This window comes from Mastacembelus armatus, chromosome 22 (assembly GCF_900324485.2).
Source record: "Mastacembelus armatus chromosome 22, fMasArm1.2, whole genome shotgun sequence".
NCBI classification, from domain to species: domain Eukaryota; kingdom Metazoa; phylum Chordata; class Actinopteri; order Synbranchiformes; family Mastacembelidae; genus Mastacembelus; species Mastacembelus armatus.
Window position 1 is genome coordinate 18,136,806 of NC_046654.1, and position 288,358 is coordinate 18,425,163.

General features: G+C 40.6%; 4 protein-coding genes and 1 long non-coding RNA gene across 6 annotated transcripts; 1 reads left to right on the forward strand and 4 right to left on the reverse strand.

Moving 5' to 3' along the window:
- Positions 1-535: 535 nt before the first annotated feature.
- On the reverse strand, positions 536-39,877 carry crybg1a (crystallin beta-gamma domain containing 1a). 2 transcript variants are annotated; one of them, XM_026300535.2, is made up of 23 exons: positions 39,504-39,877; positions 25,589-25,736; positions 21,005-22,380; positions 17,781-18,883; positions 10,565-17,217; positions 9,831-9,869; positions 9,628-9,746; positions 9,320-9,497; positions 8,910-9,049; positions 8,328-8,454; positions 8,194-8,229; positions 6,446-6,603; positions 6,213-6,339; positions 5,806-5,951; positions 4,814-4,940; positions 4,521-4,550; positions 4,300-4,412; positions 3,958-4,090; positions 3,731-3,870; positions 3,048-3,171; positions 2,710-2,868; positions 1,560-1,722; positions 536-1,272 (listed from the first exon to the last, which is right to left on the reverse strand). In XM_026300535.2, exons 1-23 carry the CDS (start codon positions 39,845-39,847, stop codon positions 1,184-1,186), a joined length of 11,772 nt encoding a protein of 3,923 aa, XP_026156320.1. In that variant the 5' UTR covers positions 39,848-39,877; the 3' UTR covers positions 536-1,183. The 2 variants fall into 2 exon arrangements, with proteins under 2 accessions (XP_026156320.1, XP_026156402.1); XM_026300617.2 differs by lacking the exons at positions 25,589-25,736; positions 39,504-39,877 and adding an exon at positions 23,433-23,600.
- Positions 39,878-41,597: 1,720 nt separating this feature from the next.
- On the forward strand, positions 41,598-46,026 carry ccr6b (chemokine (C-C motif) receptor 6b). Its single transcript, XM_026303646.1, has 2 exons — positions 41,598-41,719; positions 43,898-46,026. The coding sequence occupies exon 2, from the start codon at positions 43,907-43,909 to the stop codon at positions 44,987-44,989; it is 1,083 nt and encodes a 360-aa protein (XP_026159431.1). The 5' UTR covers positions 41,598-41,719; positions 43,898-43,906; the 3' UTR covers positions 44,990-46,026.
- A 3,838-nt stretch (positions 46,027-49,864) lies between these two features.
- On the reverse strand, positions 49,865-51,106 carry LOC113131552 (uncharacterized). The gene is made up of 3 exons (XR_003295813.1): positions 50,987-51,106; positions 50,410-50,503; positions 49,865-50,315 (listed from the first exon to the last, which is right to left on the reverse strand). It is a non-coding gene; the product is annotated as an uncharacterized LOC113131552 (long non-coding RNA).
- A 6,730-nt stretch (positions 51,107-57,836) lies between these two features.
- On the reverse strand, positions 57,837-113,372 carry pxdn (peroxidasin). Its single transcript, XM_026301517.2, has 23 exons — positions 113,121-113,372; positions 98,154-98,225; positions 94,898-94,969; positions 92,435-92,506; positions 90,219-90,290; positions 82,659-82,730; positions 81,477-81,646; positions 79,268-79,385; positions 78,842-79,011; positions 77,958-78,230; positions 77,255-77,530; positions 73,792-73,904; positions 73,428-73,581; positions 72,250-72,358; positions 70,473-70,630; positions 67,407-68,413; positions 66,790-67,286; positions 66,458-66,592; positions 65,861-66,069; positions 62,771-62,882; positions 61,674-61,806; positions 61,219-61,332; positions 57,837-60,512 (listed from the first exon to the last, which is right to left on the reverse strand). The coding sequence occupies exons 1-23, from the start codon at positions 113,303-113,305 to the stop codon at positions 60,369-60,371; spliced, it is 4,437 nt and encodes a 1,478-aa protein (XP_026157302.1). The 5' UTR covers positions 113,306-113,372; the 3' UTR covers positions 57,837-60,368.
- Positions 113,373-120,200: 6,828 nt separating this feature from the next.
- myt1lb (myelin transcription factor 1-like, b) lies at positions 120,201-237,201 on the reverse strand. Its single transcript, XM_026306339.1, has 21 exons — positions 237,117-237,201; positions 236,711-237,032; positions 149,844-150,286; positions 145,275-146,438; positions 142,516-142,650; positions 139,778-139,868; positions 138,298-138,405; positions 137,310-137,533; positions 136,659-136,948; positions 132,459-132,695; positions 130,597-130,718; positions 130,027-130,089; positions 129,198-129,266; positions 127,843-127,905; positions 127,576-127,659; positions 125,219-125,440; positions 122,627-122,721; positions 122,021-122,124; positions 121,764-121,907; positions 120,738-120,800; positions 120,201-120,504 (listed from the first exon to the last, which is right to left on the reverse strand). Exons 1-21 carry the CDS (start codon positions 237,199-237,201, stop codon positions 120,364-120,366), a joined length of 4,269 nt encoding a protein of 1,422 aa, XP_026162124.1. The 3' UTR covers positions 120,201-120,363.
- Between the last annotated feature and the right edge of the window lie 51,157 nt (positions 237,202-288,358).

A 288,358-nucleotide genomic window follows, 5' to 3' on the forward strand; every position in this document is an offset into this window, starting at 1 on the left:
GAGATTAAGGGTCTCAAGGTCTCGTGCCTGCGTAACTAAAACCTTAATTTTAATTTAAGACACTTCTTCGGGTTTCAGGGGTAAGTTAAGAACAAATTAATGCTATTTTGAAGAAAACCTTTTTGTGGACTGCGCAGCACTGATTCGATGCATTTACCTTGAAAGTCCCGAGGGCTGGTTCCTCCTGCCCTGCTTCCTGTCTAACAGTCAGATCTCCAGTGTTGAAAATGAACCTCGTCAACGGGTGTTTACTGTTTCAAACTGTGTTTGTGCACGGACAACCTTTGTGCTGTAAACTAGAGCGGACCTCACCCACCTTTTCCCGTTTACAGCTCTGTGAATGTTGCAGTGGTGCAAACATCTCTATATAACATTACCATAAGTGAATTACACTTACACTTACAATTACACTTCGTGCACAAAGCTATTCCGTCCACAAACCACAGAGGATGAAACTGGTTACCTGGCTGTAATTATAGCTAGGATTTGTCCTTTTGTTTGACAGCAACAGGCAATTAAAACCGAAAGGAAGTAGTTTTTAATTTCCTAGAGACAAAGGAAAGTATCATATTTTTATTTTCATGTGTAACAGTTTTCCTCTTTTGAATTCACATATTTACAGTCAGCAGTAGGCAACATCATTATTCCAGTTCTGCTTAGAAATTTAAACTCTGTACACTTATGCTTAGACCTAATGCAGTCAAGTCAACCTAGACACTCTTAAAAAAGGCATCAAAACTTTATAATAGATCAGTTTCGGTCTCCACTAATTAGAAAAAACGTCTAAATACATCTGACTCTATACTGCAGCTATCAGTGTATAAATATACATTTATATTTGCCAGCAGAAAAATCAGAAAATAGACATAGAAACCATACAGTAGAAAAGTACCATACAGTAAACAGGTATGCAGCATTAACACAGGGCTGAATTCATGCAGTCAAAACATTGAAGGCGATATGGAGTCTTTGGTATACACTGTTCAAAAACAAGCAGCCAAAATTAGCAAAATTTGACATTACTCATTCTTTTCTGAAAAAGGAAACATTTCATCAACTGCTATGTGAGTGCAAGGTTTTCAAGGTTTTGTTAATATATCGATCTAATCAATTACTACAAGAGTCAAGATACTACAGAAGAGTGCAGTGTTTGCATCAGTGTTTGGCTTCTAGGCTTATAAGATCATAAAATCTCCAAGGCCCATCTTTGGTTTAGTTTTCTCTCATCAAAAGTATTGAGCATCACCTGGTTCTTGTCATACTGATGACCACCTGGGAATCAGAGACATTAAAACATGGTTTTAGTTGGTTGTGAGTGCTGTTTTTTATGGCAGCAGATACAGATCATTATCAAAAATTATATAATAAAACCCAATTATTAACTATCAGCACAAATTGTGGGTAAAGCTATTGCACAAAAGACCCCACTGCACCTCCACCAGGAGATGGCGCTGTTGGACTAGGTTGGATGTCAATCATATGCTGCTGCTGTACTACGTAAATAATTTATTCTTTAAATGTATTCCATACAAAGGAAGTCAAGACAAAAACTTTCTGACCTTTGACTTCCAGGACTAGATCAGGTCTGAGGTGGCAGCGCACCAAGCCATCCGGAGTGATGCTCCACAGCTGGTTGTCTTTGCCTCGCTCTGGAGAAACACAAAGTCGACTGCCCGCCATCACCACACTGCCTGAAGTCTCCAGGCAACAGTCCTCCAACAGCTGGAAAGGGACAGAGAGGACAGACATGGGGGGTGTTAATCTCACATGCTCTTTAAAATCAGTTGAATGAGTTAGCCAAAGTCAGCAAAGAAACCTTCTGAAGTCACTTTTTTCATCAGTTTTATTAGTGTAAAAGACAAACAGTAAAGCTGCTACAGTGTGCAGGCCCCTGAATTTCTGCATTAGCTAACACAATACTGTGTTACAAAATATTTAAAATCTTCATCTGAAACTGTACCCATATACACAATAATCCATAGTAATAAATGTGTATTATTTATATATTTTTGTGTTTTATAATGTAAGTGCAAAATTCTACAAAGATGGAACTGCAAAGAAACACATCTTTTGAGATATAATGATGATGTGATCCTTGTCTCATTGCTTAACTTTGTTCCAACTTGCAATGCATCCTGTTTACTATATATATACTCACAAAAGAAGTCATAAAACATGTCCTCTTAGGTGGAAGTAACCAGTACAATGAATGGTTCTGTTGAGACTGGTTTTTAGGGCTAAACCTCTGCAAAGGAGAAGTGCACTTCTTTCAAGATATTATTTCTGTTTTGTATATTGACCACACCCTTGTTTTCAGGTACTGGTACACATTTCCCTAAAAGGACAGTGCTAAAGACTAAAGCATTTTCACTACAGTCATTTTTCAAATTACTGAAAGAGTTCCTGCAGAGACACTAATGGCTGTTTTCCCCCTAAATGATTACACTTCTTATACAGAAGAAGGTTCTTATCAGGCTCTGTGAGTTGAATAGCACTATGATTATAATAGAGAGCTGGATTTTCATTTCACTACCTCTAGGCTGGGTCACTTCTGAACACAATTGACTGTGTTTGTCCTGGGAAAGTAGGTGAAGGTTCTTTTCCTTGTTGTAGCACTTTCAGCTCGTATTTATTGTTGAACAGCAGATTCCTTTAATGTTACCCTGACTGGTGCTTTAGCAGTTTTGTGTAGTGATGTAGGTGAGTTACCTTGCAGGAAAGCTGTCCATCCCGATATAGCCAGATCTGCTCTACTCCTCCTGTCTCCTCTAGGGCCTGAACCCTCATCAGCTTGATGTCATCCAAAGCTCCTGTCAGGGACATCACAGATCCCGTCTCCTTGTTCCGCAGATGGAAGTATGTCTGTTTCTGTTGGAAGAAAAAATGCAGAACCACATGACTTGATCTGATTCCTGAACAGTCAAACTGGTTTATGGTCTGAATGAAACCCATAAGACCTACAACACAGGTAAAGCTTTCAGGGAGTGGGTAAAGTTTTTGTTAGGGCCATTATCGTTTCTGATTGGCCCATGTCTCTCTTTCTATACCTGGAATAAAGGGCGCAGGGATCCTATTTGTTGCCAGCTGCTGAACTTGCACAGATCACCTACTTCGCTTGGCTGAAGAAGCAGCTGTCGACCCCGGTAGTTACTGCCTTCATACAACACCCACCTGGAGAGCAGTGTTATCAATCCACATATAAGAAATTTGGCAGATTTAGTTGCTGTTTTAACACATTTTACTGACTTGGGTAGGTTCCTCACATCTTAACTGCATTTAATAAGAAAATATCTGGTTGTTAAAACCTAAGCTAAAATCATTTAAAGGAATTTTATGAGTCTCTCTCAAATTATTTGTAGGAATGTTTGTGTATGTATTTAAATGTTTTTCCATGAACCCTTTTTGCATTTCCTTAACACAATGAAGCTGAGAGCTCTTGCTAAATGGTAAAGGTGTCTGGAATAAAACTCTGCTTATTTCATAATGTATATAAACTGCCATCCATGCCAGGTTTTACTATACAAATTTAAGGTACAATGGAAAAGATAAAGAAAATAACATTGTGTGCTGCTCAGTTGACTATTATTCAAAATACAAAATGTATAGTATTTGAATACAACTTTGACATCATACCACATTCGAAGTGTTTTGATTGCAATAGTCTTTGTTACATTGTGATTAAGAATTATTTTTTTTGTGCCACAAATATAATAATAGGTGTTTGACATACGTTCCTCCCTCCACCACCAGGGAGTGTATGTGTGTATCCAGGGATTCCTGCCGAAGGTTCAAAGCTCCACTGGTCAACACCACCCTGCGACCTTTGCATCCAACCTTACTGAACAAGATGATGGAGGGAAGAGAGAACTCCTGGAGAGCAATCAGAGAGTTTCAATCTTACTTCTATCAGATCCAAAGGGAGCAAAAATACTTTTTTACTTTTTACACTCTACTCACATATCCAATGGTCTGCATGGAACAGATGGTAGAGTCTGAGGACAGGAAGCCCATGGCCTCTGTGCTGGGGTATTCTCCCTCCTCCAGTACATACATATCCTTTGTGAACTTGGCTTGCTCATATGCCACCCAGCTACACACACACATTATTGTTGTTGTCAATAATATTCCTAATTTTGTTCAGAAAAACAGTATTTATATTTGAAATAGCATCTTTACACTGCTGTTCACATTCAATTGCGTGGTATGTTTTAATGTTCTTCTAAAACAAATTTGTTATGGATAATCTTTTATACACTGACAGTAACAGGCAGTGTTTAGTGCTAGTTCAGTTGTGTTTACCTGCCAGCCAGCACCTTACAGGACCTTGGCATGAAGTCCTCGTCAAGAGCTGCTGCGCTGTCCTCGAGAGCCACCAGCCTCCCCTGGAAGTCTGGTTCAGAGTACAGGTGCACCTGTAACACATATCCAAACAGCCTTACTGACTCAGCCAGTGCACACAGCCAGATGGTTGAGGAGAAATGGGCAATCTATTTTATGGAAATACAGGTGTAGAGGGTTACCTTGAATTTTGTAGTTCCCATCAGCATGTCCTAGAACAGAAAGCAGGAAAGATTAGGACTGATGCAATGAGAGGCTTCTTAAAAAAACACAAAATATCTCTTGAAACATATAAATCCTGTGTTTAATGCATCCTAACAAATTAGGGCTGTAACTGATGATTATTTTCACCAATATCCACTCTTCTGACTGTTTTTCTTTACCAAATACACACACAACTCCAGTCTCAACCCTATTTATTTTGTTCATTCATCCTGTCCCCCACCATTCTTTTTTACTACATTATATTTCTTACATAGACGACAGGCTGCATGGATGAAATTTTGACATTCTGGGCTCCCCAGTCCTCTGGGCTTGCATACAGGCCTTTCTCCAGCACATAGAGCTCTCCACTGAATCCAGGATTTTCAAATGCCACCCATCTGCCAGGAGCACAAAAACAACATGTTATGATGCACAACACCAGTGATAGCAATTCATCAAACTCATTTATTATACGCAAATACAGATAACAGTCCTTCTATAAACACATCTTCAGAAAGCAGACCATACTGATCTGATGGGTCCTCTGTTTAGATGAGATGAGAGTTCTGTCTTATAAAAGAGTAAGTCCATGTCTCTAAGAGGTTGTTAAATGATTCAGCAGGCAGGGCAGAGGTATAGCAAACAGTAGGATGTTACATAACGGTGGGATAAATATGACATTCAGTGAGCTCAAACATGCAGTTGGCCATCTGGCAAAACTGTTAGCATAAGAAATGTTCCATGTTTTAACTAAGATCAGATCACTTCAAAATGTGTTTTTACTGTAGTGAAACCCTTCTAAACAAGTTGACAGTATAATTTCACAAACTGCACAGGCTGTTCTCTACTAGGAAGGCCCCCTTTTCTTTGCTGAGCATGTGAGAGGAGCTTGTGATGTATTTCTTTTGTTGTAACTAAAGAATCACTTTTGTTTATCTTCAGTGGAAATCATTGCCCTGAAGAAATGGAAGCTTGTTTCATTCTTTGTTACCCTTGATGTATCAATTACTCATATGGATCAGTCACATTAGATTATTCGTAACTGTGTCCTCTAGGGCTGTATGTGTATGTGCAGGTGCACATGTTTGTATATACAGTGACAGAACACTTAGTCATGTCTGTAAGGTAAGAAACACGCCCAAAAACCACAAGGGCGTGCACCATCCAGAGTCAAAGAGATTCCCTCCTTCCTTAGGATTTTTAACCTCATGAGTTATTGTCGTTATTGTTTCTGTTGTTGAAAACACAAATGGTCTGACTCACACTCCACCCATGACATTGGCAGACTGGGTTTTGATGCCATGGCCGACATCCTCGATGTTTAGCACGGTATCCAGCAAATCCACACTGAGCCGCAGCTCATCAAAGTTCGGCTCATTGTACAGTTTAACATGTGGAGACAGGAAATCCTTGGGAAGATAAAAACAATTAAAAATATTTACAAAGTGAAAAGCAAGTTCTCTCACTTCTAGTGCCTTGCAGTACAGAAAAAAAAAGTTGGAATACACCTCATTACATTAAGTTTTATTAGTATCAGCAGAAGAAAACTGGGCACTACATGTTCAGTAAACTCTAGCAGGAGAAGTGCAAAAACACCACATTAACAGTGCCAAATTCAGAATCAAGACCAATCAAGGATCTTGTAGGTGAATATTTCAGGTGATACATACTGTGCGTACTGGCCGAAGTGACTGGAGGCCGTCTTCAGATCCACCCCAGTCACTGCAGTGAGGATACTCCCCCTCTTCCAGGATGTACTGCCTCCCCTCAAACTCTGCCTCTTGATAACCCACCCAGCTTCAAGGACAAAAAAAAAAAATAATTACTACAATTTTGAACATTTCTGAGCCACAGCCAGCAGAAAAAGCAGGCATATTTCATATTAACTCCATGAGATACTCACAGACCACCAAGTATCTTTATAGACCCCACTGTAGACAGCGTCTTCCTTTTTTCATCAGGTTTGTCTGCTTCTTTCTTTTCCAGTTCTTGCAGGTTGTACACATCACTGTCTACCTCTATGCACTCTCCATCAAAGGCGGGCTTCTCAAACACTAAGGCCTGGATAGGTGAAGGAAAGGAAGGAGTTAAAGATGAGTCAGAGGCCTTATATGTGTTTATATGATTCTGATGTGATGTGTTTTGGCTCATTCCTGTACCAAAGCAGAATGCTATTTTTTCCACAGATAACAGTGAAAAGTAGTGTTTCTTAAAATAATGTATCTTACATTTGTCTATCTGTCAGTGGTGCACAAGCTACACGTACCATACTCACTCTAAGTTAGAGCTGTCAGTGTACCACAAGCTGCACGCACACTGTAAAAAAGTTTGTCTTTGAGCCTTCTCTTGGAGCTATTTCTGTTCCACTCAGGAACTTTCCCTGGGGACCAATAATCTTTTGTTTATTGTTGGTTTCAACCAGAGAAGCTAGGGACTGAATTTAGTTCATGTATGAAAGTTATAGGTGTAAAAAAAAAAGTCCTTACTTCAGAAGTCCTTACAGAAGTTCAGAAAAAAATAGGGAGGAGTTTACAGTGCTGAACATACACACAGTATTTATGTGGTCAAGCACAAATAGAGAGGATGCTATGAGCGTCATATGCAAACAGGGCTGTCCTGGATGACAACAGTTTGTATATTAGGACGATGGGTGGACATCAGGACAGAATGTTTGGCTGACAAAGCTGGTGAGAGAGTTAGAGCAAGGCTACAGTACTTAGTTGTTCACTTGCAAACACAATTAGCAATTCACAAAGTGGGCTTATTTCCTAGTTTAGTTCCTGTGGTTTCATAGACCCTGGAACATTTTGATTTGCTCCTAATTCCTTAACCATGAGAATAAACAACATATTTTGGGTCAGTTACTGGAGGAACTTTAAACTACAGGCACAACCACTGTTCACTGTTCACAACCACTCCCACAGTGAACAGCTCATCTCCACAGTCGATTTTGACTGCAAGATTGAAATATTCTATCACACCACATCTCTTCCCCAGCAACACCTAAGACTTGTACAAAACAAATTTGTCTTTCTACTGAAAAACACATGCATATGCAAGTTAAACAGTTTACCAATCCCATCTGAATTTGAGCCAAGCTATGAACAAAATGATAATCAAATCAGATAAACATGCATAGACTCAACTTATGTGATTCATAGTAGCTGACTACAAATTCAGATTTTTTTTAGACAGATCCAATCTTTTTGTGCTGATGATTCATATGACATGTATCCAGCTCATGTGTGAACACTATTCAGGATCTAAACTGCCATGAACGCACAGATTTAACTAAAATACGAACCACGTACGTACAAGAATTCCAGTATCACCTGTGCAACAGTTAAACTGTGCAATGTCCTCAAAAAAATTTCAGCTACGATATAAATAAGAATGACAGGAGATATCTTCAAATGAGATATTAAAAACACATAAATTCTGATATGACAGCATTGTCAGAGAATTAGATCTAAGTTTACACATGTAAATGGCCCAGATCTGAGTTGAAAAAAATCTGATTTGGTTTGTTTCTGAAAAAAAATTGATTTGAGTTACTTAGAGATTAAGGGTTTCTCTAAGGGTTAGTTACAACAAATGTAACATCTGAAAGTTTGTGATGATAGTTGAACAGTTATGTAATGCAGAACCAACCTTGACTTCATTAGGATGCTCCACCCTTATTGCTCCCTGAAATGAAGAGATACTCATTTGTCAGTTGACAGTTGACAAAATGACAGTATACAGTAGTACCAACATAGAGGACATTCATTTTTTAAGTACTGTACCATTCGGAGGGGTCTGAGAGACCCAATGAAGGGCTCAGGGAAACCCCAGGTCTCTGGGCAAGGGTACTCCCCCACCTCCAGCACTGCAACAAAACCTCCAAAGCCCAGATCACTGTGCACTAGCCAGCTACAGGTACACAAAGACAGCACAGGAAAAGAAGGGAAGGCAAGAAGGGAAGGGAGAGTTGAGTGGGAATGTTCCTCAAAATACCTTCAACACTATAAATTAAGGTTACAGTGCATGAGAGTCATGATAAAACCCCAGTACTTTGACAGCCTGCAGTTTACATTCCTTAAAAAATGGAAAACAGATGTTACACACACTGAATTCCGTATAGCTTCCAGAAAATTTGCATCTTTGTGTTCTTTCAACTATTAGTTAGCTGTAAGCTACCAAAAATACAAATGAAAGCTGAAAAATACCAGGTACTATTCTTTTTAGCCAAAGAAGAACACTCAAGGAAACATTTGCATCACTGGACATATAGCACATACATAGTTACATACATTCCCTGTTACTTTAAATGAGTGACATAATAACAATAGAAACTGGAACAGTGGGCAACACTTAGCTGAACTTACACTCCAGAATGGACCTTGATGGAGCCAGTGGTTTGTGGGATCCCATAGGAGCCAATCTCTACAGTGTCACTGCAGTAAGATGTTATCCTCCCCAGCCCATTCATCTCTGTAAACAGGTCAATCCGGGGTATGCTGTAGTCCTATACAACAAGAAAATAAATACAACTGAATGATCTTCATCAGGCAGTTCCTGATAAAAAACTAATTAAAGCAGAGTATGACGCTGAGCAGGCGTTTGACGACAGCTTTTGGAATTAGACATTTTTCCCATTCACTTTCTGGCTGATACCAAAAAAAAAAAAAATCTGATTAATACATAGACCACATTGATTATATGAGGTGACTAACATTATAGGACACACAGTAGAAATCCGAACCTTGATGGAATATGAATTAACAGGGTAACTTACTCTAACAGCCAGTCGTACAGATCCTATGACCATAGATGCTGTTGGTACAGGTTGACCCATCTGGTCTAGTGTTGTTTGTGTTCCCTCCTCTGCCCACATATTGACTATGTGGTTTGTAGGACCTTCCTCAAAGGCAATTACACGTCCATGGAAACCAGGTTTTTCATAGAGAAGCCAGCTAAAGAGAGACAGAAGTCAATCAAGTCAGAAACTGTTACAACTCATTCATTCCTGTGTGCGAATGATTAAGACAGTTAAGCAGCTACATCATTTTCTATATACTATTCTTATACTGAGGAAACCCTTACCATCCTCTGATAACTCTGACTGAGATTACAGGGGACAGCTTCATTTTGGTGGCATCTTCTACATCACAGTGAAACTCAAATGCTTCTCCTCCAAACTGGGCATGCTCATGTATGACAATCTGTATCAAGAAATAGAAATGGAATTGCAACAAAGTGTTTTTGACTAACAAAATGTTGAAAATGTGTGTCGAATTTAATCATACCTTTCCAGGCCTTTTGTGGAACCCTCTTACTGCAGGTATCTGTGAGCAAAGGTTACAATTTATGAATTTGAACATGGGTTTAAAAAAAACCCTCAGTCCTAATGCAGTAGATTAACAATTCATTTGTAAACATCTTGAGCCAAAATATCTCTAGAAAGAAGTCCATCTTTTTATCATATACCCTTTGTTAGCTCAGCTCCTCAGTCTTGTCAGATAAATGCAAGTATATTTATTACATTGTATTTGGCTGGATAGATTTCAACTAGCAACTGCAGAATTACCTGTTTGGTCATTATGTTGGGTATAATGTCTGATTAGTTGGAAGAGAATTAAGTGTAGTATTAAGTGGTAATGCCCAAGGTCTTAAGGGAAGAGAAATGAACAGAGTTCATCTAAACATTTTTTTTTTTTTGCATAGTTCTGCTTTATTTGCATGTCCATGCAAATGTCTAATGCTGAGCTTTAGAAGATGTTGGCAAAGCTTTCTTGTGTAAAATTCCAGACTGACACGACATTTCTCTTGTCCTCACTTGCAACTGATTCATGACTTTGTTGCAACAGTATCTCAAAACAAAAGAGCAGGATATGAAACTAGGACACATATCACTATGGAAATAAACTAGGAAATAAGAGTGCTTCATATAAAAGTCTGGCAGGTCAAAACTCATCAAGGTTTTATCCAACATTCAGGCAGAAATTTTGGAGCTCTTCATTTAAAGCACTCAAACACCTACCTTTGACATGACATTAGAAAATCCCTTTTCAGAATTCTGCTGACTGTAGTTGGTGGTTGGAGGCTGTCCAGGAGGGGCCTTCAGCCCCAAATCCACATTAGGTACTCCTGCCATTGGTACATGGTCCATAACAGTACTCCCCTTAGGATTCAGTTTAGTGTTAGGCATCTGTGTCAAACCCTGGTAGGTGTCAGATTCTCTTTTGTTCTTCCTAAGATTTCTCTCTGAATGATCAGGTGGCGTTATCTCAGAGAATGTGGGTAGACTAGGAGAGGTGGAGCTAAGTACTGAGTCACTAACTGTACCTACATCACCACCCTTAAATGATTCTTGATCTGTACTTTGAGCCCCCTCCTTATCTATACTTAAACCAGGCAGAGGTGAATCAACCACTCCATGCTTTTGAAGGGATGGCAAGTCCTGTTTGTCAGATGAAAGTGAGCTATCTGAGGCAGAGGTAGTTTCCTCTTTTGTCTTCCTGGGGCACCGAGGGGAACTCAGTAAGCTTGAGAGGATGGACATCCTTTCAAGTCTTGATGTCAGTTTTCCAGGCTGCTCTCCATGGTTTTGTCCCTCTTTTCTTGCTTCTTTGACGCCATCATTTCCTTCTACCTCACCAAGTGTTTTCATTTGGTCTCTAGGTGTGGGCGGGGCATTGTCTTGTCCATGTTTATTCAGGGTTCGTCCCCCCCTGTTGGCTGCCTTTTGTTTTATCACCATAGCTGGGGAAGGGTCCCTCAAACCTTTGTCGTTTTTCCTCAAGCCAAACTGGAATTCATTAGGATCAAAAACCTTCTCAAAATGGTCCTCCTTGATGGCAGGCATGGCAAAATGCGGAGAAGGAGATGGGGACTTTTTACGATTGTGTTTCTTTGGAGGTAGTGAGAAAGGAATTCCACCCTCTTTAATGCTCCTGATAAAATCATCAAAGTCATCAGAGTCAAGAGATTCATCCTCACTAGCTGATGCATTTACTCTTTTTTTGTGTTCTTTTTTCTGTTTTTTATGACTTTCCACATCCAACCAGCTGGATGGAGATTCCTTCTTTAGCTGAAGACTTTGAGATGGGATGGATGGTTTCGCTCTAGCAGGAAGAGAATTAGCTCTAGGTTGTTGCTCACTGATTGTTGGCTGTGCAGGTCTTTGTGGATGATTGAGGCTGTGGATGTTTTCCTCTCTCAAAATTTGCAATTCCTGTTTCAAAACATTTTCTGTTTTTCTTTTTTCTTTTGGATCTTCATTTTGCTTAGCATCAGTACTAATGGATATTTTCTCTAAAATAACACTGGACTTATCTGTTGGTTCTCCACTACCTTTTTTGCTAGATACATCTTTTACAAAAGCAGTTTCTGTCTCTTGCTTGACATCCATCTTTGATGCATTTATCTGCTGTTCATCTGGCTTTGCCACTTTATTCTCATCTTGAACACATTCCCTAATCACATTTTTCTGTTTCTTGGTACTTTTGGATTTTTCAAGTAATTTGGCATCTTCTGCTGTCTCCATAACTTCCTTTGTTACAGTCTTTGGTTTCTGTTCAGCATTTGGAGCATTTGAATTTGAGGATTGATCAGTGTTTTGCACTGATTTTTTCATTTCAGTGTGTTCATCTTTGACAGTTGAAGGTTTCTGGCCCTTTTGTGTGCTAACGTCAGAGTTAGCATTCTCTATTACAATGGCATGTGCGAAACTCTTTGTTGATGAATCCTTTGATTCAGTCTTCTCTTTAGCTCCTTCTACTTGTTCCTGTTTTAGGTCATAATCTGGACTTTCAGATTTTGTAGGTTTGCTTTTCTTTAGCTTTGTAATGTCCTCATCTTGCTCTCTAGAAGTCATGGATTTCTGGATCTGTTGGGTGCAAACTTGACTATTAGTATTTGCAGTTGGTGTCTTATTCAGACTCTTACCCAGTGAATCTGTGGTTTCAGTCTTTTCTTTGGTACCCTTAGCACTAGTGCTTATAGAGTTAGCTTCTTGAGTTGTATCCTTTTTTTCGGTTTTTGGTTTCTGTTCAGCATTCGGAGCATTTGAATTTGAGGATTGATCAGTGTTTTGCACTGATTTTTTCATTTCAGTGTGTTCATCTTTGACAGTTGAAGGTTTCTGGCCCTTTTGTGTGCTAACGTCAGAGTTAGCATTATCTATTACAATGGCATGTGCGAAACTCTTTGTTGATGAATCCTTTGATTCAGTCTTCTCTTTAGCTCCTTCTACTTGTTCCTGTTTTAGGTCACAATCTGGACTTTCAGATTTTGTAGGTTTGCTTTTCTTTAGCGTTGTAATGTCCTCATCTTGCTCTCTAGAAGTCATGGATTTCTGGATCTGTTGGGTGCAAACTTGACTATTAGTATTTGCAGTTGGTGTCTTATTCAGACTCTTACCCAGTGAATCTGTGGTTTCAGTCTTTTCTTTGGTACCCTTAGCACTAGTGCTTATAGAGTTAGCTTCTTGAGTTGTATCCTTTTTTTCGGTTTTTGGTTTCTGTTCAGCATTCGGAGCATTTGAATTTGAGGATTGATCAGTGTTTTGCACTGATTTTTTCATTTCAGTGTGTTCATCTTTGACAGTTGAAGGTTTCTGGCCCTTTTGTGTGCTAACGTCAGAGTTAGCATTCTCTATTACAATGGCATGTGCGAAACTCTTTGTTGATGAATCCTTTGATTCAGTCTTCTCTTTAGCTCCTTCTACTTGTTCCTGTTTTAGGTCACAATCTGGACTTTCAGATTTTGTAGGTTTGCTTTTCTTTAGCTTTGTAATGTCCTCATCTTGCTCTCTAGAAGTCATGGATTTCTGGATCTGTTGGGTGCAAACTTGACTATTAGTATTTGCAGTTGGTGTCTTATTCAGACTCTTACCCAGTGAATCTGTGGTTTCAGTCTTTTCTTTGGTCCCCTTAGCACTAGTGCTTATAGAGTTAGCTTCTTGAGTTGTATCCTTTTTTTCGGTTTTTGGTTTCTGTTCAGCATTTGGAGCATTTGAATTTGAGGATTGATCATTGTTTTGCACTGATTTTTTCATTTCAGTGTGTTCATCTTTGACAGTTGAAGGTTTCTGGCCCTTTTGTGTGCTAACGTCAGAGTTAGCATTCTCTATTACAATGGCATGTGCGAAACTCTTTGTTGATGAATCCTTTGATTCAGTCTTCTCTTTAGCTCCTTCTACTTGTTCCTGTTTTAGGTCATAATCTGGACTTTCAGATTTTGTAGGTTTGCTTTTCTTTAGCTTTGTAATGTCCTCATCTTGCTCTCTAGAAGTCATGGATTTCTGGATCTGTTGGGTGCAAACTTGACTATTAGTATTTGCAGTTGGTGTCTTATTCAGACTCTTACCCAGTGAATCTGTGGTTTCAGTCTTTTCTTTGGTACCCTTAGCACTAGTGCTTATAGAGTTAGCTTCTTGAGTTGTATCCTTTTTTTCGGTTTTTGGTTTCTGTTCAGCATTCGGAGCATTTGAATTTGAGGATTGATCAGTGTTTTGCACTGATTTTTTCATTTCAGTGTGTTCATCTTTGACAATTGAAGGTTTCTGGCCCTTTTGTGTGCTAACGTCAGAGTTAGCATTCTCTATTACAATGGCATGTGCGAAACTCTTTGTTGATGAATCCTTTGATTCAGTCTTCTCTTTAGCTCCTTCTACTTGTTCCTGTTTTAGGTCACAATCTGGACTTTCAGATTTTGTAGGTTTGCTTTTCTTTAGCTTTGTAATGTCCTCATCTTGCTCTCTAGAAGTCATGGATTTCTGGATCTGTTGGGTGCAAACTTGACTATTAGTATTTGCAGTTGGTGTCTTATTCAGACTCTTACCCAGTGAATCTGTGGTTTCAGTCTTTTCTTTGGTACCCTTAGCACTAGTGCTAATAGAGTTAGTTTCTTGAGTTGTATCCTTTTTCACATTTTGGCTCTGCCTTGTCTTCTCCATGATTTTTGTTCTTTCTGTTTCTGGTTCCTGTTCTAGGTGAGAGTTTGGATGATTGGATTCTGCTGTTTCCTCTCTTTTTTCCATGCCCTTAATTTGGTCTGTAATGATGAGAGACTCCTTTTGGTTGCTAGCTTCTGAGTTAGCAGTGTCAGCTCTGGTCTCATTTACTAAACTCTTTAAAGATGAATCCTTTATCTCTTTTTCTTTGGAGCATTCAGCACAAGCACTTACAGGACTAAGGTCTTGAGTTGTATCAGTTTTTTTGCTGTCTGTTGTCTCTTTTTTTCGTTTCTGTTTCTCTGTTCTGTCTTTGCTTTTGTCTGGTTTAGTTATGTCCTCATTTTGGTCTCCAACACCGGACCTTTGTTCTTGCAGAATGTTAATTTCAGTGGTAGTGTTCACGTTTGCTGCATCATTCACCAAACCCTTTAGAGATGAATTAGTTTTTCCAGGCTTTTCTTCAGTGCCTTCAGCACTCTGAGGTGCAGTGCTTACCAACATTAGTTCTTCAGTTTTATCAATTTGAAGAATATGACTTTCTGTTGTCTTCTCTGGAGTTTTATGTGGACCAGATTTCTGTTCAAGCACAGCAGTCGGACATTTGCGTTCTGCTGATATATTAGAATTTTCCTTTGTTTTTTGCATATCTTCATCTTGGTCTCTAGCAGTTATGGCTTTCTTGTCCTCTTGGTTGCTAATTTCAGAGTCAGCAGTGTCATTTGAAATTTGATTAGGTAAACCCGTCTCTTTTTTGTTACATTTAGTAACCACAATTTTAGTGCTAACGGTTTTTATTTCTGGAGTCTGTCTGTCCTTTACATCATTGGCATGTTTGTCCTCCTCATTTTTGTTGTCTTTCTTGACCTTGTCATCTTTGGTTAGAAGTGGTTTAAGCTCCGGTTCATTTTTCTCTGATGATGCCTTCACGTGTTGCTCTGCTTGCTGTGTTTCCTTACTGCCAGTCTTTGGGTTTTCTTTCATAATGATCTTACATTCATGTTTTGTATTGTCCACAGCAGCTGCAGTTTCATGGAGTACACTTCTTGCTTGCGCTGACTCTGTCCTCTTCTCTTCCAGGGCAACTGTACCCACTTTCTGTGTTCCCTTGTTTAAATCAGGCTGTAATTTCTCCTCTGGTGATAGATCTGACGTTTTCCTTGGTTTTGCAATTTCTTTTTCTGCTTCATTCTTTATGGTCATGCCCTTGGGCTCCTCCTTATAACTGTTCTGTGAGTCAAAGCTTTCCACTGCTGCATCAGCATGCCTTTCTTTGGGTTTTGAGTCTTTCTCCTGTCTTTCAAATCCTCCCTCTAGTAAAAGAGGCTCTTTGTTCAGCTGATTTCCAACATTCTTGGGCAATTCACAAGCAGTCACGGTCTCTGTTTGAATGTTCGAAGCCTCTAGTGGTTTGCTGCCAACCTCCTTTTTACTTTTCTCCTTTACCTCAAGATTTTTTAGTGAGTCTATGCCTAATGTGAGGGGCAATCTATCATTTTCCAGAGCTGTATCTGTGGTTTGATCCTTAAGTAATTCATTTTCCTTTTGCTGTTCTGTATTGGTAGCGTCAACTGAAACTTCAATGGGAATGGCTGAAAGCACATCATCTGGCTTAACATCTTGGTCTTTTAAGGTCAATTGAGCAGGAGCCCTATTTGTGGTAACCTTTTCCTCAAAAGTGGTCTTGGTTGTTTCTTTAGGGGAAATATTATCAGGCATAACATGTTCCTTATCAGACTGGGTCATTATGTTACAATGTAAGCTGTCACCCACAACAGGTTTGACTGATGTATCAATTACATCATTATGAGCTGGTATTGTGTCCTGAGCCAGCACCACAGAGTCTGTCTCTTTCTCCTGGATTAAAACTGGTTTTATGTTACTTATTATCTGAGTTTTCTCTAAAATGTCGACTTCTGGAGAATTGTCTGGTAATAACAGAGTTTGCTTTTCCTCTGTGGTATTGTCAGTTTGAATGTGAACCACATTTTCAGGTGAAGACTCAATTTTGACTTTAAATTTGCCTTCATCCTGTTTTCCCTGGTTGTCTGTCCCAACACTGTTTAAATCAGTGACTGGTGATTGAGTTGGAGTAGCATTAACAATCTCACTGCTAGGCGATACCTTAGACACTGGCTCTACTACTGGTGTAATTTCTACCTTAGCGTTTGCTGTTATCACATCAATGTTTTCTTTTGGTTTGATCTTTGAAATGTCTTTCCTTGTAGGGATGGTTATGCCTTCTAATTTATTTGTCTCCTTTCCTTTCAGTTTGGTTTCACTGGGAATAGACTCTTTGTCTGTGAGGTCTTTATGTTCTTCTTCCTCTGTAGACACAGATTTTAATTTAAATCTGTCACCACTGGCAGTGTTCTTCCCACAATCTGGTACAGTACTGTTAGATGCTTTGACAACTGTTTGCGAGTTAGTAATGTGAGTTGATTCCTGTTTAGATGTAGCAGATGTCTCAGGTGGGGGATGTTGAGGTTTTCTGAATTTGAATTTGGTGGATGTTTTCTGACCCCGTGTAGGGAGCTTGCTCACTGGTGATAAGGAATCAGCTGAATCCTTCACTGGACTCTTTGGCTGCTGTTTGATATTTTCGCTGTGTTTTGGTTGCTTTAATGAGAGAGATTTCTCTTGCTTGGTGGGAGGTGGAGAGATGGGAGTATCATTCTCTTCATGGCTAATGCTTCTTTTAGAGAGTTGTTTGGATGGTCTTGCTGATAGCATGCTTCCTGTATTGAAACACAAACACACACACACACACACACTGTTTTAATAAATCAAAAAATAATCTCAAAGGGCAGAAAGACTTACAGAAACATTACAATAATTTGGGAAACAGACTAATTTACTTTCTTCCTAAGACTGACCATAGACAAAAAATTGATACCACTCACGTCTGTAGCTTTATATTTACTATATAAAACGAGTTAGTGATGTGAGTTGAGTCCTGTTTACTATATAAGGCTACACATTGTGGTTTTACAGGAGGTAATGTGCCAGAATATTTTGTAGTGTGGCTTTAGAATAACTAGATTCTGAAGAGCCAGGCTAGTTGTTTCCTTGTATTTCCAGTCTTTAGTTCCAGCTTCATGTTTACAATACAGTTATGAAATTTGCATCAATCTTCTCATCCAACTTTTGGGAAGAGGGCAAATTATAGTCTTTCTCAAATATCAATCATTTATGTACTCACTGTCAACAGAAGAACTAAATGATTTAGTTATGACGTTTAAACAGTAATTGAACTAATTTACTGCCTGGTATATGACAAGTTGCATTCATGCTGTCTCACCTTTCTTGGGACTTCCAGGGAGAGAAGGTGGTGTCTCACTACCAGAACTATCGTCAGGAGGTACCTCTTGCTGCTCAGGATTCTTCTTGGTTCTGTCTGAGACTGTCTGACCAGATGATTTTTTTCTATAGTTGGTGCCAATAGTGTGTGTCATTTCATCACTCTTTTTTCTTGTTGGAGATGAAATGGGCAAATGAGTTTTAGATGCCATGGGGGCGTTATTCTCCGTATGACTCTGTTGCTGTTTTTTGACATCGATGCTTTCCCCAGCAGGTGGGTCTCCTGTTTTAACGCTACACTCCATATGCTCCGTCTGCACATCATTTACCACCTTTGCAGAGTCAATGTTCTCATCTGATTTTTCCTTAATAAGCTTTGTTCCTGGCTTATTTGTGCTTTTTGTGGGAGAAATGTCTCCTGACACAGGTTTTCCTCCCTTAGCTTCTTCAAAACCTGGTTTCCTGCCAGCTTTGGTTGGAGACTTCAAAGATTCTTTGGTTCGTATTTGTTTCTGCTGTTTGGAAGTAACTGGTGACCCATAAGCATCAGCCACTGATGTTTTATCTGGGGATGCTGGTATTTTCAAATCAGCATCCAGTGTTGACCTTTTGGGAATTTTAGACTTTGAAACCATTGCACTTGGGGACCCACTGGTGCCATGTTCTTTTAATGTTGGCAACATAGAAACTGATTTCTCATTGCTATGTTCCTTCTGTGGTGGAATATCACTGGAAGGTCCCACTTTTGCGCTCTCTGTGGGGCTCTTCACCTTTGTTGTGACATTGGCCTTGCTTCCAGCTGCAGAGGATGGGGTCTTTATGCCACTTGCTGTGGTATGATGACTTTCTGCTGCTGCTTTAAGCCCTTGTTTCAGTGTTGTAGACTGGGTGACTTCTTGGCCTCTTACCCCAGACCCAACTCCTTGTGACTTTGCTTTGTACATGGGTAGAGAGGTATTATCAAAGTCAGAAGTCTCTAAGTCCTTTGTTTCTTTAACTAGAGGTCCTGGTGTGTCTGTCTCAGAAAGTGTAGTCTCATCAGTTGTGAATGGCTGGAGGTTAGTTTGCTTGAGTGCATCGTTATTGTTTTGGAGGCTTGGAAGTCTGTCAACAAAGAGATAAAGAGAACGAAGTATTAACAGAAATATTTTAGAGTAACCTGTATAATCAATCAAAAATAATAAACAATCATTCATTTAATCTAACTAAGTACATTTAATTACATACTGTACTTGCACAATTTTCAGCAAAATAAGAATCATTTTCACATAATCACATGCACTGACAGGAGTTTTCCCACAAATGAAGTATTTTACCCTTCTTATTTAAGAACAATAATACTTCTGTATATTCATTCATTCATCCATTATCTCTATCCATTTATTCCTAACCAGGGCCACAGGGATCTGGCTGGAGCCTATCCCAGCTCTCTTTGGGTGAAAGGCAGGGGTCCACCCTGGACAGGTCCCCAGTCCATCACAGGGCCACATAGAGACAAACAACCTCACACACTCACACTCACTCCTATGGGCAATTTAGAGTCACCAATCAACCTGACATACAAGTTTTTGGACTGTGGGAGGAAACCAGAGTACCTGGAGAAAACTCACACAAGCACAGGGAGAACATGCAGACTCCACACAGAAAGGCCCCTGCTGAGTAATGAACCCAGGACTTTCTTGCTGTGAGGCAACAGTGCTAACCACTAAACCATCGTGCTGCCCTACTTCTGTATATTTTTAAGTAAAATTTAGAGTTCTGGTCTATTACTTGAAACATAATATTTTTATTATGTAGTTTTGCTACTTAAATTGAAAAATCATCAGAACAATCCTTACACCGCTACAAACAAGAAAAAACTTAATTTTACTCTGCTTGTTGAACAACCAACATGCTAGTAAATAATAGCTCAGAATCTGGGGTAAAAAAAATCTTACTTTCTGACCAAGAGTAGGCTGCAGCAACTGGTACATTCTCACAGTAAATGTGTAACTACAATCAGAAGCATGTTGGCATGGCTTGGTGGTTCCAAAACAGGCTGAAGCATCGCTTGGAGTTACAATGGTAGGGACATGGCAGTGGCTAAATATCAATAATGTATGGTTCTTCACTGCTAACACTGAGAATGACTGCCAAGTAAAAGCAGATGATGAATCAACACCAACAGCTCCAAATGAGACAGGTACCAAAACAACGAAGAAAAAATTCAGACCTTTGCCTTCTGTTGTTGGTAAGCAATAACACAGTTTGCTGTCCGTCTCAAAACATTAGCTACTGACAATATGAACACAAACAAGAGAAACAGGGCAACAACTAATCCCTACACAAACGTAAGTGCAAAACTGCTAAGTTGTAGCTTTAAATGGTATTTCTTGGCAAAATGGCAAATGAACATGTTACTTAGTGAAGCCTTAGTGGTGGTGGTGGTGGATTTTTTACCTCTGGACAGAGCCAGAGCCTGTTTCCAGTCTTTATGATAAGAGCACAGATATGAGAGTGGCACCAAGATTCTTGTTTAAATTTCAGCAAGTTAATATTTCCCAAAGATTCATGACAGAGTTCAACTACTCACAGGCAAAGGAGAAAACACTGTTAAAGGCCTATGTGGTCAAAGAATCCCCCTGCAGCAATTCTGAAACTATAAATCAGTCTCAGTGTTCAGGAATGTTTAAGCTTGGTGTACACAGTGAATAAAACACTACTATCCATTATTTGTGTCTTTTGATAAAAGACTCACTATATATGCCATGCCTTTTTTTCTTTAGCCACGTGTCTAACAGTATCCATGGAAAAAAGAAACAGAAGTGTGCAGGCATGGGTCACAAGTTGGCCATCAAGTACTGTAATGAATAAGTTGTACAAGTAGCAAATACAGACCATAGGCCACAACAAAGGTGACCTTCATTTCAACTCCAAGCAATAAAAAAAATCCAGATTCATTCTTACCACCATTATTGTTTAGTAGGTAATATTTTTAAGGCCAATATAAGGTTCCTTTAGGTAAATGTCATTTTTACTTGATTAGATGTAGTGAATATAAATATTTCAAGGCTTCAGTTCAGGATTAGCCTGTATTATTCTCTTGTGGTACAATGGTGCATGGAACTCAGAGCTCAGGTTGCATGTCAGTAAAGCTCTCTTTAGCTCCCCTGCTTGTAGTTTCTCCCAGGATCAAAGGGACTGTTAAACAATAACCACAGAAAAGGAAAATGAACAGATACTCACGGTTTCACTTCTTCTGTATCAAAAATGTTTGAAGTTGAATCCCCGCTGCATTCCTCTTCTGTTGGTTCATTCCCATCTAAACTTGACTCTGGGCTTATGTACACCTTCTGGGCAAAACCCTTGTGCTTCGAAGGCAGATTCACAGTCTTCCGTGTAACACGAATTTCTCTCAGTCTGCGTTTCTCCTGAAAGGAACTTTGCTTTGAGTCTGTACCAGTGTCAGGCTCTTCTGGCTGTGGTAAGGTTGTTTGGAACTCCCCTGCTGTTGGTGCCAAGGAGATGGCTGATTCTGGCAACCTGCCACTGGAAGGCAAAATCTCTGAGGGAGTAGAGGGGCTGTCTGCAGTGACCTGACTGACTAAGTCGTCCTCTGGAATTACTGTGACATGTATAGCCAGTACAGGAGGCGAGTCTGCTCTAAAGTCCTCCTCCCTTTCTTTCATTGTATTCTCCTCCCCCCCTTCCCTCTCCACTTCCTCCTCCTCTCCCAGGTGTGTTTCCACCCATATGGCTTTGTGGAGCTGGACAGGAGAATCACCTTTGGGTGTTTCCTTTCTCTCATGTGAAGAGAATATCGGAGCCTTTTTTGTGGCTCTTGAGTTTTCCCTCCCTAAGTTTAGAGAGTCTTCATCTTTCGGTTCACTGAGGTCTGGGGTCGGCAGTTGAGAGCTTGATGTTATTCCTGTTACTGCAATGCTGTGCTTCTTCTCTCCAATTTTTATATGAGTTTTCTTTGACGCTACACTTCCCGAGGTTAAATTAGTTGACTTTTGGACCTGAGGTCCTTCGGAAAGGGTGCTTTTAAATGCTGTGATTGGGGTTGGGCTAACTGTACCCTCTGTATTCTTCTGGATGCTTTCTTCCAAATGAACCTGCAGCCTCTTGGTTACTTCCTTCACAACTGACTCTGTAAAGCCTAACTCTGAAGCTGAATCAGCAGAAGTATGAGTCGTAGTACCAGTGTCCAGAGGGGTGGGAGTCAAATTTCCAGAATTCCTTTCATCGTTGGGTGTGCTGACCCTGCACACAGTCATCTCCCTCACACTGCTTCTGCCACTGCTGTTACTGTCTGAAAATGGGACTTCTACTTCATCTATTAAAAATGAAGCCATGCTGGAGGAACTGGGACTGGAACTTTGGCTGAAGGAGTCACTGCATTCTGCTCCTGTTTGAGACTTACGTGCCCCTGTAAGCTCACTATCTTTTCGGGAAGGAGTTGGAGTCTTTATCCCTTCATCCTCTTGACATTGTGTTAATGTTGGAGAACATGCATCAGTGGATGAGTCTGAATTCTGCCTGCTGCTGCTGCTCTTCTTTTTCTTGGAGCTGAAGAGGCTGCTGAGACGATCTAACACTCCCCTCTTTTCTGAAGATGTCTGAGAGAGAAAAAAAAAATCTTGAATTTAGGCAGAAGCAGGGCCGGATCTAGAAATGGGCAGGGGTGGGCTCAGCCCACCCAAACGCCAGTCTTGCCCACCCAATAAAAATTTAATGAAACACAAAATTTTTCAATTAGTTTTTGTGATTTGTGCTTTGGTAAAGTTGATCTAAGGCGGGCTGCTGGTATGCTCTCCACACTCGCAACTTGCCTTCAGTGCAGAGAAGCAGATTCAGTTTCTGAAGTTACATATTCTGTTTAGTAGTTTCTGAATTTACCCTTTCACAGCTGGCAAGGACCGGCCCTGGGCAGAAGTCAATAAATTACTAATCCCCACTTGTTTTGTTGTAACTAATGTTACAAACGAAGTAAAAGCATATAACCAATTGTAGCACAGGGAAATTGATGGGTCTTAGACTTTAGGTATTTATTTATACATATAGTGTTGTAAGTTTTTTCAAGATGCCAATAAAAATATCATGTGTATATAAAGACATGGCCATAAATAACTTTTCTTTAAGATTTTATTTGTTAGCCCTTAGCGAGGGAATCAGATTAAAGCCAGATACTGTGATGTCAAGGAAACAACACACTGGTAAAACAACCGGGCTGCAGTTAAATGACTAATGACTAACTACAGAGATCTCAAGTCCAGCTGAGACAGTTGTGACAGCTCAAGAGTCACTTACTGCACATAAAAAGGAAAAGAATGAGGTCAAACAAGACAGGCTTAGGTCCAAAATCAGGCTAATTATCAATAATGTCTATTATCTGAATACTTCAAAATTCAAAATAACTGTGTAGTCAAACATAAAACATATCTTAAGTTTTTGAATTACTATAAACATTTAAAATTTACAACACAGCCAACACCTGACACAACAGAAAAACACCATGTGGTTACAATACACTTTAAAAAAACCTAACTGTACTCAGTATAAAGAGCACGTGTTAAGACAAGAAGCATGAACTGCGGTCTAAAACAACAGCAGTTACAGAGCACACTGTAAAGAACAGCAGGGACAGCGCACAAAATACCATGTTACATACCATTTCAACTTCCTGGAGTCTAAACTGTTGAATGCCTTTGGAGTTCTTAGTCTACTGTCACTTCTTTAGTAGTCGACAGAAAAAACACTCAGTCCTCCCTTGTGAGCAGACAAGCACCATTCGCTACCAGGATGTGTCTACAAGTGTCCCAGCTCTGAGCAAAGCTTCTTACTCGAGGGCATGGCCATTTGCATCGCCGTAAGAGTGTGAAAAAAAATTGTGAAAGACGATGTTTCACATGGCAAACAGGCAAAAGGAATTCACAATCCAGTGAAACTAAAAGGGTGTGGATAAGGCTGTTGGAGACAGCTCCACCCTTCCTCATTCTAAAGCTGGACAAATGAAACAGACATCTGTTATCTACATCTACCATGCCTTTTATTTAAGAGAAATTCAAAGTGTATCAATTAAACTCCTATATTAAACCTGTCATTTAGATAGGAGGTATATAGTGAAATGGGTCAAAGGTGCCACGATTCAGTGCTGTAACGGTGGAAAGAAATTCAACTTGTATTTATCCTTAGTGTCCTGAGTTAAACCTGAATATTTCCAGTCTACTTTCTAAACAGGCATTTTATGTGATAACAAGAAGTTTCAACACACTCTCCAGTGGTGTCAAACACACACATAATTTTACTGAGCAAACAGCAAGTAAAGACAGTGTGTGCTCAGGTTTTCCAGTTCATATCTAAACAGAATGAAATCCAGAAATCTAAATGTTCATATCTGGAATGACTTTTTCTGTAATATCTAGTCAAGGTGGTTGCACTGTACCTTCTGGTTGTTTCAGCTCATTCACGAGCCCCCTGGATTGAAGCAGAGTATAAAAGAGCATAAATCAAGAATCCTGTGTCCAGGGTCTTGAATGCCTTCTTGTCGTCCCTCTGTGTTATGCTACCACTGTGATATTAGCACTCCATCAAATATTCTCCTTGCATTCTAAGCAACGGCAAACACCAGGTAGGTGGAGGTAGTACCATATCTGTGTGCATTTTGGCTAATGTCCTTATCTGTCAGCCAAAGCCCTGCTTCATTCGCTGATCTCAGTAGCTGATTATTATAAAAGCAAACACAGGCACAGTGATGTTGATCTTAATTACAGTTAAATACTGCAGGGTATTGGAGCGATTAGCCTGCATGCTAAAGCATATACAAAGTTTGTTTATGGGTCTTTTTCTTCAACTATAAACCCAATGTAAATCTTTCTTTTAGTTATACACTTTAAAACTACCACGCGTTGATTCCTGAAAATTCTGTAATAAACACAGGAACATTCTCCATTGTACCTTTTTAGCAATTAACTCCGAAACAAATATCAGAGCAGGTTTGACAGGTTTTATTGTCTGGAGCGTACTGGAGCCCAGGGATACTGAGATCCCAGAGGATCACTGTATGTTCATCTTAAAGGGGAAGACACACCAAAGCATTTAAATATGTTACTTCAATCACCATAAGACATGCGAGTAAGTCCCTGAGCATTTAACACTGGCCCCTAGACAAAGAAATGTGAGAAAACTATCTGCATTTTCCTGCAAAATTGATGGCATTCAACTGTGCAGCTGTTCGGAGCATAAATCAGCAATGTGAACATCTAACAATAATATCTAGTTGGTTGAAGTTGAGATATTTTAAACTATTATCTATAGTCTTTTAACCTCTAATAGTGTGAAATAATAACTGCACTACATCTGATAGAGAAATATTCAAAAGTACAATATTTGCCTCTGGAGTAGAAGTGCAAGGTAGCAAGTAAGTAACCTGTACTACAACCTTACTTACTAAGTGCTCAGTCACATTCCACCAATTAAAGTTAGCGCTACAAAAATGGCAAAAGTTGAACCTAGGAAAACAGTAACATCAAGCATAGTAACAACTCCAATACATGCAGTACATGCCAGCAATAATACAGAGTTACTTATTTTGCATTAAACTAAATTATTACAACATCACAGTAATTGTTCCAAACACACACACGCATTCTAACCTTAATCCAAAAAGTCCTCAAAAAAACATATGAAGTTGTCAAAAGGCCAAAGTAAATGTGTCCACACAACTATAGAAAGACACACACACACACACACACACTACCCTGTAACATCTTCAGTTTTTAGTAACAATAAAATAAATAAATCTGAAAATGTGCTAATCAAACCAACCTTGAAAAATTTGGAGGGCGAAGTAGGGCTGTTTGGCTGAGTCATGTCAAAGCTGATCATGGAAGAGGACTCAGAATTAGGGTCCAAGTCCGATTCAGTCCGGAAAGTGCTCACTGTGGAAACACTCATCTGGTCAAAGCTCCTGGTCCTGAGCAGCAGGAAACAGAGGGGGAGAAAGAAAAGGAAGAGGGACAGAAAGGATGTTATGTCATTAGCCTTTGTTTCACTTCTCACTATACAATGTCCTTGTTTTTATTATGTATTCATCAGTCTCAGTGTCATCAAACCTTTGAATACTTTTCTGATTACAAATAAAACATAAATGACAGAGCACAACCTTTTTGTAACTTGATGCAATGAGCACAAAAACAACAAAACAGAAGTTGTTGTGTTGGCTTAGTTCAAAAAGCTGCCCAACACTGCACATTGGTGTGGAGCCTATCACTTTTCTTGGGTGTTGATGCCTTTAAGTATTCTAAATTTCTGCTTTCAGTGTCAACTTACATTGTGCTTTTGTGCTGAGTTGCAAAAACACACAAAAGACAAAAATATGACACTTAATGGACAAGACTCATGATGAACCCAAACTGTGCTGCTGATCAATTAGACTGCCACTGAGGATTCTAGTACGCATGTGAGGCATGAGGAGGTGCAGCTGTCGCAGGAGGACTGGTTTTTCTGCAGCTGAAGTTTGTTGGTTGCCTCAAAGCATTCAGAGCTGAACCATCACCAGTCTGATATCAAACAGTCCCCGGAAGAGTAAGCAGTCACTTTACAATCCACTTCATTTAAACTGTAGATGTGCAGAGGGTTCAACTGTTGCTAATAGGTTCACAGACTGCCACACAAATATATCTAGACCTCAGAGCCTTAGCAGCAACATTGCATGCATGGTACATTATGAGAAGGTGCTGAGGTACAAAAGAACTTCAGCCTACTCTAAGATAGTGTTTATCAAAACATAACTACTCTTATATAATAACTGCACTGTTAACACATATTGTTGGCAAGTGTGTCAGTAATTTTACTTCCCTGTAGTCATGAGTCTAAAGACATGAGTCACACTGCCAAGTTTCCCCACAAGGGGGCAGAGCTAGATTGGTTTTCTAGGGATGCTAGCCAAAAGTCAGTTCAGTTGACATGATTTACACTTTTGTAGCATTTGTCAATACTGAAGTGTGCCAAAGTGTGTTCCTAACTAAGGAACATATTCTGACTAACAGGGGGATGAACACCCTATCATGTCAAAGGAGTTTCTTAGTGATAAAGATACAGAAATTTATTTTACGAAGACATAAATAAATAATTAATGTACAGTAGTAAATACTGGGTTAGACCTAAGACTTGTTCCATGTATTCAATCTGGTAATAGAGTGCTCCAGCTGTAGAGGCCTAGAGCTTGCAGATATTCTACCATGTTTACATTCTGTTGTTGATCAGACAGGCAGGTCATCTGATAGTACACTATTATCACTGTCTTTCATAGGAAGTGATAGTTTTTAGCCTGATATGTCCTTTTGAAATATACTTATTTCTTAAGATGAAACACAATGCATGATTTAGCACAGGCCCACTTAACATGTGGTCTTAAATTGTGTCTTGAGTGATTGAATCACAAGTGGACAGCCAAGAATATATGACAGCCCTACATGAGTTTCCACATACGTCATTAATGAATGGCACTCAATGTAATGTGAGTTGGTTTAGTGTCATTTTGTGGTGCACGTGCTTCACGTTACCTACATTTCCTTTATTTTTTTTCAATAATGGCTCTCGACATTCCCCAAGTAACAAGCATGAACGTGTTGCTTTCAATCAAAAACAGGTATAAGTATTACACCAGAGTCTCAGGCTATTACATGTCTGGGTTATAAGTGCTGCATAAAGGACTAGAGCGCTGTTGAAGACGCTTCTAGCATGTTAACTGATTTATGGTCTGGTGTGGAACTATGATGGCACCAGTGCAACAGTAGATAGATGAGCCCTGCAGTAGCCAGGCTGTGCCAGGTCTCAAATTTTATTGTTAATCTAAAGTAGGCAGAATACAGAGCCTTGCCTCAATTTACTTGACTTCATTATTATCACGCTCTACTGGCATGGGAAACATGTAGGAGTAAATGAGGAAAATGTGCCATCTAATGCATCCTTACCTAAAAACAGTGTTTGAGAATAACCTCTGATCTTGTTAAAGTTACAGAATCAGCTGGGTGAACTCTGTCCCCCTCGCACTCTGTCAACATCCAGGAACCAACCAGCTTCAACTTGTCTGAACCTTACATAGGTTGCACACAGACAACAGCACTATTGTTTTAAACTCACAGGTTATGTGAATTTTGGCAATGAATGTTTGTTATTGAGTGTCTTGTAGAAAAGATTTAATAATGAGAATGCAAATGGAAAAAGCATGGCTCAAATCTTTAGTTGAGTTGCCTGGTCCCTTTCTTAATCCTTTAGTGACAGTTACTAAGGCAGTCACTGTGCAACCATAAATAAGTCACTTCATAAAGTCAATGTCAAAATGCTGCAACTCTGCATTCTAAATAAAACAACGACCCCTGTAACATTTTCATGCTGCTAAACCTAGATAAACAGCTACAAACTAGTAGAAAGGAGCTTAAGGGATTTAAATCTTGACCATAATATGGGCAACCAAGGTGTCATTAGCTCTACCAATCACAGCCTGCATGACCTATCATTATCATCATATAAATACACCAGAAGATTAGTCAGTGAGAGGAAACTTGTGAGCCAAACTGCAACTGCAGTAACAGTACCATCACCACAGCAACAATTCTAACATCATGTTTTAGCTTATCAGCCAGCAAAGCACTAACCTGAAGTGGCTGTTGTTGTGCGTGTTGTGTGTACCTACGTAAGCCTTAAAGGAACACTAGAAGCCAGCAAAGATAACATACTAGCCTTGAAAATTGTTTAAACAGTGAGAGGGGGAACCTCCCTTGCCTTCTCCACTGTGCTTCTGTTTAACAACATTTTTGCCAGGGAAACCTACTGTAACTGGTGGCTGTTTCTCCAAGAAATCTCTGTGCATTGACTATTGTGTAGCCAGGCATTAGACAGGTATATGCATGTGCATACTTCCAACAAACCTCTTGGTTCTCACTCAACCCAGAAATTAGTGCTAAACTGATGCGACATACTGGTGCCAAGAAATGTCATCAACACAAATTCATCTTTCATAGCTTAGATACAAACAGGCACATAAACAGATTTTATTTAGTTTAGAAAAACTACAGAGCCGCTGAATGAAGTCAAACAAGGGATGGAAAGGTTTCAATTACTGACTCACCCTCTGTTGGTTATATGAGGGGTATAATGAGTCACTTGAGGCTGTTGATGGAAGGTATCTTGTTCTAAAAACTAGAAAAAGTAGCCCACAGTGAAGAGGGCATTGGATCTGATCGCTGTACACAACAGGAACAGGCTCCAGTGAACTGGCCACAGCTAGATTAGTTTCTGATGTATGAATGTGTTCCAGGGCAAAGTTGCCCAATAGAAAACTTAGAGGTGATTACTAAGCTGAACAATTCAACAAAAACATGAGGCTCACTCACTGTATAGTTTCAAAACAGATAAAAGATATAAATAAGTTTTCACACAGTGAATCCAAAACAATTGGAGTTTGTGAGAGCAACTGTGCTTTAGGGAGTGCCTGGAACAACTGCTAGAGGGCTGAGTGTTTGCCAGAAGTTGGGCAGGTCTGCAACAACCAATAGGCTGCAGCCACTACACTTCCACTTGAGTGGAACATCAGTAAGATGCAGTTTTACAGTCAGCTTGGGACTGACAGACAATGATGTTAGTAACAGCACATGTTGATGACAGTGTGACAACGACAGCTCATAATGCTGACATGGTGACTTTGGAAGAAGCAGCAACAGAAACCACAAGTCAAAACTTCAAAAGTCAAAATCTGAATTAAGACGATCCTTTCTCACAAATGAATTAGGATTTTAAATGTATTCTTGCCTTAGGCACTTTTTCTGTTCCCTGTAGGAATAGAAATGCAAAGGGGGGAGAAAAGCGGGAATTAGAAGCACAGAAGTTCAAAATAAGGAGGCAGATAAAACTGCGTGTCTTCCCAAAGCTGTTCCCGGTTTAATATTTAACAGATTGCTTTAACATAATAACATTTTTAACCAAGGAAAACAACTTGAGTTTGCCTAATCCAAATTGGACTGTGAACAACCAACCACTCCTTTTACAGTCCGGGGAGGTGTGTCTCCACAACATGAAAGTGCAAGTGCACTTTGTTGTGTATTATCTTCACTGTTAAAACCCATAAAAGAATAAACAGAGTTCATGCTAATTTTAACTATTCCTACCTGCTGCTACTTAACCCAGATTTTAATGGCAGAGTTTGAGAGCACCATGACACACAAAAGGACAAGTTAACACCTGTCCTCCCTGACTGCCACTCAGTGTGCAGTGCGAAATCATCACATATCAAAATGTATATATTAGGTAAATATTCACTGATGACACAGTGAGAAATGGACATACAGTACACAAAAAATAAGCACACATCCTTATGGTACAGATACTTTTCTTGTAACTGCACTTATAATCATCCTATTGGCAGGTAGAATGTAAAATATACTTCCATCCTCAGAATAATGGAAAACAACTAGTGACATTGTGCATTAGCTGAGAGGACTTAGTCAAACTTAAACAGAAAGGCAGCAGAGCACAAGTCGTTCTGTAAGTAAACAAATCAGCAGCACCAGGTACACACACAGGCACGCACAAAGGCAGTCACGACTGAGGCTCTGAGTGTCAACATTTGCTCGGCTTTTAAGGAAACAAATGACTTACTCCATCCCTAATCATGAACTTAGAATTTCTTCAGTCAGTGTACTGATCTTGTGAAAAGGTGGCACAACTTCAGCAGAGGTGTTAACTGTTGTGTTTGAGATGTATTTCTAGTTGTATTAGTAGCAGCTGTTGTGGTAGCTTCGATTTGAAAACCTGCTTTTCCAAATCCAGCTTTGTCTGCAGACCTTTTGCAACATCAATTTCATTTGCAAGTGATTTGTCAAACAGCAGCAGTTATGGATCCTTATTTGTGATAGACATCAGAAATAATATCTTTAACATAATATATTTTGGACAGAGTCCCTGTGATGGACTGATGACATGTCCAGGGTGTACCCCTGCTTTTTACCCAGAGAGAGCCGAGACAGGCTAGACCCTAATTAGGAATAAGCAGGTATAGATAATGAATGAATGAATGAATGAATATTTTGCACAATAAGATGTCAATGTTTAGAGTACCTTAATTGCATGCATTTTCTCACCTCACACATTTTCATGTATTTGATAATCAGAGGATGTCTCTTCCTCTGACCAACACAATTCCACACAAATTCTCAACACCCATTAGGTATAACTTATGTGTATTGTCACACTTGCATAACGCAAAATGAAACAATGTAGACAGGTGTGGTGATGTGGTTATTAACATACCTGCCACAATCACCTGGAACAACAATTAGCTGGAAGTGATAGACAATGAACACTCCTCTAAAACACTTTAAACCTGCTGCACTTTAGGAACCATTTTTTCAATTTGCCCAGTTAGTATTAAAAGAGGTTTGTACTGACTCACCAAACCTTAGAAGTGTATTTCCTACATTTTCCAAAGTGACTTTAAGCCCTAACCAGAAGCAAAGGGATGTAATTTGCAGTGCCGTATTCAGCCTGTGGGTTTTTCACATGCACCAGTCATGAGTAGTCACACTGGCAAAAGCAAGGCCGTTATACTTTTCTTTGAGCTACAAATAAAGTAAACTGCTCTACTAAGAATGTGGTTCTGCGTTACTGCAACTGAGAGAAAACAGTATCTCTGCCTTTATAGCAGATTCCTCCATGTAAGCTTTCTGAGCACTGGAGAAAAAAGGCTGCTGTAAAGAGAAGCAGTTAGCCTGTCTTCTGATGGTGTGGGCTGACGCTTGTTTTTCAGAATACCAAAACTCAAAAATTCTCACCCCACTGTAGGTGCACTGAATCTATATAAAAAAAGAAACGTTTCCGCAAAAAATACCAGAAATTTATAGCACTAATAGCTGTTTTTCTAGAGTATCAGGCTTTCAGAGTGGAATTAAGTTATTAAAGTCTGTGAATCAACGACAGGTTTGGCTGAAATTCCTTTATGCTTCACTCTCCTTAGTTGTCAACTATAATCAAGCAGGAGGAAGGAGACATAACGAGACAGGATCTTAACTGCACATGATTCACAAAGTTCAGTGTGACAGCAGGGCAAAGACCTTTCCTCAGAAATTCTTTAGTTTATCAACACAGGACAAAAGTTACAACGTCCACAACTTTCACTAGTCAATAAGTGATTGTGCAAATGGCTATACAATATGTCACAACAGAGCTTCCACCTAAACATCCATTATGTACCGCTTATTCTGTCCAGGGTATAAGAAGGGGGCTGGAGCTGATCCAAGCTGACTTGGGAGAAAGGCGTGGTACACCCTGTACAGATTAGCAGTGTATGACAGGGTTGACACGTAGAGACAAACACTCACATTCACATATATCAGACCCATCATTTACCCTAATCTGCATGTTTTTGGACTGTGAGAGGAAGCTGCAGAAAACCCTTGCAGATGTAGGGAGAACAGGAAAATCCACAGAAGAAAATCCCAGGTAAAATGGGTATCGAGCCCAGAAACAACAGATCTGTATTCTTGATTATTCTCCAACTTACAAAACTGTTTCAAGCTCCAGAAAAAGAAAAAAACCCTTTCAGTGCTTCAAACATAAAACACCACATTTCACAACCTGCTCCCTGGAGTGACATCCTTCACATCAGTGAATTCTGTTATGTCTCCCAGCCTCCCTGAGAGCACATGCCTGCATTGCCCCACCTTAACGCTCTATTTTATCCTGCAGTATCTGTTGGAGTCAGATGGTCAGCATTCAGCAGTAACAGTGAAATATTCAATTGTACATAAAATGGCCCTTAACATACAGTATGTTTCTGCGGCTGGCTGTTTCAACATGTTGCAAAATACTTGTCAGTGTTGTTCAACTATTTGCAGTAACCTACCTTATCAATCAGACATAGATCATTACTTATCATCTGATCTGCCTGAAAGTGCTACTACTCAGAGGCTCTACTAGTTAAGTGCATTCCTGCAGACCCTCATGAAACGTTTTTGCAGAACAGGTTCGAGGCATTCTGTAAATTAAGATCCAGTGTGTGCACTTAATCGTTGCATTCCACCCAGTTTTTGCCATCATTAAATATTATGTTTTACTTCCTTATAATAACCAGTTGCAAACAGTATTTTGTAACTTTTCATGCAGCACTAGAAGAGCCCTGGCCCTCTCCCATTCTTTCTGTCATGCACAATTATGCAACTAAGTGAAACTACAGTGCAATGTCATCTCAAGCTCATGCTGGATGATTATTTTGCAAGTGTAACAGTAGTGAAAGATAAATATCAATGAAAATTTGCATTTCTGCTAATAAAAGTGCATCTGTTTCAGTCTGAACATGGTGCTTATTGGGGATACAATAGGGACTACAGGATATACCACCATCTGTCTTTTGAAACTGCATAGGATCATGTGCTCATATTTAAAGAATGAATTAATCATGAATTTAGACAACAGAGTTTTGTTAAATGTGAAGAGGGTATTAATAGCCAGAAACCCTACCAAGTGACCATACACTCACTGGCCACTTTATTATGTACACTTTGCAAGTACTGGGTTGGACCCCCTTTTGCCTTCAAAACTGCCTTAATTCTGTGTGGCATAGGCATAAATAAGGTGTTAGAAACATTCCTCAGATTTTGGTTCATATAGACATGATAGCATCACACAGTTGCTGCAGATTTGTCAGCTGCACATCCATGATGCAAATCTTCTGTTCCACCACATCTGAAAGGAGCTATTTTGGATCTGGTGACTGTGTAGGGGTCATTGGAGTACAATGAACCCACTGTCATGTTCAAGAAACCAGTTTGAGATGATATGAGCTTTGTGACATGGTGCATTACCCTGCTGGAAGTAGCCATTAGAGGATGTGTACACTGCGGTCATAAAGGGATGGACATGGTCAGCAACAATACTCAGGTAGGCTGTGGCATTTAAACACCACACTATTACACCAACACGACCAGCCGGAACTATTGGTAAGAGATAGGATGGATCCATGCTTTCATGATGTTTACACCAATGTCTGACCCTACTGTCTAAATGTCGCTGCTGAAATGGAGACTCATCACCTTCTATTGTCCAACTTTGATGAGCCTGTGTGAATTGCAGCCTCAGTTTCCTGTTCTTAGCAGACAGGAATGTGGTCCCAGTGTAGCCCATCTGCTTCAAGGTTCGACATTTTGTGCATTCACAAAATGTGCATTGGTATTCTGCATACCTTGGGTGTAACGAGTGGTTATTTGAGTTACTGTTACTGTTTGAGTTACTGTAATACTAGAAGTATTACTGAGAATGGCACTATAAACTGTCTCCTCCTTTGGAGACCAGCCTCATCCGTGTTTGCATATAAATGAGCAGGTGTGGACAAATGTGTATATCGTATCAGTCATCCTAATAGCTCCCTATGTTATGCACACTTTCACAGACAGTGAAAATCTTAGAAAATACCTAGTTTAATTTATATACCAAATACAAACCTGATTGTTATTCCATCTCAATTAACAACATACAGTTAATATGATCTTTATTTTTGTTCAGATGCTCAGGTCATCAATTGGAAATATTGGGCAACATGGGCAACATGTTGTGCTGGTTAGAATTTGTAAACATTGTGAGTCAGTATTGAATATTACTACTTGTATAGCTGTTCTTTGTGTTCTTTCTTAGAAATATTTTGAAAGATCTCCTCCTACATATGATGTTTGTGAAGATCTATCATCTGTTTGCAATTCCACATGCACATGAAAACTGGCACTCCATATTCACTGTGGAATGCAAAAAAGAAGATCTCTTCTTTCACTGTGTTGGATACTTGCAATTCTGTATGTATGCATTATGTGAATGTAAAATCGTATAGTGAGTGAAATGCAGAACTATGAGCTGAATGGCCTATGTTCCTTGAGCTTGAATATCTTAGTGTGACAAAAACTGTCTGTAGGATTGCCCAAGGCTCTAAGAAGCACATTATGCAATGTTGTAAATTAATCATCATAAATCAAAATTAGCTGAAAGAATTTGAATTGGATTCAAATTAGACAGGAACTTGTTAGCAGTCCCCATGTTTTATATGACTTATGTATTATGAGTGAGGTATGGAGAGGTACCATAAATAAATGGAAAAATCTTCATCTAAGGTCAGAATTAGACTAGCTGGGTTGTGTATCATACAATCTGATCAAATTATGTGTTTATAATTTGCTTAGTCAGGACCAAAGTGTTAGAGTAACTGATATACAAAAGCTGTCTGGAGGACATTGCCATCCCCAAAGGGTTTTACACAAAACCATATTTGTATTTGCCACAGTTGTAAAAGAGTAGTGTTTTCAAGTCAGCACAAAAAGGTACCATAGGCATTTTATTGGCACTGACAGCCAACGCAAAAAAAACACTGCTTGAATTATGCCTGTGAGGAAATTCCCCATTAATCCATTAGCCAAAATCCAACTTGTACCAACATAATGAATTTGAAGATATGAGAATATGAATACTGTCTTAGAGGCAGTAGGTCTACACAGCTACACAATCTTCTCAAGTCCAGTCAAAAGTTACACTGGAACACTGTAGTTCCTGTATAGGGTTGTTTCAAGAGTGCCAATTTAGGTTTTAATGGGACATAATTAAGCTTAGTAAAGGATAGAAATAACAAGATCATCTTTAAGAAAGCTTAGCCATCTTTAGAAAAATGTATACACGCCTATTGTACAACATGTAACGGACTTAGGATCACTGTTTTCACAGTTCATGTTCAAATCAATGGAATGAGTGATTCTATTCACACTTATTTACTTGTTAATTCCTGTACTGGTATGGGACCACAGGTATTGTGTGGAAAATCCTGACCTGTTCGTTTCGGCTTTCAAACTCCACTCCCTCACCTTAGGGATTATCTGGAAATATTAAGGGCAGGACTCCACAGCCTTTGTTGAAGGGTGTGACAGACTTTTCTAGTCTGCTAGACTATTTTTGACTGCAATCATTCACCCACTGAGGTTACAAATTATTTGGTAAAAGCTATTTTCTGAATGCATAGTTTTTTACACACTATTTTTATATTATTGCAGCCACTCTGCAAAGAAATGCCCAAGTATCCACACAGGTTAGTGCTCATGCAAGCACGAGCTCAAACACTGAAGCTTTTCCAATCCCACAGTACTACAGTACAAGGATTTTAAGTGCCGGTCAGATTCTAGTCAAGCTCCTGTTAATTCAAAGTGCTGTGATATAATTTACTTTTGTCACTTTGTCAAAACATGTCTCAAACTGAACTGAACTTGCAAAAAGGTCTTTACACTGAGAAGCTATACAGTGTTGCAGCTGTTTCTGTACCACACAGATGAGAGAGAGGTGTGTATGTTTGCTTCCATTTTCAAACTGACTTTTCAAATGTGCCAAATATCCAGCCAAGCAGGAAGAAGTTCAGTTCTGATTCGCTATTTCTTCTCTGTCACAGGACCAAACTGAAACAATGTCAGTTGAAAAGAGAGTTGTTTTTCAGGTCAAACCAGACTAAAACTTTTCATTTTCAGATACTGTATTTATAAATAGATCTTATTTTCATTATGTTTCCATATTTCACATGTGATGAGGGTCACTATAACGCAGCCATGGTCACCCAACTGTTTTCTAGCACAAATGTAACACCATACTGACTCAGATGTCATTAAACCCTAAGAGACCAGTTAGAGTAGATTTAATCCAATCGTACTGATCCATTGCTTTGAATAATTTACATAAATATTGTACAGTAGTAATGAATGTGCAATGAAATTTGCCAGAAGCATTAATCTTTAATGTATATATACAGTATATGTAATGAAATACTGATATGGTTGTCATTGGCCATCACGGTTACAAAACAGCACACTGGTAGATGTCTCATTAGAGATAATTACAGGTTATTATAGAGTACTTTACACCCCTTAACCTATAAAGGAACATTAGGACCTGAACTCTGTCAAAACTAACATGCCTCTTCTGTTTGTGCACAATGAAACTGTGTTTCTTAGCTCTTCAGACTATTAAAGGGATGTAAATGCACAGCACAACCAAGAGCTAGTCTCATGAAGACTGGAAGTACCTTTAGAGTTCCACTTTAGTTACACTGGGTTTATTCTTATCAGTGGCCATGCTTTTCATAGTTTCTGGTGTGATACGTTGGCATCCATCCATATTTAATAAAAATTACACTTTGCTTTTGGTTTTTGATCCAATAGAATATTTTAAATAAGCAAATGAAAATGGCATGGACAAAAATGATGGGACACTTATCCTAACATTTTGTTTTGTTACGGATAATCACTGCAAAAAACCCATTTCTGTAGCTCTCGCTGAGACTTCTGCAGCTGGCAGCAGGTAGGACTCATAGGCCATTTCAGAATAGTCCAATGGTTTGTGCTTAGCCATTCTTGTGTGCTTTTAACTGTGTGTTTTGGGTCATGACCTGCAAGTGAGACAGTGTTTTGTGACACTGGGCATTATGTTTTCACTCCATTGCCTTGATAAGCTTGAGATTTCGTTGTGCTCTGCACAGATTCAAATGCCACATGCTGCAAAGCAGCCCCAAAACATAACTGAGCCTCCTCCATGGCTCACAGTAGGTATAAGGTTCTTACATTGAAATTTTAAATTTTTCATCTGTCAATGTAGCTGAAGGAACTTGCCAGAGAGCTCCAGTTTTGTGTCATCCATCCAAAGGTCATTCTTTCAAAAGTATCTTGTAAATATGCATTTTAGCAAATTCCTGCCTGTCTTTTTTATGTTTTAATTTCAGCAGTGAAGACGTCAAAGGTCTTCATCCAAGGAGCACCACTGTCATGTAAAATTCAAGCACTGACGTGATCTAACACTGCTGTACCTTGACCTTGGAGTTCTGCTTGTACTGTATCTGCAATGTTTTCCTTGGCTCTTGACCATTTGCACTATTCCTCTATTCAGTCTGGACTTTCATATTCCTCTTTTGGACGCATCCAGAGAAGCCTTCTCTGGTCCGGGTTCAGCGTGGTGCACACAACTGTACCAAACAGCAGACATCCTCTCTCTATTTAAATCGGCTGAATGACTCAATTGAATTTGTGTGATACTGTGAAATGCACATACTCTACAACTAGGCAACACTAAGAAATAATTTCATTCTTTTCACAGTTTCTTCGCTATACTCGGACATACCAAATTCATGCGGGCATACATGAGACAACTGCTGTTAATTCTGTAATTGTTTAGGAGAATTTAAGCACTGCTTCAATGGTCAGTTAGAGTACCAACAAATGTATCCATGCCTCTAGGTTAAATTGCTGCTTTTAGTCCCTCCAGGGAAATTGCTGAGGCTTTTCTTCACCTAGAGAATTCAATTTAAATGTTTGCTGCAAACCAAGGCAAGCACCATAAGGTCAGAAACTACACCTGAACGATTACACTGCTCCATATCTAATGGATATTTAACTAGAAAACTAAGATCATTGCTTCAATGTATCACTATCATATCACAGTTTTATATTTCCAATGTCAATAAATACATGCCATTTGTCTCCCGAACCTTCTGCAAGCTGTGTGTCACATTTGTTGTCGCTGTCTCTGGTATTACTCACAGTTACTCAGACCCAGTTGTGACTGTGATTGAGCTTTATATAATTAAACTGAATAGGAAAATGTGTCATACCTGCACGACAAGTTTTTCATTTCAGGATTAAATGTTATGAAATGCCTGCCATGCTCATCACAACACAACAGCATCTCGCAATGTAGGTTAATCTGACAAAGTGCAACGACACCTGAGTTAAAGGAAACGTGTCTCAACAAATCGGTTTAGGCACGGAAACAAATGTGGATCTGGATACATATTGGAAGTGAAATAAAAACATAACTGGAAGGATCTAGAATAAATGAAGCACTGGGAAATTCTCTGTCATTACTGTGGACATTAAACAATTTCTTCTTAAATCGTTGATTTATACAGGAAGAGTGACTCAGCGTGGAGATTCACATCACAGTCACACTGTTCCCCATGTTCCCATCAAGGAGCTTCCCAAAGCAAGCACAGTCCTGCACTTTGGGAAATGAGCAAGGCTGAAAGGAGGGGGGCCAAATGCCTTTCAGAAGGGCACTGAAACAGAGCAGGGGTCAGTCTGCATTTGCTCCCCACAGAGGGGACGGGGAGGACAGATTTGTCAAACTCAATTCTACACAGAACACTGGACACAAAACAACATGTCCTGCCTGTGTGACAACACCTGCACCCCCTCACTGTTTGTTTATCTCTCAGCATTATTCAAATATGACACCAACAAATGCAACGCATGGCTAAACCAGCTCAACGCCACAGTGGTCCAGTTTCAAAAAGTGCCACAGGGAAAACAGTCGCTCTGGGAGCTGTTTCCCTCACGCTTTCAGATTGTCAAATATGGTGGAACTGGTTTCCAAAGTGTGGTCTAGTGGCTCCACTGGGCCCCGGGGAGACTTTCCAGGAGGTCCCTTTGGCTTCACCATTAATTAACTTAGATGTATACTGTATCTACTGTAAAGTGAAGATAGTATCAGTGTAAAGACTGATTTAGTACAATTAGAGACTATATTTAATAACACAGATGATTTTGATTCTTCAGACTTGTATAGTTTACGTGAAGATCATAGGCCTAACTTTTCCTATTGCAGTGTAGTTTGTAAGCTTTTTAAACACTAGACAGAGTATCCATGCCCTGAGTGAGAATAATTGACTGTTTGGTCTTACAGGTGGCTGCCGAGGCCGTCCAGCTCATCATTCTCTAGGAAGAACACCTCTCCTCCTCCTCCCTCTGCTTTGCGCTTGGATTTTCTACGTTTCAGCTTGAACGACAACAGTCTCTTTCTTTTCTTTTCTTTCGGTGACACGGGCAAAACATGATCGGGCAATGTGGCGGTGTCACCCGGGCTGAAGGGACCTGGGTGCGCCGGTGACGTCCCCGTGTTGCCGTCCGTGGGGCTGGTGGCGGCTCCATCTTTGAGGGTCCCCGGCAATCTGAGCTCTTTGTTGTCCTTATCAAGTGACTTTAATTTAAACAAACCCTTGATTTTCAGAGTGCTGGACTTACTCATGGTCTGCGATCAACAAGTCTTTGTTATGGAAGTGGGAGCGGGAAGGTAAAAGCACGCGGAGGGCTGTCCTAGTTATAGCCGCGGGAGGCGGGCTTCACTGGGCCAACCGGCGGAGCGGGTTACCGCGAGCGTCTGGACTTGCCCACAGTTACCGCGTGCTCCATCAGGTATAAAGGTATAGTTGAGTAAATATATGCTAAAGAAAAAAGCACATCCACATGCAGCTACAGTCTGTTGAATGTTCAAATCAATACATCTCAATTTGGATTCATCAGTTGTTCAGTTATAGGCTATACTCTGTTTTATATTATGTCTGGCAATATCTACACTCTAAAATATAAACTTTACATTAAAAATACATTTCTCATAAAGATACAAACTACTTTTTATTTTTTGGTAGCTGAAGAATATTGTAATACTGTTCACTGCCTATAAAATACCCACTACATGCAACTTTTGATTACCACAAATCTTCCTTTTTCATTATCAATTAATTTGCCTAATATTTAATTGATAAGTTCATTGATTCCCTAAAATGTTAGATAGTTAAATAGTGTAAAATGCTCATTCTCATACGGTGTATGCCCAAATGTTTGATAGTTTAACAAATGTCTTTGGTTGGGTATAAAGTCTTCATGCATACTGTCTAATTTGTTAAGCGACAGCAATTTATTGACTGTCCACTGAAATAACAGCTCCACCTGCTGGCCATGTTGAGGAAATGCAACAAACATCGGTGCCAAACTGGACAATCTGACACCTGTGGTTAGACTCAGATCCTCGATTCAGCATCTATAGTGCTTATCCTAGCAAGGAGCCAATCCCAGATGATACTGGTTGATAGATGCAGTACCACCTGGATAGATTACCAATCCAATCAAAAGGAAGAACACACAGAGACAGACAAACACTTACATTCACACCTAGAGTCACCAATAAATCTAACCTGTAAGTGTTCAGACTATGGGAGGAGAAAACCCAAACAGACACAAGGAGAACATGAAAAGTCAACACAGAAAGACCCCAGGCAGACTCAGATTTGAGCCCAGAACCTTCCTGCTGTAAGGGAACACGTGTGACACACAACACAAGCTATATTTGTAAATTTATCTGCCTGTTAAAGCAGAAGAAATCAAAATAAATAAATAGATTAAAAAAAAACTTGACATCACAAAAAGGAAAAAAAAATAAACTACCCATCAAAAACAAAACAATAGGATAACATTTATTCTCAGCAAAAGCCAAATGAGGTTTGAGGTCATAACAGAAAAAAGACGTGTGGTATGAAAGGTCCCTGTGACCTAAAACTAAAGCTATAGAGAGGCGTTTATGCAATTTTTTGTCTATATGGGTCTATATGGGTGACTTATTCTCTTTAAGTCAGCAAAAAATTCAGAACATATACAGTGTATTTTGTCACAAAACAAATTATTTGTGTTTGGACCTGATCTTTGAGGGGTTACTGCTGAGACTGCTACATCTGGATATTTGGGATGTATTGGGAGATTTGGATAAATCAATACATTTTGCAGTAAGCATTGCTTGGATAACAAAAGAAACCGCCAGATGTGCAGCAGCTGGAAAGTAGTGGCACACAGATTGATAGATAGTAGGAACATCAAATAACAAGATAACTGAAGGGTGAGTGTGAGCTCAAAAGCAGGAAGCTAAGTGACACCACTGGATTCACATAGCAACAGAGCCTGCCTATGTGGTTTTGGCTTTATCGTCTTCACATTACTAGTGACATAAAGCCCCGACAGTGAGCTCTTTCTTTAGCAGCAGCTGGGAGACCGGTGAAGGTGAAGGTACCTGAGAGGAGTTTCTTTTTCACTTGGCAACATCACATCCAGAGGATAAAAATTCTGCAAGGTATTTATTTTTGGAATAAAAAAAAAAAATTTGCTATAATGAGAACAGAACATTTCAAACTGTGTGCTTGAATCTGTTATTTGAGTCTGGTAACTATATAATGTATTTTGATGTGTGGAAAGTGCAGGCATTATTAATTTAATAACACTGTAGTGTGAAACAATTTCTTTGTAATGGTGTAGTAGGCTTGAACCACTTAAAAGCCTGAAATGTACTACTCATTGATGATGATTATGGATCATTGATGATTTCAACATTTAAAATGACTCAATTTTTGCAGATAAAACAAAAAGACACATAACACCTCTAGAGAACTGCAATTTTAGTAAATTGTGGGAACAGGAATTATATACTGTACAACAGTTCTCAAAATGTGTTTCTACACAAAATGCTTGTTCCTTCCCTGTCTCTCTGTGATCTTCCCCAAAAGGTATTTACTAAATTTAATACCTTCCGCAATGACAAAAGTCACCATGTCAAACTAAATATAATCTTCATATTGTGATTATGAGAAAAAAGAAACAAGAAATAGCGCCACATTATGCTATTTCCTCCTTATATTGTGTTGTTGAAAAGGGAAGTTGAATCATACATGTTGCTCAAATTTTATTTGGATATTTGCAAAAATGTGTAATCATGTTTAATACGATTTTGGTTGGTGTCAGTATATATTCATGACTTAAACAGAAGGGGTTAATGTTTTAGTGTCACTCAGAATAACACTATGATTATTTTCTTACTGATTTTTGGATTACTATCAGTTTTGGTAGTGTCTTGTTCCATGTCAGTGACCTTTTACACCTGCATTCTGATCAAAGAGCCTCACTGATTAAGATCTTATCCATTCTAAGATCAGATAAAGCACAGAGTGCAGCCTACCTTTGTGTGCATTCAGGATTTCAAATGCGGCTGAAATTGGGTCATTCATAAGCAGAAGACGAAGTGAACTAGAACACTGGCTTTTATCCAGTAAACAGACAAAAAGCTGTTAGCTCTATCCTGTCCACAGGCAAAGACGTGCATGTACTGGGTTATTGTTACATCAGAAATATATGATAAATGTACAGTATGACAGCCAAGTTAGTACCTATCACTGACCTGTTAAAAAAATTAATTCATCAATAGTTACTACTAATAAACTAGCACAATCCCTGTGCAGTGGAAGTATTCAGAACCTACAATGGAAATATCATAGTTTTAAAATGCTCATCACATTATTTAAGCACTACTGAAAGAAACTAAGTAGGCTAGTTTGACTAAGCAAATACTGTACAAAGTCTGTCCTACTGTACCATTCCACTAATTTTAATAAATCTTGACATAAAAATATACACTCACCAGCCACTTTGTTAGGTACACTTTGCTAGTACTGGGTTGGACCTCCTTTTGCCTACAGAACTGCTTTAATTCTTCATTGCATAAATTCAATAAGGTGTTGGAAACAAACTGTGAGTGTACATGAATTTACCCAGCAGTATATCAAATAGCTACAATTAACTCCAGCTTAAACAGCTAATGCTTACACAGGAATGTAGACTATTTCTATATATATATATATATATAGCATATATATATATATATATATATATGCTAATACTTGACAAAAATTCTGCATCCATAGGGTTGTATTGTTACAGATTTACAGCATTACATGACAAGGGTAATATTATCATACTGTATATGTGTAGCCTTTTATAGTTCATGGACTTCACCTCACTTCACAAAACCACATCTGGCTTTTCTCTTTTTAATTAATTTTGCTTGAACTTCCTGTCCCTTTGTCTTTCCCCTGTTACTGGCACTTTGACTGTATCATCATTCTGTTGATGTGATTCCCCTATAGCTACTCTACCCAACCACAGTGACTTTCCCCTTAGTGCTGGGTTCTTTTGTTCCTTGGGTTTAGCATGTAGCATGTACTTTAGCATGTAGTATTTTAATGTGTAAATATAGCACACTAAAGTAGTGGAATAAAATGTAAAGTGGAATGTGGCAAAATAGATGTATAAAACTGCATAAAATACTCAAGTAGTTCAAAACTGTACTTGAGTAAATACAATAACAAATGAGCTCTTTCATCACCACCACCACAGATGGCAACAATTTGGAAATGTTTTGACAATGCTATATTCCTCTAATTCTTCAAGTATTTTCCCTTTTTTGTCTTTGCTTCTCCAGCTTAAAAACATGACATCAGAGGCTCCATACTATGATTACGGTACAGAAAGCCCAGTAGAGGGACTCTGCAACCTTGACCCAAACCCACTGGAGATCATCATCCAAACTTATATCCACGCCATCATCTGTGTCTTCGGACTGATTGGCAACAGTCTTGTAATTGTCACCTACATATTCTACAAGAAAACCAAGACAATGACAGATGTTTATCTCTTCAATGTGGCCGTGGCAGACCTGATCTTTGTGGTGGCTCTACCATTTATCATATACAATGAACAGAACAGTTGGTTAATGGGTCGTGTAGCTTGCAAGATGCTGAGGTCAGCCTACAGTATCAACCTCTACAGTGGCATGCTGTTACTTGCGTGCATTGGTGGTGATCGCTACGTTGCTATAGTTCAAGCTAGAAGGTCCTTCGGGACTCGCTCACGCAGTCTAATCTACAGCCGCCTGATCTGCTCAGCTGTTTGGGTGGTTGCAGTGGCTTTAACTCTGCCCACACTCATCTACACTGAGTACTTTGAAGAGAGGACTGTGGAAACAATGACTTCCACAGTGATGTGTCAGCTGTCTTTCGACTCATATGAAACAGCAAAGCTAATGAAGGTGCTGGTTCCCAGCCTTCAAATGGCCGTTGGCTTCCTGCTGCCTCTGTTGGTGATGGTGTTCTGCTACTCCAGCATCATGGACACCTTGCTAAGTGCGCAGAGCAGCCAGAGGAACAAGGCTGTCCGTGTGGTTCTGGCAGTTGTTGTGGTTTTCATTGTGTGCCACCTTCCCTACAATGTGGCTCTGCTGGACCACACCCTGTCTCTTTTCAAGGAAAGGAGTTGTAACACAGAAAAGGTTAAACTCCAAGTTCTGGCCATTTCCAGGAGCATGGCCTACCTCCACTGCTGTCTCAATCCCATACTCTATGCCTTTGTTGGGGTGAGGTTCAGAAACCACTTCCGGCAAATAATATTGGACCTATGGTGCTTTAGCAAAAAATACATCTACTCTGCTCGCTCATCACGCACAACATCTGATATTTGCATCTCAGGCTTAAGATCTTCAGATGTTTCTAACAAAATGTCATCATTCAGTGCATGATGCTGTAGCCTTCTGCGAGGAAACCTCAAGGAGCCTCTAATCTTTTCAAGCTGTTACTTTTCTGTAAATAGAGGTGAAAACATCTGGCCAAAATAAAACTGTGACATGTAGATGAATCTGAATTTACTGTATTCTGAGGAAATGTGCAAGTTAGCTTCAATACAAAAGAATATTGTATCTTATTTTTTCTTACTATTCCAAATGGTGCAGTAAGTCACTTATCAGAAAATAATTTTTATGATGTAATCAACACAAATGATTAACTTTTTAAAATTAATTCAGTTTAATTAATTTTTTTATGTAAAGGTGTTCTACAGTGATTAAATACTGTAGTTCTATAAAACAGATCCCCAGTTTCAAATTCATAAAGTATTGGCTCCTACATTTACCATAATGCAACCAAGAGCATGTTTTTGTAAGATAAACACTGTCTGGCAAACACACGTGTCAATCTATTTGCTTCCAGTCTGCAATGCAGACATTCTGCTAAAAATCTGTCACCAAGGCCAAGCAGATTTCTATCCTCATGATATCATCAGAATAATTTTCTAACATTTTGAGTTATTCCAGATCTCATTATACTCAAATTAAACTGTCATTTATGTGAAAAATCTGTGGAATTTCTATAAAATAGTCAAAAAAAGAAATAGTTATGTGAAAAACTGCTCAGTTACTGAGAATATACAGACAGAGTAACCAGGAAAAGCTAATAACTAATAGTGCGAACACTTGCTCCATTGTATTTAAGAGTCCCAGTAAAATGTATCGGTGACCCAACATGATTCTGTGGCTGAGGCTCTGGCATTTCACTTTGGTGTGATTGTGACAAATCTGGTTTACATTCGTAACCATGTTACCTACAGCTGGCTCTTGTAATTGGTATTCCTCTGTACTTTATCCTGAGTGAGTCTACTCTGAGCTAAAACTCCCTCATATTTTCAACCTTAATTAATGGCTAAAAATGTTCAAAAACCATATTCTGTTGTGTTATATGTTCATAAAGTTTTATTCTTTTGTATTTTGTATATGTGATCATACTTTTCTGCCATATTGTCTGAATAAACCGTGTGTCTGAAAAACTGCATTTTATTTAACGCAACTAACCAAAAATTGTATTTAAAATGTAGAAATCAGATGTTTGGAATCACTGAATCACTGAAGACTTGATATTTAAAGCCTGTCCCACACATTACTCTGTAGGTGGTTTATGCTGACTCTGGGCAGTCAACAGTGCTGACAGTTGAATTCATTTTCAATCTTGATAAGAAAGAAAAGGAGAAGTGTGGCAGCTGTAGGTTAATACTTTCCCACATGTATTAGTGTAGAGAAAAAGAGCTACATCACTGATACCTTGCCCACAGACACAGTGATCTAATGTGTGGTATTTCACTGCTTTTCACTTGTGGTACATGGGATTGATGGAAGAGATGGTGTCTGTGATAAAGTCTTGATAGATGGTTTGCCAGAAATTTTGAGAATTATGATCCCTAGAGTAAGAAGTATAATAATTTTAACGGCCTTTACTTTTCCTTTAGTGCCATCATCTGGTCAAAAATTTTATTTGTCCAGTACTTTGTTTATGACTATGAAATACCTGCAAGCATTCCCAGCAGATTCAACAGTACTTTGTGTTTAGCAAATGATAGCATGGTAAACTAACATGGTAAAAACTGTAAACAATATACCTGCTAAACATAAGACATTTAAGACATTTTATGGTATGTATGTTAGGTTTGAGGCTCCAGCAGATCCCCGTGACCCTGATACAGGAAAAAGCGGGTATAGAAAATGGATGGATGGATGGATGTTAGGTTTGAAAACACAAAGCCATTTTAGTTTCAAGTGAGATGAATCAAAATATACTGTAGAGCAATTTGCAAACACCTCTTTCCTCTCTTCAAAAGAATTTTTTCTCAAAACCTGAAACTCCCATTGAGCAAGTTGAAAATTGCAAAAAACACATGCCTGATAACTACATCATCTGTCTGAATGTTTTGTAAATAAAAACAAAAAATAAGAACGAAACAAAATAGACAAACAAAAATCATCCAAAGAAATGTCAGCTGATCTTTAACAAGATAATTCAGCTTTAGATGCTAAACCTTTCTACATTGCGTGAGTGTTCTTTCTGGGGCATGAAACCAATTTTGAAAACTTCCTGCTGTTTTCGGGTCATTTCCTGTATTTGGTTTAGATTAGCTGGCAGCTCTGACAAATGCCCCCGCAATTTACCATAAACAAGGGGTAACTGCTTCAGAGTTTTGTGGGTAGAAGAGAGGATTGCCACATCTCGGGAGGCACCAACCCCACACAGAAATGTCATAATGGTCCTAAACTCCCATCAACAATGACATGAAAGTCACTGTTGATGCTTTGTCATTCCTGCACATCTACAGATTCCAAAACTGTTCACAAGTGCCCAGAGCACAGCTCAATACTAAGATATTGGCCTGTCTGGATACTCACTTTTCATCCACTGGATGTCCTCGATAAACTTTTAGTTTTTGGTGTTCACTTGATGAATGAAATCCCTCTCAATGTGTCATATGAATTAACACTAAAAAAAAAAATCATGCCAAAAACTTTAATTGAATTTTAACTAAGGGAATTTACCGTATGTTAATAATTATTATAATTATAATTGTGTAATAATTCACAATGAACTACAAAGCACAGCTCTCAAAACTTTAGTGTAGAGTCCAGCAGAAAATGAAAAACACTGACAGGAAAATAAAAACAATTTGCAAAATTGCAAAAATGTAAACAGAATTGTTTCACCTGCTTTTCAAACTATAAATGATACACTGACAATATATCCCATTGCCATGAAAGATGATTGATAGCAAGATTAAAATATTCCAAGGTTTGTACAGTGTGCAAAAAACCCAGCAGTTCTCCAGAAAATCAAAGGTCTTGTACTGTTTTTAGTATTTGTATCTTAATCTGAGAATTACATCACTGATAATGTAAAATGTAAAAATGTTAAAAATCAACACTTTAGAACTTTGAGGAACAAGAATAACATAAAACATCTATACTGTACCAAAAACATCATTAAAACATAAATGGAACGATATGCGCTGCCATTTTATTAGACATATTAATACAGTCTGCCACAATTTAATATAATATCCATAAATCTAAATCAGTCAGTCTTAAATGTTTGACTATGAGTGGCAGAAATATGTCACAGTTATTTAACTCTTTACATTAGAGATTCAAAAAAAAAAAAAAAAAAAAAAACCTGCCAAGTGAAAGGTTTTAGTTCTAAGGGTTTCACATCATTTCAAAGGTAACCTAAAAAAATTGTTTGTTTTTAAAGCACATTACAGTCATTCCTCTAGGTTGACTAGTTAGGGAGGCTTTTGAACAAGGAACCTTCTTGCTGTGAGGCAACAGTGCTAACTAATCCACCATGCTGCCACTAAAGATTATATAAATATTATTATTATTGGTGATCATATTGGTTCACATATATATTGACCTGTAATAGCACTCTCCAAATGACTGGAGAGGCTCTGAGACAAGCGCGAAGTTTTCTGATTAAGTGGCAAATCAGCAAAAGAAAAAAGAGAAGTGGTTAAAGTGTGTTGGCTTAGTCATGTATCTGTCTCTTCCCACCGTGGAGAGAGCGCTCTTATCATTCCTCATATGGTGCATGCTGCACACCTCTGCAAACACGTACAGAAAGCTACTTCCCAACCATCAACTGTCAAAAACTATGACCCCGGTTACTTGTTTCCCTCAAATCTTTGCAAATTCTCTGCTTTCCGCATGCTGCTGGAGACGTGCCTGACCCAGCGGCTTCCCTTCCATGAGGCTAGGCAGATGTGCGTAGCCCAGCTCCAGCCCCTGCTGTCAGCTCCCTGGTCTTTGTTCCTGGCTAGCATGCCAGGGCTAGCCAGAGTCCCCGGCTAGCCTGCCAATGTCCCTGGCTAGCCTGCCATTGTCCCCGGCTAGTCCGCCGACGTCACAGCACCTCCGGACCCCGAGCTTCATCCCGGTGGGTCGGCCGATCCTGCCAACGCCACTACTCCTCATGGTCCTGAGTTTTGCCCCAATGGATCGGCCGGTCCAGCTGACGCCACTGCACCTCCGGACCTCGAGCGTTGTTCCAGTGGGTTGGCTGGTCCTGCTGACACCACTGCCTTTCCAGATCCTGAGCTTCGTCTCAGTGGGTTGTTCTGTCGGGTCTTGCTGCTTTCTCGAAAAATGCTACCGCAGCGCGAATCGTTAGCGGACTCTGTCGAGTCGCGCTACCCTATCGAAAAATGCTACCCCTGTATTATTAACTAAATGGGCAGGGGTAGCATGATTTGACAGTCCATTTCCCCTAACGAATTAAGCTCCTAGTACAAATTTCACTTCGTATTTAACTAACACTCACTCCATCTGAACTGTAAGAATTTTGGGAGCATGTTTTAAATATTCACTACTTAATAAAACCTGTGTAATAGTCTTTGAAAATTATTCATAGGAAATATGTCAATCAATAGCAGAACAGCTTTGGACACAAAAGACAACAATTTTGAAGACAGTCTGAATCTGGCACAACTGTACATTTATTTTTATATATATATATATATATATTATATACACATTTATTTTTATATACATTTATTTTTTACATTTTTTACAAAGATATGGTGCACTACTGTCTTTGTGATATTGGGCAACCATTACAGGAATCACACTGCACCTGAAACAAAATCAATAAAAAGGCATGAAGTACAAAAGACTCCACAATGATCTAAATTCTATGGTAATACACACACACACATTTGTGAGTAAATTGATCATACAAAACACAAATGTTTGTTACTTTACCATTTCAATGAAGCTCTTGTCGGGACCATCTTCAAGTCAGGCGCACACCATGCAGTAATCATCTGCATTCCCTAAAACAATGGTTTCATAAGGTTTTAAACAGTAGCAACTTCACTTATTCCATATTAGTAAATAAATGTTACACCACTAATATTTAAGTTTGTAGTAATAACACAAATATGTTTCATCAAGTATTTATACACACATTTAGTATACATAGATGTGAAAATGTTTATCAAACAACTCCCCTTGTTGCCTAGGAAAATCAGAAAACTGCCTTTTTGACACCAATCCTCTCCTTTTGTGACCTGTGTGAATTCAGCAAAAAGTTTTCACACTGCTCTGTCTGTCAACGGGGAAACGCAGGAAGCAGACAAAGGGACAGGTAGTGCCATGGACTGGCTAATTTCACAGGTGTTGGAGTGGAATTCCCTGAAGAGCTTCCTTGCCTCTTCTTTGGTCTTGATGTCTCCTCTTTTTTCAAAGAAGATGTCTCCCTCTGCAGTAAACATTCATTAAAGAACGAGAATCATAAAAGAGCTATCTTGCTGAGACACTAGTTACATTTGAATGTAATGAATTTGGAGGCGTACCTCCTAAGATTTAATCTTTGGGACTTGTTATACCCAGATGGGTATGTTCCCAGAGAGATGAACTCGTACAATTCGTCCCACCTGTTCTCCATAGCTATGCAGAGAGACGGGATAACTTTATGACACAGCAGTGTTTTTCTTATTACATGATACATATCTCGTTATAACAAGAAAAGTATTTACAAGGCAAATTGCTTAAATAGCTGACATGACGATAACAAGAAAAAAAAACCTACAAAAGAAATAGCTTAAATATACTGAGGAGTTGTTAAGTTTGTTTCTCCTCATTTAATAGTAAAAAATATGATCGGCTTAATCAAGAAAACGTAAGGAACAAATAGCTGTATTGGGTAAAGAATGAAGAGCACACAATTTTTAATGATGTGTTTAACTTTTAAATTAAACATGGTCTTAAAAGGTGCAGCAACATACGCATTTATAACGAGAGACGCTTGTTTAAAGATAACACTCGCTGCACGCTAATATCAGCTAATTCCTTATTGCTGAAAATGTACATACAAATATTTACATGTTTGCAGGTCAAAATGAGGAATAAGAAAGTTTAAATAATACTTACCACCAGCCAAAATCTTTGCGAAATGAGTTTCCACAGCAAAGTAGCATGGATTTATAGGCATGGAAAAGCCGAACCAGATATCTACTCCGCGCATGCGCGCGCATGCGCAGACTCGCAAAGTAGCATGCCTCGGCAGGTAGTGTGTTTCGTCGGGACACCTGGTGCTGCTGACGCCATCGGCCGGGTTTGGATTCCTCCTGTCTTTTGTTCCTTGTTGAAGGATTAAAGTGGGTTAATCTTTGCACTGAGTGGCGAAGGATCGCCTGTGTTGCATTTTGACGCCGAGTGGCTGGAGTTTCTCGGTGTACTCAGATGTACCTGAGTCTGGTGTGTCCAGTAATAAAAGTGTGTTGTCGGCACGTGGGTCCAGCGTCGGCCCTTCCATCCGCATTTAATAACACGACACATCCAGCCTGTTATACAGCAAGACCAAAAGCCTGTAGCTCAGCAAGGTGGGTAAACCACCCACTCATTTGGGCTTCAGTGGCCGTCCCAGGGCACTGAAGCATAAATCTGCCACAGAGGAGGTAGTTGTGGAGGAGATCAGCTATTGTGTTAAAGGAGCAGAAGAATCATTGCAAAGAATCACCAAGCAACACCAGATCAGTCAACAAGCTGCAGCTTATCAATGAAAGGGTAGGTAAGATCCCTGTGGAGCGGGTCCCCCTCCCGCCCACTCTACAGGGTGGGCTAACTGGCAAAAACAAAACAAGCAAGTTAACTCTTCGTTCACCCCAACCAGTCAAGACAGATGTTCACCCAAACTGAGCCTGGTTCTGTCAGAGGTTTCTTCCTTTAAAGGGAGTTTTTCCTCCCCACTATATTGAATGGAAAACAATTTTTGTCATGCTAATAAACTTATTCTATCAAATGAATAGCAGGGGAAACACTGCACTGACTAGTGAAGGGATTTCATCAAGGTCATCAGGGCAATGTCGAAAAAACCAAAAAAGAGCCCACTTCAACTTTCTGGTGCTGTCATGCTCACTGAAGTATCTTTATTTTTAAGTGCTTGGACCTTTGGAGAGAATTTGTTGCCATCCACATTCATGATTTCAAATGTGAACTTGAGTTCTTATAGGTAGCTAAGGTTGAGTGTGTAAATCAATCCAAAAGCCTGACAACTACAAGAAATGCTTCTTATGTCTGTGCAAGTGTCTGTTCAACCTAGTCATTTTTGCATTCAGTCTGTTTTCAATACTGAGGTCAACAATGTCACCTCACAGCAAGAAGATTCCAGGTTTGAATCTGGGATCATTCTGCGTGGAGTTTGCAAATTGTCCTTATGTGTGTGGGTATTCTTCATGTACTCGGGTTTCCTCCCACAGTCCAAAGGTTTGGGGTTAGGTTCATTGGTGTCCTAAATTGCCTGTGGGTGTGAATGTGAGTGTTTGTCAGTCTCTGTGTGTCAGCGCAGACTGGTGATCTGTCCAGGATGTAACTTGCCACTCCCCCAAGGTCAGCTGGGATTGGCTCCAGTCACACAATACACATCACAATTAGAAATTGAGGCCCTGAGCAGACCTGGCATTAGAGCAGCTTGTTTTCAAGGACAAGTGGCAAAGATATTTTACCGGCTGAGAGCTAAACTCTGTTGTCCAAAATGGAAAATGTTTCCCCTTCAATTTTATGTTTAAAACTTAAACACACACAAAACACAGACTCAGACAAAAACACATAAGCAAAACCAAAGAACTCAGACAAAGGCATCAGCCCAATGACATAACAACCACTTACATTTATGACATTATGTTTGATCATCCACTAAACACTAGTATTAGGCAGTATTAGGCTTTAACTCATTGAGTGAAGGACCAGACCATGAAAAAATTATATATATAATATATAATAAAATTATTGTTTAATAATTATTAGGGCCAATAATATGGAGTCAATTCGATGTCTTTAAATTTTGGCATTGTAAATAAAGTTTGGCATTGAAAAAAAGAAGTATTGATATTGAAACACCTTTTTTGCAAATGGGCAATAAAAATATGTTATTTTATTTTTGTATCTTTTTGCATTATGGTGTGTTTTTCAGTGTTAGTCTTTTGATACGTCCTGTTTTTTTCAATGACAATTCGATGACATTCTTTCTTGTAAGATGCCGATCCTTTTTTTTTTTTTTTTTTACAAGGCCAATGACCTTGGCCTTGTAAAAAAAAAAAAGGAGAAAGAAACAAGCAAGAACGTCATCAAAAAAAAATTGTCATTGAAAAACGTATCAAAAGATTATCACTGGCAGATACAAAAATAAAATAATAGATTTTTAATGCCCATTTGCAAAAATGTGTTTCAATGCTAATGCTTCTTTTCTCAATGTCAAACTTTATTTACAATGCCAAAACTTAAAGACATCGAATTGGCTCCATACAATAATAATTTTGTGTGAATGTGCAATGTGAAAAATGCCTGGGCTGGTTGTGCTAATTGTAGCTGTTTAGTGTTTTACTGTCACAATTAGGAACAACCAATATCAAAAAAACTATACAAACACCTACATCACCTTTTCTCATCTCTCTTAACTTTCTCTGTCATGTTGGTCTAAATATCTGTTCTTACAACACCTATCCCCTAGATGTCCTCAAAGAGTTTTCTTCATTGAGACTTAATCTGACCTCTCTCATGAGCCATAACCTGACTTTAAAGTTATTGCTTTTCTTGCTTACTGGTGGCAATGAAAAATATAGAGAAATATGAAAAAATTAAAAATGAATGATCTCTCATTATTTCTGCAGTTTGGGGTGTAGTAAATTATATCAGTGATGGGCTCTGTTCCAGTCAGGTGTCCCAGCAAAGCATGCTAGTATTAAGCCAGAACACGTCTTTTGAGCTCAGTTTTTGGGCTCCACTATCTGTCTATTTATCTGCTAAATGCACCACTACCCTAACAGCACCAGACAGTCACTAACTTTAATCTCTCTCCCTGACTCTGATGCCCAAGGCTGAAAAACCATTAATGAGAACAGTGAGACTGCACTATCAAAGCACTACAAGCACAAAACAAGCTGTGAAACCAAAACAATGAGCTGAACAACAGTAAAAATCCCAGTGAGGAATTATGACATCAGATGAAACTTTACCTACTGTTTATCTTAAGAGTAAGAACAACTTGTCAAAGACCATTTTCCTGTGATAGTTAAACACTCCTCTTGCCCCAGGCTCATTCCAAATAACCCTTAAACCACTGGGTGCCATCTTAGCCATTGCAGATGGGGTCCTCCTTTGAGGATAAATTTACTCAAAGCAGATCTTTGGTGCCTATTATGGAAGATTTTTTTCTAACTACGCTTAGGTATGCTCATCTCAACATATGGTGTTTGATAATGAAGTCATCCTTTGACTCTTACAGTATAATTAACTTATGATTCATTCTTCTTGAAAGGTTTTATTGTAACAGCATGAACATGCTTGCATGTAGACACACATGCATGGCAGTTCAGCCTAGCCACAGGTCACTGTGCTAAATGTGTGTGCGGTCATTTCTGTGTTTTCATAGTGACTACCTTTGTTTGTACATAAGGCTTCTACCAGATGTTGCCGAACAATGGCATGGAAATTCGGTAACATCAGAAAGGAATGCTTTTCATGCTCATTTTCTGCTTGGCCAGCAGATACATGCTTTGGAAATGCTACTTAGGTATATGCTTGACACATTCTCAGATGATCAACGATCAGTACATTTGGGGATTAAGCACATTTTTACACAATGATAAAGAGTGACTATCTAAGGTTGTCTTTCCATATGAACTGTTAATGAGTACGTCATTGTGATGCAAACTACATTACTATTGTAGTCTGTAGGACACTTAAAATCACTGAGCAGTTTAACTGGAAATGAAGTTAAAAGAGCAATCGCACAACAACACATTCACCACGGGAGACAATATCATGTTTCTACTTAGGAGAAAGGCTAAACTGCATGAACTGTTATTTAATGTGGGCAGCATGGTAATATTACACACAGACACACAACAGAAGCAAACAGCTATCCTGGAAGATTTGAGTTTGTATCTGAAAAGTCATAACAGACAGGAGTTCCCCCTCCTGTAGTGCCTGACATCAGTCTTATAGTGCCGACAGTGTTTGTCTGGCACCTGGAGTTTTGGCCCATCCTTCTTCAGAGGTATGTCATAGTCAGGGAATTCCCCTGATAAAAATGTTTGTGTATATGTTTTGATTTATCTGTGTGCCAACGCATCCAAGTTTCTCTCAGTGGTTGTGATGATTTCTCACACCTCAAATTTTCCCAGGCCTGCCAAGTTCACTTATCCTTTCCAGAATGCTTGTCATTTCAGAGAATATACAGAAGTTCTGTGCACAGACAGTTCTTATTAGCATTGCAGTCAGTGTGTACATGCTTCTGTGAATGTGAACATACAGTTCTCTAACATGTCTTCCACCATTAACTAGCCCATTTCAGGTCTAGGGGAGAACTGATTAGGCAGGGAGGGGATTATCACGCTGGGTCAGACTGTACGCTGCTGGAGTCCACTCAGGAATGCAGGCAAATGAAGCAGCGGGTTTGTCAGGCAGCCAGTCAGTTGGTCACGCACTGAGTCACCCTGTCTGCCAGTGAACCGATCAGCCGATCCTCACATGAGAGTTTGGTGTTAGTTTGATGTTCTATCAACAATTACATTGTAGGATCTGCTTGTTCTTCTCAAGCAATTGTTCCCACACATAGACACACTCACATATATTAATCATGATCACATTTATGCCAGATGTATCTGGAGATCTTAGCTCCACCCGTCTGTTAACCTGCTACATTTGGTTTTGGCAATTACAGTTAACGGACCTGAGGAAGGAGTTTGGTTTTATAATATGGGGGAAATAGTCTCCATTTATGGGAGAGAGGTTAAATGTAGCACTCTGTTCGACACTGAGGGAGGCAACAGCTGAAAATCCAATCAGTGCAACTTAATCGTTCAGGCTTGGGAACAACAAAATCTGAGAATGACATCAAAGAGTCAGGAGGACAAAGGAAAGCAATTCTGGATGTCTGGCCAAAGCTGAAGTACAAGAGCAGCAACATTGTGCCTATACACACACACACACACAATAACACACTTACTGTCAAATGATATCAGTGATTAAACCATAAATACAGATAGTTGCATGTTCACATAAAATCAAAAACGACTAAAACTTCAAAACAGCTTTGTTTTTACATTGTTCAGAAGTAGTACTACATACCTAGTGTCACTAGTATGCCTAGTAATACAACATTTACTACACTTATATTGGAATTATAAACATCAGCTCAATTCCAGTGCCTTTTACTGATATGAGCTAAATGGATGCATGTAATGGCTCTTAAATGAATGAAGGGTCATTGGACTTTAGAACATACAATATTTAAACGCAAATTTTGCAGATGGATTGGGGACTAACCAAAACCTCTTTAAACCCAGTATTAACTGTTTCTTGGCAATGCGATTGCAGCACAAAAGGTGTAAACAGGACACTGACATATAATCACATTTTAAATGTACCCCCCACAGGGACAAACTGTACATTTAAGTTTTATTGCAGCTGCAAGGACTCCATCAAATAATTCACACAAAGTGTAATTCAAAATAACTTTAGAATGGCAGCTGCAGAATTATAAGCCAATGGATGATACCCTGTGTGATTCTAAGCATGTCACCTTTCCAAGTAGTTTTACACATACTGTAAGAGCTTGTGCAAACACCTCCATTGTAAACTCAGTGGGCTTGTGTGTCAGAGCCAAAACACTAGCAGGAAGCAATCTCATGACATTTCCCACCCACTGGGGGTGACAAGCCATTACTGTAGTCCTTTGAGTCCTGGGATGTAAAACCTATTTTCTCTCAGCAGGTCAGCACTTCTCTCTCTTTCATCCACCTCACTCTGGAAATGAGACTGACGTTCCATTAGTGAAGGGAAAGAATTCCCCATCTTGGCGAGTGAGATGTGCAACACAGAGAGCCAATTGCCTAAATGAAATTCCAGTATGTGATGAGTGGGAAGTGAGAGGCTTGATGGGTAGCCAGGCTTTTGCAGCTGCAGGCTTGTGTCCTCTCCAGACCCAAACTACCTCCCCCTGCCTCTTTCCTGTAGACCTGATTTGAATGCTACTCAAGGGAAATTCAGATCTCTAAGGACAGATGCGTAAGTCTCAGCTGAACAGCTGATTTTGTGGGCTAATAGGTGGATTGTTGACAAGCATTTGTGTAAACCCTACTGACTGCACAGCTCCAGACACCTGCAGCACTTTTTTACTTACATTACCAAAATGTCCACCTCTCCTTAAAGTAAACAGAAGCGGTTTTATTTAAACAACATCTGGACCTTTGGCTACTTCCTGTAAGAGGAAACTGTGTGGCAGATATGGGAACAACTCAGAGGAAGTGAATGTGTGTCTTCATGTTTGGATCTCATAGGAGTTGACCTACTACTCTGAATAAGGTACGTCTCTTGTTGTCAGGGTGATAATGTTTTTTCCTGCATGGCTCAACGATGAAGGCCTTTTATCTATGCAGACACTGGAAACCTCATTTCCTGGTCCAGTCTTCTTTCCAGAGCTTCAGTTCCAGCTGCCAGTACTGACTCTAGAGGGAGAAGTACAGTAGAGGACCATATAGGAATGTGGATGGAGGAAAGAAAAAAGCAGATAAAGACATAAATGCAAATAGGTAGATGGGTTTGACGTTCCATGCAAAAAGGTGCTTTGTGATAAGCAAAACCAAAATCCCCAAATGTCTAAGCACATAACAGAGCATTAATGAGCTGACGACAGGTCACATCATTAAGACTGATCTCATCTGTTTTCAGTACTGAGCATCTGCCAAGCACAGGACCTGAAAAAGAACAGGCACCAACATTTATGACTGTAATTCAAATGTGGCTTGTTTATTATTACTATGGAGAGGGGCATACATTACAGTGCAAACCATTCTTTGGCAAACGTACAATACAAAGGTCTTGATAGGTACTACTATATCCACACTGACCACTGTTGAAAGGGCAGTGTAGGTAAAGCTTTCAGTCTTGCAGAGCAGTGCATTCCATTGAAACTTGGAGAAATGAAAAGACAGGTAACCTCAATGAAAATAAAAATGAAATAAAACAACATACTTATGAATATCAAGACTGGTAACAAAGAGAGCTCACAGTGCATTGGCATTCAAACTTCATGCCAAAATGCATTTAGTCTGTTACTGAGACATAAAGAGACTCACAATCATTCATACAGTTTATGAAATATATCAAAATACTAAATTTAGGAAAAACATACACACACTGGAAGAATGATGTTCTTGTATTATTGGAGAAGCCACAGTCAGAATGCAGTAAACACACAGTTTGGTGTACAAACCTGTCCAGTATATTTAAACGTGATAAGAATTTACCAGTGTGACTGCCATCCCCACAATCCATCTGGAATCCTGAACAGAATATTCTGGTGAGTATTATTTTTGTTTAGTGACAGATGTTGCTCAGGACATTTCCACATAAAGAAAACAATGGAAAGGAACACTGCAGCTGCAGCTGCTTCAACACAATTAGCAGCAAGGCAAAACAGGAATACAAAAACGTGACTTATGTTAGACTAAGTTATCCAGTGCCAGTGAGTGGCAATTGTCTACGTACAGTGCATGTTGAAGCTCAGCTGTCAGGAGTTAGTAAAATAATTCTGTCTCACAACATGGTGAAGACACAATGATTGACACAGTGTCCCAATCATCAGCACCCCTCCCCCATTTACCCTTGCTTCCCCTGTCATATGGCTTCTATTAAAGGGGAATGGAGGTCAGAGAGCTAAAGACGCCTGAACACTGCACATTCTGCTGAAAGATGTCTCCTCTGTCTCAAAATCTTCAACTTGGAAAAGAAACGTGAACAGTGCCAAGCATTACTAAACTACATTAACACCAACAGTCCTCAAAGGCAGAAACATCCATAAATACAAGTAAAACTAAAAAGAGGGAAACAGTGGAGACAAAGCAGATGCTTGAAAAAGAAATGTGTGCAAGTGTGTCCTTGTGTAAACTGGATTAAGAGAGCTGCAGGTGCACAATGGTGGAGAAGACCAGTCTATATGGTAAATCCTTCAACTGTACGTAGTCTGTGGACTAATGGCTATACATAGATTATAACAACTGTGAGCAGGTTAAAAAGGAGAATACTGCTGTGGTAGAGTAAGCAGTACCAACAGCTAAATCCTGACCTCATTACAACATTCATATATAGTTTCATAGATAGATATGTGCTATTTATGTAGTTTAACATGATATTAAATCATACACTTGGCTTTAGAAGACAACAAAATACTGGGACAAAGTTCATAATATTACAGTGGTAAAAAAGGATATTTTTTCACTGCTTTCTGAAAGCAAAATGAAACTGGGAAAGGAGCACAACAGTGCAAGTGCTGGATTGAGTGTCCTGCAGTGGGAAGTGCCACACAGCTCTACCTCACTCAAGTTCAGGACAGGCCAGCTGATATGAGACGTAAGTTAACTACCAAGTTATCCATGGATAGTAGAGCAGTAATCAGTAGACATTTTTTTGCATTACTAACATTTTTCTAGGGCTTCACATTATCTTCATAGGTAAGCATTTTATAGAAAAAGGGAAGAAGAAATACATATTCATACATTATATAAAGCACCATGAATTAAAAGATGAAATGACTATCCATATAAAGTCTTTTAGTTTGAATTAAACAATCCTCTCAATTTTGATTTATCATTAAAAGGCATATACTGAGTGTATATAGGTTGCTTCGCATACTAACAAAAATACTTTGAAGGTTTGCATTAGTGAGTAAATCATTAATAAAATGGGGGGAATAGCACCAGTTTTTGGCATCCCTAACCTGAGAAAATTCTGAGACAAGAAAATGGCTGCCACGTTTCAGTCTACTTCTTTCCTGCTTGCTGATGGCAATTGACCCTGTGTTTTGTCACCAAGTGTTATTTGCAGGAGAGCAAATGCAGTGGCTGTTATACTTCAGAAGCTTCAGCAGCCTCCCTGCCAGGAGGAGCGGTTTGTTTGTCTTGTTTACAATCCACCCATTCATCCATCCACCCATCGGTTAAGAAATTAATCCATCTAAAGATTGCTGGCTTGTTGCCAGAGCATTTCGAACCAAGCCTCAGGCTGCTGGCCCTGGAGGGGGCAGGAAGCCAAAGAGGGGAAAAAAAAAAAAAAAAAAAAAAAAAAAAAAAATCACCCCCACCCCTAAAAGAAAAAGAATACAAAGTGAAACAAAACAAAAAACTGAGGCTGCTGGGTTCATCAACACTACTGGTGGCTGCAGATTAGCACACTTTAAAGTGTCATCTTCTCCCTGGATGTCTGAGTGTGACTTCCAGACACTAGAGTGCGTTTGTTGGAGGAGTCCTGAGGGTTAGTTGTAGCGAGTGTCTGCTTTTTGCCCCTTATCAACATCTGCCTGTTCCAGGCACACTGGGCAGCAGGCACCTTTTAGCTTGACGGGCTGTTTGCACTCAACTGCTGGACAAGACTCCACGAAGCAGGTCACCTGGGCATTCTGGGGGAGTTCAAAAGGGGCAACAGGTTACTTAACTTATTATATTAGCATGGAAATATTCACAATCACTGTAAGAAACTGGCCATAAGCAACAAAAAAAGATACAGCAAATAAAAAAAGACACACAACAGGAAAAGAGGAAGGAAAGCCATGATGTTTCAAACAACAGTTCTTTTTCAGATAACCCCTCTGATTGTACTGAACTGAATTCTAACTAAAATATAACCTAACCCTTAGCCAAGAGTAAGAGAAAAAGACAGAAGAGACAGGTATGTTATCAGTGGCGAACAAAATAAACTGAGTAGAAAAATGGCACCAATGTGGGAGGGAAAGAGATGACTGAAGATGATGCGAGGCTGCCAGGTTTAACATGGAGCCGCCATCTACTCTGCCAGCAGTGTGCATTGAAAAAGTGTAAGAGATAAAGAATGAAAGACAGATTGGGAGATGGTTGGGAAACACTGGTGCCAGGACAAAGGGTTCTGCCAAGAGCTGCTGGATGAAGAGAAACCCTTGCAAGAGTGCCAGACAGAGAGAAAGTGGGGCATTTCTGGGAAGACTGCTCACACAGAAATTGTTCTGATGGACAGTACATAAACATGATCAGCTTCTCAGAGTGTGAAAAATGAGAGGATTAAAATACTGTGTGCATGTGCTTGTGTGCTGTGCAAACCATTTGTACTGCACATTTACATTCTGAACGTACTTGGCATTCACATATGGTGCAGGAATCTTTTTTCCACCCTTCTCCATCTGTGCGATCATATCCCTCACTATCAGTGCAGTCCGTCTTGGTCAGATGGGCTTCAAGTCTTTTAATCTATAAAGTCAAGTGCACAAACTTACTTAGAGAAGCAGATGTTTCTAGTTATATCAGAACTTCCATAAGTCTCTAATGCTTGCATCAAGTATTTTAAAAAATGAGCCACATACACTACAGAGTATGTACAACATGAACAATCATCTGAGAAACATTGTAATATTAAATCCATGATTTTTAAAGCAGTCAAATATCCAACCCAAGATACACTCCCAATATAGCAACCTCTAAAAACAGTGGAGAGGAGCTTTAACTGTGTCACTGTGTTAGCCAATGAGTTGTGATGGGATTACCCGGGAGGTAAACCCTTTCTATGTGTGGGTGTATATAGAGTCACACACCTTTTTCCGTAAACTTGTAATTGTCTTCTGCATGTCGGAGACAAAATCCTGGAAGTTGTTGGTTGAGGGTTCAGTGCTTTTTTTGGAGGACAGAGTAATATTTACAAGATGTTGCATGACTTTGTCTTCAAGGCTGCATGGACAAATGTACAGACATAACATTAGATTTCTGAGTCTTTTCATAGTCATTGTAAGACTATAAAGACTTTATACAACACAGAAGTCCTACATTCCCGTATGAAATAACAACATTGGGTAAATTAAAGCTTCAGTTATTAAACTGTACAGAGTAGGCATTTCAGAAAATACAACCTATCACATTTTGACACCATGAACCAGCAAGCAGGAAATATACAATATATACTATGCTCTCTCATAGCAATTCACAACATCCATCCATCTTCTTCCACTTATCCGGGGCTGGGTCATGGGGGCAGCAGCCTAAGCAGGGATGCCCAGACTTCCCTCTCCCTGGACACTTCCTCCAGCTCATCTGGCCTCACACCGAGGCTTTCACAGGCCAACCGAATGACATAGTCCATATTGCGAGTCTTCCCCGGGACCTCCTCCTGGTGGGACATGCCTGGAACACCTCCCCAGGGAGGCTCCCAGGAGTCATCCGGTACAGATCCCTGAGCCACCTCAGCTGGCTCCTCTCGATGTGGAGGAGCAGCAGCTCTACTCCGAGCTCCTCCCAGGTGACCGAGCTCCTCACCCTATCTCTAAGGGAGCGCCCAGCCACCCTGCGAAGGAAGCTCGTTTCAGCCGCTTGTATCCGAGATCTTGTCCTTTCGGTCATGACCCAAAGCTCATGACCATAGGTGAGAGTTGGAACATAGATTGACTGGTACATAGAGAGCTTCACCTTTCGGCTCAGCTCCTTCTTCACCACAACTGACCGATACATCAACTGCATTGCTGCTGCCGATGCACCGATCCATATGTCAATCTCCCACTCCGTCCTTCCCTCACTCGTGAACAAGATCCCAAGATACTTAAACTCCTCCACCTTCATCACAACAATGCAGTTATAAGATTCACAAGCTTCTGATGGACTTTTCCTCATTCATTCCTGATGTCTTGTCTTTCTGTGGTACCTGTTCTCCTGGATGTTGTTTGCAGGTATATCTTCTCTGTAACTGTGCTCTGCTGATCTGCGTCCCCTGAAGTGGTATGACAGTGCATTGAACTGACCCTTGGTTCTGCAGTCTGGTGAGTCAAACACAACAAAACTGCAGATTAATAACAGAGTGGAAAAAAAAAAAAAAATCACAGTAGTTTACATCATACAGATGTCCATTTATATATTTTTCTTCAGATATGAAAAACAGCAACACAGGAGAGCATAACGAGTAAGGAGAACTTCCTATGTGAAAATGAGTTTAAACCTATGTTTGTATGCACAAATTTAAATTTAGCCACTCACCAATGCACACTATACACAAACAGTAAACCATGACTTCTATTGCCACCTTTCTTTCTGCTTCAAAATGCTGACCCAAGATTAGGCATATTGTATTTCTAAAGTATTGTGCAAAAGTTTTAGGCACTAAAAACACACAGTAATGCATAAATAGTTTTTCATTTATCAGTTAACTTTGTACAAAGTACTGTGAAGGAAACAAATCCTAAATCTAATTAGTATTTGCAGAACTCTCCTTTATCCTTAAACCAGCAGCAGTTCTCTTTGGTTTGACCTGCACACAGTTTCTCCTGGTACTTTGCAGCACCTTGGAGAAGCTGCTGCAGTTCTTCTCTAGATTCAGACAGTGTTTCTGTCTCCTCATGTGATCCCAGACTGACTCCACACTGCCCAGATCAGGGCTCTGTGGGGTCAGACCATCTGCTGTACGACTCCTGGTTCTTCTTGCGCCTGAAAATAGTTCTTTATGAACTGTAATGGGTATCTTATGGGCTTGTTGTTGCATGCTGAGCACCAGCAAAGAGCATGAGGAGACAGTTCATAATAATGCTTGGGAAGGACAGATGACTGGATCAGGCCCTGCGAAGGGCTGCATCTTTAACTCTAAATATTTAAAGCCAGGTGTCCAGCGTCAATGTCTTTATCAGACACCTGCCTGTGGAAGACAAAGACTATCCAAAAAAGGCTTCCCAGCTCATGCTGACAGATATACACAACAGATGGTACCCACACAGTTCCGTCTTTCTACACTGACATTATGCATTTACTTTAGCCTTAACTAAACAACTAATCCCCTAACCTAAACCAGATTCTAACCTTAAACCTAAAACGAAGTCTTAACCCTCAAATAGTTCTTCATGAGGTCTGGCCACTTGTCTTCACAATGATGCTATCAAACTGAACACTCAACATAGTGACATAAAGACAAACACACATATAGGTCCTCAGCAGAGTTTTGTTAGTTGTAGCCAATGTATGTGATGACATACGCTGGTAAAATAAATAAAATGAACAAAATCAAACTTATTTGACAACATGCACTATTAAAACTGCTCAGTCTTCTTTTAAAACAATAATTGCATGGCACACAGTCCCAAAATTGTACCTAATAAAAAGTATTTCTTTGAATCAATAACACTTGAAAATTTCTCCAAAAAAAAAAAAATACAAATTCTGTAACAAGGCAAACAATGAATGCCTCTTGATTCATCTGCTTTTTACTTGGTCTGCAGGACTGTTTAACTTGACTTAACTCCAAATAGTACTGCACATTTTACAACTGCAATTAGTGGGAACAGTCTGTAAAGAGAATAACACTGGTTATGTCATGAGTGTTCAGGAAGACTAGGCCGGTGTTTCACTGATCCAGCGCTGGCATAACATTTCATAGCATTTGACTTCAAACTTTACTTTAGGCACAATTCGCCACTAGACAAAACTAACATCTGACAGATTTTAGTTTTGTCCTGTAACCTCAGAGAAATGTCTCTAGACATTATTTCTTCACAGTCAAACCGCATTTTCATTACAGAGTACTCAGGCGGGATTAAAAGTTTATTCTTCTGTTAATAAGTCATCAAGTTTTACACATAGCCAGCAACATTTACTGAGTGACATCCTTTTGACATAAAATGTACAGACAGAGATGCTGTCAAGTAAATTGCAGTCAATAATAAAAATCTTACTTTTAAAAAGAGGGTGTTGTAAATTGAAGCATAAAACCAGTAATTATTGTAGGACCAGCTTTTGTAGAAACTTTGTCAAGTATGAAGGAAATGACCAATTTTGGTTATGATCAGGGGTTCGACTGGCATTTGGAAAGCACTATAGAAGGCAGTTTGTAATAAATAATGTGAATCTCCATAAGGAAAATATTACTTGGACTTGCTGAAAATAAAAATGTGCCAACAGATTTAATGGTGCTGGACTCAACTGAGAAGAATCAGTCAGTAAGGATACGGAGAGAGCATTTGTTTGTGGCCACCACATGCAAAACCATTCCCTTTTTGTGGTTTGTCTTGCTTTCGCCTCTCTATTGCACCTCCTTACACTTTCATTTGCACCAAAGCAGGTGGAACTGATTTACAATCACTTGGTGTTATACTGTGAAGATTAACACTTGTGCATTGTTCGAAAACACTACGTTTTCGTTATGTTCGCGCACACACACACGCACGTACGCACACACACTACAATATGCTGATATAATCCATATGTGTGTGTATATGTATGTGTATATATATATATATATATGTCTGTTTTGGTCTTTGCTTTGGTGTACGGCGCTTTGTGTCAGCTCTTGCTGTTCCTAAGGCGCCTTATAAATAAAGTTATTATTATTATTATTATTATTTAAAATTCCATATAAAAGCCAGAAACTAAGCTTTATATGCACAGACCGGTGTAAAGCGTTAATGGGGCCACTTGGTTGTCAACAGTAAAAATAAGTGGACGTTTTCGTCCCGAACATAACGAAAGGGCTGTGAATTTGCCCACAGTGTATTATTGACAGATAGAAAATTTCTAAATCATATTTCCAAAATTTATGTCAAATTAAGGTTTGTCACCAAAAATCATTCCATTTGGTGAAATACAGTGAAAGTTACGGCCAAATTAAGAGTCAAAAATGACCCTTGGTGGACAAAAACAGTACATGAGGGTTAAAGGTTTTTTTGAGCAGTTTATTTATGTAGTTCCTGGAAAAAGGCCCTTTATATGACATTTACTTGCAAACTACAACTAACTCCTGAACTCCTTACTGTACCTTCACAGCAGTCCTGCCACAAGCGCAAGTCAATATGAGGGATGTCGTCACAGCTGCCGTAGCCATGAGGCAGCTCGGTCACGCTGAATACATCTTGCTGAATGCGTGTTATGTTGTCCCCGTTGTCACACAGCACGCGTGCCAGAGATGCCTGCTTCAACTGGGTCAACTGGGCAGCAGTGAACACACCTGGGTTTTCATACCAGAATCTAAACAAGACATGGAGAGAAAATCTCTAACATGGTGAAAAACAGAAGGTAAAGTAGGCTTAATTTCACATTATTCCTGAAGTCACAAGTTTTAATACCATCGGGATACTAAATTATTGGACATTAGCAACTGAATGTACACTAAGACATACAGTATATTAATTAATATATTTGAATGACCCTGTCCAAAAAATATTGCAAAATAGTCATTATAATGTCTTGGCTTCAGTTTTTATTCACAGGCAAAATGCTTGAGCTCAGTACACAGAATTCTAGAGAAAGAGGAACATAACCATGAGAATAAAAACTGGACGAACTGGAGGCTTTTCTGTCATCGGTCAATGTGTCTGTGAATTGTGAGGTGAGATATTTTATGATAATACCGTACCTGTCACCATCCCGCAGACGTCTGAACTGAGTGGCCAGCAGACACATGAGAGTGGGCCCCAATCTACTGCCAGGGACCAGGTCTTCAGCCATTAGAGCAGGGAACAGGTCAATGTTGAGAGGAGTGCCATATAGTCTGCCATACAAAAAATGGTCAGGATATTTAACTGTGTAATTATGTTACAATCTACAATTGACTGAAGTGTGTCAAACCATGACTGACTGTCTTATGAAAAATTACTTTATTTAAGCTGTAAGCTCAACAGACATATTTACAGCACACATTAACCTGGCAATTCAAAAAATATAAATAATCATCTTCAGTGTGATTACCTCTGTAATTTCTCTAGGACACTGGGATTCTTAATCTCATTCTTCAGTTCATCAAACGTCTGAGCTGATGTCAGGTTGCAAAAAGTCCTATAATCATTGTAAGATGGTATGCCATGGTCTCTTCCTCGCTGTATATTCATAGCAGCCAGGTCCAAAGCCACAGCATGGGCCATTGAGAACAACCTCTCTGTCAGCTCCGTATTTAACAGCTGTGTGGAAACACGCATTTTACCAGCAACACCAAAGAGCCCACGGAGGAGTGGGTCTATGCCACCCTCATTTACAATGCGGAAGGGGGAGAAAAAAGCCCGGTGCAGAGAGATGTGTCCCTGGGGAATAGGTTGGAAGTCCTCATCTAACCTGTAGAGTATTGGGTTGATGAGAGTGTGCCCAAACCGGAAAGCAGCAGTGGCGAAAGCATTGAAGATACCAGCATTAACATTAGGGTTGTAACCTACATACGGCCCCATCACCTTCATGCCTGCCTCACCCAGTATCTAGGAGACAGAAAAGGGAATTTAAAAGCCTTTCTTCTTGTTATCATTTTGAGAAACAATCACAGAAACTGAAAAAGCAGCATAACAAAGAAACATTAGGCTTAAGATGATAATTGTTACCTTTGGCAACCAGTGGCTATAGGTGATGTGCTGCATCTGGGCCCCCACTATCTTCCTCGCCTCGTGGTAAATGGTGTCCCCATCCCAGTGGGGATTTAGTCTTAATAGCTCTGTGGCTATGCGATTGTGTTCCCTGAACCACACTGTGTGCATGGCAGTCAATCCAAGCTGCTCATTGGCACGGTGATCTCCAGCTAAAAAACATGGAATTGGACTCTCATTCTCATCCCTCATACACTCAGTGGGGGGTCCAGTTGCAAATGGCAGAAGCGGCTTTCCTGTTCGCTGTATAATACCCTGCCGGAGCAGACCCCTTTGGCTGGCCAAATCACGGATTTCCTCCGATTCATGTCGTGAGCTGCCGTAGACATTTGAAGCATCAACGTAAGATGTTAGCTGGTTGATCTGTTCTCTGGGATATACACTGTTCATGAGTAGAGATGTCATCCCGCTACCACATACAGGGCTGGATCGGACAAAGAACATGCAGCGAGCGCCGCTACGCAGCTGCCGCGGGTCATTCGGTGGGAACTGGATTGGGAAACATGGCGGATCATTGGTGCAGACCTGTGCACACAGCTGACCATCAGAGAACCGTGACTGGCTAAGGGCAACTACTGTTGAATCCAAGTCGTGGTCTAGAAACTGACCCCACTGCATCAACATGTGAGTGTAGCGGTCATCAGAAGTGATGGTCTCGGTTCCAATCATTGTTGTGGACACCAACCGTGGCAGTGGCAACCTGTATCCATTATGCAGTCGCTCAGTGGCACCCCTTGGCAGATTAAATCCATTATCATAGACAGACTTCAAGAGTCGTTCAAAGGCAGTGAGTGAGGCACCCCACATTGGGTGTTGTAGGTTATTGCAGGTGCCATCATGGCTGCGATACTTTTGGTGGAAGCAAATATCAGAGCAGTTGTTGAAACGGCGGTGAGCTGTACATCCGGACAGGTTGGCAATCATATCCAGAAAATGAGGGGACACCAGGTCATTATAGCGAAATGCTGTGGGAAGGAAACAAAAATTCAACACTTCAAGAGACTGCATATATAAAGGAAACTCTTATTTATAACCTTAATCAATTAAGACTATGATGTAATATTTATATCTAGTATCTGTTAATATGATTCAGATGCATGCATCAAATATTTTTTATGGTAGGCACAGTGACTTTCTGCTGCTGGCTCAGGGTGAAAAGAACATGCTTGCATAGATTGCAATATTTCACTAACCTGCTCCATGTTAAACTATTTATGTGTAGTATATTTATATGTATCTGTGACACTTCACTAACATGATGTTAACAAACGTTATGTGTATGCAGCTAACCTCAATACAGGTTAGATGAGCCTTCCTGGATACCACCCTCAAATCCCTTCCTTCCCACAATGTCTCACTTATTACTGGTGTGTCATGTTTGGCTTAGTACGTGTAAGTGTGTGAGTTCAGAGCAGAATGGGGAAACTGGTGCTGCCCTCCACTATCATGTCCAAAAAGCACATGTGTTTCTGCTGACATGCAAAAATCTCTATGTCAGCTTGGTTTGGTACCAGCGCAACAATGAACAATGGTTGAATTGAAACACTTGGTTAGAAATGAAAACACTGTCACTGTCTTCTTTCCATTTCTCTTTCTCCTACACTAGAAGTAATCCCTCTTTACAATTTGAAACTTTTCTGACTCATATATATACTATACCTCTTTTGTTTTCTTTGTAAGTATATAATACATGTATAGCTCGCATTTCCAAAGCACCATATCATCATTTCACAGGCAATACATCTCTGAATGTAACTACCCCTCTTAACCTTTGTGCTTTTAAACCGACCCTTCATTACAATAATGCGCCACAATACATGGTGCTCCAGTTTTGAATGCAAACAGAGACAGATGTCTGTCACTATAAACATCCAAATGAACCCATATGCTCCTAATCTCACATATGCATAATTAAACAAATCTGTACACCCCCCATCTTAAAATTTGTCCTGTGCGCCAACATGATTTTAAGTGTTGTGTGGTTTGACATAGGGTTATAAAACTGTTTATGGGCTCCTTGTCAACTGCTCCATGATTACTTCTCTGAGCTTCAGGTCATGCTCAAGAGCAAATGGCATACAGATGGATGGTTTATATACAGCCAAATGCTCACAATAACATGGTAATTTGTTGAGAACTGAATTACTGGCGCCATGAACCTTTGCTTACGATACTGGAGGGGAGCTGAATCCACTGTGACACTTCAGAAGAAGCTACGATTGACAATGTAAATCACCTGAAAAAAGAATGTTTGTAATTTAAAAATGAGTTTCTTTACTGATTCTCTTTAAATGTTTATATCAAGTTATTGTTGACTAATTAACAATCCCTTTCTATGTACTGATCACTTTGAATAGGACACTATGAATATCTCCAACTGTAGAAATGCTTGTCATGACCAACCTGAGTGCATGGAAAACATGCGGAAAATCTTGTCTTGACTCTTTCAAACATATGAACACCAACTAGTCATTTTCTCAAAGCGTTAAGTTGTTCCTGTGGATATTCTCAATTCTGTTGTTACTGCACATTACAGCAACACTGCACCAACAACTCCACCCTAATCCTGCACCGGCAGTAAACCAGAGAGCAGACTCTCATGGGGCTTCAGGTTGTTCACACCCTGACAGAAAGCAGAAATACTTCTTTCAGCTATGGAGCCTTTACACACCAGATGTCTGTGATATTAGTGCACACTCTTGTAAATAGGCAAAGCAATATCAGTATTACTTTACTGTAAATGATGCAATGGAGGAAATGAATGCTCTTGAATTTTACAAGGTCTGTGCTAAAAAGGTGTTTGGGGTTTTCAGTGTTTCAGTGAGTTAAACGTATATTATCAGTAGGTATGCACAGCCACCGTTTGTTTATACAGCAGATTTGACTAATCTAACAGTTACAGCTTTCATATGTTTGCAGATACCACCATAATAAGAGATGTGATCAGGGATAAAGTCACAAAGAAATGTCTGCCTGGTTATCCTTTCAACAGCAGCACAGTGTACTATTTGTTATCAGCCTCACCTGTGCCGTTGGTGTCGACCATGAGACCCTGATTGACATGGTTCTGGATAAGGAGAAGAGTCTGCTCGAAGATTTCTCCAGCACGTGCCTGCTCCACTGTGTATGGGTCACGTGGATACCGGAAAAGTGCTAGCAACTCTCCTGGGGTACGAGGCTGACTGGAGAGATTAGGCATCGGAAGACAGGATGTTAGGGAGGTAGGACAGAAGAAAGACTTGAAGGAGAAGGTACCATAAATACAATACTATTCAGATAAACAGAAAATGTTTGGGAGTAAGGAAGGATTGACAAAACAAACCAACTGCATATTGAAATTATGTTTTTCTGGGTAGAGATTTTCATTATTACTTAATGGTGGGAAAGCAGGCAAACTTCCTTGGGCACTTTCAGGAAAATTTCTTTACTGCAGCTACAGTAGAGCAAGTCAGAGAGTTCAAACAAGGAGAAGCCTAAAACATGCACAAACATCTCCATCATAAGCCTACTAGTGAGGCTGTGTGCATGATTCTTTGCTGTTCCTGCTTCCCCTCCCTCTTGATGACCACTGAACTGCTTTCATAGAACCTCAAGGTATTTTTTAAACATTCATTCAACTCTAGCTTTTAAAGCTCAACCAGATTGGGCTTTAGGGTGTGGCAAACCATTACGCCAGATTCCCAGGTGGTACAGTCACAGGGCCAATATACTCCAAATGACACTGCAAGACTTGGTGCATCAATGGTGTACTTTTCTGTAGGAAAATCTGTTGTATTAGTTGCACTTTGATCATTAAAAAAAGTTCCTACACAGGGGAACTATGATTCTGCAATGAACAGCTACTGCTAGCAACAACAATTAGGGTCTAACTGTCTGACACTAAGCAACAACTCTCTCCTGATATGCTCTTGTTCTCGTTCTCTTCTTCTGGTTCTCATTCTGTTTTTTCATTATTTCCAAACGGAGTATGCTTTTTACTCTGTGATTGTCCAGATGTGTGCATTACTTCTCTTTGTGCATGTGTTTGGGCATTTAGTATGTGTGTGTGCATGCCAAGAAAAAGAACTGCTAACCACATCATTCGACAAAATGTTAACACTTACAGTAAATACACCTTACACAGAGTGCGATGAAAACGACTCTGTGATAACCAATATTTCAAGATATATAACCTCCTTTATCATCTCAAAACATAATCATGTTAATGTCCCAGGGCGCTGGTCATAATCTCTGAACCTAGCAGCAATATTAGAAGAGTATGTGCCACAATGATGTGAGTCAAGTTATTTATATTCTAACCTAACCATAGTATAAGGTCTATGAGTCTTGGTGCCAAATGAGTAAGTGCAGGAGAGAATATATCAATTGTCAGCAGAATAATGACAGCACTGACAGGAGCCCTTATTGGCTTCAAAGATGCAATTAATTTATTTTACATTTTTAATTAACACTTGTTAATTCAATTTCATATTGTATATGAATTTGAAGCTGCATTAAGTTGAAAACCTAGCAGCAATTAAATGGTAGCCTAGTTAAGGTACAAAGTGCTTGCTTACATAACCTTTTCTCTATAGCATGCACAGCATCGTATGTGATAATATACCTAGGAAATCACCACTGTCTTAGGGAGCAACATTTTTAAGCAAACCATGTCATTGCACAATTACCCCATAAACATAAAATGCTAGCCTGTGTATATTTGTGATTAAACCCCAGGTTTGTGTGATTAGCTGATTACCAACAAAAATCTTTACATTGTATTACTAGTGTATGTTTGCTGTATGAGTTTCACATTTCTTACCCATCAAAGAGATGCCGCCTGGTGGACTCAATAGCACTGTCCACATTACGGATAGCCTGCTCTATGGATGAACTCACAAATGTGTCTCCCTCTCTGCTGACTGCAGGAACTGTTGTCAGAAAGAGAGCCTGATTATAGTCTAGTTGAATAAAGTTATATGTTTGGACCTGTGATTTTATTGGGTCATGTACAACTAAACAAAAAACAGTCAGTCATCGGTTGTCCACACCCATGTCAGAGAATTTCTCTTGTACTGGTTTATTCATTGCTCTTATTTTGAATCAAATTAGCATCAAAGTATTTATCCTATTTACACAACCAAGTGCCACTATCTAGCCACCAGTATCAGCTGTCCTCAAAACAAAAGCAAGGGGGGATAGTAAATACAGCTTGGGTTAACTTAGGTTTATTTCCAGCCGAACACTGTTAGTGACTTCAGCCTTCCTCCCAAAATGAACACGACTTTTCTGGCACACTCCTTCATCTTGCTGTGCCATTGAAAACAGTGAGATTGTGACGTGAGGACTAAGAGAGTCCAACAACAACTGAACACTTTGCTACAGTTTATGGTTCGCCAGCAGAATCTCAGCAGGAAACACCAATGAAAACAGGGAAAAGCTGATAGGAATATGATAGAACTGCAGCAGAGTGTGATTAAATTACTGAGTGACAAAGACCAACACAGAGCTCCTCACTGTGTGGACTTTGCACTGATGTGATAGCAATAAACAGTGACCTTACAAAATATTCTGTCCTGAAATTAGATCTTTTTGCATCATGCACAACTTACAAATAATTTTCCAACTTTTCTGGTTTGTTTTTTTCCTTTCTCTCCTGTCTTGTGTTATGTACACAGTAAAGTCTAGTGCTACTTATTTATTCTGCAGTAAACAGATGTCTTCTGCATTTGGAAATATTTATATTATGTGTTACAAATCACAATCACACCACGCTATCATATGATCAGACAGCTTTCTTATTATTTGACAACATATGTACAAATAACGAAAAATGTAGATCAGGTTTTATTACTCATGACCATTACAGCATTGACAAACAGCATGCTTAAATCTCATTTGCTAATGTGGTACACTAACTGATTACGCACCTAAACCAAAAAGGGAGAAAATAGCAAAAATGTGTTAGGTTCTGAGGTACTGACATCAGATATTTCTTACCTGTGACAGTGAGCACCATGCTAGCAACCTGGTACCCAATGGGATTGCGAGCGACACACTCATACCGTCCAGCATCTGCAGTTCCTACATCCTTCACCTCAAGGCTCTCAGGGCTGATGTGGAACTTTCCACTTTCTGTCACCTGTACACCATCCTGAGGGAGAGAAGGTTTTCGGGGGGAGAGAGGGACAAGCTATTGGTTGAAAGATGGCATGTAAAAGCTGGGGATCAAATTATGAGATAATGCTTATCAACAGATGAGACCTGTTATTTCTGACCACATTAATCCACCGTTACTATTTGCATTCAGTTATATACTTAAAAAAAAAAAAAAAAAAAAAGGTGACGGGTTTTAGCATCTAACCTTGTTCCAGGTGAGGACAGGTTGTGGCTGTCCCTGCGCACTACAGGGAATCTGGACATCCTGGCCAGACTCCACCGTCAGGTCCCTTGGAGCATTTGTGAAAACAGGCGTTACTGAATGAGTTAAAACATACACACATGTTCATGTGTTAATGATTTTGCACCACAGCTCAAAGTAATGTACATATAAAGTGCATTTTGCAGTTAATCACAGCAGATATAAAATTATGTCATCTATCTTAGTTTTAGGGCTGGTAAACATTGAACAGCTTATAGTCAGTGTGGGGTTCAAAGGCAGATGATGGCACACTGTGTTTTAAATTGAAAAGATCACATTGCCATATTTGGTAAAAACACAACTAAATAAAGTTAAACTAATTTAGAAATTTTGCACTTGTGCCTACATCACACAGTGTGTCACTGTGTCTGAAAGTCATGCTACTTCCCTTCTACAGCTGAGGTTTGGTGGGTTTGCCCCTTCGCACAATTACACATCATCTTGTAATTCCAATGTGGCTCCAGTTTAGCAGCCAGCCATAAGTTTTAAAAACCCAAAATGAAGTGGGAGTTAGTTTCATGAATTTTCTAAAACACAGAGTTGAAATTAGTGTACAGTGCACAACATTAAAATTTCAGGCAATGTGTTGCCAGTAGCACCCTATGAGACCTAATAATCAATTTGAACATAACATAAAAACAGTTAATATTACTTTGTATACTACAATGACTGTGTAATGGTGAAATGCTAGATATCCACACCTGATAAATCACATCATTTTAATCCCTGCTTTTACTTCCTGCTAATGCTTTGTCTGTTGCTCTGCGCAGTGCTCTTAGTATGGTATCACACACTGCCAGCATGGTTGTGGGTACAGTACTTTTAACAGTGTGGGGCCATTGTGCAACATGTAGTTTGAGCCATGTTAACAGTCATTACTACATGGAAAAAGATGGTGTCATCTCAGAATTACAGACTGCCACACTTTCCTGTGCTAAGTCAAGCCTGTAATTTCAGCTACAAACACACTCACATAGATACACATTTGTTTTCATTCCTTATGGAGACTTTACATAGACTTAAATTAATTTCCCAGAGACTTATCTTAACCAAGCATTACTTACGTACCTCTTTTCCCTTATCCTACCTCTAGAGTAACTTCACTTTAAAATTCTTATTTGCATGGCAGGGACCAGCATCCCATAATATCCATATACATATCCATAATAACATTCATACTAATAAAAACTGCTTTTGATGATGTCTACAATACAGTCGGCGTGAGCTGTGCTATTCATTCCTTAATATGCAAATTGTATGCAGAGGATGCATTAACCTTCTCCCTTAACCCCACCCCTCCTTCATACCAAAACAGTGACAAAAGAGAAACTGAAAAAAAATGGACACACACATATAAACCCACAAATACACACAGACCAATAGGTCTTTCAGTATGTGATGCAACAGTTTACTAACTGACTTACATGTATCAACAACAAATTAGTTGTGAATGAGCTGTAAATATTACATCAGTCCCTCTTAACAATTTGCCACCTAGCACTCCCCTCCTTCAACACAAACACGCAGAGTTTAAAAAAAGCCACATTACACCCTGTGTATGACAGCTATGTTACAACAATGTTGTCACTGTTTTAATGTGTTTACAAGCAAGATTTCCATATTTACCAATGCAGCTTGTCATGCAGCTATGGTATACATAAATTTTCAACATACAGTGGGTACGGAAAGTATTCAGACCCCTTTAAATTTTTCACTCTTTGTGTCATTGCAGCCATTTGCCAAAATCAAAAAAGTTCATTTTATTTCTCATTAATGTACACTCAGCACCCCATCTTGACAGAAAAAAACAGAAATGTAGAAATTTTTGCAAATTTATTAAAAAAGAAAAACTGAAATATCACATGGTCATAAGTATTCAGACCCTGTGCTCAGTATTGAGTAGAAGCACCTTTTGAGCTAGTACAGCCATGAGTCTTCTTGGGAATGATACAAGTTTTTCACACCTGGATTTGGGGATCCTCTGCCATTCTTCCTTGCAGATCCTCTCCAGTTCTGTCAGGTTGGATGGTGAACGTTGGTGGACAGCCATTTTCAGGTCTCTCCAGAGATGCTCAATTGGGTTTAGGTCAGGGCTCTGGCTGGGCCAGTCAAGAACAGTCACAGAGTTGTTCCGAAGCCACTCCTTTGATATTTTAGCTGTGTGCTTAGGGTCATTATCCTGTTGAAAGGTGAACCTTCGGCCCAGTCTGAGGTCCTGAGCACTCTGGAAGAGGTTTTCTTCCAGGATATCTCTGTACTTGGCTGCATTCATCTTTCCTTCAATTGCAACCAGTCGTCCTGTCCCTGCAGCTGAAAAACACCCCCACAACAGGATGCTCCCACCACCATGTTTCACTGTAGGGATTGTATTGGGCAGGTGATGAGCAGTGCCTGGTTTTCTCCACACATACCGCTTAGAATTAACGCCAAAAAGTTCAATCTTGGTCTCATCAGACCAGAGAATCTTATTTCTCATGGTCTGGGAGTCCTTCATGTGTTTTTTGGCAAACTCTATGCGGGCTTTCATGTGTCTTGCACTGTGGAGAGGCTTCCGTCGGGCCACTCTGCCATAAAGCCCCAACTGGTGGAGGGCTGCAGTGATAGTTGACTTTGTGGAACTTTCTCCCATCTCCCTACTGCATCTCTGGAGCTCAGCCACAGTGATCTTTGGGTTCTTCTTTACCTCTCTCACCAAGGCTCTTCTCCCACTGTTGCTCAGTTTGGCTGGACGGCCAGGTCTAGGAAGAGTTCTGGTCGTCCCAAACTTTTTCCATTTGAGGATTATGGAGGCCACTGTGCTCTTAGGAACCTTGAGTGCTGCAGAAATTCTTTTGTAACCTTGGCCAGATCTGTGCCTTGCCACAATTCTGTCTCTGAGCTCCTTGGGCAGTTCCTTTGACCTCATGATTCTCATTTGCTCTGACATGCACTGTGAGCTGTAAGGTCTTATATAGACAGGTGTGTGCCCTTCCTAATCAAGTCCAATCAGTTTAATTAAACACAGCTGGACTCCAATGAAGGAGCAGAACCATCTCAAGGAGGATCAGAAGAAATGGACAGCATGTGAGTTAAATATGAGTGTCACTGCAAAGGGTCTGAATACTTATGACCATGTGATATTTCAGTTTTTCTTTTTTAATAAATTTGCAAAAATTTTTTCATTTCTGTTTTTTTCTGTCAAGATGGGGTGCTGAGTGTACATTAATGAGAAATAAAATGAACTTTTTTGATTTTGGCCAATGGCTGCAATGACACAAAGAGTGAAAATTTTAAAGGGGTCTGAATACTTTCCGTACCCACTGTACATATAAACGTATCCTGGAGTCTATAGTAAAACCAAAACCAAACCATCTATCAACTCAGTTTGTGGTCAGCTACAATCATTAAAGTGTCCCTACACCCTCACCTCTCTGCTGGATGCTGAGCTGCACAGCAGTGCGCACAGTCCCCACAGGGCTGACAGCTTGGCACTCATACTGGCCCTCATCATGGGGTGCCACCCGAGTGATGCGGAGAACACCAGAAGATAGGACCACATGACGACGGTCCAGGGGTAGTGGACTGCCCCCCCGTGTCCAAGCAATTACTGGCTGAGGGTACCCGGTTGCCTCACAGGGAAAGTCCACTGTGTGACCCTCCAAGACTGACTGGTCCTGTGGTGTGACTGTGAACTGGGGGGTCGCTGTGGGCAGAAAGAAAACAGAAGCCTATTTTGAATGAAATTAATGAAATGCATAGAGACCTTTACTTAACATGGCAGGCTGAGGACATTATATGTGAAGTGGATAAAATAAAACTTAACTGGTATTTTGAGCAATACAAAAAATTTGTAGAATTTGTACCAACTGTCAAAATGAGTGATCATTAGACACAATAATGGATGTAAACATATTTGGTTTTTGAGAAGTGCAGTGGCTTAATGCCTTTTACTGCTCTTTATAATGAGGTGAGAAAAGGGAGACTCAGAAATCACAGGAACTCACCCAGTGAAAACTTCACTCAGGGAACGATACATAATATCATACTAAGAAAATCTTCCATTAACCATTCATAGCATTAAATCTTTCTTAATAAACTCACCTAATGTAGAAAAACTTTCTGTTTCCTACCTTGTACAATGATATAAGCTGTAGCATGAATGGTATCAACATTATTGGAGGCAAAACAGGTATATTGTCCTCCATCAGCCTGCACCACATTCTGGATATAAAGTCCTCCGGACGGGGTGATGGTGATGCGAGCATCGCTGGGCAGCGGCGTCCGGTCCCCCTTTGTCCAAGAGACCCGAGGCTGCGGCTGGCCCGTGGCACTGCACTCCAGGGTCACACTCTCCCCCACCAGTACCTCGGTGTTCTGGGGCTGGATAACAAAACTTGGTCGTGCTGGATAAGAGGGGGGCAATGTAGGAAAGGCGTTAATTCAGTAATGCATTTCTGCTTGTTATTATTCCTGGCCTATGCTCTTTATAGGCTAATGTATACTTTTATTAGTATAATGAAAAATGCGACTTATATACCATAGTGACTGTGTATTAGGCAGAAGACAGGAGCAACAGAGACAGAAGAAGACAATTTTACAAGAAAGACAACAGTCTTTGCGCACAGCTCAGTGAAAGATTGCAGTTATTTGACCTGCTGAACTCTGTAGGTAACCTCTCTGCTACCCAGAGCACAGACACCTTGCTGTAGTCCCCCCCCCCCCCCAAACATCATCACATACTGAAACCACAAGAACTCACTCACTCAGAATGTCTCATTCCAATTTCTGCTTACTCCTGTCAACCCAAAAGTGTTTCCCGATCGCAAGAGATGTAGAAATACAGGACGTGTCATGAAAAAAAAAAAAAATCAGTAGCTTGAAGCTAGGTAATTTTTTCACTTCCTGCTAAATGTGAACAGTTGAGATTTCAACATAAAATATTGCATAATGCAGTTTTAGCAATTAATAAGTTACCTGTGATAAGCAGAGGTTAAGGTTAAAACTAGCAACTTACAGGGGGATCCGAAATATCGCAGTGTGACCTGTGAAGTCTTGACCTCCCCAGCCACATTTTTTGCCATGCATTGGTAGACTCCCTGATCTGTCTCCCTGGTGTCCTGGATCATTAAAGTCCCATCTTCCAGCAGGTTCAGACGACTGTCATCACGCATGTTCAGTGCGTTGCTGCCGGGAGGGGGGGGGGCATAAAGACACACCATAACTGAGTAAACGTGAAGCAGCAAGTGTATACAATCAAATCATAAGACTACTATTATTACATAACCCCAACATTTTAAAAAAGTAAATGTCAGAATTCAGTAGGTTTTTAATTGTCAATTTTATGTATTAAATTAATGTAAAGGTGAAACTAGCTTAAAAACAGTCAGTGCAGTGTCAAGTCTTTTGTTACTTAAGATGGCCATAACATTAAGTGTCTTACTTGTTCCTTAGCCAGATGATCTGTGGTTTAGGGTTACCTTCAGCCCTGCAGGTGAAGTAGACCGTGTTCCCCAATGTAACATCAACATCGTGGGGCTCTGAGGTGATCCGGGGTACCTCTAGAGGAGGAAGTCAGACAGGATGATTGGAAGATAACTAAAAACAGTTTTAATATATGTGTATTCATATGGATGTGCCTGCATGCTGAGCAGATAAGTCTATCTCAGTGTGCCACTGCAAACACAAAACAACCCAGAGGGAAATTCATTAATTCAAACTGCCTTGAGTGCATTACCCTTAAGTGTTGATAGGTCAACAACAATACAGATCACCCTAAATCTTTGTTCAAATATTATTCTTACACAAGGAGTCATAAGTATACACTATGTATATTTACACACACATGCTGAGGTAAGGAATATAAAGAAACATTGTCAGATCTCAAAGCACTATAAAAATTCAAGGATAGTCAGGATTCTTCAAGCTGGTTTAAAAACAGACTTGACATGCCCATGTGTCAATATTTTTTCCTACTGCCTTCACTGACCCTGAAGCTTTTCACACAGAATTAAGTATGCAGGAAGAGATGTTTGTCTCTGGCTCAAGTGAACCCTCCGTTCAGACACTAAACTATTTTGTTACCGTCTGTCAAACTTACAGTCAATTTAGAAAAAAAAAAATCCCTTTTTTCCCCCAGGATAGTAGTTCCTTGCCAAGTTGTGGCAGAGGGATTCCTTCTAATCACATGCAGTTGTGTGATTGCTGACACAAGTTGTGTGGAGCTAATTTGAAGGAGAGCCCTTTGCAGATTTGATAGGTGGCGTATTTTTGCCATTTCTGTTTTTTGTGGAACCTTCTCTGAATCTGTGTTTGGATTACAGTTGTGCATGTGTGACATCTCAAGAGTTGCCATCCATCTTTTTTCCTGCCTCATCTGTGTCTTATGTGAAGTAAAACATGGCTCATGTCTGTGTTTATCCAGGGTGCTCTGGAAAAAAACAAGCAGTGGGCAGAAGCATTCCACAGATTTTCCTGAGAGATCTTAAAAATATCAAATTCTGGCTAACAGAGGTCAAAAGGTACATAACTACACAGTTTGCAAAGTTTAGAAAGCCCATTTCTCAGAGGACGATTACAACAGTAGGAGACAAACTGTGAAAGAAACTCTGATGACCAGAGCAATGTCATCACCATTTAAAATACATACATACATAATATGTAGCTATTTCTCAACAAAACTAAAGTTATGTGGAGGCTGCAATGATTATATTTAGCAGTTCACAGAGGCTGGACTTTCTTACTTGTAATATTTAAAAAAAAAAAAAAAAATTAAAATCTATACACTAAATCCCATGCTTCCATAATATTCTTTGAATAGATAACAACCACTCTTCAAAATGTTTAAAAATGGCCACAAAAGATTTGTACTTTCCTTCTGCATGTCATTTTAGATGAATGGTGATAACAATGGATTTTAGTAGTTTTCTTGGCAGAAAAAAAGGACCTGCCAAAATGTTGTTAGAAATATTTGAAACCACATCTCTCGACCACAGTCATTTCCCTCACTTTTTACAGCACGTTTAAAGAGGATTTGATGCTTTTAAAGGCAGATTTTAGGTCAAGTATAACAACTAAATTATCCTTTACTTGCATTCACTTCCTTCCAATCTCTTTTGTACACCATTATTTTCTTATTACGTAAATGATGCAGTTCTAAAAAAAGCAACATTATTTTATTCATATTTCTCTTTGTTGAAGGGTGGAAAAGTCATATCAAGTTTCATGATTCAACCCGTCGGTTTCAAACTGTCTGACAGATGCCAAATTCAGGGATCCTGAATGACATTTTACCTAGACCAGAAATAATAGATGCATGGCTATAGACCTCAGACACAGAGAGGCAACATCTCTGTGGCTCTGTGGCTGTGTATGCATGAGACAGGTTGACTAAGCTTACATACTATCTGCAAGCAAGAACACTGGAGGTTTGCAATATAGACTAAGTCTTCTTGGCACTGAAAAATAAGATGTGTAAGCTTGTGTGTAAGGGGTCATGTATACTTGCCTAGAAGTGATTTCCTCTTGGTTTCAAAAGTTGCCCCAATGTAGAACTTAATTACTTTCAATAAGATGGCTTTCAATAACAAAGGCCTAGTCTTGTTCTGTCTAGAAACACCATGTTTAGTATGGAGGGTGTTTTTCTCTGTTACCACAGTTGAGTTCCTCAGGAGTGAGTGTTGCCACTGATCTGCCCTGCAGGCGGCTGGGGTAGTCGCAGGTGGCAGCAGCCTGGGCATTGCCCGACTCAGCATACTGCTTCAGCAGGTCAGCCAGCCACAGCAGCTCACAGTCACAGTTTAACGCATTGGAATCAAGCCGCCTGAATACACACAATGTGCACAAACACATTTACACAGAGCAAATGAGAATGGGCATGTAATACAAACATGAGCATAGAGTAAAAAACATTTTACTGCAGAGTTGTGCATGCAGCAGTGCTGGGCAAATCCTCTTGTTTCTGAACTATAATTGGTCTGGCATGAGCAGTCCTAGCTCCACTCAGTCCAAACAGTGGGGCTAAACAAGATGATATTGGAGGACAGTCTCTTTCTGCCATGGAAACTCTCTTTGCCTGGCCATGCCTTCTAGGAACAGATTCAGCTGTCAGTTCTACCAGAATGTATCGATTATCCACTACATGTTTTGCAGAAAATGTAGCTGGTAACGTTTTATGTTTGTGAGGCCATTTGTGAAGCTCGTAGTTTAGAAGAAAAGTATATTGCTAAAAAGTTAGATTTTAGCCACATTTAACCCTTTAAGACTAAGTAATCTTTTTTTACTCATATATCCTATATCACTGATGCCATAATGAAAGATTCTCTGGCCTATAAACTAACAAGTTTATAAAAGACTGAGACAAGAGAGAAGAAAACAATGGAAAGAGGCCAAACAGCTTATTGTTCCTGTGTTTGTTGGTTGGAGAAAAATGGAGTTTACAGCTGTATTGGAAAAAGTTAGCCTGTAAGACCCCAGGTTCTCACATTCCATGGAAAATTAATGCTCTTTTGTGCAAGACAGATAGTAGAAATTTAATTTTCTTTGCTTTTCTCATTATACTCCACCCTACACAGTCCTTTCCCATGTTGAGTCCAGCTGACTAAAAGAGAGAAAAGCTCAACTACAGAAAGGACTGGGCAGTGAGCCTTGTGATAGAAACCATCTCACAGCCAAAGAAGCGTGAGAACAGTGTTGTGTGGTTACATGGCATTTAACTGACAAACAAGCCCCACTTGATACTGGGTATCATGGGGGTAAACTACAGAAAACAATCTGCAATATACATTCATTCTCACACAGCTGTTTCAGTGGTTGTTAGGGGCTTTTTCACTTACAGTCTCTTCATGGCTTGAAGATGAGAGAAGGTTCCTGGGACTAGTTGGGTAATTCTGTTGTTGTGCAAAAACCTGAGAGAGAGAGAGAAAAACTGAGTTATCAATGTAAAGCTATCTAGAGCCACACAGTGTGACCCTGTACCCAAAGCTGCAGGTTGATCTATAAATAGTTACTCAAATTTGAGGAATTTGTATCATTTGAATGAATAAACAATAGAAAAATAACAATTATAAAATTAATTTACCAAGCTAACAATGATGAATATCTTAAATAAAAGTTGAGGACAAGATTTAGTTGATATTTAATTTTCCAAAAGGGAGAACAAAATATGATCATCTTCCCAGACAGGCTATGGTGGCTCAACTTTATAACCCTTGAGACTTGTATTCCTTGGCTAAAAACACCCATCAAAAAAATCCTGTTAATGTATTGCTCTGTATCCCACAGCACTATTCACCCTTTGGTAACTGGAAATCAAGATAATCTTTGATGCTGTACTTCATCTTAACCTAACCTGTTGGAAACTGATATTCAGAAATGCAGTCTCGACACTCAGTGTGCACCTGGGAATTTTATTTTTTTTAATTTTCTGTATGTATTTATTTGTTTGAAGGTGTCCCATGATCTTGTCACTCTATTCCTGAGACAACAAAGTATGGATACACTTGGCAGCCACTGGCCTATAAACAAGCACTGTGAGACTGGAATTTAACAAGACCGTCTTCAACTCTTAAACATCTGGTGGAGAGTTTTTGAAGCAGATGTTGCACTATATCTGCATGCTGTCAGGAAAGTTCACATCAAGAGCTTTCAAAGGTAGTGAATAGACAAATAGAGTGCATATGAATCATTATGGTACAATGAGCAGAACGGATATACCCATACTACCTGTGATATTATGACCAGCAGATCCTGTGACCCCAGAATTTTACAAAACAATAAATTGATAGATCCTAGATTTCACAGGGCAAACATACAAGTAGCAAATAAGGTCATCTGGAGTTTTAGTGAATATTTGGAATACTTTCCACTCCAAAAGGTGAGGTGAGTAGCTGAACATCCGGGTAAGCGAATCACTTTTGTCTTGCAGGCGTGTCGTGTTGTGTGGTTCGTCTGCAGACTGGCGGCAGACTAGCTGTGGTTTGGCACACCTGGGAACCGGCTAGACTTTGAACGGTTCACTGGCTGCTGCATTCCGGTGCTGGTCGGGTACCTTTCTGTTTTGACCGGTGTTTGTTGCTATTTCCTGACTTAGCGCTCATTGGCCTACCGGTTAGCTTAGCTAGCTAGTTAGCTTAGCTAACATGGCCTCTCCCTCTCTCTCTCTCTCCTGCTCGGTGTGCCACATGTTTAGTTATTCCTCTGCCTCCTTTAGTGATAATGATACCTGTATTAAGTGTAAGGTTCTGTTAGCATAGGAGGCGAGGATCACTGATTTGGAAGCGCGGCTCCGCACCTTCGAACAAAAGCCAGCTAGCTTAGCCCCGTTAGCTGGTGTGGAGCCACCGAGCTCAGGGTCTGTTAGCGGTCCAAGGGCAGCTCCGGAGCAGCCCGGAGAATTAGCCTGGGCGACGGTCCGACGGAAACATACTCCTAAGCAGAAGTCCACGGCTCATCACCTGCCTGTTCACGTTTCTAATAGATTTTCCCCGCTCAGCGACACACCCGCTGAGAAACCGACTCTGATAATTGGCGATTCCATAGTCAGGAACGTGAAGCTAGAGACACCAGCGACCATAGTCAAATGTTTCCTGGGGCCAGAGAGTCAAATCTTAAGCTGCTTGCTAAGGCTAATCGTAAATATGGAAAAATTGTTATTCACGTCGGCAGCAATGACACCCGATTACGCCAATCGGAGGTCACTAAAATTAATGTTGAGTCGGGGTGTAACTTTGCTAAATTAATGTCGGACTCCGTAGTTTTCTCTGGACCCCTCCCCAATCTGACCAGCGATGACATGTTTAGCCGCATGTCGTCGTTCCGTCGCTGGCTGTCTAGGTGGTGTCCAGCAAACGATGTGGGCTTCATAGACAATTGGGCCACTTTCTGGGGAAAACCCGGTCTGATAGCGAGAGATGGCATCCATCCCACTTTGAATGGTGCAGCTCTCATCTCTAGGAATTTGGCCGAGTTTCTTAGCCGACCTAAAGCCTGACAATCCAGGGTGGGGACCGGGATGCAGAGACTCAGTCTAAAACGCTTCTCTGCAGTTTCCTTAGAGCCGCCGCCCCCTTCAAACCACATAGAGACTGTGTCTGCCCCTCGAACATATAAATCAAACAAATCAGAAGTTAACAGAAGAGGAGTTATTCATAAAAACTTAATAAAAATTAAGACCACTCCTCTTATTGAACAGAAAAACAGAACTGTCAAATGTGGATTATTAAATATTAGGTCCCTTTCTTCTAAATCTCTGTTAGTAAATGATTTGATAACTGATCACCAAATTGACTTACTTTATCTTACTGAAACCTGGTTACAGCAGGATGAATATGTCAGTCTGAATGAATCAACCCCCCTCAGTCATAAAAATTATCATGTTCCTCGAAGCACAGGTCGAGGTGGAGGAGTAGCTGCAATCTTCCAGTCAAACTTATTATTAAACTTTCATCCTCAGAACAGTTATAACTCATTTGAGAGCCTCACTCTTAGTCTCTCACATACAAACTGGAAAACACAAAAACCAGTTCTACTTGTCATTTTGTACCGTCCACCTGTTCCTTACTCAGAGTTTTTAACTGAATTCCCTGACTTCCTGTCTGATTTAGTGCTTAGATCAGATAAAGTCATTATAGTGGGAGATTTTAACATTCATGTAGATGTTGAAAATAACAGCCTCAGCATTGCATTTAATTCTATATTAGATTCAATTGGTTTCATTCAAAACGTTAATAAACCCACCCACTGTTTTAATCACACCCTTGATCTTGTTCTGACCTATGGCATCGAAATTGAACATCTAATAATTTTTCCCCCAAATCCTGTTTTGTCAGATCATTCTTTAATAACTTTCGAATTTAAAATGATGGATCATGCAGCGTCTGGAAGAAAATTCCACTACAGCAGATGTTTATCCGACAACGCTGTTAATAAATTTAAGAAAATGATTCCATCTTTATTTGCATCTATGCCAAGTATAAACATAGTGGAGGGCAGCTGCCTTAATCCTACTCCCTACCAAATTGATCATGTTGTTGACAGTACTGTAACCTCACTGCGTGAAACGCTTGATTCTGTAGCCCCTCTGAAAAAGAAGTTAGTGATTCAGAGAAGACTAGCCCCATGGTATAATTTACATGTTTGTACCTTAAAGCAGGCATCACGAAGGCTGGAAAGGAAGTGGCGTTCCACAAACTTAGAGGAAATTTTTCTAGCCTGGAAAAACAGTCTACTAACATATAAAAAAGCTCTCCGTAAAGCCAGAACTGCATACTATTCATCACTAATAGAGGAAAATAAGAACAATCCCAGGTTTCTTTTCAGCACTGTAGCCAGGCTGACAAAAAGTCACAGCTCCGTTGAGCCCAGTGTTCCCTTAGCTCTCAGCAGTGATGAATTTATGAGTTTCTTTACAAATAAAATCACAACTATTACAGATAAAATTCAGCAGATGCTTCCTATACCTGCAATAAATGAATCTTTTACTACAGTAGCTCTTGAATCATCTGTAGGACCTCAGTTATGTTTAGACTGCTTCTCTCCTATAGATCTCTCTGAATTTACATCAGTAGTTGCTTCATCGAAATCATCAACGTGTCTCTTGGACCCCATCCCGACTAGACTGCTTAAAGGCACCCTGCCATTAATGAACTCATCTTTATTGGACTTGGTAAATTTATCTCTAGTATCAGGCTACGTACCACAGGCCTTTAAGACTGCAGTAATCAAACCTTTACTCAAAAAGCCTAGTCTTGATCCAGGTGTCTTGGCTAATTATAGACCAATATCCAACCTGCCATTTATTTCTAAAATCCTAGAAAAAGCTGTTGCTAAGCAGCTATCAGACCACTTACACAGGAATTAACTATTTGAAGATTTCCAATCAGGATTTAGAGCACATCATAGTACAGAAACAGCACTGTTGAAAGTTACCAACGATCTTCTCTTAGCCTCAGATAATGGACTTGTTTCGATACTTGTCCTCCTAGACCTTAGTGCAGCATTCGACACCATTGACCACAACATCTTATTACAGAGACTGGAGCATGTGATTGGTATCAGAGGAACAGCGTTAAAGTGGTTCCAATCCTATTTATCGGACAGATTCCAGTTTGTTCATGTCCATGATGAACCTTCCACACGAACAAAAGTTAGTTATGGAGTTCCACAAGGTTCTGTGCTAGGACCGATTCTGTTCACCCTGTACATGCTTCCTTTAGGATATATCATTAGGAAGCACTCTATTAATTACCACTGCTATGCGGATGACACTCAGTTATATCTATCTATTAAACCTGTTAACACAAACCAGTTAACCAGACTTCAAGCCTGTCTAACTGACATAAAGGCTTGGATGACCAGTAACTTTTTACTTTTAAACTCGGAGAAAACAGAAGTCATTATATTTGGGCCTAAAAATCTCAGAAATAACTTTTCTAAAATTATAGCTACTCTAGATGGCATAGCCCTGGCCTCCAGCACTACTGTAAAAAACCTTGGAGTTATTTTTGACCAGGACATGTCCTTTAACTCACACATAAAACAAATTTCTAGAACTGCATTCTTTCACCTGCGCAACATTTCCAAAATTAGGAACATCCTGTCTCAAAATGATGCAGAAAAACTAGTCCATGCATTTGTTTCCTCAAGGCTAGATTACTGTAACTCATTACTATCTGGATGTCCTAATATCTTAATAAAAAGCCTCCAATTAATCCAGAATGCCGCAGCCAGAGTCCTGACAGGAACTAGCAAGAGAGATCATATTTCTCCTATATTGGCTTCTCTTCATTGGCTCCCTGTAAAATATAGAATAGAATTTAAAATCCTTCTTCTCACATACAAATCCCTTCATAATCAAGCTCCTTCATACCTTAAAGACCTCATAGTACCATATTATCCCAATAGACCACTTCGCTCTCAGAGTGCAGGCCTACTTGTGGTTCCCAGAGTTCTCAAAAGCAGAATGGGAGGCAGAGCCTTTAGCTATCAAGCTCCTCTCCTGTGGAACCAGCTCTCAGCCTGGGTTCAGGAGGCAGACACTCTCTGTACTTTTAAGGCTAGACTTAAAACCTTCCTCTTTGACAAAGCATATAGTTACGGCTGGCTTCAGGCAACCCTGAACCATCCCTTAGTTATGCTGCTATAGGCCTAGACTGCCCGAGGACCATCGGTGCACTGAGCTCCCCTACCCTAACCCCCTCTCCCCCCCTCTTCTCTCCCACCTCATGTATATTCCACCATTGAATGTTACTAACCTTGTGCTCTCTCTCTACCCTAGTTTGTGCTCTCTCCCTCCCTCTCTCTCTCTCTCTCTGTACCTTCTGCAGGTGTCCCTGGTCCTGGAGCTGTTTATCGCTGATGTGCAGTTACTGGCCCCACCAACTTGCAGTGTCTATTTGTTGTTTATTGTTGCTGTTCTTTTCTCTCTGCTCTATCCACTCACCCCAACCGGTCGAGGCAGATGGCCGCCCAAACTGAGCCCGGTTCTGCTGGAGGTTTTTTTTTCTTCCATTAAAGGGAGTTTTTTCCTCTCCACTGTCGCCAAGTGCTTGCTCATAAGGGAATTGTTGGGTTTTTAGTTTTAGTTTTTGTAAAGTGCCTTGAGATGATTTGTATTGTGATTTGGCGCTATACAAATAAAATTGAATTGAATTGGGATGTCAGATTTTTGTTTGTATCTGCTGATACATAACTCTGTTGGATATTTGAAGTGTGCTATTAGTATACTTAATTTAAATTTAAAATAGGATTTATAGGATAGGATATGGGATACTTCGAGGTTACTTTGTATGTACATATCAGAGATAAACTAATTAAAATTATACCCAGGTGTACTTGGCTTATACTGACAAGTACACAGAAAAATTGAAGAATATTCAGCCTGTACCTTATTCTTACAGTAAGTATACATGGCTTATATTGACAAGTATACAGAAGCATCTAAGTGTATTTGGTCTATACTTGTACTTAAGTTTTTGATTAAGAAATGCTTTGTAAAATTAAGTATAATTAAGCATTCTTGCGTTATACATAATATTGATGTATTTGTTTTGCAATTTCAGGAGGAATAGCTTCCCAAGTGAAAGACAAATATATTGTTTCATACTTAAATTGTACTTTTAGCATATGTGTGTTACTCTGTATTTGTCCTCTGTGATGGACTGGTGACCTGTCCAGGGTGTACCCCTGCCTTTCACCCAAAGAGAGCTGGGATAGGCTCCAACAGATCCTGTGACCCCAATTAGGCATAAGCGAGTATAGATAATGGATGCATGAATGTATTTTTGCTTGTGTTGAAATATAGTAAAAGCACATTTTTGGTAAGTCTCTTTGGTAAGACTTTTTGTAAGGTTTATTGAAATATGAGTACTTAATTAGTAATTCACTATATTTCTTAAAAGTGCACTGTAAATATATTAAGTGCATTTTGTTATATTTTTAAAAACGCATATTGTGTTTTTTGTTTTTTTTTTAGTTTAAATTGTGTAATTATTTTCAAAATATAATACTATGCCTACATTTAACTATATTTCAGTATACTTATTTAAAGTACACAATTTATGTGTTCCTGGATGTGGTGTATACAAGGGTACACTTGTAAGTGGTCTAATTCTTATGGAAGCCCGTTTTTGCCACTCAGGTGAAAAATAAAACGACCCCCTAAGTCAAAACAACGTGATACTTCTCAATATTATATATACTTCCTCAATATTCTGACTTGGCAACTCAAAATAACAAGATTATTTATACAAGATTATTTATACAACTTAAGTGAATTTCATCTCATTTTAACAAAACTTCAAGTGTAATGAAATGTAATATTTAAAAAGTATACTCAATATACTTTTCGAAAATACACAATATATTTTTGTTCACTTGGGCTATAAGTGAAACTGCTGTTGTGATATATGTGCTGCCCTTTTCTGTGGCAGAGCAGTCTGTGATTTTACTGAGCTTTCTTGGGCTTGTCAAAATAAAAGGAGGCTGTTAAAAGTGTGAAGTTTTCCTTTTAAAACAGGTGTTGTGGGCCAATTTAGTCCCAGGAAGTCTTGAAATAATACACTTAAAAGTGTACTACTAGTACACTGATATTAGTATACTTATTACATAAAGTATACTTGGGAAATATACTTGAACTTTACTTAATACAATAAACTTTAACTATACTATATTTTTTGTAAGGGAGGCCATGTCTGGACCTGCCTGAGTTGACAATTCATAACATGCTAGTCATTTCTTTCTGACCTCTATCAAATGCAGTGGATTAATGCAGTTGTACCAGTAGATCTACTAATTAAGTCCAGTAATTAATGTGAGAAACTTTCAGCTGAAAAACGCTTTTTTTTTTGGAAGATTTCTTTACGATTTTGCTTGATGTGGATACAGGATGAACTTACAGACGTTCTAGCTTTGGTAGGTGGGTGAACGATTCTGGTTCCAAAGACTCAATGTTGTTGAAGTGCAGGTACCTAAAAAAGAGCAGAGTTTAGAGAAATTACAGTAAAATTGGATTAGAACTCGTCTGATTAAAGATATTTTCTTTGTCCATGCAGGCCCTTAAAAGGAGGTCAGTGAGACTACTTATGTGCCTTCCTGTCGCTGCTTTTCACCTGTCCATCCCTGCCACTTTAGTATGTCCTGCATTATTTCTGAACAGAAAGTTGACATACAGGATCTGCAAAATCTAAATCTGAAGGACAGGTTTGAAATCAGATTGCCCACAGTTGAAAACCAAGTATACAGTCTTGTGGAATGCAAACATAATTCCCCAATGCTGCTGAGAATACATAAATCAAACCATATGCTAACAAAACGTAGGGAAGTGAAATTCAACTGAGGGCTGTATCATAAGTGTAAGGGTTCAGTGGGGTATCTGCTCATTTACACAAAGAAAGAAATAATTAAATGAGCTCCAGTAGCCCCAAATACAGATAGACTGAAGAATGATAGAGTGTAAAATAAAATGCAATAATCATCTGCATGTCTTCTACACAATCTCACATATATCCCAACTGTTAATTATTTGTGTTGTTTTAAAGCTGTGCTGGATGTCCTACACTATGTCTAACTGATTCTTAAAGTATGTGCTGAAGAGTCACCAGGATACTGAAAAACACAACACAGCCCAGGGTGAAAAGGAAGACAGAAAGGTTTCATGAAGCCAGCAGTAAACTCATTTTAGACTTAATGCCCTCTCAATAATGAATGAGCACCGGTTATTTCATTGTATTTTCAAAACTGTTTCTAATCTAGTATAGCTGTTACAATTTTAGATGCCAATGAGATTAAATGAAATAAATCCACCTTAACTGTGTACAGAAGACTAGAGTTAATTTTCTAAAGCAGGTGTCCTACTTAGTATTCCCTGACAATTCCACTGGGATCCAGGTGAAATATCAACAAACTAAGGACGGTGGGCCGTATAGGATAATGCATGTATAGGTATTTTGCGATTTATGTGACTTCAGGCTTTGGAACTGTGGAAGAACTAATACTGTGTTTGTAATCTGACACAAAAATTGTCACCCACATACAAAAGCCTTCGTTATTGAGAAACATTCAGAACAGCTGCCCGGCACAGAGCCTGATACTGAAATTGCATTTCCTTGGTGAATTAGCCATTTGTTCTCTGTTGATATGGTTAGAGTGAGGTACATGAAGTCACAGGCTCCTCCATGAGTACTGAAAGCCTAATCTCCAAACGAACAGTACATACCAACATCAGTGGTCATGATAATATACTGGCTAATCAGCATACTGATCAGTAATCACAGAAAATCTGTTACTATACAATATACAATTCATATTTAAGAATGACTAATGTGTTATTTATCAAACATGCAATTGTACTAAGATACATCAAAGTCAGAGTGTTTTGCAAGAGAAACATAGAATTAACAGATTTTTAAGCATCATGATTCACAAGAAACAAGTGGATTTTCCCCACACAGACTGAACATACATAATGCACTATTTGCTCTGACACATAAACTTAGAACAGCTTACAGCAAATCAGAGCACCAGAGTGGTTTTCTGAGGAAGGAGGAAATATGCAAGTCAAGCTTTGCTCTAAAGCTGAAGCTCTGACTTGGGCACAACACTGCTGGTGCTGCTACCAGCACAGGGCTAGATATCATGCTTTAAGCTTTGCATAGGGGTGGTGCATATCTGTTGTCCTGACCAGACATGCAACTCATGCAAAAGGTCCAAAGGGGGTCAGCACAACATACAAGGCTGGGTGCACACATGGCATGCATGCTGGCAGTAGACGTGGACGTGGGGCACGTGAAGTGGTGGAGGGAGAAAATGTCACTTGACTGAACAGAACTATCATGATAACTGTGTAAGGCCTCCACAGTCATATTCACAGTCAGCATTCATAAAAGCTAAAAAATATGGAAACATCAGTTACTTTCTTGTCACTATTAAATCTTATGTCTTAGCTTATAAATCACTCATAACCATGTAGACCTTACCAGGCTTCATGAATTCTTTATGGTCATCTTTCAATAAGGAGGGGTAGAGGTATTTTAAAGACGAAGAGACAACAGGTGGGAGAAAGAGTAGTAGGGCGAGCAGAAGGAAAACGTGGACGAGGAAGTTGGTCACTTACAGTTGCTCAAGAGAGACAAGCCCCTTAAATGCTTGTCTGTCAATTGATTGGATTTCATTCTTGTACAAATAGCTGAAAGGAGAGATAATCAGTAACATTAGTAACACACAGGATCATCTGAATTCTCCCTGGTTACCATGAGAGAAAGTAGAAAAGATCTGGTCACAAAACAACTGTTTAGTTGCCATTTTAAATTATATGCATGTCTTGCTCTTATCTATGTTCACTGTAGATAGAAACATAGAGAGTTATATTTATCTAGTTGCTAAACTGCCCTGCATCTTATGGATACAAATAGTTATAGACAGATGCTCTTTTCTATAAGCATTTGGAACTGTGTAACAGAAAAACTGTTGAACCGCACATTTGAAGCTGAACTGGGTATATATTGAGCTTAATGTAAAGCACATTACATAAGTTATAAGTGTCACTGCTACATCACTTTTACACGGTGTGTCCTCTCTTCAACTACAAATATGCTTGACCAAATAGAAATGTGACATGTACTGGCTTCAGTGGACAGTGGAGTGTGCACAGAATCCTTTATAGATCATTGTATGTGGTGGCTGCTCATGATTACACTAAGTGTGAAAAACAATAAAGCAGCTTAACAACTCATTAAGAAAGAAAACAAATTATACTGTAATACTGGATGTCACTTACAAAATACAGTATATTACTGCAGTTAACAAATCCTAATATATGGGAAAACAAACATCTTATCATTACATACCTGACAATTGTCTATAACCTGTCTGTGTCAAGGTTTTCAGGTTTCTTGTTTAAAAAAAAAAAAAACAGTTTTTTTGGGGGGGGGGACGACACTAAGAAACTACTTTATCGCTTGTAATATGATAAAGACAAACAGAGTTAAAAACCACAACAGCTTTAACATGCCCCAGATGCCTTTCTATTGGGAAATGATGGATGACAAACCAAAACTACTATTATTAAATTTCCATGCAGAGTAATCCTGTAAAACTAATGATGGTAATGAAAACTCAGGTTATTAAGTGTAATCTGTTTACTTTAGTCACACTACAATAACCAGTACCATAATGGCTAACTGACTTACATTTCTGGCTTCACTTTGGAGAACTTCCCTACAGGAGCCTTGTGAATGAACATGAAATACAGCAGACAGCAGCCTTTGTGTGCCTGCACAAGCTTTGCGTGTGAGGTTCACATGGGAAACTGGATTTGGAACTTGTGGGCTCAAATCTCAAAGGGTTAAACTTCAATGACCAGATATCCATTAGTGGTATTACTCATCAAAAAAGCCTTGTTGAAGCCACGCATTCAAAATTCACTCACTTTCTTCAAAACGCTTTTTGTACATTTTCCTTTAGCATCCAGGAGGATTACATTAATATTCTTTGAAGCAAGTACAAAACCATTCAAGACTTTAACAAATACAGTAACAGATGATTACAGGTTCATGCAATGTATTTAAGTAATAGGAAAAGGACAAAATAAACAGTGGAAGGTTCCCACAGAGGCTAACTGACCCCTTTTGACTTGTTTATCAAGGCGGTCACGAGGGGAGTCCTTATTTGGAGGACATAAAAGATGACTGGCAGTGGATTTTACTGGGGCACAAAGGAAGTGAAGAGGCGAGATAAGAGATACAATCTAGCCCCCAGCTATAGAACAGTGAAAGAGCAGGAGGCTACACAGGTGGGACTTTACCCTAATGACAAAGTGTATCATGTATACCATGCTTGTCCTTTTTGCTGAGTAAGGATGTAATGGTATGTCATGCTAGTTCTTTCCCACACATGGGCCTTTAGTTTTTCCTGCTAATACACTGTCTGTATTAGTCATCAGACAGACCTATGGAGACCGCTGGTTTTACTAAGAGACAATACTAAACATGATGTTGTTATTAATATCAAAGGAAAAATGTGCCTCACAAAACAAAAACTAACTCATACTAAGCAAATTAAGTATGGCCTTTACTGTGTTAAAGTTTTCGCTGAACATTAGAACATTCTACATAGATTTTGTAAGGTCCAAGCAAGAAAATCAGAGCGTATCTAACTGAGCACAGACTGATTTCACATCAGGTGAGGCCAGTGGGACAATAATGGAAGTGACTAACAGAGATCAAACCCCCCAAGAAACCCTGAGGCTCCACACATCTCAGACCCACTTCTGTTCTCAACTTTGCCTCCAGGTCAAGACTTCCAGACACATAAGTACAGAGGATCAGACATGAGGAGACTTTTCATTGATGCATTTTCCATAAACCACACTCATACATTTTCTCTCAATGAGCATTTGAACAACATCAACTTTCTTCCACTTTTACAGTCAATACACATTTTATTTGTTTTTGCTTCACAATGCTCCCTTCTGTTGGGTGAACTCCTTTAACATTTTAAGTCTGACAGAACAAAAAAACTGCCATTTTGTTTTTTAATATATATGGGTTGACATATATTTGACACGAGGGCAACTCACAGATATTTGAGGTTCTCCAGGTCTTCAAATGCCCCCCTGGGAATCCTTCGTATATGATTGTTGTTGAGGAGGCTATGAAGAAAACAGGAGTTATTTTGTAGTCCAAGAAAGACAATAAGTTTGGTCTTAGGTATTCCCAATATGCAGTATAAAACACAATTTAAGATTTAGCTGACTGCTAGCCTCTATCTCAGTAAAAACACAGATTTCTGTCACTTAGATCTACAAAGGTCACAGTTACATTGTAAAATTTGTAGTCTTTTTTTTTTAATGTTTTGGGATCATTTGCTCCTTCTTAATGTGTGCAGCCAAAGGATGTTTTCCCACTGAACAAGCATTAAAAATGACAAGCTTTTGATCTAACATCCACACAGAGTGACATTCCTGTAATGGGGTAACAAAACTCTTCTCTTCGACATATTTCTGTGTACAGTGAATTCAGAAAATATTACATTTTAATTATGTTGTAGCCTGATACTACAATTGTTTAAGATGTTTTTTTTCCCCTCATTAATCTACACTCAGTACCACATAATGACAAAGTGACAAGTCTGGAAAAACTTAAATATTATTTTACATAAGTATTGAATTGAATTGAAAATTGAAATTGAAATATACTTGCTCAGATCATTAATCTGAAAATTGTTACAAAAAAAAAAAAAAACAAAACAAAACAAAACAAAAAAACACCACATCAAGGCACTTGATGGACAAAACAAAACATGAGAAAAACAAAAAGGACGTTTTTGAGATAGGATGATTCATACATTCCTTCTAGTGGTTTGCCCACAATCTTTGAACAGACTTTCAGTTGATGACGCAGTCCAAATTTTAAAGTTGATGACAAACTCCCATACCACACAGCATTACAATACTGTAGTACACTTAAAATGACAGATGTAAAAAACAGAATAAGGGCTGCTGATTCCATCCATAGGACTGAAGGCAATGAAGATAATAAATTCTTTGTTTGGTCTTTTTGCACATAAACTCCTCATGTTTCCAGGTCAGCATATGATCTGTTATGACCCCTAAGTATTTATAGAACTGTACATGTTGAATTATTTCATAGTGATTAACAGTGGGAACCTGAGGCTCTGTTAAACTGTTTAACTCTGTTAAATATTATTTCCTCAGTTTCCTTTGTGTTAATTTCAAGAGTCTCTCTGTCCTCTCTCTCTCTCTGTACCTTCTGCAGGTGTCCCTGGTCCTGGAGCTGTATATCGCTGATGTGCAGTTACTGGCCCCACCAACCTGCAGTGTCTATTTGCTGTTTATTGTTGCTGTTCTTTTCTCTCTCCTCTATCCACTCACCCCAACTGGTCGAGGCAGATGGTCCCCCAAACTGATGGAGGTTTCTTCTTCTGTTAAAGGGAGTTTTTCCTCTCCACTGTCACCAAGTGCTGCTCATAAGGGATTTGTTGGGTTTTTTTGTTTTTTTGTAAAGTGCCTTGAGATGACTTATATTGTGATTTGGTGCTATACAAATAAAATTGAATTTAATTGAATTGAAGAATTGAAGTGTTCACATCACTCCACCTCACTACATCATTTACAGCCTGTTGGTGCAACCCCAGGGCCAGTTGAAATGTCCAGAGTAACCAAAACAATATCATCTGGGCAAATTCTCTGGGCAGATGGAATGGCCTTAATGTCATGCCCAGAATCTCAACATTTGAGTCACATATTCTGTATTTCACTGAATACGGTCTGCACCAAAGATATAGATTATATAGACGCAGATGCCTCCTCCCATCATTTTCCCAGTCTGCCTCTCTGTCAGCTCGTATCAGAGTAAATCTTAAGCAACTTCATAGAGCAGCAGGGAAGCATGGTGATGGCAGTATCATGCTGTGGGGGTGTTTTTCTGCAGCAAGGACTGGGAGACTGATCATGGTTGAGGGAAAGCTGAATGGAGCAAAGTACAGAGATATCCCAAATGAAAACCTATTCCCCAGTGTTCTGGACCTCAGACTGGGCCAAAGGTTCACCTTCCAACAACGACCTTAAGACAATGCAGGAGTGGCTTATGGACAACTGTGTGAATGTCCAAGAGTGACTAACCCAGAACCTTAAATTGAACTCTGTCAGACAGGTCGAAAACGGCTGTCCACCGACAGTCCCCATCCAACCTGACCAAGCCTGAGAGGATTTGCAAACAAGAATGGCAGAAAATCCCCCAATCCAGATGTGCAAAGCTTATTGCGTCATACCCAAAAAGACTCAAGGCTATAATTTCTGCCAAAGGTGGTTCAACAAAAAAGTACTGAGTTTGAATACATATATACATACCTAAATGTGATATTTCAGTTTTTTCTTTTTAATAAATTTACAGACATTTATAAAATTCTGTTTTCACTTTGTCATTATGGGGTACTGATTGTAGATTAATGAATAGTTTAAAGGGTGTACTATTGTTCAAATGCTGATATCTTTAAAGACTGTGGAACTACAGCCTGAACTCACAAAGGGCTCTCCAAAATATAAGGTCCCCTACCTTTCTTCCCCTTCTCTAAATATATTGTCTGTGCCCTGCACAAATTCATGTTTAATAACTACTATAGATATTTAAATGGATCCATACATTTTCACTTTTAAAATTACACTAAAAGTAATGTTACTTTGTTTTTGTGTATATTTTGACCTTAATCCATGGCATGTACTACAGGCATCTCAGTAATGTTTACAAAAATGTAGACAGGGTGAGATGCATTTGATGCATTCTGGCAATCTGCTGAACAGTCTACAATGTGGCCGTATCAAAACAGCTGAAGTACACATTCTTCAAAATTTCAACAATGTTGCTAAACAAATACATTGTCCATGAAAAATCTAAAAACTTGGAACATGTCTGCTTTATTAGCTTAGCAATACACCATCTTGCAGGCTGGATATACAGTATGATAAACAGCTCTGTGAGTGGAAGTGGAAAAATAAATTCCTCACAGATTACGAGCTGACCTACATGTGTGAAACCATAGCAGAACAGAGCAAGAATCTGCCCGTGTGTATGTAATACAAATAGGACATTCTTAGGAAGTGACAATCATTCAATAAAGTGTGGTTTGAAGGAAATGGGTTTAGTTAATTTTCAATACCACCCTTCTTAAGGCACTGCCATTTCTGATCTACAGGATGCCATTTGGCTGTAACCATATTTCAGCTGAATATTGTTAAGAAAACAATGCAAAATACTTGTTGTACTGTGTCAACACAAATTCACAATTGTGCTTGCAGTGTTGGGATAAAGACTTACAGTGTGTTAAGGTTTGTTAATCGTCTGAAAGATCCCGGTTGCAAATCCTTGATTTTGTTGAACCTCAGGTCTCTGTTGAACAGAAGGACATATATTCTTATTCAGGAAGGTATAACATTAAGTAAACTGTAGAGGAAAGTTGCACAGAAATTCAAGTAATACTTGAAAGATTTATTAATGTGTAGAAAGCAGACAACATCTGCATGAAATAACGTAGAGAGCAGGGCCATCATGCAAAAATCCTGAAGGGTAACTGGATGCATTACTCATCTCACAAGAATGTCTTTGTCAAGCTTTAGTTATAAGGGCAAATATATTTGACATGTCTCCCATCACAAGGCTAGCTGCAGGAGTCTGCAGGTTTCAGTATCTTTGTTCTTCTAATTTCTAAATTTAAGGAGGCTGTGTAATGATAACAGCTTGACATTGACATGGCACTAATCACTGGTGGTTGTACCACAGATGCCTTGCCATGCCCATTAGAGTGACAAGCTAAAAACCCACTGCAACTGAATGTAAAATCATTCTCAACCCCATGTAGTATTACCAGCCACAAAGTGGCAAGCTATGTGAAATCTGAACAGTGATATCTGTGAAACTTGGCCTTACCTGACATTTATTCTACCAGCATTCTTGTTAGCCAATGACCTTACCAAATAATACTCTGACACTGTGTCACACAGATTTGGACTGATCATGCAAAACTGTCAAGACACCAAGAACAATCTTGAGATGATTTTTGTTTTAGTTTGGAAAAAAACAAAACAGCTTCCTTGTGGTGGTTTATTTTTTTTAGTGTGAAATGATGTCTGACACATCCTTTCGTGCTAAGAAATCCATCTAAAGAACCAATTCTTAATTTAGATGGTGTGTTCATCCATTAGTTTTGCATTTATGCTGTCTACTTGTATTTATGCACAACAGGCACAGCAACATAAAACTTCCAGTATGTAAAAAACCTCATTAGACTTAAAATAAGACTTTACAATAGTACGTAAAGATTTATTTATATAGCATTTCCAAGTCTTGTATACGGGGCACATGAACATATATAATGACAAGAGCATTTGAGTAATAACAACACCTTCAAACACCACAAATGTTTGACAAATTGCTCAGACTTGCTCCATTAACTAATGGTGAGCTTTGTTTCAGATACTGAGTCTTAGGAAAAGAGTAAAATACAAGACCACAATACATTCGTACTCTGCTGATGAGCACAAATATAAGAACTATAGGTCAGCAATGGACTGGATACTGGTATCAATATCAGTGCATCATGACAAACATGAACCAAAAACTTCTTAACTACAACATGTTTTGACTAAACCATTATACTATATCACACAATACCACAAAGATAAAATATATATTGTTTGAAGCAATAAGCAAATGGCCTGTCAAAAACATTTTAAATAAAGAGAGAAGGGTCAGGGTGTTTCATGGGAAGAACATGGGTCCCTGCTAGGTGAAGAAAGCACAGCACTCTTAGGAAAACATCTGTCCATCTGTCGCCAGTCAATGGGTCCGGGGTGCAGAATGCACTGCACAGACAGCTATGTTAATTTGGCACTGACATGACTAACTTTGTACCACAGATTAAATAAGGGCAAGCATAGTGTTGTCTTTTGCAGCAGAGTGCGTTTACAACATCAGCAGCAGGTGGAAGGGAAGAAGAGGCTTAGCTGACCAGACTGTCCTGGAAGTAACACAGCTGATATTACATTACCACCAGTATATCCCACAAGTGCTCCTAAGCCTGCACTGAGTGAGACTGAAAAGTTGCTTTTGCTGAATGGCAGCACTGTCAGTGTGAACTACATTGTGTGGCAATGTGAGTGACTGTTTTGTCTGCAGATCTGTCAATAAAAACCTTGTGTGTGTGCCAAAACCTGACGTTACTAATCCATCATAACCAAGAGACAGTGGTTTAACATTTACACAAACCACACTTCATCCCCTACTTAGAACAATAAGGCTGATTTATAATATTAATTATTAAGCTCTAGAGTAATAGCAATGCTCCTTTTGCAAACATAAAAATAAAAATCCACAATTATTTCAAAACAAACAGGAAGGAATGGCTATGTCAGAGGAGTCAGATGGTCTAAAAGGCTGCTTTATGATGGTTTATCATCAAGGAACAAGAGAAAGGCATGGGAGTAAAATGAGTCAGTCCACAAACAAAACAAAATATAGGAAGTATGGAGAACATTTAGTAAATAAGGCATTTGTAAGACATTCTTTTTTTTTTAGGTTTTTCCTAAACAAGAAGCCTCAATAATGAAGTTTGCCATGGGGCCTTGACAGAAATAGCACTAACACAATGACAGCAAAACAAAAAGAAAATAATTTCTTCCTGAAAAACAACAACAAAAAAACATTTGTAACCCCTGGGTTGTTTGCGCGCTTATTTTTAGAGATGCACCGATTTTCTTGGCCGATTGATCATGATTCCGATTTTTGCCGATTCTTTTCTTCAATTAAATTTTTTATTTTATAATAAAAGAAATTATTAAACATTACAGGATCTTCTCACAACAAAATAAAGGGCTCTGTACCTTAAAAAAAGGTATAAAATGAATTTCCTGTATAACTAACAGGGTTATATTAACACAGATCATCTTTTACTCAATGACATTTTTTTATTTTATAATAAAAGAAATTAAACATTACAGGATCTTCTCATAAAAAAATAACTTTTAACAACAAAATAAAGTGCTCTGTGCCTTGAAAAAGTTAGAAATAAAATATAACTAACAAAGTAGGCTTAGGCTTACTAACAGAAATGGTTGTTCCCCCACATTGTATTTGTATTTTACAAATGTTAAAAACAGTGAGCTTTGTGTCATTTCCCCTCACAGAAAAGAACTTCCACACGTGAGACTGACCAGTCGGTCACGTGAAAAATCAGCCGATTATGATCACTGGCCGGTCAATTGGTCAATTTCTTGACACTGAAATGAAAACCTTTAACACAACGATTCTGGCGAAATTGTAATTTACTATGACCATAAATACATCTTGGATAGAGTGTTCTTGTGTTCACCGCTCACCACTACGCACTGGTAAACCACGGTGTGGTGAGTAACCTGCTCCCACGCAGTCGTATTGGAGGACGCCATCTTAGGGACTACTTTGTGGCTGTTCGCTAGCCAGTGTGAATAACTGTGTAACATTTTATTTTGGGGAACTAATTGCTATTGTTGCTAATGGCTGACCAGTCCAGTTTATTAAATTCTGGTTAATGTTGCAATTTCCCACGTGTGTCATTCCACAGTAGGTAGAGTTGCACTTTGTAGATTCAGACAACAGGTAGGTGTCCCTGGTCTTACAACAGTTGCCAGTCACGTATCCATAGATATTGTTTTATGTTCACATCTAGACCTTTATTATTCTGGCTCTATTATAGAGTGTAAGTAAACGAACTTGGGCACTGTTTAGAAGCAGTGAAAATGAACAGTGGTTACACATTGGTCATATATACAGAGGATGGTAGGTAGGCTGATAAAAACTGAGTCAACACAGTTTTAACATGAAATTACATGGAGATTTACTCCAAGAGTTGAGTGGTGAATGAACAGAACTATACTGCTCTTTTCAAGAGACCATATGATTTGACCATGAAGCCCCTATGTTTGCTTTTCAGCTTTTTGGATTAAACGAAACTCAAAATATTTCTCTAACAATAATCAGAATGTTGTACTGTGTTTACAGTCTGCCTGCAGTGTTGTGGGCACATTATGTCTTAGGGTAAAACTACCTGTCCAGTGAATGCACTGAGGTAATATAGGTAACTACACAGGAGAATTACAGTACTCTACATTGGAGACACCAAACAACCACTTAACAGGAGGATGGCCCAGCACAGGAGGAGCAGCTCATCAGGACCACAGTCAGCTGTGCTCAGCTGCATCTTCTCCTGATAACGCCAAAACAAACTTAAATTACTTTGTCAGTTTTGATTGTACGAATAAGAGCAATATATCATTCAAATCTGTAAAGGGTCTATTTTTATTTGTATACACTTATAACAACAAAACGCTGTGCTTTTGTAAAATAAAGTCTTCCTCGATTTAAGGCTTTCGACACTGTTAATCACCAGATACTATTGAACAAATTGAGCAGCTATAACTTTTCAAAACAAAACTGGATCAACTCTTATTTGAGTGATCGACATCAGTGCATTCAAGTGAATCATATTAGATCTTCATTTAAACCGTCCACAATGGGGGTGCCGCAGGGGTCTATTTTAGGACCCCTGCTCTTTAGTATGTGTGTATATATATATATATAAACGACCTCCCATCTGTGTGCATTGATGTCGATGTGTTAATGTATGCTGACGATACTGTGTTTTTTACTCATGGGAAAAATGAAACAGAGGTTGCTATCAAATTGTCAAGTGAAATGCAAAAAGTTGTTAAATGGTTACAAGATTCCTATCTTACTCTGAAAAAGTTGCAAATATGTTGAAATTTAATTTGAAAAATTTCAATCATATTCGAAATACAATGACCGTTGGTGCCTCATATATGTATTTAAACACCATGATTGTTTCACATCTTTTATACTGTATAACAAGTTGGTCTCAGGCATGTAAAACATCTCTAACACCACTTGAATCACTGTATAAAAGAGCACTTAAAATTCATGACAGGAAAACTCGTCTATATCATCACTGTAATATACTTACGAAACATAAAATCCTCAGCTTTGAAAATTTGATTAAATATTCTAATATTCATCTTTTATTTCAAATTATCCACAATTCAGCTGCTCCTCCTTAGAGAAAATTTGTCTCGCTTACATCGGAAAAATCCTCTAGAACCACGCGGTCGACAGTGAGGGGAGAATGTAGTGTCCAAAGACGAAAAACCTCTTTTGGTCAATCTGCTTTCTCTCAGAGAGCCACCAGTCAGTGGAACTCTCTTCCAACAGAATTACTATCATGCACAGACTATAAGGTGTTTTTACAAAGGACCAAACAGTGGCTACTATCAAATCAGATATGTACACATTGAACTGTTGTGTGTGATTGTATGAATAATCAGTCTGTGTTTATGTGTGAATGACGATGAGGATTGCAGATGTGTGTGTGGATCGCTGTTTTATAAAATTTGCTTGGATGTTGTCTGGATGATTGTGGAAACTAGCAGTTCTGCTAAAACCTGACACAAAGCATTTTTTCCTTTGAGATTAATGTATTGTTGTGTTTGTCCCTGTTAAAAATAAATAAATTCAATCAATCAATTCAAAGAAAGCAGACCGGTCCGCTCTCTGTCTTCTCCGTCACCTCTCTTCACAGACATAAATAAAACAACCTGAATCTCAATGAATAGAAATATATACATAAAACGCTTGAAATGTCTACTTTTAAATGAAACAATTTAAGTTGAAAACAAATCATCCCTTTTTATGTAATCCTTATTAAAGTAAGGAGCGGTACAGTTTCTCCTCTCTCACCTCATTATAGCTAACGTGATCCTACCCCACACTGAGTGCACTGTTCATATGGAAATAATCTGAGGTGAGCCAGGTAATTATGTGCACGTCCCCGAGAAATCGCATAAAACTACTCAGAGGGTTGACACATTTAATAGACAACAAGCACTTATATTTTACAGACCTCATGTAATACTGCATGTAAAGTGTTCATATCAGTTGAACTAAACAGGGCACACAATGGCATTACAGAACTCAGAGAGCAAGCACAAAGCTTTACTTGTCAAAAGCATCCATGAGGGAGGCCTGTACTTAATGGCCCAAATTTTAAATTTTGTTACTTTTTAAACATGAATGTGAATTTTTGCCCAAAGCGCCTAATTAATTTGTAACCCTACCAGTGTCATTAGACCAATAAGTGATTAACTGAAGTAAACTGCCATGCTCATCTTTGCATTTTTGTGGCTGAAATCAGTAGGCAACTGCTATTTCAGCATTGACGCTATGCTAAATCATGTTAGAAGTTTCATCAAGCCACAAAACAAGCTTAATTATAACAAATATGAGGTGATGTTTTTGTTATGTACACCAATGGAGCAAAAATGATCATATAGATTTTTCGAAGGGTGAGCACCTAGCTGTATTTCAGCACAGCAGAAGCACATCTCTTTTTTTCTTATCTATAAAGCTACTAATAGTCAGATGTTTAGCAGTGATTTCTCTACCATCATAAAATGTAGGCACAGCACTTAAAGAGATTTTTCTGTGTCTAAGCTGAATTAATGGAAAAAAAGCTCTATACTAAGAGTTTGCCGCCAGTCTGGAGAGAAAGAGTTTAATCACAAACAGCACAGCAGGAAAACAAAACCTTTCACATTCACTCTGGGGTTACTATCACCCACTGCAGGGGTAGAAACACAGATAGTTTTGTGAAAGAACGGCTAAGCCCATTGAGGAAGCAATGTGGACACAAAGGTCCACCTGAAGTTTTGGTGGTTAAAGGTCACATTATCAGTGATTATTATCTATGGTATCATCTTCATATTCCGTATGCCAGCAAACCAATAACAACATTACCTAACAGCTTATCTAATGAATGTCAACTGGGCTCCATACTAGTGTTAGCAAACTGTGAGCATAGTTAATTAAACATCAAATGTGTTAGGAGGGCCAAGTTCAGCATCAAGTGCAGAAGGCAGTGCAAAATCTGCATCGACTATCAAAACTTTTAAAATGTTTATGGTTCTGGGTTCACAGATGAACACAAAAATCATCCACAATTTCTGTGTTTCTGCAACAACCCATGTATCAAGTGGCCATTGTAGACATGGGATGTGTGAGTGAATCTGAACTATCAGACTATTTCATCTAATCTAATTCATCTACTGATTGATGCTATATATAATTTAAATCTCTTCACTTTGTACTATTCACTGTAAATATGTATATTTTGAGTAGATATAGAACATCTTTTATTGACATGCCATAAAATATATATTTTAAATTGTTATCTTCTTGTTTTTAATATGTTTTTTATATATGGAATGGATCACTATAACAAAATAATTTCCTGCAAGGGATTAATACAGTGTTTGTGATCGATCCTAAAATTACTGTGTAATAGTAAGTGACATGCAAGCTGAAGTGCACTTGCTAAATAATCAACCACTTTTGCAACAAAAATTGCCAATGATCTGCATATCTGCAACCATGGCATTTACCACTTAAATGTTTGTGTATTCAGAAAACAAACAAAGCTGAAGCAGGAACTATGTCTTCAAGGCAAATTTCAAAAGAAGTTTCTCTAAATTCTTTTCTGAGCCAGGTAAGCAAGTGAACCTGGCTGCTGCCCAATTCAACCAGCATCTGAGTGCCATATGTGGACCTCTGCTCTCTTTATCTCTCTCCTTAGTCAGGGAAGTCATTTGGCTTTGTGACACATGCCCAAGTGGGCTTGCCAAGAACTCTCAGGCATGTGTGAGTCATTCTTAGTTACACAAGAACATGGTTGGCTCCTTGCTCATTTGGAGGAATAGTAAATTGAGATCTCCAAACATGGCTGCGACTACTGACTACTAACAGAGAGCTAACCGGAGAACCTAAATGGGTAGTATATAGTATTTAGGAAACAATTATCGGAACTGATGACCTTTGGCTTGGTATGACCTTCAAAAAAAATACCTTAACTGTCTTGTAGCAGCTTAACCACTGTCCCATCTAGATGTGCTTGGGAATATCCTATGTTCAGATGGAAATAATGAGTAGTTAGCCACACAAATTGACGTGATGCATACAAGACTGTCATTTCTGTATCCTGGGGGATACAGACATTTGGCAAGCTGTGGGGGGAGGGGTATTAAGTCCCTGCACTTCATATCATGAGAAACACTTAAGGGGGATGGGTCAAGTAACCAGGTCATGTGACTTCATGCCAGCATTCAAAAACATATTGATACATTTATATCCAAGTCCAAAATGGCAGCCTATGTGGACAAAGACACTTGGTCAGGAAGTAAGTCTTGATGTTTTTCATGTATATTATATTTTGGGGGGATTTGGTTTAGTAAAATATTGTTCTTTAAGGATAATTTTATGTGTTCTTCTTTAAAAATAATTAATTACATTTACACATCTTTGATAATCAGGCATTGAATGTCTGTATCTTGGGGGATACATTGTCCAGATAGGGCTATAAAACAGGAATACTCACTCTCAGGCATACTTCTGTTTTGAGGTCTATACTCTATCAATAATCAATTATAAAAAGCTGTGAAATATTGATCTCTCTTTATTTTACTCTTAAATGTGTATTACTGATTAATTCACCAGTAATTTACATGTCTTCAGGGAATTTCTCTTGGTATGTATTACGCTGCAAGGAAAAAAAAGTGGCGGCATCTGTAGTTTTGTCACCTGTTGCAATAACACATGATGTACTGTGTAGTGATGTAGTGTATAGTGTAGTGATGCATGGTAGTCTGAGATATGACAGGCTTGCCCAGTTTCCTATTCCTGTCAGTGAAAGGCAGATGCAGGATGTGCCAGTATGGACAGACCTCTATCATGTGTCAAAAGTGCAAAGTGAGGCTTCCATTGCCCATAGGATGTTGCTAGTGTAAGAACCCCACAGGTGAGATGTTAGAATTAAAACAGAAGATGTTTTGTAAATATATGTTAGGTTATTTGTGTATACATGTTAGTTAGTTCTTTGTTTATTCAAAGCATAGAACACGTGAATCGCTGTTGTTCAGTTTTTTCCAACTTTTTAAAAAAATTGTGTGCAAGATATAAAAGACAGTAGCTAATTAATTGTCTGTGATATGCTTTACAAGCTGAAAAATAAAATATCTGAAAAATTGGAAAATGTTAAATTTATACCCTAAATGGACAATGTATCTCCGGGGACACAGAGTGTAAAATTGAAAATAAATATTATATTTTGAAAAAAAGCATGGAAGTGTGTTATTATAGCCTAGATACATTAGAAAATAGCAATTAATTAATTTTCCAAAATATGTATAGGTGCTTGCCCATTTAAGGGTTAAACGTTTTAGTACTATTCTTTATTTTTAACCAAAAACACTTCTGGTCAGTTATTGTCCTACTGGCTCTCCTTCTCTAGTTCCTGATTTGTCATTCACATTACTTTTCGGTTGCACGTATCCAATGCAGTATGTACAACACAGTCAACAGCTGGAAGTAGTACTCCCCACAGGACCAAAACAAGAACCAAACCCAAATCGTTCTACTTACATTTTTTGAATTTGGTCTATAAAACTCCCATAGAGATTAAGTAATTCATTATTTTCATCTGTATCATTTAGGTCATAATAAATAACTGAGTACAATTACCCTGAACTCCTCGTATAAATGAACTTCCATGTATTAAATTCTTCTACTGAGGTTTGGCTGCCAAAAACATTTCTATATCAAATTTGTAATAATCACTATAGTTTTTAGCTGAGTATATGTTATCAAAAGAAGGATTTCTACATAAATATAGCAATCCAAATACACTGCTGTGGAGATTGATGATTATCCAGTTTGCCGTTTAATTGGGCTGATTTTTGCAATTTTTAACATAACTGGCATCAGGTGATCACTGAGCATATCAGGCCTGTGTTGTAATCCACCCTATACCTAAAAGCAATGTAGAAGTAGGTAGCAGTGGATTTTAGGTGGAGATTAAATCCACCTATAAGATGAAGGGTTAACATTAGCAAATACAGTTGCTGACTGTTCTGACTGTGAACACTGGGTTGAACTTATTGTGAGAGAAAGTGTCTGGTTATAGTCCCATGGTGTGTATATTGTCAATGTTAGCTCATCATAGCCATAACTTATTCACTTTAGTATTTTAGTTCAAGTGGAGTGGTAATCCTTGCGATGGACTGTCCAGGGTGTACCTCTGCCATTCACCCAAAGAGAGCTGGGATAGGCTCCAGCAGATCCCCATGACCCTGGGTTAAGGAATAAGCGGGTACAGAAAATGGATGGATGGAATCCATAGTTGCACACTATGGATGGATGGAGTGGTAATAGCAATAACATGCAGTATTATAAAAAAATGCAATTATTGGTTTTTACCAAAGGAAAAAAATGAACAGTATAAAAATAGCAGTAACTTCGCACCACATTACTAATTTACATATGTCAACATGAACATATGGCTAATTAGCAAGCCACTGTTAGGCTGCATACCATTTTCATGATTCAATTATACATACTGTATTCACTACAATTGCACAGTAAGTGTATTTACAAAATAAGTATATTTACATTACATTTATGGACAGTACATTGGAGGACAGTGGAAATCTGTTCTATAGGTGCAAATACACTTTTTTAGAGAAGAGGAGAGCAGGATGGAGTCAGCAGAAACAAAAAAAACAAACAAAAAAACAACAAAAATAATGCATCAATATCAGACATCAGCTGCCCAGATTTCTAAAACTGCATCGACTATAGAAAAACCTGTATCTGTTGACCTCTACATCACTGTGCTACTGTATTTATTTAAAGTCAATAACAAACTATCAGCATACAAACAGAAAGAGCCAAAATATTCTCATTTTGATGAGAATATGTCACAGCATGTGCTTCGTGTTCTTTTTTAGGGCCTGAGCACCGGAGGTGCAGGCTGCGCTCTGTATTGGAGGTGCAAAGCCCTATTGTTTGTAAGGATTCTTATTATTTTTATTATTATTATTTGTCTCCCGCTACCAAATTTTTGAACAGGTTCCCATGGGTAAAAACTCACCACAATTTACCGCAGACATCTGTTACCACAGTGAACAGTCATAGACGAAGTCTAAGCCATGGTACCACGATACCTGGGCCACCACGTGGACTCCGTGGTACCACCTGGTGTCAGTGAGTCTTGTGGTAGGGCTCAAGTTTGGCATACACACCAAACCTGGTAGGTGTATGGAACTCCCCAGTATGAACATTTTTTGCATATAGATTGCTATAGCCACGCCCAACTGGAAGTGGGGTATTTTGTGTTTTCATACACAAAGGAATTTAACATACTTCTCTTACATCTTTCATGAGATTTGTATCAAATTTGGTATACGCGATGTCAACGTACTGCAGATGTTAAATTTCGAGCATTTTTTTGATATGTTGAAATATGACGAAATAGCGTTACAATGAATTTACACATCTCAGCGAATAAACAGCAAATGTGTCATAAATTTAAAATGCATTTTTTGATAACACCAAACTTCAGTGGTTACTGAGACTATGGTGATATACACGTGCAACACGGCCGACTGAGAGAACCATCGTGTGGCAAGCTAACAACTGTCTAAAAGTTGTGAAATTTGGCATTATTTCTGTATATTTGATGGATATCCCATGTTGCGAGTGCAATATTAAATGGCAACATGTCAGGGCTTGTAGCCCTGGAGGTGCTCGGGCCCATCATTGCCGCTTATGGCTATATTCTTGTTCATGTGACACAAGTTGCCTTGGCTTTCCATGAAGAAAGCTGTCAAGCTGTCTGTACACAGATTTCTGCAGAACAGTAAGCTGTGAAATGCAACCACCCAATAACTGATAACTCACTCACAAAATAAGCTTTATAGTGTTTATTCAAATACATTTTCAGGATGTATTTTGGAAGTACTGTGAAATAGTGTATCCCTAAATTCAGCAGGTGTCCTGCATTGGATAAACACAATAAGGTGTCATTAGAGTTTCTTCCAAAAGCTCCAAAAGATACTGGCTACTACACTGGATGTCTGGCTTTGCATTCCATAATGCTGCATAACGCCTCATCAAGCCTGACTGCAGCAAATTCCACACAGTGGCGCTTTCTCTCCTGACTCACTAACATTGTCACCCAGTCAGAGCAGCCCACTGTTTCAGGGCTGTGAGCAGCATAAGGGGTAAAAGACAATAAGACATTTGGAACAAGAATAATGGCTGGCTGCTGACCAGCAGGTAGTTATCCATATCGAGCATAAAAGAAGGTGACAGAAATTTCTCTGTTTATCAAAGCCATTACTAGGCATGACCAGGTGCTGCAAGCAAGTGTACAGCCTGGTGACACCAACCCCCACTGAAATGCTTCACTGGCCCTCCTGCACCAAACACCATTTTCCACTCATGGTCTGAACACTCACCCCATTCAATACTGACATCACTCACTTTTTAAGAACCTCATATTAGTATGAGTAGAGCATTTCTCCAGTGTCACAATGTTGAAACTTTTCTGCAATGTGATATGACATCAACAACGTGCTGCACTAGCCAAATACATACATGCAAATGCGCATTTTTGGTGGATCATTGTGAGTAACACAGTCAGAACTGTGCTATGTTTTGTCATCTAATAAGCTTTTAACACACAAATCTGTTTATCCAATTAGACTTTCCTGATCATATTTCATTGTCCCACTGGTGAATGGGACAACACATCTCAGCCCACTGTGCCTTTTACATTGTTATAACACAATGACATTTGTGTGACTACTGACTGCATGTCATACACAAAAGTAAAAGTTATGTTGAGCCTTTTTCTTGAACTGCTGCAGTAATACAAGTGAAACAACTAATTTACAGTTGATGCTGGCAAAATAGTGTTAACGTAAAATGAATCATTTCTCCAACTTTAGAAAATCAGTGAGAAGATATCCAGCATTGTCATTACAGAGCGGAAACAATTTACGATCATGCCTCAAACAGGAAGTCCCTAGAGAAAACAGCTGAAAAATAAATGTAGGCCAGAAAGGACAAAAAAAAAAAAAATTTAGGAAAAAAATGTCCATGTTTCTTGGTTCAAGTGTTAGGTACAAAAGCTCTTGGCACAAAACCCAAAAGTTTTTATTCTTTACTGCTGTGGCCCAGAGGAAACAGAAGGACATGTTTTGAGTTGCAAGAAGTTAAGACAATAACATTCATTGTTTAAAATTACCCAAAAACAACTGTCAGTTTACCACCTTTGTTGTCTGGATAGTGTTTCCTAAACATAAACATACATATAGACAAATATATCCATTGACTGGATACAAACCTATAGCACTGATGCCCTTAGCAATACTCTTCTTGCTGTTCAGATGAACCTCATAAATCCTGTAGACATAACAAAGATAAGCAACAGCTCTCTATGTGCTGTACTTCACATACCGTTAAGCTGAGCCTGAGAAAAAACCCTGATAATGTCCTTAATACAAATGTATTATAAATAGAAGAATTTACACAATTAAATTAATGATTGAGTTGATTATACACAGCACAGAATCACAAATAATGAAATCATATTAGCGAGAATATAGTATAGGAGAATATTTTTATGTTTAATAAATACTGATGCTTAAATCGTTTTCATTATCCAGAATAACAGTGAACAGCTGCTTTATCTTTTTGTCATGTCACACTACCTATGTTCTAAAGGTGGTTTGTTTCACACTCTTATGAGCTTATTGTGAGTTTGTAGAAGGGCTTGCTGCCAGGTGGAGAGAGGAATGCAGTGCCTGTACCTATGCAGCACATATCTTCAGGTCAAGTGTCTATACACCTAAAAGCTCAGTAAAATTAAAACAAGTAAACTAAAGATTAGATACTGTACACATCTCAACGTACACATATCCTGCTAATGCTTCCAGTGCACTTTGACCAAAGTTTTATGAGGCTTAATTTCATCCGCCACAGCGAACAGACTACAAACTGCAAGGATGCAACATTTCCTCACATTTAGACATTCCTCACATTCTAGTTTTGTGTAAAGGAGTTTTCCGACTGCATCCGACCAGAGATACGTGGAACATTTTATACAGCAGAATGACGGGAGGCAAGCTAGGAACTGCATTCATGTCCTGACATGACAGTCGAGCGAGGGGGAAAACAAACGGCTGCAGCTTCAAAGCTCACCAGCATAAAAGCTTCTGGGAAACCACAGCATGGGCTCCTGCTGTGATTAGACCTCTAACAGATTTAGACACATCCTACAGAAGACCTCAACGACCCTTTCATTTCTGTAGTGAAGAGTGGACTTCTTTCCTTTGGGGGTACTTGGGCAGGGCTGCATCATGGTGTTATGGTTTAACCCCAGAGGACAAGGTTAATTCTGAGTCTGCTGCTGTAGTCCAGGCTAGCTGAGTTGCCCCTTTGTCCCCGCTTACAGACTGAATTAAACTTTTTATAGTTCTGCGCATTATGGACTGAAATGCACAAGATTTCTGTGGCCAATTAAAGACAAAGGGTGCCACATTTTGAGAGACTGGACAGATTTGAAGCGTTTTGTGTCTCAGAGAGTGCAGCCAGAATCACAAGTTTGTCAAGTACTGTAAGAAGCATTTCCTTCTTTTCTTCTCAGGAGGGTCAAACACTGAGCTTAGCCTGGGTCATTCAAACACAAGGAGAGCTTTTCAGCTTTTCCGACTACAGAGATGGAAGCAGTTTAAGAAACTTCGTGTTTAAGAAAAGCTTCATCACAGTGTAGTCTAAACATCCAGAGTTAAAACTGAGCCTGACCTTGACCAAAGGTTTTGCCAGAAAATGAAGTACACTTTTCCCTAAGTCATGATAGCACACCCAGTGAATTCTTCAGGAAAGCAAACTCTTATTGGACCATGCCTCTCACTTGCATTTGTGTTTCATTAGATGTCACCAGGGCACTCTGAGTGGAAGAGATGTTAGCAGTGGCTGCAGTTCCTCATACTGGGACCTCTAATAAAGAGCCTAACCACACAAATTGCATGCTGCTGACTTCACCAGCCGTGTGACCCTAAAAACCCTGGTCATGAATCTCAGCCAACTGCTGAGCTCACTGACAGGTGCCCTAACTTTGTGAAAACTGAGAGAGCTTCTGCTGTGCCACAGGACTTCCACAAGTCTTTGTTTGAATTTGAACTCATGTCGGTGATTTAAGAATGAAAAGTAGTTTTAACACTGATTAATTAACGCAAATATAAACCATTACAACTTTTGAGACTTCAAACGTGCAGACGTGTGGAGGCTACATGTTGGAAGCACCGAGGTTTGCTTCCCGTTAGATTTCAGGAAAGGGCTACTTACAGAATGGTAGTCTGTGGAGACACTGCAGGTACGCTTTCCAGGTTTAAGTGCATACATCTCACGGTGGTTCGGAAGCATAAACAGCGACTCGGACAACAGAGCGCAACATGCGGTCCTCCGGCTAGAAATACCACAACCACCGCGAGCAGACACGGAGAGAAGACCTGGGCAGCCCGCAACGCCATTTCTAGCAGAGAGCCTCAGCCTAGCAGAGAACAGACCGCCAGCTGCCCCTCACACACTCACTACACGTTAGCTCGACTGGGACACACACCCACAGACACACAAAGAGAGAGGGGGGGAAGTGGGGCAGTGTGTTACAAACACACAGAGCGGACTGGAGTCACTTTATTGGACGCAATATAATTCATTAGCACACCAGTTAGAAAGGTTTCCAGCCATACTTTAGTGTTTGTTTAACTTGCAGCTAAAAGTTACAAATGGGGCATTTCAAAAAGTGCGATAGCGCCCCACCCTCGAAATCCCATAGTTTTGATATCCCAGATCCTGCTATAACTATAGGTTTGTGTTTAGAATTAGTTTCACAGTTTGTCATGGCGTGGTTGCTTTAACAGATGTGGGTCAGTACATTTACCGGTACGATAACCTATTGAGACTTTTTAGGGCTGGGCCCCACTGAGACACGCAGAGAATACAAACACTTAAGTAAAAGCATCAAACATTTAATACATGTAAAATCAGAGTTGGCAGATTAATCTTGCAGAGTAAAAAGTGTTTTGCCTCTGAAATGCGAAGAAGCAGATAAAGTAGCTCAACAACAGCCCAAAAGGCACGAGTCCAGCACTTGCACTCTAGACTGTATTCCACCAGCAGGAAGCATGTAGGGCTGTGTCTGGCATAACGTAATGAAATGCAGCCATTATTAATAGATTAGTTTGTGCTTCTTCCAGACATTATTGGGAGTGTCACTTTAAACAACGACATATGGCAAAATGACCTCAGGAATGCAGAGACGGATCACATTGTTAGTGTAGTCTGGAGGGCCCTGGTGACCCCTGGTGGAGGGCTCCTCATATGTTTTCATTATTTCCAGCTCTAATGGTGCTGTTTTCCTGAAAAAATGTGTGATACTGCTAAAAGCCAGAATAAAACATGTTTTAGCTAGTTAGCTACCCTATAAATCATTGTCAACAAGTTTGCTGAATTAGGCCTACAGCAGTGTCTGAATTATTTAGCATAGTCTTATGACTGAAAGGAAATTATTTACCATACCCTCAGTGAATGGTATAGAGCTGACATAACATAAGATAATTTTTTAAACTAATACAATATAATGTCATGTAATTGTTGAGTTATGACTGGATGAAGGCTAATTTGCACTTGATTAATGCCAGGTGTGCATGATTAAGACGTCCTACTGGGGAACCTATCAGAAACTTGGACTATGTGTATGTGCTGTATGAACACCATATTTAAGGGTGTCACCAGTTCAAATAAGCTGTCATCTTAACACTTATAAAGCAGCAACAGCTACATGAAGTCACTGTCAAGCTTCACATACAGCATTGGTATTGTTACCCCTTAGTGTTCCTTTGTTTGGGTTTGCTGACATCTGCTGGTAAGTGCAGAATAGCCTGCACTATAAATAATACACAAACTGGAAGATAAAACTGACGGGCCTGCACATTTGAGATATATTTTTTATCTCGTGGGTCAGTACACAAAAAGTATTGCATAATATCAGTATTTTAAATATGTGTTTTCATCTAGTTCTTATTTTTAGTTAATTTTTAGTTTTCAGTATGTAGCTCATACTGTTCATGTCAATCGGTGACTGACAGTCTCAGGCCTGTTTTCCATCATGGCTCTCCACTCCATTATTTGTAACCTATAAACAGACTGGCAGCTTATTTCCAGTTGAAGAATGTATTGTGCAGCAGCTCACTTTACGTCCATACAACCTGCTGATTGGCTTATGATCTAAAACTGGAACTCTACTCACAGCACACCCCGTTCCTGATTACTGTATTGTGTGAGAGATGGTTGTGCCTGCTGTTGTTGGCGTACTGCTCTGTCATTGTTAGCATTTCCACCACTAACAATGCTATCTCATGACCATTGTTAGTGTTTCCACAGCCTGAGGACTGGAGGCACAGATTAAGTAGGGAACACTGTTTCAACAAACTCTAGTTCCCACAACAAACTAATATACTGTCTGGATTGTCATGCTTTGTTTACAGGAAGATACAGTGAAAATCTTTAACCCTATCAACATGCATTGGTGTGTTTTTTCTCCATGGAGATTATTATTGTTCTCCATTAGCTCCATTGCTGTCCATGGCCCAGAAAGCTGCCACTAATATTCCTATTGGCCAAGTCATTATCTTATTCAGCTTTTATCTTAACAGTCTGTGCAAAGTCATTTTGTTACCATATATTTATTCATTTAAATCTGAAGTCAAACCTTAAACCTTAAAAAGTCACAGTCAAGGTCAAAGGTATATTTTTCAAAAGAAAAACTGGTTAAAGATTGTAGGAACTGCTACACAAAACAGACATGAAACACAAAGAACTTCAGAAATAAACACACACAACATGTGGTTAAAATGCATTGCAGTGTGTTCATATTTCAAGCCTCTTTTCAGGCTGATAAATGATCCGCCACTGAAGCTGTTTTGCATCAAAAACAAAATCAAATTCATGAATTACTGATGGAGTGGAAATCTGGTCTTCTCCAGTCTGAGCTGTCAGATGTAGCTCCAGAGGCTTATGTGAAACAATACAATATTATTTTGCCTTGCTAGATGAAATCATGCTGCTCTCTCCCTCCAAGTGGGTTTTTGAGCTGTAGCCTGAGAGCAGGACAGGGAAAACAGACACTCACCTTGTCTTGGTGTCATGCATGATGATGAACTGAGGCATACTTTCTCAAGCCACTATCAAATATTTTCCTTGTGATTTGCTTCATGTGTCAGTGGTGAATGCAAAGGCTCATGTAGTTCTTTGTCAGATTAAGGGTGATGGACCAGTGACATCAAATTATGTTCACCCAGCTAAATGTGTATAACTGAAAACCAAATGACCTAGGTCATATAACAATGACACCCACCTGCCGACATTTAGAAATGAGTAGTCTGTGGTTCAGTTTGTCATGAAATAGAGCTTTTTGTGGGTTGTCACATTGACATTTGGCACAATGCAAACATCAAACTAACAAATAATTAATGGAAAGTGAAACCATGACAGACCAGAAGCCTGGAGAAAATAAGGAATATACAAAAAGTTGTTGACCCTGACAGAATACACTACGCTTTCCAGTGGTCTGTGTACACAGACTGACAGCTTTCTGTGCTCTTACTGATAAAAAAGATGTACATAAAATCTGCCTTAAAATATTATTATTAAATATTTCTTAAAATAAGGGTGCACATAATGATAAACATGAAATGAGAATTTAATTCCAACTGGGTTACTTTGCTGTCATGCCTCTCTCTCTTCCCTCACTCCACTCGTCTCATGTCCAATAGACAAAAACATCAAAAATAACCTTGGTAACCTTGAGAAAATACAGCACCAGAGGTCCCGCAACCTTTCGAAGATACAAAACAAGACTGGAACTCAACAAACAATCTAATCGAGAGGAAAATAAACAGGGAATTGTGGAATTTTACTGTTGAGTTTTTGTGTTTACACATAAACTCACAGCAATGTGGAACCTGAAAGTTATATGTTCCCTGCCTGAATGTCACATGTCAATGTCAATGACAAATAAAGGCAGAAGTTCTTAGTTCACTAAATTCTTAATTTTGGCATGCAGTGCAATGAAACATACAACCTAAGAGGAGAACAAAAACTCCAAGTTCTACACTTTCTGCTCACTCACTGAACCTCTTTAAAACTGCTTTTCAGCCTTTTGATCTCCAAGTCACAGTTTTGTCCTAAATCTAAGGTGCTGAAGAAGAGCTGAAGCAACAGCACTTACAGACTGCACTGCACACATCTGCACCAAGGAGCACACATTTCACACATCCATGAAGTCAGTTTTATAGTTTTACACACTACTCAGCCTTTGAAAATTGGCACTGGTGGAGCTTTGTCAGGCCTGAAAGAACGACTCATCTGACATCTCCTGAGTAAACTCAATTAGAGGCTACAAGTCCAACAGAATGCCTTAGTCACAGATTAAGGGTGTGCAGTCTGGAAGTGTTTACCATGCGAGGAATACACTACAATTTCCATGTGGCATGCAGGAGTTTGTATAAACTGTGTCCTTTGTTCGTTCCCTAACTTTATAAAAAAAAGCCAACATCTGAAATGCTGAGCGCTATTTAATGATGAGGTGTGCACTGGAAGGAGAGAGAGCCAATATGTAGCAGGGCCTTGTAGCTTTCTATAATCACTCCATTGTGAAGTGGATTATAATGACTAAATGTCAACTGGCTACATCTGAATCTTAACCAATGAGCTGGTCACACTAAAGCATTTAAATGAAAAAGTGTAAAATATAACCATAGTTCTTTGTTTTGCACCGCTCTAACAGTGATTTACAACAACACAAGGATATTTTTAGGATAAATTGCAAAACAGTAGTTATATATTTAATTTTATTCACATTTGACAATTGCACAGCATAAAAAGCCTGTGTGGTTTGCTGACATCTGCTGGTAGAGCCACCATATGTACCTTTACAAACAAATATAAAGATGGGTTAAGTAAAAAATATGTAATGAACACACAAAAGTAATCATTTTACAGGCCTCTGGCAACACATTTTTTCTTTATTCAGAGTAAGATGTGTCAACATCCAGCATGACAAAATTGTACAAAGTTCACAATTTATAAATGAAATATCACAGCAACTTGTGATCTCACACATTTATAGCAAAATTAAAATGTCAACAAATTCATGCTGTGTAGTACAAAAATAAATCAAACTTCAGTTCCACAGAGAGCACAATAGTTTATACAAAATCCAGTCTTTGTTAATGGTCACTGAAATCAATCTCCAAAATGAATTGGCTCAAATAAAATAATAAACTCTGATGAATTCACGATAATTTATATGAAAAGTCAGCATTCTAAATATGTGACAACCTTTTTGTGTTCCCTATAGTCACAGATAAATCTTTTCAGATTTGTTATGTACCAACATCAGATGAGCAGCCAGTTTGTGCTTTAAAATCCCTTTTTCCATTTTTATTGATAATGAGAATTAATTCAAAAACTGGTACTAGCTATTACTCTACTGAAGCATTACTATATTGGCAAAAAGCTGCAGACATGATGCTGTGGAAAAAGGTGTATGCAGTCATGGATGATGGGTAGTAGAGTCCCGAAGGAGGACGGTAAAGTACAATAGATGAGATTTAATCAGGTGAAGGACAAGCACCTTTTGCATTAGCTCTCAAAAAGGCAAAATCTGAAATGACTGCTAACAACTAGAACAACAGAATGGAGGGGTGCATACAGTCAGGTATATGGGTGTGACGCTGGATTGTATCACCCCTCGAAGGTCTTGTTTCACCAGGCCTTCATTTTCTTCTGCTTTTTTAAAACCTTGAATTGATTGACCTTTGTACAGTGATTAGATATAAAGTGCTGCTGGGGGATAACTTCATCTTCCTAAAACATAGCAAAAATGAAAGAACATTGTTAATGTTTTTACACTTGATAATAGCCTACAGTATAACTGCTATAGTTATAATCATCCTCTTCTCTGATTTCAAGTCCCTGTTCTTCCTTTCTCAGTGGTACTAAATCCACACCTACAGTGGCTCCAAGCAGTTGGTTGCTCCAAGCAGTTGGTTGCTCCAATCGTGTGCCAAAGAGGTCACATGGAAAATTGCACGCCGCCGTACGTAAGGATAATATCTTCAAGGACAAGTGCAAATAGTCTACTGGCACATAAGTGGGGACAGTGACCCTGTAAGTCCCGCTGTCATACATAAATACTCTTTACAAAACCCTCTTAAACCCTCCTTTTAGGCTCTGGGGTACTGCTTCTAGTTTCTGTAAGAACATCAAAACATGGAAACGAAGGTGTCCCTGTGCAAAATTGTACAGAAAAAAAGTGGAACTCATATACTTTCGCTTCTAAAACTGAATGTCCTGGTTCCCTCCTCTTTTTAAAAACACTTTTTGTATTAAAAGATTTGTATAAAAATCAATATTTTACATAGGCTATATTAAAAAGATTCATGTTATCCCACTATGCTTATAAACAAGAAATTGCATATACCCAACCTATTCTTCCTGTTCAGATTGCATCCCGTACCTATGATAAAGAAATGATTTAATTACTATATTGCTGAGACATTACTTGATCCTATTAACACAAGTCTCAAAATTGAGCAGATTTGATACCAGAAAGGCTAGAATGTTATCTCTATAGGTCATTGTCTTTACACATCATATACCATTTAGGATTAGAATAAGCATGTGAACATGCATGTACCGCACAGGTGTGCTCCTCTAGGAATTAATTTGATCTTCTAGATAATGGGATTTCCACCATCGGGTTTCCGTGTAATGATGTTTACAATATAACTGTTCACACATACATTCATACATACATCAGACCAGTTTCGTCTCTGGTTTCATTTACAGCACCAATTGATGATGCCCCCACCTACAGCTACAGAGCTTCTTTTTTTCCTTCAACAAAACAAAACACAAGCATTTCTCAAGCATTGTCAGAAAATAAAACAATTTGCAAACCAGTTCTTGCTCTTGAACAATCTACACGCAAGTAGACGAAGAAGATGAAGAAGAAAAAAAACATCTAAAGTCATCAAGTCCAAAGTTGCCCATGAGGAGAAAAGCAAGTAGCTTCCTCCTTGCTTGTAGTTTTTCATTTTTATTTCACTGTCCAGTTTTTTTTTCATCTAAAATGCTTCAAGCAATAAAAAGAACTCACGTTCTGTTATCGTTAGCTTACTGTTCAGGAATATACACTAAAAATGTGCATACATGAGCAGCTAGAAACATTACACTATGTCAGCTCATATGAAATCGTACAAAATGTGAATGTCCTCAAAAACTATCTTGCGTTTAACTCTTTTTATGTTTTTCCTCAAAGCAAGACCCAAAAAGAAAAGCAAAGAGAAATTATATGGAGGTCTTTCTAAGCATAACACCTTTTTTTTTTTAAAGAACAGAATTTCGAATATATAACACTATATAAGTTACTGCACTGAACCGGGGAGATCAAACCATCACTGCCTATTTGTATGTGGACTTGAGACACCACCTAGGGGAACAAACGTCTCCCTTCACTGCATGGTTACACTTGGATCCCTTGAACAGCTTGTTTGATATTTTCCAACAGTGCTTTGTTTTCTGGGCTCTGGTACTGGTCTTGGTTTGCATACATGTCCGTTAGGGTGGTCACGTAAGCGTCAAAGTTCTGCTCGCTTATTGGCTCCTGCAGGACCAAAGAAACAACATGGAGGCTCTTAGAGGTGAGTATTTGAATTCTTCTTTTGAAATCTTCTCATCACATGTTTAAAGTTTTAATAAGAAATATATGTCTCATGTGCAACAGAATGATATAAGCATAGCTATAACTGAATTAGGCAATTTTTAACATTTCTGCATTTCCTTTCATTGCTACCATAATATTTTCAATAAAATAATGATAAAAATCTTTAGACTCACTTGCTGGTGCAACTGTAAGCAGCTGTTATTCCTTAGAGGAGGCTCTTTGTGTGTCAGTGGTTTCTATGGAAGAAGAAGTAAACATTTCGATTAGCTTGCTCTACATTTAAACACTAGGTGGCAGTATTTTATATGCAGTCCCATACAGAAGACCTCAAATTAACTGGAAGAGATACAACACATTAACACAGAGCCAGAGCTGACCACAATTAGCTCACTGGTTTTATAAGGAGGTATCATCTAAGTGCTAAAATTGTTTGTACTGCATTTTCAAAGACATTTTCTAAACAATTGCTGAAATATAGGAGGAGGATGATTATAAAAATGGCTTGCTACTTAGACCAAGTTGTTTAACTGAGGTTTCATTCATTTCTTTGTCAATTACTGGTAACTTCTCCACTATGCAAGATGAAAGAATGGCATTGTGAAGGATGAAACAGGACAAAACAGTGTGTGATTACTATAAAACTCTAAGCAACACAATATAATACATTTTGTGTTATCTTCAAGAGTCAAAAGAAAAAAGAATCATAGAGAACAGAATTGGGTGTTTGAAGCACAGATTTTTATTATAATTATTATTATTTTATTATATATACAGTACCAGTCCAAAGTCTGGACACACTTTCTTATTCAATTCAATGGTGTGTCAAGTGTGTCCAAACTTTTGACTAGTACATATATATATATATAATGCTAAACAAAAAAATGAGGAGAGGACAATTTGTTTCTAAATACATTTTACAATAAACCCTTTAATCACTATAGCTCTCTGAAAGTGCAGACAAATTCTCACTATACACTGTATATACACTTTTACATAACCTTAACACTGTTTAACCTGTACAGTTGCATGTAGCAGTAACTTCCCCTCACTATTTGGAAAGACAAGCAATGCTCCACATTTTAGACTAAGCATGCACATTAGGCTGTGGTTAAATACACAAATAAATGAATGAGCTGCTATAATGCTATGGTTTGCTAAATTCTGCAGCTTGCTGGCTTGCCGTTCCTGGGGGCCCTTACCATATTAGGGAGCTGGACATTAGCTAAACTGTTAATCAGTGACTGGCTGAGGTTGGCCAGCTCATGCAGGAGAGATTCATTTTGCTGTTCAATCACCTTGTTTTCCTCCTCTATGGACTTCAGGTTGGACTCCATTGTAGTAATCTGAGAAAAAGAAGGGGGCAAGACAGAACATTACAGTAAAGCTTTGTATTCACACGTGGGCCCCACAGCTGACTCCAAATACAGGTCAGTGGGTGTAGCAAGAACTGACTTACCTGTGTTCTAAGTTTGATCATGTCTGCTTCTACTTGTGAATTAGATTCACTTAAATCTTTGATTTCTTCATCCAGCTGTTTGATCTCCTCTTCATGCTCCAGCCCTACAGAGGAGGAGCAGCATTAGCACAGCCACTTTACAGCCGGACCCCAGTCTTAAATTAGATTAATAGCCTTTATGCCTGAACTGAGGTAATTAAAATATGACACAATATGACTCGAAGAATTCTGCTGGTCATAGTATAACTGTTTTCACCTCTACAATAGAACTTGATTAAGACTCAACAACCTCAGACAAATTACATTATGATCTTGTCACAGCCCTTTATGAAGCATTGGAATTCACTACAGTCCAGGGTGCAGAGATAGGAAAACAGATGGAGCGCCCAAGCAGCAGCTAGCTCAGATATTCCCTGCCTAACTACTGCCACGTGAGCCCAGCTCTGTTTATCCAGACTGGAGCCACTCTTCTCATTATTTACACCCTACGCCTGAATGGCAGTTTATGCACATCCACCCTTCTGATTGGAACTTTGTTCAGTAAATCATTCCACACTGATGTTTGTGGTTGGCTGTATTGTGTGGGTGGGTGGTAGTTGTAGTTACCGTTGCTGGTACGTTGCTGCTTTATTGTTAGCATTTCCACTCCGGAGAGCCTGGCTTTTCTCATGGCAGAGGTGGCACGTGGGCAGCCGGAGAGACTAGAGACAGAAACAAGAAGGAAGCATTGTTTCACTATGTTCCACACATACAGTGGGCTAATGTGGCTTACGGTCTGCTCAGGTTTATACACACAGTAGATATAAGACTGATATAAGACAGTCTTAAAGGTGGACTCTAGATATTTAGTGTTGCATTTATCTGACGTTTGGGAACTCAGAAGAGAGACAATGGATATGTAAGTCATCCTCACTCATCAGTATTTTTTATTGTTATAACTGAGTTACATTTAACCTTTCCAGACATGTTTCTAGATATATACAGTGGTGTGAAAAAGTGTTGGCCCCCTTCCTGATTCTTATTTTTTTGCATGTTTGTTACACTTTAATGTTTCAGATCATCAAACAAATTTAAATATTAGTCAAAGATAACACAAGTAAACACATCATGTAGTTTTTAAATGGAGGTTTTTATTATTAAGGGAAAACTAAATCCAAAACTTCATGGCCCTGTGTGATAAAGTGTTTGCCCTCTAAACCTAATAACTGGTTGGGCCACCCTTAGCAGCAACAACTGCAATCAAGCGTTTGCGATAACTTGCAATGAGTCTGTTACAGTGTGGAGGAATTCTAGCCCACTCATCTTTGCAGAATTGTTGTAATTCAGCCACATTGGAGAGTTTGAGCATGAACCACCTTTTTAAGGTCATGCCCCAGCATCTCAATCAGATTCAGGTCAGGTCTCTGACTAGGCCACTCCAAAGTCTTCATTTTGTTTTTCTTCAGCCATTCAGGGGTGGACTTGCTGGTGTGTTTTGGATCATTGTCCTGCTGTAGAACCCAAGTTCACTTCAGCTTGAGGTCAGGAACAGATGGCCGGACATTCTCCTTCAGGAGTTTTTGGTAGACAGCAGAATTCATGGTTCCATTTATCACAGCAAGTCTTCCAGGTCCTGAAGCAGCAAAACAGCCCCAGACCATCACACTACCACCACCATATTTTACTGTTGCTATGATGTTCTTTTTCTGAAATGCGGTGTTACTTTTACGCCAGACATAATGGGACACACACCTTCCAAAAGGTTCAACTTTTGTCTCATCAGTCCACAGAGTATTTTCCCAAAAGCCTGTGGGATCATCAAGATGTTTTCTGGCAAAACTGAGACAAGCCTTCATGTTCTTTTTGCTCAGCAGTGGTTTTCATCTTGGAACTCTGCCATGCAGACCATTTTTGCCCAGTCTCTTTCTTATGGTTGAGTCATGAACAGTGACCTTAACTGAGGCAAGTGAGGCCTGCAGTACTTTGGATGTTGTTGTGGGGTCTTTTGTGACCTCTTGGATGAGTCGTCGCTGCACTCTTGGGGTAATTTTGGTCGGCCGGCCACTCCTGGGAAGGTTCTCCACCGTTCCATGTTTTCGCCATTTGAAGATAATGGCTCTCACTGTGGTTCGCTGCAGTCCCAAAGCTTTAGAAATGGCTTTATAACCTCTTCCAGACTGATAGATCTCAATTACTTTCTTTCTCATTTGTTTTGGAATTTCCTTGTATCTCAGCATGATGTCTAGATTTTGAGGATCTTTTGGTCTACTTCACTTTGTCATGCAGGTCCTATTTAAGTGATTTCTTGATTGTGAACAGGTGTGGCAGTAATCAGGGCTGGATGTGACTAGAGGAATTGAACTCAGGTGTGATAAACCACAGTTAAGTTATGTTTTAACAGGGGGAGCAAACACTTTTTCACACAGGGTCATGTAGTTTTGGATTTTGTTTTCCCTTAATAATAAAAACCTTCATTTAAAAACTGCATGATGTGTTTACTTGTGTTATCTTTGACTAATATTTAAATTAGTTTGATGACCTGAAACATTAAAGTGTGACAAACATGCAAAAAAATAAGAAATCAGGAAGGGGGCCAACACTTTTTCACACCACTGTAAATACAGTTTGATTTGCATCTAATTTGTTTTTTCTACACACAACAGTTCAGTTCCCTTGTCAATCTTTTTTCATTTATTCTTTCTTCCTATATGGAAAAGATAGAATCTATGAATATGCTCTATTCATTGTGTTGCATGTTACACCGTGATTGGCTTTCACTGTGATCAATGCTTCTTTAAGTGACAGGCTCTTCAATTAACACAAACCTTTCTCCCATTTAATCACTTTTAATGCAGACTCTCCCACCTCTAAGCTTCTCTGTGCTGTTTTTCAAGTTTATACTTGAATTTAAATATGATCGATAAGTTGCTTGCTTCTGTTTCCAGACAATCATTAAATAAACCTGATCAAACCACACCTGCACAGTCCTGGTAAAGCACATCAGCTGAGTTTCATTAAAACAGAATGAAGAAAGATGTTTGGTTGTTGCTTATTTAGTCAAACATTTGATTACTGAAAAGTGTTTCATACTCGGACTAACAATACTAATATTAATAATGATAATAATCACTCTGCACAGCGAAGCTCAAACTATAAGGAAAACACATAAGTTCAATTATACAAGATATTTAGTATTGGTGCCACGTTCCCTTGACCCACCTCCGATGTGTCAGGAAGCTGCCGCTCACGTGACCTGAGCCATCACAGCCCGGTGTCGGACAGGACATGCCCTCTGTCTTGCCGGACTTCCATGTGAACTGAATGCCGTTTAGATAGCCATCCTTCTGTCTCTTGGCTGCTATTGGACATCCTGATGCACTTCTGTGGGAGGCGTACTTCCCTGTCACGTGTCCCTGACCATCACAGCCTGGGACTGGACACCTGGGTGGGTGGCAGAGGGAAATATTCTCAGCTGATGCCATCATCTTTTCATTGTACTGGAGACGTTTCTTCCTTTCAAAGAGCAATGTGCTGAGTCTCAGCAGCAGGCTTCATGAACTACATGACTACAAGAACATATACAGTACCACATGAGCAAAATAATTTTTTGGCAACACTTTACAGTAAGGGTACAACTCATATATGAAAGTAATGTTTGATGCATGATACATGACGGCTTAATGCATGAATTAATGCAGGATATATCATAAATTAATGATAGCTACTAATAACACTTTATGAAGTGCCTACACCTTTCTGTGATTAGTTCATACTTATGAAATGTTGTTTCACAATTAATTCATGCATTTATTCATATGCTACCAAATTAGATGCATTCCAATTATGCAAAAGTTCATTTCAGGTTATGCATTTGATCTGCATCTCTATACGGACAACAAAATGTGCTCTATTGGAAATATGACGCTGAACTTTTGTGCAATTGGGATGCATGTGTTTTGGTAGCAAATCAATAAATCCATGAATTAATCATGAACTAACATTTCTTAAGTGATGATTTATTAAGTTCGAACTTATCACACAAAGCTGTAGTGACTTTGTAAGGTATTATATCATGAATTTATGGTATATCCTACATTAATTCATGCATTAAGCTATTGTAAGTCATGCCTTAAACATGTGAGTTGCATCCTTATTGTGAAATGTTACCAATTTTTTTCTTTTTCTTCTATCTCTATTGCTTTGATATAAACAAAGATAGGACCTTCTGTTTTTGTGGTATCCTTATCTCACTTTTGGAATGCTGACATATGCATATGTACTCATGTTGTATGAGTACTCAACTAATATAGTATACCGTATGAGTTTGGTCTCTAACTAACAGGTTCCTGGTTTTAGTTCTACTCGTGGGTTTTTTGACTACAAGAAAGATGTAGGGATATGTTGTTCACTACTGTTAAATACAAATGAGGGGTTTTTAATCCAACCATCCATCCATCCATTAACTGTATCCGCTTATTCCTTAACCAGGGTCACAGGGATCTGCTGGAGCCTATCCCAGCTCTCTTTGGGTGAAAGGCAGGGGTCCACCCTGGACAGGTCCCCAGTCTATCGCAGTCATTTAAACATTCAATATCTATATAGGAATATGAAGGAACAGGGAGAGGGATGGAGTCATCATCCCTAATCCAAAGAGGAAAAATTTAAATATCAAGAGGTAGGGATCATTTACTTCATACAGTATACATTCAATACTGCAAAATTGGAAATGTGTGAAATGAAAATGGGTTTGTTTTAATGTTCTACACTTTTTAGATTGTTTAATTATAACCACCATGCCTTTGCAAGGAAAGAGACTTTGTCCACCTTTTTACATTCTTCAATTCAATTCAATTTTATTTGTATAGTGCCAAATCACAATACAATCATCTCAAGGCACTTTACAAAAAACATGTATTTTCCCAAATTCGAATAGTGAATTAAAATATTTTACAAAGATACTTCAATATCAAAAGAGCATACTGGTACAGTAGGTAAAGATCTAACAGAATGGCAAGATCAAGAATGGCCAAAGTTGTTTGTGCTCTGCACCACCAGAGAAATCAACGTAGCTGTAGGGCTGAGGCCCAAGAAGTCCAATGTGGAATTTAGGTAGAATCTAATCAGTCTGTCTCTCCATCTATATCCCACTCTGCTCTCTGTCTTTCACGACATATGTGTCTCCAGGAGTTCACCAGAGACTACAGACTCTCCCACTTCTAAACTGCTACAAGCTTGCACTTCAGAAGTTTGTTCTGAACTAACCCCTGATTTGGCTTGAACCTTTACAGCCATAGAACATTTGTCTTGTTAGAGCTAATACTGATTTATTCCTGCTTGCATCAGTGCAAGTCGAAGAGCAATGTGCTGATTTCATATCGGAGCAGTTCTAATTGTGTTCCTGTTCACCATTTCTTCGCCTCTTAAAACATTAAAGTCATATGTTTGCTTCATATTTCACATGGGAAATGTGTAAAGTAAGCAGAGAACAGTGAGCAGTGTTGGTGGGATGAAGAAGAATTTCAGTGTCAGGGTTTTTATGGGAAACAGAAGACTGATGATCAGTGTCTGTACTGTACCTGATAGGCTCCTGGTCCTCCTTGTTCTCTTTACTGTGAATTATCTTTATCCCGCTTTTCCTGGCCCGCGGACACCCTGAGAGACTGCAGATAAATGACAGTGTTACAAAGTTCAAGCATACAGTACGTGTATGTGTGAGATCGAGAGAAAGCGGGAAGAAAGTAGAATAAGATATTCTAAGACATTTGTGAGATAGAAAAGAGGGACATATTAAGAAGAGGGAGGAAGTGGTTCATGTTTGTATGCCGCAGACTGTGTGTGTTTACCTTCTGTGTGAGGCGTAGTTGCCAGTGATATGTCCCGAACCATCGCACCCTGGTGTCGGGCACCTGGGGCAGAAAACACAAAAAGGGCTCAGGGCCTACAATAGAAGTAGCTTTCTAATCAGCAAAACTGTTGAGATTACCTCCCCCCAGAAATAAATGTATATTTTGACTTTTGTATTTCACACTTTGGTCATTTAGTGTACGAGAAAGGTATTGCAATACCGTTAAAACCGATATAAATACCTCGTTCTATACATTCGGAACTTGATTAGTAAGATTTATAAGAACCATATATCTGTTGCTGTGTGGCAGTGGGCAGTGCTTTGTGTATGTTTGTGTAGAGCTTTGCTTCACTCTAGGCACAGTGGCCATGTCTGCGTTTTTTTTTCCTCCCATGCTTCTCTCTGTAATTTGCAGCCAGCTTTCATGGTTAAAAAAAAAAAAAACAGAGGCATGGCTGCAAGTGCGTTTTCCGATGGCTTTTAAACAAAGTAGACACACAATGTGACTAACTTAATTCACTCCTTTTTTCACATTCTCCACAGCACAGACACCGTCAAAATATTCATTCTTTTTTTTAATGTTTATTAAATTCCATATTCTGTCATCCAATACTTATTCCAATACTTGTCGTGATGGTGTGTTTTTTTTCCCACGGTATCGCTTCAGTAGTGGCATCAAGATACTTAGTCAGGTATTGGTATCAAAGTCATGATTTTGGTATCCTAACACTATTGTCATTAACAGATTGGTTAAGAAACTATATACATGTTTCTTACTGTCATCCAACAATGAAAAATAGCAAGCCAACAATAGAGAGCTATTTCCTTATAGTACTGTACCATAGCACTAATTTTTGTTAGGGACTATTTTTAGCTGGGGAATAATACACATTTTATGCCCTTGTGAGTATTTAGGGTAGCAGGACGGTGTATGTGCGACTGAGCCAAAATACAACTACAGAGTGTAATGTTCATTGTAATGAAGGAACATGTCACCCTGTGCAGTGGTGCAGCTCAGTGAGTTGGTTTTAATCGTTTTTGGAGAACAATAGAGTCTCCCAGCATAGAGAAAACAGATATATCAGGATTTTGATACAGTCATACATGTTAGCAGGAAACATTCATAATTTATAACTTTGGTCAAAAGCCTTTAATGATTTTTTTTAAAAGGCAGTGAAATAAAGCTGTGAGTTCATATTTGAGCAGCCTCAAATATGGAGTTATGGTTTCAATCCATACAGTGCTTTTTCATTACTACTTTTTGCACTTGCATGAAGTAACACTAGTGAAGCTGAGCAAGACATGTAATCATATATATGTATATACATGTAAGTGGGTCATCTCCTGTCTTACTTGAGCTCTTGTGCGTTGTTGGCCAGCATACTTCGAATGCTTTTATCAGCTAAAGGGCAACCTGAGAGACTGAAAAATACACCGGTGGAACATTAGTTTCACCCAAATGACAAGACACCCCAACTGCAATAACACAAGACAGTCTCTCAGCCCGCACTCATATCTACAGAAACAAACACATGCATACTGTACATTTAACATCAACCAGGAAATGTAAAAACAAGCCATGATGCAAGTGCAGGGAGTTGATCAGAAAAAAGCTAACCCTCTGAGTATTTGTATTCATATGTAAGAACAAGGCAGTGTACTGAGTAAATACAAAATAGTAAATTATCATATGCAAGTGTTTTCAAAGTTTAGAACTTAGAATTGTGAGTTTGTTTGGGGGAAATCTCACGTATGTGCAGCCATGTCAGCCACCGGACTTATATGAATCAGTCCTTGCAGACTCATCTCAACACTGCAACTCTCAGCAATTCTGCTTAAGTCTCGTTGCTCTGAATGGTAAATGCTTAGTCTGCATTGCACTGTGGGAAGGGCCTGGGGACTGAATAACACCAGCTTAGGAGGTTTAACCACAGTCAATTGAGAAATAGGTTTATCTCCAGGTTTAGCTTAAAAATAGCACATATCCAATTTTTAATTAATTTAGTCTTTCCTTATTTTATGATAACCTTGTTTCAGGAAGTCAAGTTGCCAATAGTCAAAGGGCTAACAAATAAGAGAGAGACATATTCTGCCTACAGGTGTTTGACAGCATAGTCGAGGTAAGCTGAAAACAATAAAGAGAAGTAGACTTAGAATCCACCAGGAGAAAAGAAGGTCACACCTTCGATGTGAGGCGAAATTGCTCGTCAAGTGACCACTTCCATCACACCCCGGTGTGGGACATCTGCCACCGGAAAAATAGACAGATTTATAAGCCCAAAGTGAAGGAAAAGAAAAGGTGAAAATTACAGAACAAGTGGGTTGTTTCTGATTTGTTTTTTATTGATGGTTTTCATTGTTTCCAGTTTAGCTTCACTATCTGTGATTAATACTGTGGCCACTGAGATCAGCTACACTTCATACAACATGATCCTGACAGCTAGTGTTGTGGCATATAAAGAGAAAGCACCAGAAAACTATGATGAAAGAGTCACATCCATGGAGGCTACCAGCTCTGAGATCAGTGTGGACAAACGGATAAAGCTGTGAAATAAAAGCCATATAGCAAAGCTACTGCCAGCAGCACAGGATGGGGAGGAGGGGGGTTCTCTGAGGTTCTCAATTGGAGCAAAGAGTAAGAACAACACATGAAAGAAATAAGATGGGGGAGAAAGCAGACCACAAGTGTGCTAAGCAAGTCGGGTGGAACGTAGACACACTGTGATGCTGGGAGGCGAAGGAGGGCTCTTACGTTATCAGGTCCTTCTTACTCTCCTTGCACTGGACATACTTGGGCTTCGGGCTGGACATGTTAACATCTGTGGTGTAGGAGCGGTCCTCCAGCAGGTCATGGAAAGGATCCAGGTCATCTGGCTGAGGTTGGGTGGAAACAGAGGGAAGGAAGGAGTTAGAGATGAAAGGGGGAGGAGGATCATCTTTTTTGCACCCCATTATTTGACATTTTCAAGCCACCTCCTATATTAAAAACATGCACTCAAAATCTGAAAGTCTGAATGCATATATAATTGGGGCATGATGAAAATATATAATGAAAATAATTTTTGAATTTCTAATACACAATCTTGATTCCTTCACCTTCCTTACTTCCTTGTCTGTGTTGTTCATGCACACAATCTCTCACACACAGTGAATGCACACCTGTCAGACCATAGAGTCTTGTCAGCTTGAAATCTAATGGTTGAGCCTGTGAGACTACTGAGCTTCACCTGTCAGTCTAACTGAGCTAGAAAATAGAATTCCCTAGAGGAAATAATGACAGTGCCAAGCCAACCGTGTTTGTCTGTGTGTGTGTATGTACATGTGTGCGGATTACGGAACATTTGGGGAGTTGGGCGTATTCTTGTAAAGCACCATTTAGTCACTAGATGGCACTGTGGTGAAGTGTTAGCCCGCTGGTGGCTGCACTAATGTGCGCCTGTGCTTTGTCTGCAGTACATGCAGCCGGGGCACGACAGCTATTGATGCAAATCCTCTTTCCTTTCTTCCATGCTTGCAGTGTACCTACAGTAATGCTTATAAGCAGACAGGTCCAGATACAACCCAAATTATCCAGTGCTCAAGCTACCTCGCACTGTCTGATGCTGGGTCAGCTATGGAGCATCTCCAATTAGAGGGAGCACAGACTGAGAGGCAGACAGGAAGGAGAATGACACATGCATACATACAGAGATGCAGAGCACAAAGTAGGCTAGGGATGAAACCCACATATATATGCAGACGCACTCTCAAAGAGATATGGGTACACACACACACTCATGAATATTCACATCTTACACACACACCAACAGAGGCACATACTGTACATGCATGCGCCTCTACAACAGGCGCACCCAGCAGTCCTGTATTGATTTCCAGCAGTTCTTTGATGAGATGAGCCATTCCGATTCCCTCCCAAGGTGCTACTTTGCATAATTCATTTTTCAGAAGAGCAAAATGTAAAAACAGAAAGCCAGCATGCAGGCAGCATGATACAAATAGAGCAGATACCTCTGTGCATGGCAATGCTGACATCAATTAACAACCAGATTCATTAGGTTACCCTCAAAAATCCCTAATATAACTTTCTAATGATTCCAAATATAACAGTGAGTCAGACAGGGAGGTAAGAAACCTAGAAGACAATCAGACGGCAGTGCAAATGTTTGTCTTGGAGACACTGTGTTGAATCGATGGCTTGGAGGGAGATAATTTGGGCTGAGACACATGGAACAGTCAGAATAAATGGGACATGCCAACTGTACAGTCTTTCAGCTTCAAAAAACACACACAATTGTATATATCTCTGAATAATATTAATCAAATTTTTTCTTCATCACTCAAAATTTCTACCATTGTGAACTCTTAAGGAAATTCATTAAGTGATGGCACACTTTGAGGAAAGGGAATAGTTTTAATGATTCTCCTGACCAAAAAATAAAACATTTGTATGAATGATGACAAGATGCAGCATTCTACTTCCTATGTAAAGATATTGACTTGAGGCAGTGATCTACCCTCCTTCCTTAATAAACATACAAAACATACCATCATTTGTAATCAACCAGAGATTTGTAGTCAAGTAAATTTGAACATCATCCTTATGTTTCCCTTTACCTCTTTCTCGTCCTTGTCTAAGTGTTTGATCTTGGTGTAGTCTACTGGCAGGTCCCAACACTCAGTGGCATCCCCAATGCCGTAGCAGTGGGAGCCCAGCAGGGCGGCTTGCCTCTGGGGGGACATGGGCTCTAGGGGCGTGAGCACAGAGTCCCCTCCACTGCCCCCACCGCTGCACAGACGCTTGCTCATACTCAGGTCCAACGTACCATTCTCATCAACATCTAGACTGGGACTCTGGAAGGTGTGCATGGGATGTAGTTTTGGTCCATGTGTATGTGTGTGATGGATGTGTGTGTGAGTGAGGTTTTTCAGGTGATTATGAGAAAGGGTTAAGGGATGCACAGAACATATGGAGGCAGGGATGGAGAAAAGGGGATAAAAGAGAGAGAGAGTTTCTGATTAAATAGCAGTCAAACATATTCATATTCTAGCATCAGAGCTGGGCAAAAGAGTTGCTGAATACATGGTGAATACTAAAGAAGTACATGAAAAGTGCTTTAATTTTCTATTCCTCCAGTGATGTGCTCACTTTTGAACTTTTCAGATGTCTGGAAAAATGGATCAAGAACACCTGAAGTTCAAATATCTGAAATAATATTCCAGTTTATTTTTTGCCCAAGTCTGTCTAGCATGAAACATTAGACACTTGCAGTGTACAGTAACAATGCAGTCTTACACTCATAAGAGGGTCAAAAGAAGAAGAGGTCATCAGTGCTCAAGGACGAGTGCATCCCTCTGTGAACCCCTCCTTTCCTCTTTCTTTCACTCTCCATCTCTCTCTCCTTCCATCCCACTATGGTCTGTACTGTGCAGTCAGAGTGTGTGTGTATGTGAGTCAACCTAATGTGAGTGGACATCACAGGGGGGCTGAGGGTTAGGGGTGGGGTTGCGAGCAATGACGAGCAGCAGTGGCTGGAACTAGACTGCTGCAAACCCAAAAATAGACAGAACTATACTGTGTTCTGGAAGAAAGTGGGCCACATCTAACAAGGCTGCGTGCTCACTAAAACATCCACCTTACCTCCTGACTCTATCCTTGTACCTACATATTTATGGCAGATTTGTTTTCTTTAATCAAGAATCTGGCACATACCATACACCAACAATAGTCCCTAGCTGTCATGGATTACTGTATGCTTTTGTAGGTTTGTACATGTCTTTATGACCTCACTTTCTTTTGTTTTCTCTCCTCTCTTCCTCCTCCTCATTCTCCTTGCTCCTTTTTCTCCCTTTCATGAGTAGGAAAGCCCAATCTAATGCTTATTCCAGCCGACAGTCTCCCTAGGGGTGGATTCTCCTGATGTCTGAAGCCAAAACCTCTGACGCACACTGACTCAAATGCATGGGGTGATAGATTCAGGACTGGGAATGAATACTGCAAGAACTGAGGCTGAACCAAGGACCTAAGAAAGCAGAAGAACACTATTACTGTTAGGTCATTAGTCTGTGGAGAAATGCAACGCTCTGTGAATAATACAAGGTACTCTGAAAAATTAGGAATCATGCAAGACAAACATGGAGATGACTGCGTACTAAAAACAATGACTATTCATTATAAGGCTGAACAGGCACAACCCAAACTGAGCTTTTACAATAGCACCTGTCTACAAAACTGTTTGGCTGGCATTATTCCACGATGTAGGCGTCCGCTTCTATCAAACACAAAGTTACTATTACAACTCCACTCGTAAGTTGGCTAAGGGCTTGAACAAAAGAGTGAAGGAGACAGAAGATAAGTTAGGGAATGGGGACTGTAAGAGCAACAGACGCAGTCCCTGTAAAAGGTCAAGTTGCCAAGGAATAGATCTCACTGCACTCTCCTCATCAGCCATTGTACTGCATGTCACTGTGCAGCTAATGTGACCCACCCCTTCATATCGAATTAATGGATGATGTGTGAGGATGCACCTCACCCCTTTTTACTGTGAACCCACTGGTGAGCCCTGACCTTGCTAATTCTCACCACATTACTTCTGCCCCCCTATTCCAGCTCTTAAAATAAACCCAATCTCCTGCACTATCCTACTCTCTGGCTTTTCTTTGCTCATATCTTACTCTTCATTATGCTGGTTCTCTCTCACTCTGCTCATCATTTCCTCGTGGTGCATTGTTTTCTTCCAACAAACATTCATGAATGCCTGTTTATGTTTTTGAGCGGCGTTAGAATGTTGACACAAAGGTTAACTTATTTTGCAAAATCTTAGGATGTCCTTGGAATCTATTCCAGCTTTGTCTATTGCTGGGGATTTAAGACATACTTGCTAGGCTATTATCAAACCTTAATACTATCTATTCAGCGTCAACAATAAATAAAGGTAAACATAATGTTAATTAGACAGAAAGGGCAGCATGGTGGCTGAGTGGTGAGCACCATTGCCTCACAGCAACAAGGTCCCGGGTTCGCAACCCCTCAGGGATCATTCTGTGTTTGCATGTTCTCCCTGTGCTTGTGTGGGTTTTCTCCAGGTACTCTGGTTTCCTCCCACAGTCCAAAAACATGTATGTCAGGTTGATTGGTGACTCTAAATTGCCCATAGGAGTGAGTGTGAGTGTGTGAGGTTGTTTGTCTCTATGTGGCCCTGTGATGGACCGGTGACCTGTCCAGGGTGGACCCCTGCCTTTCACCTGAAGAGAGCTGGGATAGGCTCCAGCAGATCCCTGTGACCCTGGTTAGGACTAAGCGGGTATAGATCATGGATGGATGGATGGTAAAACCAGAATTCATTAGGTTTCTCTCTGATCCCTCTGAGAGGTCACAGGACACTTTAAATGAGCAATGATTACTGATATTAAATAAAAATATATTGTTTTTCTAATCAAATCTAAATATTTTTTCTGGCTGTTGAACAATCTTTTCTTATTTATTGTAAAAAATTTAACCTGCTGTTTTCATTGATGCTCACAACTCAAACATATTCATGCAGAGACACTGCTTGTTTTTAGCAGAAAAAAGCATTGGGGAGTACTGCCAGACCAGGCTAATCTCACTGGGCAACATTTGCAGTCAAAGACATAACAGTACTTTGTCAATTAGAGATTTCCCAGACACTTAACTTCTCTTTAATCGTTTACATTCATTTCAATGCAGCTTAATTTGGCAAGATCTTAAAGGATTAAATACAGACAGTTCATTTCAGTCTTTCAGTCATCAGAGCTGAGAGAAAGAGACAGAGAAAGGGATAAGGTGAGAATAGATAGATGTTCATGATGTAGAAAAGAACAGTATGTGTGTGAGGACTTGAGATGAAATTTAAAAAAAAAAGAACTTCTCTGACATGTCCCATCTTCCGATCCTATCTGTCTTGGCCCAGTGCAGGAAAAGGACAGACAATAAAACATGATAGGACCAGAGAAAGTCTTTAGGTGTTTGTTGCCTCTAAGTTCACTCCGTTCCACTTTTCTTTGGAAGTAGGTTGCTTTTGGCTTTTTCCTCTTGTTACCTCTGCTCTCCCTTCCTTTTCTATAAAATTGAGTACCTTTCTCCTCTCCTCTATCCTCCTCTCTTCTTCACTGCGACATTTAGTAATGTCCCACCATTTTTCCTTTTTTTGCTCTATTCCTTTATTCTCAGTTCTATTGCCCTGGCTCTCATTCTCTGGCAGACTCTGCTGTCAACATTAGCATTAAGCCAGCATTAGCCCTCTGCTGTGCGCTCTCTTTCTGGCCCCATTTTCCAGCTCAGCATCTGGGTTCAGATAATACAGGAACACCGTCACCTTATCTCTTCAGAAATGACACACTGGGCTCACGCCATGTCAAACAGCACTTCGTCCTGCTCCTATCTGATCCCCAGACAGAAAATAAAAAACTGCCCTGCTGAGCCCTGAGTGTAAGACACAGCCTTGGATCTTTAATGGAATGTGAGTGTGAGTGTCTGTGTGTGTGTGTGTGTGTGTGTGTGTGTGTTCACATGCTATGTTGCAGCTGAAATCTCCCCTATCTATGTCAATTTTTACTACTAGCATTAGTATAATGACAGGGGCATGGAGATAATCTGTCACTGGTGCTTTGTAACTACCGTAGGAGGCAGAAGTCCTAAGAAAGTGCAGTGGATAGCGAGAGATGCTGCAGTTATAGCATCACTTTTCATCTTCTCCTCAAAAACAAGACTGAATAAAACTGAAAGTGTAGAATTTGGTACAGTCATCTAACTAAATTAAATGCAGTCACTCCAGCGCCTGTCCTCTCCCATCCTACCTGCGAGCACAGGTCCTGAGGCTCCCTCCCCATGCTGTGGGGCATCTCCCTGCAGCGCGTGGACAGGTTGAGGATGGCCGTGGCTGCCATGTGGGCGGCCTCCATGTCGTGACTGTAGTCAAAGCTACTCTTGCTGCAGGTGCTGCTGGCACTACTGCCCCCGCCCCCACCGCTTCCACCTCCTGCAACCCCCCCTCCCCCTCCACAACTCAGGCTGCTGCTACTACTGCTGGGAGCATAGGTGCTGGTGGTGCTGCTGGCCGAGCTAGAGTTCTTGCAGTAACGTTTGGCTGTGGAACAAATCAAGGAATTCCAAATGAAAAGACAAATTAACACATACTTAGAGTATTATGTTAAATTAATTTATATGCTTTTTTTTTTTTATTTAAAAGTTAGTAAATCCAGTGTAGTTGGAGTCATACATTAGCATTTCCATGGCAAAGTGTGTTTTTATATATTCTTAAAACGTAATCCTGAAATTCTGTCACAAACTTTACATTTAAGAAGATATAAATTGTATTTCTAAGCAAAATAATGAAAAAATATTCTCACTAAATTCATCATGAGAAAAAAAAAAAGAGCTCACGGTAATGTCTGAAAAATGGAAATAATATATTTTTTAATAATATTTGTCTTGCTGTAAAACAGTACCATCATATCCTTTGGGGGAGGTGTCCCTTTGTCCGTGGACTTTGGGTGCAATGGCCCGTTTCCCATACACTTGGTGGGAGTTGCTGCTGAAGGCGCTGTAGTCGAAGCTGGTCTTGGAGTATTTCTCCAGCTCCTTGGCCAGGTTGGAGCGGGGCGTGCTGGTGGAAACATTGTTCTTGTAACCATACTGTGGATAGTCCAGTTGTTTGACAAAGCACATAGGCCTGGAAAATAAATGATGAGGGGGTGGAAGTTGGACCGAGGCACTCAATATTGCCCAGGGGAGTGGGAACTTTGTGGTTTGGTTAAAAAACGGAAAGGCATACGGAAAGGGGACTTTTGTGTTTAAAGTCCAGGATTAGAAAATGAGGGTGAGGCTGGCAGATGGTTGGGGTGACTTGGGGTGCATGGCATCCCTCTGGTAAGCAATTGTTTGGATGTTTTATGTTTTTGTCCAAAAAAATCATAACTCTGCTACAAGGGGTTTTTATGTGTAGTCAATAAAAACAGGTAAAATTGAATCTCTGCATTTATTTTATTACTCTTGCATACTTCTGGTATGCCTTTATCAGGAAGAAATGAAATGTAAGATCTTATGCTGGTGATGTTCAGTTAAATATAAAACTTACAATTACTTCTGACTTCTCATCATAGCATTTTCCTGCTATCAAAGAAACTCTCATTCAAAAATTTTTGCCTTTACTATGATAAATGGCCAATTTTGTTTAAATCTAATAAAATGATCTCCCTTCAGTGGTGAGCAGAGAACTGAAGATGCAGTCTTTTGAAAATATTCCCAGGGAAAAGGAGAACATAAACATAAAGCACAAAGGGAGACTTATAAATTGCAGCAGCTTTACAGAATGCAGATGAAAAACACAGAAAACATTGGAACATTGTTTGCCCTTTAAGTGATTAACCAATTTATGGTCCAGGTACAAGAATTCAATTCTATTAGACACAATGCGGATTAAACAACGAATGTTACCTTAACACCCGGTCAGAGGCCTGGTTGGATTTGGGGCCATCACAGCTCTGGTGCTTCTCCTGGGCTTTGGCCAGTTTCTCAGCTGCAGCAATGGGACATCCTGACAGACTGAAATGAGAAAATGACTCACAGTAAGTGGCACTTAGGAACATGCACCTGAGACACATTTTGAGAGGTGAAAATGCTACTGAATGCACATACTGTAGAGTATTTGGCTCGTTAGAGTGCTTGTCAGCCAGACTGGCAGGCTGAAAACAGCTAGCACATGTCTGTCCGTCAGCCAATCAATACCAGTTTTAAAATATCTGACTATAGGTCAGAAAGTCTTAATATGCAAAGTCATTCATGTACATCACTTTTAACACTTTAAATAACCACATAATCGGGAACAGCTTGCATGTTCCTGATTGAGTGGCTTGAAACCATTCTCAAAATAAATACGCAATATCCATATGGACAAATGTGCATTTTTCTGTTCATTCTGAAGCATCTTGTTTTCATTAAACACGTAGTGAAAACACACTCTCACATATGCTTGGGATCTACCCCTACATTATGTTCCAATAGAATTTAGGAGTGTGAAACTTCCTCCTGACAACTAACTGACCAAGTGTGACAAAAGTTCATGTTGTTATCCTTAACCCCTATTATGCCCCATCCAACCTGTCAGCTGTGGTGTGTCGAGCTGCGATGAAAAAAATTATCTTTGACAATGGCCTGAAGCCAGTATAGAGTTGTGTTCATGAGCACCTGTCATCAGACTTGCAGGAATGTGTGCAGGGATGAGTCTGTGTATCAGGTCGGGGAGTCTAACGGGAGTATGCTGAGGTGTATATCAGCTCTTTCCAGTAAAAGTGAAAATTTACTGTGCGTGTCTATTTTGCGCTGCGGCCGTGTGACTGAGCACAGCATGGAGGCATTCTGGTTCTCCCAGGTCTGCACCTCTCCTGTCACCCCGGCTGAGTGGCAGGAAGGTGCTAATGGATGCTGCTATGCTCAACTCCCTTAGCATCTGCTGCGGGTGACACTCCTCTTTCACTGTCACCTCAACCCGTCTGACAGCACTGGCAAGAGTGCCCTACTATTTCAGTTTCTCCCTCCAAACCTGCACCTGATAGGTGCCATTTTTTGCCACGAGCTAATAAATGATTTATGCTATGGAAGGTGTGAATTGCTGCATTATAATCAGAATTAAACTACAGGACTATTAAGCAGCTGAAGCAGAATCATTTTCTTTTACCTAACATTATACAGTAGGAGTGTAATTATACACATAAAAATAATGTTGGAAAAACAAAAAAATATATGTTTAAAAAAAATTAAATGAATTGGTGACCTGGAAAAAATGAGGATGGAATTTCAAGAACAAAACCTCAAAAAAAGGATGTACCAAAAAAGTCCCATAGTTTTAAAAAAACAAACCAAAAAAAAGGATGCAATATGGACTGTGCTGGTTTCACATAGGCAAGCTGTCACTTACCTTCTGTGGGAGTTTCTGTTGCTATTGACATGGCCGCGCCCCGTGCAGCCAGGCGTAGGACACTTAAGAACATTCTCATACATAGCCACAACTTCATACAGACAGGAGATAGGAGTGAAAGACAGGGAAGGTTAGGAGCCCCGTACAATCACGCATGAGCTCTATTAGTGTGTGAGGAGCTTGGCATTATAAACATCATTAAGAAATGAGCCTGTGTGAACCCAAATGACCTCTTCTTCATTTTAATGAACACTAGTTTGAAAGGGCAGGCAAGGTTTCCCACCATATTGCTTCCACTTATCCAGCCCTTTCAAATTAGTATTCATGGAATAGGGACAGTCATGAATAAAAAGATGTCATTTAAGTTTAACAGGACAAAGCCAGCAAGAGACAGAGATGGAAGGAAATTTTAGGCATGCAGAGAGCGAAGCAACCAACAGCCAGCAATCATGCAAAACACAAGCCTTGAAATCAATGGCAGAAGCAGACAGATGGAATACAGCTCCTTGATGGAGTATGCTTTGTTATCATCTGCCTGTTGTTAGGGTAGAGAGCACAGACTTCAATACCATTTACCATTAAAACAGTCCATAACTGTCTCAGATCCCCTCGGCAACTGGCCAATTAGATTAATGATCTATGGATGTCCGAGAGAAGCCATTGGAGCACCACAGGCGGGGGTGCGGGGAAGGGTTGCCTCGACACCAGCGGCATGCAGGGCCAAACCCCATCGGCATCAGCTTCATCATTATCACCCCCTTAAACCTTAACCCCTCATCATCCTCCTTCTCTTACATACTAATTGGTGTTTGGTGCAGGTAAATGGACAAAGCCTGCCACTTCAACATGCCACAAGCGAATACATTATGCATATCCCAATACAGCCCTCCCCTCTGCAAGGAGGAAGAGAGGGGTAAGAAATGAAAGCACTGGGCCTGATTCAGTGGGTACAGATAGATAGAATTTAACTAAAGCAGAAAAGTACAAGGAAGCAAACACAAAGGAAGGTGGTTCCATATACCTTGAAGTTACAAAAGATAAATTATTTTAAAAAACAAAACAAAGGTTTCCTGATTAAATTAAATATGTATATTCTACAAAAAAAACTACAATTGGTAAACAAAAGTAGGAATTGATAAATTTGAGATATAATTTAATTGCAATTTTTCACTTCTCCCAAGTCTGACTGTCGGGCTCCACTGTGTGAGTTCCCAATTAGATTAAGCTATTGCATTAATAATACATTGTCCATTCAGGACAGCAAATGTGTTAGTAGAGGAAAGAGACTTGCTCATACTGTAGCTCAGTCTCCCCTGCAATCAGTCCCATGTATGACACACTCATCTTTACCTATGAAGTGGCAAGGGCTTGACAGAAACTAGCTGCTTCATGACTGATAATGCAGACACCAACTATCAACTTCCCCCTTTTTAAATAAGAATGTCTGCTTCATTCTAGAGTATTTTGTAGTTAGGGAAGAAGAACTGCACATGATGCCATAAAGATCAAGAAGAGAAGTTTTTCTGACTCAAAGCATCCTGGGCAGTACTACTGGTAATATTTACCCCAACAGTCAGCCCAACAACACAAATGGGGAACAGGAGGAGGGGAATCATATTCTATAATCTTCAGTGACAATCAGTCCAGGCCTGTTCCAAATTCCATTTTCGGGGCTCTTGATCCCTGTCAAGGTCAAATGCTCTGTGTCATTTCACATTTCTGGGAGTCGAGTACATCTCAGGTTAGGGGCATTCCACAAAACAAGAGTCATCTGTGACACCGCTGATCTTTACAAGCCTGGCTTAAAGGTAACAAATTTCTTTGCCATTATTAAAAATCTCTTTTATTTTGATTGCAGTCTGGGTCATGGCAGATCATAAGTTGATTGTCAGGCTGTGGGTAATGAAACATGTGAAGGGACCTTTTTTTGAGAAGTTTGCACAAGGTGAATCAGACTAAATAGCTAGGCTACATCCTCTAAAGGGGAAACTCACTATTCATTCAAGGCCAATATTTATTGCCACTTCACTTGATCAGTGGCTTACAGATATGATACTGCTATTCTTTTCAACAGAATTTAATTGAGCAAGGAATACAAATAAATGAATGGGGTTTATGGCATGGGCGTGAAGCAGGCTCAGTGTTATCAAGGTTTGTGAGCATTTTCAAGTTTTGTCAAGAATGAAATGTTAAGACTCAATTCACAGTGAAGAATTACACAAATCTATCAAAGCCAAGAGCATGACATTTAACTTTTCACACTGTATCAGTCATACATGCACTGACCAACCATGCTGTTAAGAAGCATGCATAAACAGTATGCCCTGTCATATGTTCTCAATCACTGCCAGCCAATCTAGCAGAGGAGAAAGCCTCATGCAGACAAGCAAATCACTGACTGACAGCTCTTGAGCATCCCACCAACTGCTGCATTGCTACTATTTACACATCAAGGCCTCATTTCCCACCTCATCACCACAGCACACTAGGCAGACAATCAGAAAGCAAATCCATAGCCCCATGCAAAAGGTCAGAAGAGGAGTGCAGCTGCAACCCATCTGACCCCTCACTGTACTCCCCACTGAAACATCAAACACAGTCCAACCACGAAAGCAAGTACACAGCGCAGCAGTGATCATGGGAAACAAGCCGATTCCTGAACATCAAAGAACAACTAGGCCGCAGTTTGGGTAAATAAACTGGCCCCGTTCTTGCAGGCATGTGACTGATATGCTTACTTTCTGGTGGCACCCTGTCTTTGTGCGGACAGCCAGACAGGCTCCGATGATGTGGGTACAGGCCCGTCACATGACCAGTGCCATCACAGCCTGGTGTCGGACACCGGCTTTCCTTCTTGTCTGCACGTGAAGCATCTGTGAGCAGAAGGTACGGAGGTGATCACACATGAATTAATCAAACACATTTTAAGTGTATTTTTTATGTATATGTATGCAATACCTATTGTTCTCTTTATCTCAGTAAACGCAATAATTGATTTGCTGACAGATCTTTTGAGCGTAAAGTTTATTTAAATGAATTGTGAAGATTTGTTCTCTCATATTAGTGACCTTCAGCAGAAAGTGTTTCATCTTAAGAATTGATCATACTTTCTTTCTTAAAACCACACCTCGCTCCAAATCGAGCTGATTGTGACCACACACACACACACACACACACACACCCTCACACACACACACACGCGCGCGCACACACACACACACACACACACACACACACACACACACACACACACACACACACACAGCGACACTGTCTTTCCTTCTCCAAATCCAGGATCTCCTATTTCTTCTAAAGTCAGATCAGATAAACAGATCCCAAGCTGTGCCAACTGGCAATGTTTCTGCAAATGTAACTATCTACCTTAAAAACCCCTTGACTCAAAGAAGGTCAAGGAATTTTCTTACTGTCAATTTTCCAAGGCTCTTGTAGGTTTCAGTTTATGGTAATATTTTAAAAGAAAAATGGGAAAATTTACATAGCAAAAATGGCCTATATTAGATTTTAATAGCAGAGGTATAGGAGGTGAATGATCATTGTATGATAAATTTGGAGCCATTGGAATTAATTTGGAGTTCATATCAGGGTAATAGATGGGGCAGGGGCTATTGTCTCATGCCATAGAAAGACAGATCACAGATTAAAGTTTAAAAGGCCTGTGTAACTTAGTAATTCCACCTAAGGCACTTACTGAGAAACCAACATAGCCTAAACCCAGAGGTTGTGGAATGAAGAGTGAAGAGAAGAAGATCAAGTGAAGGGGTTTTGAGAAAGGACAAAACTGAGAGGCGGGATGGCCCACACCTCCTCATATATTTACAAGTGAGTTACCAAATGAAATCCCATGTCTCATTCATCAGGTTAAAGCACCTCATTAGCTTCTGTGGCTGTCATCTATCTATGTCAAGTTAGGGCCACATGAGTTTGGTACAATGTTGCTTTGTCATGTCTAGCTCCTCTGTCTGGCATCACTGCAATAAAATTTCATGTTGATAAAGAACTTAATTTGCATGTAAAATATGGCTTCTTTTGGAGCACATTATTACACTGACTGTTAGTGTTTGAACTGTATGTTGGAAATAATTCTCCATTTCCACATACACGCACGAACACACACATACACATCCAGGGCGCCTGTGCCTTCTGCCTGCCACAGTTCCATTGCAGAGAGTGGAAGCAGCCAAGTGGAAGGCATATTAGAAAGCAGGGGATATTGATTGTGGCTGAGGACGGTCTGCACTTTGCATAGCAAATGGCCCCCATTACCATACCATCTCTGGATAATTAATGTGCAGTCAGTGGGCCTGTCGTTCGTTATCGGTCATTTTGATACTGTTCAATTTTCATCTTGGGCTCATGTTTCTTTTAGGGAGCAAGGCTCTTCGGTGAACCCACCCTTCTCCCCTCTCTCGGCACCATGCTCCTTTTTATAAATCACAGACAAGAACCCTGGTCAACAACTGTCTGCTACCATCTTGCTAGAGGAAAGATATTATCAGGATACAGCTGTCTAACGTTCTTTCATTATTCCAAAATCAGCCAGACACTGAAGGCCATAGAAGGCTCTGGAAATTAACATTTGTGTGGCATTTAAGTAGCAATATATACCTGCTGTGACTTGTGTGGCATTTAAGATGTAATACCACCCTGCTTTGAATAAGCATGCTCTTACTTGTTTCTTTCATCTGACATCTTCCTTATGGGAGGAAATCATTTAACCAAAGTCTGAATATTGTTGCAGTGAAGGATATGATGAGAGGAATAATTAAGAGTCAAGTAAGGAAGACCACTTGCAATCAGACCATTTTAAATGCCAATGTAATGTTTCTGGGACTGCCGCTTGGATCCGTATGTACATAAGGAGACGTCCAGCACAGTCAGTAAATTGTAAAACAATTACCACTGATAGAATAGTGCAGTCTTTATAACATATCATTAGTAGTATCAACCTGAATGTTAGGTCATAGCATCAAACATAAAATTCATAAAAGAAAGGTCCCAGTTCTTACAGAACAAATCCTTTCTGAAGGCTCAAGGCCCCTCTTTTGTAGCTTCCTCACCCAAGTGCTTGCACAGGTTTAAAAATAGGCAGCTCTACCCCAAGCTGCATTTCAGGGATGAGATTTGCGCTCCTAACAGGCCGTGCAGATTGCCATTTTTTAAGCCTGACAAGCCTACCCTCTGATGTTTCCATGCTGTCCTATTTTAACAACATAAGCTGCTGCTGCCTCTCCCGCTGCTACCGAGATGTGAATTTCCAAATTGGCTGAAAAAGCTTGTCCTGGGGTTACAGCTAGGTTCCCAGAATGCAAGTGGGCTGTCTAGTCTCCAGTATACGATAGATAAAATACAGAGCCAAATGTTGGCAGACAAACATTTCACCTGAGCTTGTTAAATGATATAAACATGTATACACTTGTGAAGATGTGGTTTCCAGTGGAAGCTCAGTGTGCATCTAAGCATTTAAAGAACCACTCACCTTTATGGTAGAAAGGCTTCTTCATGCCATCAGGAAGCCGGGCTTTACGCTCAACACTGTATCCATGCCTCGGGCCATGATCTTCATGGTTATACCTCACACCATCTCTCCTGGCAGCCTCAGCTGCCATTTTATCTCTCATTGCCTTGGCACGTTCTGATTCTAGTGCGATGGCCTTCTCCAAAAGGGACAGGTTACCCTTTGTCATGTCAAACACTTCTTCTGATCGGTCTGACGTCACCGAGGCAGTGTCCTCGTCAAAGTCTGGGTGGTTGTTGTGATATCTGTCATCCTGCACACAACTGGTAAAAGCCTTGGAGTGTGGGCTCAGCTGCTCCTCAAGCTTCATGAGATTGTCCATGTCAGAATAGTTCCTATCAAGAGTTCGCCTGTTATCTTGGCTATGATGGAAATCCCCATAACCAGGATTCTGGGGTTGCTGACTGGGATCCCCACATAAGAAATGATTTTGCTGGGATGGTCCATTTCGGTCAGCTGACTTTGTTTCACTTAGTTTACGAGCCAGGTCAAAGCATTGATTTCGTAGGCACTCGAGACTGCTTAAACACACATCCTCATCACTGTTTTCTATTTGTGCATTACTGGTGGTCTTAACTTGTCCATTACCACCACTGTGTACATTTCCCCCATTGTGGGTACAGTCAGTCTCATCCCTGTTCTCAGCTGTACCATCCTCAAACTCCTGTCCATCTAAATTGTCAGACAACACAGCACCGTGACCTTGTGCAAGCAGTTTGAGGGAGTCCACTGTCTCCCGAACCACATCACTATCAACATCCAAACTCAGATCACCCCTTTGTGTTTCATCCCCTTCTTCTTCTTCCTCCTCTTCCTCCTCCTCCTCTTCTTCTTCTTCTTCCTCCTCCTCTTCTTCCTCCTCTTCATCCTCTTCCTCCTCCTCCTCTTCTTCCTCAGCACTGTTAGAGGAATTGCTGTTCATCTCAGATTCCGTCATGGCTCGGTTGGCAGCATCTTCTGCAATCTTGCCCAAGTTGAGGAGAGACTTGGCCACAAGCTCATCATAGTTTTCATACTCATCATTGTTGTTGTCATCCTTCTCTGTTGTCAAGCCAGATCTGGCATTGCCACTGCCACCTCCACCATTGCCCTCTCCCCCCTTGATCCTACTCATGTGATCGTCCTCTGTTAGAAAGAAAGAACAAACATCTTGTAATTTTATTTCTGTTATTCTATTTTACTGATAAATCAGATTTCTGGGCTGGGTCCATCTAAACTGGATAAGGAACTCTTTGCTTCCTCTAATAATTTACTTTGAGAGCCTTAACAGCAGCTTGTGTTCTGAATTGAGAATCAGCACAGGAAATTAAATATAGCAGTTTGGGAAAGTTCCAGAGAAAGATGCTCTAATAAACCAACATAAATCAAAAAACTATAAGAAAACCTTTTTACAGGAGGGTCTAAAATCTGAGACATCTGCAACAAGATGAACCCCACTCAGTGGATATTCATCGTTTGATAGTAAAGTTCTTTTTTCATTCAATAATCTGTATCTTTAGAATTCCTTTCACTGACTAATTGATTCTGACAGGCTGCAAAAGGTTACTGAACCTCTTCTGTCAGTAATTTCAAGCACTCACTCCTGGAGCACTTCCAAGCTCTCCTTTCACATTTCCACCCTGCCGCCAAGAGCACATTGCTCACATTGGCGTCACATTTGCCACTTACATTCCTGCAGAGAAAATGAACCCAGAGGCCCACACACAGAAAATAATAAATGAGTATCACTTGGGGGAAAGAGCAAATTACAATACAAAATAATAATAATAATACTAATAATGATAATGATAGAGAAAAAAGAGTGAGGAGTAAGTGTTAGTGATAAAATATTAATTTACACCTGGTTTGCAGATTTACTGGTAATAACAATATACATGATGAACTTATAAATCAGAATTGAGTTAAAAAATATTATATGCAACCCTCTGCAATATGCACCCAAAACAGATTTGAATATTATCCAACCACATCCAACCACATGCTGTGTACATAGACTATACAAACATTCATCATGACTTTCCATCACACATATACAGTACATACCTACACACACAAACTCCACTCTAATGACAGCAACGCAATATTGGTGCTGGGGGGGGGGGGCTTTACAGTGGAACGAGGGAACAGTCACAAATGACCAGGCACATATTTTGACAGTAGAAGGCTTCTTACAGCAAACCCCTGCACCAGGGGTTTAATTTTTGATGGCATGAAACATGGCACAGAAAAGCAATTTGAAGAGCAATCAAGGTACACAAAAGGGATATGAAAGTGAAATAGATTAAGGAGGGAACAGAGAGACTGCCCTGCCCTGAATTGGCTTTGGATTAGCTACAGAGATGTGCATGCCACTAAGAAACACAAAGAAGCTCCAGAATGTCACCTCTATCACATTTAGGAGATTGGAATCTGCTCAGCAACCATCCTGTACCGCTACAAATGGGGAACATGGTAAGGATGCATATAGAAAGACTTTTCTGCCTTTTTAAGGAGAATGCTGCAGTTATAAAAAAATCATAATCATTACAGAAGTCAATGGTGAGAAGAATTAGCAGAACTCATACCAATAACAACAGTTAACACTGTGGTACATACATCTCACTTATCAAGAACACATGGTAATAAGCTGCTACCCATAGAAAGAGAAGCTACCAACAGGCTGAGGAGACAGTGGCAGCAGTCCACAGTCTTAATGTTAGAGGTCTCTAATGAACACCAGTCTGTGGAGATGTTTTCACATGTCTGCAAGAAAATAAGAGCATGGCTGCTGAGATGCCATATCAACACTTTGGGAGGCTAGATCTGCACGCCAAACAGGGTTAACACACTTCTCTCTGAGCTTCACCCTTAATTGGACTTGAAGGCACTGTCAGGTCCAATTGTGAATGGGGGAGTGCAAAGCAGAATCTGCTAGAGACAAACCTGCCAAATCTGGCGTTAGGCATGTTAGGGGGGAAGAGGTGAAGATATATCGGGCAGGGGGTTTTTAAATCCCAATTCCAAAACTAGGTGGTATTTTTGTTTCAAAACACTTGTGCTGAATAAAGTAATGCTTTGACTGTCAACAGCTCTAATAGCCTAAGTCTTAACATTTGAAACTGATCAAGGAGCTGGTAATTAAGAATCATTCAATTTTTGTTAGTAATATTTTTGAAATGTAGAAAAATAATCATGGCTTCAGTTTTGGAGAAGGATAATGTTTGGGGAGAAGTAATTGCAAATAAGGACTATGCCAATTTTAGTCCTGTATTTAGGTAATGTGTCACTCATTTGAAAAAGTCCTAAATAAAAGGAGTTCTCAAGAAAGTATCAAGGAAGTTGATGGTATTGGATTTTATATATAAATGTGTAAAATGCAAAAAATACCAGGATGAATAACATAAACAAACAATATCAAAGGAATAACCAACCATTGTAAGGCTCCAGCAATGCTGGGCTCAGACCTTTTCAGATTAATCTTATTCCAGCCCAAAACACAGATTGTGTTGGAACATCATGTCCATCTGACCCAAACTACTGCATTTAACTAATAAAAACTAGAAATATGAAACACAGATCTGCAAATCTGTGAAAAATATATTTATTTGGTAGAGTTACATGAAAAGACTCTTGTTATTCTGAATCTGAATTATTTTTTAAGTTGACAATTGTCCTAAGAGAGGCTAACCAGCTGCTGGAGCCTTACATTTACTATAGAGACATGAGAATGCAATCAATCTTCTCATCTTTTAGCCAAAGCAAAAGAACATCCATCCATCCATCCATCCACCATCCATCCACCCATCCATCCATCCATCTATCCATCCATCTATACCCACCTATTCCTATTTAGGGTCCTATCCCAGCTTTCTTCAGGTGAAAGGCAGGGGTACACCCTGGACAGGTCACCAGTCCATCACAGGGCCACATAGAGACACACAACCTCACACACTCACACTCACTCCTATGGGCAATTTAGAGTCACCAATCAACCTGACATACATGTTTTTGGACTGTGGGAGGAAACCAGAGTACCCAGAGAAAACCCCAAAAAACGTAGGAAGAATATTCAAACTCCGCACAGGAAGGCCTCTGCCATGTTTTGAACCAGGAACTTTCTTCCTGTGAGACAACAGTGCTTAGCCACCAATCCACTGCGCTGCCCCACAAAAGAACATCCATCCATCCATCCATCCATCCATTATCTATACCCTCTTATTCCTAACCAGGGTCACAGGGATCTGCTGGAGCCTATCCCAGCTCTCTTTGGGTGAAAGGCAGGGGTCCACCCTGGACAGGTCACCAGTCCATCACAGGGCCACATAGAGACAAACAACCTCACACACTCACACTCACACTCACTCCTATGGGCAATTTAGAGTCACCAATCAACCTGACATACATGTGCTGTGAGGCAACAGTGCTAACCACTCAGTCACCGTGCTGCCCCAGCAAAAGAACATGTTTCATGAAATGTTAAACTATTTCTTTGATGCAATTTAAACATCTGACCATGTTACTGAGTAGAATATGATGAGAGAGTGCCCTCACCTGGCCTTTGACCCTGCTCTCCTTCATCATAGTCCACTTCCTCTACTGCCTCCTCATCCTCCTCTGTCTCCTCTACCCTTTCTTCATCGCCCTCCTCCTCTTCCTCTTGCTCCACCTCTACCTCCTCTTCTTCCTCTTCCTCCTCCCGCCTCTCCTCCTCCCCTTCTTCATGCTCCATTGGCTCTACATTGTAGTCCATGTAGGCTTCTGCCTCCTCTTCTTCCTCCTCCACTTCTCCCTCTTCCTCCTCTTCCTCTTCCTCTATAGCTCCTTCCTCCTCCTCTTCCTCCCTGTCGTCCATCTCCTCGGTTCCGTCCGTCTCATAGCACTCCTCCATCGTGGAGTTGTCCATGTCATCAAGGTAGGTGCTCCTTTTGGGGGAAATTTCCAGGGTTTGTCTGTCTAGACTCTTTCTCTTCTTGGCCACAGGGCAGCCATATACACTGCAGAGGAGAGATAAGAGGGCAGCCATTAGCTGTTAGCCGCACCTGGCCATTAAAGCTAATAGTCATTTGCACTCAGTCCTCTGTATTAAAGTGCTGTGGTTTACAAACTACATTTGAAAGGAATACAATGTACACAGCAGCGAACCAACAAGGGTCTCTTAATGCAAGGAAAGCAATACCCCTTAAATTCTTCTGCTGGGAAAAATATCAAACTTTGCTTAACCAACCTTAATTAGACATGTACTCATTAACTGTTGAGCAATTATAATAAAATGCTCCATTTCTTCTAGAAAACACTTACAAAGGGATAAAATCTTGATCTCTGAAGCAAACAAAGCAGGATATTCAGTTTATTTTCACATTCATTTATATTCAGGTAACATTGGTTTGTTCTTGGGGCAAACGAAAATGTTCTGCAAACACTTTGTTCCAGACTGATATGCCCTTGTTCTCACGTGAAATGAGTGCGGCATAACACAGCTGCTTGTTCTGAATTGACTGTAAGGGGGAAAAGACAACCTGTAGCCTGATTAATTGAATCTTGCCAAGGCACCTCGAGTTTTAATGTATTCTTTGGCTCCCCTTGGCCGCAGGCGGACAGATTCTGATCTGATAATCTGTGTATTCGCTTAGGCTATTGATCACAGGGGCTTAAACCATTTCACTCATCAAACCTCTGAGAGCCCTGAGCTGCTACCTGGTCCCTGAATGTAAGCTGCATGTGTGTGACTTTAAAATGCATACTGATGTTTGTGCATTTATTTCTGAGAGTGTGTGTGGTGTGGCTGTGTACACACATTTGGCACATTTGAACAAAGGCACCCACACAGTCAGAATTATGATGAGTTCTGCTGAGTGTTTTGGCCATCAAATAAACCCTCTGTCCACGCTGGAGTGTAAGAGAGCTAAACACGCTTTGGGCATGTTCATTCGGCTGTGAAATATCCCTGGCTCCTATTTTTACAACCTCTGGATGTTTCCCCGGCTCCGTGCTACTTAGAGTAAGACCTGATGTGAATGAATGGCACAGGGCTATGTGTGAGAAAAAGAAAATGGTTGTTGTTAGTGAGTATGTGTGCTGCTTTTGAGGTAGACTAGCTATGGAAAAGGCTCATTGCAGTGGTGAGGTGCTAATGGTCTACTGTAAGATGGTGGATCGCAGTCTTAGAAACCCATTTCTGTTCTCTTTTCATGTCATTGTGTCCCACAGTCTAATATCCCAGCCAACCATCCGCCTGTCTCTCTCTCTCCTCGGTCCCACATGTCTGTGTCAGTCAGTGTCCAGTCAGCTAGAGAGTCAATCTTTCCCCGCCCAGACATCCTGTAATGGTCTGACCCCACGCAACCACCCTTCCCCAGCCCCTCAAAACCAGGGGTCTCATTTCATTAATCTAAACCCACATGGAAACTCATTCCCTACCTGACAGCCAGACCTCTCCCCCAGGAGTGAGGGTGAGTGGGACAGTGAGGGAAGGTGGGGGGGAGTGTGTGGTACTGTGATCAATAGCACTTGTGACCAAACATCTCAAAAGCACATTAAAATGCCACTCATCCTGGTCCCTCTGTTCCAGGCCCCTCTCCAAATAAATCAAGGGCTGGTCCCAGCAGGTTACCAGCTGCCAAGGCAGGCAGGCTGGCAAGAGAGGAGGATAGGTGAGTGGGTGGAAGGAGAGCGAGCAGGGATGGAATGGGGCAGAGACAGAAGTGGTGTGGGAAGGCAGATAGATGTGGCCCCTCACCCCTCCTCTCTCTCTATGTCTTCTAGTCCTGCTTCTCTGCCTTTATCTTAACAATAAAGCAGTCTTACGGTAGCATTTGCTGCCGTGCACTCAGCCACAGCATAGCTCAGTGGCTGACAGATATTAATGTGACTACACCTGAATCACTCTGAAAAACAGTTATTGAATTACTACAGTTGCTTTGTAACAACAGCAAATGGATAGCAAATAATAAAAGCTTAGTTGTGTATTTTTTATTGTATCTTTAAAAGGGAGTCAAGTGCACTTCATTATTTTCGGTCAGGTTTATACCAGAAAAGAGGGCTTTTGATAGCACAGAGTGAACATACTTTAAAGCCTGACTATGCTAAAAGTTCCACCTAGAGTCGAGCAGATATTCAGCTCCTGTTTAAATGCTCCTGCTCACTTAAAGGAACTGCTGAGCATCTTATGTAAATGGATTTTAATCACACTCATTTTAAGAGGTGATGCATAGAGGAAAACTTGGTTTCAGGTGTTCTCCTGTCCCTGAGCTGTCAGGTTGTTGTGACACTGTGAGAGGTGTGCTTGCTCTGACGCTCTTAAGCCATAGGATGACTAAGCTGCAGGAAGCCTCCACAGCTCTGCCAACCCACATTCCCTGGCTCTGTCGCTGTGTGACCTTGGCTACAACATTCGTCATCACAGGCACTGCATCCCACTCACTGTGCTTGGCAATTAAAATTCCAGAAATAATTAGGTGGCATTTAAATTAAAAACGAAAAGAAATTCTACAGGCATTGTGCAGAGGAAGGAAGGAGATGAGAAAATACTGTAAGTTTCCCTTTCCTTCATCCCCTGGCAGAATCATAGAATCCTCCAAGAGGAGAGTGTGGTATGAGAGGTAGCAATCAAAGAAGAAAAGGGCTTCAGATCACAAAAAGACCACTTCATATTTTATGGAGTGGGCATTCTCAACATTATAAGATGGAACAAATTCTATTACACTCTGAACAAGTGGCCCTTAAATGCAGAAAAAAACCTTCTGGAAATGTTACAGAGAGAACCCCATTTCTGGAGCATTAATATGAGGCGGGAGAGGAGAGCGACAGGAACAGGAAAGCTCCCGTTTGCCTAATTTTCGGCGACAGTTGAGCGACTGCTGGAATGCGACAGCATTCCATGGTGCCTTTATTAGCAGTCATATTAGCGGCTGTTCTCAGCAGGGGCAAAAGCTTTAGCCAGTCATTAGCATCACACACTATTTGTCTCCCTGACTTAAGGATGAGGCTGCTGTTGCCTCTTCGTCTGCCTCCCCCCGCTGCTGCTTTTCTCTTGACTCCTCTGTCTCGTTGCTCCTTCTGTCACCCAACAATCTCACCTCATCTCTGCCTCTCTGCTCTCAACCATTGTATCCTCACCTGCATGCACTTGCATTCTTCCATTTATATATTAGACTATACAGTAGTTGAACCCAATTTACTCTTCAAATCCCATTTTCTCCTATCTCTCATACAACCTTGGCTCACTGTTACCCTCTTTGTCTCCCTGCCGAGCAGCACAGGGATGGCGTGAATGCGCTACCTCTGACCTGGCCCCCTATCCAGCTGCAGGATCTATAGACACATGTGGCAGAGCCCTGTCTCCATGGTGATACCCTCTAGAAATCCATGAGGGATTCTCAAGCCTCACAGTCAGCAAGTGAGGAAAAATGAGAGAGAGAAAGACAGGAAGAGAAAATATGAGGTGGGGCCAAAAAATTGTGGGTACAGCAGAGAAACAGATGGGAGAATGTAGGTTTTTGTGCATGGTTGCATGCATGTAGATGCATCTTTTGTGTGCACACAAAATTGGGAAATATATAGCAGAGGAGTTAAAAAGAAAAGCAGATGTGTGTGTGTGTGTATGTGTGTGTGTAGAAGAGCAGAGAGGATCATTTCAGAGCTGTCAGGCTTCTCCCGCTAGCAGGGGAGAACAAAAGACAGTGTCTTGGTGCAAGAGACTCAGCGCATGGCAGACGCTGCAATCTGGGGCATTTTCTGGCAGCTCAGGCTCCGTCTCTCATATCAGCTGCTATGGCTCATGCATGCACATACATGTGCAAACACACATACGGACCAGAATGACTGTCAGTTTGTCCTAAAACTCATAAAATATTACTTCATAACTGTGGTGTCACAGTAAATCCTGTGTCAGTGAAACCTACATGATGTTTGTGTGGAAGCGTTCATGTGTAGAGGTGACATGTCCACTTTGATTTACACTGGAGTCTTAATAATACAAGCAGCACTGGAGTTAGATCTTTTCATGTTTTGTGTTTGTTTCATTTTTCTTTTTTATTTGAACAAAGCACTACATTCCAGATTCACCTTCCTTTGACACCAAAATGGTTAGTATATTTTAGGCAGCCAGCGCAGTGGCAAACTGGCTAAAACACATCAGTACCCAACAGACATGCTATTCAGTTCACTGGTTCAATAAGCCAGTTGTTGCCCATTCGCTGCTCCCGCTCTAACATTTGTAGCCTGGAGCTAATAAACCCAGTCTCAGCTTTAGTCAAATACTCTGGCACTTGCATTCCCTTGACTCTTGCTGTTAACTCTTGCTCTTGCTTTCATCCATGCCACTGCTGGTGTCCCTACACCCCACTGTTTGTCTTGTTTCCTCTTTATCCAGAGCCCAGCTCACTCTACGCCCCACATCCTCACCATGGCTGGCCACTGTAACATCAACAACCTCTTTCTGTGCTGCTCCCCTTTAGCTCCTTTTGTCCATATCCGCCAACTACCAAACTTAATGCTTGGAGAAGGGGAGGGGGGGCACGTCCTCGGATGAGACATTTCAAATAGTGTGCTACTTCCTTCTTGCTGTTGGACCAGATGCTGGTACACTGATAATGAACTGAAATGATTAGTCTCTTAGAAATTGGAGAGAAACTTAAGTGGCACTAAAGTGGGGTCAGACCATTTTCAGGATTTTTCCAGCAAAAGAGACAAACTTTAGATTTGCTAATCACACTATTTTCTGTTTCCATATGATTAATTGATTGATCAAGAAAACTACCAGATTAATTGATAACAAAAGTGTTACTGTAATTGCTGTTGTAGGGCACAGGCAGGTGCAAATAACAGGTAAAGATATGATCTGTACATTTTATGCATTTTGAAAACAAAATAAGTAATGATTGAAGTATGTCAAATTATTAAGCATTTGTACTCAGACTGCTTGCATGGACTTACATGGGGATTTTAAGATGGATCTGGGAGAACACTGATATTTCTATCATATAAGCTACTTAGCTTAATTTTCTAGTGGAGGACCTGAGCAGGAGAACTCATTGGACAGCAGATTCTGGGGGTGTAATGGGGGCGATCTGTCATCGTACAGCTAAATTCCCTCTTGGATTAGCCAGGTAAGGAGTCTCTCCACTAGGATAACGACTTCAATCAATCACCCCAGCTCAGAGACACATGCAGAGAAGTCAGCTAGTTAGCTGCTAGCTTGGCAGCCATTTTGGAAAAGGGGTTCCATCCCCTAGTATCTAGCTTTGTCTATGTCAGCCACAGTGGAGGCTGTCACAGTAGTTGGGGGGATATACTACTAGGGGGATTTAATTGGATATACTGTTAGAAAGGATTTGATGTGAATGTGCATCATGTCACTATTTAGTATGACATATGCTGAAAATCATTTACAGGTCTAGAGCCATAGGAATGTTTTCATTTCTGTTAAAAAACAACTCTTAAATGATTATTTAAGATAGTAGCTGATTAAAGAAGAACACTATCACTATGTTGTTTGAGTCAGTGTTGGTTTGGGACTAAAGACTATAAGTTCAGAAAGTAAAAAAAAACAAACTGTGTGGAGGTACCAGAGTCATCAGACCTCTCGATCCTCCTCCTCATCACTGCTTGAGGCTAGAGACATGAGGCTACAGAAGCCACTACCAACATACACACCTGAACCTTTTATTGACCTGTCAGCTGTTAAGTTGTATTGCAGGTAATGCAGTCTCCAGGTTTTGACAAGGAACAACAGGACAGTATTTTTGGTTCTGCTGCATGGATTTAGATCCTTTTTTTGTTTTGTTTATTTTCAGTCAAATTACTGGCTAATCTATGGATTGTATCAACCCTACACTGAACTCTACAATATTATAGTATCATACCTTATCACTAGTCAAACCCTTATATACTGGATGTAGTAGTGCTCAACATCTATAGAAATGCTTATTTGGTCTTTTTATGTGATCTGTTGACACAAACAAAACCACCTTGCTTATCCTGTCATTCAGAAAACAGAAAAAAGGGTCTGTCCTTCATGATGTGCACTGTGATACCCATTCTTTTTAATGTCTACCAGGCTCTGGCTCCTCAGCAGAGGAGAAAGGCTTTTTGACATTGATGTAATTTTGTTGGCAGCTGCATTGAGGGCAGGGCTGGCTGGTGGTGGGAGGCGGAGGCTGGAAACAGGGAGAGCTAGTGGGGGTTCAGGGGTTAGAGGTCAGGATATGCCTGGCCTGAAGCTGGCCCTGAGCATCTGCCCGCCCCAACAACCCCCTACTCCCCTTCACACCCACACCCCCCTGGCACACTCCACACTCACAGCACATGATCTGTTATTCCCTTTGATGTCTTTCCTCTGGGAAGCGATAAAAAAGGAAGACAAGGCAAAAAGAGGAAGATGAAAAAAAGAGGTAAACACCACCTGTTTATCTGACGCCAGGTAATGTCAGAAAGGTAGTTTGCAGGATTGTCATAATATGCACAGGAGGCAAATAAGGGGAAAATTACAAAGGCAGAGAATAAACAAATGGTACCGAAGAAGAAGGTGTGACGAGGGGAGTCACATGTGCATGCCACTGTAAATTTAGCAGCCCTGGTTTTGAAAAATTTTTTTTTTCAAAGTGCGCTTTAAATTGCATTATAGGTTTATGTGATGACAGAATATGCAGCAGGAGAAATGTACTATTTTCTTTAATGTGCTAAGAAAGACAATGTAGTACAGTTATAATACATTGTTATTACACTACTGGTTGTAGTTCAACAAGACAATAACCAATCTTTGTCCAGCTCCATCATACTGTAATACCATCATACTGAAATGAAAACAATGATATCAGAGCCAAACTGAAATGAACCTCAAGGCTCCACACGCAGTCTAAAGTGTATTTAGTGACAGAGCTGAAAAATCCAACCAACTCTGTTCTTTTCACCCTCAGCCCACACTGCCTTTTTGGTAATATAAAGCTTTCCCATTAAATATGGAAATTTCCGTTTCAGCACCAGATACTTCACAGAGGGGGGTTGATGGCATAGACGGTGTTTTTTTGGAAGGGGAAGTGGCAGATTTTGATTAATGCGACCTTATCTGGTTCCACACATGGAGGCAGAGGGGTTGCTGAGCTTGGCGGGGGTGGATGGCTGCTTGTTCTTGTCTTCTGTTTCCAGGCCTCTTTCTCTCCTCTATTTGAAATGGTTTCACTCACTCGCTCTGCATTTGTACTTCTGCCTTCTCTCCATTTTCTTGTTAGCACGCTTATCCTCTATCACTCACAATGTAAACTGCGCTTTAGCACCTTGGAGACTAACTGTTCTTTCATTTCATATGGCCTCTCCCTGCTTCACCTGTTTAGTCTCTTCCTCTCTGTAACTCTGCAGTACTTCCTTTTCCTTTCCCACTTCGGCATTCACTGTTTCTGCTATGAAATGAGATGAGACAAACTTTATTAATCCCCAAAGGGAAAATCAGGTAAATTCAGTTAAATTGCTCATCTTCCTGCAGCTACATTCCAGCTTCAATTTCCATTTCCTTTTTTCTGTCCTGTATCCTCTCCTCTCCTCCTGCCAGGCAGAGTGAGGTGCAGTGGTGCTGTTCCCCCTGTCGCTCCATCACCACCTGGCCCAGTTCCAATGCTTTTAGTGAGAGCTATCTGTCAAGCTATGAATAATACAGGCCCAAGGCTGGTGTTAGCTTGCTAGCTAGCTATGTGGAATCCAAATGAGGTCTACAGCAGGAAGAGAGCACTTGACTTTTAGCTCACTACCACGCTCTACCTACCAAGACAGGCAATTACTTAGCCCACAGTCCCAGCTGCAGTCGTGGCAATCATAAATGCAACCCCTTCCCTGCACACACACATGCACACACACACACACTTTGCATGGATAAGCAGACATGCACACTCCATCACCTGATCCAAATAACATCCAAATTATCAATGCAGAGACACAGTCTATACAACATTCTTGCCATACAAAATTCAAAAGAAAAACACTGTAAATTCTGAATATTTTCACAAAACGCTAAGTAATAAATGAAAATCACAAAATATTTTTTGACAGTGGAATGAAATCAGGGCATTGATTGTAGGTGGAATATTTCTGCACATCAACAATATACACAAGCTCACTAAACAAACAAACAGACAATAAGATCATTTTATTGCAGAGAAAAAAAGTTGCACTTGTTTTTTCCATGAACAAAATGTATCATTTCAGTAGCATGTTTGGCAATGCAAACCTGAATCTGAAGGCCACTGAAGGAACTCTGTCATTTTCTCAGTATAAATTTAATACACTACTGAGCTTCTAAGATCTATTAATCACCAGTGGGGTCACTTCATCATGTCTTATCTGTTGATTAACAGGAAGCATGTCCACCTTTATCACACTTGCTCTACAGTAATGGCAGGAGGCAGGAGAGGTTCTATCACATGTATCAAGCATATGACACATGCATGGTTGTGTAATTAGCTTGGTGCTGAGGCATCCTTGGGTGACAGCGTTAACCCATCCATCATTGCTTGTAATCATTCGTTAGAGGAGTGTGGGATGTGATTACAGAGTGCTAGGCAACGACAGGCTTCACAGGTAAAAATAGTCATGCAGAATGAGAGATTTCTGCATGTGTTTGGCATGTGAGGTGTGTGTGTGTCTGTGGAGCCGGAACATGTGTATGTGGCTGTGTGTGTGTGTGTGTGTGTGTGTGTGTGTATGCATGCCTGTGTGTATTGAGGTAATGAGATCTAGTTAGTGATGCTCCAGAGTGTCTTATTAACAAATAATAACAGCACTCCTTTGTTTTTTACCTCTCCTCCCATCTATTATTCACACATCACAGATTTACTCATGATTCATTTATAGGAGCATCTTGTGCAACCTAGAAACTAAATGTCACCCAAAACATCACTGTCAGATGGTGCTGTGCATGAGTACAGACATGGTGTTTTTGTGTATGAACTGTACTGCATCTGTGCGTGTATATATTTCATTGTTCACTGGAAGTAAGTATAGAGGTCGGTCCACCCTAAATCTGCCTGGCTTTAGATAAACAATTTTTACATCAACAATCCAACACTGCTGTAGCAAGACTTAAAAAAAAAAGAACTTGTGCAATCTAGAGCCATCTGCACATGTACACACAAGTGTGAATGATAGAGGGCTATTGAAATAGATGAGTCGGATCTTGCTGGATCAGTAACCAGGGTTGTAGTGAGGCCATTTTGCCATTCAACCCCCCTGTTGTGAAATCAGCATGGTGCCCTGTGTACTTTAGCTGGATTCTCTTTCCGCTGAAATTGCCAGGTTGGAGAGAGGCACTCAGCTGGGAATGCTGCTCTACATGTGAAGTAGGTTGTGTGTGTGAGGGCATAAGAGCTGCTTGTATGTGTGTGTGGCTTGTATGTCATTTGTGTCAGCGTGCATTAAGTGAGCCTACATAGGTGTGAATGTATGCGCGAATGTGTTTGTGTCAGTGTGCTGCCCTTTGTCTCTCTCTCCTCTCTCTCCAGGTGAAGAGCCTGCTCTGCAGCACACTGCTGTCTAAATAGCAAATTCCTACTAGACAATGAAACAGCAGTTACAAGTGTTTTGGACCCAAAAGGCAGCCACACCTTTTTACTGCAAAAATATTTAAAATATAAATAAATAAAAAAAGCCAGTACATATGTGTGTACTAGCTCAGATGTTGCACGGGTCAACAAGGTCCGTGTCAGGTGCAAGGGAACCAGGGCAACCTGATGAGAAATGGGCTACTGGAACACGCCACTCATGGACAAGGGCTGAGAATAGAGAACTGTTGGAATGGTACTACATGGGTAACCCCGGGGAGAGGGGTTACATGAAGAGGATATGGATATCCTATGGAAACTTTGAAACCCACTATCTAGACTAGTAGTTCAGTTTTCCAACACCCGCAAACGGCAACTGATATCACAACTAGAAATTGAAGCGTTACAACACAAATGCTATGGCAAGAGGGAGCCACGACAAGAGGTCACAGGGAAAAGAATACCATCCCCACCTGAGAGTGGGTACCAAGCCCCAATAACAACAAGCCCTCACACGCTCAGTACAAGAGCAGCTGACCTGAGATTGAAGATCATGAGTAAGCTAAACACCTGGAACCTCCGCAGCCAGTTGCGAAGACTAAGTGAAATACCCTCTGAAAGTCTAGTAGAAGATGTGAATGCAGCACCCTACAATGCTTGGAGCTATACAACATCAATAGGACTCTAAGAACCTTCATAAGGAACTCAATGGGACTGTGGAAAACAACCCTAGTGGCCAACCTCAAGCCGAAGTCTGAGGTACCACTTAAAGGCCCAATTTGGTGTGCCACCCCAAGATTTTCTCTGGCCCCCCTCTGGCCATCCTTGTGAAAATTTTCTGGGGCCGCCACTGGACTGCATGAATTATTGTTTCAAAATTTTTTGCTGACAGAATGGCTTCACTTTCACAAGGCGACGTAGATGATAAAAACATGACTTAACAACAGAGTTGATATGTTTGTCAAATTTGAGGTCAAACAATCCGCTGAGATTTCTGGCACATGGAGTGGAGTATGGATTGAGGTCGCCCAGATCGACTTGGCTAAGATCTTACTTGGGCCAAACAATAAGACTTCAGTCTTAGGGCTAAAGAGTTTTGGGTAAGCCAGGATTTAACTTCCTGAAGGCAGGCTGATAAGGTTTCTATGGAGTTAGTGTCATTGTGTCTAATTGGGAGATATAACTGGGTGTCATCTGCATATAGGTGGTATGATATCCCAAATTATGAGAATTGGGAACAGGTAGAGGGAGAAAAGTGTAGGGGATAGAATGGATCCTTGTGGAATGCCACAGGGGAGATGAATAGCTGAGGAGGTGTATTTCCTGACACAAACGGAGAACATCCTGTTCGTTAGGAATGACCAGAACCAATTTAAAACGGTGCCATGAAAGCCTAAAAGATTTTGCAGTCGTGAGATGAGAATAGAGTGGTCAATCATATTGAAAGCTGAGCTGAGATCTAAAAGGACCAGAGCTACAGCATTTCCCGCATCAGTGGCTAGGAGGATGTCATTGGTGACCTTAAGAAGAGCAGATTCATTGCTATGCAATTTCCTGAAGCCTGATTGAAAAGAATCGTAGTGTCGATTTAAATTAAGAAAAGAGTGCCATTTGGTAAATACAGTCTTTTCGAGGAATTATGAAATGAAGGGGAGATTGGAAATCGGTCTGAAATTTCCGAGGCTGGATGTATCGAGGTTAGGTTTTTTCAGGAGCAGAGTGACAGATGCATGTTTCAGGCAGTTTGGATCCGTGCCAGTCTTTAAGCAAGCGTTAATAAACATCAGGAGATCGGGACCTACGGTGTCTGCAATTTGTTTGAGAAATTGTGATGGGATACTGTCATAAGGACAGCGGGTGGGTTTCAGATGAGCCACAGTATTTTTGAGGGTTTGAAAAGAGATTGAATTAAAGGAGCTCCAGGTGGTTGATCATAAAGGCTTATCAGGGAAAGGTAAAGGATAAGACAGTAATTCAGACTTTGACTTCACTATCTTCCCAATAAAAGAGTTCGCAAATTTATCACATATTGCATCAGAAGCATTTGGAAAAACAGCAGTAGTTGGGTTTAAGATGGCATCCACCGTTGAGAAAAGTACTTTTGGTTTATGGGGATTTTGTGCAATGATTTCAGAGAGAAATTTGAATTTTGCGAATTTGACAGCTTTTTGAAAGGTAAAAAATGGTTTCTTAAAGTAGTTAAAGATGCCTGCAGAGAACAGATGGTGTGATGGAATACTTAGTAAATATCTGGTGCACCAGAAGCCCGAAGTGGACGGAGAGGAGTAAGAACAAGAACCATCATGGCAGGACAAACTCCTCATGGTATCTACCACCGACAGATAGAAGAAGTGGTTGATATCATAAAGTCCTACCAGTGGCTGGAAAAGACTGGACTGAAAACAGCACAGAGACACTAATCATAGCAGCACAGGAACAGGCCCTGACCACAAGATCAGTAGAGGCCGAGGTCTACCACACCAGGCAGGACCCCAGTTGCAGGCTGTGCAAAGATGCCCCTGAGACAATCCAGCACATAACAGCAGGTTGTAAGATGCTAGCAGGCATAGTGTACAGGAACATCTGTGCCGAGTATGGGCTGGAGGTCCCAAGGTCAAAATGGGACACACCTCCAAAGGTGAGGGAGAATGACCGGGCTAAGATCCTGTGGGACTTCCAGATACAGACCGACAAACAGGTGATGGCTAACCAACCGGACATAATAGTGGTGGACAAACAGCAGAAGAAAGCCGTAGTGGTAGATGTAGCAATCCCAAGTGACAGCAACATCAGAAAGAAGGAACATGAGAAGCTGGAGAAATACCAAGGGCTGAAAGAAGAGCTAGAAAAGATGTGGAAGGTGAAGGCAACAGTGGTCCCCGTGGTAATCGGCATCCTCGGGGCTGTGACCCCCAAACTGGGAGAGTGGCTCCAACAGATCCCAGGAACAACATCAGAGATCTCAGTCCTGAAGAGCGCAGTGCTAGGAACAGCTAAGATACTGCGAAGAACCCTCAAACTCCCAGGCCTCTGGTAGAGGACCCAAGATTGAGGAAGACACACACACCACCCATAGGGGTGAGAAGGGAAATTTTTATATATATATATATATATATATGTATATGTAGACATCCACGCTGGGTGTCTATGTGTGTGTAATGATATATATATATATAGATGTATGCATAGTATATATTCACACTCACCAGTCAAACAGTCATATGAAGTGAATGATTTTTAGAAGTCTGGTAAGTGTGGTATGGGTCATATTCCAAGACAGGGACAAATGAGGTAGAGTGGTGTTCAGAATAAAGGACTTGTTCTCTACTAAGTACTGCCTGCAGAAGTACAGTGTATGTGGTGGATGACTGAAACAGTGTGTTTTTTTATGGTAATAAAGGAGCATGCCACCCATTGCAACAGTGTGGCTCATTGATGTGTTTTAATAGTTTTTGGAAGAATGGAATTCTATGACTCAAAGTAATAAGATATACCAGGATTGAGACAGACACACAGTACCTCTAAATTGGACTGGTTCGTTGTTAGCTTTGCTCTTTTCTTTTCCAATAACAGTATATATATATATATATATATATATATATATATATATATATAAAACAATACATCCAATAACTATATATATGAATAATATCACCAGACCCAAATTTTAAAGTTTTTATAGTGTGGCCACAGATGTAGTCCATCACTTATTTTTTGGTTTATGTGTACAAACCAATGATCTGTCACTGTTCTTGCCCACTTCCTCTTGCTGTTGAGCTCTTCCACTGTAGATACCCTGAGACTCACTGTGCCACTCTCCTGACTGCTTGCTGCTCTCATATCAGTCTGAGTGCTTTGAGAGCATGACATAGAGGAGAGAGTGGAGATCACTGGGTGCGTGTGTGTGTGAGGGAGTAAATAGCATCACAACTGTCGGGATGGCATTTAAGTGTCTCTCCTTTTGCACTCCAATACTACTGCAGACCCATTACCTCACTGTACATGCTTTGGTGTCAAACAGCATCTTTGTGTGTGTGTGTGGGTGCATGTGTGGCTACAAATGTATTTCCGAGCTACTCCTCCATTCGTCTCCATGCTCCCACGCGACTCACCCTCTACCTTTCTGTTCTGATCCTTCTCTCATTCATCATGCTTCCCTTCCTGTCCTCTTGCTATAGGTCTCTTCTAAGGTGTAATTTAGCTCCTGCTGTTCTCTAATTTCTGCCTTAGTCAGGATGGGCGTGGCTGGCCCCCTGACACCATGGATACAATCTGTCAATCATTTCCCAAAGCCAGAAAATTGCGTTCAAAGTGAGAGTAATTATTAAGCCTGCCCTGTGTGGGTTGAATTGAACGCCCTCTCTGTTTGGCACAGAGAGGAATATGTATTCAGAGGCAAGGTCAGGTGGATTTGTGAGGCTTTTATTGTTGCTGAGAACAAGGTAAGGGCTCTCCTCATCTCACCTTTTGTCTTGTCTAATCTTTTTGCTTCTAATGGTATCTCTTCTCATTTAGTTGTACAAACACTCCTCTTCTATCATCTTTTTCCATCATTTTCAAACCCTGCTCTTCTCTGTTACACTCCTCTGCTCATTCCTGTCTTACCTATAAGGAAAGACAAAAAAAAATAGACAGAGAGAGTGCAAAACAAGTGCTGCCTCTTGCTGTAAAAACACTCTTTATCTTCCCGATGTAAATGGCTCTGTGATGATACACTGCAGTCTCTTCTACATTCATTCCATCCACCACACATGATACTAAACCAGAGAGCCAGCATTCGGTATGCGAGTAGAGACACAGCAACTTACAGAAGGGAGACAACAGTTGAAGAGAAAGCATAACACTAAAAGAAAGTTAGCTGTTAGCTACCCCGCCCCTTTTTTTGCACATGGCCGAACAATACATACCCAAATTAAACTAGCTGTTGTCTTTACGTTTTAAGAGTTATATTGATGACCTTGGTGTCGTTTAAAGGAAAAGCTTTCCAGTTTATTATTTCACACTATAAAATATGAAATATGACTCCCCTTCCCCCCATAGCTGCACCCGCTGTGTGCCCAGTGTTGTCAAGGAAACTAACTGTAGCATTTGAGGCCATTTAAATCCCCCCTCCCCCTCGTCTGCAATACAGTGTGATACATTGTTGAAAAGGGCTTGTCATTGGCTACAACATACGTCAGTCATCACTGACAAACAATGCAACTGGCTGATTTTACTGTCATTAGAAGTTTTCCTGTCCCCCTGACTGGGTGTTGCTCTGAGTCATGATTCCCATTGGTTTTCGTACTTACTTACGCTTAAAACGTAACAAACAAGTTTGATTGAGGGTTAATGTGCTTCACAGAAGCTTGCTATGTCAATCTTTATTGAATAAACGGCAAAATCAACCATAAAATCAACCGGATTAAAACTTTTCATGAGGAGGACGATGGTTTTATGGATTTACGTCTTTTGGACTAAAAACATGGATGCACTATGTTCCCTGGATTCTAACTAAAAAAAATAATACGCAACATGTGCTGTTTCAGTACATGTGTGGCTCTTTCAACAAAGGTCAACAAAGGTAGGATGTATCATATTGGAATATTTTCACTCTTGTTAAACTGTTAAGAAACTGTTGTCGCTGTGATACTTTAATCCTAAATTGCTTTATACCATTTGAATCGTGAGACTTTCTCCTTTCATATGATATATAGTTTGTCTGACTTTATTCAAATTTGTCCGACGATCTTTGGTAATACATCTGGAAATATAATTTTGGTCCCAGGGCTGGGACCGGGGTAACTAGGTGGTCAACATGTTCACTGAGGTGGACGCTAGAATCCCTATTTGTTGAAGTCCTTGAAAAGCTTGAATCAAAACCAATGAACAGGAATGTTGTAACAGTTCCTCTACCTTTACTATCCTACTTAAATTATTCAAACGTACTTTAGAAAACACTTGAGTCCCTGGTTCCCTTTCTGTTCTACAGAAAAAATTTGATTTATTTTCATGCTACCCTTTCATTCCAAGAGCCACTTACCTCTGTTTACCAGTATATTACTCAATAAATATTCTGGTGATTTTGGCATTCCCACACAACAGACTCAAGCCAAAAAGCTTAAATAGCAAACCATAAAACAAGCTTGATCAAGGACATCAATTCCCAAGATTTCAATCAGCGTCAGTCAGGGCTGCTTGCTGCAAGTACCTCAATCACCTGTGTCTAATCTGCAACCAAGTCTGGTTAGAAAAGCCAACATGAGTGACCTACTGACTTTTGTTCATGGGCAGATAAGTCAGAATTAACAAGACGAGTGATGTTATTACTGACCCTGGAAACTTTACATTCAATAGTTATTGTAATCATATTACTTTTAGTCACATAGGGATATCTGTACAGTATGTAGATAAGGTCTTGGACTATGACTGGGGAGATTCTTCATCAGAGGTGGGAAGTAACGAAGTACAAATACTTTGTTACTGTACTTAAGTAGAATTTTCAGGTATCTGTACTTTACTTCAGTATTTATTTTTGCTCCCTACATTGAAACATAAATATCTGTATTTTCTGTGCAGCAGATTCGGAAAAGCAAGACATTCCCCATCCATGGCCGTATTTAAAAGAACTGTTCAATGTTGTTGGCTCCAAGAATGATTCATGGTGAATGTTTTGTTCCCTGTACTAGCACTGTGCAGGTTGTTCATAAAAGAAGACTTTCCTTTTTTGTGTCGAATTTTGTCTTAGTTTTTTTCTAGTTTGGCCGAGCTATCAAAAGATGTATTGTGTATCACTGACGACCGTATGAATTTTTTACTTTTTTATTTAAGTACATTTCAGACCCTGTACTTTTTTACTTTTACTTGAGTAATGGAGTTAAGTACTTCTACTTTTACCGGAGTCTTTTTTCACACAAATATCTGTACATATACTTCAGTATAGAATGTGAGTACTTGTACCACCTCTGTTCTTCATTAACTTTGGGTTAGATACAGTACTTTTGAATTTTACTTACTAACGTAATACAACAACTGTTAAGTCAGTCCTTCTCTTAAGCTAACATAAAGTGACTGTCAATAGTAAGTTAAGCTAGCTATCAAATGTAGAAAAAAGTGCTTTGTATTTTTAATAATAATATATCATATAGATGGTGTAAATCATATACATGCTAAGTCCCTGTATGAGTTATTGTGTTAAGTAATCATACATACTTCATGGTGCCAGCACGCCATACAGTAAACCATATGGATGAAATGAAATGTTACATGGATTTGCATTGCATTAGTGTTTTTCTGATGGACTGAAAAATGAATTTACTGGCCAGGCATGAATAGAGGCACTGGAGTGTAGAGATGCCAATACATTTGTTAATACAGTGTTATTAATTGTTTAAAAACATTGGCTGTGCGCAGCATGGGGGCAAAAAGTTGAACTGCACAAACAGTAGTCGGAAACACACCAGCCATGCTACTCAAAACCGGAAGCCTCAAACAACATCAAAACAGGTCGCTCCTGAGTGTCCACTCTGCCATCTCTACTGAGGAGAAAGGAATTATGCCTATAATCAGAAATTACTACTGAACTAGTAAAACTAACACATACTCCACAACATGTAGGATCTTCAATTTGAGACTGATTTGTGGCTAAATGTATGCTGCATAGATTACATGCTATAAGATGAGATGCTATGAGGCTAAACTAACAGAGGCAAAATGTCAGAAGTCTCAGCATTTGATGATCCATGTAGAGGACATGAATAATACATATTATACTTGTATCTTGGTGTAGAGTTAGACAGCCCTTGCATTACAAGGAAAATATAACATCAGACTGCTTTTGTCTTCCAGCATAATCCCAGTTGGCTGCTTATCTTACATACTTGCCATACTGTCAAACACGTTTTTACTTTTAAAGTTTCAGGCGTAAAGCCAAATGTAATCATGGCTAGGGCTACTGGATAGTAAACTTATAACAAAGGCCAAATTATGATTTTCAGCCTGTAAGCCCACAAACTAATGTACTGTAGTTAGTTAATGATATGCATTAACACTCCTAGATAGTAAGCTAGGAGGGCATGCTATATTGAAGCTTACATTGTAGCAGATAATTTCATGTCATTGCTTGCAGCCTATCATTTATGCTTCTGTGTGTTTGGTCTTGGAAAAGCCTAAAAAAGGACATTGCTACACTTACCAGGCTTTGGAGAACTGCTGCACTTGGTTACAGCTATTAACATTTTGACTGGACAATATCTATTAGGTAGAGGGGTTTAGCAAACATGATCATCATTATTATGGCTCTGTAATGTCCTATGACCATACATCCATGACTGCTGACATGTAAATGATGGCAGCTTATACAGTGTGCACACACACACCTGCAAACACACACCCACAACCCACAGCTGTGAACCTAGCCTAACACCCATGTGTGGATGTCTACAGATTCTTATGGCATTTGCAGGGCCTTTGAGGGTATTCAAACATTCAAAGGCTGCATGTGAAGCAAAGAGAGGTGGAGGATACGGATGGTGCACCACCATCTAAAGACGAAGGGGAGAAAAAGGGAGAGGAGGGGGGGCTAATTAACATATTAATGACCCCACCTTCCTACAGCTTCTGTCGGATAGTCCAAACACTTTGATAAGTATGCAAATGAGAGCCGCACCATCTGAAGAGGGAATTAACTCTGCCAGAGACAGCCCAAAGAGAAGGGAGGGGGCGAGAAAAAGAAGAAGGAAGGAAGGAAGGAAGGAAGGAAGGAAGGAAGGAAAGGAGCATAGGACAGGGGGTTAGAAGGTAAAGGGGCTTGAAGGAAAGAAGAGGAACGTCAAGATGAAGAAAAAGGAGGAAGGAAGATAGGGGCAACCAAACACAGAGAGCGAGATAGGAAGGAGTCTGGGGTGTGCTGATGAACTGATATCCTCATGTTTGTTTTAGCCGTCTTTAATTATCTGATGTGCACAGTGGGCAAATGTGTGGGTACATGTGTGGTATTAGACAAAGACAGATTATACAGAATGAGTAACAAGGCTCTTTCTTTCCATCCTCACGCTCTCGGATCAATATGCCAGTGCCTGTCAGTCCAGCAGTGATGTGCAGAATGGCTGTAGGGGCTCAGGCCAGCGGGCATACAGGGTCAGTGGTGGGAGGGTTAGGTGGGCAGCACAAAGCAACAACCCCAAGCAGACAAGAGCAAGTAATTACAGACTGATCTCACTCGTTCTATCACTGAAGAGAATGGTGAGTAATAAGGATGAGGGAGAGCACCATGGGAAAGCAAGTTCACATGTGGGGGACACAAAGAGAGAGAGAGGGAAAAGCGAGCCAGTATATGAATGTGGGTGTGTCTTTTGAGGAGACACCTTGTGCGAATAGCCAGACCAGGGATTCACCGACACGGTCGTCACATTCCACAATTATGTTGAATAATTAAAATGTTTCATTAACTTGATCATTTCCTGTTCGGCCATGTTTCAGCTCTGACACTGGCAATTAAAGCCAGGGCCAGAACATTACGCCTCTCTAATTCACCCAGTCCGTGACAGAGGACAACTTTATGTCTTTTGTATGGAAGCAGGAATCTGACAGGGGAAAAATGAGGGGTTTAGCAGTTATCCACCTTACTTAACTGTTTTCAGCACTTCAGAGATAAAGCACACGTAGGCCGACAATAAAATCTACATGCTCAAGGTGAAATCATGTAAATCTGGATTTGATTTCCATGGATTTTTTTTTTATGAATGCAAATAAGCACATGAATAGTTTACCTCTACAAGCCAGCCTTAGGCTCTGAGATATCCACCTTGAAAATCTTGACATATTGATAACTTTTACAGTACATGGTGTTTAATTTACTCTTGATTTTTTTTACTGATACATGCAATCAAATTAACAAATACTTTCTTCCTGTAAGCCACACATCTATCATCATAATGACAGATTCAATGTTGTTTTATAATGTGGTTCTGTAAGAAGTGCACATGCTCAACTACGCAACACTCAACAACACTAAAACATCTTCAGAAATCTTGGCTTTTGTTTAAAATCAGGGGAATTCTTTACTGTGCATTAACACCATAATTAGCAAAAGTCATGCTGTCCTAGTTACATAATATGGCTCCTTTTGTCTTTTGCAACTAGATTACCGCAGGATGAACCATTTATTTCTGCAATTGGGGGGGCGCGGCAATATATTTACCATTCAGTTTCTGGTACAAAGCTATCCTTCTCTATTGAGCTCATGAGCAGTACTTTTACACCCCAATAAACATGATTAGCGTGGTAGACTGCAAATATGCAAATGACAAAAGAGATATGTAGAGGAATGTACTCTGTGAGCTCTGTCTGCCTCCACAACATATGAAAACCATGAGGTTTAATGAGGAGTCTCTGTTAAAGCTATCTATATTTTTTCTTTCATAAAAAAAATAACCATGTAATTGGAGTTTTGAATGTGAAGGGATGTCTTTACTTCAGTTTCTTTCATATGCAACATGTTTTGGTCTTTGGTGGATACACTAAAAACTCAACCATGTTATCTTTGTGGTATTTGTGTACTTTTGTCTTGTTACTCATTAGCTAACATACTGTACACACCAACACCACTGAATGACAATAAGCTAATATGAGTCCAAATGTTTTAATGTATAAGTTCATGAACTAAAATTAGATTTGTTCATTGACTTTGTGTTTAGGATGCTAATGTTCTTAGTTCTTATAGTTTAGTGATAATGACTTCTAAATAATGTATGTCTTGACAATAACCATTATCTCCAACAAGTCAGTTTCAGGGAAATGGTAAAAAGCCTCCACTTCTGCACGTTTAGAGCAGAAAACACTATTATATTAAATTCTGGAAGAACTAAATAATCCAGATTGTTACTCTTATATTATTTTACAACCACAGTCACACACCTGTATTTACTTTGATCCCTTCATAGTCACAGCCTTTTTATGTGTTCTGCATATGCATACACAGCCTATCAGCCTAAGTGACCCAGCCCAGGCTGCTCCATGCAAAGTCAAGCAGGTTCGTCCTGAAGACTATCAGCTCTCTAGGGAGAGAGGCCAACGAGCAGCATTATTGACATTATAGATCCCACAGCCTGGAGATAGGCTTCACATCGATCCCCTGATTAATTACGATCTGCAGGCAGCAGCAGAGTGAGGGAGTGAGAAAACAAGCAGGGTAGAGAGAGCGGCGGGGAGAATAAAACGTTAGAGGCAGGGGTGGGAATGATAGAAATGGGGAAAGGGGAGAAAGGGAGAAAGTGGGGAGAGGGAAGGGGAGAGAAGGGAGAGTACACCTTGTGCTATCTATGAATATCAGATAAAGGCTACACAGTAATCTTCCAGGTGGAATATTATTTATTGATATATAGGTTGGCTGGAACCCTTATCTTTGCTGCAACCACCCTACAACACACACCCAAGGACAAAGTGAAATTCACACATTACTGGGTGGAAACAATATGGTAAAGACAAGTAGAGGACACTGAAATACCCACCCTTGAATTCCCCTAGTACTTCTACACTCTAATTTGAAACTATGCATATATACATACATATACTGTACATACAAACACTTCTCTCTCTTTTTTCTCAAATTACTACTGTGTAGCCTTTATATATATATATATATATATATATATATATATGTGTGTGTGTGTGTGTGAAGAAAGTTATAGATATGTATGTATGTATAGTTTTAGCCACTGTGTGCACGACTAACTTTATGGTTACAGCTGGAACTGGAACTAGTGTGGCCAAGCAGGCTGAGCTGCTAACATTAATGAACTCCAACTCGATCCTTTCAGCTACACTCCTTATCCTCCCAGAAGACTGTGTGGCACTTGTGGTGTAACTCCAGTCAATAAGCTTTTAGAACATAATATAAGGTCTACATTCAGACCAATGTTTAAGAACAACATTTGAATGTTTGAATGGTAAGTAACAGATTTATTTTTGGTGAAACAGAATAATGGGAAGGGGAACCACAAACACATGACATGGCAAAATAAAACTGTGAAGTGAAATCTTTTCTGTCCCAAGAGCTGAGTACTCAGTCCTAACTGACAGCTTAGAGCCTACTTGATAAATTCAGATTCAGGTAGAGCCATGGTGTGCACCAGCACACTGCGTGTCAACTTATATTTTTTGGGTAAAATAAAAATTATATACATATATATATTTATATATACATGTAAATGTATATATAAATATGTAATATTATATTAATTATATATATATATATATATGTATATATATATATACCAGTATACCAGTATATATATACTGGTAGTCTAAATAGACCTGCTGGGAGACAGCCACACTGTCGCAGTATGAATTTTAATTAACATGTAGCTTTTCTCACTCATGTGATCCGTTTAAAAAAATAACATAGCTCCTTAAAAATTATACTGGGAAAAATTTTTATAGTGACAAAGAAAATCTTCAAATTTGAAATAAAGTTGTGTTCTACCTTCCACCCACTCAACTCACCCAACAAGAACTTAAAGGCTGTAGGCGTTGAAAGAGAGAAAGAATTGTGCTGCATGGGTAATGAATTGATAATTGGCTATCATGCTAAATATCATCAAGTACATGAGACAAAAACAGAATTATTTAGCTGGTCTAGTTGGAACATTAAAAGAAGTGAAAACCCTCTTATTTAATATTTTATATGGAGGAATTGTGTTAACTAGAGGGAATAAAGAATTTGGTGCTTGTTGTTTCTGTTCTGCTGTTATCATCTTTTGTGACGCTGAAGATGTCCAAAGGAGTGTTAAATTCACACTAGGAGGGAGGAATAAAATCATAAAAATAAAAAATAAAAATAAATAAATAAATAAATGAAAATAAAATCATCAAAATAAAATAAGTATCTCTTCATGGTGGGGGAAACAGAAACACAGAGAGGAAAATCAAGAAAAAGTGAAAGAAAAAAGAGGGAAAGAAAGCCAAAGTAAAACCAGCATTACAGCATACATTAGTGAAGGACTCTGGATGTGGATGTGAAGGCAGCCATCGAGTAGCACAGCAAAGGCAGGCAAGTCTCTGGTTGGTAATAAGGTGAGAGTTGATCCAGGCACTGTTTGACTGTCTCCACCTCAGCACTAAGAGAATAACTGGCCACTTCTGTGTGTTTGTGTATGTGTATGGAACTCTCATGCTTGTCTGTGCATTATTGTTTGTGTTGCTATTTATATGTGTGTGTGTGTGTGTGTGTGTGTGTGCACTTTTCAATCCCACTGACCTGAAAAGCTCTGTTAATGCTGGATCCACAGGCACTGAGAGAGAGAGAGAGGGAGAGGATGATTATGAAACAGGACTGACTTGAGCATGCTAAATCCCCAGGCTCTTTCACATATTGTAAAAAGGAACCTGCCAAATAGCTGATCTCTGTACATGGTTCACCTAAGTTTACTATAAAAAGAAATTACTAGTGAAACACTTCCATTTCATCACAATGTAAAAATGTATTTTTCACTGGAAAAAAGTACTGAATATATCAAGCTATCAAAAAATTTAAGTTTATTGCGTAGTATTTCTAAAAGATGTATATGTGATTAGAGGATTGGAAAACAAAGATGAAGAAAACATTGTCTCATAGAGAGTTGAGTTTTCTGAGCATGCAGTGTAGTAATAAATACATGATATATTAGCATGTTGACATTTATGGTACAATTGTGGTGCAATTTTTGCAAAATCAGTGGAAGAAAAATGTATAATTTCATGTTTTTTCTAAACAAATGGTTATGTCCATGTTATTACATTAATGTGAATATTATTAAAACGTATCAGTTGCCTGCTAATGGGCCAGAGAATTCATATAATTACACACGTACAGTAATCCTGACGTGATTACTGTAGGGGATTGGTGAAATGAGCCCAAATAACACAAAGTCAGTGCTGAAATGATTTTGATTTTCTTCTTTGATATTATAAATATTTAAGCTACAAAATACAAACCCAGGTCCAAGTTCAGGTCAAGCCAATGATCTCGTTTTTTAACATGGTAATTTTTTTTTTTTAGTAAATATGTACAATAACATAATGTTTTTTAAAATATGCTCCTGCACAGCAGAGATCTCAGAGAGACATACAGTAGGCTGTGTCTGAAATCACACTTTGCAGACTGTGCATCATTTCATTTGATCATTTTATTATATACACATTCTCAAATATGCCACACAATGGAACAGAAACAGCTTATGGGGTCTAACGCAGTGAGAAGTGAGTGAGTGAACCATGGAGTGATTTTTGGACACAGCCATAAAGATGATTTCAGTGCCAATTCAGTACTCATACATTTGGCCTCTCTTTGGCTGACAAGCAGGTCTGTAACTTAATCAAACAAGGGCCTTGTGGTCACAGCCTTCACTACATGGCTGACAAAGTGATTGATCCACATCAAATAACAATGTCACCAAGTTTTTTCTTGTTTGGTTAAAGATGTAACATAAAAAATACTTTTTTTACTTTTAAGTTATCAAGACAGTCCACTGATGGACACCTCTTATTACACCATTTAAACCAATGAGAATGGACACAGCACTTGACTGGGAGTAAGATGATGGCAGGTGGAATATCCAAGTTTGGCTAACATTTTTCTTGGAGGAAAAATTTCAAAACCAATACATATTTAAACACAGTCCATCACCTTATTAAAAATAAGTTCCATAATTTGTTTTCATTCAGCACTGTCAGTCTGATTAGATGTCACAGTGGCAGGTGTTTTTAAAACGTGCACTTTGTGATTCTGTTTTTGCAAGATACACAAAAGAGAAGTGAGAAAAGACAACTCAAGTGTGAAAGTCTGGGATTTGTGCAGTGGTGTGTGTACAGTATATGTGCATGCTTGTGCCTGTGCATGCATGTGTGTGTGTGTGTGTGTGCGTGCGTGCGTGTGTGTGTGTGTGTGTGTGTGCGCGTGCGTGTGTGTTTGAGGGCATGAAGGTCACCCTCAATGGTATTGGCGCCTGCGTGTTTGTATCTGCGTGTGTGCGGATACCTTTGGAGCGTGTGCGATGGCGCTTATCATCTGCATCCACCTCCATCTGCAGAGAAGGCAAAAACAAGCTGTTAAACACAAAACAGACAGTAGCACAAACTCATCGTTTCATTTGGCTACATGTTTTTTCAAGTTCTGAGTACTAAGTTCCCCTTGTCGAACAAGCAATTCCCACCTCACACATATTACACATAACATTTCATGTAGACGACTGACAGCTTTAATGTAAATGATTTAAAGACTAAGAAACATTTAGATTTCTGTTAGCATCACTGAGCAAATAAGAGCTAATTTATCAGCTCTTCCATTCATCTGTCCATTTCATCCATTGCTCCAACCATTCAAGTCATTTATTTATTTTAGATGTTGTGAACATCACCTTACACAAATACTATGGTTTCCATTTATCCTGTCTCTGCCTCAGTATTCAAACCGTTCAAGCTCTATACATGCCAGAGTGAGCATTATCCCCCCTACTGTGTCACTTTCATGTATGTCAGACCTACGTAACCCTCTAAAGGTAAGTCTGTCTTTTAAAAAACATACCATAAATTGTTTTGAAGCCTGACTGCCTCAGAACATCTCACTGTTATTTCCAGATGTCCCTAAATATTCATGCTTGCTGGGTTTGGACTATGACAGGGGCCGTGGCCCTGTTTGGATGTCTCTTTTTATTAAACATGATTTATTAACACCGCACTTACTGTACTGTAGAGCCCCTCAGCCGTAATGGTGTGTTTCTTTATGAATGCCCATAAATGTTTCAAAGGGAGAAAAATGATGAAAGGCAAGGATACCTTGTAAATCTTATTAGCGTAGCAGGGAACAACCTGGAGTATTTTGGGGGAGACAGCATTGTGTGAGTGTGTATGTGTGAGGAATTGGGATAAAACCTAAAATCTCTCTCTCTCTCTCTCTCTCTCTCTCCCTCTCTCTCGCTCTCACACACACACACACACACACACACACACACACATTTTTAATATATATATTAAATGTAATATAATAAGAAGTACAACTAACTATAAAAAGAAGAGAAGAGGAAAAATAATCATTCTAGTTCTGCCTTTCCCCTTTACAGACAATCACACAGACTGAGTTTTAGCCTCTGAAAATCTCTGAAGTAGTTGTGTGAGCAGAGAGGAGTGAGCTCCCTCTTCCAGAGCACCCCTCATCAGAGTCAGATGTTCTGTGGAGCATTCTGCACCATGAGCTGTTAAAGTCCCTTCAACATGCGCAGTCCACTTAAAAGAGGAAAAATTACGTTGCCTATAAAGATTTACTCACACTGGCTCCATCTACCTATTCAACATCCCACTCACTGTTGAATAGAAATTTTGAGGAGTTTCTGTTTATATTTTTTTCTATTTTAGATTCTGTGTATAGTATGGCAGCTACTTTTGCATTGCCATACTGTACACAGATCACTTGTCAGCCAAACAGTATAGGTGTTGTTGTCTTAAGTTTGCATTTCTATAGGTGGTAATTATTTCTTATTTCTTTGTTGGTTCCACTTGATCTTTGAACAAATGGCTTTTTCTGCAGTTAGAAATGCAAACCATTATGAACAGCATTTGTTGCACACTGAAATACAGCTGCCAAAGCAATGTTCTGGGAACCAACTATTATGTTATATTATGTAAATATTAAATTATATTAGGTTACACATATGAAAAAAAAGGATTTAACCTATTTGAATTAGCTGCCTAGTTTGAAAATACTGATGGTTTGGAAATAAAATGAATGAAATATTGAAAAGAGGAAGTCAGCCTGCTTGCAGAAATACTTTTCACTGTGGACTAAAATATTTTAAATGCATGTGTACGTACATACACACACACGCACTAACAGTGCCTATCTGAAGCTGTCAGACTCTCTCCGAGGGCCCCGGTCCTGCATCAGCACAGAACACAGCATCAACAACAAGCAAATCCAGCAGCAGAATAAAACAACAGCAACAGTAACGGCAGCAGCCGTGTAAGTCTTCTCGCCTCCGCTTCTTTCCCTAAAGGCTCCTTATGAGAGTTGGACCCAGGAAGTGTGCACGCCTCTGTGGCTCGCCATATGTTGGCAAGCCCTTCATATTCTGTCTGGCTTTTTCTCTCTCTTAGCACCCCATGGGAAAATGTCACGGCTGTAATGAAGGTTAGCCTGCTTATTGAGGATTAGGAGGAGGCCCACTCCTTCTCTGCGTGTCTCAATTAGACCCTGAATCAATGGCATTATGGGAAGACGAAGAACCACAGAGATATGTTGATTCCAGCTCCAAAGGCTTAGGTCAGCTAAGCAAACACATATAATGATGCAACCTGCATATTTTCCTATTTCCACATAGTATTTAAATTACTATTAATTTACAGTGTAACTGTCCAGTAAAAACCATATGTCTCCACATTTACAGTAGGGAATATTATTTTTTCCAGATAAAGTGAACAATTAATTGTCTTTTTTGTCTTTAAAATGCAACTGATTATCTGAAAAATGCAATTTTAAAAATTTAAAACTTTTCTTAATTCAATAATTGTTTTCACATCTTTTATTTTAATACATGAATTATTTATTTTGTAGTTATAATTATTTTATTTCCATTTCAAGTAATAGTATAGGTTAATATCTGTTCTCTAACACGACTTGTGATGATAATGACACCTTACATTAAAGTTTTATATTAATCCAGGAGGATGCCAATAAAATGAGACTGTTTTTCATTGATTGGTTTGTTGTGCAAACTTAATGTTGGAAGTACTTCAAGCAAGTAAGTATTGAACTAGGTGCTGGTGTAATTCACTGTTTCATTTCACACATGACCTCCACTGGGTTCAGTTGACATATTTGAACCCAAACACACGCCATAAGGTAATTAGGTAAAACTCCTGTTTACTTCATATTCCTATTTACCATCATTCTTTGCATGTGAACGTGTATGAGAGCAATTCTTTCCATGTTTCCATGTAATTTGCATCCATGATGGTGTATTATGCAGTACATATAATATGTAAAGATTTGATTTACTTTCAGAACACTCAAGGTCTGGGATGAAATAAGTGCATGAAGTGAAGGCTGCATCCCATTTCACATGCCTACCATCTAAGTCTATAAACACAAGTGTTTGATTCAGCACAAAGCTACATTTCCATAGATGGGCTGGCCTCCTTTGAAAATTTACGCATATTGTATCTTCATCTTTACACAGGGCACAGAAATGCCATTAGACCCAAATAGAAACAAAAAAGGGATTTTTCAATTTGATAGAGAATAATCATAATATTACTGCTAATGAAATATGATAAGAAAAACAGCAATTATTGTAATATGCACTGTGAAATCTAACACGCACTTTGTGTGTGTATGTGTTTATCATTATGGTTGAAGTGAAGGGCGGATGGGGGTGTTCAGACATCTGTCACAACAATTCACATCGTTATCAGTTTCCCTTTGTTTTCACCTTGAAGTTTTGGGAGAATGTGTTTCAGGCATATGGTGCCCAACCCCACCCTCCACCACACATGCATGCCTATAAACACACACAAGCTCCCACATTGGTATTCTGTACGGTGCTGCAGTAGGGAGCCACCGAAACTATGGCTACTTTATCAAATTTTACTGCAAATAGGTATTTATGCCATGCATCATTCAGTGGCAGCAAACATGTGTGCCAAACTGATGCTAAGTGCATCTAGTGTGAAGGAGTGTGGAGATAGCATCTGAGTGAGCATGTAGAGAGATAGACAGTGAGAAAGCATCTGGGGAGTGATTCCTAACTGGAATGGAAAACGTTTTTGGTTTTGGATAGAGTGAAAAAGAGTGAAAAAAGCTGTGATCGAAATACTATGCAATAATTTTTCTGCAGGACTGGTGTGTACTTGAAATTTGACACATGAAAGGGGTTAATACTGTAAATTCCCATCTAACAAACATGTACAGTGTTATAACCAATTTCCACCTGACTCTGTTGAAGTGTTTCATCTCGTCACCTCTCTTCTTTTTTTAAAAAATGTTTTATTGTGTTATAATGTGTATTGTGTCAGTGCAATGTGTAGTGTGGTTTTGATATGGATACAGTTTTTTATGTTTTATCATTTTAAAAGAAATCATGAAAAAAAAGTCACAAATAAAAATGCTACATATTTTGAATGATCATGCAAATCAAAACAAGCAAAATGCAAACATGGTTAACTAAGGTTTTTGTATTGGGTTAGGTGTAAAGACAGGCTGTCTACTGAACTCTACCTGAAATGGTTTGGGGTTGAGACAGATCTTTGGTCCAGACCTCTGCTTCCACCCTGACCTACTGATGCTCAGCTGGAGAGGAACGGCTCACCACATCTCCTCCAAACTCATTTTCTACAGAGAACACGAATCATTAAAATCATTTGCAGAACAATCACATTCACACACAGCCATAACAGGATCTGAAATTTCCTCTTCTCCTTTGACTTCGGGCTCATGAATAGTCATATAGCATTAGCTATGCGGCACATGCCAAAGCAACCGTTGATTTCTGCCATAATGATGGCTGCTTGTTGTGTACGATAGGCTTGGCAACTTAGGGTAATTAGCTAGATCTATCATCTTCTGCAGGAAGTGGGGACAAATATAGCTAATGATCCGTGCCTGCCTCCATGATTTCTCCCCTCAGCTCTCCATCCTTCGCTGAGTTAGAGGAGGAGAGGAATGGGGAGGGAGACGGAGGGAAGACTGGAGTGAGTAAGGTGGTCGATGTCCCACTTTGTCAAAAAAAAGGTGAAAAAACCTGAGATGCAGCCAGAGATAAAGACAGAAAAAAGAGACTGAAATGAGAGTGAACATGCGCACACAGACACTGCCTGAGTACTGCTGGTCTGTGTTTCTTTCCATCCGGCGCTGCTAATTGAGAGAATGTATGTGAGAGAACAGATGAGGTGTTGGTGGTATATAGAGAGTATCACAAAGAATGAAGGCCCCCATGGGGAGCCTACCAGACGGTCCATAACACACAAACACACACACCACAGTCATTCCAAACCTATCTCAAAGCAGCTTAAATCAAAACAATAGTGGGTCCCTCAGGAAAAACACAAACATAGGCATACAGTGAATGTTCAGAGTGCCTGATGTGTGTTATGTAAAAGGAGGGGTGGTGGTTCCATGCATAAGCGGACTTTAAACCAGAAGGGGATGTTTTTCCACCCTTCCATCATCACACACATACACATACATCTACTTTCCACCTTTTTTGTGCACTTCCTTTGTAGTGTGAATTACACGCATAGCCACGTTAGAAACAGTGTGAGTGAGTTGTAAGGGCATAGACAAAAACAACTTTGAAAACAACTATTAACATGAAACCCTAATGTGAAACAATAGCCCACTCAAAACTGTATTTTCATTTTATGACTACAGTCCTGCTGTCTTTTGGGTTTTTTGAAAACAGCGTCAAAGACTGCTTTGTATTTGATTACAGCCGGTGGTGCACCCCGAAAGTATTTTCATTCAGAAACAAATCTCAAGAAAACAAAGTCAACGTGAATTAGGGTGTGGGAAGCTGGTACTGTAAAAATGTATAACTCTACCCTCCTATGTCTTTTCAAAAAATGCAATGAATGACTTCTGACAAATTTGTGATATATTGCCACCTACTTCTGCCCCACAAAATAGAAGCAGCCCCTAATCGCACACACACGCGCACTCATCCCTGGCCCTTTGGTCATTATAATCAGAGTGTAAGTGATGGGTCTGTCCTCTGATGAAGGTCTTCATGTGGAGGCTGATGACAAATCACAGCTCTCTGACTCTTCATCAGGGCACAGCCTACAATCCCCTGGTCTGTGTGCATGTGTGTGTGTGTGTGTGTGTGTGTGTGTGTGTGTGTGTGTGTGAGGGTGTGTGTGCGTGTGTGTGAAAAAAACAGGGCAGGAGCAACAGCAACAGCAAGCAAGACAAATGAAAAATGACAAATGGCAAAAGTCTAACTGGATGACAGAAAAAGATACCACACAACACTTTAGTTGTGTATTTTATGTTTGTGGTATTCTAGTCATGAAGGTGACGTGCTAGTCCGTTAATTTCAGTACAGAGGACGTAATAGACACAGAGCATAGCAAAGGAAAAACAAACACAGGAAGGCCACAAATACAGGATGGCAAAAACACACACAGCCACAAGACTTAAAAATACTTACATATACACAGACATTTAGAGACACATGCACAAACTGTATGTATTCTTCCTCTTTGTTACAAAAAAGAACATACAACCAAAGACTGGTAGACTTTTTCCAGAATCCTACAAGTATGTATGTGTTTGCATGCAGTTGCCTGGTTTTCTTGCACTGTATTCCTTGGAGAACAAAAGGGGACTCTGCCTCCCCTTTACTGGACTTCTATATTTCTCATAGTCAAGGTACACACAGCCTGGAACAATTGACTGACCTGAAATGCACACACAAACACACACACACACACACACACATACACACACACAACTATAATGAGCACCCCATTGTATTAGGATGTCCATGGTAGTATAAAGAAAGGCTGTGATGTCCGCTTTGACTCCTACATGGCACAGGCTATATGGGCATGTTAAACAAACACACATATGAAAAAGCCATATAGATGAACACATATCATGTGTACAAGTGAGATGCATGCTTTATTTATGTGGTGTGCATGCACACCCTGAGCACACACATGCACAGCAATCTCCTTCTCCCTGCTCTGAGAGTGACTGGGACTGCCTGACCTACATTCTAGCAGATATGTATACAGGCAGAGAGGAGATGAAATCTCTCTCTCTCTCTCTATTGCACACCCTCTTTCTGTCCATATCCTGTATTCCATTCTGTGCCTGTTCATTGCCTTTTGGACATGGACATACACAGTCAAACACACAGACACGCACACGCTGGAGATGAAGCAGCTCTGATTTCTTGGGGTGAAAGTCTTCATGCTGCAGATGACAGTGCCATTGTCAGAGTATAGCTACTGTATATGAGTTGGATAAATTTCAGATTAAGGGAAAAGTAGGATCGCTATGTTTACGTTTTTACCCTGTTATGTTTGGCAGATCCTCCAAAATACTTCTTTATGTATGTAAATAAAATATTTACACAAACGTAATGCAGGTCAGATGTAAATCTGAAAAGCAGCTCCTTGGGAAATAAATGCTGAATTGAAAAGTGATGATGTGCAAGTAACGAACCAGATGACTTGGTGATGAGAACTGAAATGAACTCTTGTGAACAACTATGTTGTCACTGGGAGGTGTTCTATGATAGGCTATAGAGCAGGAGATGGGACTGGTCTGATAATAAAGCCAGCTGTCACCTTTATCTATTTTTCCTCACACTGTTGTGGAAGTCAGTGCGTCCCCTAGACAGGACTACAAACACAGACCCAAATAACAGGCAACTGTGCACATATCATTTTTAACTTAAAGAGACAATTATGGCTCAAACCCCTGTGTTTTCTAATACATTGGACATTGGAGCGTCTGTATTTGTCCAGCTGTGCAGAAGGCAGCTCTATTGCCATGATTCATACCCACATCTCGATATTTTTATTTATTTTTTCTGACAGTCTGCTAAGGAGTCATCTCTATGCCCATACAGCTCAGAGGTTAGTAATTCAGAGGGTTTTTGGTTTATAAAGACCTGATCCACTTTATCTCTAAACTAAACCACCCCAACCCTCTAAATCCCAGTGAGGCATTACACTGACCACACTGTCAGAACAGTGATACAGCAGAAGCCAACAGAAAAAAATCCCATGAATTTTTTTCTAGAAAATCCTCTTGAGAGGTGTGTGTGTGTGTGTGTGTGTGTGTATAAAAGTTAGTGGGTACTAGTGTGGGGCACTAAAATGTTACATTTCCTCTGTTATTTGTACTTTAAATAATCATGTAACAGGGTAGCAGTACCATAGTACTACTTTTGCTTAATTATTATTTTATGCATAACACATAACAAGTCTGCTGACGTGCTGTTATTTATCACAGCCACAACCACTCATGACTGCTCATAGCAGAACACTGGCTACAGCTATATCAGCAGAGTTATAGTGATAGCAGCTAACATTCCAGATCACAGTGCAGATAGCACTGTGATCTGGTTGTAGATGCTGGTCTGAGTTCAGTAAACTGGGTTGATACTGAGGAGACAGAGATCAGCAAGTGTGTCTCATAATGTAAATATTTGTGTTGTCTGTCTTTGCCACTGCAATAAACATTTCACAAAACTGCTAAAATGAACACTTAATCAACACAGCACGATCCAAGTCAGATAAACTTCAGGGATATCAATTTGTTCATTTAGGAAGCACAAATGACTCTGAATCAGTTTCACCTACTTTAGTGCAAGAGAACTGGAGAAGCAAAAGCAAGGTAACTGCCAAAAGGGAATGGTTTTGCATGTGGAGGCCACAGACAAATGCTCTCTCTATATCCTTTATGACTGATTCTTCTCAGGATTGTGTTTTGCTGGTGTCTCTACTAATATCATGAGCCAGTACCTGCAGCCCAATTAGGTTGAAAAGGTAGTCCAGTTACTGCAAGATGGCACATCTAAATGTACTTTAAGTGAGTGAAGTGAAGTGAAAGTGACTTATTTGACCAAGTATGGTGAGCCATACTTGGAATTTGTGCTCTGCATTTAACCCATCACAAAAGTGTACACGCACACACGCACACACAGAGCAGTGGGCAGCCAATGCTGCAGCACCCAGGGAGCAGCTGGGGGTCCAGTGCCTTGCTCAAGTGTCTCACCTCAGTCATGGTATTGAAGGTGGACAGAGCACTGGCTATTCACTCTGTGCCACCTGCCAGACCTGAGACTCAAACCTGCAATTTTCAGGTTATAAGCCCAACTCCCTAGCCTTTAGGCCACAACTGCCCCAAGTCTCTGACTGTCACAAGGTTTACTGTGGTGCCTACAACACGTTTGAAGTGCATGGAGGAGACACTGGTAGATGAGCAGTTGAACCAGGAGAGGTGGAAGGGCAACCCCATTTTCTTCATAGATGAGAGCAGATTCTCACTGAGCACTTGTCGCAGGAGTGACATAGTCTGTACATGCCATTCTTAACATTATGTTGCCTGTAACATCATTGTGCATGACCAGTTTGGTGGTGGGTCAGTGTAGCCTGGCCAGCCAGACTAACTGTTTTCTATTCTTTACAGTTAGTCAATAGTTAGTTAGTTACAGTTACAATTAGTCTGGAATCTCTTTGGTTGAGATTGAATTAGAGGGGGTGAGCCAATGGAGGCAGAATAAACCAATCAGAGAAACAAACAATATGGCAAAGTTCAAAGCGACATTGAGACCAGTATCAACAAGCAAACCTAGCATTAATCCAACATAGCGATGCTAGTGCATGACTATTGACGTTTTTGTCATAAAAACATGAGAATAATCAGTTATCACCAGTTCTATGCGCATTTTTTAATAGAGTGAACAGAAAAAGCCAGTTGTTGAAAAATTTGTGAACTTGGGACTGGCATTGAGAAACTTTATGAACAAGTCACGCATAAAGCCGCCTCATTGCAGACAAACGGCTGTGATTGGCCCTGTTCATTAGAAGCCAGAGGAAAAGACTCCCTAAGGCCTCAGACCCACATTCTTTCACTAAGAAAGTAGTGGGTCTGGCTGGTCAGGTTAGGGTCAGTAACAGCTGCATAGATCTCCATGTCATAAACAACGGTACCCTGACTGCTGTGAGGTTCACCTAAATCCAATTGAGTGCCTTTGGGACATTATGTCTCATGTGCATCCAACACCACCAAATACCATCACAGACTGTCCAGGAGCTCACTGAAGCCTCGATCTAGGTCTGGGAGAAGATCACCAAGAACACCATCTGCCAGCTCATGTGGAGCAGCCCAGACTTTTTTAGGGAGTGCACAGATACTATACACACTTCTGAGTCACAATGTGAGTTGCTGCAATGAAACTGACATTTGGTTGAGCCTGTGATTTTCAATTGTTTGCTTATCAACAGCTGATGTGTTCCTTTAATTTTTTTAGCAGTATTTTTGCTTTTGTCCATGTAGCCTGACAAAGACCAAGAGAGCAACATTTCCCTGAAATTATAGACAGAAGAGAAAGTTACTGACATTAGATTGGAGAAACATAGATATGGTTGTCTCCCGACCTGATCGGTGCGTGTCCTCGGTTTAACTAAATAATAATAAGAAGCTAAGTATTGTGCATTTGCAGTACAAGTTCATTAGCAGGTTCATTTTGTTCACTTTGGCATTGTTGTTGTTGCCCTAGCTAAAACAATCAATCAAAAGGTGAAATGTGGTAACACAAGAGGCTATGCAGGCATTTGAAGAGGTGGGCAGTTAGTGACAAATGAAAAAAGGTGTCATAAAATAAAAGTCACTGGGGAAATGTCATTGTAAAATACAAACAGGGTTTGGAAAACTTTCATTTGAAAAAATGTATTCCATTATTTTGCAATGTGTTGTTTTCTTTATAGATTCTATCATATTGTTTATTTTAACTTTATATCTTGTGTGTTTATTTGATATTGAGCATTATGAGGATTCATAGTTATTAGGTTGTGTATCGGTCACATCACTTTCCAAAGTGAAATGTCTACCACCAATAAACAGTATCAGAATATGAAATAATTAGCATAGTAAAGACATAAATTCCTGATAGAATAGGCAATACTTATTGCTGCATGCTACATACTTTAAACATGCTAAATGGTCAATTTTAGGTACTGACATTTTCTTATGAAATGAAATATGCAGCAATTATTTTTTGCAAATATTAAATGCAAGAAGCACCTTTTCTTAGAAATGCCATTATTTAACAGCCATGCCATAAACCATCTTGAAAATGCAGCCAGTGGAGTGGGATTGCCACTTTCACATTGTTACTCTGGCTCATGTCATCCAGCCATCCATCTGTGTTCATTATCCGCTAATCTTACTGAGGGTTGTGGGACTGGATCTGGCTCACAGTGTGTCCAGCCACAATACATTGACAGATAAAAAGAGGTAACCACAGAGCCACCTGTATTAAATCAACACATTTCAAAATTTTAACTGCCGGATGATCTCTTGTTGAAACAGGTAAAAAAAAAAAAAAAACTCTCCCTGCCAAGCTGAACCTTTCATTTAAAATGTGTTTGGACACGTCAGCATTGCCTGAGGCATGTAGGTTCAAGGGTGAGAGAAGCTGTCAGGTAGTGAAGTGGCCTGGCTCTTTATGACTTTCCCGCTCCTATGAAAGAGGAATAGTGAGCTAAGGTAAAAGCAGTTTTCTAACCTGCTTTTCTTGTCAAGGACGTGAGAGATGGAAGTGACCGTGTGCATGACCTGCTGGGTTTCACTGTGCTCACAAACACACACAGGTACACAGCAAGCAGTCTGGGTAAGCCTAGGAAATAAATAACTAATTACTGATGAAATCCACACAGGAAAACATGCATAAAACTCATTATTAACTTACCCCTCCCAAAAAGATGCTCACATATACATGTCTAAAAGCGGCTAAAAGTGTACCCCCTACATTTTTTCTTTCTTGAGGGAGGTGCCTCTTCCTCTGTGAGGGCAGAATGTGGGGGAAATAACATCAAGCAAACCTTTTCCGCAATTACCCACAGTGGGGTAATCACTGGCACAATGCACTCTGGGTTGGCTGCCTGGGAGAGAGTGAAATACTCAGGTGAGGAGAGAAGCCAGATAGCAATCAGCCCAGCAGGAAGAGGAAGAGAGACAGTGGCAGAGAGATGGAAGGAAAGAGAGAGAGAAGAGCAAAGGGCCATTCCTTTAATTTCCAAGGGAAAGCCAGGGCTTTAATTACTTGATGAGTCTACTTCTCTCGCTGTCTCTCTCTCTGCTTTGTGGCTGTAAAAAGATGTGCATGTATGTGTGTTTGAGTGTGTATATGTGGCCTATTACCAGACTGGGAAGACTCCAATCACCTCTCAGCAGAGATGGGGGAGACGGGAGGGAGTGGGGCAGAAATGAGGGGGAGAGGTGATTTACACCTTTGGAAGTGTTAACACCATCTCTCATCCCCAGAAGCTACAGAACACCAAGGTCAAGGAGTGAGACAGCCAAGACTGGAAATCTTGAAATAGCCACAGGAGAACACAAAGCTATACAGCACTTCTACCTATAGGAAACATCACTATTCATGCTTACTGTTGTACATGATACCTTAAGGGAGCATACAGAATTCTCTCTAAACTTGTAATGCAGTATGCAATATGTCCAATGCCTGAGTGTGAAAACTTCTCTTTGCATATGACTGGTACAAAATGAATAAACATGAATTTTTGTCAGTGTCAATTAACCAAGCCAAGTCTATTAACTTGGTGGGTCATAGGTGCGGGAGCCCCGTGGTCCAACAACTGACAAGAGTGACCAGTAATAAATAATAATATCTCCCCAGTCATCAAAATAAATAAATAAATAAAGGTTTTCTTAGCTTATCTTATCTTATCACTCATTGCTCCTCTTGTCCTCAGAAATTTCAGCACAAGAAGATCTGAATGTTTTGCAGGCAACTGATATTAGATCCAGGGCCTTAGGTTATAGTGAACTGATAACCCTGCATGTAGCCGTGTTTCAGTGAAGTCTGAATGCTTATTTACAGAGAAGGCATATATAGTCTTACTTCACAGACAGTGAAATCAATCGAGAGCTGCAGTTTGCGGTCTCGATGTGGTAAAAAGGATGGGAAAACATCTTTGAAGGTTAGCTACCCTTATCACACCTGATGGGAATTTAAGCCTAAGCTATACTAAACCGGTGCTATGTTGGAGCGCACTGACCCAGCTAATGAAATAGCTTATTTTTTGTTTCTGTTGATGACATTGTCCAACATTTAGTCCCTGTGACATTGTCCTTCACATTATTCATATCAGATCTCCCTTATGAATTTGGCAAGGACATCACCATGCACATGTGCCTGTACCATTGGTGTGCCACTATATTAATGTATGACTGCATGGCAATTAGTATACCTGTGCATATAAGTGTGTGTCTGCATACAGGATACAAATACATGCACTCATTTGTGTAAGTGTGTGAATGTGTCTGTGTGTGTTTGATTACATGCAGGTCTCAATGCTCTGATGAGGTCTATTGTTCTCATCTGTGTCTTTTTTTTTTTTGTCCTCTCTTCACAAAACATGCTGTCTTTTTCACACTGCAAACACACACACACACCCAAACACACACTCTGTCTCTCTCTTCTTTCTTTCCCTGCCCCCCACCCCCTGCCTGACTGCCTGTATCTACACAGAATACCAATGATGCAGTCTGCTGATAGATAGATAGGGCTACCTGTCATATGACCCTATATGTCCTGGGGCTTTACCCTGGGATGACAGCAGTCTCAGCATGCATAGACACACACACACACACACACACACACACACACACACGCACACACAAAGGCACATACATATACAAAGATACCCCTAGCCTGGCATGCTGTACCTCAGCACAGGCAACAAGGCAGACAGGCAGGCAAACAGATGCACACATAACATTGCAGGCATTCACATTTAGAGGTATGCACACACTTGGGCAAGCTAATGGGGATACACACACAGAATCACCACAGGGAAGCGAGCCAGAAAGGGAGAAAGAGAGAGACCACCCCACCACTGTACACACATGCTGTCACTCTCTCTCTTTCTGTCACACATACAGTCCTGCAGGCAAGACAGAAAAACACTGAATAGCCCCCAATTTTATATATCTCAACCACAGAGACAGACACACACAAACAGACACACACACACAAACACACACACATCTTCCTGTGGGAAGGCACCCCACGCCTTTTTCTCACACAAACACATTCGTCATTGACAAGCCTCTACACAGGCACTGGGTATCCTGTGGCACCAAAAATAGCCGCCTAATAAAATGGAACAGAAAATGTCCTCTCACTCTCTACTCAAATAGGCCCTATATTTCCAGAATGGGAGTCAAAGGCGTCAGCCAACATGAGACAGAATTTGTTTTGATTTGAATGAATCACATGGTAATTCAAAATAGCTCTCCGAAAGCCAGAGTATTCTCAGTGGTATACACACACACACACACACACACACACACACACATACAGATACAAACACACTGCTGGAGAGTACCCTCTTTCTTTCCCAAAACCTTGTCTGCACATACTTAAAAAAAACACACAAAAAAAACGGTTGTCCAAGAAAATTGATTTACTTATACTTTATTATTATTTTGTTTTTATTCAGTATCATTTTTGAGTCATTTCTAATGGTGATAGTATTTATATGAGACGAGCTTTTATTCATTTGATCATAGAATATCGGCTGTGGTAACATGGATCTCCTTCTGTTGATGGAGAGCTCAGCAGTCTAAGCCTCAGCTCCCAAGCTGTTTGTCATTCCGATAGGAAATTTGTACAAATGTTAGACTTTCTTCCCCAGTTGCCACGGTTTCATGAAATTAATCATATATTTTGACTTTTTTGAAAATAAATAGGCCAAAAGGCCACATGCCAAAAACATGGGCCATGCTGTGGTCTGAGGACCTCACACAGTTTGCTCTGTACTGTCCATGAGAAAGTTTTATAATCCAAGTGTAACAATGGCATTAAAATTCTTGCACATTTTTATATAACCATAAAATGTTTGTTACATGGCACCTGTTTGGCTGCCATAGAGCTTACGCTGGCTGGCTCTGTGCTCAGTGGGTGAATGAGTGAGAACACCACCCATAAAAGCGGCACTTATTTGAATATTACAGCTCGCACACTTCTCTTGATTCCATGACATTTTTATGAAGAGACTATGGTGATTGATCCATGCCTAGTGTCACTTAAAGACATATGCCAAACTGAAGAAAAGAAACATGCGTGGTATATATGGCACCTGTAAAAGAATTTGATTCAGAGATCTTGACAGAGTGGTACCACTGACAGCGAGCTGCGAGCTCGTTTCAATAATTATCAGTTTGGCACTTGGTGTGCCAAGTACACATGCCCACACTGAAATCCAAACTGAAGAAGCAATCATCTGCAAACAAGAACTGCAAGTATATGTAAGCGTACATGCAGACATATACTGTATGAATGGCTGTGTGTTTATGTATGTGCCTGTTTGTGTGTGTTTTGGCTCTTCCACCGCATTCGTTCCTTTCCTCCGTACTTCTCTTAACACCTGTTGTGAAATATGTATATGTGCATTTCTGGATTCTTGTCAGAAAACTTGTTATGTTGATATCTCACTGCGCATTGCAGCTACATCAAGGTGACAGCATGAGAAAAGGTGGGATGTTTTTATGCAAATGGCTGTGAGAATGAGGACAGGTCTGAATAGAGTTGAAACAAGACAAATATTCAGCATGGCATTATAGGTATGTACTGAATGTTTGAGAGCTAGGTTGCATTTCTGCATATGCCTGTGTGTGTGTGTGTGTGTGTGTGTGTGTGTGTGTGTGTGTGTGTGTGTGTGTGTGTGTGTGTATGTGTGTGTATGTGTGTGTGTACAGGCACATGGGTACAATTGCATGTGTTTCTGTGTAGCAGGGTGCACATGTGCAGTGTGAGTGGGCTCAGGTGGATTGTGAACTCGGCAGATGGACATTTGGGGCAGCTTTCCACCCTGCAGCAAAGCACATACACACGCACACACAGACACACACACATGTATATATATATATATATATATATATATATATATACTCCCACACACGCTGTAACATTAACCTTGTGTAACTCTAGCCAAGGGAAAGCCATAAAAAAACATACTCAGCACCTCAAATCACATATCGACATACCGCTCCAATATTTCAAATGTTCAACACAGGGTAAGTGAAAAGAACCATAATATTATATAAATAATATAAACATTTTGTCTGTGTCCTGAAAATACTCTAGCAAACCAAAGACTTTTCCTTTAGCAGTCAAGCATTTTCAGCACAGTGCAGTGCATTTTTATCTGGGTTAGTCAGGAAATAAGATCAAGAAATGTTATATAACACAGCAGTAAAGGGTATATGCCTAGGTCTGTTTTGAAAAATAGATTAAACTTTCTGTGCATTGTCGTTTTTGTATATTTTTACTTTCTCTGCACTTGTCTCTAATATATCATCATTACAGGAATAGAAATGCTTGCTTCATCTGGCTCTGACTGCTGCGTTTTACTACATACTGCTGGTTTAAAATGTTGAAGGTCTGGAAAGCTCACACTGCTGCTGCGGCTGCTGCTGTCATTGTTAAGTTGTTCCAGATAAGACTGTCAGCTAAATGCCTTTAACATACAGAGAGATCAAAGTTGATTCGATACATAAATGTAAATATGACCCACAGGGGGTAGCTCATTTTAGACGTTAACAGTTTCATGAACTTGTGTTGCCAAAATGTATAAATACTTGAAAAGATCATTAAAATACTTGTTGAAGGAATTGTGGCGCAAAGTACTGTAAACTGTACTTTGCGCCACAATTCCTTCAATATAATATATTTCCATATTAGCATCAGTTAAGAGGCACAGTGACTATCATGCTCTCCTTTCTAAAAAACTGTAAAAAACTGGTACATGTAGAGCCCATGTGGCAGCAAATCCTGTCAGTGCTCTTCACATGCGTACAGTGGGGAGGAAAGTATGCACAGAGCTAGATGCTTCAACACTGACATGGATGGCATTTGTCACTATGACTCCTAATGTAATATAGGCTCGCCTCCTTTCACCTCTCAGCGCCACTGTTTGCTAAAAGTCTCTCTCTCTTCACAGACTTGTCTTTCCATCCCAGCTGGGGGATGGAGGGATGAAGGGATGGGTGGGTGGCAGGGGGGATGTAGATGGAGCTGCTCTCTCCCAGAGGAGCCTCTTCTGCCAGTCCAGTGCCACAGATCAACAGTCAGCCAGCCAGCCGTGCACTGACCTCATCCCTCTTTCCCTCACCCTCTATTTCTGCCTCCCTGCATCTCGCTCTGCCTCTCTGCCAGAGGCACTTGCTGTCCCCGTGTCTCCTTCCCACGCCAACTGCCTGTCCTGCTACCAATGGTGCATGACTGTCTGGCAACCTCTCTGCCTGCCTGCCTGTCTGCTGCTCTGCATGCCTGTCTTTCTTCCAGCTAGTGTATCCAGTAGTTCCCCAAGTCCTCCATTCTGTCTGCTTTTGTGCCTGCCTTTCCATCTGTCTGTCTGCCTGCCAGCTACTCTTTCTAGCCAGTACCTCTTTGCCGGAAAGCAGCCAGGCTGTCAACCCTCTGCCAATCTGCCTGACTATCTGCCTGACTATTCGTCATCTGTTTGTGTCTCCATTTGTTTGCCTACTCGTCTGTCTGCCTGTTTACCTGTCTGCATGTCCATCTGCCTGTTATCTGTTTATTTGCTTGTCTTACTGAATATCAGTCTGCATTGAGGTGCTTTGCAAATGGCAAGCATGAACCTCTAACCCAGTGCTGTAGTAGCTGGTACTTACTTCAATTTCCAAAAGATTTACTGACAGGAAAAATGATTGGTGTTATGAATGGAGCCCAAATCTCATCTCTTCACATTTTCTCGGTTTGACATTACATGACTTTTTCACACTCAACACACACTTTGAAACCTTATATTAAAAAGGTGTTTAGGCACAAATAGAAAATGACTGGTGACTAATGTTCATATATGACTGAGAGGTTGCAGCAATGTCACCAAATGCGTCTTTGGTATTTGCTTGATCTTACTGTCTACTAATCCTGTATTCACAATTGGCATATAAATGCCACCTTGGCGTGCACAATGAGAAGCAGGTTTTCCAGGACCAAAAGCTCTACAGTACATATCAGGGAATGATGCACCACAATTTATGAGGGTTTCTTTCTTGGCAGACAATGTCTGCTCATTCACTGCCTTTCCAAAAAAGATGCCCGAAGCACTCCCCTGTCTTTAGAAGCTTAGTCATCAAGCCAGCTTCCTGCTAATCTCATTCACAGCTCTTCGTGGCTTTAAAAAACAGCTCTCCTCTCTTTTCTTACTATCCCCTCTGTCTCTTTCTCCACAAAGTATTGTTTTCTCAACAGCAAAGCGAGAGAGCGTTTGACTGGCTCCTCTCAACCAAAGGCTGCAGTGCATGCTTGCTTGGCAGTCAAGGACAACTCTAATAGAAGTAGAACAAAAGAAATGGGGGAGGGAGAGAGGGAAAGAGACCAGTGGAGAAAAACAAGCATGCTGTGGTGCAAGGGTCTTTGAAATTATACATATTGTCAAATGATGATAGTGTGTAATTCCCTTTTCAGCGGCGCTGACTTTTGCCCTGCACCACTGTCCACAGGTGGAAAGTAAGAAATAAAAGGAAATTTCAGTCTACTTCAATTTCACATATTGCACAGCTCAATAGACAGCTTTCAACAAGCAACTCTTTTTCCACAGGCATTGAGCCTATATAGATTCTAGTCATTAAACTACATATGTATGGTCAACATTTTCAAGAACACATCTACATAGTTCCCTGTGAGCCAAAATAGGAATAAGCGGGTACAGATGATGTACGGACGGACATAGTCTCCTGTCTTCTTCTTGTGCATTAATCTCTTCTTTAATATATTTATAAGTTTAACTCATATCACATATATCAATATATCCTTGGTGAATTTTGTTATATTTGTCTGCATTTAACATAAAATATTTAAAAAATTGAGCATTTCTGACACCTCAGTACGTGTCTGTGTTTACAGCCACTCCCACATAAAGCATATAGCTTGCGCTGGGCATATTTAAATGCCTCTGCAGCTAGATAGCTAATCCCTGTTGTGGACTGGCCCAGTTAGTGGTTCTCAGCTTTTGGAAGGGAACGTGGTGGGAGGGGGATGTGGGTATCTCTGTTTATAATGGTAAACCCAGCGCATGTTTCTGCTGTGCTGATAGATGCTATCTGTGTCAGCCTTTGTTTTTTCCTCTCTCTCCTCCCTCATCATCCTTCATGAGCCCTGTTTATTCCTACAGTCAGTCTCCTGCTTCCTTTCTCACATTCTTATTCCCTGTCTTTTTTCTTCATCTCTACTGCTCTTTTGTCTTCTTCTCCTTCTTCTTTGTATCTGGTGCCCAGATGCAAAGAAGGCAGCTGTGTTGTGCTTTAAAGTGTGCCTGGTTAAAACCACTGTCTGGCATCTGCTGTTGGCAAAAATAATAACCAACCCCCACTATAGGCATCCATCTCTGTCTCTCTCGTTCTTAGTCTCTTTTGCCATCTCTCTGACTTCTAACCCACTGAAATGAGATGAATGACAACTGGCGTCCTTTTTGGGAGGAAAGGGCTAACTAACTACCCAGCTCCTCTTCCCGTAAGCACACTAATAACAACCAATTACTGAACTCTACATGAACATGTACAAGAAAAGAATGGAAGAATAAAAAAGGCCCTCTCTATGTTAGTCAGGGCTTGTTAGCCCAGAGGTAAACAGCTAGCCAGCTGGCTAACTAGTTTCTAAACAAGCATAGCCCAAATGAGCTCCCTACAGATTTGTAATGCTAATGTTTGTAAGACATGAACTAGAAATCTCCTGATCAAGCTAACAAGCACAATGTGCATGGGTGGTTATCTGGCAGCTCATCTCATAACTGTCAACAAAGAGAATGACAGTATAGCCAGCTAGCAAGGGATCTCATTTAAGCCAAGTAATCAGACACAGTGGTGCTTTGTGCTAAGGTGGAGCCCTCCTGAGACCAAAGCTTCCGAGGCGAGTGTCATCTGACTCTGCCAGGGAAGATGCACCCAAACACGGGGGCTGAGGGAGACAGAGGCAGACTGGGGGAGCTGGGGCTGTAATTAGTTGGACTGAACCTGACGCCCACACACCCCAAATGAAACACCATCCATCCCTATTACCCCTGAACATGCAGTAGGCTCCTGGGCTCCACTGGTACATAGCTATATACACAGGTGCAGGGGAGGGAGAGAGGGAAAAGAGACCAGTGGAAAAGAGATTGCTGTTGTATTGTATTTGAGGAAAATGTATGTCAAAAGGAGTGCAAGATTGTCCTCAAACAACAATGAATGATTGATTTTTTTGCACTAAACACTGCTTTGTTACTCTTTCGTTATATTTACATATACGTAATCAGGCTCATACGATTGGTGAATCTCTCTACCCATGAGACTCTATGTTTTTCACCTACCCATTTAGTGGATGGAACTTCTGTAGGTCTAAAGATTTGACAAATATTTTTTTAATGCCCAGCCAAAACATGAAATTAAAAAAGATATAGCACTATAATTTCTACCGTGGACCAAAATAGAAACCAAAAATCATTAACTAGCACAGTACAGAAAAATAGCCAGCTATCTCAACTGCAGAGCCTCTCTCTCAATCTCCCCTGGTCCGCAAGAGCAGAACACACTGGTGCGCTGGCTTTTGACCACGGCAATTTTAATCAGTCTTTTTCACACTTCATTGGGAATTCATGCCGCCTTCCCCCTTCAAACATTGTTTGGGAGAGTTATCAGCGGCAGGCAGCATATCCGGTAATTATACATGCAAGTTAACGCTGGGAGCTGGGCTGAATATTTCAGCCAAAGGCATGTGCTGCTGAGAGGCACTGGAGGGTACAGCTGCTTCATAATGCTGGGTCTGTGGTAGCCATGATTGAAGGAAGGTGTCTGAGAGTTGCATCCAGAAAGTAATTGTTTGCTAGATGCGATGTAAAGTGGGCTGAGATGTTACGTTTAAGGCAATTTTGATTTTTGTTACAATGAACTATTTTGGCAAAGGTGTCCTTTAATGTAAATCCGTCCCATTAATTAAAGCAGATTGCTGTGTAACAGATATAAAGACACAGCAGATGAAGAGTGTGAGTGTTTGGGCACATTGCATATTTGAATGTGCTGCAAAGGCATGGTGCAAACACTACTAGAGACTAGATCGCTAAAAATTTTGATGCTTCAATGTGTTTGTTTACTGTGTGACTAAGAGGCCAGCTGTTAATAGGGTCTGAACACACAGCCAGACAAAAACTACACACACACCATACACACTGAAACCACCAGTCAGACACTAGAGGGTCCTCTGGGGAACACAGCATCAGAGGCATAACAGTGACTCATCCAAATGGTCACGGAACACACAAGCACACATATCCTGCCATGGCAGCCAGGCTGTCACATAGCATCACCACCAAGCCTACGGAGTATTCATGACAGGTGTGGCCCACCAGTCATGCACACACACATAAACACACACACACACACACACACACAAAACAGCCAGCCACATTCAACTCCACGCCTGTACATGTTATAATGTAGCCCATTGTTAAAGACATTTTGATTGTCCTTACAACTTCAAAGAGGTGTTTGAGGGTTCAGACTTGGTTTAGGGTTGAGGTTAGAATCAGGTTTAGCTTAGAGTTAGCGTCGGGCATTAAGTAGTGACAGGGTTAGTGTAAGGAACTACAGAACATCAATAAGTGTCCACACAACTCTATATAAATGTGTGTGTGCATTAAACTAAGAGAGATGAACTAAATGATGAGAGCCTGTATGTTTTTTTAGAGTACATGCATGCATCTCTTTACCGTCTGTGTATGTGTTGTTGAGTGTATCTACATGTGTACAGTAGTTTGTGTGTACGCTCACATCAAGGCCAGTCTATGCAGTGCTAGTAAATAGGAGTGCTGCTGCAGCTGTGAATACTGTGTAGAGAGGCACGGAGACAGCTCCAGCAGTGCAGAAAAATCAATAATATTATAATACAGAGCCTGACTTATTCTCTCTATGGTGTGTGGGTTGTACAGTAAAAAGCCATATGCCTGTGGATGTTTGATGTGTGTTTATGTACTTTTCACAGTGGGAAAAGCCTTTTTGGGTGGGCACCTGGTGTATTAGAGGCACTTACACTGACTTCTATACACTGAGTTCTGTACAGATACACAACATTATATATACAGCATATGTGTGTGTAGGAGTGAAACAGATGAAACCTGTACTTTGTGAGTGAATTACTGCAAATGCATATCTATGAATGATCATTTCAGAATGGAGCACTCTTGACTCACAAGATAAGCAGGGCTACAGTTACCATATAAACAGGAAGCATGGCAAAGCAGCACACAGCATGTGTCACCAAAACTAAGAGACCTGCATATCTTGAACACTGCATAGGCTGTAAAGACTGTCTGAAAGAGCTTTCTACCTGTATCACTACTTAATCCTAATTACAAAGCCATATGTTTGGAGTGTGAAACAAATAGTCTTATTGTTATTAGGGGAGTACGCAAAACACACGCAGGCACGTGTGATGCAGTCAGACATTCAGACAGATGGACAAACACTCTCATACATGAATGCAGGCATCCACACACAAACAATAGCCACCCACACCCGCAAACATTAATGCACTTTCAGAGCACACACACACACACATATACAACCCACTCTCTTGCCTCTAAGCAGTCTAGTCCAGTTACTACAAAGCCCACCAAGAGCTCTTTGCAGATCAAATAATCATGCCTTCCATCTGTTTCCATTTCTCTACATTAGCTTTGTGAAGGCGCCCTACAGACCCTGTTATGAAGCGCTGCAGCCATGGGTAAAATAATGATTCCTCTCTCAACCCCCTACTCCTCATTATCTCCCTCCAAAGCCAATTCAATGCCAGGGAGTAGATATGGTCCAATTGCATGTACAGTCCTTATACTGTTCTGTAATGCCACCTCACTGTGACATTATGCAGGGCTTGCAATGTGCAATGCAATTTTTATAGTTGATATGAATAGTTTTGATGTTGTTATGGTATGAAATAGAGATAATAGTATAGGCTATATCTGAAATACATCATCCTGAATCCGTTTGATTTTGCCCTGTTACCTTTGCAGTTTTACCATGAATCCATTTCACATTGATTATGTAATCTAGACTAAGAACATAGCCTACTGTATTTAATATTAACTTGATCAACCAAGTCAAGTTTACACTCAGAATTGACATGTTCACTAAATATACAAGAGTGTGCAAACTGAGGAATGAAACTGAATCAGTGAAATTTATTATACAGGTATCACTATCCAATGAGGTGGGAAGCTTATATTCACTGAGAGTATGTGCCATCTTGCCATTGAGCTTTGGAAGGGGGAGGATGTTTGGTCCCTGTTATGCAAGATGGAAATGAGTTTGCCATGCTATGCTGTAGCCAAGCTATTTTGGAACGACTCGCATCAGAAAACGCTGGGCCGAGCAGGAAAATTAGGTCACTTACACGAGCAGGCCAATGCCTTATATTAGGAAGCGAGCAGCAGCAAGAGTAAAAAAACTAAAACATGTGGTGCTATTTATTCAGGGCAGGGGCTACACAGATTTGAGTAAAATGAATGTGAATCAGGACCTTAACACAGGCAAAGCAAAGACACATTTTAACAGAGACCTGGCAATGACCTGAATACATTGCAGCAATGTAAGGGAAGTGAGCATCCAACTTTAAGAGCACAGCTTCAAATTTCTCCTGCATCTTGTAGCAGATCACACCACACACTGTGGCTTGCTTGTCTCTATGCAGAGACCGATGCTGACACAGAGTGTCTGATTTATTATGCATGGGACTGTGGGGCACAATTGGTGAGGGGGAATGAGAAACAATGACATCCTCCTTGTTAACAGTAAATATGTGATCCATCCCCCTCGTTAACTGCTGAACTGAGATGAAAAAGTGAAGGCAAAACTTACACTCCTCACTATCTCCATCCCCCTTTCTCAGTTGTATTTCAACTAACCAGCCACTAGGACAGGTAAAATCCTGTTATTCAGGCCAGGATAACAATGAAACAGAGCTGCGCTGCCATCAGAGTCACAGAAAAAATACAGACAGCGAAGCAACATACATGATTTTAGGAAGACAAAAAGATAAAGGAGGGTCCAGCGAATGTGTTCAGGAAGAGGACAGACAGAGACGGGCTATGGTAAAGGAAGTTACAGAGGGAGCAGAGGAAGGACAGACAGGGAGATGGTACGTGTGTGTTAGGGGGAGTTAGTAGAAAGGCCTGGAGGTGTCCCGTCAGCAGTTTCAGGGGGCTGTGTCCGAGGAGGTCTCCCGGTGGCAGGTGGATATGCCCTAGTTTAAGGTGCAGTGTCTCTGTCTAGTAATACACTCACTTTCACTTACTGTACAAGCACACACACAAAGATGTACAGGAGCAGAAAGCATGTAAACAAATACACATGATGTTCACCCTTTCCTAATTATTCAACACTTCCAGAGGTGCTACCTTGCTTAGCCAAAGCACACATGGATAACCCCTTAGCTTTTATAGTTCCTTTTAAAATATAGTTATTACATATAGTCAAAAGCTATATTTATTGTTTAGCGTACAATTATTATGAATGTAAATATCAATATTTAAATTGCATTTTTTGTTAAAAACAGGATGCTTACTTTCACTTCTAGATGGCTTCAAATCTCACTCTACTTCTTGTAATTCCCAAAAAGTAGAAACAAAATTTGTTTATCTATGACAGCACTGGGAGGCTGCAATCTCTTGTATGAGATGGATTTATTGATAGTTAAGATGTAGTGTGGCAAAATGTCACACTGCAACTAGGTGCCAAAAAAACAAGACTCCAAAACATAATGATCAGTCTAACTCAAATGTGCACAACCCAAAGACAGATTATCTAAACTAAAATGGTCTTTCCAATTCAAAGAACTGTTTTGACACCCTAAAAAACAAGCAAATCAAAACTGAGGGTGCTCGGATTGTTGTCTGACACAATCTTTTCTGCATCTGCGTTTGATTTTCTGAGCTAGTCAAAGCAAGCCATAAGCTCTAAGTGGTCAAAATTGAATCCCAATCATTGTTCCCCAAACAAAAGCTGTATGTGCACAAAACAAAGCTATTGATCTGCACTGTGTTTTCCTTGGAGTATGTGTGTGTGTGTGTGTGTGTGTGTCAATATTTATGCATCTCTATCTGTCTAACTGTTGCAAATGTTTGCCTCAACTTGCATATTTGCATGCAAGTGTACGCATATGCCTGCCTGCATTTGCACATTTGGTGCTGCACATGTGTTTTAGTGTGTGCGTTCGATGAGCCATCAGTCCTAAAGAGGGGCTGTGCTGCTGTCATGCAATGACACCTCTCATTTGCTGCTGTCCTGTGAAGCAGAGCTGAAGGCAGAGGTCAGGCCACCCTCACAGAGACACTGCTACTCAGAGCGCATCATGTCTGCCTTCCCTGCCTCTTGACGCTGTAGTGCAGGCCTCAGCACATCACGCTCATGCATAAAACAACACCATGCGTGCACATTTATTTGCATACAAACACATACAAGAAACTCATCCTTCCTTAAACTCCATCCATTAGCTGCAATTATCTCAATTTGAATTAAGTTTAATTCTTCTAAACCATCCTTCGATCGTAGTTATCGACTACATACCAATAGTTACAGAAAAAAAAGATATGATCACAAAAGTTAGGTTTCAGTGTCTATAGCAATAACAATGTTTTGGGCACTGATTGAAACAATACAATGTAGTCTTTAGTTAGCAGTGCATACAGTTCTGGATTTGTATTCATTCAGTCTTGCACATCAGTGCCTCTATAGAATGAGAGGATCAGGATGAAGCCTATCATATATGAGACCTGTAATATGCTTTCTATATACAACACTACACTCATCTCTTCTCTCCATACCTCCAGTCTCCCCCCTCTTTACTCCTGTAGGCCGTCCATTTGTCTCGACCGGTGTCACATGCCGTCATCAATTACCCATTAGACAGTGTAATATTCGCCCAATATTGCCGGCGTGTGACTGTGAGATTTTAGAGTGATCAAAACCGACAAATCTGATTTAAAGAGCTAGCATAAATAAGGAGATTGTGCCCTCCCTGATTGCCCTGTTGAATAATGGATGCCTGTTTGGTAATCATTTTCCAATATCACACCACTTTCCCTTAGACTGGCCTAGCAAACTCCCTTTTTCTTGTCTATTCTTTTCTGTTCGGCCTACTTTTCTTTTGAGGTTTTGTTTTCTTTTTCTCACTTGAGCCTTATTTATATTTTTCTGAGATTTCCTCCTGTGAACTTTGGCTAACAGTCCCCTCGAACAACTTAACAGTGATGGTACAAGTTGTGTATAGGTCAGTACTAAAGAGGTTGTTGTTGTGATTGGAATATAACCTTTTCTGAATCATTTCACGTTCATTATTGCTTAGAGAAACAAAAAGTAACAGTAACACATGAATATCAGAGCTCATTCAGTTTGTAAATGATTATATAACTAAGCAAGGTGACCTGAAAGTGGACGTCTCGATAAAGAAGCTGTACATTTGTTTTTACAGTAACACTGTTAATACAGCATGGGGTCAGCTTTCAGCAACACTATGCTTGGCCCAAATAAAAACAACCCCATGATTACAAGTTCTTTACCAAATTGTTTATGAGCCAACACATTTCCATCACACTGATATTTCTGAACTAAAAATCCTTATTCATATTTTCCATGTTTTAGCAAGAATCTCTTAGAAAGTTTATCATACCTGCCCAGCCTTGTGTAAGTGACATATTAGGCGAATGGTTCAGTCTCTGTATTTAGTTACTTAGTGGAGAATGTGAGGTCTAACTTACTAAATGAGCTAGAATTAGAATTCTGGTAGGTTGTAGGTATAGAAAACATTATACACGAGGTTTAGCACGGGGTACAAAATGCTAAAATGTCTGCTTCCCTTTCTATCATAGATTGCCTACACTTACTTCAAACCATACTAAATATATTAGTAAAACTAATTGTAATTTCATCACCATAGCAAAAGCCGTCTCAAGGTCAGTGCATTGATGATATTGTAGCTGTGCTTTAAACAGCTGTTCCTGCACTCTTTGTAATGTTCTTCAAGGCACAATTTTGCCTCTAATGGGAAAAGGCCAAACCAGGTTATGAAAATCCTTATTTACAGCTAGCTGCCTGGCTGTGTGAAGTAGGTCACAGCAGCTCTTGGAATGGAACAAACCTCGCTCACATCATTTAGTACTTTTCTTTTGAATGCTTTCTGCCTTACAATGGCACCAGAGGGAACGACAAACACACTGTTTTCACTCCTCCTTAGCAAGAGTGTCTTGACTCTACAGTCAAAAATGTGTCTGTACCCTGTGGGAAAGTCCACCTTTTACTCAACAAAACAACAAATATAGACAACAACATCCACTCTAAAGTCAGTTTGGGTGGGAGGCATAAGTTTAGCTATTAACACTATTAGGAACATTCCAGGAGTTATATTTTCAGCATATCCCCTAGGATATGGTTTACCAAAGAACCCGCATTGCCTTGGTCTCAAAGGTAACAGGTCAGGCAAGCTAATATACTGCAATGCTAACCTACTCTGGCACTTCATAGTATTATGATACACTCAGATATTTGCAACTTATAGAACACAAGACATCAGATGTGCTGGATGGGTGTGGTGCCTGGGTTTCAGGTGAAACTTGGGGTCCTTTGGAGTGATGGATGCCTGTGGAAGGCTGTTATGCCACAAGGTGAAAATGTCCATTAATCAACCCCACTTCCTCTACTGCCATGGCTTTCCCATTACCAGCACACTCCAAGCAGCATGATTGGTTTTTAATTGGCCTGCCCACTAGGAGATAGATCATGTTTTCCCTGAGGAAAGGCACAGAGATGTGTGTATGGTGGGTGGCACCTATGTTATCTCTGAAGGGATACCCAGATCAAAATTCCTCATATGTACCTATCTTACAAAAGTGAAGAACAACGAGAGCTAAACAGTATCCTGTCACATGACTTTGTGGCTAATTCTAATTTCAGTGGTGATGTAACATTAATTCATTATCTACACCTGCTTATGCCTAATCAGGGTCCCAGGGATCAGCTGGAGCCTATCCCAGCTCTCTTTGGGTGAAAGGCAGGGGTCCACCCGGGACAGGTCACCAGTCCATCACAGGGCCACATAGAGACAAACAACCTCACACACTCACACTCACTCCTATGGGCAATTTAGAGTCACCAATCAACCTGACATACATGTTTTTGGACTGTGGGAGGAAACCAGAGTACCTGGAGAAAACCCACACAAGCTCAGGGAGAACATGCAAACTCCACACAGAAAGGCCCCTGATGGGTTTCAAACCAGGAAACTTCTTGATGTGAGGCAACAGTGCTAACCACTAAACCAACGTGCTACCCAGTGATGCAACATCTTCTAATTAATTGGTAAATGTACATATGATATCGAATACCGCATATCTGGTAACCACAGCTTAAAGTGTTTTTATAAAAATGACTCGTCATCCTCTATAACTGTGATTTAAAGCAACACTATGTAGTTTTTTTTTTTTATCTTAAAATAATATCTCTAAAATTATTTTAGTGATAGAACAACTGTTAACTGGATGATTTCTACCACCGATGTAGCCCGAGGGGGCTCGCATCGGCTGCAACAGCACTATGCGACTTTCATGATCGGGTAGGATCACTCAGCTCCGCCCATCGGCCACCCATTTTCTTGGTTCCTCTGACAAAACCTATACCGTGAGCATAGTGTTGCTTTAAGACTAACAGTCTGCTTTAAAAGGATGAAAGCATTCCATTTTATTGATTTACTATATACAGTATACAGTGAAAATGTAAGAACACAAAACTGTTTAGTTTACGAGGTCATTCACAAGAGAGTAATTTAATTATGTCAGCTTTTCCAAAAAAGCACAGTTGTCACTGCAGTATCTGAAATTGTGTTTTAGTAATTGCATTAACCTTTACAATGAATAATTTTTTTTTTGAGTAGTTTCACCTTGTCCCTGTCAGGACCATAGTATTTTAGTTAATAAATACAGCAGTACCAAGGTAGGTTTTCCAGTGGCTGCTACAAGTCATGAATTTGGGTGATGAATATACCATAATTAATAGTCTGTAGCCAGAAGCATAGCAACGATGCATGTGTGAAGGACATGACAGCAGCCACATCTTCTACTGAGTAGATGTCAGTATTGACATTGTGTCTACTCAAATAGATCACTGAGGCTGACTGGAAGAACACATTGATTCCCTATGCTATCTTCACACAGGTTCATGAGGACATGTTCACAATACAACTGCAGACTCATCCTTCTTCTACAAGTTAGGAAGAATAAAAAAAAAAAAAAACATCAAATTTGTGACAAAATCTTTAAATTAATCCCAGATGCTGCCTGATTGATTTGTGCTGTGCTATGATTCAGCCTAAGGATAGACAACACATAACATCTTCATGATGTGAGCAAATTTACCACAAGCCAGCAACTCTATGGTAGGGGCAACACAGTCTTATGTCAAGGGCAGGCTAAGTTAGAAGGCCAGCCTCTAAACCCTCCTTAGCCTTCACCATAGGAAGAGAAGGTGAGCTTCTCTGTGTTGGGGAGATACAGTAGGTTTTTGGTGTGGAGCCGAAGGTAGCAAACTCTACTGGGAGCTGCATGCACTAAAGCAGATACTGCAGACAGGAGTTATTTTGAGAGAATGGACAGTCTCTAGGTGTGTGCAGGGATGGAATTCAAGGGTAAATTAATTGATTACCAGTTTTTTAGTGGAATGCAATTTACTATTTTTGTCTCAGTTTTTGCCAATCTAATATTTTACTAAACTGGCATTATGTTGCTTGTGTATGTTTTATTTCTGTTTTTACTGACTTCTCCTTCCAGTCTGGAATGCATTTATTCAGGCTTTTATAACAGCAGATGTACTTGATCGTATCCCCTCCATGCAGGCAGTTAAATCAATGGATAAGCGTTATGAGTGCAGCAACAAGGATATGGTCCCTCACTGGTTTCACATCCAAATCTTAATCTAATTTTTAAATTTTTAGTTTTTTGTTTTCATTTTGTTAAATGAAAGACCTCAACCCTGCTTGTTTTGAGCTGCAGGTTTCACTCATACACACACATGTATATATCTTCAAATATGTGTTTAAATATATTGTAATATTGTATTATCAAAAATTAATGGTTACAATACAATATTAATGCACTAATGCAGAGACTGTCCAGAATAGCACGTACATGTGTGTTCCAGCCAATCAACTTGGAGGCTAATATTAGCATGTGGCTACCCCATCCACCCTCTGAACCCACCACTGCTGGATGCATGCAGGCTATCCCTAGGAGACCTTTTATTGCTCATTCATTAGGTTGCTTAGGTGTAGGGGACATACAGTATCTCCCACACAGGGCTGGAGTAAAAACTGCCGCCCATTCAACTTTCCAGATTCAAAAATACACAAGAATGTACTGAGCACAGAGGCAGAAAAAAAAGCTGTCACAGATTATAGAGCCAAAGTACAGTGCATCAGTACATTTCTTATGACCTTATGGTCCATATTCAACAAACCAATCAACACCCAATTTCCTCTCGCCTGTAGCTTTGACTAGACTGTTATGATTAGGAGTGGCTAGGTTCTTCTACTTTCATACCTGAGAGAGGGAAAAATGAGTGTGTGTGTGTGTGTGTATGTGAGAGAATGTGAAACAGCAAGACAGAGATGGTGGGAAGGCGGGGGGGGGGGGGGGGGGGGGGGGGGGGGCTACAATGTTGGTCTCAGTAAGACCTGTGTAGCGTGCTTTCCCTCTATAATTTAATCACATTCAGCTGTCTCCCTGTCCCAGGCTCGCTCAGCAAAGCACATCAGGCACCAGGGTGGCACAGACACATGCACACACGCACAAAGTCACACACATTCTTGACACACCATGTCTAGCCCTAACAGGCAAGACATTTGCTTCCTCTTCTAGCTAGGGAACATCCCAAAGAACATAGCTTCAGCTCATATTAGGCAGCTTGTCCTGACTGTCATAAGATGCAGGGCACTGGAGAAATTATATAAAGTGCAAGAGATCACTATGCTTACAGTGTGACAGAACCTGTAGTCAAACCATAAACTATGAAGGTGAAAACAACCATGGCTTTAACAGTTTACAATACAATTCAGACTAAATCTATAACTAAAGCATAATGACAAAAATAGTTTGTGATAAGACTGTAACTGTACCTACATTCAGTAGGTTGATTTCTTAAAAAAAATGTTCTTGGCATGAGAAACGTGCTGTTACCATCCTTTGCTCTATCCCCAGATGTCACAAAACATTGTCTACATAATTTGTTGACATGAGAAACATTCGTTCTGACACACTTTGGGCAAGGGAGAGCAGACACAAGTAGCTCACTATGTATCAGATCTTTGTTTGTCTTGACAGAATGAAACATGTTGCAGTGCATCTGCCTTCTGATTTGCGTATACAGTATATGCCACCCACGGGAGCACACACAGGCGCACACAAAAACATCTGCACTGTCTTTTCTTATGCGCAAACTGGAAAAATATTGTGTGTAGAATAAAATACAGACCTACGAGACTAGTACACATGGTTGTTATGATTTATATCTCCAACTATTTCCAACTCAAGTGAAAAGTTTACTGAAGTTCTACTGGATTCAAACTCTCTTCAAACTTCACTCTCTCCTGTCCCTCCTTCAATCTCCTGCCTGTCTGATTCCACTACATCTATTGTTTTCTGGCAGTCACAGTGCCCACCTGCTGTCCTCGCCACTTTCCAGACTTCAGCAACAGCAAACTGAAAATTATAATCAGTTATAATAGCAATAATATATATTTATATATATATATACAAGTGTTAAACGAATGTCTTCAAACGATCTATCCTATTCCCCAACATGGCAGAAGTTTGCAGTGTAGCATTATTCACATTATTCAAAACCTACAGAAACTTTCAAATGGATGCTCCTATTATAATGCTCTGTGAAATGACAACTTAATTCACGGATAATTCAGCAGCATTTAAGACAGAAGACCTAACTAATTTTCAGGTGGCAAAGGAAATTAGAAAGTCAAGAGCAGGGTAACATAACTATAGTGTTACTCATCACAGAGCATGACAAGACAACATGGCTGGAACAATAATGAACTAATAAAATCACCTCAACTAGCTGTTACATTTTCTTACCATTATATCACACTACGAAAGTCATTTGAACAACAGAAGACAAGAAATTATCACTACAAGAATTAAGCCTCATAGTATGTTGCTCTACCTCAGATTAAAGCTGGAACAATTCCACTGAAATATTATCTTAGCTAGATTGAAGATGTATATTATACGTTCAATCAATGAAAAGGCTAAGCCTTTGGATGCCACAAACAAGTTACCTACCAACTGGAGTCTTCTCTTTAAACTTTTCTTCCTGCTCCCCTGAATATGTTTCCTCTCCTTTTTTCAGTCTTTCCTTTACTTCTCTCCCTTACTCTCTCCCAGTTCACTTACTGTGCTCACTGCAAAGTTGTGCTCTCCTCCTGCATGCAAATCATTTTTACGACTTGAGAGATGACTGGGAATGAGGGAAGGCGGGTGAGCAAAGGGAGAAAGGATGACAGAAGGGTGGAGGAGTAGAGATAATGGTTGGAAGGCAGGCAACCAATGGGCCTGAAGCCTAATGGAAAAAGGGAATCAGGACACACCAATGAGGCACAGCCTGGAGAGAGTGAGAAAGAGAGACAGAGAGAGAGAGAGAGCAGAGGAAGTAGGCGAGAGAAGAGCAGGGATGGCGAGAGCACAGTCAGGAGGAGACGGTGTAACGCAGACTGAGAAAGACACTGAGGGAGAGGGAAAGCACGAAGAAATATATAGAGAGGAAAGGTGTACACAGAAGATGTGCACAGTAGGTGGAAAGAGGCAAGCATCCCATGCGAGGTGGAGAGACTGCACATCAGAGAACTAAAAGAAAGAAAAGCTCAAAGAAAAAGGGAAAAGATAGGCAGAAAAAGGAAGGAAGAAAGGGAGAGAAGAAACAAGCTCACTTACCCGGGTACTGCTAGTGGCATCCTTCACACACTGCCTCGCAGACTCCATACACACATACACATGCACCCACCCCAGCGATAGAGGCACACGCCGTGCTGCCGCTGAGACTAACCCAATAGCAAAAACAACAAAGGAGAGGACTGCCAAAGCCGACTGGTATACCCTAAAGCAATGCTGCCTGTGTGTGTGTGTGTGTGTGTGTATGTGTGTTTGTCTGTGTGTGAGTGTGTGTGTATGCGTGCATGCGTGTGTGTCAGGGAGAAAGGGTGGGAGTGTGTATGAGCATGTGTTTGTGCTGGGAGGCAGTGGAGAGACAACTGAAGGAAGCTCAAATGCTCTCTCTCCTCTTTTAGTCCTTTAAGCTGAACTGTTTCCTCCTCTCTATCTGTGTATCTCACTCTCTGTACACTGTGCATGTATGTCCTCCAACACTCAATATGTTCTCTCTCCCCCAGTGCGCTCTCTCTGCCTGCTAATGTGCCCTCCCTTCCCCTTCTCCCTCTTATACATTTATTCAGGGCTGCAGACTGTCTGCTCCCAGAGTCAGTTCTTCCCACGGGCCCAGAGCAGAGATGGAGCCAGATAAGGAAGGGAGAGAGAGAGAGAACAGAGAAGGGACAGAAGATAGTGAGCCATGTGGAACATGTGCAGTGCATTTATGTCAAATGCGAAAGACACAAATTTGTGAAATAAGCTCCACTTGTGGTTCAGTGCACATTAGTTGGCCTGGGACCATTCAGTGAGCTGAGAGATACAGGATGCAAACTTAAAGGAAGTCTCTGTCTCATTGCTAGCTTGCTGTTAATTAAAGCCCCCCCACCCCACCCCACACTAAATTCCAGGCTTCCAGGCTGACTGAGCACCAGAATTAAGAGTGCAGAAGATGAATGAGTATTGAAACAGGCTAGCTGTAGCCATGTGTTCAGTGATGAGCACTACTTCCAAACAGGATACAATATTTACAATATAATCATGTTCAAACCATAAAGAGGTGACATTCATGTGCACTCTTGTGTGAACAAAATGGGAATAACAACGTGATGATTTCCATATTCACCCAGATATGCAAACACAGAGAATGCTAATTTGATCCCTGAGACATCATCATAATTAGATTATAAATTAGGTTCATTTCTTACCGGACAAGAGGTGCTAATTCATTCATTTTACACCAGCCGGGGGGGACTCAGCTGAAAATGTAGCAATTGCCCTATAGGCAGAACACAGTATTGGAGAATTCTTATATGCTCATATGACAAACAATAACTTATTCAAATAAATTCATATTTACACACAAATATTCAGAATAACATTCAAAGGCATGGCTCTATGGTATGCTCCTCCAATTCAGTATGCATGTATGTGAGGAACATTGTTTTGATCTTTTACAAAACCAACAAGCACTGCTCTCTGCAAAAACACTGCAAGGCAGTTGAGGAAGGCATAACGCCATAAGTACTCTAGTGGCTTGGGACACATGCCTTTGAGGCATTCACTATTAACAATTTCAAATTCTTATTTTGCTATGTTAATGCCAATCGAGTACAATTAGTTTACCCCACATTTTTAAGCAAATAAGGAAAGGGGAAAAATGTGCAGGAATCATCACATATACTAGCCAGAAGTTATCTATTAAGCAGTTATAGGGACATATTATGATACTCATTCATAGAACCAAAGTCTCAATAGTATAGAAGTGCAGTGTTAACTGTTTAGACCCACTTTAGTTTCTCAAACAGTGGCTTTTCTTGTTGGGAAAGTGATTACAATGTAAATTAGTCTGTGGTTAAACTCTCAGAAAAAAACTGTATTTTACACCACTTGGAAATTGTATAATTGTATTTGTTTGCCCTAATGTACAGTACCATTTGGAAAGGGTGAACACGGCAGGGAAAACGACATTACTCACCACTTTAAATCTCAACGGTACGGTCGCTCAGCGGAGGCACAGAAGGGACACCGGCCATTTCCACCTTTATCACGAAAGGACAGAAGTAAGAAAAAAACGTGTTACAGACGGTTTATATTTAAAATTTGTAATAATAATAATATGAAATAAGCATGTAAAAATAAATATACAGAACCAGAGGGAGTGTTGACATTTATGGTCAGAACAAATGACAGTTACACTATGCCACAACACGCAGCTCAGCGGCAGTAGAACAATAACGTTATTTTTATTTTATTTATTTAGACAAACTTTATTATCGATAATGATCAATACATTGAGTTATCAAACACTAAATGGATACAGAAACTGGACAGAAAAACTTAAAAGTAAATACATTGCGCCTTTTCAGTGGCATTACAGTTTTTACAGCCTTTTTGTTTGTACAAGATGAAACAATATGTCTATAGCTGTTGATTTCATTTCTGAAATCAACAAAAGAGGGTTGGTGTCCATTAAATTGAGATTTCCATAGATTTAGCAAAAAGCAAAATAAGGTTAATGAGAAAATGTACATCACATTTTCATATTTCAGTGAGATTTGTGGGGATATACAGGAGATGATGTCCTTTGTATAGTCACACAACTAAAACAAGTGGTGATGTCCTCAGCTTGACAGTCACAGATGAAGTAGCAGTTTGTGTTGATGTCCTGTTTAAACTTTAAGTAGTTCTTAGTGGGGTAAAATCTATGAATCTGTTTATGTTGCTACTCTAACATTATTGGTGACATAAAATACTTTTGTTTCCAGTTAATCCTCTCTACATATCAGTTCCAATAAGCACAGCCACCTGGAAAAAAAGTGGGCGAATTCTTCTGTTTCTTGACATGTAGGTATAAAACAAATCTTGGCAGTCGAAGTGTCCATTAAGTTAAATGATGGTATATGACTAAGATCTTGGCCTCTCATACTCATACAAGAACCATAACGTTACTGGTTGAGCATCCCCACTAGGAAGAACTGAGTGGCCAGGATGGACAGTTCATGGTGCTGAAACGCATTTACAGGGATCTGTAGACAGAAACAGAAACACAGGAAATGATATAGGGAAGACAAGCGAAATGAAAACCTTAAATACTTGACTCCTATAATGAGGGGATGCAGTGCGTCCATTATGCTTTGGGGGACATTTTACTGGCATTGTATGGATCCACTTGTCCTCTTAGATGGAAGGGTCACTGTAAGTCAGTACAAAGTTGTTCTGAATACTGACTTTGATTCTATATTGAAACATGTCTGTCCTGCTGCAAGTGGTCTCTCCAAGGATGGCAATGCCCAATCCATAGGGCTTGTGGGGTCACTGAATGGTTTGACAAGTATGAAAATGATGTGACTCATATGCTGTGGACCTTGCAGTCACCAGTCCAGTCCAGTGTGTTGGACATCACCCTGCACCACCATCATTAAAACACCAAATGAGAGAATGTGTTTTGGAAGAATGGTGTTCATCCCTTCGGTAAAGTTCAGAGAATTAAAAAATCCAAGCCAAGACACTTTTATAGCACTTACATGGTGGCCCAATCCCTTACCAAAACACTGTTCAAATATCCAAGATTCAGTTGGTGCTTCCAAAATAGATAGGTAAAACAACACCTCATCCTGCAACATTATGCTCTCCTTGCTTTAGAAAAATAAGATGACTATCACAGTACCTGTTGCTAAAGCATTTTTTGTCCATGCTGAAAATTAGGTTATTACTGTAAATCAGAAAGAAGCAGAGAGTCCTTGTTTGGCAGTGCCACCCAAACACAGACATTAGTCCAATGAACAGTTGGCAACTTGAAATTTCATGAGGGTAGAAATGAGACAATCAAACATGTACCTACAATACAACAGTAAGGTTAGTCAGTCACTACATCTGTCATCTGTTTTACTGAAGCTTAAGGCAAGAGAGCCCACTACTGACCATAACTCATACAGAGAATACAGTATCTGTGAGACTGTAACAAAATATTAAAACAATGTTTACACCATAGTACACCATAGTACTGAAATAGACACATTCTGCATATGACAAATGAATTCCCTGGTTATTTACGCTACTGCACTGTTTAGACCACAGTAGTATGAAAAACACTTCTCAAAACCTTTGTATAAACATAATATATATGGGTTGTGTGTCACTAGAACAGCAGGAAATTGTTTGTTTTACAATTCTACACTGGTTTGTCCTAAAATGTTGTAGCGTGTCATATCTAACACTGCCACTGTCTATGAATTGGTAGTTTTAATTTTTTTACATTGAATTTTCATATGAACTGTATAAATAGCTAGAATAAATTAGCATGTTTTTCAATGAAAATATTTTTGAGTGTCTATATTGTACTGTATGTGAACTTGAAAACAGCAATTAACAGCTGAAAGCTCACTACTGTAAGTTTGCCTTAAACTGACATTGTTTTGTCAACAATGCAATATGAAAATGACATCATAAAAATGCTCATGACAAAGGAAAGTTCAAATACTATCTATTCCAATGACAACTGAGCAAAATTCACCTGCTGATGATAGATGTGTGTTTTAACCAGATGTGTCAATACCATGACCTCATATAGTGAAAACCCAAAGAAACATACTGACAATATCAAAATCAAACTCATGAAGGAGTAATTAATGGTGTCACATTGTAAACAATCATACTTGTAAAGCTATATATCATGTTTCAAGTTAAAACATGTCATGTTGTTAATTCCATTATAATCTTCTAAAATTTTGCTGTCATTGCAGAGTAGTCTCTTTAAGAGAAATACTTAAACTCTTCAGCTAAAATTATTTCACTTTACTAATTGGGATTAATTGTGGGACATTTACGTAGTATGACATAATCTAACCTAATCTAGTCTTGTACATATTGAATGAACAACTTTGCAAGCTTAAATGTGTAAAACAAGAATATACACATTACTGTCTGACCATTTTTGTCATTCACACACATTTGAGGCATGAATTCATATCATGTGCATTAGTAAGTTTAAACTAACCCTACTACATCACTATACTTGCTGACATAGTTACAGAATGAAGTCAGCCAGTGAAGACAGAAAGAGGGAATGAGTGAAAGAAATCAAGGGAAACCCATAGCTGTAGGAGGGATGGTGGGAGTATAGGAGAGGGCGGATGTTGATGCTGCAAAGTTGAAGCAACCAAGAGCCAGGGAGCTGAAGGAGGAGGAGAAGTGGAAACAGTGTGTTTTGGGACTCCAGACAATAGAGTGGGAGAAGGTGAAGGCTTGTTGTTTAGTAGGACCAAGGGAGACAGATGGGTGGGGTGAAGGGGAAGGAGAGGAGAAGGAAGCAGGGTACCTTTAGGGAGCAAAAAAGACATGTATAAGGGAGGAGAGGTTGCATTGGTAGCATACTGGGAGTAAGGGAGAGGAGGAATAACAAGCTTCAGCCTACTTATATACAGTATGGTATGTGTGTGTTTGTGTGGTGAGTGAGACAAACTTGTCTTTGGAATGGGATGACAAATGTGCCAGACATAAAAGAGGAGAGCATACGCAAACCCTTAGGGATCCATATTACCTCAGTAGCATCACACACAACACACATATAAACAACAATGACTTCAGGGAATTAACACACACACAGAAGTTTGTATTACTATATTTGTGAGAATCCACAGTGACTAGGTCCTTAGCCCCAAAACCTATGCCAGCCTTAAACAGCAAACTCTATGTCTAACCTCTGCCCTATATCCAATACTGTTCTTATATTAATTATCATGTAGCTCTGCAATTCCCCCACGGCTCTGAAGAGCTTTTAGCCTTGTTTAGCAAAATGTTTTTCTCCACTTTTACTGACACGGCAGCTTCAGGTAACAGTTATAGAAAGCAACAATAGAACAGGGGTGTTGGTGAACACACTACAGTCATGTCAACGGTATTTTGTTGTCTGGGGAGAGGTTTGATTTGACGAAGCCGGGCAAACACCTTCTTGATAAGCAAATTTGGTTTTGGAAGAGTGCAAGCGTCGGTTAAAGTGAAGAAGACGACACTCAAAGCGTGGTTCCAATTCCGCATCGACAGCGATCTCCAATGATATAAGAGTCTCAAATCCACAGCGAAACGAGCAGTGGTGGCAGTGACAGTAGCCCATTACAACTGGAAGTCATCGGGAGCCAAGAAGCCAAGATCCTCACCGCCCTTTTCAATCGAATTATCCACTATGATGTTGTGCCAGCAGCGTGGACGACCAGTATAACAGTGCCCATTTGGAAGGGCAAGGGTAATGTGATGGAGTGCTCAAACTACTGGCCTATCCATCTCCTATGCCACGCCATGAAAGTATTCAAGCTGGTCATCGATGTCAGACTTCGGAAGATTGTCAGCATCATGCCGAACCAATGCAGACTCGTCAAAGGCTGTGGGGCAATGGACGCCATCCACCGTGAAGATGGAGTACATGGAGTGAGGCCCCCAAACAGACAGAACCATCCGCGTCGGCGGAATGGGCCTGAAGAAAGTGCAGAAATTCAAGTACCTTGGCTCCGTCAACTGCAGCTATGGTGTTTCACTACCCGCTGGCTGTGCCCGTGTCAAGACCGCTTGGACAAACTGACGCCAGATAACTGGTGTCATGTGCAACTGTCAGATGCCCTTATTCCTCAAGTCGAAGATTTACAAGACTGTGGTCCGCCCAGTCACCCTGTATGGATCCAAATGCTGGCCAGTGACAGCGAAGCACAAGCAAGCTCTCCATGTCATGGAAATGTGAATGCTTCGTTGGAGTGTCCAGTGACTCCACCACGTCATGAACGAAGACTTAAGATGATGGCTTGGTGTCACGCTAATCACGGCCAAGATGATGGAGGGACGGCTCTGATGGTATGGCCATACTAAATCCTGGCTACAAAAAATGAGACTATGCAGCGTGGGAAAATAGTGGACCCTCCAAGTCACATTTTTACACATTACACTTTTTTTTCTTGAGTTTTGGTGGAGAGCTAAATGTTTCTGCAAATTTAGCTGTTATGGGTAACTGTACATAGGTCATAGCTTGCTGACATGCACACCCAGAGGCGGACTTACCATTAGGCAAAGGTAGACGGTCACATAGGGTCCCAAACTGCCAGGGCCCAAAAAATTATGCTTAAAGTATTTTTCATCACTTAAACTAACCTTGAATTTCCTTGAATCAACATCGTGGTGAAACCACACACTTGAGGATTCTTTAGACAGATAATTCTCGATCGTGATAAACCTGGAATCGGGCCCTACGATGACTGGAGGGGGAAAATCGGGCATGAAATTGGGCTTAAATCATTTAGTGTGTTCCCAGCCTTACATGCATGAAACAGAGCTACCCACGTGGTGCTGAGAAGCAGAGAAAACGTCATGCGTAACGTCAAGCCATGACTCAAAAAGCCCTGGATGTGGTGGGCCCCATTCCGATGTTTGCCTTGGGCCCCCAAATTACTAAGTCCGCCACTGTGCACACCCAAATCTCAACAATGGATTTTGTGTTGTGTAGCCTTTGAAGAGGCTTTGAAGCACAATGTAATGACTTTGCAAAAAAGCATTCAGTCTGATATCTAAAATGCCAGAAGTTCAGACAAACACAGACCTCCACTTACAGAAACATACGTAAATACACAAGCATCATGCCCTTATAATGATGAATACACACACATGCACGCACACACACACACACACACACATGGATATGCTTATGTAAATTCAAATGCGCCCACATGAGAACAAAGGCATGGCATGGGTATAAACAAGAGGGCATACATAAACATTACATGTTCACAAATTATGCACGCACATGCACACATCCAAGCTCTGATAGACAATGAAACACACACATAAACCCCATTTTCCTCATTCATAGAGGTAAGACCACGCGTCATTTCACCCCCTCACTCTCTTTCTCCTACTCTCTAGTCCCCAAATCCATGGCATATGACCTTCTGTGGGACAGATAAAGAATGTGCTTATCAGTCATGCAAATGAGGCTGAATTCATTTTCCACAACAGATGGCCCCATAGATAATGATGATGGAGGAGAGAAAATTAAATGTCTCTTGCTTGGTGACCATGGCAACCGCGCCTCTGCGGCGTAATATCAATAATAAGTGCGCTGTATAATAAGGTTGTCAGTCCTGTGAATCAAAACCTCCCATGATGGGATAGGGCAAGGGGTGGTGAAGTGTCTCAGAAAGTTTGGTTGACTCTGTAGGGCACTGTGGGAGGTCTATTAAGGTTGTACTGTACTGACTTGAAAAATAAAGAAACTTTGTTCACTTTAGCACAGCAAATTTTGCTATTTTGACATAAACAGTTGGTTTGACTGGTGCCACATTCTAAATCTAGTTATAAGCTAAAACTAATGGCATTAATATTGATTTCTAACACATGTATTAATGCAACTGTTGGGTTGCCAGACTGCAGCCTCATTGGTTAGACTTGTATTACTTTTGACAGCTATAGGCCTCCCAGCTCAAGGGCCATTTACTGAGGTATTACAGCATGATTGTTTTTTAACTAGTAAGTAACACACTGTGTGTCTTTGGCTAGGATGACAATGGTGCTCTTAGTCACCAGTGAGTAGCTCCACAGCTAAAACTGACAGTGAGAATTCAGTATAGCCACATAGGCTTGAAGATTCAGTGTTAAAATTTTGTTCACACATGTACCAAACACCTCTACCAATGACAGTTCATCAGTCCTGCTGATGTTAATGTTAAAAGCATTTTAGTAAACTGATTTTTGTTCTAGAGTACCAACTATTCAACCCAGAAGTTGCATTTATAACTTACCTAAGATAATTAGTAAAATATTTAATACCCTTTAAAGGCCCAGAAAACCTTTCCCCTAGTTAATTTCCTTTCCCATGTGTCAATGTGGTCATTTTCCAGGAGAGCTCTGGTTTGATGTTGGTGAGGTTGAGTTAGGAAACAATTATGTATGTATTGCCTGATTGGTCAAAACACCAATTAATGCCAAAGTACAGGTCAGGGTGTGTCAGCAGAGCTTAGCAATATGTGAATCTAATGACAGTTGTGTTTTTTTTGCTAATCTTACCTGGCTAGTGTTAATAAAAATCTGGTCAATACTTGTGATTTAATACTTGATATTTACAATTTAAATTACATTTATGGGGGTTTAATAAAGTTTTAGTTTATTAGTTGTATGTTATTAATTCTATATAGTCTAAGTCAAAGTTCTGTTCATCCTGTAGTGAAATGTTTTTAGCATCTCTTGTGTTGTTAGGTAGATCATTTCACTGATGTTTGATTTCGGTTGAATTAAGTGACGTTAGGATAAAATCACACCATTTTACGTGACATTGTATCAGCTCAAACTGCAATATATAGTTTTTGGTTAATGAAATATGAATTGATCCCATCTCTCATTACTAGGTTTAATAGCTACACATTGCAAGGAAAATTGAAAAAGCCTAGAGATAAGCAGACAGATCTGCTTCTATTCTTTAATGTAGATTAGATTTTGTTCTAGTTTTCAACATTTCTATGCACCACTGTTGAAAACAGCTACACTTTTTTTAAATTGAAAAGCATGGTATAACAGAAGAAATACAAGTCCTGTTTTACTTTAAACTTGTGGCATTCATACACCTGCATCTTATACGTTCAATCTAATGTGCTACTATTATCGCTGTGGACAAAATTTTGTATGTCATTAGGCACAAGTCCGCCTTCTAGAGTAATAGTTAAATCTCTAACATTCAGCCGATTTTACAGCATACAGAAAATGAGACAGTTTGTTGCAGAGAGCACTGGAGCTCCAATCTTTTGCACCACAGTTTGCCTAATTACAGAGCTGATTTATTCACTCCATTATTTAATCTCAAGCCACAGCAACACTGGTCCTGATGAAAACAGTGATTATCGCCAAGTATGGGCCAGAGTGGTGAATTGAACTTTCATTTCTCAGAATTAGGAAAGAGAAATTGTTCAAATGAGGCAGGGAGGCTGAGAGATTTGTAGATGCTGGGTAATGTTGTTTCTCCATAAACTGACCTTAGGGACTGTTTTCAACATCATCTTTATCTTTATTGACTGATTTTTCTATCACATATGGTTGCATTCACATGCTTTCCCCTTGCGTCAGCCAGCACCTCGACACACAGCTCAACGAAGAAATACCATATTGATTGCTCTGTTGTCTGATACACAATGGATTGTGCCTTGTTGTTTTTCCTCTAACTACTTAAACACACAATCACACACATGCCAGTCAATGACTCATTCCCTCTCCTGTTACTGCCGGACTGCTGCTCCTCTGGCTTTCCCTCTCTCTCTGTATATAAAAATCCAATCAAGTAATATATAAATACCATTAGTCTTTTTTGTACTCTGTCATACTGCAGTCTTGACAGTTTGAATGATTTGGATTTTGGACCTCTCTTCAGTATAAACACACAGCTCTTTAAAGGATAAAAAAGGAGAAATCTGCTTCTTGTGAAGGATAAAAAATGTTTAGATCTGCAGACTGAAAAGTGGCCTCCACTGTAAACATTTGTCTGCACTGTTCTGATCTTCATGAAACCAGCAGGTCTAAGATGGCATCATAATGTCTCATACTTGATTGTGGACCCACCTCAAGCCTGCAATTCTTTGGTTTTGTTGGTTTTGTGATTGAGCTGTGGTATGCACTTCGGTCTGAATTGTGCTTTGTAAGTGTGGAGAGAATGTGTGTCAAGTATGGGTTAAGTGGACTGTGTGTTGGCATTTTTCTGATGCGGGACACGTGCCTACTACCTCCAATAACGGCATGTTAGCCTGCACAAAAGTGCTCAAGAGAGCAAGTGTGGGTACTGGGATGACCAGTCTTCCCAGACTGGGAAGAGTCTTAAAGCAGCTAGCAGCTCTGTGAGGTTGTACTCAGGCTCAGTTGTGAGTTGAGCTACTTCTAATATCAGCAGGACATGTTCACACTTACGATGTTAAACTTTTATTAGGTCATATTTTGGCCAAATAGCCATAGCAACACAAGCTGTAAACTTAATTTTCTAATCCTTGATGTAAGAATGGACCAACATTATCATTTGCTCTCCTTTTAGCACTGGTTTGATGTTTTTAGCTCCTGTAAGCTCTGCCATCCAGCTCCACCAACATAGATAGTAGTTAAAGATTTCTTTAAATATAAACCTACCTGGATGGAGGGAAAACACTGGATGACTGTACAGATGATTTTTCTTTGCTTGGGGCTCAAGGTCTTGTGCTCATGCATCTGATTATGTCTTGGTACAGTGGCATCAGTCATAAGGTTTTCCTGCATAACAGCTTGACTATTCCTCTGAGCTCCATACAGGGGTTCTCCAAAACTATTAAAAACACCTCAATGAACCACACAGTTGCACTGATTGGCATCTTCCCTTATTGCCATAAAAACACACATTGTATTTTATTTTGAATCCTACTTAATTCCTACTGCCAGAAATACTACAGCTGAAAATAGTCTCCCATAAATGCATAAGATTGTTTGTAAAAACCATAGTTACCAGCTATTTTTGGAAATAGTTTAACCAGTTAATAGATGAAACAATATATTTGCAACTTATCAAATAAAATGCATAAATTCCTAAAAATAAAATTCATAACTTTAGTTAGAAAAAGAAATGTACATATAGTGCTGAGTGCTGCAAATCAGGTTAGGAAAGGCAGAAATTCTTAAGAGACATACTGACACTTGGCTTTGTTCTCCATAGGTTCCTCATCGCAATTAAAAAGATACTGCTTTGACATTGCATGTTGTCACTTGATCCACTGTTAATATAAAATATTGATTAGAACAGCTTTTCGCATTCATGGAGTTTGTCCGCAAGAGTTCTGTAATAGTTTGTCTTTTTCATGTGCTAATTATTTGTCGCAGTTCCTGAAAATCAAAAGCTGAACATTTGCCTTTTTGGTCATTTTTTCCCCCGTGGTTCATTTCAAAAGTTTTGGACTTCGATATAATACCTGTAGTGATTCAGGGATTATATTGTATTCATATACATTATGTATGTGCTGTATGTGCATATGGTTGCATGGCATTATCTAACCCTCTTTCTATCTTTGTCTTACTTGTCGGCCACTGTCTTTCCCTCTCTCGCTCTCCTCTCGAGCCTCATCATGCACTCTCGCCCCCTCTTCTCCTCTGTGTCTGCCAGCCAGACACTCTCAATATAGCTCTGCTCATAAACGCAGACACAGAGAGAGAGAAAGAGGCAGCAGGAGAGTGAGAGAAAAGCTCCTGTGACAGTCATAAAAATGAGTGAGGGGCAGGGGAGAGATGGAGATTGGGGTGAACGAGTGGGAGGAGAGAAGGAAGGGGAAGAGGAGACACTCGTGTAGAGCAGCCTAAAGTGTGTGTATATATGTGTGTAACAGAGAGAGCAGTGGGGAGAAAGATGAATCAAGCAAAGCAGAAAGATAAGGCAATGAGCAAGACAGTGGGAGAGGGAAACAGAAGAAGAGAGAAGAACAAAAATTGTAAGAAATGACGCAAGACAGCAGGAGAGAGGAGGCTGAGAAAATGAGAGAGGGAGACAAAAAAAGAGACTGGTGTGAAATGGTAAAATGAGGAAGGAGGAGAAGACTGGGGTGAGAGAAGCTGAGAGAGAAAAAGCGTGAGAGAAAAGAAAGGAAGACACAAGAAGATATCAGGGCTTCTCAGTGAGGTAGCTTTGAAGGCCAGGCTGTCCTACTTTAACCACTCATGTAAATAATAAATCCTGTGGCTTTAGGGACCACACACACATACACATATATGCACCACACAAACCCCCATTTTCCCTTTTAGTCTAAACATTACCTGTTTTATTTAACAGACATCAGTAGTGCAATAATAAACATAAAATCTGTCTGTGCTCCAACAAACACACACAAATACAAACACGGCACACATCATAAACCAAACTGTGATTATTGTAAATTTAATTAATCTTAAATCTCCTCTGATCAATATTTTCTATATTAACAATGTGCAGTGTGGAAGGGGTTGCTTGTTGTAATGAAGACATAGAGAATTACTGCTGTGCAGCTTTGCAGTGCCTTTTATTCTTTCATAGCTCATTGTTTTGTGGCCCACAAATTCTCCTCTTGAGCAACAGCAGGTATCTGTTTACAGTCTCAAAAGAAAAAAAAAAACCCACTGCCACATGCCACTGTTCCACCTGTCCCATAACAGAAAGCATACATTATTGTGAAAAAGGAGTATTTAGCAACTAAAAGACTTCAATACTTTTTATGAGTTGTCTTTAGTTGGTGGAGGCCAAAAAGAAAGACGTTACTCATTTAATTTTCTTGTCCTCCTATAATCTTTGTTGCCTATATCAGTTCAAAAAGATAGTTCATTCAGTAATGCAACTTCAGTTTCATGATTAGTCAGTTGAGTTGCATGCTAATACTACAGTTACATGAAAGCACACACAGAGTGCTCTCTGTATTTGTCATATGTGCTTTTATTTAGCCAGTCACACCCAAATTTCTATTTAACCTTGAGCACACAGGCATGTAAGACAAAAAGGTCTGAATGGATGAAAGAGTGAGACAAAGATGGAGAGAGTGTGAAAGGGAACATTACATTGTAATTACTGGCTACATGCTGGCTGGCAATCATAGCCTCTGTCCTCCAATTGTGTTTCCACCCTTGCTCCTCCCCCCATCTTCATCTCCTGCAGACCTCTGACATCGTTTCCACTCTTTCTCTCTCTGTCACTCTCACAGGTCTGTGCAGGTGGGGTGCATCTTTTGGCATCAGAGACTGCTGGGTAGCTATCAGGGAAGATATACTCTGCAGCTTCCTGGCATGTACTTATTTTTTGCACAAAAATTGCACAAAGGGCAGCTGAGCTGGGGATAATTCCAACCACCACTGTATATAGTTGATGCTTCAGGCAGAGTATATGTATACTGTTATTCTCAATATGAGAAATACAGTGATCACAAAAAACTCTTCATTATAAGGAAAGTGGTCAGATAGTATCTATAGTAATTGCAGTTGTCATCATGAATTTAAAAAGTAAGACTCATGTTCTACATGTTCAGCTTTATTTTCCCAAAAAAATGGCCAATATTTCTCACATTGTGCCACAGGTATGTACATTTATGAGCCATGATGTTAACTGAGTCCATATTAAAGTATTGTTATGTCATTGTTGTTATGTCATAGGAAATGCATTTTTGCCAGAGGAATGACAAAGTGCATACTACTTTTTTACATTTACAGATGTGGCTTCTGAAGTGTCCTAGCTTCCTATCAAATGATTACTATGGCCATATATAATAATTTGTTATAACCACAATCACCATAGATCATGTCGCAATTGAAAAGCATGTTAGTTAATTTCAGTTTTCACCAATTTGACTGTTGTCATTCTGTTGAATAAGCATTATTCATGTGACCTGTGGTGATTGTAGATAGATGTAAAGCAATTCACAATATTTTCTTAATCCTAACCAAGTAGTTTTAATACTTAAAAATTAGTAATTTAACTAGCTTACAAACTAAGGCTAATAAAGACTTTTAATGCGTAAACTTAACCAAGTAATTTTCCTGCTTAAATGTAAGGACATATGTTAAGCAGGGACCTTTCATCTTCATTAGTGTAATGAGAATGAAGATGTATGGACTGATAATGACCACGAACCTTTAAGTACACCAGTAGGAACCTACTCACCCTTAATTATGCTCTGATAAGACATCCAAACGGGCCATTGAATAGCTGATGACATTTCAATCAGATGTGGGTTTTGTCTACTGATGAAAACAAATTTTTGAAAGTTTACACAATGGGATCTATAACACTCAGCATTCTGTGTTGGGACCCAAGTTTTTTTTTTTTATTCAGCTGGATCAAAGCAAATCTCCATTTATATAAATCATTTATTATATTGGTACTGTATTGTTGGAAGTAAAGAATTTTTTGAATTTTCTAATTTCTTCTAGTAGAAAGAGGACATATAATTTTCTGTAACAGAAAGCATATATTTCAGCATTCCTATTCTAATCTATAGTAAATGGTAATCTACAATCTAACCTGCAGCTTGTAAAGAAATACAGTACATGATGCACAGGTCGAGGTGGAGGAGTAGCTGCAATCTTCCACTTAAACTCATTAAACCTTCATCCTCAGAACAATTTTAACTCATTTGAGAGCCTCACTCTTAGTCTCTCACATCCAAACTGGAAAACACAAAAACCAGTTCTACTTGTCACTGTGTACCGTCCACCTGTCCCTTACTCAGAGTTTTTAACTGAATTTCCAGACTTCCTGTCTGATTTAGTGCTTAGATCAGATAAAGTCATTATAGTGGGCGATTGTAACATTCATGTAGATGTTGAAAATAACAGCCTCAGCATTGCATTTAATTCTATATTAGATTCAATTGGTTTCATTCAAAACGTTAATAAGCCCACCCACTGTTTTAATCACACCCTTGATCTTGTTCTGACCTATGGCATCGAAATTGAACATTTAATAGTTTTTCCCCCAAATCCTGTTTTGTCAGATCATTCTTTAATAACTTTCGAATTTAAAATGATGGATCATGCAGCGTCTGGAAGAAAATTCCACTACAGCAGATGTTTATCCGACAACACTGTTAATAAATTTAAGAAAATGATTCCATCTTTATTTACATCTATGCCAAGTATAAACATAGTGGAGGGCAGCTGCTTCAATCCCACTCCCTACCAAATTGATCATATTGTTGACAGTGCTGTAACCTCACTGTGTGAAACGCTTGATACTGTGGCCCCTCTGAAAAAGAAGTTAGTGAATCAGAGGAGATTAGCCCGATGGTATAATTTACATATTCGTACCTTAAAGCAGGCATCACGAAGGCTGGAAAGGAAGTGGCGTTCCACAAATTTAGAGGAATTTTTTTTAGCCTGGAAAAACAGTCTATTAACATAAAAAAAAAAGCTCTCCATAAAGCCAGAGCTGCATACTATTCATCACTAATAGAGAAACAATCTGTCATGATTTGAGGGAAATGAGGACCAATAATTCGACCAGTCTGATAACTCAGGTCTAAAAGTCTGATTTCATTTCAGTGAGATAACATGTTTAGTGCAAGGCATGAAATGACCAGCCATTGGGAAGAAGCCGGAGAAAGTCTTTAGCCTCTTAGCTTAGACTACAAGGAAAACATGAAAACATGAAACAAGGTACAAGGCGTGGTGATCTTGGTCTCCTTAATTTAAACTACAAGATCTACATGGAAAACATGAAACAAGGTACGTGGGGATCTGGGTCTCTTAATTAGGACTCACCAGATCTTCATGAAAGAACAAGGAAACATGAAACAAGAGTACATGGCTTGACGTGGGGATCTGTGTCTCTTAATTAGGACTCACCAGATCTTCATGAAAAAACAAGGAAACATGAAACAGGGGTACATGGCTTGACGCGATGATCTTGGTTTCTTGGTTTGGGAATAACGAGGTCCTCTTGGCTAACAACTCTTCTCTTAAACAAAGGGGAATGTTACTTAGCTTGACCTGGTGAAAACAAGACGAGGGATCAGTGACCAGCAACTTCCATGAAAACAGGCCCTGTGGAGCAGATTGATGCAGGTTAAGGCAGTGAGTCACAGGTAAGGTTGGGTTTTATAGACAACCTGGCAGTTTGTCTGTGGCTGAGAGAGGGTATATAAACAGTGGGCAGAAAACGGAACACAGGTGAAAACAATTGCCTAATCATTCAAGGGGTAAACAAGGTAGAAAACCAGAACCTGTATGATCCTTCAAAAGAAAAGCACAGAACAGGAAGTCAAGTTGCGGATCATGACACAATCCCAGGTTTCTTTTCAGCACTGTAACCAGGCTGACAAAAAGTCACAGCTCCGTTGAGCCCAGTGTTCCCTTATCTTTCAGCAGTGATGACTTTATGAGTTTCTTTACAAATAAAATCACAACTATTAGAGATAAAATTCAGCAGATGCTTCCTATAGCTAAATTAATCTTCTACTACAGTAGCTCTTGAATCATCTATAGGACCTCAGTTATGTTTAGACTGCTTCTCTCCCATAGATCTCTCTGAATTCACATCAGTAGTTGTTTCATCTAAATCATCAACATATCTCTTTGACCCCATCCCGACTAGACTGCTTAAAGACACCTTGCCATTAATTAACTCATCATTATTAGACTTAAATTTATCTCTAGTATCAGGCTACGTACCACAGGCTTTTAAGACTGCAGTAATCAAACCCCTACTTAAAAAGCCTAGACTTGATTCAGGAGTCTTGGCTAAATATAGACCAATATCCACAATATCCAACCTACCATTTAGTTCTAAAATCCTTGAAAAAGCTGTTGCTATGCAGCTATCAGACCACTTACACAGAAATGAACTATTTGAAGATTTGCAATCAGGATTCAGAGCAGATCATAGTACAAAAACAGCACTGTTAACAGTCAAGAATCTTCTCTTAGCCTCAGATAATGGACTCGCTTCCATACTTGTCCTGCTACACCTTAGTGTTGCATTCCACAAATGGTTCCAATCTTATTTATCAGACAGATTCCAGTTTGTTCATGTCCATGATAAACCGTCTACACACACAAAAAAAAAAGTTAGCTATGGAGTTCCACAAGGTTCTGTGCTAGGACCGATTTTGTTCACCTTATACATGCTTCCTTTAGGCAAGGTTAGTAGGAAGCACTCTATTAATTACCACTGCTATGCAGATGACACTCAGGTTTATCTATTTATGAAACCTGATAACACAAACCAGTCAGCCAGACTTCAGGCATGTCTAAAGGACATAAAGGCATGGATGACCAGTAACTTTCTACTTTTAAACTCAATAAAAGTTACGTATTTGGGCTTAAAAACCTCTGAAACAACTTTTCGAAAAATATAGCTACTTTAGGTGGCATAGCCCTGGCCTCCAGCAGTATTGTGAAAAATATTTGAGTTATTTTTGAACAGGATATGTCCTTTCATTCACACATAAAACAAATCTATAGAAAAAGCCTTCTTTCACTTACACAATATTACCAAAATTAGGAGCATTCTGTCTCAAAATGATGCAGAAAAACTAGTTCATGCATTTGTTAGTTCAAGGCTAGATTACTGTAACTCATTACTATTAGGATGCCCCAGTAACTCCATAAAAAGCCTCCAGTTATATCCAAAATGCTGCAGCCAGAGTCCTGACAGGAACTAGCAAGAGAGATCATATTTCTCCTTTACTAGATTCTTTTCATTGGCTCCCTGTAAATTCCAAAATAGAATTTAAAATCCTTCTTCTCACATACAAATCCCTTCATGATCAAGCTCCTTCATACCTTAAAGACCTCATAGTACCATATTATCCCAATAGAGCATTTCACTCTCAGTGTGCAGGTCTACTTGTGGTTCCCAGAGTTTCTAAAAGTAGAATGAGAGGCAGAACCTTTAGTTATCAAGCTCCTCTCCTGTGGAACCAGCTCCCAGCCTGGGTTCAGGAGGCAGACACTCTCTGTACTTTTAAGGCTAGACTTAAAACCTTCATTTTTGACAAAGCTTATAGTTAGGGCTGCTTCAGGTTACCCTGGACCATCCCTTAGTTATGCTGCTATAGGCCTAGACTGCCTGAAGACTATCGTGCCCTGAGCTCCCTTACCCTACCCTACCCTAACCGTCCCTTCTGGTTCTGCTGGAGGTTTCTTCCGTTAAAGGGAGTTTTTCCTCTCCACTGTTGCCAAGTGCTTGCTCACAAATAAACTGAATTGAATACAAACCTTGTCCAAACTTAAATAGGTAGAGTAAGAGATTGTAATTTGTGTATACCCGCACTTGTTTAAACCTGCTATTGCTATTGTATTTATCATGTTACCCACTTCCAGTGCCATCACCTCTCTGTGTCATTGTGAACATACATATATACATCCAAGTCAGGTTAAAATGTTTAAAATAACTAAGGTAGCAACAGCTATTTCAATTTGCTAGTCACCACCACCCCGACCATTTTCCTGTCATCACTTTTTCACCATTACTTGTGATTTACCTTTACCTGTCATAATTACTACAGGATGTACTTACAGCTTTGATCTTGAATATAGCAGTCCACTGATTCTCAGTTCTCTGATAACAGCTACCTTAGGAATATGTTAACATGAAGTAAAGTAAAATACTCTAATAATAATATATAGTTTTTATATAAAAATAAAAAAAGTATAATGATCAGATTTTGACCTTTGTACTTGTTAGGTATTGTCCTTTAAAAAGGAACAAGTCCCATTGGTGTAGCTCAGTCTTTGCCTTTGCATTCAGATAGCCTGAGCACCAGATTCTATGCAGCTTAAAGGAGGGCACACTGTACACACACCAGCTTAGGGAGTTTGGCTCTTTTGAGAAAGTGCCTTGTTGTAAAGCTTTTAGTTGGTAGTTGTTCTAATGATCCTAGAAATACAAACAGAAAGTCACTGGCCTACACTGGTCTACATTAAGTCAGGGGTACAATGGACAGCTTTACCTATAACAGTGAAATCTTTCATTTCAGACACCATAAACTGTCAAATCATTATAAACACAAGGCTAACTGAAGTTAGAGGCAAGATCTGCTGTCTGGCTTCATACTGGAGGTTTTAAACTATTCATGAATAGAGGATCCTCCTCTTCCCCCTGACTGAGAGCATTAGCTGAGACAGAAGGCTGGCAGGAGGAGGGTGTGGACACTGCTGTGCTCTCTGCTGCAGAGTTTGGAGAAAGTGAAGGATAAGTTTGCCTCTCTGCAGCTGCAGTGGAGGTTAGAAACACCAGGTCTCTGTATGTTGGACACAATCAGCAGCAGGGATATCTTATGTCAGGGGATTCTACAGCACACCACGCTGAACTGGGCCCTCCCAACAACAAATCTGAGACTCTTAATGCGATTGCTGAACATAACTGTGTGTGTCAGCTCACGATTCTTGGTGTTCTCTGTGCAAAGCTGGGGATTAAACCCTACACAGAACCTTCTGGAGTGAGTTTAATTACACTATGGCAACTCCTGGATTATTAGCTTGTTCACCCAGAATAGGCAATCAACCCATTATTTACATAATTCACATACATGTAGAATTTACATAACTGCAGACCTTTCAAAGCATATCACTTCATCCATGAGCATTTCCTGCCCTTGTTTTCAGGCAAACCTATGTAATAGACATGTCCAAATGCAGGTGTGAGCAGGGAGTCCTTTGGAAAGCTGGTTGTTGCCTGCCTTTTGGTGTTATTCAAGGACATACAGTAGGTGCCTGAGGTTTCATGGCTGGCTATCATACCACAAGCATTTAATGCAATCAAAATGTAGGATCGCAGAGCTGATCATTTTGTCTCTACATAACAGACTGGCTTGGCTTCAGAATGAAAAATAAAGTGGGTGGCTTTGGCTCAGCAGGTAGGGAAGTTTTTATTTTTTTGTTTTTTTTTGTAAAGTGTCTTGAGATGATTGTATTGTGATTTGGCATACAAATAAAATTGAATTGAATTGAACTGAATTGAACCAGAGTGTTGGTGGTTTGATCCTTGGCTTCCCTGGTCCACAGGTCAAAGTGTTCTTGGGCAAGACACTGAACCTCAAGTTGCCCCTGGGGGCTGTTCCACCGGTGTATGAATGTGTGAGCGAATGGGTGAATGGACAAATAGTGTAAAAGCGTTTGAGTACACTTGAGTGTAGAAGAGTGCTATACAAGTATAAGACCATTTACTATTTAAAGTGGCAAATTTGACTATTTATTACATCTGCTTGAGCAACTATAAAACTTTTTAGTAACACTAACAAGTGGTTTATAAGTAACCTACCCGACAATAACTATGTAATGACAACATAACTTACATACTGATGTAGCTTACAGGTATTTCAGATAGAAAGACAGATATTTCAGGTGGCCTCCTGTGACTGAGGCTGTGATTTTTGTTTTGGTATGTACTTGTTCCAGATGGTTGGGGAGTTCTGTATGTATTGATATGCTGCTTTCTCAGGGAGAGCTTCTGATCAAGTATGCCTGCAACATGATATCATAGGGATTTTCATAATTGAAATTGTGTATTTTGATTGTCTTGGTATAATTGTTTTAGGGCGGGTTAATTTAACATTATTATTTCGTTAAAATTAATTAACACCATTAATTATTTTATTGCACATTAAAACAGTTTTTATTTATTTTTTTATTATTTTGAAAGTCTGTTACTTACTGAATACACATACAGACAAACCATGGGTGATGAGAGGGGTGGCATCTTGATCAGCACTGACTTGGGCTTAGCATCATCACGCATATCAACCAATGAGAGCATTTGGGGTGGGCATAAGTCTGCTGCAGCACTCACAGGAACTGCAAAAGAAAAGAACTGGTGGATAAACAAAATTATGTTTGTGGCTGTCGACTCTGTGGGTAACTTGTTTTTCTATAACAAACAGAATAAAACGTTAATGTCCTGGCAGTGGCAAATGGCTTTGGTTATATATTTGATTACATTAATTTTTAAGTTGGGATTTACAAGAAATATTTTATTTAAATGCTACTGTGTAAAGGAAATATTGTTGTTAAAAAGGACATTACTGTTTTCACACCAAATGTTATTGCACTTTTGTTCATATAGCAGGACTTTGAAAATAAAAGTGCAGTATGCACTACTTTTGAATTCATTATTCAGTTTACAATGCCATTAATCGTTAATCAGCACTAAGTTTTTTTATGTAACATCTTTCTCCCTTCTATTTTTCCCACCTTATTTCCTTCCTTTACTTCCTTCATTTCTTTCATCAGTGTCGTCCACATTTTTCCTCATCTAAGAGGTTTGATCTATCTATCATTGATTGTTTATTGCTTGTACTTGTTGCTCTTGCTTCCCAACTTCTTGCCCCCTTCTTTTGGTTCTTTCCATCTCTCCATTGTTTTTCTCTCTTCCTCTTGTCCCCTCCATCCTGAATTTCTTTTCTCCTGCCTGGTGATGGCTGAATCTCATTTCCCTTATTTTATTCCCTTGCTTGTTGCATTTTCCCATGGGGAAAATGAGGGAGACTGGACCCAAGTGCAGACCAAGGCTCTTTCTTTACTTTTAGAAATTAAACACAGGGTTGATAACTGAATGTTGACGAGAGCAGGAAAAGCTCAGGAGTCACAGGTGAGGGAAAAATTAAACAGAAGACACACTGTTGCTCCGTCCACACAGTGCATTCAGGCAAGCACGCTGAGGTGACACACACGCAGTATCTGTGCAAGGTACGCATATAAACAATAATCCAAACAAGCAGGAGCAGGGCCATGACAGAAGTAGACAGGAGAATAGGAATAATAATCCAGGACCAAACAAAGGAAAAGGCCAGTATATATACACCTCAGGCCTAGCTAATAGAAAGCAGGTGGGACTCATCAACAACAATTAAGCCCAAGCTACCTGAAGCTATCTGGGCCTAACAGGAAGCCAGTAAACCAAAATAAAGGTCCAGGGAAGGAAGTCCATCCCTGGACCATGACATTGCTCCTGTGTTGACCCAGTCCACCATGATGAAGGATGTCTGGAAGCTCTGCTCTGAGGAGCAAAGTGTAAGGAGGCTGCCTGGAGGAGCTACAAGGAGTGCATCTTTCATGGACGTCTGTTACAAATTGAACCACCCCTTTATCCGAAATCAATTTGTGATTGGACACTGCACATTAGGGCTGGATGAAAGGATGTCTCATGTCTTTTAAAACACGTTTCTTCAGTCATCTCATTGCTTCTTTTCCTTGAATCTTATAATGCAAGATATATTGGAAATGTGGATCCAATTAGTGGAACTCACACTGTAAAGGATTTTTGTAAATTTACAGCAGGATTTCAACGGTGTTAACCTGTTATTGATAAATACAGTACTTTACTGTTAAATAAAAATAAACTGTTAAATTACAGCTCATTGACCATTTTTTAACATAACTATAATGTATTCCTAAAACACAGCACTTTACCACTAATTATCTTTTGCTATCTTAAGCAACAGTATCATGCAATATTTTTTACATTTTGGGAAGACAAATTCATTGGAACAGCATGTGAAGCCGCATCTGTTCTTTTGTTCATCCATCTCTAACTCGACTGAATATTTGGTGAGTATTAATTTTATTTAATTCCTTGATTAGTGTAATATCCATCAGTGATGTTTCCAGTTTTTTGCATTGCAGAATATCTGCATATTAGCAGCTAGAATTTCATAGATGGTTGCCTATTAATCAGACAACACAAGGATCTATTTTAATTTCTATGTCTAAGTTAATGTGTGGACACATGTTTAGCAGGTGACTTAATGAAACATGATCATTCTGACAGTCTTTTACAGTCTTATCTTAAACAGATTAAGTAACAAGACTTCAGATCATTCTAGTTATTGGGTGGTTAAAATGCTTAAAAGTATTTGTTTTGCTGTAACTTACTGCTTCTTCAAATCTGTGTAAGTGTGATTGTTTTTCTCAGACTTGTATTAGGGGCTTCAAGTCTCCTTGATGACATGTTTGCAATGCAGTAAAGGCCATTGAGCAGAAGCTGTGGGTTCATTATTTAAACTGTTGAGAGTATTTTGTGAGTGTTTTTGTTTTTGTGTTTCAATCATAGTGTTCTATTTTATTGACCATAGGTTGATTTGTGGCATGTTTCAACATAGCAGTTGCACCAGAGTATGTTACTGCTGCACTACTGATGATTTTAAGTACTTGTCTGTTCATCAATTTTGAGACCCCTCAAACACTGAAATAGGCAACTGTCAGGTGAACTGGATTCACAGTCTCACTCACTCCAGTTTATCATTTAATACACCATAATACTTTGTTTGGCTTGAAATGATGTTTTTGTGTCAGATGTGGACATTGGTCCAGCACCTCAACTGGTGTTCTTTTTCACCAGTCAACACCAGTTGATTTCAGCCATAGACTTAAACCATAAATTTGACAGAGAAAAATTCAAATTTTCAGGTGAATTGTGATTCAGCACTGGATGGTCAGCTTTGAGAGCCACATTATATGTGAAGGGATCCATCCCATCTTCTTGACACAGCTTGCTGCATGATTTTCCACCTTTCACATCTTTAATCTCCAATATCACATATGTGCCCACGCTGCTGAGGAGACTAACAGACTTTAAGTGGGACTTCTTTTAAGAAGGTGAGCTCACTCAATTGCATTACTGACATATATATAAACACCAAATTGTTTAATTCATCTAATTCGTCCTCTCTATTTCACTCTGCTTCTCCTTGAGTTGTCTTTCCTTTGGAGTTTTCTGTTCTTAGTTCACATTGCAATAAAAGTTGAAATACACACATACAATCACAAGGCTACCAAGGCTGGACTGTGAGAACTTGTTTGAATGGACTAACTCCCCTACCATCATCCAATAAAGAACATGGACTTCCACACTTAACCATGTGCTTTGGTGGAACAGCTTGAACAACTTGTTTTTATTTGGACATGGCTGGTGGTGTTTATTATATTTTAATTCAAATTATTTTATACTACAGAGACAAAATATTTTTACTTCTTGTTCTTTTTTGTAACAACGATATGCTATGTAGACTCACATGACACAGGGGAAAGACATTGTGAGTTTTGTAATTCTATAATGTCACTCAACTATCTAACTGTGGCTTCTCTACAAAGTAGGAATAATCAGTCTGCCTAATGACATTAGAAATGCTGTAAGTAATTCAGAAATTTGGTTTGTTACCATTAAGTGAATTATGAATCATAACTGAATCATATTCAAAGAGCCAATTTGAACGTGGCTTTACAGACACTTCACAAAACACTATACACTTAAACTTTCAAATTCTGTTTTGTGTAACAGTTCCCTGGTTTACAAAACGAACAAATGAGTTTCTTCGACTGTTCTGTTCTGGTCACTTGGTTGAGCTTTACAAGCACTTTCACTTTTTTATTTAAAAATGTGACAAAGTTGATAATGTCAATATTTATGAGTCTTGTGTACTTTCTATATTCATTCCGCTATTTTCAGCAAAAAGCCAATTAGCATTTATCCAAAAAATGCTCTGTCTGATTTTTGTAAGTACTACTGTGTTATGTGGTAAGGTGATGGTGAAGGAGAAGAGGCGCAGGACCCAAATGCAGGACAATTGTTCTTTTATTATTCCTGCTCAGGCACAAATGAGAACACTCTCTAGACATACACTAAAATAAGCCGTCAAGGAAACTCCGCCAAACTACTCCAAACTTCACAGCTACGCACTGGCCACAGAATGTCAGGATTTACACACCAGGGATCCTATCACAAAACACACCACCACTTGGCATACAAACAAAACCTCTATTCACTAAAAACTCTGGTACAAAATGCTAACAAACATTAACTCAATCCTCCAACAGAGAACAAATATACATTGGGACTCCAAACTAATTGAATACGGGTGACTCAAATCAACTAACATAAAGCTACCTATGACTAACATTGGAGACACATGGGAAATCAGAATCCAAAATAAAGGTCCATACAGGAAACCAAGACTAAAGACCATAACATACTGTAACATGCAATTGTTTCCAATGTTATATTAAAGTAAAATGTAAGATGCAACAAGAAACTGTGGATATTTTTTCTGTTATTTTTTGTAACTAAAGTGCCTTTAACAGTTTACAGTGTGTAGTGTGTATAACCTGTTAAATGAATATCAAAAACATAAAATTTTTTAAATATATGTAAAAAGAAAATACAAACCAATAAGTGCTTTAAAATACATCAGTAAACTGTCAAATTCAGTGAAAGAAAAACAGCTATATACTGTATTTTAAGCACATCAGTTAACTGTAAAATACAGTTTCCTCTCCTTTTCTGTACATTTCCCAAACAGTTCTTATATTTCTTATATTGGCTTGAGTTCAGTTTAGCTGCAGATGGTGTGACACACACACATACACACATTACATCATTACATTGACTTACACCTCCTAACTCTACCCTAAACTTGATTCTAAGTTTAACCCTAAAATCAAGTCTTACCCTCCAACAGCATCTAAACTTGTGACAGAAAGTAAGCACTAGTCAAAATGTCCTCAGTCTTACGGCTCAGAATAGTCATTCAAGTAGTTACAGTCGTCATGGCTTCATGCAGAGAAAGAGAGAAGTGGAGAGTGTGGGCTTCTGTCAGGGAAGGGAGTCTTGAGTCACTGATGTGTGCTTTTGTGTGTGTGTGTGCGCGCGAGTGTGTGTGTGTGTGTGTGTGCGTGCGTGCGTGCGTGTGTGTGTGTGTGTGTGTGTGTGTGTGTTGCGCCTACAGCTTTAATGCTTGTCCTTCCTTGTGTGTTATGTTTAATCTTGAGCATGTTCGTGTGTGTGTTTTGTCCTTGTGTGTTTGGGCTGTGGCTGGACCTGCAGACACACAGGAGAGCCGACTGGCCGACTCTCCCCAGACATTTGACTAGGCATTCTGTCAGAGTGTGTTCACATGCAGCAGGTCACCTCATTTCCTCTGACACATGCAGACACACATACAGCACACGCTCACATGACACACGCTAAAATTAGAACATGCCAACACACACACAAAAACAGTGAAAGCATGAATGATAGATATCAGTTAACATTATTCACTAGCTTTTTAGTAAAAAAAGATTGTTGTTATTTACATTCTAGTGTTTATTTACCTTTATAATTGATTTCCAACAAGAGTCAATAGCTTCGCAAATTTTTTTAAAGTTTGATATGTTGGGCTTCGTGGTTAGCACTCCCCTCCTTGAACCGCCACCTTATCTTGGTGGAGGGGTTTGAGTGCCCGTATGATCCTAGGAGCTATGTTGTCTGGGGCTATATGCCCCTGGCAGGGTCTCCCAAGGCAAACAGGTCCTAGGTGATGGACCAGACTAAGAGCGGTTCAGTGACCTCTTATGGAGCAAAAACTGAGGACCGTGACGTCGCCCGGCATGGCGAAGCCGGGGCCCCACCCTGGAGCCAGGCCTGGGGTTCGGGCCCGTAGGCGAGCGCCTGGTGGCTGGGTCTCCCCCCATGGGGCCCAGCTGGGCAAAGCCCGAAAGAGCGACGTGGGGCCGCCCTTCTGTGGACATAATAACACCTCAGAGTGTAGGTGCCTGTCGTGGCGGCAATCCCCGAACCCGGTGGTGGACACCGGAGGTAAGGGACGCCGTCAAGCTGAAGAAGGAGTCCTACAGAGCCTGGTTGGCTTGTGGGACTCCCGAAGCAGCTGACAGGTACTGCCGGGCCAAGCGTGCTGCAGCCCAGGCGGTGACGGCGGTAAAAACTCGGGTATGGGAGGATTTCGGTGAGGCCATGGAGAAGGACTACCTGCCGGCCCCTAAGAGATTCTGGCAAACCGTCCGGCGCCTCGGGAGGGGGAAGCAGTGCTCTACCAACACTGTTTACAGTGGAAGTGGGGAGCTGCTGACCTCGACTGAGGATATTGTCGGATGGTGGAAGGATCTCCTCAATCCCGTCAACACCTCTTCCATAAGGGAAGCAGGGGTCAGGGATTCGGAGGCTGATCCATCCATCATCCAAGCCGAAGTCACTGAGGTAGTTCAGCAGCTTCTCAGTGGCAAAGCACCGGGGGTGGATGAGATCCCCCCCGAGTACCTCAAGTCTCTGGATGTTGTTGGGCTGTCATGGCTGACACGCCTGTGCAACATCGCATGGCGTTCGGGGACAGTACCCCTGGATTGGCAGACCGGGGTGGTGGTTCCTCTTTTTAAGAAGGGGGACCGGAGGGTGTGTTCCAACTATAGAGGATCACACTCCTCAGCCTCCCATGGAAGGTCTATGACAGGGTGCTGGAGAGGAGGATCCGGCCGGTGGTCGAACCTCGGATCCAGGAGGAACAATGTGGTTTCCATCCTGGGCATGGAATACCGGACCAGCACTACACACTCTCGAGGGTGCTCGAGGGTTCATGGGAGTTTGCCCAACCAGTCCACATGTGTTTTGTGGACTTGGAGAAGGCATTCGACCGGGTCCCTCGTGACATCCTGTGGGAGGTGCTCCAGGAGTATGGGGTCCGGGGCCCTTTGCTGAGGGCTATCCGGTCTCTGTACAAACGGAGCAGGTGCTTGGTTCGCATTGCCGGTAGTAAGTCAGACCTGTTCCCAGTGCACGTTGGACTCCGGCAGGGCTGCCCTTTGTCACCGGTTCTGTTCATTACTTTTATGGACAGAATCTCCAGCGTGCGCTGGGGCGGTTTGCAACCGAGTGTGAAGCAGCTGGGATGAGAATCAGCACCTCCAAATCCGAGGCCATGGTACTCAACCGGAAAAAGGTGGCTTGCCATCTCCAGGCCAGGGGAGAGATCCTGCCTCAAGTGGAGGAGTTTAAATATCTCGGGGTCTTGTTCACGAGTGAGGGAAGGACGGAACGTGAGATTGACAGACGGATCAGGGCATCGGCAGCAGTAATGCGGTCGGTGTACCGGTCTGTTGTGGTGAAGAAGGAGCTGAGCCGGAAGGCGAAGCTCTCGATTTACCGGTAAATCTACGTTCCTACTCTCACCTATGGTCATGAGCTCTGGGTCATGACCGAAAGAACGAGATCGCGGATACAAGCGGCTGAAATGAGCTTCCTCCGCAGGGTGGCCAGGCGCTCCCTTAGAGACAGGGTGAGGAGCTAGGAATAGAGCCGCTGCTCCTCCACATCGAGAGGAGTCAGTTGAGGTGGCTCGGGCATCTGTTTCCGATGCCTCCTGGGCGCCTCCCTGGGGATGTGTTCCGGGCATGTCCCACCGGGAGGAGGCCCTGGGGAAGACCCAGGACACACTGGAGGGACTACGTCTCCTGGCTGGCCTGGGAACGCCTCGGTGTCTCCCCGGAAGAGCTGGAGGAAGTATCCAGGGAGAAGGAAGTCTGGGTATCCCTGATTGTATCCCAACTGCACCCGCGACCCGGGCCAGGATAAGCGGAAGAAGATGGATGGTTAGCACTGTTGCCTCACAGCAAGAAGGTCCCGGGTTCCTTCTATGTGGACTTTGCATGTTCTCCCTGTGCTTGCGTGTCATGAGGCGGAAGTGCCGCCCCGCTCCTTTTCCCTTATGTGTCTTCTTCCCTCTCCTTCTGTCTCTATGTGTCTTGCTACTTTATTGCCTGCAGGTGTGCCAGGCGAGGAAGTGCGCAATCACCAGACACTCCACTGCCATAAAAGCTCTGGACCTTCACCAGTCAAGTTTTCAGTTTGTCTGTCTACCTCACTGGTAGTAGCTAGATGTGGCTCAACACTATTTAAGCCTTTGCTTTGTTCTCACCGAGTGATTTCCCCGCAGGTTGCCACTCTTTGGCCATACTCACCTGCGCATCTCCAGCCTCTGGACGATCTTCCTCCATTCCTGCCAGCAGCATGCCATTGACTCCTTCCCGGGCCTTCTCTGCCCATTGCCAGCAAGCTTCTGCTGCCCTGGGAGAAACTTTCCCCAGAACAGGACGCCCTTCATCTTGGACCAAGCAACTATTAATTTCTTTTCCAGAACAAGACGGCCTTCGTCTCTGACCGAGCAACTATTAAATTCTTCTCCAGAACGAGGCTTTAACGTCAGATCCTCAGTATCTGGCGCCATCTGGCAGGAGTTCAAGACTTTCGCGACCCTGGCTCTATGGGACCTGTCCCCGCTACCTACACGCCCGCAGCGCGACGACAAAGGTGATGTGGGAGGGGGTCAATTCCATCTCCAGTCCCCAACCTGCCTGCCAGACTCACTCCCTAAGCCTGAGCTTTCACTCCCACCGGCCTGAGCTCCTTGTCCCAAAGCGTCACCACCATTGGTGGCACCGGCAGAGTGCATCTTCGGTCCTGTAGCCCAAGCCCAGTGCTGCCTTCTCGGTGGGGCCCAGAGCTGCCTTCATGCCGGAGCCTAGAGTTGCCTTCTTGCGACAGCAGCCAGAATCTCCAGCGCCACAGCAGTCTCCAGCTAGCCCCTCACCTGAGTCTCTGGCCAGTCCCTCACCTCATTCTCTGGCTGGTCTCTCACCTCAGACCTCAGCTCACCCAAGGAGCCTTCCCAGGGGTTTTTCCCGCAAACAGCCTTGGATCCCAGCTCTCCTGAAGGGCTGTCCTCCGGAACCACCTCGGAGTCGGGTTCAGCTCAGGGGCCGTCCTCCAGAGCAGCTCCAGGTCTTCGTTCACCTGAGGGGCCATCCTCCTAAATGTTCCCAGATTCTTGGGCCCCGGAGGGGCCGACCTCCAGAACAAACCCAGGTTTTCGGCTGCCTGAGGGGTGATTCACCCTACACTCTGAGGTGTTATTGGGGCAGACCCTCGGAATTTAGTCGGGGCCACCTTTTGGGGCCCTCCTCCTGTGACCCCCTCCACCCACCCAAGGTCAGCAGTGGGCCTCGTCTTGACCGTCTGGCAGCCGGTCCTTGAGGGGGGGGACTGTGCAATCACCAGATACCAGATCACCAGTCAAGTTGCCAGTTTGTCAGTCTACCTCATTGGTAGTAGCTACATGTGGCTCAACACTATTTAAGCCTTTGCTTCATTCTTACTGAGTGATTTCCCCACAGGTTGCCACTCTCCAGCCTCTAGACCATAGGTCACTAACAGGCAGACCGCGGTCCGGGTGCGGACCCAGAAGCCGCCCCATACGGACTCGGACCTACAGCCAAAACAGAAGATTGTGATTAAAAACCTAACGGGGCGCTTCTATTTCCACCGGCGCAGCTTTTTTAGACTTTACTGTAGTGGAAACACACAGACCAATTGCATGCAAGTTGAGCCATCCCACGTGATACCACTCAGCCAATCAAGTCTGTGCATCCCAGGCGGTAAACATTACGACTCTACAGTGTAAACAGGGCTAGAGGCAAGTTACACATGAAAACAGTGTTGCCAACTTAGCGACTTTGTCGCTATATTTAGCGAGTATTCAGACCCCTCTAGCGACACTTTTTTTTTTTAAAAGTGACTAGCGACAAATCTGGCGACTTTTTCTGGTGTTACTGGAGACATTTGGAGACTCTGATGTGTCTCTACTGCACGGTTCTTACACTTCTCAATTTGCCGCAGTAAGACGGCAAATCAGCTGCAGCCGCGGGCCCCTCCCCTGTCCCAAAGCCTTCACAGGCGGCCCAGTCCTCTCGCAGCAGTCCCTCCCTCCCAGCTGCAGTCACAGCAGGAAATGTTCACGCCTCCGTGTCCTGACTGCAAATGAATCGCGGTGCGATCATGTATGTGCGTGATCTGTACTGATGCATGGCATAATAAAAAAATAAAATAAAATAAAAAAAGTAAAATGTTCTTTGTCTAAAATAAATCATTGCATTTGACTCAAACAGCCTCAGTCATTTACAGCAAGACAAATGTAATTATTTCTGAGAACTTATTAACTGCAGGAGGTCATGCTACATTATATGGCACAGTACAAATATTTTGAGTGTCCCTTATTCTGTCTCTTATTTCTTATAAAGAATCACAATTGTCTCTTACTTTCCATTTCTGAAGTTGGGAAAATTACAGCATGTGCCATGGACATTATGCAAATTACACGATGACATCATTCAGCGACTTTTAGAGACTTTTAGGACAGCCAATAGCTACTTTCCTTACTGACGAGTTGGCAACACTGCATGAAAAGACAGTACAAAGAAAAAGAAAGAGAGCGATACATGTAGAAAACAAAGGGAGAGAAACTGTAAAGTGAGACGGAGAAAGAGAGAGAACTTAGTTAATGAGAGAACATTATACATATCTACAGCCATACAGATACGTTCAGTTGTATGTTATATGACAATAAATATTGTCAGAAAGTTTTTGAATTGTACTGAATTCATTGGATTTGATAGTCAGGTAAGGATTACATGCAGATGTTGATAAAACTACTAGGCTACTTAAATATATATCACACTAACTAGTTAGACATTATGATCTTCCAGACCTTTGCTTCAAGAAATTTTCTCGAACTGGACCTGTCATGAGTCCCCTTGGGACTTCCTGTCAGAGGACCTTTATTTTGTATTGACTTCCTGTTTTCCCCCTGTTCTGGTCTCTGGCAGCTTTATGTTGTAATTTGTGTTCATGAGTTTCACCTGTTCCCGTTATGTTCACCTGTGTTCTATCACCTTTTGTGTTCTCCCTATTTATACCTCCCTTGTTCCTTTGTTTAGTTGCCAAAGCATTAGTTGGAATTAGTCTGTGTTTTGGAGAATAAAGTCTTGTGTTACCTGCATTTGGGTCCTGCTTCTCCTCCTTCCACCCAGCGTATCTACGCAACTCGTGACAGAACCTCTTTAAATTTTACAGTGGGTACGGAAAGTATTCAGACCCCTTTAAATTTTTCACCCTTTGCGTCATTGCAGCCATTTGCCAAAATCAAAAAAGTTCATTTTATTTCTCATTAATGTACACTCAGCACCCCATCTTGACAGAAAAAAACAGAAATGTAGAAATTTTTGCAAATTTATTACAAAAGAAAATCTGAAATATCACATGGTCATAAGTATTCAGACCCTGTGCTCAGTATTGAGTAGAAGCACCCTTTTGAGCTAGTACAGCCATGAGTCTTCTTGGGAATGAGGCAACAAGTTTTTCACAACTGGATTTGGGGATCCTCTGCCATTCTTCCTTGCAGATCCTCTCCAGTTCTGTCAGGTTGGATGGTGAATGTTGGTGGACAGCCATTTTCAGGTCTCTCCAGAGATGCTCAATTGGGTTTAGGTCAGGGCTCTGGCTGGGCCAGTCAAGAACGGTCACAGAGTTGTTCCAAAGCCACTCCTTTGTTATTTTAGCTGTGTGCTTAGGGTCATTGTCCTGTTGAAAGGTGAACCTTCGGTCCAGTCTGAGGTCCTGAGCACTCTGGAAGAGGTTTTCTTCCAGGATATCTCTGTACTTGGCTGCATTCATGTTTCCTTCAATTGCAACCAGTCGTCCTGTCCCTGCAGCTGAAAAACACCCCCACAACATGATGCTCCCACCACCATGTTTCACTGTAGGGATTGTATTGGACAGGGGATGAGCAGTGCCTGGTTTTCTCCACACATACCGCTTAGAATTAACGCCAAAAAGTTCAATCTTGGTCTCATCAGACCAGAGAATCTTATTTCTCATAGTCTGGGAGTCCTTCATGTGTCTTTTGGCAAACTCTATGCGGGCTTTCATGTGTCTTGCACTGAGGAGAGGCTTCCGTCGGGCCATTCTGCCATAACGCCCCGACTGGTGGAGGGCTGCAGTGATAGTTCACTTTGTGGAACTTTCTCCCATCTCCCTACTGCGTCTCTGGAGCTCAGCCGCAATGATCTTTGGGTTCTTCTTTACCTCTCTCACCAAGGCTCTTCTCCCACGATTGCTCAGTTTGGCTGGACGGCCAGGTCTAGGGAGAGTTCTGGTCGTCCCAAACTTTTTCCATTTGAGGATTATGGAGGCCACTGTGCTCTTAGGAACCTTGAGTGCTGCAGAAATTCTTTTGTAACCTTGACCAGATCTGTGCCTTGCCACAATTCTGTCTCTGAGCTCCTTGGGCAGTTCCTTCGACCTCATGATTCTCATTTGCTCTGACATGCACTGTGAGATGTAAGGTCTTATATAGACAGGTGTGTGCCTTTCCTAATCAAGTCCAATCAGTTTAATTAAACACAGCTGGACTCCAATGAAGGAGCAGAACCATCTCAAGGAGGATCAGAAGAAATGGACAGCATGTGAGTTAAATATGCGTGTCACTGCAAAGGGTCTGAATACTTATGACCATGTGATATTTCAGTTTTTCTTTTTTAATAAATTTGCAAAAATTTCTACATTTCTGTTTTTTTCTGTCAAGATGGGGTGCTGAGTGTACATTAATGAGAAATAAAATGAACTTTTTAGATTTTGGCAAATGGCTGCAATGACACAAAAATTTAAAGGGGTCTGAATACTTTCCGTACCCACTGTAGTTGAATACCCCTGCTCTAGACGATCTTCCTCCACTCTTGCCAGCAGCGTGCCATTGACTCCTTCTCTGCCCATTGCCAGCAAGCTACTGCTGCCCTGGGAGAAACTTTCCCCAGAACGAGACGATTAAATAAAGACTTATTATTTTCCGTATCTGCAAGTGGGTCCTCTTCCTTCTCAACACATAACATTGCGTGTGTTTTCCGAGGGTACTCCGGTTTCCTCCCATAGTCCAAAAACATGTATGTCAGGTTGAATAAATGAATGAATGAATAAAAAGTTTGCTATTAATTTAATATGTAAAACTGATACTTTTCCCCAATACACTTCAGTTCAATCTAACCTGCTGGAACTGAATAACATCTGTTATCCAGAGCACATAAAGGCACCAAAGTATTTGGAAACAAAGGAAAGGAAAATTAGGAAACAGCTGTTAGTTTTACAACTACTGACAAATATGCACCCTATTGCAAAACACTCTGCATCAACACAAAGTATAGTAGTTGGTTTCATGCATCAAAGCACCGCACAAAGCAAATCACTCTGTAACACCAGCATGACTTTACCCCAGCAAGACCACATCAACTGCTTTAAACAGAACTCTCCTTCTGGCTTTTAAAAAGAATAACTGGGTCTTACTGTGTTTTTATAGTTTGCCTATTTCTTAAGTTATGACAACATTGTATTCACCAAAGCAGACATTGCTTCATGAAATCCAAAGAGACAAACAAAAGTGAGACAATAACACATGTAAATACATTTCATGTTGTTTGCTTGCTGTTTTGACCATCTCTCTCACCCAGCTTCTCCCTTTCTCACTGTGTTTTAGAGTCACTACATGTATTACATCAGTAAACTGTTAAGGAAATGTCAATAAACATTACAGGAAATTTCCTTTCATAGTTCATATATTGACATTGACATAGTGGTTACAGAAAGTGTGAACCAATTCTCTTTACAAGTTGTTGTCATGATTTGTGTATCAAATTGTATGGATCGTAACCTCGTCTGACACAAGTGCCCAGGACACAGAAGCAGATTAAGCCAAAGTTTATTTAATGTAGTACAACAGAATGTGAAGTGGGAATGCAGGCCGGTGGAGATGTGCTGTGAATCCAAAAGGTCGGCAGGAGTTGGTTTCTCCGACGGCCAGTTCCGGTACCGCCGGGCTGGTCCTCGGAGATGGGAGTGGTAAGTCCGTGGCGGGTTCGCAGAGCAATATCTGACGAGTATGGGTCCCTCTGGGGCCTACCAGAGGCTGGGCTCTCTCCCGACTCAGAAACAGGAAACAGGAGAAAACCAGGTAAATGTAGCAGTGACAAAACAAAGCAAACAGTGCTCGCACCCGAGACTCCTCCGGAGTGAGAGCACAGTATGTGCCTGTATCTAAAGGTGACAACAGTCAACAAGTAATCCACAAAAGAGAAAGGCGTCCCCCACGTCGAGTCTATTTCTCTTCGTGGAAAGCACAGTCATGAGTTAACTCATCCGAGCCGTAACAGGGAAGCGACAAGAAAAAGTACATTTGCCGTAAGCTACAGATTCCTCCGATCTAAGCCAAACACAGTACACAATGAAACATTTACTTGCCGTAGCGTGAATCCAACGGGAGTCAAGGACAAACAATCCGGCGATCTGTGTCCCCACGATCCCTGCTACTTAAGCCCGGACCGCAGGTGACACAGATCAGCAATCAACGAACAAGCAACACAAAACAACCAAACCAGTTCCTGTCATGATCCACAAAATAAAACAAAACAGGAAGTCCAGACAGCGGATCATGACAGTTGTAGCAGTCAGTAACATTCAGCATTGCAGTCCCAACAGTTTCTTGACCGCCTGAAAGCCCTTCCTTGAAAGCACTAATTCCTCAGGCTGAAATACAAGATTTGCTAAGTTCTAACTGTAAAAATACAAACCATTTTTGTTCTCCCCCATTTTACCTGACATCATCTCACCTTCAGTTTCTCTTCCTTATGTATCCAACAATAAAAGGACAATATAATTTTTTTTGAAGATCATCACACACGAGAGTGAATACATCCACATATCTCATCAGAAATATTTTAATTTTGAATTTGACATTGACCTGTCCAGGGTGTACCCCTGCCTTTCACCCAAAGAGAGCTGGGATATGCTCCAGCAGATCCCTGTGACCCTGGTTCAGGAATAAGAGGGTATAGATGATGGATGGATGGAATTTGACGATATGTATTTGAATGTCAGATTTGCTTGTATGGGATGCACTATAGTTTAAGTGTGTGTGTGTCTGTGTATGCATGTATGTGCATGTGTGTGTGTGCGTGTGTACTTGTATATATTTCTATCAAAGTGAGGACATTTTGACAAAGTGACTACATTTTCCCGGTCCTCACTTTTTTCAGACTCCTGTTTGAGGGTTAAGACTTGGTTTTAGGGTTATGGTTAGAATTAGGTTAGGGTTAGGGTTAGGCATTTAGTTGTGATGGTTAGGGTTAGGTATAGGGAAAGAATTATATCTATGAGTATCCTTACAAAGATAGCTACTCAATTATGTGTGTATGTGTGTGTGCATGCATGCATGTGTGCATGCATGTAGTAGTTTTTAAATATAGTTATATAGTTAATACTACACTACAAAAGTTTAAATTGAAATTCAAACTTTGCAATGTTTTTTTTTCATTCAAGTTTATTGCTATATAGTATTATGATGGAAGGCTAAAACCTCCATCTTAACATAGCAAAGTAAATGGACATGAAGTTTCATGTGATTGCAACCCTAACCCTAAGACCTTGGACCGCTCCAAATGGTCACCACTGATTTGGACTTTCAAAAAAATTTCTGTTCTAACCCAGAAAGTGACTTAAAACCTCTAAACTATAAAGAAATAATTTTTTGAACATTTTTGACATTTTTTCAAAAATAATGAAAAATAGGGAGGACAGTTCAATTAACAAAGGCAGTCAGTGACAGTACTGAGAAATAAGGATTATACTTTCAGTGCAATTACAAAAAATAAAAATTAAAAGATTTGTAGGTGTAGTTCAAAGGGCGCTCATTTACCATAAAAACTGGATGATTCCTCAATATGCTACACCAACTGTGAAATATAGGGGAGGATCTGTGATGGTTTGGGGGTGTTTTGCTGCAGGCCAAGTTGGAGATCTCCAGTACAGCTATCATTCCATCTTGCAGCATCATCCTATACCGTCAGGAAGTCAATTGATTGGCACTAATTTTGCCCTGCAGTAAGACAACAACCCTAAACACAAATCCAGGTTGTGCACAAAGTACTTGAAACTCATTCTATCACTCATCATATGGACGTCCTCAGTCACCCAATCTCAATTTCATAGAACTTCTTATTGATTTGTAGGGTTTGAGGCATGCAAGCCAACAAATGCACAACAGCTCTGCCAATGTTTGCAGACAATTTGGTGAGAGGTTCCAGCAACATACCTGGAAAAAACTCAAAGTGAGAATGGTAAACCCAAAGGTGGATAATATTAGGAATCAAAGATCTAATGACCGTAACATTAAAATTCATGTTCTTTTTTTCTTATCCTAAGAAATAATGTTGTTGCATTCCAAATAGTATTGTAAATCAAGAAACCTGAATGAAACCAAACCTACATTGTAAAAGACTTATTCAAACTTTTAGCGTGTAATGTATTTGACTTTTAAGAAGGAACCTTGACACAAAATACATCTTTCTGTGAGTAGGCAGTTATTTGTGTTTGTTTCTATATGAATCTTCCCAAAAGTGAAATGAGAAATATTAGTCTTAAACATTTTTAATCTATTCATACAGTACGCAGTATATCCCAAATTGTCAGTTCTGTCAGATGTCTGTTGCTCCTCCTTTTCACCCTCAACCACTTACTGCTTACTATCAACACCACAGTTATTTATTCAAAGTCAACTATCTCTTTTGTGCTGCAGATCTGGCCCCAATTCATTCCTCCACCTCCTGCACTCAGTCCTGAGTGTGTACAGCTCTAGGTCCTACACTGAGCTCTTCAGAAGGTCCATCTCAAGGTCAAACCCATCTGGCCTCTTCTCATACTCATTTCTACTGGCCATGCCAACACATACTGCTCACTTAAGTTCTTTTCTGCAGTTGTAGGTCTGTTAATGTAATGACAAGAATAACCATATGTTTTTGTGGAAAACCAAAGCCTGATGATATGACAGCAGATGTTATGCCTCCTGTCAAAATTATGTACCATGTGCCAGTGTGGAATTTTTGTTAAGACTGTGTGCAGACAGTGTTAGATAGATTCTGACTCAAGTGCTACACAGAACATTTAGCATACCATCAGTCATTCTGTATGTTGTTTGATAGTCAACAACAGATCTGATTAGACTTCATGTTGAGTTGACCTTAAGCAGTGTTGAGCTAAAGAACTAGTCACCAAAATCCATGTACAACAAATCTCCGATATGCTGGGATCATGATGTGCTAACTAGACTTACTAGATTAGAGTAATAGCTGTAACACTTAACAATTTACTGAAACCTGTTGCTACCGGTAACAACTACTAATACTGCAGCAAACACTCCTTTGTCATTTGTTATATCGCCTGTTATGTGTAACTTATCATCTAACAGTTCACTATGGCTGCTTCTGGCTGCTCCATCACTCCCTAGCAAAGTTCCTTGCGAGTCCTGATGTGTTTTTCATAACCAATCATGATCAGTGCTATTTGAAATATGCATTGTGTTTACTTTGGTTGCTTTAAATGGAAGCAATTTGTAATTATCCAATTTGATTAGATAATTATAGCAATGATCTGTTGCGTTTTGCCAGATGTCGGACCCAAGTGCAGTATTGAGATGAGAAGCAGAGTCAGGAACGTATTTAATGCTGGATCAGAAGCGATGTACAAAGTGATTGTGGTGGCAGGACTAAACTAAACTATACACAAGGCAAGTAGGCTATTTTCAGATTGCTAAACAAGACTGATTCGCAGGTCATTACGATTTCCCTTTGCGACGAGGAATCTTCTGACACCCGCTGTCTGTCGTGCCGAGGTATAAATGGAGTCAGGTGAGTAGCAGGCAGGCAGGCAGCTCCCGGGACCTCAGGTGTTCCTGGTTACCTGATTCAGACACACCCACACACACGCGCTCATTCACTCAGGAGGGGAGAGAGAGAGAGAGCAGAACCTGGACAGACAAGACTTAAATTATGGCATGATCAGACCCTGACAGTGCCCCCCCCTCAACGGCCGCCTCCGGGCGACCCGGCTGACCTGGGTTACGGGCATAGAAGTCTCTAATGAGATCCCGGTCCGTGATCTGAGACTTAGGAACCCAGCTTCTCTCCTCTGGGCCATACCCCTCCCAATCAACCAGGAACTGCTACCTTCTACCCCAGCGTCGGACCTTCAGGAGCCGATGCACCGAATAGACAGGTTCCCCATCTACCATACGTGGTGGGGGGGGGTGAGGGCTCCACGGTTGGATTGAGTGGGCTGGTGGTCAATGGCTTAACCAAGGAGACATGGAACGTGGGGTGCACCTTCATGGTCTGGGGCAACTTAAGCCGTACCACCGTGGGACCGATGACCCTTTCGATCTCAAAGGGACCAATGAAACGAGGTGACAGCTTGCGCCTGATGACCTGAAGGGGCAAATCCCGGGTGCTGAGCCAAACTTTCTTTTCAAAATGGACAGATTTGGAGAAACGATCAATGATCGTGAGTATGACTGAGTTACCCTGTGATGGTGGTAAGCCAGTGACGAAATCCAGAGCTATGTGTGACCATTGGCGGTGAGGTATGGGAAACGGTTGAAGGAGTCCAGATGGGAGTCGGTGTGAGGGCTTATTGTGGGCACAGACGGAGCAAGCTGCCACAAACTCATCCACGTCCTTCTTCATTCCTGGCCACCAGAAACGCTGTTGGAGAAGATGTAAAGTGCATCGACCCCCTGGGTGACAGGCCACTCGTGCTTGGTGTCCCCAGGACATGACTGAGGTGCGGGCTGCCAAAGGGACGAAAACTCTTCCATCTGGCACATTGTCAGGGACCTGGAGTCCTACTGAGGCTCGTCGAACCTCTGCCTCAATTCCGCACTCGAGGGTGCCGAGGATGCAACATGGGTCGATAATAGGGTCGGGGGTACTTGGTTCTGGACAGTCTGGTTAGGGAATCCGAGATCGAGCATCCGGCTTCATGTTTCAGGTTCTTGGACGATATGTGAGTTGAAAGTGGAACCGGGTCAGGAATAAAGCCCACCGAGCTTGGCGTGGATTGAGTCTTTTGGCCGTAACCAGAAACGGATGCGTTGCCCCTTCCAGGTGGTGCCTCCACTCCTGAAGAGCCAAGACGAGGGCTGGCAACTCGCGGTTACCCACATCATAATTTTGTTCAGCGGCTGATAGGCGTCTGGAAAAGAAGGCACATGGGTGTAATTTACCATCATCCTTGGCACGTTGTGAGAGCACTGCCCCCACCCCAACATCTGATGCATCGACCTCTACTAGGAACTGCATGGCCGGGTCCGGATGTATCAACACCAGGGCAGATGAGAACAGCCGCTTCAGCTCCTGGAAGGCCTGATCCGCTGCTGGTGAATGACCAGGTGAATGGTACCCTGGGAGAGGTAAGCACAGTGAGAGGTGTAACAACCAAACTATAATTGCACACAAACCTTCGGTAGAAGTTGGCAAACCCAAGGAAGCGCTGCAGTTATTTCTTTGTTGTAGGAGTAGACCAGTCGACCACTGCCTGGACCTTGACAGGATCTGTTCTAATCTGGCCTTTCTCCACCACATAACCCAGGAAACTGATGGAGCTCTTGTGGAACTCGCACTTTTCAGCTTTAACAAAGAGTCTGTTTTCCAAAAGTCTTTTCAGGACCACCTGTACATGTTGTATGTGCTGCTCAAAAGTCTGTGAAAAGATAAGGATGCCATCCAAGTATACAAACAGAAAATGATTTAACATGTCTCGTAAAATGTCATTAATCAAGGCCTGGAAAACAGCTGGGGCATTAGACAAACCAAACGGCATTACCAGAAACTCAAATGAACCATAAGGCGATTTAAACGCTGTCTTCCACTCGTCCCCCTCCCTCATCCTGATCAGATGATAGGCGTTCCTTAAATCCAGCTTGGTGAAAAACTTCGCTGAGTGAAGGGGGCTGAATGCTGAGTTGATGAGAGGTAGAGGATACTTGTTTTTAACAGAAATATTGTTAATACCCCGATAGTCCACACAGGGGCGTAATGTTCCATCTTTCTTGGGGACGAAGAATATACCTGCTCCCACAGCGGAAGTTGAGGGCCTGATGAGACCCGATGCTAGGGACTCATTAATGTATTGTTCTAGTGCTTCTCTTTCAGGTTTAGACAAATTATACAATCTGCTGGACGGCAGCGTAGATCCGGGTAGCAGGTCAATGGTACAGTCGTAAGGCCGGTGTGGGGCAGGGCTTTGGCCCGGTCCTTACTAAACACCGGTTTCAAATCATGGTATTGAACGGGGACTAGGGACAGATCAACATTCTCCCTGTTGTAATCAGGATTTACCGGGTTTATGTGTGGGAGGCAGTTTTGCATGTGGTGGCCACAAACAAATACTCTCTCTTTATCCTTCGTGACTGATTCTTCACAGGTTTGTTTTTTCGGGTGTCTTTGTCTCTACTGGTGGCATCAGGCAGCATCTGCAGCCCAATCAGATTGCACCATGTAGTCCAGTTACTCCAAGATGGCATATCCATATGTACAGTTACAAGAAGGTGTGGTTGTCTCTCAACACAGCCTCAAGGCCTTGGATGAGACACCGGGAGTTCAGCTGTTACACCAGGAAAGCTGGAAGGGCAACAACCCAGCAACAGTACTGGTATCTGCTCCTTTGTGTGGGAGCCCTACAAAATGACCTCCAGGTTTGCATGTTTCTGACCACAGTCTCAGAAAAAGACTCCAAAAGGTTGGTATCAGAGCCTGACATCAGTAAATTCAAGAAAAAATACAAAAGTCAAACCACAAACTGCAAAGACAGCAAATGACAGACTAAGAGAACAGGTGAGAAAATGGCAAAAGATTGCAGACAGCAAGTGCACTGAGAACTAACAGATGTAACAAAAGTCTGACGGGGTTCACAGGTTTGTGGTATATGTATACAGTCACATTTCTTGGCAAGAGTACAGAAGCTTAAAGGCAAGCACAACTTTAAAGGGCAGGAAAGCTCTTTCTAAGTTACACAGACAGGTATCTATGTCATGTAAGTCTTTTTCAGTTACAAGACCAACTAGTTTAGGGTGCAGCGAAAAAAAAGTGCAGCGCAACAACAGTTTAAAGTCAGGTAAACGTAAGCAGGGAAAACAATACAGATGTGTTCAAAACCAAATATCAAAACCAGGGGAAGGTTAGACTGCATCCGCAAACTAGGGAGAGATTAAGTTACAAACAGAGGCTACTCATCAAACGTCCAGAGAACAAAGTTTACAATGTTAAGAAGAAGCAGAACCAGGACATGCAAAGAAAACAGGTACTGGAAACTGACAAGTGAAATGTTCTTCAACAACATTGTGGAGAGGAGCAACTGTGGAGAACAGGCTTTTACACTGGTTGGCTCTTTACACATGGTGAGATGCAGGTGAACGTTGTGAAGTTAGCTGGAGCAAGTAAAGCATAGCAAGTAAAGTATAGCATAGCCCTGAGGGCTCAGTAGGAAGGCTGTATGTATATCAAAACAACAGGAGGTGCTGGAGAAATACTGACTTTTAATATTGAGTTAATATTTAACCTTGAAAAATTCACTATTAAGTTCAAGTATTTTGCATGTGAAATTATCAAATGAAGGTTTATAGAGCATTTAATGAAAACCTTTTATGACAAAATACATATAGATGGGTTTAGAGGTAGATGGAACTTAATCCACTAGGCAGCAATAGTGGATTTGGTATTGCACTTCCACAAAGGAGTGAAGAGGGACCAAACTGAGCACCACATTATGTAAGTGTAGCCTTATTAATTTAGCCCCCTATTGTTCCTTCCTACAGTTATTGGTGGGAGTGTTCTGGTGTAAAGTCAGGTGAATTTTATGTTTCACCACTTGGTGGCAGTAAACGCAATGGTGGACAATTGTTGAGCAAGGGTTTTATGCGTTGCTCTGTGGAAGTGGAAAAAATGCGCTAGGCAGGGTCATCCTGTTTTTGTACCCACCTGTTTTTTTGGCATGCGTTTACAACCCGAGAGTGTGAGAGAAAAGACGAGAGCTGGAGCTGGGGAAGAAAACAAAACAAAGTAAATGTAAGTGGAAACTTAAGGGAAACAACTTTAGATGAACAAAACTCCCTTGATGGTCTGGTCATTTTATGTGATATTAGCAAGCTATGTACACTTGTGAAATGCTAACAAGCGAAATGTGGACAAAAGCCAGTCGACATCACTAAACCAGATGCTGTGTTAAATATTCACAGGGTATATTGGGTTTTTATGTGGGAGGATCTCACTGACTATGAGTCGCAGGTTAAATGCCGCATTGTTGCATATAAGCAAGATTTTGTTTAATGTACACTATGGTGTGGCTGATAAACCATACCATTATAGATTATGGAAAAATGGACTATGAGGCCCTAATTGTAAAATAGGTAATTAATATGGACAATATTTAGTGATTCTCTACATGGTGTGTAGACTGTTTTTTTCCCCATAGATTTGGATCCGGGATCAGTCTTCCAATATTCAGTCTTCGTCCCTTTTCCTTTGGTTTATCCCGGTGCCTGGTCCCTTAGTTCTTCCAACTTCGCGTCAGTGCTTCAACACCTCCCTGGGTGGCTGGAGCTGGACATTCAGTGCTAAAAGATGGATATTTCTTCCCCCCCCCCCAAGTGCATCCAGTTCAAGTTTTTGTTCTTTTATTTGGATGTTGGGACATACTTTTTTTTTGGGACTCCAGGTGTACCTGTTTTGGGTTATTCAGTGGCCAAGCCAATTAAGTGAACCCTGGAATGTTCTTTGTACTCTTGTCTTAAATGTGTGTAATTATGAATGTCTGTGGGATGAAACTGGTTAACATCACCTTTAATTAAGAGTGTGACCCTTCAGTTTAAATTGTGTATTGGGATTGTATTACTTCCCTTGGGGTGGACCATATGGGTCTGACTGATCTATATGGTCAAATCTCCTCATTGAACCTGCACATGGATGACTTAGGCATTTAGAGTTGCAGCACGCAATAGCATCATGATATGGGTTACATAAGTAAATTTAGAGCAGTTGTCTTACCTTTTAGTGCTTAAAATGAAGAACATTGGAATCTACATTTCACATAATGATACTCAGTGGCATCTTTTGTCCCAACCTGGGAAGCATTCACTAATAAGTTGACTTTGTATCAAAAACTGGTGGTGTGCCCCTTTTAATATCTGGGCTTTCTGTAAATTGCCATAATTAATTGTAATGATAGATTTACATACTGAGTGAACTCATATTAGATCATTTGGATGTGCCCTCCCTGAGGCTAAAGGCCTTTACACACCAGGAACAACGTGAATAAATGTCATGAAAAAGTGAAAAATTCAGAAACGAATAAAACACATCACAGATATTTTGCATCAAACACGACGTGGATATGCGACTGCTCCTTCTAAAAAATCACACTACAGAAAATGGATTCCTCAAGTGATGACCTTGCTCAGATTTCACAAAATAAAAGCATGACAAACTAAAATGTGGGGTGCACCCATTATAACGCACAAAAACAGTCGCTTTATTGCATCTATATTGCACTCATTATGCAGTTTATAATGCCAATAACTATAGTATCTGTTTTAGCAGGATAGTAACAGAAAATGTACCGTCTATATTCTGTCATGATTCTCATATAAATGGTAATAAACTGTAACGTTATGTTTTACATTACTTATTGTATACTATTTATGATATAAAATGTTGTAAGGTTATGCCAGTAGATGACTATAACATGAAAACAAAAACTTGTTGGCAAGGGGTTTTACATAGTCCTTGTTGTCCGCAAACAACTCCATAGGATATAAACACACTGCTGTCATAGCGAAACCCTACAGCTATATTTTCCATATATTGTCCTTGTACTTGTTGCCTTTGTAAAAACTGTCTTAGCTGAAACAACGTTAATAAGATGGTCTGCCAGGTTGAAAGTTTTTAAGTGACGTTCCAACACGCTGAATTGTGATTGGTCAAAGGTGTTTCTGTTGCTGGTGAAAAGTAAATCCGCTGGTAAAATCAATCTGGGGGCATAAAAACAGATGCTGCTCGAAAAATATTACTGACATGTGAAAAAGTCACTCGGAAAATTGGCCTCTTGTGTGTAAAGGACTTAGCTCTACAAGATGACCGATATGAACACGCTAGTATGCAATTGGCTGTGGATGGAGCTGTTCAGCAAATGTAACCCCTGAAAGTCATGTTTGGTCACGACTTTATCTTGAAAAACATCTTACATCAGAGCATCATATTTCAAACTGGTGAGTGTTGTTGCATCTCTACCAATGCTGAAACCTGTGACTTTGCACCTATATATGCATACAGCCATATTTGCATCATTGTCTCTGTGCACAGCCAACTGCTCCCCAACAGGTCAGTTGGCTTTTTGTATTACATTTGACTTGTATGAATTATATAGTTTCCTGTGTAATAGTTTAAATGACAAAATGTACAAGATGGCAAATGAAATTACAGAACGTGTGTTTTTTCCTTCCTTTTTTTTTTCTAGTGGAGGACTGTTGGATACCTCCACTATAACCACTTCCACCCCCAGAAACTATGACTCATTATTCCTCCATGAGACACAAAGATTCTTTTACCCTCAACAATGTTAAGGTGTTTTGTTTGATCGCATACGTGTGGTTTTGATTGACAGCAAGAGCGTGTAGAAGTTTACTGTTCAACCACAAAGAACACAGAATAGATTTAAAATGTATGGGAATGTGGACAAAGACATATAGACATACCCCACCCCCAACCTCCCTTCCCCAACATACATACACACGCACACATTCACATTCAAAAAATGGTATCTTGGTAACGGCCATTGTCAGGTCACTGGCAGGGGTGCCAGACAGCTGCAGGGACAGTGTGTGTCAGTCATACACACACACACACCTTTCATCTTTACTGGAGTCAGTCTGCTCACCAGAATAATATGTGCGAATAATGTGTACAGTATACTTTTGGAATTGGAAGAGGGGGACTGACAGTGAGGAGGGATAGATACAGTCAATAGATAATTTCATTTTCATTTCAAATGCAAGAAAAAGCAGAATTAATTAAATAATAATGAATTAAATATGAATTGACATAAGAAGCCAATATCAGAACAATATACCAGATATTAGAAAACAACTAGACAACTGTGAAGTGCTAAGGCTGCCCAATCATCCGACCTTCTGTCATGTCTTTCTCACATTGGGCTGCAGTCAGACACATTCTGTGAGGTCAGGATTATGACTGGTCTGGTTTGCAGCCTTCACAGCTGCATGGTTACTGTAGCTGTCTCTCAAAACATTCTGCTGAGAAATTGCATACCAGTTTATTACCTATCCAATGCTCTCAATCCACATCCCATCAAGCACTCAGTGGTTTTCTTGGCCCATCAACATATGAAAAGGAGACTCCAGCGCACTAGTCAGAGGCTTTAAGATTAGGACAATATGACGCAGGAGGAAACAGAAAACCTGTCAGGGATTAGAGGAGATTTTGGAGAATTTCAAAACCCCTATAGAAGAGGGATGGAAAAGTTTGGATGAGGAAAGAAAAAAAAAACTCAAGAATTCCACTTAAATGTGCACATGTATATGTGTGTACTTAGCAGAGGGGTATCAGTATACAAGCATGTCATTTTTGTTTGTTTAGGAGCCCACTGATGCAGAAATACAGGTGTAAACATGTGCATACTTGTAATTTACAGCAATTAACCAATTTTTCCATCTGTATGCATAAAGAGCCAAACAGGGTATTAAAGTTCACACATGGACCCTTATGGACACACGCACACGTAGCGGCAGACAGCTCGACAAACACACTTTCCTAAATACACACATGCACACGCACTTCTTGAAGGGCAGCCAAACCACACAGAAAGGCTGCATGGTGGCAACTGGATCAGGGTTACACTTTGTACTTGTGTGTGTGTGTGTGTGTGTGTGTGTGTGTGTGTGTATAGTTTTTAAAGGGTGCCAGCTATCAAACCAGGGCACAGCTATTTATACAACACTGATGGTGATGGAGTCTTATCTAGTACCAATGGCCTCAAGCCCATCACACGCACTCCATTACCCAGCACAGATTGCACCACTGCCACACATACCCCCACATAGTTCTCCCCTGTCAACACACAATATGTGAATCATGAGGGTTTCAAGTCCAGAGCACAATATTATTATTTTCCATGTCAGTGGGTTTGGGTCACATCCAAACATGAGAATGGGAAAGATGTGAGCTTCTGGGGAGGGACACTCAAAGCGGATTGTACCGGTTAACTGTTTGCTAATTAAGCATGCTGCACAGTTTGATATCTGTGGTGCAGAGAATCCTGCACCCGATGACAGGTGTAGGTAATGTGCTATGCTGATTACTCTTAGAGCTTATTTTCTCCTCTTCTAACACTTCTGGATGTCAACAACACAGTCAGAACACTTCAGATGATGGTAAAGTTCTATTTATGGAGAAGTGAAGTTAAATGAGACAGGTACAGATGGCTGGCAAATCAGTCTGGGATCAAATGAAGAGACAGAAGACACTGTGACAGCCTGAATCTACAGAAGCTGTTAGTTATATTTGGTTCTAGCAATAGTGAAGGCTGACCACAGTAGCTTCTCAAAGAGATAATACCAGATGTAGATCAGATTTCTCAGTTTTATTTTCTCCAGTCATACCATGGATTCTGAAGCAAAACACATACACAATACAAGTTAGTAACTAAACATTAAGGTACATTAAATAAAGTAACAAAGGTGCAATCTGAAGTAAAAGAGGCAAGCTTACTTCATCACAGACGCATGGTGGCTTGGAGAAGAGGGTTAGGTCAAAGAGCAGTGATTCCTCTGATATGACTTAGACTTTAAGTAGTGCCAGCACACCTGATTTGGGTTTGGCTATTAATGAGTAGGCCAAATTGCACTCATCTCACCTGTCTATCAAGGGGCTATTTGACAGACAGATTTAAGTAATTTTATAATAACCGCCCCCACAGTAGCCCAGCTGCTGTGTTAGAATCAAATGCTGAAGGCTGTCAAGGTGGCAGTGCAGGAAGAGGGATAAGACGTGCAACTGGCCTGGTATATGTCCGGTCTTGGATGAGAACATCAGCAGAACGAATTCTGTTATCAGGACTGGGATAGACCTTGATTATTTTCCCAATAGGCCACTGGGCACGAGGTAATTGAGGGTCCATTACAAGAACTACAGTGTTTTCTTTAAGATTATCGATAGGGCTTGTCCATTTTGGCCGTGATTGTCAGGCTGATAGATAGTCACGGATAAATTGTGCCCAAAACTGATCTGCCAAAATCTGGCTTTGATACCAGCATCGGCGTCCCATAGCCTCTGGTACGTAAATTACCTGGGGCAGCTGCCCCATCAGAAAGATGTTGGGAGTTACGGGGTCAAGGTTGGCCACATCCGAGGACATATATCCAAAGGGTTTTGAATTGGGGATAACTTCCCCCTGAGTAAGAACTGTGTGAAGCACATCCTCGGGCACTGCTTAATGTCCAATAGCGACTTGAAGGGCAGACTTCACGGAGCGTATCTCCCTCTCCCAGATACCCCCAAAGTGAGGAGAATTTGGAGGGTTAAACCGGAAATTAATTTGATAGGAGTGAAGCCTTTCTTGTAGTTTGGCTTTCATGGCTTTAAAGGAGTCCTGGAGTTCTCTTTCTGCCCCAGGAAAATTGGTATATCTGTTTTCTCTGACATGTTTTTGCAAGTGTTGAGTTCGCATTTAACTTACCCAGGTCCGTTTGATGAGGAAGTACACAAAGACGTCTGGAGTGGTTCAGCTGATCATAGGTTTTATTTAAAACTATACAGAGCGCTCTGGAGATCAACCCTCATGGGACACATGGAGAGATCTGAGCTATAGGGGGAAACTATAGAATAGATATAGCTGATGGCCACCGCCCCAAATACCAGTACTTTTCCAGAAAAGGAATTTGGACTATTACCATATATGGAGTTGTCATTCCCTTTACCTTCCCTCATGGTAAAGACATAGTGAAGAGCGGTGACCCTGTCACGTGTCTAAAACATACAGGAGTACACTTTACACACTATGCTGCATACTAGTCACACAAAGTGTGTCTGCATTCCCACAATTCCCCCTTTTGGGCTCTCCTAAGAGCCCACCCCCACTATGTAAATGTCAAAATTTGATATCCCCCTTTTGATCTCCCCTAGGAGATCACACATCAATAGGCCTCAGTATGGCAACACCACTATTGAGATCATCAGGATCAGTAGCCAATAAAGGCATGAGGACCTTCAGGTCCTGCTTCTCTAATGCGGATGAAATTACCCGAAGCGCCAGGGATCTCATACAGGGAATGCAGCAACACCCACATGTGACCAGTATGCCTACAAATACAAAAATCGAAACTCATAGTGAACCAAACACAAAACAACAATCATTACAGTCAGGGTCGTAAAGACCCCCAATACCTTCCCAAATCCAAACATCTCCTTTTATTTCCCCACTCGTTGACTAAATTATCTGGCAATAACTAAACATACACTATAAACTAAATAGATCTACAGCTGAAACCACCGCTCAAAATCACAACCAACAATCCCTCGACGCTGCCTCCCTCGGCGCTCTTATTCGTTGGCTGGAGGCTTGGCACGGCCCTTGTCGGAGAGGGGCGCTCTTTCTTACCCCCTTCCTTTTCGGACGGCTTCTTCTTTCTTCGGACTGAGGGTGGACTACCTCAATACCTGACTCACTCCCCGGGGATTATTCTGCCAATTTCTGAGGAGGGTCCTTCTCTGCCTCAGCCGAGACAGAGGTATGTTGTTACAGGTCCTCCTGGACCTTAGTCAAGGATCTGGATGGCGGTTGTCCTAGTACACACTGCGACCAGTGGTACCAGGTATCGCCTTTCCCTGCAGCCTCACTGCGTGAGATGTTCTCTCCGTGACCTTATAAGGTCCTGTCCAATGTGGTTCGGACCACGTCCTTTTGATGACCATCAGAAGCACCCAGTCGGCTTCTGGGACCGTCTGTTGTCCGGAGACCCCCTTGTTCGCCACCTGTTGAGGAAAAGCTGAAACGAGATCTTGCAAAAGGTTAAAATATGCTTTGGTTGACAGACCCTCATTCTCTACTGTGGTTATTGGGCTAATGGTATAGGACCCTGGAAAAGGTCTCCCTGTTTGGAGTTCGAAAGGTGTAAACCCAGTGGATTGGTTAACAGAAGAGCAGATGGACATAAGTGCCAATGGCAATGCATCAATCCAATTCAATTTGGTCTGTGCACAGATTTTTGCCAATTTGATTTTTACAATTCGATTCATCCTTTCCACCTTTCCTTAAGACTGTGGATGATACACCGTTCCAAACCCATGTTTCAACCCCATCATGGCCTCCACTTTCTACAAATCCTAATTCTTAAAATGCGTCCCATTATCTGACCTAATTTTCTCTGGGAAGCCATGGTTGGGGATATAATAATTTATCAGGCATTTGATTACCGTATTACTGTCTTCCCTCTTGGTGGGCCACGCTTCTGGCCACCCTGAATACACCTCCACACACATCAGTACGTACCTGTACCCTCGAACGGTGGTTCCCATATCTGTGAAATCAATAACAATCTCTCATCCAGGCCTGGTGATAAGTGGATACCTACTGATCTCTGGTTTCACTGTTGGTCTGGTGTTGTACTTGGTGCAGATGTCACATTCCCTGACCAACTCTCTGGCCATATCTTTGGGATATGGATGCCACCATTGCTCTAAGTTCTTCCACATTTGGGCTGCCTTTTTTTTTTCTGGTACAGGACGCCATTGGCCACGGCATCTGTGACAGACACATCCAAAAAGAATGGGAGTGAATAGTCCGGAATGGCCAACTCAGCTGCTGTAGCCAGTTCTTGTTTAAGGCGGATGAAGTTTTGCTCTGCCTCCGTCGTCCAAACAAGGTGGGCAAAGAGGTTCCTCAGACCTTGGTCTTTCACCATCCATCGGAGGGGGCTCGTGAGGTTCGTGAAATCCGGGACGTAGGAGCAGCTGTACCCTGTAAGGCCAAGGAAGGAGAGCATGTCCTTTACCAGCAGGGGCTTGGGGTGGTGCAGTATGGTGGATCTGTGGGCAGGGGACAATCCTGCCCCCTTTTGAGAGATCTAATGCCCCAGAAAGGAGACTTGTCTTCTACAGGTTTGGAGTTTCTGTTTACTAACCTTGAAACCCCTCTCTGCCAGAAGCATCAAGACTATCTTAGTGGCCTGTATACAGGCAGTCGCAGATGGTGCCGCCAGTACATAAAAGTCTGTATAGTGGGAGCGTATGAGACCTGCGATATTGAGGTGGGCTTCCAGTCTGAGTGAGCCAATGCCCTCTTAACGATACCTCCCAATTCTTTGGCCTCACGACTCGGGTGTAGTGCGAGAGACACATGGGGTGTAGAATCCTCCTCCATTTGATACCACGGTTGTTGTTCCGGAAGCAGCTTCACCGCTGCCGCCACACCTTCTGGTGCCACATAAATATTTTCCGTATTGATGCTCCAAGAATCTCCTACGACCTGATCGAACTCTCCCCTGTACCAATCGGTTTGGAGCCTGTCATAGAAGAGGGTGACACGGAGAGAGTCCGGGGGAGGGACGTAGGGGTCAAGGAGCGAGATCCAGGGGCGCCACCTTTGATATGCTGACCAGATGCCTCCCTGGTCTGGTGGTTCAGGGCAAAGTTTAGCCCAGTAAATATCTGCTCCCTCTTCCTCTGAGGGTCTAAGTAGGAACTGTGCACATTCCCCGGTAGAATACCGGGTACAAGGCAAGCATGTGCCATCTGGTAGAGTCACACTCAGTCCTTCAAGGGAGCAGAGAATAGTCGCCCCCAGTTTGATCAGTAAGTCCCTGCCCAGGAGGTTGACAGGAGTGCCCGGAGAGTAGATGTAAGTGTGGCGGACGCACTGGTGGCCCAATTGTGTGAGTAGTGGCAGTGTCACCGGCAGAGTCTGTTTCTTCCCCGAGAAGCCCATAACTGTGGTAGTCTGGGTCGACAGCGTAGATTCTGAGGTGGTGTTCAAAGTGGAGCATTTTGCCCCAGTGTCGACCAAAAACGACAACTTCATGTAATTGACCATCACGGGCAGCAGCGGATCCGCCGTAGTTTTACTGCTGTCCGGGCCTCTCGATGGGGTGTATCATTCTTGGTAGGGATCATCCCAGGTCACGGGAGATCCCCAGTTCATCACTGGCATGTTGTAGGATGGAGGGCCACCTCGTCCACGATACGAACCGGCACCCTGTCCTCCCCGGGCTCTTCCTCGGGCGAAGTAACCTCTGTGAGGACAGTCTTTTACCCAATGTTCTGTGTCCCCACATAGGAAGCATACATTTCGTGGTGGGCCCCCACGCCCCCCGCATCCTCTCCATCCATTTCCCCCCTCGGAGCTCCCCTGTACCCCCTTCTGTTCACCGGTAAACGGCGATTCGGCTCCCAGGGCGGTATGGGAAACAGGTCCGGGGATTCTGGAGCATCCATTCCCCATTGCCACATCAATTTCTTTGGTTCCTCGTTGTTCTCCTTCTTTTTTCTGAATTAACCCTTTCCCGGGCCTCTGACAGCTGTATTTTTTTAAAAGCTGAGTTTGGAGGCCCTTATTCTGCTCGTCTTCCTTTTGCAGTTGTTGCTGAACACGAGTCAGATGGTGCACCAGATGTCTCTCCCACACTACAGAGTCAGCCCCCTGTAAATCAGAATTGTCACACATAGCAGTTTTTACCTTCTCCGGTACTCCCTCCAACACCGCCTGTCTATACCACTCCCTCTGGGGCCCTGGTTTGCCAGGATGACACCCAGTATGACGCACCCACAGTTCCTTAGTCTGATCCAAGAAGATCCTTGGATTTTCTTTCGAATTCCATGCCAGTTTGGGCACGGCGGATGAAGTGGGTAATGGATATTTTTCTCTAATCACCCTGCTCAGGTCACCAGCCCATTGCGCAAACGGCTTCTCATCCTGCTGGCGCAAAGTCCCTGCTGCCCTCTCAAGGTCTCGTGCATCTATACTGGTCAGGCACCTCTGAATAACCGCCCTAAAGTCTCCCAATGCCAATCTCTGCCCTGCGATCAGCTTGTCCAATTTGCCAAGCCACAAACCTCCTCCCTCTGCCACTGGGGGAAGTTGATCCACCAACACCTGCACATCCCCGAGCCCATACGGCCGATACTTCACACTTCCTTCCGAAGCCAACAAGGGTGGTTTTAAAGAATGATGCTGATTTACCTCCCCGTCCTCCAGTCGGTCCTTTTCATCCTCGCTGCTCTCAATGGATTGGGTGGACTGATTGGGGAAAGGTGGGGGACCCTTGGGGGGTCCCCATGATCTGAGCTTTTGGCAATTAGTTCTCACTAGGACCTGGATCCTCTAGTTTAACAGTCACCTTTCCAGCTGAGCCGTTCATTTCTTCTTCCTCAGCCTCCTTCATCTCTGGACCTCATGTTCCTTCCGCCCAGAGGACTATCTGTCCTGTCTTTGGGTGTCTTTGTGGGGTGAACTTCAGCAAAACTTCCCGGTCTAATATCTGTGGGTCTGTCCACCTATCAGTACTTACCTTCGTCTCAGGAGGTGTTTGAATATGAACGTTCCTGGGGCCTCCCTCTCTATGTGCTCTGTCTGCAAAAGGAACAGGTTCTGCCGCGTGATCCGGGGAGCTTCATCCACTTCCAGAGGGAGTTAACTTCAAAGTTTCCCAATCGATGTACTCTTTATAGCCTGATTTCTGTGTGTGGACCTGTGGACTAGGCTGAGGCAGATCAGGCACTTGCAATTCTCCTTTTTTGATCTCTATTACAGGATATAGAGTAGGAACCGACGGTGTAGATGGACTACTTACGAAATAAGGTGGCGGCAATTTCTCATCAGTTCCCTCTTTGGCCTTCCATGTCTTATCCTTGTGTAGATGCTGGGTACTCTGCCACAGCAGGGCTATATTAATCCAGGTACTGGCCTCTGCCTCCTCTTCCTGTTTTCTCTGTCTGAACTTACCTTTACTAAGGATGGAAGCTTTTTCTCCTTCCATTCCTGCTTCCTTGGCCCGTTTCTCGTGTCCATGTGCCTTCTCCCATATCCATGGGATCAGGGCAGCTCGATCCTGTGGGTTTCTTCCTTTTTCCTTAATCAAACCATTAACTTCTTCCTATATTGTTCTTCCATTTCTTCTTTTGTATTCTTCTGCCCCTGCTTCAGCCGACCTGCCGCCAGGGTTGATGGCACCTGAGTTTCCAGTTTCACCCATTTTTCAGACGGGCCCCATTCCTCATCACTTACCTGTTGGTCCAGGTGTCTTTCCATTGTTATATTCAAGTCTGCCTTCCAAATTAATGCATGGTCTATCTTTATTTTGTATATTGTTGCTATTATTATTCTTTATTATTCTTCTTATATTTATTTATTATCATTTATTCTTGTATTATATATTTATTTTATTTTTATTTATTGTTTATTATTATTGTTATTATTATTATTTATTTATTTTATTCTATCTTATTTTATTTATTTATTTATTTATTTTATTTTATTTATTAATTTATCCCCTCCTCACCAGAGGGGGCTCTATCTATAGTTATTATTATCCCTAGTTGTTTCAGGAGAGGGAGCCAAATAAATTATAATACAATTCCCTCTTCCTCCAGTAGAGGGAACCAAATATAGGCGGAGCCTTACTTACCTTACCTTCTCTCACTTCCGCGTTTCTCTCTGTCTTCACAAACCCCGCGCCCCTACACTTCCTGTCTCTCTCTATCTCTGGCCCTTTCCACACACACACACTTACTGTCCTCACTCCCCACTCCTTAATTCACACTGACATAGATTCACTCAAACTTCCTCGAGATCCACACAAATGCACAATATTTAAAACCTAAAATTCTACACAACCTATCTAACACAGCGTCCTTTGTTTATGAGTCAATCCGACATGACCTATTATTTCGGGGTTCCCCAGTTCCCCGGGTCTTGCAACCCAGCTCTGCCAGTCCCCCGTCGGGAACTGGTGGGTCCGCCACAACCGGGAATAAAAGCTTAAAGCCCACCGATCCAACACGGTTTTTCTATTATTACCTATCCAACAAGGTTTATTTCTATTACCGATCCAACACAGTTTTATTTCTTTTTTTCGTCAATCGATCCAACACGAAATGACGACCTACCACCCCAAACCGTCCAAATTTATAACTATCCCGATTCACACATTGACAATTGTAATTTTAGAATATGCCAATTATGCAGAATTCATGAAAAGGTTTCTGCTAACCTGTCTGTGGCGCCAAGTATACTGTCAATGCGTTCCTCAGGCAGTCAGTCCAATTTTCCTCATCCCAGTACGGGCCACCAAATTGTTGAGTTCGCATTTAACTTACCCAGGTCCGTTTGATGAGGAAGTACACAAAGACGTCTGGAGTGGTTCAGCTGATCATAGGTTTTATTTAAAACTATACAGAGCGCTCTGGAGATCAACCCTCATGGGACACACGGAGAGATCTGAGCTATAGGGGGAAACTATAGAATAGATATAGCTGATGGCCACCGCCCCAAATACCAGTACTTTTCCAGAAAAGGAATTTGGACTATTACCATATATGGAGTTGTCATTCCCTTTACCTTCCCTCATGGTAAAGACATAGTGAAGAGCGGTGACCCTGTCACGTGTCTAAAACATACAGGAGTACACTTTACACACTATGCTGCATACTAGTCACACAAAGTGTGTCTGCATTCCCACACAAGGCAAAGGTGGTGCAGCAAGGGCTACTAGTGGTTCCACTACCTGCCACTCATAAACATCCCATGCCACCTCTCCATATGATGCCAAAGGAAGCGCAACAAGGGTTTGTCCTTGTTGCATCCATACTTGGTGAAACATTGCCTTGATATCACCACTAATTGCCACTGAATGCTGACAGAAGTGAAGGAGGACTCCTATCAATGAGGGACTTAATGTTGGACCTGGAAGAAGCTGTTCATTTAAAGATAGCTAATGAAAGTGAAAAGAGCAGTTTGTTGTGAAACACAAGATGTGGCAGGTACCGAGATTCTTCAGTACCATTATCCTTCTCAGGGGTGGCCCTCTTGACATAGCCCACATTCTCAAGTTTTACAATTTCAGCATTGTAAATATCAGCCATTGGTGGATCCTTAAGTAACCTCCTCTCTGTACTCCTTAGGTTTGGCATGGTTGCTTCTATTGGAGCTTTCAATTTAGGGGCATCACTTATGCGCAGCAATGGAGTGGCATAACGTCTAAATGCCATCGACTATAACGCTCTGAGTCCGGTTCTCTGGTGTTTGCATTGCATGAGTGTCCTGCTTTGAACGCGTGACCTGTCTTTCATTTTGGAAAGGTAAGTGTAACCCAGTGCTAAAAAGAAACAGATAAAACCTTGGTTAAAGACTAGTAAATACAAGTTAAAAAACAAGTTCATTAAAACATAGTGTTAGTCAAGATAGTAAAAATAGTGTTAAAATATGGTAAAAGCCTCAGTGAAATATCTGCATTGTGTTTTAGCGACATTATGAGCAACCAATGATGTTATTTGGTGTGTGATCTCATATTAACCAATAAGGTTAATTGTCCCGCCCTTGAGCCGGAACATCCAGTTTGCGTGCCTTATGTGGTGTCAGACGCTTACGAGCTTCATGCGGTAGTGATGGGAAGATCATTTTACTGATTCGGTTCTTTGAATCTCGTTCAGCAAAATGACCGAATCTTTTCGTTCATTTCGTAATTAAAATGTTACACGTTAATTCCCCAACACATCTAGCTACTTACGCACACATTGATCACGTTTCGAATAAGAAAGAACTGTAATGCTGTAAAGGTCATATTATAAGTAATAGCTTACCTGTGTCTTGAGACTACGCAGTCTGTTACTGCATCACCTCACCTCCGGATTTTTTTAGGTCAAATTTGTTCGTTCTTTTGTCACATAAGATCCAAACTAAGCTATGCCGTGCTGTCTTCCGTATACCCAACAGAATGAATATTTTCCCGCGCCTTCCGTTCGAGTCGTTCGCGCATCACGTGATGCAATGCAAGTTCACCTTAAGGTAAACTCTTCTGTTTCCGGCTCAGACTGCATTCCCTTAGCCCGTGGGGCTGTCACATGATGCGAGAACGGCTCGAACCCGAGGACTCGAAAGGTGAACTAATCTTTTCTGCTTTCTGATCTTATGCAAAGTTGCGCATGCGTGGTCAACACAAAATGAACGAATCACTCTCCGACACCACTCGATGTTCTGGAGTCATGGGAAAGATTCGTTCAAAATGAACAAATCGTTCGTGGACGACACATCACTATCATGCTGTCGAGACACACCGAGCGAGAGAACTTCGTGGACGAAGAAATTGAACTGAAGGAAGGCTGTGAGCCAACCAAAGCTTGGAACCCACACCATTGTCTGTCTAGAACGTATTGCCTTGCACTGGTGAGTTACATGTGCAGAAATATAATACGCTAGCTTAGATGCTAATTAGCGATAGCCGCGAATGCCAACTCGCGCTAGCAACTAGCTAACTCCCATTGAAATTGCTATTACCAAGGCTAAAGCCATTTTTATGTGATAATTCCCTTGTGAATTGAATGGTGTTTGAATATTTGTTACAGATAGTGTCTTATGATTGTTCAAAACTGTTATATTGGCCCACCTTTAATTGTTAATGTTTTGATGGTGCTAATGATTAATGTTTTATTGTAATGCAAACATAATAGAGCATTTTGCTTGCCAGCATTTGGTGAAATTTGAAAGGTAACATTAACATGCTGTGTATTTACTATGCACTGTTAACCCTCTGGGGTCTGAGGGTGTTTTGGGACCCTGGACAAATTTTGACTAATCTTTTCAACATATTAATGTCTAAAGTTTGGTTCACAAGACTTTGGAGACCTGCATGTTGTAGGCTAAAGTGTTTACTTCAGAGTGCTGTGAATGTCATCTTGTTCACACATTCACAGTAAACAATACACTGATTTAAATTTTCTAAGACACTTTTTGTCCAGAAAGGCCATATGCAAGAGGGTGTGTCTGAGGATGAATAGTCATGTGATTTACCTGAGAACACAAAAGACGCACTGAACGACCAGACAAAGACGCGCATAATGAGCCTTTCAGTCAGTGTAGATGGGACGGATTAGTGCAGCACAATACAACACAATGAGGAGCCTAACGATCCTCATTTGAGTTAAAATCAGTGTTTTTACTCTGAGGACAAGCTAAACTATTTGTCTCTGTGTGGAATGTAAGGAGTGCTGCTTCACGTGCGTAACGCGCCATCATCCAAACGGGTCGAAAAAGTGAGTAAATTCTATGATGAAGTTTGACGTTTTGTGTCATTTCTCGGGGGTGTGCACATATTTATCTGGTTCACCTGAGATTATTTACATGTGAACAGTGAACAGTGTACAAGGCGGGACCGCATTACCTGTAATGAGGTGAGACAGGAAAAAACGGACTTCTCCTTACGTTCATACGGATTAAATAAAAAGTGATGATTTGTTTTCGACTTGAATTGTTTCACTTAAAAGAAAACATTTCAAGCTTTCTAGCCATATAATTCTTATTTTTATGAGGCAAGTATTCGCTGAGATTCTGGTTGTTTTAGTTACGCGTCTGTGAAGAGAAATGGCAGAGACAGAAAAGTCCGACAGCGCACCCTGACGGCTTTCTTTATTTAAAAAAGGCACAACGTTTTGTTGTTATTATGATGGTATACCACTAAAACTAGACCCTTTACAGATTTGAATGATATACTTCTTTTATCTGTACGATCAGAATTGACGGAGTAATTTAAGTTTGTTTCGGCCTTATCAGAAAAAGATGTCAAAACGCACTGGCGCATGCGTCGACCCCAGAGGGTTAAAGGACACGTCCTGGTCAAAAATAATTCCAAGGTTTTTCACAGTAGTGCTGGAGACCAAGCTATGCCATCTAAAGTAGCTATGATTTTAGAAAAGTTATTTCTGAGGTTTTTAGGCCCAAATACAATAACTTCTGTTTTCTCTGAATTTAAAAGTAGAAAGTTACTGGTCATCCAGGCCTTTATGTCAGTTAGACATGCTTGAAGTCTGGTTAACTGGTTTGTATTTACAGATCTCATAGATAGATACAGCTGAGTGTCATCTGCATAGCAGTGGTAATTAATAGAGTGCTAAAGGAAGCATGTACAGGGTGAACAGAATTAGTCCTAGCACAGAGCCTTGTGGAACTCCATAACTAACTTTTGTGCGTGTGGAAGGTTCATCATGGACATGAACAAACTGGAATCTGTCCAATAAATACGATTGGAACCATTTTAATGCTGTTCCTCTGATACCAGTCACATGCTCCAATCTCTGTAATAAGATGTTGTGGTCAATAGTGTTGAATGCAGCACTAAGGTCTAGGAGCACAAGTATAGAAACAAGTCCATTATCTGAGGCTAAGAGAAGATCGTTGGTGAATTTTAACAGTGCTGTTTCTGTACTATGATGTGCTCTAAATCCTGATTGAAAATCTTCAAATAGTTCATTCCTGTGTAAGTGGTCTGATAGCTGCTTAGCAACAGCTTTTTCAAGAATTTTAGAAATAAATGGTAGGTTGGATATTGGTCTATAATTAGACAAGACTCCTGGATCAAGACTAGGCTTTTTGAGTAGGGATTTGATTATTGCAGTCTTAAAGGCCTGTGGTACGTAGCCTGATATTAGAGATAAATTTACTAAGTCTAATAAAGATGATTTATTTAATGGCAGGGTGTCTTTAAGCCGTCTAGTCGGGATGGGGTCTAAGAGAGACATTTATGATTTAGTAATGGCTGTGAAGTTGCCACTGAAGCACCACGACGGTGAAAGGACAGTGGAAGCAAATCAGATGCTCTAGGCAGAGCATGACTAAGAGCTTGACTAGTCACAGGTGCAGTCTCAACTGCAAAAGGTGCAAAGGTTAGCCAATTTTGTTGATTAAATTTGTGCAAGGACTGAGCCCTGGCTGAAGCAAAGGGGCTTGGAACAGGGTGAGAATACACTACATGAACAGGGGAGTGTGTGTCCTCATACTGCCAAGGCAGGTCCTTCCTACTGGGTGAACTAGGTCGTGGTCCAAATTGATTTACTGGGACTTCTTGTGATCCTCGATCCGCTGGCTGAAGAGAAGAGGGCTTTTTCACAGTGCTGAGAGGAAGATCATAATGCTTAAAAGCTGTGTAATTTTATTTAATTTAATAGAAGGCTGCTTATGCCTTTGCTTTATTTTAGGCCTTACTACCGGTTGCTGTAAATGATGAAATTCAGGGTGAGGTGTAGAAGTCCCTATCAAGGGATTAGGAGAATTTATTTTAGCATGAGGAGACAAAGGCTTAATCTGATCTTGTGTGACAGGTTCATCAATGCAATGAATTTCACCTTCCATTGGATCATGACAGTCTCCTACCTGTTGTCCCGTGAGGACTCCCTCTTGTGGTGGGTCTAGCTCCTCTTTCTTCATCAGGCAGCTCTGTGTCTATTTCTGTATTACTTGATTACAAATGAATCTGGGGAGGTGCTCCCTCTAGAGGTGGGAAATGTTCTTCCCTCTGCTCTTCACACTCAGACCCATTCCAGTCATTATTTGGAGTGGGACTGGTGCTTTGTTCCATTAGCAGAACGCTAATATGCTCAAGTAGTCTTTGTCTTTGCTTTCCACGGCTTTCAATTTCATCCATTTTGCATTCCATTCCATTATTTCTCTTTCTTTGGTTTCCTCCATTTCATCTCGCCTTAGTGTCTCCAACATATTTGAAATAGATTCCCTGTCTCTTTGGAGTTGAGGAGGACCATTAGTGGCTTGAGCTCCTCTTTGAGGCTGGAGGCCTACATTTTTAGTGGTCGCAGTTTCAAATCCATAATGCTGGGGTTTTCTCCTTTCTCTAGTGGATTTTCTCAATTTATGGTTGGAAGGTGCTTCCATATCCTGCTGTTCCTCTGAAAAATCTTTCTCCATTGTAAAGCTATGTGATCAACATTCCGGCTTGAAGGACTATTTGTTAGTTATATTTGGGGTTGTTTCTGTTTTCTTCTTTGGGTCTTTGTTATTTATTGCTGTTAAAATAGTGTTTTACTCCAGTGTCACACCATTTTCCTACTTGTATTTTTTGTAAGAATCGTAGGTTCGTACCCTGTAAATAAATACCTGATTACATTCCCGTGCCTGGAAACGTATGTTACTCCCCAAAACTTCCCCTAGACTATATTGGGTTGTAACATCTAGCAATAATGAAGCCTGACCACAGTAGCTTCTCAAATTAAAGAGATAATACCAGATGTAGATCAGATTTCTCAGTTTTATTTTCTCCAGTCATACCATGGATTCTGAAGCAAAAGACATACACAATACAAGTTAGTAACTAAACATTAAGGTACATTAAATAAAGTAACAAAGGTGCAATCTGAAGTAAAAGAGGCAAGCTTACTTCATCACAGACGCATGGTGGTTTGGAGAAGTGGGTTGGATCAAAGAGCAATGATTCCTCTGATATGACTTAGACTTTTAAGTAGTGCCAGCACACCTGATTTGGGTTTGGCTATTAACCCTCTGGGGTTTGAGGGGGTTTTTGGGGCCTGGACAAATTTTGACATGTCCTGACATTTGTGCTTTTTTCAGTGTTTTTTAAACATATTAATGTCTAAAGTCTAATAACACTGTAATCAGCACAAAATTGGCTACAATAATATGTGAGCAGCAAGTTTATACATGATTGTGTTTTTGAGAAAACTGTTTATGCATGGTTAGTGAAAAACTACAATTTTTTACTCACTGAAATAAGACCATAAAACACAAACAGAACATTGGTTCACAAGACTTTGGAGACCTGCATGTTGTAGGCTAAAGTGTTTACTTCAGAGTGCTGTGAATGTCATCTTGTTCACACATTCACAGTAAACAATACACTGATTTAAATTTTCTAAGACACTTTTTGTCCAGAAAGGCCATATGCAAGAGGGTGTGTCTGAGGATGAATAGTCATGTGATTTACCTGAGAACACAGAAGACGCACTGAACGACCAGACAAAGACGCGCATAATGAGCCTTTCAGTCAATGTAGATGGGACGGATTAGTGCAGCACAATACAACACAATGAGGAGCCTAACGATCCTCATTTGAGTTAAAATCAGTGTTTTTACTCTGAGGACAAGCTAAACTATTTGTCTCTGTGTGGAATATAAGGAGCGCCGCTTCACGTGCGTAACGCACCATCATCCAAACGCGCCGAAAAAGTGAGTAAATTCTATGATGAAGTTTGACGTTTTGTGTCATTTCTCGGGGGTGTGCACATATTTATCTGGTTCACCTGAGATTATTTACATGTGAACAGTGAACAGTGTACAAGGCGGGACCGCATTACCTGTAATGAGGTGAGACAGGAAAAAACGGACTTCCCCTTATGTTCATACGGATTAAATCAAAAGTGATGATTTGTTTTTGACTTGGTTGTTTTATTTACGCGTCTGTGAAGAGAAATGGCAGAGACAGAAAAGTCCAAGAGCGCACCCTGTCGGCTTTCTTTATTTAAAAAAAGCACAACGTTTTGTTGTTATTATGATGGTATACCACTAAAACTAGACCCTTTACAGATTTGAATGATATACTTCTTTTATCTGTACGATCAGAATTGACGGAGTAATTTAAGTTTGTTTCGGCCTTATCAGAAAAAGATGCGTCAAAACACGCCGGCGCGTGCGTCGACCCCAGAGGGTTAATAAGTAGGCCAAACTGCACTCATCTCACCTGTCTATCAAGGGGCTATTTGACAGACAGATTTAAGTAATTTTATAACAGAAGCACTACAGCAGCTTCTCCAAGTTGCTGCAAAGTATCAGAAGAAACTGTGCATGTCAAACCAGAGAAAACTGCTGCTGGTTTAAGGACAAAGGGGAGTGCTGCAAATACTGATTAGGTTTAGGTTTTGGTCTCTGTACTGCACTTTGTATGAAGTTAACTGATAAATGAAAATCTATTTGTTATTTATGTTTAAAGCATCACCTGTGTGTTTATACAATATAGAATTATACCTACGGGTGATGTGTGTGTCTTCGTCAATCTCTGGTCTCCTACAGAGGCCTGGGAGTTTGAAGGTTCTTCGCTGTGTCTTAGCTGTTCCTAGCAGTGCACTGTTCTGAAGTGAGAGCCCTGATGTTGTTCCTGGGATCTGTTGGTGCCACTCTCCTAGTTTGGTCACAGCCCCAAGGGTGCAGATTACCACAGGGACCATTACCCTTACCACCACTACTATGTCCGGTTGGTTAGCTATTACCAGTTTGTCAGGCTGTATCTGGAAGTGCCACAGGATCTTAGCTCGGTCATTCTCCACCAGAGGTGGAGGTGTATCCCATTTTGACCTTGGGACCTCCAGCCCACACTCGACACATTTTCCTGTACACTATGCCAGCCACTTGGTTATGGCATTCCATGGATGCCCTACCTTCTAGCATCTTACAACCTGCTGTTATGTGCTGGATTGTCTCAGGGGCATCTTTGCACTGCCTGCACCTGGGGTGCTGCCTGGTGTGGTAGACCCCAGCCTCTACTGATCTTGTGCTCAGTGCCTCTGTGCTGTCTTTCAGTCCAGCTTTTTCCAGCCACTGGGAGGACTTTTTGATACCAGCCACTTCTTGTATCTGTTGGTGGTACATACCGTGCAGGTTGTTTGTCCTGCCATGATGGTTTTTGCTCCTCTCTCTCCGCTTCGGGCTTCTGTTGCCTGAGATGTTGCCTAATCATCTTCTTGATGTATTCATGGATCTTGGCTGTTTCATCTCAGATGATGGATCAGCCTTTCCTCTCTTTATCATCCGACCACACTTATCCAGTCCAAATGACATTCTAATGTCATTGTTGTATATCCTGGTGGTGTGGATCAGTGAGTCGATGTCTCACTCACTCATGGCATACAGCTTGATGTTTTCCACGTACAGGAGGTGACTGATGGTTGCTTCATTTTGTAGTCAGTATCTGAAGCCAGGCTTAGTGATGATCTGGCTGAGGGGGTTCAGGCCTATGCAGAATAGCAGCGAGGACAGAGCATCTCTTTGGTAGATGCCGCACTTGATAGAGACTTCTGCAATTGGCTTGAGGTTGAGGGTTGCTTTCAACAGTCCCATTGTGTTCCTTATGAAGGTTCTTAGATTCCTACTGACGTTATATAGCTCCAAGCATTCCAGGATGCATTCCAGGATCCATGTGTGAGGCATTGTCATAGGCTTTCTTGAAGTCAATCCAGGCAGTGCACAGGTTGGTCTGTCTGGTCTTACAGTCTTGAATGACTGCTTTGTCTACCAGTAGTTGATGTTTTGCTCCCCTGGTGTTCTTACCCATTCCTTTCTGGGCCCCTCTCATGTATTGAACCATGTGCTTACTCATCTTAACTGCTATGATGCCTGACAGGAGCTTCCATGTTGTGCAAAGGCAGGTTATTGGGTGGTAGTTGGATGGGACTGTTCCCTTTTGGAGGTCCTTCAGGATCAGAACTGTCCTGCCTTCAGTCAGCCATTCAGGGTGAGTCCCATCCATTAGCAGCTGGTTCATTTGAGCTGCCAGGCACTCATGGAGTGTAGTTAGCTTCTTTAGCCAGTAGGTGTGGATCAGGTCAGGTCCAGGTACTGTGCAGTTCTTCATGCTTGAGACCCTTTCTTGGATATCTGCCATTGTGATGGTTACTGGGTCCTGGAGGTTGCTGTGGTCTGCTCTCAGGTCCGCCAGCCACTGGACATTGGCATTATATGATGCCTCCTTCTCCCATATGTTTTTCCAGTATTGTTCAGTCTCCAGTCTTGGTGAGTCTGCTCTCATGTTACTACCCTGCCACTGAGAGTACACTTTGGATGGTTTGGTGGAGAGCACCCTGTATATTCTCTTTGCTTCTATTTCTCTTGTGTACCTCTTCAGGCGTATGGCTTGGCAGTCTCCAGGGCCTCAGGTATGGACAGCTTGTAGTACTTCTTACCCAACTTCATCCCACCTCTCTGCAGTTCTGCTAGTTGGCTAACTTCTCTCCAGGTTATGCTTATTTTCTCCACCCTGATTTCCTCCAACCTCATTCTCCATGCAGGATACTGGTGGTGGTGTTAATTTTATGGCCAAGCATCTCAAGTATCATAGTTGCCTTGGTGTATATCAGCTTGTTGGTCACAGTAGGGATTGTTCGTACTGATGCATTCACATCTTCTAGGAGACTTTCAGAGAGTACTTTACTTAGTTTTGATAACCGGCTGTGGAGGTTCCAGGTATCCAGCTTACTCATGATCTTCAATCTCAGGTCAGCTGCTCTTGTGTTGAGTGTGTGGGGGCTTGTTATTGGGGCTTGGTACCCAATCTCAGGTGAGGATAGTACTGTTTCCCCCCTGACCTCTCGTCCTGGCTTTCTCTTGCCATAGCATTTGTGTTGTATCTCTTCAATCGCTAGTTGTGATATCAGTTGCCGTTCGCGGATGTTGCGAACGGCATGTACCACCGACAGATACAAGAAGTGGCTGATATCGAAAAGTCCTACCGGTGGCTGGAAAAAGCTGGACTGAAAGACAGCACAGAGGCACTGATCGTAGCGGCACAAGAACAGGCCCTGAGCACAAGATCGATAGAGGCCGGGGTCTACCACACCAGGCAGGACCCCAGGTGCAGGCTGTGCAAAGATGCCCCTCAGGCAACCCAGCACATAACAGCAGGTTGTAAGATGCTAGCAGGCAGAGCATACATGGAACGCCATAACCAAGTGGCCGGCATAGTGTACAGGAACATCTATGCCGAGTATGGGCTGGAGATCCCAAGGTCAAAATGGGACACACCTCCAAAGGTGAGGGAGAATGACCGAGCTAAGATCCTGTGGGACTTCCAGATACAGACCGACAAACAGGTGATGGCTAACCAACCGGACATAATAGTGGTGGACAAACAGCAGAAGAAAGCCGTAGTGGTAGATGTAGCGATCCCAAGTGACAGCAACATCAGAAAGAAGGAACATGAGAAGCTGGAGAAATACCAAGGGCTTAAAGAAGAGCTAGAAAAGATGTGGAAGGTGTAGGCAACAGTGGTCCCTGTGGTAATCGGCACCCTCGGGGCTGTGACCCCCAAACTGGGAGAGTGGCTCCAACAGATCCCAGGAACAACATCAGAGATCTCAGTCCAGAAGAGCGCAGTGCTAGGAACAGCTAAGATACTGCGAAGAACCCTCAAACTCCCAGGCCTCTGGTAGAGGACCCAAGATTGAGGAAGACACACACACCACCCATAGGGGTGAGAAGGGGAATTTAAAAAAAAATTTTTTTTAATCATATATATGTGTGTGTGTGTGTGTGTGTGTGTGTGTGTATAGCAAGTATTTACTTACTCTACTTAATTAGAAGTAGTAATTAAAATAGAAATACAACTGTTAAAAGATACTATTTTATTCACAAGTCTTCCATTCAAACATTTGCTTAAATAAATCTGAAGAAGTATAAAAAGGTGGCCTCGGTGATGGTAATTTTTAACTAGATTCTACTGCACTTCATTTTTATCAGCTAAACTTGTCATGGACTTCCTGTTGGAGACTGTTGCTGTGTTCCTTGTACCCCGTGGCAATGTGATTTCCTCGTGTCATTGTTTTTGTTTGCTACACACCATCTGATTGCCTTTATCTTTAGTTCCTGTGTTTGGATTTTCTCCCTTCCCCCACACCCAGGTTATGTTTTTTTACTTGGTTTTTAGTTATCAGTTTTTCTCCTTAATGGTACACAATGCTTGCTCCTGTTTTATGGACTCTTTAGTTATTTTTTCACCTTTGTAAATCTATGCACTATCCTTGCAATGCCTTGTGTGTGTCTGCTGTCTTGAGCCCTGTGCTTCTCGAGAAATATGATAGAATATTGTCATTGTCAATGTCGCTTTTATGTAAAATTGTCTAGTAAAACACTCAAAACTTAGCCATATGATATACTAAAGTCTGCTCTGCCATGATACTGCATCTACATTATGGGATGTCAGTTCTTAGTATTTTTGCTAATTGGTGATGACAGTTCATCTGGGAGTCCCTGACACAGTGTGATCAGCGAGGTATGTCTGCTCCACACACCCCCTCCCGGCTCCATGTATGCATTTACATGCAAGCACGCACACATACATGTATTCGGCATTTGGCTCATGGTGGCTATGATGGATGAGCAAGTGTTGTGGTGTGTGTATGATGTATATGTGTGTATTTGTTGAATTTGTTTGAATCTGAGACATAGTCTGCTATTGTGTTGATGTTGATGCTTGCTTGTATGTCTGTTCAGGTACACATGGGATGAAAAATAATGCTAAACAGTGACAGGTTTGATTCTGATATCTATAGGCAGCAGGCTTGAATTGCTCTCAGCTTCAGCATCACTACTCCACTTGGTTGATGGTGGTAGCAGCGGCATTGGTGGAGGCAGGTAGCTAGATAAATGGCTTTTCCCTCGCTCCACTCCTCTCTGCTCTTGCTTGCTCTACCCATTTCGAGAAGGTCAGAGGGAAGGAGGGAGCACTCATCTCCTCTCCCTCACTTTGGCCTGAATAAGGTGTTCTGTTTAGTGCACTACACAGACACCACTACAGCAGAGCCCTGAGTGCAACCTTTCCTAAATAAACAACATGCTGCTCAAGTACCGAGTGTGCTTAAAAGATAATTATAGTTATTTCAAACCTGGGCATTATTTTCCTAGTTGTTGCAGACATGACAATTGATGCTGTTCAAACTTTCATCACTTCACTGTAGAGCTTTTCATTACTTCAGATCTCCGGTTGGGCTGTCCCTAAATACATACCTAGAGGGACGATTCCGGCTGTAGCAGATAAATGCAAGACATGTATAAACATGTCCCCCTCAACACAAAACCTAAACCTTAAATAGTCAAAAAATTTCAGTTATGAATGTATATTTTATAGTTTCCTGTTTTCAATTCAAAATTCGAACTAAGCTTCACAAAACATCTTTTACTTTTATCTTTTTCCATGAATCAAATACAATACATTTAAAATTGTGACTGATAACACTTTTGATTGTTACCAACAAGTCCTGAACGTAAATGACTCAGTAGGTTTAAATTGTCTTTACCTTCATCAGCAGCATCTGAGAACAGCTGATTGGGTATAACAAATGTATAAAAGCTCCTTGTACTGAAATTTGTACTTATCTTTCAAACACAACCAATATTACAATGTGAAACAATGGGATATAAAAGTAAAAGGCCCACTTATAACTTTATATAAATTATTTTGTGAAATAACTTCATTTTGAGTATTTTTTATATATTTAATATAAAAAATATCACATTTTTGTATGCCCCTTATACATCTACACTGCTGCATTTAATGCACAGCTACTGTAAAATTAAGAGTTATGTTACAGGTAAAGGCTTTTTAAAATATGTTATACTGTTACAGCTTTAAAATGCAAACAATAGTAAAGTTTTCCTTACATATTAATGCATCAGCTATAAAATCCTATTAATATATGCAGTATATAATGAATGTAACACTCTGAATAGAAGTGAATTTTGCATAGTAAGTACCTTTAATTACATTTTCCTACTTATACTTACAGTATACATGACCTAATGAAAAAAAAGTAGTTTACTGTACTGTAGTTTTTCTGAATTTGCAGTACTGAACTCACAGTAGCTCAGACGGGAACATCAAGTAGTGTGTTTAACCTGTTCTGTACATGATACATCGAACCAGACTTGTTGGTTCTAACTGCACTGGTCAGTAATTGCAAGCTGATTCAAGAACTATTTGTTTGCTCTATCTCTATAATGCCACTGGCATTTGAAATCTATTTTATCTATTATCATGTGTGCACAGACAGCACTGAAGAATGGTGTTATCTCTGGTACAGTTTAGCCTGTCCCCACAGGGAACTTTTGTTTTTTTTCCCCTACCCAGCTTGCATATGACATTACTTAGGTCAATAATTGTGCACTATAATATCAAAGATTTCAAAAGCAACAAACAGATGGCAAGTAAAATAGTTTCAGTTTCCATTTATCCTGCATGGAGCAATTAACTTGTTTTAGACATTTAAATCTTTAGTTTTTACCTTAAGGTTAAAACACTTCAACACACAAAGCATACTGTAAGTAGAGCCTCTTATAAAGACTTCTTATAAAAGAAGGTAACAGCAAGAGGTTTGGGCAGTAAAACCACATGACAACACATCAGCCATGACTTTTGCTTAAGTCATTGTGACAACAGTCATTCACATGCTGAACTGCCCTTGAGCAAGACAGCAAGTTCCTGTCAGTGGAATGAAGCATAACAGTTATCTTTATAATCATTGTGCTGCTGTCAGTGGATTAGAGGAGCTGTGTTCTACCTAAAGCTCTTCATTTAGTGGTGACTGCATTAAAAACCTTGAATTATCTACCACCCCGGTAGGATAAAAGCAGCACCAAGGTGACTTGTAGAACCTATTGTCAGATGGTCCTTGCTTTTTCTTCAGCAAAGCATGAAAGTGAAATGACCCACTGAATTATCCTCAGTCCCTCAGCGTTAAATGGAAAATATTACAATGCACACACTCCTGCCTTCAAATTAAACACCAGTGAGGAGAGGGAAGGAGTGTAAAATATTGATCAATACTGTGTGGAGCCTGTGTATTACAATTGCATAGATCACTATTTATATAGCATAATGTAAACGGCTATATCCATACTTAAGCTTAAATGCTCTAAGTAACAGTATCTCATATGTTTCAGTGGGTAAGCAATAACATTACTCAGCTACATTAGAAGCACTGGAAGTTCCACTGTGCCCACCCATGCTACTATTGAACGCTTGGTACACATTTGATTCTAATTTGCCTCTAACCCTCTAACTGGTTACCAAGAGCTACTATCTAACTATAGACCTATAGATAGATAGATAGATAGATAGATAGATAGATTGATTGATTTCTTAGAAGGTGAAATATAAACTGCCTCAATACAGCAACATTTCTCTGCACAATCATCAGAAACCAGGCAAGTATGAAAACCTCTGATCATTGTGTGCTATATTTCTACACATCTACTCATCAGGTCCTGTACTTGCTGGTCAGCCTTCTCTTTGCTTTATACCATGCCCCACGTTCCAAGTTTGTTTATATCCTCATTTGTGAGCTTATTTGTTTGCTCTGCTCTGTAGCTGAGCTAACAAGGCGCCATTTTGCCCAGGCTGCTGGTATGGTCCAATTAAAGCGTGTGATCAGCCAGAACGCTTTAATGATGGTTGTGATGCTGCAGTTGACCAGCTTACAGAGAGAGAGCTAGAGAGGGAAAGAGAGATGGCATGCTGTGAGGTGGTGTCTACAGCATACCAGAGTTGTGGCTCAGTGGTTCCACTGCAGACAGCAGACAGGAGGAAGCGAATGACCAGCCAGCTTTAGAAAACTAGTGTTACAGTCTAAGAGCTACAATTTCTGTTTGAGGATGACTTCCTTTTATTGCTGTTATTAAGGTGATGGACAGTCACTGCACAAAGCTTAAGTTAACAACAGCCACATCTATCTATAATAGGAAGTGCTAAATTATGGCATTGAGGTAAATGAAGAACAAGCCAACTGTGCTACATCACATCATGTCATTTGATGCCCACAGCACACCCTATGGAGTGCCACACAGAAGAAGTTCTCACAGTACAATATTTGGGTTGTGTGGAACTAATATAATAAAGTGATTGCTTTTCAAGACATGCATCAACAGTAGGGCCAGTGATAACATACTGCTTCATGCTGCCAGTAGGCTGTGGGTGTACGTAGTGTACAGCACCGTGCTGCTTTGAATGCTAACATCAGCAGACTAAAATGCTCACCACCAGTGGAATTTCACCAGCACATGACTGTGTGCCAAATTTCATGACAATCTCATTCAACATAGGGATATGTCACTATCAATATCTGTATAAAAAAGTGCACCACCTGAATAGCCCTCTGACCTACTCTAGCATCCCTAAGATCACGTTATTAGCATGGTTAAAAAATAAGTGCATGTGACAACATGTATTGCATTCCACCATTTGTTGCTCCTCACAAAATGCTAATGCCATGATGAACAGAAAAATAGATTTAACTCAGCAGAATCACTAAATGCTGCAAAAAATCACCAGGCTTTTATGACCTCTCCTTGTCAGTAAGAACTTGTAATAGAGCACATATTGAACATACAGTATTGAAGTCTCACATTTTTCAGCATTAGGTTATGTTTTTTGTAATTTGGGTGGCCTTTATATGGGCTCCACCTTAAATTCCGAACACTGTCCAGGTTTAAGTTCAATGATACCTATTACTACAAAATGTATGTTCTTTTAGCATTTGCTGTTCGTGGTTCCCCAAAAATCATTTATTTACTGAGCTACAATAGGGCAGTAATACACAGAGTGACTCATATCATTTTAAGAAAGACCTGTGAAGCTACCTTTTAATGAAAAAGAGCAATGTAAAATAAATTAGACATTTAGGATCATATTCCAACACCTGTTTTATTTAAGCATTTAAGCTCAGGTTCCAAGTCACTAGCCAAATGTCCCATCCCTTGCTCCCTGCTTGCTGTCACTCTCCATCATACACGCACTGGTAAATACACAGTACCACTGTTCATGGAGTGTGCTCTTGTACAAATGCTTAGATACACACTGTTGTATTTTGTGTCTGTGTGTGCGTGCGTGTGTGTGCGTGCGTGTGTGTGTGTGTTGAGTAGCATCCGACCCTTGGCTCTTAGCAGAGGCCAGCGTCTGTTGTGGAGCCCTGTAATGGACGCCCAGTTGGATTCTGCCACACACAAGGCCAGCCAAGGTCACAGACACAGCCTCTTAGGACCCCATCATTTGGCAAAGCTCTGCAGTATGCCTTAGTCTTTCTGTGCGCGTGTGTGTGTCTAGATCTGTATGTGTATTTTTGTGCATTTGTGTTTGTTTATGAATGCATATTTTTTGTGAATATTGTATTTTCGTGTGGGTGTTGTATGTGCCTTAAAATAAATAAAGGGGTAAATCACAGGTCAACATTCACACATATTTATCCGTCTCACACAAAAGAGAGACACATGGCTAAAATACTGCCATTTCAGTTTTTTGTGTATTTTAATTTCTAAACGTGCATGACACACATACATTCAGTTTAGAGAATTTAAATGTAATTTTTTTATGAACACCAGTAACATAAAACAAATCTAATGATCTGTGCAAAATAATAAATAGATGCGAAAGTAATATAATTGCAGACTAAAACAAAAATTAAAAAGTAAGTAAGAATTAAAATACGCACAAACACTATGCAGTTATGAGGTTAAAGCTGAATTTAGACTTCTGCATCACTGCACGTATTGGAAAATATGTGTCTGTTGTTCAAATATGGTTGCATAGCACTTGTGTGTACTTTATTATTCTGGATAGGGTATTCTATAGTGGGCACTCAAGCAACAAAATATTACTGGCTAGGAAGTCAGATCAGCTAATCGGCGTGTAGGAACTCACTACACAGAATGGAGATTTGAGACTCATGCACATCAAACCATCTACAATCATAGCGACCAACATATACCCATAAACCAGGACAGGGGTTGTCCTGGACGGACTGTCCTGTGGTCAGTCCTGAACACTGCATAGGTACACGTCAATGCCTTTGTACAGTTGCGGACAAGTTGTCAGGATTCCTGGTTTTCTTACCTGGTTGATCTGTCAAGTTCCGGCATTTGGATTTGCCTAGACTTTGCAACTTGTATAAAGGGACTGAAGTAAACAGGTTCAAGAGGGGCTGCTGTTTAAGTGCCATAATGACTGTTTAATGTAGATTAATTAATTATTTTAGATAAACAATGTTTAGTCATAAACAGAACAGATGTCACAACCTGTTTTCACACAAATATAACTGATGTCAATATTTAAAGCTCAAACAAATACCAACTGATAATTACAGGACTGCTTTGAACTTCTTTCAGTTTGTCTTATAATGACATGACAATGGAACAAACAAGAGACAAAGCTAAAAGTAATGAATATAACCACAAGTTCTGAGGATTATTTCAGTTCATTCAAACTGAAATAATATCCCATATCCTTTCTTCTCTGTTAACTGGATGAGTAGAGGCAGCACAATGCTTACTGACACACATCCAGAGATAGAGGAGAAAACTGTATGCCAAGCTTGTGTGTCTGGTGAGATCCACTGTTTTGATCTCACATGCAGGACTTGAAGTGCATGGTATCAAAGAGAATGCTACAGATTTATCAGTAGTCTGGGTTCTTGGTGAAACATACTGCTTAGAAAAGACAGGATGTTGTTTGATTGAAACCATTTTAGTTGCAGTCTTTGTTTTTTGTCTTCAAAAACACAAAAAGTTATTTGCAACAGTTTGCAAGTTGCAACAAGCTCTGCTGAAAGGGAATCTTTTCTTGAGTAATTCTGGATCATAAGATTTCTCTTTCATTCATGGTGCAATAAGAAGTGTGTCTTTCCGGAGACAATGTCCTATTCTGTCTCATTGGCCGCAGCCCTCTGGGCTATCGCTAATGGGTCATATACCTTCTGAAGAGGTCTATACCCACCTGGCGTGGGCCCTCTCGTCTTAGCTAGTATCTCAATCATGTCTGCAAATCAGAAATAAGTGGCGGTTAGGGTGAACTCTTCTTATTCTTTTCTTCAGCCTAAGCACTGAGAGCACTATTTCAGCTAAAGAGCACCTGTTCTTGGAAAAGATGACTTCAGCAAACTGCTGCATCTGCGGTACCAGCTACATTTTCGAGGGCAACCTATTGTGTGGGCTGCATGGGAGTGGAACAAGCTGGCATGGCTCTCAATTCAAGGGCAACCTGCACGTTCTGCAAGCGGCTGGCCCTCAATAAATAGTGCTGGGACACGCCTCTTCCGTCTGCTCTGTCTTCCGCTCCCACAGTTCCCCCCACCTCTCTCCCTGCCAAAAAAGTCTCACAGCCCCTCCTCGCCCCAAGGGCTGCAATGATTATTGCTTGAGGCTGAGATATCCTCTGGGCCCCCAGGCTCCCACTTTTACTCTCTGCACTCAACCATTGGTACCACCATCTCCAGCTCCTCTCCCCTTCAAACCAGCCACCATCTGCTCCACAGCGGCCTCCCAAAGCACCCAGGCGAGTCTGCTCCCTGTCGACCCCGGCTCAGGTGCCTCTGGCAGCTAATCGTTGGTTTGGCCACAAGAGCGTGTGCAGGGATAGCAATTTGTCAGACCCCTTGCTAACTCCATTTCCCATTGGACATTTTGGGCCGGTCTCCCCATGGGTTGCCCCCAGTTCTTCTTCTGGGTGTGGCGACAGTGGCAAGAACTGAATGATGGCTGTCAGCGAGAGCAGCAGAGAGGCATCATATAACAGCCTGCTCCCTCTCAGCTTTTTATCCAGAGTGGTGTAGGTGTTGTGAGATGGATGGACAAGCTTATCTGCAGCAGCCATGCTCTTCAGCTTGCACAGCCCACTCCGCCATTCACCGCCGGATGCGTGGCCGCTACTAACAGAAATACAAGATCTGTTGATGAAGGGAGTTATTTCTGTAGTTCTGCCAGTGGATACCATGAGTTTTACTCCCATTATTTCCTGGTTCCCAATTCCCAATTCCCAACTGGGAGAGGTGAGACCCATTCCCAATTTCATCCAGTTCAACAAATTGATACAAGTCAAAAGGTTTCACATGCTCCGGATGGCTCAGCTCCTGTTGTGTGTTCACCAGGGTGACTGGTCACATCAATAGATCTGTAGGACTTATTTCTGTCTCCTTTATTCCCTAACACAGAGAATTCTTGTGATTCTGTTTCCAGGGTATCAGCTACCAGTACAACCACCTGTCATTTAGCTACACTTTGGCTCACCATACCTTCTCCAAGAGAAGATGACCTGCTTCTTCTGGCAACAGATGGCTCATTTGAGCAGGTTTTGCAATAAACTGGAAAAAGAGCTCCTTGTTGTAGCTCACTCAGATCATTGTGTAACTGAGGGTGAAACTGGACTCACTAGACACATTTCTGTGCTGCATCGCTTCACTCCTCGCCAGGTTTGATCAGTTATGCGCTGCTCAGCCTGTTACATACAAGGCAGCTTCAGCACTGGTTCAGATATACTCTGTCTACTACAGCATCTTATGGGGCAAAATGGGATGCTTTTCCGCAATGGTGCACGTAAAACATTGTTTCCTCTGTTCCATATCCTCTCTCAATGGTTTTGCATTTTTTTCAGTTACTATGGGAGAGAAATTTAGCATTTAGCAATCAAAATGTATGCTGCAGCTATTTCCTCATGCCACTAAAGATTTGGCGGCAGATTGGTGTTCAGTAACCTGCTCAAGTGTTTTCTGAGGGGAGTGTGCAGGCAGCGTCCTACCACACGTCCCCCAACTCCGAAATGGGACCTCACTGTGGTCTTACATGCAATCATGGCTGCTCCTCTTGAACCATTACAACAGGTCCCTCTCTGTTTCCTCCTCCCCATGCATCCACACATCTTCTCACATTACATCTTCTCTGCCCGGTGTGCACCCTGGCATGTTATGTGGAATGGACAACAGAGATACAGCGTTCAGAACGCCTTTTTGTTCACTACAGAGAGTGTTCTCTGGGTACCCCCATCTTTGTGGAACATCTGTCTTACTGGCTATGAGACACTATTGCGCATGCTTACTCTGTTGGGATTCCCTTTTTCTGGCTCTTCTCCTGGGAGCATTATATAACCAATGATCTTTGGAAGCAGCAGGATAAATGAGGACCACAATTCTGTTTAATTTCGGCTTAATTCATGACTTTCTTTCTTTCAGGATGAGGTTAAAACATTAACATAAATCCACAATAATTAAATACTGCAGATATCTACTGAACAAAGTCTCTAATTCAGAAAATAAAAAAATGTCCATTAAATAAATCAAAATAAAACTATGTGAAAGTCAGTGTGATACTATGGAGTAGTGGTTCTCACACTGCTTTCACGTGCTGTCAGGATGATGATATTTCTCCTTTGTGAAGTCGAAACTACAAGAATGGCAGACACACGGCCTTTCCTTTGTTGCTCTCAGCCATCTTGAAAGCGTCACAAGTTATCCCAATTCGGCAACTTGTGTATCAAAATTATTTCCCAATTCCCCAGTGGAAATTACGGCATGAGAGGGCATTCATGTACGTTTTGCAAGTTGGACACTCATATTTACCATAATTTTGATAGCACGTGAAGGCAGGGTCAATCCTGGTCCTCATGACCCTGCCTTGCTTGTTTTCCAACTATATCTCTGCCATACCCACTGCTGATTACCTGGATCAGTTGTGTTCAGCCAGTCAGAAGTGGGAAGGGCAGATATAGTTGGAAAACAAGCAAGACAGGGTGCCTTGAGAACCAAGATTGAGAACCACTGCTAATGAGTACTGTACAAGGAGAAGACAATTTATGTCCTTTACAGCTCAGTTTGGGAGATGATGAAAAGAAGTAAAATAGGCAGAAAAGCCAAAAGACATGTAGACAGAGAAACTTATGGGGCTTTTCCACTAGCACTACTCAGCTCTACTCAACTCGACTTGGTTTTGTGGGTTTTCTATTAGGCGATAATACCTGGTACCAGGTATTTTTTTAGTACCTCCTTGGCTGAGGTTCCAAGCAAGCCGAGCCGATACTAAAATGTGATGTCAACAGACTGCGGGTCACTGATTGGCCAGGGAGTGTTGTCACTGGAAGAGTAATGAGAGCAATGTCCAACCATGTCCGACACAAGAATCAAACCCGCCATTTTTGGCAACAACGAGTGTTCGTTTTTCCATTTTTCTAGTCTTTAGCAAGGCAAATGGCTAACAATACTTTCAAAACAACACCGTTGTCCTACAAGGAGGTGCGTATGTGTGTGTGTCATATATAGAGGACGCAGTGCTATGACAAACCCATGTTGAGTTGGTACTCAACTGTAATGAAGAATGACCAAAACCGAGTCGAGTTGAGTAGTCAGCCCATTTCCAGTTCATAAATGTCCAGGAAATCAAGCCAGTAAATGCCAGTTCTCTTTTTTTTACAGTAAGTTACCTCCTTTTGCCATCACTCTCACTACTGTCTTCTCCTTCATGCTACTTTGTGAAAAAAGTAGAGGCAGCATGAAGGAAGTTGAAGAAAGGTTCAGTTGTTTCCTTCAGTCACCTATTCCAAGTCTTCTCCACAGCATACCTTCAGTTTGTCATGATAGAAGAATATGCAAAATGACTAGATGGTACATAATTAAAGGAGTCTAATCACTGCATTAAAAAGCATAATATTCTTCATACCAAAGTTATTCTGGTACATAATTCAGAATAATTCAGACACCTTTTCTGTAAACAGGTAAAAAAATATATATTAATTCCATTATTATTATATTTTATTGGTTTGGTAATGAAACTCGCTATATCTCAACCCTAACAATCATCTTTACTGGTAGATACCATGATAGAGATGAGAGAAAATTGATAGAGAAGTGAGAAAACAGTTTGACGTTGTTTATTTGTTTTCTAATTTAGAGGAGCAACCCTTTAATTATACATTTTCAGTAAACCTGAAGACTCAACCGCTCTCCAGCCCTAATTTTCCAGCCCTGTAACAACCTTTACCATCAGTACAGAAGGATTTGTATGCTGAATGTGCAGGCCCTTTAAAGATCAATGGACAGGAAAGATAGCTCTGTTATCAACCAAAGCCTCCCCTGTAATGATTTTCAAGTGCATAAGAATGTATCAACATGTAAACAGGGCTCTTATATTGATTAAGTGGCTTCGCTGATGTTGATCCATCTAGAAATGTGTCCAAATATGCGTGCATGCATTCATGTACATAGTGTACATAGTGTTAGTGTGTGTGTTTGTGTGTGCGTGTGTAATGGGGGAGGGCATGATGTTTACTGTGTGCTGATCAAATTTTAGGTGTGTTTTTGCAGCACATCAGCAACCCACGCATCTGTTCTGAATGTGCCTGGAATGCATGTGAACATCTGTGCTTGACACATGCAACTGTCTGTCTATTGGATTGTTATAATTTTATGTGTATTCCATCAATGTGTTCATAATACACTGTGTGTGACTGTCTGGGTGAGGGAGAGTGAGAGTGAGAGCTTGTCCATGTGTGACTGCAGGTGTATTTGCATCTGTAGACGTGTGTGCCTGTCGGAGTTTGAACACCGCCAGGGATTATATCCCTTCATGCCTACATTATGAGGGAAGAGGAAAGTGATAACTTTAGCCCATAGATCAAGAGTAGGGGAACCACATGTGTTCTATCTGCTGTGTACTGAAGCTGCTGATAAAAAGCCTCAAAACACAAGGTAAACATCTTCAAAAACCACATATCTACATAAAAATATTAAAAATGACAAAGCAAAAGAATTAACAAGAGTAAAAGATTAAGGTGTAAATAAATGAAAACAATTCACATTTTTAACATTTAATTTGTGATTTTTCACTGTTAACCCGGCACTGTATCAAAATAATAAAGTGATAAGACAATGAATCAATACTGCTGTACTTCATTAGCAGAATCAGAACCAGCTTTTGTGTGTTTGACACACACAGAATTTGACCCTAGTACAGCAGCTCTCAATGTGCTTTTTACTCACCAAGAAAATGAACTTAAATAAAGCAAAAGAGACATAACTAACTATAGTATACTGTTACGGTCTGTAACCTGACTTCCATGCACTGCCATGGACTTTTACTTTGAGTTCCCATGTCCTGTCTCACCTGGTCTAGTCAGAGGTAGATTTATGTTAATCAGTTTAATTAGGTTCACCTGCGTCTGTTCTGACCCTTTGTTTCTGTGTCTATATGTTCCAGTCCTGTCCCTTTGTTCTGCACTGGTTTGTGTGATGTCCTGTGTTACTGATGTTATGTTACGTTTTGGGTGTGCGTTGAAGGAGGAGGAAGAGGCACAGGATCCAAGTGCAGGACACTTCTCTTCATTTTTTTCCAAAAACACAAATATCACGAACGCCAGGATTAGTTCTAGGATTTCATCCTTAGGGGGGCTTAGTCCTCACTATTGTTGCTGATAACACTACCTACCTTCTAAAACCACCTACGCATCGCACAATGTTTCAACGTCTCCCGCCTCCGGCTGACATACAGCAGAAGTCATTGCACTTCTAAGGAAGGGCTATCACACGTGCAGAATAACAAAGAGAATAAAAAATAAATAAATAAAAACTTGGATTTTTTTTTCAATGAAATGCATTTCTTAATTATTTTTTTACTTTTTATTTTAAAAAGTAAAAATTATACTTTCAATAAATTTTGATAGTTGATTTATAGGGGGGCTGAAATGACAGACAGTGGGGCTAAAGCCCCCCCAAAAGCGGGTCTAGAACCGCCCCTGACGAACGCTAACCATCACCATTTACACTGTTGTTCAAAAACAATGTCAATCCTCCGACAGGGAACAAAGGAGGCCCGGGACCCTAAATACTCAAAGCCACCTGGCTAAATAGGCAACAGGTGGACCGTATTGTGGCTAATTAACATAAATCTGCCGGAGACCAATGCAGGGCAAACAGGAACTCCATACAATAAAGGTCCCGGGCATAAGGTCCCAGACGGGAGTCATGACATGTTCTGTGTTAACTGTCTCTTCAAACCCTGGTTTACTGTCTACTTGTCTCTTTCGACTGTGTGACTGTCTGATTCCCACCATCTGTCCCACATCACCAGTCTCCTTTATCCTGTCTCCCTTTGTCTGGTTCCTGTGTCTGTGTTTTCCTTGTTTGGTGTTCTAATAAAAAACCTCTGTCTGCAACTATGGGTCCAAATACAAATCATGTTATATTGGTATCTCAAAAACAGCAGTGATTCATCCATCCATCCACTATCTATAATGCTCCTGCTTATTCATACTTACTGTCATAGGGATCTGCTGGAGCCTATCCCAACACTCTTTGGGTAAAAGGCAGGGGTACACCATGGACAGGTCACCAGTCCTTCACAGGGCCAGCAGTGATTCAGTACTTAAGTTACCCCATATCATTTGATGCAGAATCATAAAACAGCTATAATATGCTGTATGATAACAAAAGCTCTAACCATCTACAAAGCAGCTTTCTTTGATTGGAAGGGAGTGTGAGGATGTGAGCTAACTGACAGTTGGAACACATTCAAGACTTGAATGTGAATAAAATTATCCTGGCTGAATCATGAGTGCAAATATGTGCAACTTTTTTTTTATATCTGGCTGCAAAAGCAACCGCACCCGAGTGCGAGTGTTGAATATTGTCCAATCTCGGAAGCTAAGCAGGGCTGTGCCTGGTTAGTACTTGGATGGGGGACCAACTTGGAAGACCAGGAACTGCTAGCCTCAGTCACGGAGGTTGCGTCAGGAAGGGCATCTGGTGTAAAACCTCCAACCAAATCGACTATGCGGATCAATTGATCCACTGTGGCAACCCTGAATGGGAGCAGCCGAAAGAGGGGGGAAACAAACTTATGCCGCAATAATCAGCATTAGCTGGCACCAAAATTAGACAACCTGCTGCTAAAATTAAGATGTATTTAGCAGTTAAAGAAAAGGAGATAGTGGGGCCCAACTCTGAGCTAAAAGTAGATTAAATATATATACAGTAGCAGTACTAACTGTATATTGCCCCTTGTATGCTAGATTTGTAGTTTGCTTACCCACTAAACTTTATGAGGTGATAACATATCAGTGTTGTGTCTGAAAGTTTTATTTTATTGCCTTAGAAAGAAATACAGCCTTGCATATAAACAAGAATTCAACTAATAATCCCAAAGAGCATTTCTATACAAAACACCTGTTCACCAAGCTTAAAATTTTTTTTGTGTGCGTCACTAACAGCGAGCAGAAGCTCAGGTTAAGACTCTCTTGACACCTGACAAAATATTCAGATATTTAAATCAGATAACTTTTAAATCCTGTTTCAGTTTGGTTTGAATTTTGT

Bases quoted from the DNA above. Each gene is read 5' to 3' on its own strand.
- ccr6b (XM_026303646.1), top strand. From the start codon at position 43,907: ATGACATCAGAGGCTCCATACTATGATTACGGTACAGAAAGCCCAGTA.
- crybg1a (XM_026300535.2), bottom strand. From the start codon at position 39,847: ATGAGTAAGTCCAGCACTCTGAAAATCAAGGGTTTGTTTAAATTAAAG. The intron at 8,455-8,909 runs GTAAGTTCAGCT...GTGTACCTGTAG, and splicing joins ATCAAGGTCCATTCTGGAGT to CTGGCTAGTGCACAGTGATC. The intron at 8,230-8,327 runs GTACAGTACTTA...TCTTCATTTCAG, and splicing joins CTCTCAGACCCCTCCGAATG to GGAGCAATAAGGGTGGAGCA.
- pxdn (XM_026301517.2), bottom strand. From the start codon at position 113,305: ATGGCGTTGCGGGCTGCCCAGGTCTTCTCTCCGTGTCTGCTCGCGGTG. The intron at 79,012-79,267 runs GTAAGACACTTA...CCCTCCCGGCAG, and splicing joins ATCATCTGGCTAAGGAACAA to CAACGCACTGAACATGCGTG. The intron at 67,287-67,406 runs GTAACAATTATC...TCTGTCTCCTAG, and splicing joins ATAGCCACTGGTTGCCAAAG to ATACTGGGTGAGGCAGGCAT.
- myt1lb (XM_026306339.1), bottom strand. From the start codon at position 237,201: ATGCACTCTGCCGGTGCCACCAATGGTGGTGACGCTTTGGGACAAGGA. The intron at 237,033-237,116 runs GTGAGTCTGGCA...GCGGGCGTGTAG, and splicing joins TGAAAGCTCAGGCTTAGGGA to GTAGCGGGGACAGGTCCCAT. The intron at 127,660-127,842 runs GTAAACACACAC...ATTTATCTGCAG, and splicing joins AACTACGCCTCACACAGAAG to TCTCTCAGGGTGTCCGCGGG.